This window comes from Mytilus californianus, unplaced genomic scaffold (genome assembly GCF_021869535.1).
Source record: "Mytilus californianus isolate M0D057914Y unplaced genomic scaffold, xbMytCali1.0.p SCAF_4, whole genome shotgun sequence".
In the NCBI taxonomy this organism is placed as follows: domain Eukaryota; kingdom Metazoa; phylum Mollusca; class Bivalvia; order Mytilida; family Mytilidae; genus Mytilus; species Mytilus californianus.
Genome location: NW_026262690.1, coordinates 35,247,366 through 35,535,723, shown reverse-complemented (window position 1 = coordinate 35,535,723; position 288,358 = coordinate 35,247,366). Strand labels below are relative to the sequence as shown.

The 288,358-nt window shown below is 32.2% G+C and overlaps 4 protein-coding genes and 2 long non-coding RNA genes across 14 annotated transcripts in view; 3 read left to right on the top strand and 3 right to left on the bottom strand.

The window, feature by feature from the left end:
• The window catches only part of LOC127698230 (uncharacterized), a 72,963-nt gene extending 3,587 nt beyond the window's left edge, over nucleotides 1-69,376 (top strand). The window contains exons 2-8 of one of the 3 annotated variants that reach the window (XM_052201587.1): nucleotides 20,477-20,630; nucleotides 34,821-34,871; nucleotides 41,111-41,254; nucleotides 42,670-42,781; nucleotides 43,755-43,808; nucleotides 49,076-49,090; nucleotides 57,030-63,495. In XM_052201587.1, coding sequence (XP_052057547.1) covers nucleotides 20,480-20,630; nucleotides 34,821-34,871; nucleotides 41,111-41,254; nucleotides 42,670-42,781; nucleotides 43,755-43,808; nucleotides 49,076-49,090; nucleotides 57,030-57,696 — 1,194 coding nt within the window. In that variant the 5' untranslated portion in view covers nucleotides 20,477-20,479 and the 3' untranslated portion in view covers nucleotides 57,697-63,495. Of the gene's footprint in view, nucleotides 1-20,476; nucleotides 20,631-34,820; nucleotides 34,872-41,110; nucleotides 41,255-42,669; nucleotides 42,782-43,754; nucleotides 43,809-49,075; nucleotides 49,091-57,029; nucleotides 63,496-68,251 lie in introns of those variants that run through there. The other 2 variants (XM_052201586.1, XM_052201589.1) reach the window with 2 other exon arrangements.
• Nucleotides 69,377-74,491: 5,115 nt separating this feature from the next.
• LOC127698215 (E3 ubiquitin-protein ligase HECTD1-like) lies at nucleotides 74,492-132,662 on the bottom strand. Of its 4 annotated transcripts, none has more exons than XM_052201562.1 (41): nucleotides 132,115-132,662; nucleotides 130,562-130,796; nucleotides 127,549-127,776; nucleotides 126,650-126,969; nucleotides 126,133-126,344; nucleotides 121,687-121,763; nucleotides 120,806-120,904; nucleotides 120,351-120,474; nucleotides 116,999-117,263; nucleotides 115,982-116,123; nucleotides 114,827-115,003; nucleotides 113,655-114,059; nucleotides 113,181-113,345; nucleotides 112,288-112,425; nucleotides 111,884-112,030; nucleotides 109,646-109,734; nucleotides 109,140-109,154; nucleotides 107,422-107,587; nucleotides 106,267-106,401; nucleotides 104,658-104,800; nucleotides 104,119-104,262; nucleotides 99,839-99,919; nucleotides 99,233-99,331; nucleotides 98,805-98,968; nucleotides 98,288-98,464; nucleotides 97,484-97,668; nucleotides 96,581-96,709; nucleotides 95,611-96,064; nucleotides 94,831-95,123; nucleotides 93,449-93,605; nucleotides 93,090-93,178; nucleotides 92,747-92,877; nucleotides 82,065-82,122; nucleotides 81,098-81,266; nucleotides 80,358-80,568; nucleotides 79,817-80,153; nucleotides 78,167-78,783; nucleotides 77,788-77,863; nucleotides 77,087-77,183; nucleotides 76,025-76,175; nucleotides 74,492-75,569 (listed from the first exon to the last, which is right to left on the bottom strand). In XM_052201562.1, the coding sequence occupies exons 1-41, from the start codon at nucleotides 132,252-132,254 to the stop codon at nucleotides 75,287-75,289; spliced, it is 7,524 nt and encodes a 2,507-aa protein (XP_052057522.1). In that variant the 5' UTR covers nucleotides 132,255-132,662; the 3' UTR covers nucleotides 74,492-75,286. The 4 variants fall into 4 exon arrangements, with proteins under 4 accessions (XP_052057522.1, XP_052057524.1, XP_052057525.1 ...); XM_052201565.1 differs by having other exon boundaries at nucleotides 74,493-75,569; nucleotides 107,479-107,587; XM_052201564.1 differs by lacking the exon at nucleotides 109,140-109,154.
• An 18,418-nt stretch (nucleotides 132,663-151,080) lies between these two features.
• LOC127698220 (ribosome quality control complex subunit NEMF-like) lies at nucleotides 151,081-233,925 on the bottom strand. The gene is made up of 32 exons (XM_052201573.1): nucleotides 233,758-233,925; nucleotides 232,653-232,721; nucleotides 230,849-230,951; nucleotides 229,982-230,107; nucleotides 228,995-229,140; nucleotides 228,520-228,587; nucleotides 223,290-223,379; nucleotides 208,471-208,544; nucleotides 207,871-207,935; nucleotides 207,512-207,587; nucleotides 205,395-205,457; nucleotides 205,116-205,241; nucleotides 203,972-204,132; nucleotides 203,280-203,384; nucleotides 184,211-184,274; nucleotides 183,043-183,131; nucleotides 182,343-182,446; nucleotides 180,887-180,949; nucleotides 178,062-178,232; nucleotides 176,233-176,291; nucleotides 174,203-174,606; nucleotides 172,412-172,522; nucleotides 171,760-171,883; nucleotides 166,068-166,115; nucleotides 165,569-165,646; nucleotides 164,740-164,905; nucleotides 163,916-163,962; nucleotides 163,095-163,145; nucleotides 162,426-162,529; nucleotides 153,725-153,768; nucleotides 152,832-152,911; nucleotides 151,081-152,239 (listed from the first exon to the last, which is right to left on the bottom strand). Exons 1-32 carry the CDS (start codon nucleotides 233,811-233,813, stop codon nucleotides 152,162-152,164), a joined length of 3,213 nt encoding a protein of 1,070 aa, XP_052057533.1. The 5' UTR covers nucleotides 233,814-233,925; the 3' UTR covers nucleotides 151,081-152,161.
• Nucleotides 185,184-217,890, top strand: LOC127698247 (uncharacterized). Of its 4 annotated transcripts, none has more exons than XR_007980765.1 (3): nucleotides 185,184-185,912; nucleotides 209,337-209,432; nucleotides 217,590-217,890. It is a non-coding gene; the product is annotated as an uncharacterized LOC127698247 (long non-coding RNA). The 4 variants fall into 4 exon arrangements; XR_007980764.1 differs by lacking the exon at nucleotides 217,590-217,890 and adding an exon at nucleotides 216,542-217,370; XR_007980766.1 differs by lacking the exon at nucleotides 217,590-217,890 and adding an exon at nucleotides 210,291-210,401.
• LOC127698244 (uncharacterized) lies at nucleotides 185,870-200,145 on the bottom strand. The gene is made up of 3 exons (XR_007980761.1): nucleotides 198,379-200,145; nucleotides 197,215-197,854; nucleotides 185,870-186,060 (listed from the first exon to the last, which is right to left on the bottom strand). It is a non-coding gene; the product is annotated as an uncharacterized LOC127698244 (long non-coding RNA).
• A 3,775-nt stretch (nucleotides 233,926-237,700) lies between the features above and the next one.
• On the top strand, nucleotides 237,701-288,127 carry LOC127698217 (alpha-mannosidase 2-like). Its single transcript, XM_052201571.1, has 22 exons — nucleotides 237,701-237,887; nucleotides 238,199-238,345; nucleotides 241,562-241,706; nucleotides 243,099-243,270; nucleotides 243,961-244,088; nucleotides 245,734-245,907; nucleotides 248,356-248,536; nucleotides 249,173-249,350; nucleotides 250,879-251,057; nucleotides 251,378-251,566; nucleotides 253,351-253,453; nucleotides 254,708-254,772; nucleotides 262,269-262,434; nucleotides 271,255-271,382; nucleotides 271,959-272,058; nucleotides 274,181-274,312; nucleotides 276,084-276,195; nucleotides 279,772-279,917; nucleotides 280,956-281,097; nucleotides 281,567-281,703; nucleotides 282,724-282,990; nucleotides 287,615-288,127. The coding sequence occupies exons 1-22, from the start codon at nucleotides 237,753-237,755 to the stop codon at nucleotides 287,780-287,782; spliced, it is 3,294 nt and encodes a 1,097-aa protein (XP_052057531.1). The 5' UTR covers nucleotides 237,701-237,752; the 3' UTR covers nucleotides 287,783-288,127.
• The last annotated feature ends 231 nt before the right edge of the window (nucleotides 288,128-288,358 follow it).

The window sequence follows — 288,358 nt, the reverse complement described above, 5'->3', positions numbered from 1 at the left end:
TGAATGGTTTTACACTAGTAATTTTTTGGGGCCCTTTATAGCTTGCTGTTCGGTGTGAGCCAATGCTCCGTGTTGAAGGCCGTACCTTGACCTATAATGGTTTACTTTTATAAATTGTAACTTGGATGGAGAGTTGTCTCATTGGCACTCATAACACATCTTCCTATATCTATGTACCCTTTATGAGCCCCAGAAACAGTGTTTAAATATGTTGAATAAAAAGTGAGTTTGTTTCCAGGCGTCCTGGTGTAGGAGTATGGATAGTGGCTTCATATGCTTAAGGTCTTGAGTTCGATTCCCCACATGGACACTGGAAATTTAGTGGATTTTTTTCTACATAAATTTTGAAAGTTAGTCTTTATTTCGAATAAATATTTCTAAGTTTTATTCCCTCCAAAATGTTACAGAACAAAAGAAAGCATGCAGAACAAAGAAACTCAAGGTAGGGTGATCTGGTAGGGGTGATCTGACTCAGATCACCCCTGTTAGAACAAAGGAGTTGGGATGTAATTTTTATACCACCGCAAAAAAATTTTGCGGTCGTATATTGGTATGACGTTGGCGTCGTCGTCGTCCGGCATCGTCGTTGTCGTCGTCCGAAGACACATAGGTTTTCGCACTCTAACTTTAGTTTAAGTGAATGATCGCTATGAAATTATACCATAAGGTTCAATACCACAAAAGGAAGGTTGGGATTGATTTTGGGGGTTATGGTACCAACAATTAAGGAATTAGGGGCCAAAAAGGGGCCAAAAATAAGCATTTTTGTAACTTCCAGACATAACTTGTGTGTTAGTGTATGGATCTCTCTGACATTGTACCACAAGGTTTCATATCACAAAGGGAATGCTTGGATTGATTTTGGGGGTAATTGCCTCAAAATTTTTAGGAATTAGGGGCCAAAAAAGGGGCAAAAAACAAGCATTTTTCTAGTTTCATGGCAATAACTTGTGTGTAAGTCTATGGATCTTTCTGAAATTGTACTACAAGGCTCCATATCACAAAGGGAAAGCTGGAATTGAGTTTTGGGGTAATTGCCCAAAACGTTTAGGAATAAGGGGCCAAAAAAAAGCATTTTTCTAGTTTCCAGACAATAACTTGTGTTCAAGTGTATGGATCTCTCTGAAATTGTACTGCAAGGTTCCATATCACAAAGGGAATGCTTGGATTGAGTTTGGGGGTAATTGCCTCAAAATTTTAGGAATTAGGGGCCAAAAAAGGGGCAAAAAACAAGCATTTTTCTAGTTTCATGACAATAACTTGTGTGTAAGTCTATGGATCTTTCTGAAATTGTACTACAAGGCTCCATATCACAAAGGGAAAGCTGGAATTGAGTTTGGGGGTAATTGCCCAAAACGTTTAGGAATAAAGGGCCAAAAAGGGGCCAAAAATAACATTTTTCTAGTTTCCAGACAATAACTTGTGTTCAAGTGTATGGATCTCTCTGAAATTGTACTGCAAGGTACCATACCACAAAGTGAAGGCTGGGATTGATTTTGGGGGTAATTGCCTCAAAATTTTAGGAATTAGGGACCAAAAAGGGGCAAAAAGCAAGCATTTTTCTAGTTTCAGGACAATAACTTGTGTGTAAGTGTATGGATCTTTATGAAATTGTACTACAAGGTTCCATATCACAAAGGGAAAGCTGGAATTGAGTTTGGGGGTAATTGCCCTAAATGTTTAGGAATTTTGGGCAAAAAAGGGGCTAAAAAACAAGCATTTTTCTAGTTTCCAGACAATAACTTGTGTTCAAGTGTATGGATCTCTCTGAAATTGTACTGCAAGGTACCATACCACAAAGGGAAGGCTGGGATTGAGTTTGTGGGTGACGAATCATAAGGGGGTTCAAAAAATTAGTGGGGGGATTTTTTTTTCCTTTTTTTTTCTTTAAAATTTTCCATTTTAAATTGGTTATTTCTGATTTATATATAAAAGCAAATAATAAAGATATGGTTTGAATAGGTAAATTAAAAAATTTTAAGTTCTTAGACCACATTAATTCTGTGTCAGAAACCTATGCTGTGTCAAATATTTAATCACAATCCAAATTCAGTGCTGTATCAAGCTTGAATGTTGCGTCCATACTTGCCCCAACTGTTCAGGGTTTGACCTCTGCGGTCGTATCAAGCTGCGCCCAGCGGAGCATTTCATTAATACATTAGTTTAGAAAATTATTAATTGGTCATTTTGGGCATGTTCTTTGTAATGTCTGATGTTAGGTAAAACAAATGGTAAAAAACAGAAAAATGTCTTTTTACACCTCATAAACTATTCTGAGTTCAGACAAACTGTGCAGTTGAGAAAGTAATAAGTCCTAGCATCCACTTGAGGTTACAAGAGCGCAATTATTCGTAATGCATTTTCCATAGGGTACCACTGGTGTTCCGTGTTTTTTTTCTCGAAGACTACACAAACTAGGGAAAAACGGATTGCAGTTCCTGTTACTAGAAAAGCCAGTGTTGCAGTACAACCAAAAAACTATATAGGGTCATGCGGCAGAAATTGACTTAAAATGCAGTTGAAAAAGATCGTCTATTTTTTTCGCTTAATGAAAAAGGCATATTTTTATTGGCTCCGACGTGCAGAAATGGAAGATATTTTCTATACTTCGTAAAATGTGAATATGATTTTCTGCAATTTTTAAACCTAATTGGATAAGCTTTCGATTAAATGTAATTCCAATCCTGTATCATCCAATCAGAAGCCGTATAGGATTCTATTCTGAGTACCATCTTGGGGTAAAAAACTTGCCGATAAAATGTAAACAAATAATTGCGCTCTTGTAACCTATACGGTAATGAAAAAAAAATCCGAAAATTAAGCGCCCGCGCTTAATGAAGCGCTAGCGTCTATCTAGATAAAATCACGTCTTCAAAACATTATCTGATCACTCTCTGAATTTTGAGAATTAGTTTTTGCCCGCCGATCGGGCCAAAAATTTGAACTGATTTTTTCACCAAATACGGTACTGTTCAAAAAGACATGAAGATAAAGTTTATTTACTGGCTTTATTTTTCAAAGGTCATCCAGCACTGATCATATTGTCGTCAAAACCGTTCTGATATGGAAAAGCTACATCGAATTTTGAAGAATGGCTTTAAATGAAACCATTTCTTGAAAAAACACGTTTTTGAAACAGACTATAGTTTTTCCGAATTTTGAAAATATGATAATATTACTACTTTGGCAAGAGAAACTTTTCTTGGACTACAATATTCAATGCCAAGATTAATTTTTCTACTTTGCAATTTAACTAAATCGTTGGTGTTTGTTTAGGGACCCTTTTGGTCAATTTTCACCAAATTAGCTTTTTGCTAGAATAGCAACTGAGTCACGATCATTATGGTTAAAACCAAAAATAAATCTTCAAATTCAAGATATACACATGCTTTTCCCCATAAAAACAGTAGATATCACAAAATCGTTCTATTCTCTTCATACTTTGTCGACATTCGAGCCCACCCTAGATTTAGATATGGAAATCAACACAAATAGGAAACAGACTATAGCTTGAATTCACGTTGATGAAAAGTCCATTTGACCCCATTTCTTGCTGTTTCACATTTTTTCCGAGCAAAATGACTATTTTTAACATTTTTCAAAGCCTTATTAAAAAAAAATGTCTTTTTTCTATAGGTTACAAGAGCGCAATTATTCGTAATGCATTTTCCATAGGGTACCACTGGTGTTCCGTGTTTTTTTTCTCGAAGACTACACAAACTAGGGAAAAACGGATTGCAGTTCCTGTTACTAGAAAAGCCAGTGTTGCAGTACAACCAAAAAAATATATAGGGTCATGCGGCAGAAATTGACTTAAAATGCAGTTGAAAAAGATCGTCTATTTTTTTCGCTTAATGAAAAAGGCATATTTTATTGGCTCCGACGTGCAGAAATGGAAGATATTTTCTATACTTCGTAAAATGTGAATATGATTTTCTGCAATTTTTAAACCTAATTGGATAAGCTTTCGATTAAATGTAATTCCAATCCTGATTCATCCAATCAGAAGCCGTATAGGATTCTATTCTGAGTACCATCTTGGGGTAAAAAACTTGCCGATAAAATGTAAACAAATAATTGCGCTCTTGTAACCTTGATATCTATAAGTTAAATACATTTTGTGTTTCAGAAAGATAAAATCTTCTCTTTTAAATTTTATGGGCATTTTTTTCATCACTGCAGATGATGGTAAAAAAAGCAAACACCTGAATTACATTTGATACTGTATACTCAGTTACACCCCTTAAATCACCAATTGTTGTGAAGATATATATGGTATCAGGTTGTTTGCATCCTACTTTTATTGCAATACCGGTTGAATTATTAGATGTTTTTTAGTCCAAGGTTGCTCTGACGTCCAGTTGGACGTCAGAGCAACCTCGGATTAGATGTTTTTTTTAGATATTTCTATGAATGAAAATTCAGTAATTTCAAAATGAAATATCTTTTTTTTTTGTGATTTGATGACTAATTATATATGTTAATAATGTATGATTACTGTTAATTGGTATTTACTTTAAGTTAAATTTGGTATTATTGTTGTGTGTTTTGAAAATCATAATGAATAACATATAGAAATAAATGCTCTATATCGTAACTGATAGCTGTAATATAACAACAATTAAGCATATATATATATGTGCATATATGTTGGTACCTTCAATCTTCTTTACACATGGAAATAAATGCTATGTAGGTACAATGTACGTGTTAGGGAATTCTAGTTATCTCGTACCATTGCAAACTCGTACCAATGTCAACTCGTACCACTAAAAGCAAACTTGACTAAATAACTCATAAGTTTGTAAAAAAGTATATAATTTGAAATCAAAATGACCAATTTGTAGCTGATTGTACCATGGTTAATTGGATGAAGAAAACTGTATTAGATTGGCTTGATTGTCTCCCTTGAACAGTTCTATTATTTAACTTTTACTGATGAATATTTACTTCAATGTTGAATCATTACAAAGTAGTTAAATTTAAATAGATTTTAGTATTTATAAATTGTTTCTTAAGGAAATTTATTTATTTAGAGAATTTATTTTATCTTTTTTTGAAAAGTTTAAAATTGTTTAGGACCAAAATTTAGAAAGTTTGAAATCTATATATCACGTATATATCAAAAAATATTTAACTGTAGTACTGACTGTGCGAGAGCTGTGTTAACTCCGAAGCTTTAAGATAAGGACAACTTCCACATACTTAATTAATCAGTTCTGTAGGCTGACAGTAGCTCTCTATGAAAGAATATTATACTAAAATTATCATCTGTGGCCAATCATTCAATGGTTAGCACACACTGTGTAAAGGATTTTGCGTTATATCTAATTGTATCTTGACTAGTAGGCATATTAAATAATATATGAAAGAATAAGTTTCTTTTTGATGTTTTATTGGCCACAAATTCATCAACATTCACAAAACATCAAATATTACTAATTTTTATGCCCCCGCCGTAGCGGAGGGGCATTCAGTTTTACCCTTGTCTGTCTGTACGTCCGTACGTCCCATAATTGGTTTCCCTTCTCTTAACTTTTGTTTGCCTCAACCAAATAATATGAAACTTATACACAATGCTATTTACCACAAAACACAGATCAAGTTTGAATTATGGTGGTGTCACTTTTTTAGCTCACCTGGCCCAAAGGGCCAAGTGAGCTTTTCTCATTATTGGCTTCTCTGTCGTCCGTCTTCCGTTATCTTTTACAAAAATCTTCTCCTCTGAAACTACTTGGCCAAATTTAACCAAACTTAGCCAAAATTATTATTGGGATATCTAGTTTAAAAAATGTGTCCGGTGACCCGGCCAACCAACCAAGACAGCCACCATGGCTAAAAATAGAACATAGGGGTTAAATGTAGATTTTGGCTTATATCTCTGAAACGAAAGCATTTAGAGCAAATCTGACAGGGGCAAAATTGTTTATCAGGTCAAGATCTATCTGCCCTGAAATTTTCAGATGAATGGGACAACCCGTTGTTGGGTTGCTGTCCCTGAATTGGTAATCTTAAGGAAATTTTGCCGTTTTTGGTTATTTTCTTGAATATTATTATAGATAGAGATAAACTATAAAGCAATAATGTTCAGCAAAGTAAGATCTACAAATAAGTCAACTTGACCAAAATGGTCAGTTGACCCCTAAAGGAGTTATTGCCCTTTATAGTCAATTTGTAACCATTTTTGTCGAGCCTGCGACTTTTGTCGCAGAAAGCTCGACATAGGGATAGTGATCCGGCCGCGGCGTTAGCTAACTTCTTAAAAGCTTTATATTTTAGAAGGTGGAAGATCTGGATGCTTCATACTTTGTATATGGATGCCTCATGTTACGAAGTTTCCGTCAGTCACATGTCCAATGTCCTTGACCTCATTTTCATGGTTCAGTGACTACTTGAAAAAAAGTTAAGATTTTTTGTAATGTTAAATTCTCTCTTATTATAAGTAATAGGATAACTATATTTGGTATGTGCGTACCTTGCAAGGTCCTCATGCCCGTCAGACAGTTTTCACTTGACCTTGACCTCATTTCATGGATCAGTGAACAAGGTTAAGTTTTGGTGGTCAAGTCCATATCTCAGATACTATAAGCAATAGGTCTAGTATATCTGGGGTATGGAAGGACTGTAAGGTGTACATGTCCAACTGGCAGGTGTCATATGACCTTGACCTCATTTTGATGGTTCAGTGGTTTTAGTTAAGTTTTTGTGTTTTGGTCTGTTTTTCTTATACTGTATGCAATAAGTCTACTATATTTGGTGAATGGAATGATTGTAAGGTGTACATATCTAGCTGGCAGGTGTCATCTGACCTTGACCTCATTTTCATGGTTCAGTGGTCAAAGTTAAGTTTTTGAGTTTTGGTCTTTTTTTCTAATACTATATGCAATAGTTCAACTATATTTGGTGTATGGAAATATTTTATGATCTATATGTCAGTCACGCAGGTTTTATTTGACCTTGACCTCATTTTCAGCGTTCATTACTCAATGTTAAGTTTTTGTGTTTTGGTCTGTTTTTCTTAAACTATAAGCAATAGGTCAACTATATTTGTTGTATGGAAGAATTATTAGCTGTACATGCCTGTCTAGCATGGTTCATCTGACCTTGACCTCATTTTCATGGTTCATTGGTCAATGTTTAGTTTACTTGGTTAATGTTAAGTTTATGTGACAGTTGTAATAAAGCTTTATATTTAGGACTATCAACATAATATCAATGATTAGTAAAGAAGGCAAGACATTTCAGTGTGTGCACTCTTGTGTGTAATTCATTGTTGTCGTGGCAATGTCATTGTGACTAGTTTAGTAACCATGTGGTATCTTCCGCCTTTCTTTAACAAGTCTTAGATGAATGAATTTGCCTTGATCATCATGACAATTTTTTATTCATTATCATTTTGTCAAACTATTAATTAAGATAACACTAATTTAAACAATAAAAAATTTTTTTTGTAGCAATTCACTTACTAAAACAAGATTAAAATATTATTCAACACAAAACCATTAAAATGCATGCGAATGGACCCAAGGGTGCAAACGTGTGGGGTGCAAACGTGAAAGGGGGCTATGAATGAGTGCAAACATGATTTTGGGCGAAAGGACCTGGATTCGATATATATTGTCCCCCTATTGTCCATAGCAAGTTATATTATACAATATAAGAGTTACCTGAGAGGGGGCATCTCAAAGATTTAACTCAACTTAGTTTATTCTCACACTTCTACAGGAATGAAAAAAATGCCCATCAATATAAAAAAAAGAGATTTTATCTTTCTGAAACACAAAAAGCATTTAAGATATATATATCTAGTGGAAGTAAGGACTTTAAACTTTACAAACTGCACAGTTTTGTCTGTACTTAGAGTATATCAGGGTAAATTTTTAGGTGTAATAAAACACAGACTTTTTTGTCCATTTAATGTTCATCATAACCATTTAACAAAAATGGCTTTTTAAATGTACACCACAAAATTTACTCTGAATACAGACAAATGTTTGCAACTTGGAAAAGTTTTAAGGCCTGGCAGCACCTACATATATGAATGTGCAATGCATTTTTTGTCTCAGAAAGTAAAACACTATCCTGGATTTGATGGGTATTATTTTGATTGGTACAGAAGATGTAAGAGTAAAATCTATGAGATGCCCCCCACATGTAACAATTGTATTGTATTGTATTGTGTTCTATGTACTGACATGGACAATAGAGGGACAATAGATATCTACACAAGAATAGGTGATTTGAAATAGATAACTGAATGGTCAGTATCAAATAAAATCTAGGTGTTTGTTTATTTTTACAACTTAACATTTTGAGTTTCAGTACTATGAGATATGGACTCCTCAGAATCAGCTCTGACTCACCATTTCAAAATATCCTTGTGAGAACCCTGAAATGACAATAAAATATGTTTACATAGACTTTTTTAGAAAGAAAATCATTTATTCATCTAAATCTTTAAGAAATGTACTGCTATTGAATTATTGTCTTCATGTACTCTTATTCTCAAATAGTTTTCTGTATGTAGTGATCTTAGCATAGCTACAAGTATCATGAGAAACTAGGCAATAGCATTGGGCAAGTGCAAAGGGGAAAAACCCTAATGGGTGAAAAAGTTGGCAAACGTTGAAGGAAGATACTATTTACCAATTCTGAAAGAAACATTTTAATACACCAAATCATTTAACAACTGTTATGACAAAGCTTAATTAAAACTTGGAATGCATGGAAGATGTAAAAAAAAAAAATAATAAACATCACTCTGTTGTCTTTACATGCTCGTCTCAATATTCCTGATTCTGGCTCAGTAAAACTAAATTTCGGCACCAAAACCAGAATGTTAATTAGCAGCCAAAGTTTTCGATTTGTTAAGCATCAAATGAAGTATTTGTTGTCTTTTACACGCTATGGATTGTTAATAGATATAAAAGCTTGCACTGAGGACTATCATCATTAACACCAACAACTCGTTTCATATGACATTAAATTCTTTCATTTAGTTCAGTGAATTTGAAATTTTATTTTTATTCAAAAGTAAATTTTCCAAAATGAGCCATTATTGTTCTTTGGCTGTAAAACGGAATTAGGGTCTTTTAAAGATTACAATACATGATCAGAAAACATTTCATTCAACAACTTTACTACAGTGTACTTCAAATTCAGTGTAGCATGACTAAGCTTTTGCCCCTGAAGAGTATAACAGTATTTGGCAGAGACTGCCAGATGTATATCATACTAAAGGAGATGCATATGTCTGTGTTAAAAAAATGTACACACAAACATTATAAATGGTTTTTAGTCTCTGAGTTAAAAACTAGGAAGAAAATGAGATTCCTTTATTGAAAATATTGTTGAAAAGTGACAAAGTGACTTTAAATAATATTTTACTCGCCCCTTTACTGGACATATAATGGTACACTGTTGTTGGACAATAACTAAAAAATGCTTTCAGCAGTTTTCATGAAACTTTGGTGAATTGTTTATATCTATTGACGTAAGCTCCCTTTTGATTTTAATAAATTTTAGATTTTACGTTTCCAAGTTCTGGGATTTTATTCAGAAAAAAGGGGTGATTTTCAAGTTTTCTTTAAAGTGCTTAGAGCAGTGTTTATGAAACTTTGGTGACTGGTTTATATCTATTAAGATAACCTCCCTTTAGTTTTTCATAAATGTCTGTTATGACATTGAGAAGTTATTGAACTTTATTATTTGAAAACGCGACGGGCGTTTCATGCGCTCATGGCGTAGCTGTTTATTGCATATTTTGCAACCTGGCCTAAATTAGAAAAAATGCACCCAAAATATGTTAAAATATGCATGTTCCTTTGCTTTTTGTGTATTTTTTTTGTTTTTGTTTTTTGTTGTTTGCTGTGATTTTGTGTCATGGATGGATACCCCATATCCTTTAATTTGTTTTTCTATTGTGAGGATAACAAAAAAACTGAGTAAAAATGTTGTGGAAGTATGCTTTATTCTGATAAAAGCCAATACTGATACAAAGGTATACAGAAAAATACAATAGAAAATGATACAATTGTACAGTTGTCTTTGGTCATTTGATATTTTTTGCGTGAACCCCCTGAGGGGTTCACGCTTATATATTGGCGAGTTTTGGAAGTGCCTATGGGCCACTCGATATCCTCGGAATCACGATTCTCGGAACGTCTCAAAAATTTTCCATCATTTATATAGGTTGTTATTTATGTCTTTGATACGGTCCCTCTATGGATAGGCTACAACGTGACATTGTATATTTAAACAATCCGACAAAAGGTTCTTTTGTAGATTTGAAAGTAAAACAATAAAGACTAGGTTGTATTCTAAAAATCATATATATGTTAGAACCTATTTGTCTTTTGACAAAACATATATGTGTTTAATAATGTGAATGTTTATTAAATATCAAGTATAATGATAACGCAATTATATAATTCATGCTTTGAGACGGTCCCTCTACGCGTTGTGTGTGTTGTATTTTATAAACCTGGGAATAGTTTATTGATATACAATGACCCAGAATAAACTGATTATTTCTAAACGTTTATCATTTGATATTTAGTATTTCAATCATAGCATGAGAAAATGTCGGAAAGAATCAAGAAAATTAAGAAAACGATATTTCTGTTAAAAATATTTATCTAAGGTCGGAAACACAGTGGTCGGAAAGCAGAAAGATAATCAAACAAAAGGATTTTTCTGTAAAAAAAAAATCTAATTTCATTAATAGATACTACCAGACTAAGAGAATATTCATTGTTAAGGTAAAACTGAGACTGAATTTATTCCTAATAATTATTGAATATAATTAAAATTGTAATGTATACATGCATTATGTCTCACAGGTTTAATCAGTCATTACATTTATGAAAGTTATATGTAACATATGAGCACCAATGAGCAGAGATGCGTACCCAAAGTTAGCTAAATATCTAAATTTTAAACAGTCGTAAATGAAAAAAATACTTGCGTGGTTTCAATTCACAAGGATTTTAAATCCTTGCATCTCACAAAAAAACGTAATTAATATTTTACAATAATCATAACAAAATTTAATTACTATCATAATGTTAATTATTTTTGTTTTCTTTTATTAGTTCAACCTTATAGCATCTAAATAATTGTATTCATTGTGTTGGTCAGCTATTCTACACGTCTTGATTCATTCACATTATACATCACCCTGTTCACACGCACACTATCGGTTTGCGTTCACAAAAATTCCGGATAAAATGTCAATGAATCCGGAGTCAAAACACTTGAGGTAGGTAGTTTTTCATCTGAATTCAACTATTAGATTAATATATGTGATGACGCACATGCGTATTCTTTATATCCAGAGTATCAGTGCGTATGCTTTCTATTTACCAATTCTTGCGCAAAAATACCACGTTCATGCATAAATATTAATTTCACTCGCCGATGCGAATTTTTGCTTTTCTTATCTAAATTCAGGACACGGCAATAAGAGCTTGCCATGTGACTTTCAAGCACGATCATCATTGCTTACGGTATTCTGACCTCTAGCTGTTTCTCTTTTGTTTTCTTTTCTGAGTCATTGTCCTTTTATAAACTTTGACATTTTCGAAATGCCAAGGATTTTTTTACCAAAGGAATAGATTACTTAACTTCATACTTTATTTGGCCTTTTTAACTATTTTTATTCGAGTGTCACTGATGATTCTTTGTAGACTTAACTCGCGTCTGGCATATAACATGTTAATCCTGGTATTTTTTTTTTATATCTACATATTTTATATAAATTGGTTCTTTTGAGAGTATGTTCAGGTATGCATAAAACTTCTGAAAAAAGATATTCTTCAAAACCAAGTATCCCTGAAAAATATTTGGATTGATTTAAGTAAAATCAGGAAATCCTTAAAATTTGAGATGTTTTATGAGACCAAAATAAGTCTCTATATACATGATATAAGAGGTCCAAATGAAGCTGGTGTGTTACTCTCAAGAAAAATATACGAAACCTTCTTATTAGTTGCATGCCATAGGGTTTTACTTCACATGGAAAATGGACTTTAAATTTATCTGTACAACATCTACCATGAGTACAGACAAGTTCAATAACGAGTTGAGAATATGAAGGCATCCATGCAGGAAACAAAATATAAAGATGTGATAGATAAAATAAATGCATCCAGATTATAAAGCAAACTGAGTGCTTAAATTTATATTGCGATTGGTTTGTGCAATTTGCATTATACATCCGGTTTGTAGAAACTGGGATTTGCAGTAGGATTATAAAAAAATGATGTACAATCCCAAGTAATAAATAGAATAGTCCATGTTTCATTTTATCAAGTCTCTTTAAGTCTTGTGCATATCAAAATGACGTCATACATGTATGTCCTGTTCTGGCCTCAAATTTAAATATCCAATTTCTAAAAACTTTTTGTACACTTTAAAACATAGTAAAATGTTGCAATATTATTTCATGATGCTGAATAAACCAATCAAATTAATGCTTCAGAATGTAGTAAAATGTCTAAATATTGTTTCATGATGCTGAATAAGCTAATCAAATTAATGCTTTTTTCGTATCATACTCTGTGCAATGTGATAGGAAAAATATTTCTTTTCATGAAGTATATAACAGGCCTCAACCATAAGAGAGAGGTTGGAGTAGAATTGAATAGATTTATTGGATATTTATGTGTTGAGTTAAGGATGAAAGTACACCTCTGAAGATTCAATAATTTTTAGAATTAAACTTTTTTCCTTACCTGATTTTTGGGTTTATATGACTGTAAGAAAGTAATTGAAGAAAAAAAATCATATGGTGGTGCACTTTCTTTTTTTGCTACGGCAATTTGAAAGTATCCCATTTTTAGCTCACCTGACCCGAAGGGTCAAGTGAGCTTTTCTCATCACTTGGCGTCCGGCGTCCGTCGTCGTTAGCTTTTTACAAAAATCTTCTCCTCTGAAACCACTGGGCCAAATTTAACCAAACTTGGCCACAATCATCATTAGGGTATCTAGTTTAAAAAATGTGTCCGATGACCCCGCCAACCAACCAAGATGGCCGCCATGGCTAAAAATAGAACATAGGGGTAAAATGTAGATTTTGGCTTATATCTCTGAAACCAAAGCATTTAGAGGAAATCTGACATAGGGTAAAACTGATTATCAGGTCAAGATCTATCTGGCTTGAAATTTTCAGACAAATCTGACAACCTGTTGTTGGGTTGCTGCCCCTGAATTGGTAATTTTAAGGAAATTTTGCAGTTTTTGGTTATTATCTTGAATATTATTATAGATAGAGATAAACTGTAAAAAGCAATAATGTTCAGCAAAGTAAGATCTACAAATAAGTTGTCATGACCAAAATTGTCAGTCGACCCCTTTAGGAGTTATTGCCCTTAATAATCAATTTTTAACAATTTTTCGTAAATTTTTGTAATCTTTTACAAAAATCTTCTTCTCTGAAACTACTGATACAAATTTAACCATACTTGGCCATAATCATTATTAGGGTATCTAGTTTAAAAATTTTGTCCGATGACCCCGCCAACCAACCAAGATGGCCGCCATGGCTAAAAATAGAACATAGGGGTAAAATACAGTTTTTGGTTTATATCTCTGAAACTAAAGCATTTAGAGCAAATCTGACAGGTGGCAAAAATGTTCATCAGATTTAGATTTATCTGCCCTGAAATTTTCAGACAAATCCGACGACCCGTTGTTGGGTTGCTGCCCCTGAGTTAGTAATTTTACAAAAATTTGCAGTTTTTTGTTATTATCTTAGATATCATTATAATATCTAATATCTAATACTATTAATTATGATTTTAACCTTATTTTACATGATTTCCAAAGCATCAGTAAATACAGGTGAGCGACACAGGCTCTTGAGAGCCTCTAGTTAATGATTCTCCCTTTTCATCTATTTTTACCCATTTTTGGGCTATTGTCATGAAAAAAATCATAGTTTCACAATTAAACTTTTTTCATACTTTCACTAAAGATGAAGTAGACAAATTGAATAAATTTAACATAAAAAATTTATAGGATGGTTTTAAATTCATAATATTTTCCACTTGTATCACATATTTTGGAAATAATTCCCGAACGAGATTTCAACGAGACTGAAACATCAGAATAAAATTGAGAATGGAAACGGGTAATGTGTCAAAGAGATAACAACCTGACCAAAGAGCAGAAAACTTTACCTCCAGCAAATGTAGAATAAACAAGCACACAGCAATATGCACAGTAAAAACTCAGTTGAAGAATACATCCTTAAAGAACAATTTTAACTGAGATTTGAAAAAAAAAGGATTTTTTTAATTTTTATTACTGAAAGATTCTACACTAAACGAACAACATTACTATAATGCTCTGGTTGGCTATTACATATCTAATGGTTTTTGAAAGGGAGCACTCTTTTATATTCATTCCAATATATATACATCACATTTTTTGTTGAAAATACTTGAGTGTCATGACGTATGACTTTTGTAAAACTTACCACTGCTTTTAGTTTATCATGTTTATACAATATTACATGATTTTCTTTTTTAAACTTGACTTTCAAACCACAAGTTTGAGACAGATGTAGATCCATGTTAATAGTTCCAATATATATAAGTAAGGATTAATTTGTCTAATTTAACATATGGTGAACTGATGCTGTGTTCTGGATTAAATGATACATATCTTGTTAATCAACAATATTGAATACAGATTAATTTAAGGCAGGAAGTTGGAAATGGACAAAAGTATCTGACAATTTTATTAAAATATAATATATATAAAAAGTGGATTAGCATATAATCAAGTGAGTACTTTTTGCATAGAGTCATATATAGTCTAATCAAGTTGACACAGTTCTGACAAACTATTTGTACATCTTTCATTGGAAGGGATGAACATTTTCTTTATATCAGGATTCATATAGAATAATACATAGACAAATATCTGTATTTCAGTTGACTATTGTATGGATTATCTTGTGGAAATTTAGTACTATAACTGCTTAAACATGTTAAAACAAAGAATTATTTAAATCTTGAATCATTCTTGATTTTGGAAAATTGATGCATGGCTAAGGCTGGGACTATTATACTAATAGTATAATAGTCCCAGGCTAAGGTTCATGTTACATTAACTGATATTTCAGTATGAATTAACTACCCCCTTCATCCATCCCCCCCTTTTACCTAACCCTTCTAAATTGGGTTCGTTTTCATCATTTGTTTCTTATCAATTTTCCAGGTTCAAATAATTTCTGATTTAACTCTTTACTTTTTGTGTTGTTTTGAATAACTTAAAATTGATTATACTCTCAAATATTTGTCAAAGGACTGTATTATTTTTCATTCTCAGTTATTAAATATTTACTATTATGTTTTTGTCTGATGTTGTTTTGAAATTAGAAAATAGCAACATTTTTCCACACAATTTGATAATTTTACTGATAATGTAAACACAATCCATATTCAAATAAATTAATTACAGATTCAATTTATTGTGTGAGATATACTGGAAAACTTAATAACACACTAGTTATATGTATAAGTATTTACAATACATTAACCAGTACAGAATCTTGCCTAGAGATTCTTTTCTCAATTTTCAATCTTATAAAGTGATTTTTGTTTGAAAATTTCCAATATTTTGTTTTCATGCCCCTGCCGAAGTGGAGGGGGCATTAAGGCTTACCCTTGTCCGTCTGTACGTAAGTACGTACGTACGTCTGTACGTCCCAAAATTGGTTTCCGTTCTCTAACTTAAGTTTGCCTCGACCAAATGTTATCAAACTTATACCCAATGTTTATTACCACAAAACACAGATCAAGTTTGACTTTTGGTGGCGTCAATTTAACCGTTCTAAAGTTATGCACATATGCCCCTTTATAATGGAAAAATTGCAAAATTTTTCATTTCCGTTCTCTAACTTAAGTTTGCCTCATCCAAATGTTATGAAACTTATACACAATGCTTATTACAACAATACACAGATCAAGTTTGAATTTTGGGGGTGTCACTTTTACTGTTCTAGAGTTATGCCCCTTTACAAATGGAAAAATTGCTAATTCCCAAAAATATCAATGTCATTATTCAAGTAATTTTTAAAATTGGAGTTATTTTCCTTTGTCAATGATTATAGTTAAATCAACTACAATCAATGCTTTATACAATGCAATGTTTAATTTTGCCTTTCACTGATAAAACACAGATCAAGTTGAATTTGGGTAGTGTCACTTTAACCATAATTGAGTTATGCCCCTTTATAAATCGAAAGATTGCAAAATTTTTAGTTTCCATTCTGTAACTTAAGTTTGCCCCAACCAAACATTATGAAACCTATACACAATATTCATTACCACAAAACTAAGATCAAGTACAAATTTTTTGTTTCCGTTCTCTAACTTTAGTTTGATTCAACCAAATGATAGAAACTTATACACAATGCTTAATACTGCATATCGGTAATACAGATTAAGTACAAAATTTGGTGGCGTCACTTTTACCATTCTTGAGTTATGTCCCTTTATAAACATAAAAATTGCTGAATTTTTTGTTTCCGTTCTCTAACTTTAGTTTGTCTCAACCAAATGTTGTAAAACTTATACACAACCGTTCTAGAGTTGTGCGTGTTTACAAATAGAAAAATTGCTGAATTTTTAGTTTCTGTTCTCTACTTAAGTTAGCCTCAACCAAATGTTATGAGACTTACACACAATGCTTATTACCACAAAACTCAGATCAAGTTCAAATTTGGGTAGCGTCACTTTTACTGTTCTTCAGTTATGTCCCTTTATAACTATATGATATGCAAGTGGGGGCATCATCTGTGTCCACATGTGTCCACTATCCACATTTATTTAGGGTTATGTGGTGCAAATAAATTTTGATATTTTGGTAGTAGTGTAATTTCATATAACTGTACCCAAAAGCGTACCCTAGCTCAAAAAGTCACCTTTATACAGATTTCAAATGTACATAGGACATTTAAAAAAGCCTTGAATATCTTGGCTTAAAGACCATATGCATAAATGTTCAGACCATTAACAAGTGATTTTTGTCTCGCCTACGAAGAAAGTCGCAGTATGTGAGACATAGGTATTAAAATCAGCGACAGCGTTAACTATTTGGTTAAAGTCTTAAATTTCAGAAGGTAGAAGACCTGAATGCTTCATACCTTGTATGTAGATACCTTATGTTATGAAGTTTCTGTCTGTCATATGTCCATTGTCCTTGACCCCATTTTCATGGTTCAGTGACTGCTTGAAAAAAAAAATTACAGTTTTTTGTCAAGTGAAATACTCACATATTATGAGTTATAGAATAACTATATTTGATATATATATGGGTTCCTTACAATGTCTATATGTCCATCAGGTAGGGTTCACTTGACCTCAACCTTATTCCATGGATCAGTAACCAAGGTTAAAGTTACGTAGTCAAGTCCTAATCTCAGATACTGTAAGCAATAGGTCAACTATATTTGGTGTATGGAATGATTGTAAGGGGTACATGTCCGACTGACAGATTTCATCTCACCTTGACCTCAATTTCATGGTTCATTGAACAATGTTTAGTTTTTGTGGTTTGGTCTATTTCTCAGATACTATAAGCAATAGGTCAAGTGTATTTGGTGTATGGAATGAGTGTAAAGGGTACATGTCCGACTGAAAGATGTCATCTGACCTTGACCTCAATTTCATGGTTTATTGAACAATGCTTAGTTTTTGTGGTTTGGTCTATTTCTCAGATACTCTAGCAATAGGTCAAGTGTATTTGGTGTATGGAATGATTGTCAGGTGTACATGTCTGTTTGCCATGTTTCATCTGACCTACACTTCATTTTCATTGGATAATTTTTAGATTTTGTTGTTTGGTCTATTTCGCAGATATTATAAGCTATAGGTCAATTATATTTAGTGTATGGAATAATAGTGAGGTGTACATGTCTGTGGCAGGTTTTCATCTGACCTTGACCCCATTTTCATGGTTCATTGGTCAATTATTAATTTTGTGATTTTGTCTGTTTATCAGATACTATTAGCAATAAGTCAACTATAATTGGTGTATGGAATGATTGTAAGGTGTCTGGCAGGGTTCATATGACCTTGACCTCATTTTCGTGGTTCATTGGTCAATGTTAAGTTTCTGTGGTACTTTAAGTAAAACCTTCATATTACAGACTTTCAACATAAATTCAATGACAAGTAAAACAGGCTAGACATTTCAGTGTGTGCACTCTTGATTTCCACTTTCATTGAAGATTTCCAAAAGAGTACCATAAAATTAGGCCATGAACATGGTGACAGGTCCTAATACTAATTAAGTCCATGATTTATAGATGAAAAGTGTTGCAAGTTTATTTGAGAAAAAGAAAGTTTTTCTTTATAAGTTAAGTTTGACTTTTAAATCTCAAATAGGCCAAAAAATAGAGATATGGTGGAAGTTTACAAATCCTCTGGATTCACCACATTAAGGCCTAGGAATCAGAGAGGCTAAAAAACTAAATTTTCTTTTGAATTTATGTTTTGTATCATCCAGCTGCTGACAGCTGTTTGTGTACTTTATGTCTAGATTTTGTTTAGATAAACACCAGGATGAAATAGGTATGATCACAATGTATAGAAGATGATTGAAATGTTCAAAATATTACTTGTGATTAACATAATAATGTTATATCAGACAGCATATACCTAGGTAAAAGTTTTATTGAGTGTAGTTCTATCCCTTTTTCACAAAATAATTTTCCTGGAAAAATTTCCTTTCAGTTCTAAGAAGGTCTCCTTGACGGAAAGTTTATGTGAGCTATTGTCAATATTCTAACCAATATACCTTACAACAAGGAATTTGTAACTTATAATATGGATCAATATCTATGATGCAGCACTTCCTGGTAATGTTGTTATAAATGAAAAGTGAGCATTATTTTGCAATATTCATGTATAATTTGATTATTATTACTTCTAATCGGCAACTATGTTTCAAAATGATGATACCACTTTTATATTCTTTTGATAATGCTCTTAGAGAGGAAAAAAGCTAAGAATAAACAATGTATGTGGTATCATTAAATATTTCAGCTGCATAAAATTTAAAAATCTTTGTTAAACTTGTGACTTGGAACATATATGGTTTGTAGAGATGTCCCAAGTCAGGAGCTTGTAATTCAGTGGTTGCTGTCTGTCATATTTGTTTTTCATTTATTGTTTTGTCATAATTTGGATTGTTGGTTTTATCGTTTGAATTATTTCACATTTTGTCATGTTGGGCCTTTCATCATGTTCATAGGTGTCTATACGGTATGGGACTTGCTCATTATTCCAGGCCATTTGATAACCTATAATTGCTTATATCCTCTTCATTTGGAGGAACCTTTGGATAGTTGTCTCATTGGCAATCATACCACATCTCCTTATTTAATATTGTTCTAGTTATTTGAAAGTTCTGATGATATAGATTGATGAATATGAAGTAACCATCAATCAATTGCTGAAGTTCTAAATATAACCAGGCTTTATACACCATATCTGTCATCTTAGAATGTTAATTTTTTTAAACTGAAAATTTTTCCCAGTTATTTTATAACTAAAGTCTGGTAAATGGGCATTTGGGAAAAATAAAATGTGATAGATTTATACCAAAACATTTCAATTTGCTGACATTTCTTGAGCAGTATTTCAATTTTATAGTACTGTATTGTCATTTTTCAAATACATTGCATTTATCTAAAAGTTCTATTTGTTGTTCTATATTTACCTATACAGCTTCTAACACACCCTATGTATTCCAAACTCATTCTGGATATTTTATCATATGATGTGGTACATTCTAGAATTATGGGATTTACCTCCTCAATGTGTAGGGTTAGTTCATTATGGCCTTCTTTATCCAATACTGACCAAGTTAAGATAACATTTGAAAAAAGGGATATGGTATTTCAAATATTTTTGAAAAGTATGGACAAGGGAGATTTGAAAGTAAAATGGGGATTAGGTTGAAAAAGATCTGAACCTTTAACCATTATAATAGACTGTATTGATAGAATTATATTTTCATCAATCTTCTAACACTGATAGCTGTCAATGTTAAATTAAAGTGCTTTCTACAAGAAATGGATTAATTTGACCATGCCTGGAATTAATTAATTGATAACAAGCTTTTTCTTATAATTGAAAACAGTTTGTTATTGTAAGTTTGCATATGTTTTGTTTGTAGGGTTGGGTTTTGTAAGGAGTGTATTTTAAACACTTTACACTCTTTATTGGATGATTGAAATTATTCAAATTTTTACTGATTACATTGTGTAATTGAAGTCTGCAGCCTTTCAGAAACAGTTTTATTGGTAAAAAAAAGTTTTGTGTAATATGTATTTTAAAGATTTTACGATTTAGTCATTACCATTCACATCAATGAATCAAGATTATCAATGGACAACAGAAATGTTGATTTTCCTTGTACATAAAGATGCAGCTACATGGTCTGATATTTTGTATTACAGGTGATGAATACAGACTTTTGTAATGGCTGTACAGAGTTAGTTGGACCACCACCCATACCGCCACCAGAATTTTTGCCCCAGGATGAATGTCATGACATCATATCCACTTGCCAATTCTTGTCTAGTCAAAAATCTCTTTGGTCAAATTTTTCAGGTAAGAAAATATTTTCTTTGTAGTTATATTCAGAAGAATTTTTGTTTTTAAATTGAGTTTTGTGATTAATAAAACAATCAATATTACTATCACTGAACAAAGATGAAGTTTAAAATCAAGGATATAAAGATGTGTACCAGAGTATAGATCATAATCGAGCAGTGAGCCACTAACAATAAGCGGGTATGATAGTTGTATACTTAATTTTTTAATAGAATTCAATGAAGGGTATTGAATAAGCCTGCATCTGAAATTAAAGACAAGTCATTTCAATTTTTTATTTCTCACAAAGGACTATATATGTTATTTACAGTATTTTGGCTGCATTCCATGACAGACTTCCATATGAGTCATAGTAAGGGTTTCTTTAACATTTTGTTTTATTTTAATGCATAAATAAAAAGTAACAGTTACTTAGAGATGAAATAATCCTGATGAATTTCAAGTCTGTCAATTTTCATACGACCGCAAAAAATTTGCGTTCGTATATTGCTGTCATGTCGTCGTCAACATCGGAAGACATTTGGTTTTCAGGACAATAACTTTTGTATAAGTGAATGGATCTCTATGAAATTTAAGCACAAGGTTCAATAGCACAAAAGGCAGGCTGGGATTGATTTTGGGGGTTATGGTCCCAACTGCTTAGGAATTAGGGGTCAAAAAGGGGCCAAAAAAAGCATTTTTCTAATTTCCGGACAATAACTTGTGTATAAGTGTATGGATCTCTATGAAATTGTACCATAAGGTTCCATACCACAGAGGGAAAGTTGGGATTGACTTTGGGGGTTATGGCCCAAACTGTTCAGGAATTAGGGGCAAAAAGGGGGGGGGGGGGGGGGGGGGGGAAACAAGGTTTTTCTGGTTAATGGACATTTACTTAAGTATTAGTCTATGGATCTATATAAAATTAAAACACAAGGTTCCATACCACAAAGGGAAGGTTGGGTTTGACTTTGGGGGTTATGGCTCAAACCGTTACAAAACTAGAGGCCAAATAGGGACAAAAAGGGAGGAGGGGAGGAACATGGTTTTTCTGGTTTCCTGACAAATACTTAAGTATTAGTCAATGGATCTCTATGAAATTGTACCACAAGGTTCCATACCACACACAGAAGGTTGGGGTCGAATTTGTGGGTTGTGGCTTTAATCGTTAAAAAACTAGAGGCCAAATAGGGGCCAAAAACAAGACTTTTCTAATACTGGTTAAGCTGGTTCTAACATAAATTATTTCTGATCTATATAAAAAAACAACAAATACTGATATGGCAGGATATACACACCAAACAGGGTGTGTAAATTATTATATTTAGTTTGTAAACAGATTTACTAAGTTTTGCGCAACAGCAAAGTATTGCACAACAGCAAGAAATCTTCAGTTGAAAATAAATACAAATCTTTTAACCAATTTCAATGAGGATTAATTTAAAGTCTTGAATTGTTTGAGATTTTTACCATGTATTACTATATTGGATATTTGGACATTTTTAAATAGGTCTACATTGAGGTCCAAAGGGTCCAAATGTTAGACTTTGTTTGATTTCATCCAAACCTGAATTTTTATGCCCCTGCTGTAGCGGTGGGGGCATTAAGTTTTACCCTTGTCCGTCTGTATGTACGTCCCAAAATTGGTTTCCGTTCTCTAACTTGAGTTTGCCATAACCAAATATTATGAAACTTACACACAATGCTTATCACTACAAAACACAGATCAAGATTTAATTTTGGTGGTGTCACTTTAACCGTTCTAGAGTTATGCCCCTTTATAAATGGAAAAATTGCAAAATTTTTAGTTTCCGTTCTCTAACTAAAGTTTGCCTCAACCAAATGTTATAAAACTTATACACAATGCTCATTACCACAAAACACAGATCAATTGAATTTTGGTGGCATCACTTTAACCGTTCTAGAGTTATGCCCCTTTATAAATGGAAAAATTGCAAAATTTTTAGTTTCCATTCTCTAACTTAAGTTTGCCTCAACCAAATATTATGAAACTTATACACAATGCTTATTACGACAAAACACGGATCAGGTTTGAATTTTTGGTGGTGTCACTTTTACCGTTCTAGAGTTATGTCCCTTTATAAATGGAAAAATTGCAAACTTTTTAGTTTCCGTTCTCTAACTTAAGTTTGCCTCAACCAAATGTTATGAAACTTACACACAATCCTTATTACGACAAAACACAGATCAAGTTTGAATTTTGGTGGCGTCACTTTAACTGTTCTAGAGTTATGCCCCTTTGTAAATGGAAAAATTGCAAAATTTTTATTTTCTTCTGAATATCAAGTAATTTTTAAAATTGGAGTTATCTTCCTTTGTCCATGGTTATAGTTGAATCAACTACAATCATTGCTTTATACAATGCAATGTTCAATTTTGACTTCCACTGATAAAACACAGATCAAGTTGAATTTGGGTAGTGTCACTTTAACCATTATTGAGTTATGCCCCTTTATAAATCGAAAGATTGCAAAATTTTTAGTTTCCATTCTGTAACTTAAGTTTGCCCCAACCAAACATTATGAAACCTATACACAATATTCATTACCACAAAACTAAGATCAAGTACAAATTTTTTGTTTCTGTTTTCTAACTTTAGTTTACCTCAACCAAATGTTATGAAACTTATACACAATGCTTATTACTACATAATACAGATTAAGTACAAAGTTTGGTGGCGACACTTTTACCATTCTTGAGTTATGTCCCTTTATAAACATAAAAATTGCTGAATTTTTTGTCTCAACCAAATGTTATAAAACTTATACACAACCGTTCTAGAGTTGTGCATGTTTACAAATAGAAAAATTGCTGAATTTTTAGTTTCCGTTCTAGTTTTGAGCTCTGTTTTCAAATTAGTCCATATTAAGGTCCAAAAAAACAACTTTGTTTGAATTCATGTTTTTTTTAATATGCTGACTCTTACCATGGAATTAGATTTTGGATATTGGACCATTAAGTAGATTAAATGTCCCATTTTAAATTTTTAAGTTATCTGACCACATTTATTCTGTGTCAGAAATCTATAATGTGTCAAATATTTAATCACTATCCAAATTCAGAGATGTATCAAGCTTGAATATTGTGTCTATACTTGCCCCAACTGTTCAGAGTTTGACCTCTGCGGTCATATCCAGCTGCCCTAGGCGGAGCGCATTTTTTAATTTGGCCTGTTGACTTAGTTGGTCTGTAAGAGGATGAATGTATGAAAACTGTTTATCATTTTAACCGCTTATTATTTATTAAATGAAGGATTCTTTATTATATAACATGAAAATTGGAGAATTTTTTAACTTAATCCAGATAAATACCAAAATTTTGAATTTAAGGGATTTCTACATAAGGCCATGATGAAAATTAAAAACGGTAATACAAACTTAGTCATATGAAATTGGTTTCTTGAAATTGTAATGTTAAGGAAATTATTGAACCAATGTATGTATATATACTAAACTAAGTCCTCTATGCACGATTTTTGTCTCGCCTGCGAAGAAAGGTATTAATTACAATCTGGAGACGGCATACTATTTATTTAAAGCTTTATATTTCAGAAGGTAGAAGACCTGGATGCTCAACACCTTGTATGCAGATACCATATGTTACCTAGTTTCGGTCCGTCATATATGTCCATTGTCCTTGACCTCATTTTCATGGTTCAGTGACTGCTTGAAAAAAATTACAGTTTTTTTGTTAAGTGAAATACTCACTTATTATGAGTAATAGGATATCTATATTTGGTATAAAGGTTCCTTTCAACGTCTACATGTCTGTCAGGTAGGGTTCACCTGATCTCAACCTTATTCCATAGATCAGTGATCAAGGTTAAAGTTATGTGGTCAAGTCTGTATCTCAGATACTGTAAGTAATAGGTCAATTATATTTGGTGTATGGAATGATTGTAAGGGGTACATGTTCGACTGACAGGTTTCATCTGACCTTGACCTCAATTTCATGGTTCATTGGACAATGAATAGTTTTTGTGGTTTGGTTTATTTTGTAGATATTATAAGCGATAGGTCAATTATATTCAGTGTATGGAACTATTGTTAGGTTACATGTCTGTCTGACAGAGTTCATATGACCTTGACTTCATTTTCATTGTTCATTGATCAATGATAAATTTTTCGTAATTTTGTTAGTTTATCAGATGCTATAAGCAATAAGTCAACTATATTTGGTGAATGGAATGATTGTAAGGTGTACATGTCTGTCTGACAAAGTTCATATGACCTTGACCTCATTTGCATGGTTCATTGGTCAATGTTAAGTTTTTTATGTGATACTTGTAGTAAAACCTTCATATTACAGAATTTCAACCTAAATTCAATGATAAGTAAAACAGGCTAGACATTTCAGCTTGTGCACTCTTGTTTTACTTTTGTAACAAATCCATAATGTATAATTGGCAACAAATATTTCATTCAGTGAAAACTTTCCTTGCTAATTAACTTTCAGGTTTTATTGCTGAAGTTAACTGCTCCTTGCCTTAATAAATAATCAACACAAAATCATGGAGCATGTGAAAAATTAGTGAGATGATAGACATGCATTTTTGATTCAGCCATGCTGGATCTATGCGATCACTCTGGTTTTGGAGATGGTGCAGAATACTAAGTTGAAGACATATCATGAAACTAATTATATGTTTTTATGACTTGCAGAAACTTTCTACACCATTTTAATCATCAACTGCAAACTTTTGACATGTTATTTGCCCTTAAATTAAGAAAAGATTGGTCGAATAGTGACTTTATTTTAGATATACAATTGAATATAGTTCCTTTCTAAATCAAAATTTATGATGATTTACTATTTATGAATTAATTTGAAAAAGTATTTGTACATCAATTGAATCAGTTGATAAGAATTTTGAAAGTATTAAATTAGTATCTTGTGCTTGTGTAAGTTATTGTTCAATGAAATGTAGGTCAACATGTGTATTAATATATCTAAGTTGATTCCCACACTTTTTAAGGTCTTTCCACTCCGTTAGGAAAGACCTTATTGTTTTTCTAATGTTTTTTTTAAGGTCTTTCCACTCCGTTAGGAAAGACCTTATTGTTTTTCTAATGTTTTTTTTTTTTCTTTTTTTTTTTTTTTTTCTTTTTCTTTTTTTTTTTTTTTTTTTTTTTTTCTTTTTTTTCTTCCAACATTTTTTTGGGAATGCCCTCCCCCCGTTTCTGTTGAAGTTATCAAGACCAAATATGGACCATCGATAGACCTCATCTTGAAGTATTACCACATGACCCTGTTAAGGATTTCATCATCCCCTGTAGAAGTTATCTCCCTTTTATTGGATTTTTTCGACATGGTCCCCCCTCGTTGTTTTTAAAGATATCATGACCTTATTTGGACAAAAGGTAGATCTCATCATGATGTACTACCATATGAGGCTGCATAGGATTTCATCATCCCCTATGCGAGTTATATCCCCTTGAAACAATTTCTTTCTTTTGCATTTTTCTCAAAAAGTATTAGGGATAGAATCGATTTGAAAACAACAACATGTACAGGAACAGATGGCAATGTTAATGAACATATAAAATAATTTTGTTATTGACCCTTATAAGGAGTTATTTCTCTTGAAAAAATATACACAATTTTTGAAAAATTGTATTTCGAGAACCGGAAGTAGTAGAGACTTGAGACCTACACCAATAATCTTAAGTTTATGTGACCTTCAATTTGCACACAAGGTCAAATGTCACCGAGTGCAAAAAAAAATTACGCTGCATTTTCAAGCTTGCATATTAAGAAAACGATAAGAGTTTGCTGCATACATACTGTGTATAAAATGTTCCTCTCGACGAGCTCTACATTTTATACATTCAGCTCAAAAATGTCCGACCTTCTGTTCAAAAGTTACACTAACATAATTCTTAAAACTATAGTAACATATGTATATCTTTTTAAAGGTAACAGATATCAACCTTCTATAAACTGGAAAGATGATCAGTAATTCAAGACCTTCAATTTGAGGTCAATGTCAGGCCATGATGAAATTTAACCTTGACCTTCAGAGTGTACTATGACCTTGACCTTGTGACAATTGAAAGGTCAAGTGGTCCTGAGTTGAATGGTGGTAGTCCTATGTCTCTACGACTTCCGGTTCTCAAGTTTGATATTGCATCATATATTTGATAATTCATTGTGACCTTGATGAACTTCGGAATTGTCAAAAAAAAATGTCTCAAATGTTGTCCTTTTACTGCAAATCATTTTTCTTTTAACAGATTTGAGATATCTGTTGTCGTTTAAGAGATAATGCAGTTTGAAATTTTGCGAGCGGAGGCATGTATTTCTAAATGAACAACAGTTTACCACCTGAAATTTTCAGAAATTAAAGAGTTCAACATGGTTATATGTTTGATCAAATACCAAAAACTTTCAATGAAAAAAAAACCCAAAAAATCAATTTGAAATTTTCATGTTTTGCATTTACTTTGTAAGTTTCATAATTTCTATTTATACAATTGATATTGCACCATTTTTGGCACTTTGCCAAATGGGGTCATTTGATATATCAAATTGAAGGTCTTAACGAGCTCTACTCAAAAATGAAAATGTTAAACCCCTTTTACATCCCAGGGGGAAGGATGGGGTCATTTAGTTCAAACAATTCAAACTTCTCAGATGGTTAGGTTGTCGCATATCAAATGAAAGTCCATAAAGCGTACATTTCAAATAACAAGTTGACGTCCCCAAAAAATGGGTTGGGTGGGGTCATTGAGTTCAAAAAACATAAATTTTCTTTTAAGATAAGGTTGTTGTATATCAAATGAAAGGTCATAACGTGTACATTTCATATATCAAATTCCTGTTCTCCAAAAACTAGTTGGATGGGGTTATTAAGTGCAAAAATCAAACTTTCTAGAAGATGGCGTTGTCGCATATCAAATGAAATATCATCAAGTCTACTTTACATATATCATACTTCCGATCTCGAAAATTAGGTGGATGGGGTCATTAAGTGTAAAAAGCGAAAAGTTTCAGAAGGTATGCTTGTCGTATATCAAATGAAAGGTCGTAAAAAGTACATTACGAAAACATCACTTTTACGGGAAAGACCTTTCAATTGTTTTACAAACAATTGAGATACTAGTTTTTTCTTTTTCTTTTTCTTTTTCTTTTTTAAGGTCTTTCCACTCCGTTAGGAAAGACCTTATTGTTTTTCTAATGTTTTTTTTTTTTCTTTTTTTTTTTTTTTTTCTTTTTCTTTTTTTTTTTTTTTTTTTTTTTCTTTTTTTTCTTCCAACATTTTTTTGGGAATGCCCTCCCCCCGTTTCTATTAAAGTTATCAAGACCAAATATAGACCATCGATAGACCTCATCATGAAGTATTACCACATGACCCTGTTAAGGATTTCATCATCCCCTGTAGAAGTTATCTCCCTTTTATTGGATTTTTTCGACATTGCCTCCCCTCGTTGTTTTTAAAGATATTATGACCTTATGTGGACAATAGGTAGATCTCATCATGATGTACTACCCTATGAGGCTGCGTAGGATTTCATCATCCCCTATGAGAGTTATATCCCCTTGAAGCAATTTCTTTCCTTTGCATTTTTCTCAAAAAGTATTAGGGATAGAATCGATTTGAAAACAGCAACATGTACAGGAACAGATGGCAATATTAATGAACATATAAAATAATGTTGTTATTGACCCTTATAAGGAGTTATTCCTCTTGAAAAAATATACACAATTTTTGAAAAATTGTATTTCGAGAACCGGAAGTCGTAGAGACTTGGGACCTACACCAATAATCTTAAGTTCATGTGACCTTCAATTTGCACCTAAGGTCAAAGGTCAACGAGTGCAAAAAAAATTTACGCTGCAATTTCAAGCTTACATATTAAGAAAACGATAAGAGTTTGCTGCATACATACTGTGTATAAAATGTTCCTCTCGACGAGCTCTACATTTTATACATTAAGCTCAAAAATGTCCGACCGTCTGTTCAAAAGTTACGACGAGATAATTCTTTAAATATAGTTTTGTGTGTATATCTTTTAAAAGGTAACAGATATCAACCTACTATGAACCGCAAAAATGATCAGTATTTTAAGACCTTCAATTTGAGGTCAATGTCAGGTCATGATGAAATTTTACCTTGACCTTCAAAGTGTACTATGACCCTGACCTTGTGAAATTTGAAAGGTCAAGTGGTCCTGAGTTGAATGGTGGTAGTCCCATGGTTCTACGACTTCCGGTTCTCAAGTTTGGTATTGCATCATATATTTGATGATTCATTGTGACCTTGATGAACTTCGGAATTGTCCCAATTTTTTTTATACAATGTTGTCCTTTAAATGCAGATCATTTATCATTTAACAGATTTGAGATATCTATTGTCGTTTAAGAGATAATGCAGTTTGAAATTTTGCAAGCGGAGGCATGTATTTCTGAATCAACAGCAGCTTTCCACCTGAAATTTTCAGAAATTGAAGAATTTAACATGTCTATATGGTTGACAAATTACCAAAAACTTTCAATGAAAAACGTTTCAAAAAAAAGTCAATTTGAAATTTTCATCTTTTCATTGACTTTGTAAGTTTCATAAGTTATATTTATATAATTGATGTTGCATCATTTTTGGCACTTTGCCAAATGCAGTCATTATGTTTATCAAATTGAACGCCTAAATGAGCTGTACTCAAAAATGAAAATTTCAAACCACTTTTTCATCCCAGTTGGAAGGGTGGGGTCATTTAGTGCAAAAAAACAAACTTCTCAGATGGTTAGGTTGTCGCATATCAAATGAAAGTCCATAAAGCGTACATTTCAAATATCAAATTGACGTCCCCAAAAAATGGGTTGGGTGGGGTCATTGAGTGCAAAAAATAAATTTTCTTTTAAGATAAGGCTGTTGTATATCAAATGAAAAGTCTGACCGTGTACATTTCAAATATCAAATTCATGTCCTCCAAAAAAGAGTTGGATGGGGTTATTTAGTGCAAAAATCAAACTTTCTAGAACATGTTGCTGTCGCATATCAAATGAAAGATCATCAAGTCTACATTACATATACCATACTTCCAATTTCGAAAATATAGGCGGATGGGGTCATTAAGTGTAATAAGCGAAAAGTTTGAGAAGGTATGCTTGTCGTATATCAATCGAAAGGTCGTAGAAAGTACATTACGAAAACATCACTTTTACAGGAAAGACCTTTCAATTGTTTTACAAACAATTGAGATACTAGTTTTTTTTTTCTTTTTTTTCTTCCAACATTTTTTTGACATGCTCTACCCTCGTTTCTATTAAAGTTATCAAGACCAAATTTGAACCACCGATAGACCTCATCATGAAGTATTACCAGATGACCCTGTTTTGGATTTCATCATCTCCTTTGGAAGTTATCTCCCTTTTATTGGGTTTTTTCAACATGGTCCCCCCTCGTTGTTTTTAAAGATATCATGATTTTATTTGTACTAAAGGTAGATCTCATCATGATGTATTACCATATGAGGCTGCGTAGGATTTCATCAACTCCTTTGAGAGTTGCATCCCCTTGAAGCAATTTCTTTTATTTGCATTTTTCTTAAAAAGTATAAGAGATAGAATCGAATTGAAAATTGCAGCATCTACAAGAACAAATGGCAATGTTAATAAACATAAACAATTAGTATGTTATCAACCCTTATACGGAGTTATTTCCCTTTAAAAATTTTACTCAATTTTATAAAAATTGTATTTCGAGAACCGGAAGTCGTAGAGACTTGGGACCTTCACCAATAATCTTTATTTCATGTGACCTTTAACTTCCACCCAAGGTCAAAGGTCACTGAGTGCAAAAAAAATTTACACTGCAATTTCAAGCTTACATATTAAGAAAACGATAAGAGTTTGCTGCATACATACTGTGTATATAATGTTCCTCTCGACGAGCTCTACATTTTATTCATTAAGCTCAAAACTGTCCGACCGTCTGTTCACAAGTTACGACGAGATAATTCTTAAAAGTACAGTACTGTGTGTATATCTTTTTAAAGGTAACAGATATCAACCTACTATAAATTGCAAAAATGATCAGTATTTTAAAACCTTCAATTTGAGGTCAATGTCAGGTCATGATGAAATTTTACCTTGACCTTCAAAGTGTACTATGACCGTGACCTCGTGACATTTGAAAGGTCAAGTAGTCCTGAGTTGAATGGTGGTAGTCTTATGTCTCTACGACTTCCGGTTCTCAAGTTTGGTATTGCATCATATATTTGATGATTCCTTGTGACCTTGATGAACTTTCGAATTGTCCAAATTTTTTCTGCAATGTTGCCCTTTAACTGCAGATCATTTATCATTTAACAAATTTGAGATATCTGTTGTCGTTTAAGAGATAATGCAGTTTAAAATTTTGCGAGCGGAGGCATGTACTTCTGAATCAACAACAGTTTACCACCTGAAATTTTCAGAAATAAAAGAATTCAACATTGTTATAATTTTGACAAAATACCAAAAACATTCAATGAAAAAAAAACAACCAAAAAATCAATTTGAAATTTTCATGTTTTGCATTTACTTTGTAAGTTTCATAAGTTCTATTTATATAATTGATATTGCATCATTTTTGGCACTTTGCCAAATGGGGTCATTTGATAAATCAAATTGAAGGTCTTAACGAGCTCTACTCAAAAGTGAAAATGTTAAACCCCTTTTTCATCCCAGGGGGAAGGCCGGGGTCATTTAGTACAAAAAATCAAACTTCTCAGATGATTAGGTTGTCGCATATCAAATGAAAGTCCATAAAGCGTACATTTTAAATATCAATTTGACGTCCCTAAAAAATGGGTTGGGTGGGGTCATTGAGTGCAAAAAATAAAATTTTCTTTTAAGGTAAGGTTGTTGTATTTCAAATGAAAGGTCGTAACGTGTACATTTCAAATATCAGATTCCTGTCATCAAAAAATGAGTTGGATGGGGTTATTAAGTGCAAAAATCAAACTTTTTAGAACATGGCGTTGTCGCATATCAAATGAAAGATCATCAAGTCTACATTACGTGTATCGTACTTCCGATCTCGAAAATTAAGGAGGATGGGGTCATTAAGTGTAAAAAGCGAAAAGTTTCAGAAGGTATGCTTGTCGTATATCAAATGAAAGGTCGTACAAAGTACATTACGAAAACATCACTTTAACAGGAAAGACCTTTCAATTGTTTTACAAACAATTGAGATACTAGTTTCTTTTTCTTTTTCTTTTTCTTTTTTTTTTTTTCTTTTTTTTCTTCCAACATTTTTTTGGGAATGCCCTCCCCCCGTTTCTGTTGAAGTTATCAAGACCAAATATGGGCCATCGATAGACCTCATCATGAAGTATTACCAGATGACCCTGTTAAGGATTTCATCATCCCCTGTAAAAGTTATCTCCCTTTTATTGGATTTTTTCGACATGGCCCCCACTCGTTGTTTGTAAAGATATCATGACCTTATTTGGACAATAGGTAGATCTCATCATGTTGTACTACCATATGAGGCTGCATAGGATTTCATCATCTTCTATGCGAGTTATATCCCCTTGAAGAAATTTCTTTCTTTTGCATTTTTCTCAAAAAGTATTAGGGATAGAATCGATTTGAAAACGGCAACATGTACAAGAACAGATGGCAATGTTAATGAACATATACAATAATTTTGTTATTGACCCTTATAAGGAGTTATTTCTCTTGAAAAAATATACACAATTTTTTAAAAATTGTATTTCGAGAACCGGAAGTCGTAGAGACTTGGGACCTTCACCAATAATCTTAAGTTCATGTGACCTTCAATTTGCACCCAATGTCAAAGGTCACAGAGTGCAAAAAAAATTTACGCTGCAATTTCAAGCTTGCATATTAAGAAAACGATAAGAGTTTGCTGCATACATACTGTGCATAAAATGTTCCTCTCGACGAGCTCTACATTTTATACATTAAGCTCAAAACTGTCCGACCGTCTGTTCAAAAGTTACGATGAGATGATTCCTAAAAGTATAGTATTGTGTGTATATCTTTTTAAAGGTAACAGATATCAACCTACTATAAATTGGAAAAATGATCAGTATTTTCAGACCTTCAATTTGAGGTCAATGTCAGGTCATGATGAAATTTAACCTTGACCTTCAAAGTGTAATATGACCTTGACCTTGTGATATTTGAAAGGTCAAGTGCTCCTGAGTTGAATGGTGGTAGTCCCATGTCTCTACGACTTCCGGTTCTCAAGTTTGGTATTGCATTATATATTTGATGATTCATTGTGACCTTGATGAACATCAGAATTGTCCAAAAATTTTTTCTGTAATGTTGTTCTTTTACTGTAAATCATTTTACTTTTAACAGATTTGAGATCACTGTTGTCGTTTTAGAGATAATGCACTTTGAAATTTTGCGAGCGGCGGCATTTATTTCTGAGTCAACAACAGGTAACCACCTGAAATTATCAGAAATTGAAGAGTTTAACATGGTTATATGTTTGACCAAAAAACAAAAACATTCAAAGAAAAAAAAACCCAAAAAATCAATTTGAAATTTTCATGTTTTGCATTGACTTTGTAAGTTTCATAAGTTCTATTTATACAATTGATATTGCATCATTTTTGGCACTTTGCCAAATGGGGTCATTTGATATATCAAATTGAAGGTCTTAATGAGCTCTACTCCAAAATGAAAATTCTAAACCCCTTTTTCATTCCAGTGGGAAGGGTGAGGTCATTTAGTGCAAAAAATTCAAACTTCTCAGATGGTTAGGTTGTCACATATCAAATGAAAGTCCATAAAGCGTACATTTCAAATATCAAATTGACGTCCCCAAAAAATGGGTTGGGTGGGGTCATTGAGTGCAGAAAATAAATTTTCTTCTAAGGTAAGGTTGTTGTATATGAAATGAAAGGTCATAATGTGTACATTTCAAATATCAAATTCCTGTCCTCCAAAAATGAGGTGTATGGGGTTATTAAGTGCAAAAATCAAACTTTCTAAATCATGGCGTTGTCGCATATCAAATGAAAGATCATCAAGTCTACATTACATATATCATACTTCCGATATCAAAAATGTAGTCAGATGGGGTCATTAAGTGTAAAAAGTGAAAATTTTCAGAAGGTATGCTTGTCGTATATCAAATGAAAGGTCTTAAAGAGTACATTACAAAAACATCACTTTTACAGGAAAGACCTTTCAATTGTTTTACAAACAATTGAGATACTAGTTTGAAATGGTATTACTCCAATTCTTTCCATAGGCAAGTAAGAGTCAGAATGATTATTAACTGTCATGATTTTCAAATAAGTATTAAATGAAACAACCCCAGGCTTAATTCAAAACAGTTAATATCTCATGACCTGTTACATAATTAAATAGGCACAATTTATTACACACCTAACTGAATACACGCATTCTTGACCTCATTAGTAAACCACAAATGTAATATTTATTTTGATCTACACTACATTAAAATATTCTGTTAATTTTGCTAGCTAGCTGAATGATTAATCTGATGTGTTTTTTTTTCAAAGAAAATACTTAAAATGAAAAAAAATATGTATAAAAAATGCAAGCAAATTTTATTTTACTTGTAAAATCAGTGCCATTATTATCTGACATAAGTCAATAATCAAGTTCTAAGTAAGATTGGAAATGAAGAGAGAAAAAATTTAGAAAAAAGTATGGTCAGAAAGAATATCAGACTAGCTATGAATATGGCTGGATCACAACATCAACGATGCTTTGATTTTTCTATATTTTCCATTCGTTTCCAATTTGTTAATCAAACTTTTTCATAACATTTGTTAAATGATTTGGTGTGTTAATATTGTTCTTTCAGAATCAATTAAAACTATCTAACTTCCATGTTTGTGTATTTTTTCTTTCATTACTGTTTTTCCCTCTTTGCACTGTGTGGTTGCCAATGTTCTAACAAGAGGTCTCATGGTTAAGGTAGCTGCATATCATTATGGAAAAGCAATTGGAGAATTAGAGCATGGGAAGACAATAATTCAATAGCTGTACATATCTAAAGATTTTGATCAGATTAAGGACTCTCTTTTGAAAGAAAGTACACATGTTTTATAGTAAATCTTAGCCTTTCAAGTATATAAATCATATTCAACTTTAAAAAAAAAATTGAAGTATCATATGACTTTAAAGTTTTCAGTTATTAAAAATGGACTTAATTAATTTTTGAAATACATGACACTTGCTATTGTATTTCAGAAGATTGTCTCCATACAGTCACAGTTAGCACTGCTACACTTACTACCACTGGTAAGTAGGTCTCTCCTTGAAAATAGGTTATTGGGTACACACGGATCATTTGTAAATATTAAACACCTTTAGTTTCATTATCAGTCATTCTATATCAGTGGATACAGGAAAAAGTACTTTTACATTGAACTTAATCATAGTCTGAGTGGGTGGGGTTATTTGAATAAACCCAAGTCAATTTCCTATCTTACACTGTAGTTTCTTTGTAATTAATGTTTAATTATACATGTATTTCACTATAGAATTATACCTCAGAGACTATTTATTTGAACTGAATACTTTATGATATACTTTTGGTGTTGAAACAGATATTATTGTTATGGAAAATCTATCAAACATTGGATACTTTGATAAATAGCAATTTTAGTACTATCAAATTAAACCAATGCATCTGTAACAGTATGACCTATACTCAACTTATGATGTATGATGTAATTGTATTAATTTTGTCATACACATCTATCTAATAAATTAGCTAAATATTCAAATTTCATTAAAACCTATATTTTTGTGGTAAACCCATAACTAAAGATAAAAAATTGGCTTTTAGTATCTCACATGCTGAAATCAATGTTTTTCTTTTTCAAATGTTAGAATTTTCTTTTGAGGAAGTGTCCATAGAACACTGTTCCTTGCTTACACTATCAAATTTCCATGTGATTTCTCAGTGATATACATATTTGAAAAGTTCACATCATACTGCACATGTGTATGTTGTACTCAGCTTCAAATTGAGACTACAACTTCCATGGTAAACTACCATAAACTAAAAATTTAAACTAAATGGGAATGTACAGACCTGAAAACATAATGCCCTTTCTTTTGTAGAAGAGAATAAAAAGAGCTATTTGAGGAGATAATAAAAAACTGAAACTTAAGATGATAATAAGTTGTTTTATTTAGTTAACAAAATGAGGATGTATTAATATTTCATTGTCAGGTTATAATGAATTATTGAAGATAGAGTACTAAGATTTATTGACATTTTAAATCCATTCTTTGTTACTGTAACTTGGGTAAACAAAACTGATTTATTTGTAATTAAATTGACACAAACCATTACTAGACATTGTTTAACTCTAATCTGCCTGAAGCAGTGAGTGTGAACTATTGTTAGTGTAAGCGTACTTTCATTCCGCCGTGTATTTATTCCGGGTAACTGTTTTTCACTAGAGAATATTGGATGTAAATAGTGTGAAAGCGTCGATCTTGATATTGTTGTTTTGTTTATATTAGACCGGTTTATTGTTTACATAAATAAATGGGTTAAAATTAAAATAATTTTCAAGGAACCAGTTTAATTAATCTGAGTCAATCTAGTAAATAATATTGATAATGACGAGGAGGATATTTTTATAACTCAAAATACTTTATCAATGATCAGGACATTGAAGTTGATATAAACCAAATTTAAAGATTTGTTCTTACATAAAGTTTCAATTATAGAAGCATCCTTTGATATTGACAAAGAAGATATGATTTTATATCCAAGTCGACCGAAGAGCAAATACACAGAAAAACGGCAGTCCAATAAATATAAATATTACAATTATTGACAATTTAAAAGCATATGATTTTATAGATTTGCATAGAAAAATTATTTAAATCTTATTCGTTAATAAGCATTATTGTGTTATCGTGTGTTCAAAATGAGTACTAATCACTTCATCAATGTATGGATCTAAAGCACTAGTATAATTAATCCCGGTATAAAATAACTAGTGCAATCATTTCGGTACAAAATCACTAGTGTAATCATTCCTGGTTCAAAAACACTAGTGTGAAAATTCCTTGGATGAAAACTCTCCACTTTTTATATAGATCAGCTATGCAAGTTTCAAATACACTAAAAACTATTAAGCCATATTTTATATATATTTCCCCTTCAAAAAACCCTTTTAGAACCTTATAATGACTGGTGGATGTTTTACACTGGACCCGGATAGAAAAACCTAGTGAATTTTTGTTGGTGGATACAAATCACTGGGGATTTGCTTCCTCCGGATAAAGTACACTGGCGGAATCAAACCACTGTTACATTAGCACTTGGTGTTAGACTGTCTGTCTTTGTTGTTGTCAATCTTTATCCACCTGTACACTTTTTTCTCAAAAATATTTTCCTCTGAACCTGGCATATTATATCCAAACTTTTTGTCTTGTTTCAAATGTATATCATATAGTTGACATAGTTTTGACTTAATTTCAGCCATGGGACATTGACAAAGAAAGCAACAATGGTCTGCTTTATTTTCAGCCTTCACAACATGTAAGGAGGTGATTCTTTGTAACTGCCATGTCTATAATCAAACAGTTTCAGGTCTTTATAAGTGTCAGTTATTGTTTTTTAAGCTTTAATCTCTGTTAACATGTTAGGCTGTTTGCAGGAACGCCTATCCAATGCATCTTAGAGGGGATTTTCTTGTATTTTGCAAACTCAAATGGTAGCAAATTTCTTATATTTTTCTGAGTGTTTATTTTCAGGTATCTCATTTTGTCATACCAAATGACTTAGTTCGGGTTTTAACTGTCAATTTTTTTCCTGAATAAGGTACAAGAAGCTGTTTTTATACGACCGTGGTATATTGGTATGACGTTGGCGTTGTCGTCTTCATCACGAGACACATTGGTTTTCGCACAATAACTTTAGTTTAAGTGAATGGATCTCTCTGAAATTTTACCATAAGGTTCAATACCACAAAAGGAAGGTTGGGATTGATTTTGGGGGTTATGGTACCAACAGTTAAGGAATGAGGGGCCAAAAAGGGGCCAAAAATAAGCATTTTTGTAACTTCCAGACAATAACTTTAAGTTTTAAGTGTATGGATCTCTCTGAAATTATACCACAAGTTTCCATACCACAAAGGGATGGTTAGGATTGGCTTTGGGGGGTTATGGCTCAAACCGTTTAGAATTAGGGGCAAAAAAGGGGAAAAACAAGGGTTTCCTGGTTAATGGACAATTTAAAAGCAGTGTAAGGGAGGTATTCCAAAAACAAAATTGTAATGTTGTACAATATTGGATTACCTCCCTTACACTGCTTTTAAATTATCTATTTAAGACTTTTATGATGTATTAAATTGGTAATTATGGTTGCAAACTCCATTGGAAATTTAAATTGAGATTATGACCATATCTTGAGGGAAAGCATTTTTTTTTTTGGAAAGGGGGGGAGGGGGTAAAAAAGATTTTTTTTTTTTTGGGGGGGGGGGTCAATACACAACAGCATAGTGTATTTCACTAAAGCAAAGAAAAAAGGGGGGTAAATTTTTTTTTTGTTTTGGGGGGGGGGGGGGGGGGGGGTCAATTCGCAACAGCATAGTGTATTGCACAAAAGCAAAAAATTGAATATAAATTCAAATCATATAACCAATTCTAAGTTCTTTGACTACAGTTATTCGGTGTCAGAAACCTATTATGTGTCAAATATTTAATTACAATTCAAATTCAGACCTGTATCAAGCTTGAATATTGTGTCCATTTTTGCCCCAACTGTTCAGGGTTGGACCTCTGCGGTCGTATCCAGCTGCGCTCGGCGAAGCAGTTTATTAAAATCTGAAAGAAATATCAGACTATATATTGTACATAGAGATATCTAAGGGATACAGGCTCTATCAAGCCCCTGGATTGTTAGAGAAATTTATTTAGCTTTATTTATTAAAAAAAATCATGTATATTTAAATAATAAAAAAAAATAGACCTGCAAGGGAAATTATGAGATAAAAAGATTTGATGTTTGTCTCTGACATGATGGATGGTCCAAAAGTTTAAACTAAGACAATTTTGACCTCCTTGTAACTGCTACAACTATAGAAAGTATTAAGAAGATGGTACTTGTCCTAGTAGTCAAACAAAGGATTTTTTTAAATGATCTAAATTCGATCGCATTAACAATCAATCAAAGTTGTATATGTTAATAACTGATTTCCTTGTAGACTGTTGTGTACTGGTGCTCTGTTATTGCTGGCTGATTCGGTTTTTTATGCCCTGTTTATGATAAAAGAAAGACATTTTGTTTTCCACTCTGTTCGTTTTTTTTTTTATCGTCTTTTTGTCTGTTTGTCCATCCCATATCAGGTTAAAGTTTCTAATCAAGGTAGTTGACAGATTGTTTTTTCTGAATATGTTAGGTTACACAGAACAATTTATGCTAAACATCTGACATTTGGAATATAAAAGGGCTTACACTCCAATGAAATACATTTACAAATGTTAACTGCTTAGTTTTCTGGTCCTGTGAGTGGTATTGTTTTGTTAGTTTTGAAAAATGATTGTTTCAATCCTACTTTTTAAGCTTAGTCACTGCCCTCAAGGAACTAAACTTATGTATAATATTGTCCTTTAACCAGTGGTACATTGTTCTGTTAATCTGGTTGCTAGTAAGATTAATTCTGTAAAATATTACAACATGTTTCAGTGTTTAAATTTCTATTGAACACTGTTTATCTCTGCAGTTTAAACCTATGAATTAAAGATAAAAAATTTTAAAAAGTGTTTTTTGCAGAATGCACTCAAGTTCTAAATAGCTAAAGGTATTCTGGCTATTAAATCGTCTCACTGGTATATCTGAATAATAAACAAATCTTTAGTAAAATGCCAAAACTCTCCTCTTCTAATCATAAAGATTAACAGAGTACATTATTCAAAGTACAAATAGAAGAATATGACACGCAACATTTATAAAGTGTAATTATTTCCCTGCAAACAAAGTTTGAGGGATATATAGGAATCACCTTGTCTGTCTGTCTCTCTGTCCTTACATATGTCCTTCTTTGTGTCCTTGGCATAACTGATTACCATAGAACTAAGGTTGACTAAACTTGTAATGCAGATGCATCATGGGAAAGTGGTGTGTATCCACCAAAATCAGGTGACTGTGACCTTGAATTTGACCCAATGATATTAAAACCTTGTCTGATTTGTTTCCGGGGCAGAACTGTTGTACTGTAGAACTTAAGTTAATCAAACTTGATATGCAGATACATATTGGAAAGATGGTGTGTCACATACCAAAATCAGGTGACTGTGACCTTGAATTTTACCCTATGATATTAAAACCTTGTCTGATTTGTTTCCGGGGCAGAACTGTTGTACTGTAGAACTTAAGTTAATCAAACTTGATATGCAGATACATATTGGGAAGATGGTGTGTCACATACCAAAATCAGGTCACTGACCTTTATTTAGACCTTTGACCCCTTATTGTCCAGGGCATAACTGTTGAACTGTTGAACTTAGAATGTGGAGACATCATGGATAGGTGTTGTGTTGCATACCAAGATCCGGTCACTCTGACCTTAGCTTTGACACTATTTACTGTATATATCATGATTTTGTATATATTTATTTACCTAGAAATTTTTAAGATACATTTGTACTAGGGTTCCCACTAAATCAGACATAGTTTACTGTATGTAGATTTGGCTTTTCTTTTTAAGTTCTGTTGAGTCATAAAGCTCTTCAAGTACTGTAATAAAATATTTATACATCCTTAGCTTTCAAATTTTTGGGGTTTGCCATTTCTGATGAAGGTCAGTCCAAAAGAGCTCTTTGGATGCAGGAAACAAGAATATATCATTGAATATATATATACACAAAAATTTGTATGTTCATATTTTATCATAGGTTTGGAAAGTAAATTGATTATTTGCACTGTTACATCAAAATATGGTGTTGATGTCTGGATTATGCTTGTTTTTTTTCAGTACTTTATTACAGAAGGTGTAATACCACCAATCATAGTATGTCACATCCGGTTTCATACGAAAAAGGGTAAAAAAAAAATATTCCCTTGAATTTGACAGTTGTAGGATTCTAACACTGCATTTCATTGCAGAAAAAAAATTCTGAGTCATAAACATATATCTTGGGTGTTTCAAAGCATCATTCTTTTTTTATTCAGTGTTTCTATAAAGTATTTTGGAAACTTGAGGTAACATGGTTACTAAAGCTTGTAAACAAGGGGTGAAAATTTAATTGGTTAACTTCCAGTGATGGTTATTATCTTAGATGCAATGAAATGTTATGTGAAATTTTGTCTGTAGTACTGGACAAGATAAAACTTTAATCATGTCAAGTGTTCCTTTATTTGAAACAAGATAAATTCTGCACAATTTTTAGAAAAGTGCCAATTTAACAAAGACTAATAGGAGAAACAATGGTGGTATTACTCCAGAAATGTGTTGACCTCCAGGTGTCAATTACATGTTTATATATAAACTTAAGTTTTCCTCTTGTTACAGAAAAAACTACCAGATCTTCCACTGAAAACATTGTAGCAGTTGTCACACAGAAATATCCGCAACTAGTCACTGGAATCATTTCTACTTATACAACTTTTGACAGTCCTGTCTTCAATGTGACAAAATCTCCCCAATCATTATTTTGTAAGAACTGAATTGTTTTTTGAATGGTTATGAGAGTTTGGCTGTTGGTTTGAAACAATGCTCTTATTTGATTCACTTGGTTCTTTCAAATGTCTTTCAGACTGTTGAAATATGACTCTTGTAAAATCTGAAAAATTAGCCTTTTTTTATTTTTTAAATTTGACATTTTGTTGGCTATATGAGACAGATGAAATTAACCAGGTGAATATGAAGAAGGCTTTTCTAATTTCACAAAATCTTTCCTTACATAAATCTTAATCTCCTGTGATTTGCTTATACTTATCTACTAATTATTGTGATTTTTTTTTCTTTCAATTTGGTCTAGGTAGAATGTTTCAGAGATATTTTGCATGACTAACCTATACAAATTGAATGCAGTAATGTAATATGATTAAACCAAGAAAGAGATTAGGATGTCCCATTTTTTTGAAAAGTTTATTGCATTTAGATTTACTAAATATTGAAGAGAAATGATGAATTCATGACTGAACATTTGAATAGAAATTTCCATGAGCATGATGAAAGGATCTTGAATATGAAATCGATAAGACAGAGCTCTTAAGAGTTAAAATTGTTATTTGTATTATGTATTTTTTTTTGTGTTAGATGTCACAGATATACAGTTGAACTGTTAAAATGAAGTTGGGAATACTAAATTGAGAAATGTACAATCTTATCTTTGAATAAAACTTTACTAAGAGCATGACTTCCAATCTTAAAATAAAACACTCATAAGCAAAATTTCATGTCTAATTAGCCATAGGAAAACACAAATTAACTGCCTATGTTTAACTGACATTTTAAGTGATAAATCATGTATCTTCAGTCCATCAATTTAGTTTTAAAAATGTTTTTACGTAGATTCATAAAAACTAGAATTATTTATTCTGTTTATTTTAACTATAAGCATTAATTTAATTGTGTTTACTTTTGTTTCTCAGTAATTGTTATAACTGTTGAAATTATTTAAATGCTGAGTGTTCTGATTTTCTATCCATTTCTTTGTTTATCTACGTAATCAACTCCATATAGAATGTATATAAAAGTTTCTCCTCAATCTATCTGTCTCAAGCTATAATGCAAAGTTATCTGAAAATTTAGTTATTGGGGTTTTCAATGGATATATAAGATGGATTAATATTTTCAAGAAGAAACAAACATGGATTCAGGTTAGCATTTAGTGAATTAACATTTGCAGATTCGTTAATATTCAAAGATTTTAATCTTATAGTATATTATCGTAAATACATTTTTTTTAAACAATTCTCTCACAATTGCATTGGAATTGATTTTGTAGTAATATAGTCATACATTTACTCTTCATGAATATTTGTAGTTTGCCTGAATGACATTTACAGGACAACATATTTGTTTGAACTAATGATGTGATCATTTGCTCCCAACTCTCATTACAGATGCAGGATTCCCTGCCTGGTTAATTGGTGTGATTGTTGTAGCTGTTCTTGCCATCATCATCGTTGTTGTAATCATTGTAGCTTGTATCATCAAAAAAGCAAAAGGAGAGAGGTAAGTACAGATCAATAGTTCACAGGTTAATAATTGCAGATAAAAAGTATGTCCACATTATTCTTGTCTGACAAACCGAGCTTAATCTTTCTACCATAAAATCCTTCAGTAAATTAATGAAATTATCATCTGCTGTACATATCATTTTAGCAGTTGTTTGATATTACTGAACATGTTATAGTTGATCCAGTTTTTCACAGCAGTTTTATGTGACAGGTTCCTGTGAAAACGTTTATACCATATCTCTTTCATTTCTAAAGCAAATTTTATTTGATACATATCTATATGAATTGAATAAGCAGAATGGTATGTTGAAGGCTTTGGACCTTTCTATTACAATTTTCTAGGTATGTTTTGTATAAAATTGATGACAAAACTTGTTCCTCTTCCATGTTGTTTATTTCCCTTCCTTTGATGGTGATGTTCTGTTTGCTCCTTCTTTGAATAGAAAGTTTATTCAGGCTGAATAAGATTTTGGATACTGAAAGTGCAATAGTGAAAGTAAAAGCAAAAAATGAAACTGAAACTATAGTAGTAGAAGTATAGTGGTAAAATAGAAAGTTAAATCTCAGAGGAAAAATGTATCGTATCTTTGTTATTTCTCATACATTTTGTAGGGCATTAGCATAACATTACCTAAGGGGGTACAGTTTCTCCTTTGAAGGATTTTTTTCAAATTGAAAATTTAAAAAAAAATTTAAATGTGATAGTGGTTTGGTTGAAGTAACACTCTGGACTCAAATACCTGACTGCTGATAATGTTCAATCATTTGTCAGACTTATGTATTCTGATATATGATAAAATAAATGCTTACTGGAAAAGACAAATCAGCTCACAGAGAAAATGAAATCCTTGAATTTACATGTATATAGTACAGTAGTGTTTATGCCTCTAAATGATTAAGTTGAAAGAAACTTACAAAAGAAAACATTTTTTAAATTGTTGCATTGATAATTTAATTCACATTTTTAGATGTCTGCTCAATCTGAGGAAAGTTTTTTCCATCCAATTTTTAACAGAAAAAAGGTAATTCTGTTATGTTTTAAAGTAGCTTCTTGTGTTAATTATGTAAAGTGTATATGTCTGGTTTATCTCAAATTAAAAAACGTGTTTTGTGCATTATGGGTTTGCATGGTTGTGTAACTGTGTTCTAATGGCATGACCTTGAAAATAAAAAGGAAATGAAACTGTATATAATATGTGATTTCTTAAGTGTCCTTTTTACATTATTTAAATCTTTAAATAATATAATTAGCTTATTTCATCAATTTGAACTGAAAGGTACTTCCTGTATATATGGATATTTTTTTTTATCAGGCACCTGGAATAGTTTTACATTTTTTTTGCTTTACAGCTAGGCAATATATAAATGTAAATTAGACATGTTGGTATTTTTGTATTATGAAATGGTATAGATTAAATAGATTTCTTATGTATGCATTGTATTGATTTGTATTTTTATTTTCAATTTTTTGTCCTTATATTATATGAAAATAGAAAAAATGTGTCAACTTTTTATATGTTAGCATTTTCTTCTTTCATGATGCTTCTGAAAAGATTTTGACATTTAGATGAAAAGAAATTATAAATTCATATATTAATGATATTCTTAGTAAAATGTTATGTTGTACAAGCTTATAAAAGCATTTATTATTCCTGAAGGGATGATATTCACCTATATTTTTGCAAATTGCCTTTATTGTATGGATTTTTTGTCTTGCCTGCAACAAAAGTTGCAGAAAGCAAGCGAGACATAGGGATTGCTTTTCCGGAGACATTGACGGTGACAGCTCCGGCGTCAACAATTGTTATGTTTTTTGCTTAAGTTAGTTTGATAGGAACTATTGTGATAGATCATTGATATTTAATATAAAGTTGCATTACTATCAGTACATATCAGTTTGACGACTATTTTGAGGCCCTGCTCCTTAGGACATGGTCCAGTGACTGAATCAATTAGCAATTTTCAATGTTAAGTTTTCTGCTTAAGTTAGTTTAATAGGATCTACTTGTGATAGATCAATGATATTTTGTACGAAGTTGCATTACTTTCAGTTCATATCAGTTTGATAACTATTTCGAGGCCCTGCCCCTAGGTAATGGTCCAGTGAATGAATTAATTAGCAATTTTCAATGCTAAGTTTTTCTGCTTAAGTCAGTTTGATAAGAACTACTTGTGATAGATCAATGATATTTTTGTATAAAGTTACATTACTATCAGTACATATCAGTTTAACGACTATTTGAGGCCCTACTCCCTAAGTCATGGTCCAGTGACTTTGAATTGATTAGCAATTTTCTATGTTAAGTTTTTCTGCATAAGTTATATTGATAGGAGCTACTTACAATAAACAACGATGTTTTCTATAGAGTTACATTTACTGTCTGTACATCACAGTTTGTAGACCATTTCAGGCCCTGCCCACTAGATCATGGTCCAGTGACTGAATTAATTAGCAATGTTGCTGTCCATCAGATTGTATTTTTCTGAATTTTATGCCGACAGGCGAGACATATCTTTGTGTCAACAGTTTATTTTTAATGGTAAGAATGCCATGTTAGTGAACATCCCAGAAAGAAGTACATATTTAACACAAAATAGTTACTACCCATGGCTGTAATTAAACATAAGAGAGCAATTGGGCCATGAATTAGTGGTTTTATGCTTTCAGTTCTTTCAATATTTTACACTGTTTTATGGAAAACTTATGTCTTAAGATATGAACAGATATGAAATTTTCGTCACATTTTTCTCAGTAATTACAAGTCTTAAATACTGTAGAAATTATTGGGTGCAATTATTATTACAATTTCAGAAGAAAGGTCAAAAATGCATGATTTATTTTTGTGATTTCAAGAAAATCTGCATACAAATATATGTATTAGACAGTAGAATGCATGTTCTGATTATTGCGACACTCACCCAGTCGCATTATTCGTATTAATTAAAACCTCGCAATAATTTCTGAATTTTCAGTACTTGATCTATGGCACCAAGTTTCACCTAGTTATGTCATAATATAACACAATTTCAGTTTCTAAGATATTCTACTTCCTGTTTGCTATAAGTGAGTCAATAGCTCTTGCTAAGTCAGACAAAATTTTAAAGAAAGCAAGGTTACTAATTCTCATTTTGATAAGTTAGCTGTAACTTGTATCTTGATAATAAAATTGAGAATGGAAATGGAGAATGTGTCAAATAGACAACAACCTGACCAAAGAGCAGGTAAACAAATCGAAATCGCAAATTTATCAAAATTAAAGAAAGCTGAAAAGTTACTATTATAATATGAGAAAAAAAAGTATACTTATCTTGACTGCATTAAAGAGAGAGCACATTAAAAAGCAATAAAAAGAGAGAAACATGATTAAAAAGTTACACTTATTACAATGAAAAACATATTGTTTGTACTGTAGTTCATCATTGAAGACAGTCAAGATGAAAACACAGCATTATTACAATTTGTCTTTGCTTTATTGTGTATTTCTTAGTATTTAATTTCATTGTTAAATGTCTTCCTAAAGCACTCAGTTTCTGATTTCAGATCAAATAAAATTAATCCAAAATGTAAGCTAATAAACTTGTGTCTTTTTACACACTTATACCCTAATATAAGCCAGCTAGTCAGTATATTTGAAATGCCTTGTTATAAGACAAGAAATGCTTTATAGTCGGAATGTTTATAGTTATTGTATATAATGCCACAATAATTGCATATTTTGAAGAAAATGCTTACTGAATGTTCAATCACATACAGACATGAGAAAATCACTTAATGCATTATTATATAGTATAGTTTCCATAAAGTTTAAAAATGGTTTATTATATTATTTGACATAATGGTCAGTGTGAGCCTTTGTTATCACTTTACATCTGTTGTTACCTCTTACTTTCCAATAACTTAAAATAAACCCAAAAAAAACTGGTATTTTAAATATTTATATTCTTTTGCTAACAAAATGATAATCTAGATGGCACATGTTGAGAACGTCTTGCAAAAAAGATGTCAACCTTGCATTTTAACAATATTTAATCGAATGAATCTATTTACTATATCCGTAATTAGGATATTCTTATCTCAGTGATTAGGACCCTCCCCTCCACCCCAAAAAAAATTTAAATCCAGCTTTCTAAGATACCAACAGTGAAGATAATTGAAGTTTGAAGGTCTAATTTTTATACGAACGCAATAATTAAAAATTTTTTGGTCGTATATTGGTATGACGTTGGCGTCGTCGTCGTCGTCGTCCGAAGACTCATTGGTTTTCGCACCCTAACTTTAGTTTAAGTGAATGGATCTCCATGAAATTTTACCATAAGGTTCAATACCACAAAAGGAAGATTGGGATTGATTTTGGGGGTTATGGTACCAACAGTTAAGGAATTAGGGGCCAAAAATAAGCATTTTTGTAACTTCCAGACAATAACTTGTGTGTAAGTGTATGGATCTCTCTGACATTGTACCACAAGGTTCCATATCACAAAGGGAAGACTGTAATTGATTTTGGGGGTAATTACCTCAAAATTTTAGGAATTAAGGGCCAAAAAAGGGGCAAAAAACAAGCATTTTTCTAGTTTCATGACAATAACTTGTGTGTAAGTGTTTGGATATTTCTGAAATTGTACTACAAGGTTCCATATCACAAAGGGAAAGCTGGAATTGAGTTTGGGGGTAATTGCCCGAAACGTTTAGGAATTGGGGGCCAAAAAGGGGCAAAAAATAAGCATTTTTCTAGTTTCCAGACAATAACTTGTGTTTAAGTGTATGGATCTCTCTGAAATTGTACTGCAAGGTACCATACCACAAAGGGAAGGCTGGGATTGATGATGGGGGTAATTGCCTCAATATTTTAGGAATTAGGGGCCAAAAAGGGACAAAAAACAAGCATTTTTCTAGTTTCAGGACAATAACTTGTGTGTAAGTGTATGGATCTTTCTGAAATTGTACTACAAGGTTCCATATCACAAAGGGAAAGCTGGGTTTGAGTTTGGGGGTAATTGAATCATAAGGGGGTTCAAAAAATTTGGGGCGGGGGGTTTCTTTTTTTTTCTTTTAAAATTTTCCATTTTAAGTTGGTTATTTCTGATTTATATTTAAAAGCAAATAATAATGATATGGTAGGAGATACACACCAAACAGGATGTGTAAATTATTATATAATAAGTATTGTGCAATAGCAAGAAATTTTCAATTGCACAGTATTGCACAATAGCAAGAAATCTTCAATTGCACAGTATTGCGCAATAGCAAGAAATCTTCAATTGCACAGTATTGCGCAATAGCAAGAAATATCCAATAGCACAATATTGCGCAATAGCAAAAATTGTCAATTGTACAGTATTGCGCAATAGCAAGAAATATTCAATTGCACAGTATTGTGCAAAAGAAGATACTTCGTATAAATTGCTTATTTCTTGACCAATTTCAATGGGGTATTATTCTTGAATTCTTGGGGTTCTTTAATATGCTGAATCTAACCGTGTATTAAGTTTTTGGATTTTGGGCCCCGTTTTTAAATTGGTCCACATTGAGGTCCAAAGGGTCCAAAATTTAACTTTGTTTGATTTCAACAAAAATTGAATATATGGGGTTCTTTTATATGCTGAATCTAACCATATATTTAGATTTTTGATTTTTGGGCCCCGTTATCAACTTTGTCCACATTGAGGTCAAAAGGGTCCAAAATTAAACTTAGTTTGATTTCATCAAAAATTGAATTCTTAGGGTTCTTTGATATGCTGAATCTAACCATGTATTTAGATTTTGGATATTGGACCATAATAGGTGAATGTCCAATTTAAAATTTTTAAGTTCTTAGACCACATTCATTCTCTGTCAGAAACCTATGCTGTGTCAAATATTTAATCACAATCCAAATTCAGAGCTGTATCAAGCTTGAATGTTGTGTCCATACTTGCCCCAACTGTTCAGGGTTCGACCTCTGCGGTCGTATCAAGCTGCGCCCTGCGGAGCATTTTATTTTTTATAGTTTCGTTGGATGATTTAATTATATATTGCTTACATGGGTGAATATGTTAATAATTTGAATTCTTAATTAGAATTTTATTTTAATTGTCCTGTGCTCAATAGAAATATGTGTTTTTTTTAAGCTTATATTTTACATTAAATAATAGAATATCACTATTTTTTTTGTTGTTGCTATAATTCTATAAATTTTAGTTATGACATGAATGATTTACTATCACTTGCACATATATAGTATATACCTCATGTAATACCTGTTTATATAAATGTTGATGTACAGATTATATTCCATTTTATATATTTTAGACTCCAAATAAAGAGGTAACTATAGCTTGCACCTGTCTTGCACTGCAGCTTGTCATATATAAACAATTGTATAATGTATATACAATCCTTGTGTGATGTCCTGCCAACGCTTATATTTAACATCAGCATTTTTAACATCAGCATATACACAAATTGCACTGTATCATATATCTAAACAACTCCAGACAGTTTCTATCAAGCTTACTCTAGTATGATGTGTTTTAGTTTGCTAATCCAAAAGTATTTGCCCTTTCATAACACTAGGCCAAACTGTCATCTAAAACAGGTGTAATGTAATGAAAATATTCTTACCATTCAATTCTGTAGGCTCCAGCTGGACTCCGCCTCTAGATGCGGGATTTTATCACTGCATTAAAGACCTATTGGTGGCCTTGAACTGTTTTATACTCTTTGGTAGGGTTGTCTCTTTGACACATTTCCTGTTTCCATTCTCAATTCTAATGATTGGCTAACTGTTTCATAAGAAGTTCAGGAAAACAGTGCACCTAACTATTGAGATTTTATTTCTCCAGTATTTACTGAAATAGTGATATGGATGAGAGTTGCCATAAATTTACACGGAATTTAAAGAGCATAATTATGGTTATCACCCTTTCATATCGTGTATTCAACATTTAAAACATTTTTGATAGAATTTAAAGTCTTTTAACAAACACAGGTGTATGATTTCAGAATACAAAACAATAGTTTAATATCCACTTAAACAATTTTTAGAACAGATAAATTATAAGATCTGATTAAAGGTTTTCCTGTTGATGTCACATTTTGTTCACTTTTGTGTTCAATAGTGTGCCTGATTCTCCAAATTTCTTATAAAACAGAAGTCGTTCATTGGATAGTACTCTTCACATGCTTCTTAGTACTTACTATTAACAACCTTTTGTCTTTCAATGGATTTAAATATTTGACCAGTTAGTCAGTTTGTAGAAATGAATTCATTTAAATAACTTGTAAAAGTGTTTTGGCACAATGAGATTCTGAAAAGGTCATCAACTTGCATCAAACTGACAACATAGTGGTTTACTGAGATTAACTGTTTATGGTACATCTACATCGTTAACACTGCTGTTTACTACTTATGATATCAATGTTAACCATTATAATACTGTAGTGTATTGTCTATCCAAAGGAATTGCAAGTAAAACCATTCTTCAACTGCTGTGTATTGTTGATTCAATAAATAGCAAGTTAAACCATTCTTATACTGTAGTGTATTTATTGCAAGTTAAACCACTCTCATACTGTAGTGTATTTATTGCAAGTTAAACCATTCTTACACTATACTGTATTGCAAGTTAAACCATTCTTACACTATCCTGCTTTACAATTAAACCATTCTCACACTATACTGTATTGCAAGTTTAACCATTCTTTCCCTGTAGTATATTGCAATTTAAACCATTTTACACCGAAGTGTTTTCAAGCTAAACAATTCTTACACTGAAGTGTTTTGCAAATTAAACAACTTTTACACTGTAGTGTATGCAAGTCCAACCATTCTTACACTATATATTTTTCTGATTTCTACAGTTTGTTCTAATATTGTGCTCTTTCACCACTGTCCCAGGTTAGGGAGGGTTGAATGCTTAAAAGCATGTTTAACCCAGCCACATTCTATGTGTGCCTACCCCAAGTCAGGAACCTTAAATTCAGTGGTTGTTGTTGGTTGCTGTCTGTCATATTTGTTTTTCATTTGTTGTTTTGTAATAAATCAGGCTGTTGGTTTCTCTATTTGAATTGTTTCACATTTTTTCATGTCAGGACCTTTCATAGCTGACCATTTCTTTTTGGTTTTGCTCATTATTGATGGTGGTATGGTTGAACAATTCTTATACTGTTATTAACTACTTAACCAAAGAATTGTAAGTTAAACCATTCTTACACTGTAGTGTTTTGCTGATTTAAATAGTTGCAAGTTGAGTCATTCTTACACTGTGTTTTATTGTTTATCCAAGGAATTACAAGTTTACCATTCTTTGCACTGTACTGCTTATCCAAGGAATTGCAACGTCAACCATTCTTTTTATGTCCTATTTGGTCATAATGGTCCTCAAGTATTTATACGTCCTTGGCTTTTAACTTTTTGAGTTTGAGCGTTTGTTGTGAAAATGAATCCAGAAAATGGCTTATGATGCAACAATTTTAAAAGTGTTATTTTTATTTTACACTGTTCTTATCCAAAGAATTGCAAGTTAACCCATTCTTACACTGTATTTTACTACTAATAGAAGGAATTCAATGTTAAAACATTCTCACACTGTATTTTACTACTTATGCAAGGGATTGCAACTTAAACATTCTGACACTGCACTGCATAGGTTCAGGTTAAACCATTGTAACTCTATCCATACTGGTTAATTAAGGAATTACAAGTTAAACTATTCTTACTCTGTACTTCAATACTTTACTTCTTATCCAAGGGAATTACAATTTAAACCATTTTGGTCTCACCTGTGACGAAAGTCGCGGAGATCAAGACATAGGGGTTGCTTTTCCTGCAATTGCTGCGGCGACGGTGTCAACAATTGTTAAGTTTTCTGATTAAGTTAGTTTGATAGGAACTACTTGTGATAGATCATTGATATTTAATATTAAGTTGCATAACAATCAGTACATATCAATTTGACGACTATTTTGAGGCCCTGGGTCATGGTCCAGTGACTTTGCATTAATTAGCAAGTTTCAATGTTTAGTTTTCTGCTTAAGTTATTTTGATAGGAACTACTTGTGATAGATCATTTATATTCAATATAAAGTTGCATTACCATTGGTACATGTATATCAGTTTGACCACTATTTTTAGGCCCTGTCCCATAGGTCAGGGTCCAGTGACTTTAAATTAATTAGCAAATTTCAATGTTAAGTTTTCTACTTAAGTTAGTTTGATAGGATCTACTTGTGATAGATCAATTATATTTTGTATGAAGTCACATTACTATCTGTACATATCAGTTTGACGACTATTTTGAGGCCCTGCCCCCTAGGTCATGGTCCAGTAACTTTGAATTAATTAGCAAGTTTCAAGTTTCAATGTTAAGTTATTTTGATAGGATCTACTTGTGATAGATCAATGATATTTTGGATGAAGTTGCATTACTATCAGTTCATATCAGTTTGACAACTATTTCGAGGCCCTGCCCTCTAGGTCATGGTCCTGTGACTGAATTAATTAACCATGTTGCTGTCCATCAGATTGTATTTTTCTGAATTGTATGCCGACAGGCCAGATATATCTCTGTTTCAACAGTTTATTATGCTGTAGACTAACTTCACTACTTATTTGAGGAATTGCAAGGTAAGCAATTCTTACACTGTTCCTTATTGCTTATCCAAAGAATTGTAGGCAAATCCATTCTTACACCTATCCTTATTGCTTATCAGAGGAATTGCAGGGAAAGCCATTCTTACACTTCCTTTAATAAAACTTATCTAAGGAATTGCAGGCAAATCCATTCTTACACCTATCCTTATTGCTTATCCTAGGAAATGCAGGGATACCATTCTTACTCTGTGCCTTATTGCTTATCCAAGGAATTACAGGCAAATCCATTATTACAATGTTCCCTTTTGCTTACCAAAGGAATTGCAGGCAAAGCCATTCTTACACTGTTCTTTATTGCTTATTCAAGGAATTGCAGACAAATCCATTCTTACACAAAATCTTATTGCTTATCCAAGGAATTGCAGGCAAATTCATTCTTTCACTGTTCTTTATTGCTTATCAAAGGAATTGCAGGCAAAGCGAAACTTACTCTGTTCCTTATTTCTTACCCAAAGAATTGCAGGGAAACCATTCTTACTCTGTTCCTTATTGCTTATCCAAGGAATAGCAGGCAAATCAATTCTTACACCTATCCTTATTGCTTACCCAAGGAATTGCAGACAAAGCCATACTTCCACTGTTCCTTATTGCTTATTCAAGGAATTGCAGGGAAGCCATTCTTACACTTTTCCTTATTGCTTATCCTAGGAATTGCAGTGAAACCATACTTACTCTGTTCCTTATTGCTTATCCAAGGAATTGCAGGCAAATCAATTCTTACACCTATCCTTATTGCATATCCAAGGAATTGCAGGGAAAGCCATTCTTACTCTATTCTTTATCGCTTATCAAAGGAATTGCAGGCAAATCCATTGTTACACTGTTCCTTTTTGCTTACCTAAGGAATTGCAGGCATAGCCAAACTTCCACTGTTCTTTATTGCTTATCCAATGAATTGCAGGCAAATCCATGCTTACTCTGTTCCAAATGCTTATCAAAGGAAATCCAGGGAAAGCCATTCTTACTCTGTTCCAAATTGTTATCTAAGGAATTCCAGGTAAAGCCATTCTTACTCTGTTCCTTATTGTTTATCCAAGGAATTGCAGTGCAGGCAAAGCCATTCTTACACTGTTCCTTATTGTTTATCCAAGGAATTGCAGGCAAAGCCATACTTCCACTGTTCCTTATTGCTTATCCAAGGAGTTGCATGCAAATCAATTATTACACTGTTCCTTTTTGCATACCCAAGTTATTGCAGGGAAAGCCATACTCCCATTGTTCCTTATTGCTTATCCAAGGAATTGCAGGCAAATCTATTATTACATTGTTCCTTTTCACTTACCCAAGGAATTGCGAGCAAAGCCATTCTTACACTGTTCCTTATTGCTTATTCTTGGAATTGCATGCAAAGCCATTCTTACTCTGCTCCTTATTGTTTATCCAAGGAATTGCAGGGAAAGCCATTCTTTCACTGTTCCTTATTGCTTATCCAAGGAATTGCAGGCAAATCCATTCTTACACAGAATTTTATTCTTACTCTGTTCCAAATGCTTATCAAAGGAATTCCAGGGAAAGCCATTCTTACTCTGTTCCTAATGGTTATCTAAGGAATTCCAGGTAAATCCATTCTTACACTGTTCCTTATTGCTTATTCAAGGAATTGCAGGCAAAGCCATTCTTACTCTGTTCCATATTGCTTATCTAAGGAATTGCAGGGAAAGCCATTCTTACACTGTTCCTTATTGCTTATTCAAGGAATTGCAGGCAAAGCCATTCTTACTCTGTTCCATATTGCTTATCCAAGGAATTGCAAGCAAAGCCATTCTTACAATGTTTCTTATTACTTATTTTTGGAATTGCATGCAAAGCCATTCTTACTCTGCTCCTTATTGTTTATCCAAGGAATTGCAGACAAAGCCATTCTTACACAGTTCCTTATTGCTTATCCAAGGAATTGCAGACAAAGCCATTCTTTCACTGTTCCTTATTGCTTATCCAAGGAATTGCAGGCAAATCCATTCTTACACAGAATCTTATTGCTTTTTCAAGGAATTGCAGGCAAAGTCATTCTTACACTATTCCTTATTGCTTATCCAAGGAATTACAGGCAAATTCATTCGTTCACAGTTCCTTGTTGCATATCAAAGGAATTGCATGCAAAGCCATTCTTACTCTGTTCCTTATTGCTTATCCAAGGAATTGCAGACAAAGCCATTCTTACACAGTTCCTTATTTCTTATCCAAGGAATTGCAGACAAAGCCATTCTTACACTGTTCTTTATTGCTTATCCAAGGAATTGCAAGGAAAGTCATTTTTTCACTGTTCCTTATTGCTTATCCATTTGTCATTGCTATTATAATGCATCTATAACCATTTCAAATGATAACTATCTCTAAAAGCCTGCTTTTAATTTAAAAAAATGAGTAGAAAAGCTCAAATGTTATAAAATGAATGCAAAAAATTATTTTTTTGGGGGAAATTAAATGAAAGTGCATGAACCTTCTCCCAAAATACTCTCAACCAAACCTGAATAAAGGAAAAGTTGTTTGCCTTGAATTTATTCTGTAAGGTTATAAAAAAATCTTTTTCCTCACATTTGATTTGGCATCACTTTTCATGTAACAATCTGGATAATCCTTAATTATGACGGTTTTAGAACTGGTGGTGGTTTCTGAGAACAGAGAATTTCCAAATTCAGAAGTTGATTTTAGTATGGTTAATGAAAACTTTTAGCAGGAAATAAATCTACCACTGTGATTACTATGGTGATTAGGAATATGAAAGGAATGAAAAGTGAAAAGATTTGTTGTTGTACTTATGATTTCCAAGATTAGAAGCACTGAAGTTTTTGATTTTGAACTTTTCATTTTTAAATCCAATTTTGAAGTGGTTTCTATTAAAGACATTTCTGTTTGTATTTAGCATTCAGAAATTACATAACTCTTAATGTTTTTGAAATTAATAGGTAAAAAATGGACCAATACCTGAAATGTTTTTTTCTTCAAATATTTGATATCAGCTATGAATGCATTTTTCTATTTATATAATTATCATTAGATATACATATAGTATGTATTACCATAGGCATTTAATCACTACAATAATAGCCACTTTCATTACATATGCTTTATTTGTCACTTATACTTCATTTTATATAGTGATAATAAAATTCACTGCTTGGATGATATCATACATTAACATGTAGATTCTAGAACAATGTAATTATCTAAATGCATGACCTTAACCCATTATATATGAAACCTCTTTCATGGAAACAGTTTTAAATCTACATGAGGGATGTTAAATCATTATAACAAGAAATCTTACAAGAAAATTGTAGACATTGTTTACCTTTGTAATATTGTGAACAGGAAATTAAGGTAACATTTGACAGGTGTTTCTTTGGTTTTAGTCAGTTCACATTATGTATAAAACTAATATGTGGGCTGTAAAATTGTTGATATAAATGATAGTTTTGTCCTTGTTACCCCACTGTTTATTGTTGATGGAAAGGGGGTGCTAAAAGAGGAGGAGATGTAGGGTAAATGTTAATGATACAGCAACTTAACAACACAAGTTAATCAAATAGCTAGAGGCACCATTACAGTCTTCATGTGCAAAGTGTTCCTATGCAGTTTTTTCAAGATCAGTATGAAATTGACATTGGTAGAATCCTTAATAATTTATACCTCTAGATATTGAGCTAATTTTTATATTAGTTAAAAATATTAAATATCACTTTGTAAATTATATGTGTCATAAGCGCTTTTCTGGATTTACTTTCATCAGGAACGCTCAAAGCCAAATATTTGAAAGCCAAGGATGATAAGTACTGAAACAAGTGAAGATCTTTATGACTAAAAGGGACCTAAAAATAATAGCCAAATCCATCTAAGGTCAACTGAGGGAGTTGGAACCTTAGTTTCTGAGTTATTTTTAATTGTAAAAAAGAGACAATTTAGAAATGTTTGTTATAAATCATGTTAGTGCTGAAGCACTGATTGTATAATGATGAGTTACAGATTAACTTATGGGATTCCTTTTGGATGTCATCAAAACTGTTCACAGAACTACAGCCCTTAAATTTTTGCAGCAAGCAGGGGAATTTTGTGTTGTCTTGACATATTTATTTTGATCAGCAGTTTCAATAAATCTAAATAAAATAAAAATTAATCGTGTAAAAAATATTGACAGTCATTTGAATAAATTAGTCAGGTAACTTGGGCATTCTATTTTTTTTAAACAATCAGGGTTTGACAGTAATTTGTGAAGTTTTAATGAGCAACATTTCCCTATAGTCAGAAAATGATAGAATGAGGAGAATAAAAAGCTATTTATATTTTGTGTAGTGGAAAGTAAAATAACAAAAATACCAAACTCCAAGGAAAATCCAAAACAGAAAGTCATTATCAAGTGCCAAAATCAAAAGCTCAAATTCATCACATCAAACTAATGGAAAACAACTGTCATATTCCTGACTTGGTACAGACATTTCCTTATTTAGAAAATGGGGGATTAAACCGGGTTTTAAGCTCCACTCAGATTACTGAATTTCAGAGGAAAATTTCTTGATTCTTAAATATTGTTGTATTTAAAAAAAAAAAACCTGATAAAAACGTTAAAAAGTTTTAGCATATCTATTGCATTCGGAATTCATAATTCTGTTTCAGGTCAAATATATCCAGATGGATTTCTTCACATTCAAAATGGTCAAGATGCTTTTCTAGTCAATGTTGGAAAAAATGGCCAAGATGCTTTTCTAGTCAATCAAGCATGTCATCGCATCATATAGAGAAAGAAAATCCCAGAATTGATCTACCAGACATCATCCAAGAACAACAGAGCCCTAGCTCATCATCACCGCTTACATACAGTTATTCAGATGGCTCTCCAACGATTCAATTAGATATTGCCACAGAATTTTGTGTAGAGGTTTTCAAAGAAATAGAACAAAGCAGAATTCAAAATACCCATTCAAACAAGGATTCCAACAATTATTGTGAATTCATTAAAAATGATGCTCCTTCCATAGACATTGAAAAGCAGGTGAACAAAAGTAAAAACAGGGAAATAATTGCATGTGTAAATGTGATTAATGGGGAACGTCAGTTGGGGGATAATTCTATGTCAAACAGGGAATCTTTGAACCATCATGAAGAGAATAAAGATATGACAAAAATTGATAGAGGAACTTTTAGGAATGAAGATTTAAAGGAGAAGTTAGAACATTTAGCTGTATCATCAGATGATATTGTATTATGTGATACCCCTCAGAGTTTGACTGTTGACAGTGGTTATGCTTCCAGACAAGTATCCAAAGATAACTGTTCCTGTTAGTACATATATATGCAGTCATTTAGTTCAAATTCAGAATAAAACCAAATGGTTTAATATTTCTTTTTAGGTTACTGCATCAACTATGCATATACATGCTTTTTGAAACATTTATGTTGTCTTTTTCTCTGACTTTTGAATTGTCAATAGTTGTAAGATGCTTTAAAAGGAAAAATCCATCTAGTTATGTTCTTTTTGTATTTAAAACTTTAATTTCAATTCATTTCATTATAACCGTTTGTTGAAAATGTCGGTTAACACCTGAATTCTAAGTACATGTGTACTGACAATTGGAAAAGTTTTAAGACCTAGATATATAAAGGTTAAATGTGTTTTGTGTTCACTCAAAGACCAACACATTGGAATCTGTTATCATCAAGGTTTCTCAGCCAAATCTTCACTCCATCTTGTTTCGTTTTATTTATAAAGACCAAAGTATAAATTAATTTGAAAAACATTACAAGATAATGAAATCACTGTGCTTTTAGGATATGTTGTATGTATAAAAACAAGACAGACCTTATTTGATGTAAACACATATTCTTTGGATTATATTATGGTGATATAAACACATTTTTCTAATTTTATTGTGATAAGAATCACATAGCAAATATGTTCATGTAATTTTTATATTGTCTGCTTCTCATACAAAAAAGAGTTTATCCAAAATGTTTCTTTCTGAATACTATTATTTACTTTACATTTTCACTGCTAGCTTTTATTTTAACTTACCCAATTGATTGTGTGCAGTTACAGGCATGCAGTTGTTACTGTACAGTGTATCTCTGTGGTGTACTGTAAATTGCTACTAGATCTGAGTAACTTTTGATGCCATTTAATATTCAATATATGAGTGTAAAACAAATCACCATAATTTTTTTATTATAAAAAATTTAAAACTGGATGTATCAATTTATTTTTATAGGAATTGACCAATGGTTTACAAACTGTAGTGCTTTGTATATTGTTTAGTTGTACAAATTTATTGTTGTATATTTTATTTTTTAAATTTATGCTATCGAGTGCAATTATCATTATTATTATTATTGTTTTATGTTGTATTCTGTATTTTAGTTTCAATTTTTATTGCAAGTTTGTTTTTTGTTTTTTTGTTTTGTTTTGTTTTGTTTTTTTTACTGTGAACAACTTTTATATATTTCCAACAAATTTGACAATTTCTAATCTGTTGATGAAACATCTTCCTAAGATCACAATTTTAATGAAAACTCAGTAATATTTTTTGTCTGCCTATTTTTTGACATGCAGTGATATATAGACAGGTTATCTCATACCATTTCTAGAAGACAGGAGTTGGTTCTTTACTCCTTTCATTTAGAAGATTTCACATAGGTGTTATACTCCTTTGATATTAGGTAATTTTTTCTTGACCTATGGTCTAATATTTTAATAGATAACTGTGAAAATTTTTGCCCACTTAATTTAGACTGAATGCCCTTTTGTCCCTTGACATTGTATATCATAAAATTTGAAAGGCATTTGACACCAATGATGCAACTAAAAAATTGTCAAACCACACTGTCTTTAATAAAAAATTGTCAAACCACACTGTCTTTAATAAAAAATTGTCAAACCACACTGTCTTTAATAAAACATTGTCAAACCACACTGTCTTTAATAAAACATTGTCAAACCACACTGTCTTTAATAAAATATTGTCCAACCACACTGTCTTTAATAATCAAACCACACTGTCTTTAATAAAAAGTTGTCAAACCACACTGTCTTTAATAAAAAGTTGTCAAACCACACTGTCTTTAATAAAAAATTGTCAAACCACACTGTCTTTAATAAAAAAATTGTCAAACCACACTGTCTTTAATAAAAAATTGTCAAACCACACTGTCTTTAATAAAACATTTTCAAACCACACTGTCTTTAATAAAACATTGTCAAACCACACTGTCTTTAATAAAATATTGTCAAACCACACTGTCTTTAATAATCAAACCACACTGTCTTTAATAAAAAGTTGTCAAACCACACTGTCTTTAATAAAAAGTTGTCAAACCACACTGTCTTTAATAAGAAATTGTCAAACCACACTGTCTTTAATAAAAAATTGTCAAACCACACTGTCTTTAATAAAAAGTAAATAGTTTGAATCAAGGGACAGTAACAGCAAGAAATAAACATAACTATCACAGGTCAGAGGGAGTTTAAAAACCCAAGAACATGTTAAATTTAAGCCCATAGTTAATGTGTGTGTCCTAGAGCAAGTTCTGGGCTATCATTATCTTATCGTACTGTAAATTTCACCAAATTTTGCATGCATTTTTTAATATGATTGTTGATCATAGCACTAAAATACCAAAGTAATTTAAGTGATTTCAGGAAAGATCCCTACAAACAATGCTTTTAGAATTATAAACTGGGTGTTCTGATTAATATTGTTCCAATTCCATCCCTTAATTTTAGTTAAGTCTCCCAAACGAAGTTTGGAAAGACTTATTGTTTTTGCTCAGTTCTTATTATTATTATTATTATTCTTCTTCTTCTTCTTCTTCCGCCACTTTTAAATTTGAACTTGTCCGCACCTGTTCTCCAAAACCGCTTGTCAGATTAACTTAGGGTTTCACAATATGTTAGACTAACATGTCTAGTGGTGCAATCAGGGTTTTGTTTGTGCAATGGGGTTTATAAAGGAGTACTTTGAGGGGCAAAAAGAAAAGAGGGTTTTACTAAAGAACCCTATGGGATTTTATTTTTTAAAATTTTCAAATGATTATAAATTGAAAAACCGTTTGTGATAGACACAATCTTTTTAATTGAAAATGTTCTAATTGATAAAGCCCATTAAATGAAATACAGGGTTAGTCCCCAGGGGTCACCCCCACCCCCTGCCATTTAAGAAAGTTCTAATACCTTGTAAGTGGTCAAGATCCCCACCCCTAAACCATATATATTTTGGTTTGTTATGCTAAGATGGTTTGAATGATATACAGGATTAGTCCCCAGGGGTCATCCCGACCCCCCTGCCATTTGAGAAAGTTCTAATATCTTGTAAATGGTCGAGATCCCCACCCCTACACTATATGTATTCTGGTTTGTCATGATAAAGCACATCAAATGTAATACAGGGTTAGTCCCCAGGGGTCACCCCCACCCCCTGCCATTTAAGAAGGTTCTAATATCTTCTAAGTGGTCAAGATCCCCACCCCTAAACCATATATATTCTGGTTTGTCATGCTAAGATGGTTTGAATGATATACAGGGTTAGTCCCCAGGGGTCATCCCGACCCCCTGCCATTTGAGAAAGTTCTAATATCTTGTAAATGGTCGAATTCCCAACCCCTAAACCATATATATTCTGGTTTGCCATGATAAAGCACATCAAATGAAATACAGGGTTAGTCCCCAGGGGTCACCCCCACCCCCTGCCATTTAAGAAAGTTCTAATATCTTCTAAGTGGTCAAGATCCCCACCCCTAAACCATATATATTCTGGTTTGTCATGCTAAGATGGTTTGAATGATATACAGGGTTAGTCCCTAGGGGTCATCCCTACCCCCTGCCATTTGAGAAAGTTCTAATATCTTGTAAATGGTTGAAATCCCCACCCCTAAACCATATATATATTCCTATTTGTCATGTCTCGAACATTTGAATGACGTATACGGTCAGTCCCCAGGGGTTCCCCCCACCCCCAATGTTCTAATATCTTGTAAATGGTTGAGATCCCCACCCATAAACCATATATATTCCTGTTCGTCATGTAATGAACATTTGAATGACGTATAGGGCCAGTCCCTAGGGGTTCCTCCCCACCCCCAAAGTTCTAGTATCTTGTAAATGGTTGAGATCCCCACCCCTAAACCATATATATTCTGGTTTTTCATGCCAAGATGATTTGAATGATATACAAGGTTAGTCCCCAGGCATCACTAATGCATATAACTTTACTGGACCAAACCAATTTTCACTGGACGTTGCCCAATGTCAGGCGACCTTGGGAATTACGAATTATGGGAGTTTCGTTTGGGAGACTTCGTAACAGCATCCTGTTACAATCATTTCTTGTTGTAATAAAATTTGTGAATATTGTTGAATTTACAAATTTTTTTTTTTATTTAATATTATTCAATAAAATTAAGCTGTTTGTTTGTTTCTTCTTAAACCTTATATTTTGTATATAGGGTAGGAAGGGATGTTTTCTTCTGAATATCACTTTTTTATTTGATTGGGTAAGGGGCTGTTTTAAAATTTACCTTACAGTTTGTATACTGCCTTTGCTCATTCTTGAAGACAATGTTGTGATTTATGGATGTACATTTTTTTCTTTTTTGGATATATGTCATATTTACAATCAGTTACATTACATGCAGTACCTTATTATTTAGTTTCCATGTGAAATGTTGATGAATGTTCTACCTAACTAAATCACAGTATACATGTATAGCGGGTAAAATTATTGACTTGGGTAATACTTTCTTCATCTATGTTTATATGTGTTCTTTTTATGTATAATGTTATGACATTGTCATTGATGATTGATTTGTGGGTTATGGCCCAAATCATTTAGGAATTAGGGGCAAAAAACTAGGATTTTTTGTTTTCAGGACAATTACTTTGGTATAAGTTTGTGGATCTCTATGAAATTGTACGAAAAGGTTCCATACAAAAAAAGGAAGGTTGGGATTGATTGTGGGGGTTATGGCCCTAATCTAACCATGTATTTAGTTTTTGGATTTTGAGTCCGGTTTTCAAGTTGGTCCACTGGTCCAAAATTTAATTTTGTTTGATTTTGACAAAAAAAATAATTCAAGGGGTTCTTTGATATGCTGAATCTAAACATGTATTTAGATTTAAGATTTTTGATTTTAAGATTTTTGATTTTTAGATTTTTGATTTTTGATTTTTGATTTTGGGCCCAGTTTTCAAGTTGGTCCAAATCAGGGTCCAAAATTAAACTTTGTTTGATTTCAACTAAAATTGAATATATGGGGTTCTTTGATATGCTGAATGTATTTAGATTTTGGATATTGGACCATAATAGGTAAATGTCTAATTTCAAATTTTTAAGTTTCTTAGACCACATTCATTCTGTGTCAGGAACCTATGCTATGTCAAATAGTTAATCACAATCCAAATTCAGAGCTGTATTAAACAATTAATAGAAATAATACGATTCATAGTTCAGAATAGATCTAGCTTCAAATTCAAATTTTAGAGAAGAAATTATGCATAAATATAGTTTGAAATTTGAGTTGAATATTGGCTTTCAGAAGTATAAAAATAAAATTGTTGGTATATGAAGTAATTATTTCCTGATCACTTCTAACTGCAGTTCTCCATGGCTTCAAAACAGCTTGTTTCAAATCATAACTTTATAGTTGTCAAATTCATTATGTGGTCAAATGACCATTAGGAAAAGGCAGTAAGTGTAAGTGTATAACCAGATAATTTGTGTAGGAGAGAAATAAGATCTTATCATGACTTACAAATATCTTATGTAATGTAAAGCCTCTTTTTATGAAATCGTGGTGGTTTGTCTCTCTACCTTTAGGTTGGACTACTCATTTACATGCCAAGCATTTATTTTTGAAATTATGTGTGATGCAGAACTTTACTGTAATACAGAATGTATTTGAAAATGCAAAATATTAAATGAATTAATTTTTTGTCATGAATGGTAGAATAGAAGGCTATTTTAAATAGTTCAGAAGTTTTATTTACCTATTTATTTATTTTTTATTTTTAAATTGCAGCAATTTACTGTTGTTTTTATTTTATTCTGATATTAACAGTTGTTACTATATTCACAATAAAAACGAACGTTAGTTACTTGGTGTTGTTTCTTTTCCTACTTGCAGTCAATTAAATTTTGCAGAAAGGATAAACAAAAGGCTTTTTTTTTCTTTCCAAGACTATGGTTTCATTATTATCAGTTGTTACATTTTGCTTTTCAATCTATAAGATAAATACTGGTATAGAATTTTAACTTTACAATGTTTCTAAATGTAAATGTAATTCATTTGTACCTTGCTTAGAAACTTTTTAGAATTCAAGGCTTTGATGAGTACTTCTCTCCTTTCCAAGCAATGTACAATAAGATTTAAGCTTTGGGAAAATGTATGATTGTCAGCTTCATACTACAACTCTTATAACTGTTCCAAACGAAATATTTGGGGTAAAAATCAACAATAATGAATTTGAAGGAGACAACATAAAAATTCTGTTAACCTGCAAATTTATATTACACCAAAGAACTCTATGGAAACCAGGTATCAATTTCACAAACAAGGCTTAATATGCTCTTATATGGTCAGTGACTGTTTGAACAAAAGTTGTATGGTCAATGCATTTAGAATGTGCAAATAGCATAGTTGCAGTAAAAGAAAAGTATTTATTTACAAATTCATCATGATCTTCAGAAAAATGAATATTGGTTTAGTGCAGTCATTAGGCATATAGGTATTATATAATGGAGAAAAATGAATATTGGTTTAGTGCAGTCATTAGGCATATAAGTATTATATAATGGAGAAAAATGAATATTGGTTTAGTGCAGTCATTAGGCATATAGGTATTATATAATGGAGAAAAATGAATATTGGTTTAGTGCAGTCATTAGGCATATAGGTATTATATAATGGAGAAAAATGAATATTGGTTTAGTGCAGTCATTAGACATATAGGTATTATATAATGGAGAAAAATATACAGATGGAATTTCTTAGCTTTTTCTTAACATAACTAGTTTTAGAGTCAGTTTTAAAGTTTGTTTCGAAATATCCAATTATTTTCTTATTCTATGCTGACTATGTCGTAAAAAATGCTCTCTGTTAGGATCATGATTAAACATAAATATTTGTGATAAAATGAACAACATGTCTTTCTTGGAAAAAAATGTTTACTGTTAGGATCTACATTTTGTCTTTTTACTTTATGAGTACATGTACTGTGAATTTCATGGATTTCATGGATAGGGAGAAACTAGAATTTAAAGTTAACATTATCAATATTCCATGAAAATGAGGTCAAGGTCAGATGGACACTGTTGAAGGCTGTACGGTGACCTTTAGTTGTTAATTTCTATGTCATTTGGTCTCTTGTGGAGAGTTGTCTCATTGGCCATCATACCACATCTTCTTATTTTTATATTTACCTTTTAAACTTAACCCTGACAAATGAACCATGAACATGAAGTTGTGGTCCCATTAACCCCAGGAGACAGACATGTAGTCAGAGATTGCTTTGACGTCTGATGGCCGTCAGATGTCAGAGAAGCATCACATATGTACACCTGAAAATTATTCCATACACCAAATATAGAAGACCTATTGCTTGAAGTACCTGAGAAAAATTTTTAGGAGGACTTTGGAACTTTGCAACAATGATATTTAAAAAGTAGGGAGATACCGAGGGGAATTAAAAAACCACAAGTTGAAAAGAGACAGAAAACTACAAAGTCCAAAAGAAAAAAGTGAACAGTCCACAAAACACTACACAGAAAAGTAAAAATTGAGTAACAGGAACCTTACCAAATCCTATTCCACCAATCACACATGTCAGGTTACTGATATTAAAGTCCTGGAAGTTATAATCAGTCATGCCATACCATATAAACCATGAAATGCAGGTCAGGTTCTATTTTCTCTTTTCCTTGAATTATCACTCTCAAGTCATGTCCTTGGAATTGAATCCAAAGAGTAAAACCTTTTTCAGATCATTCTTGTACTTGTAAAGATAAGCTTGTTGTCGAGCCTGCGACTTTTGTCGCAGAAAGCTCGACATAGGGATAGTGATCCGGCGGCGGCGTTAGCTAACTTCTTAAAAGCTTTATATTTTAGAAGGTGGAAGATCTGGATGCTTCATACTTTGTATATGGATGCCTCATGTTATGAAGTTTCTGTCAGTCACATGTCCAATGTCCTTGACCTCATTTTCATAGTTCAGTGACTACTTGAAAAAAAAGTTAAGATTTTTTGTAATGTTAAATTCTCTCTTATTATAAGTAATAGGATAACTATATTTGGTATGTACGTACCTTGCAAGGTCCTCATGCAAGTCAGACAGTTTTCACTTGACCTCAACCTCATTTCATGGATCAGTGAACAAGGTTAAGTTTTGGTGGTCAGGTCCATATCTCAGATACTATAAGCAATAGGTCTAGTATATTCGGTGTATGGAAGGACTGTAAGGTGTACATGTCCAGCTGGCAGGTGTCATCTGACCTTGACCTCATTTTCATGTTTCAGTGGTTATAGTTAAGTTTTTGTGCTTTGGTCTGTTTTTCTGATACTGTATGCAATAGGTCTACTATATTTGGTGTATGGAATGATTGTAAGGTGTACATGTCTAGCTGGCAGGTGTCATCTGACCTTGACCTCATTTTCATGGTTCAGTGGTCAAAGTTAAGTTTTTGAGTTTTGGTCTTTTTTTCTAATACTATATGCAATAGTTCAACTATATTTGGTGTATGGAAATATTTTATGATCTATATGTCAGTCACGCAGGTTTTATTTGACCTTGACCTCATTTTCAAGGTTCATTGCTCAGTGTTAAGTGTTTGTGTTTTGGTCTGTTTTACTTAAACTATAAGCAATAGGTCAACTATATTTGTTGTATGGAAGAATTGTTAGCTGTACGTGCCTGCCTAGCATGGTTCATCTGACCTTGACCTCACGTTCATGGTTCATTGGTCAATGTTTAGTTTACTTGGTTAATGTTAAGTTTATGTGACAGTTGTAATAAAGCTTTATATTTAGGACTATCAACATACTATCAATGATTAGTAAAGAAGGCGAGACATTTCAGCGTGTGCACTCTTGTTTTTTATAAGTTTTCAACATTACTACATAACCAAGAAACACTGGTGATTTCAGTGAACATTCCAGTATTATTTCTGTCCATACGTCCCGAAATTGGTTTCCGTTCTCTAACTTTAGCTTGCCTCAACCAAATGTTATGAAACTTGTACACAACGCTTATTACCACAAAACTCAGATCAAGGTTGAATTTGGGTGGGGGTAACTTTTACATTTCTCTAGTTATGTCCCTTTATAACGTTATATGCAAGCGGGGGCATCATCTGAGTTCCATGGACAGTTATGTCCCTTAATAATGTTATATGCAAGTGGGGTAATCGTCTGTGTTCCATGGACACATTCTCCATTTATTTTATATAAATTCAGAAAAAAATGGTATCTGGGTGATAACTCTAGCTTGCTTTAGTAGCCCAGGCTTTACTTCATACTCTGGAACTACAAAACAGGCTTTTATCAAGTTTGCTGTTGTGTCACTGTGCTGTTTGTCCTTGATTCTTGCTCATGAGATATAAGGAAACAACGTCCAAATTAAATATTTATTATGATATACAAGTCCAATTTTAATGTTTTTGTCATGTCTGTGATGAATGACATGTATAGGGATTTATTTTTCTGGCATCAACATTGTCATCAGCACATAACACATCTTGTTAAAGATTTTTTTTATTAGTTTCCATAACAGAATAAGTAATTTATTTATGATAGACCATTGGTATTTGGTATACAATAGCATCAGAATCCATGAATATCAGTTGCATACAATATTTGAGCCCCCATGTCATGCTCCAGTGACTTCAATTATTAAATAAGTTTACTGGTTTTAAAAATCAGTTATGAAGAATTTATAGGGTCAAAGATCACTTGAAATGCAATCAAACTCTATCACTGGCTTGATACTATATTTTCAAGGCCTCATTACTGCCTTTGAGAGCACAAACAACATAGTGCAGTGAGGTAAACATTCATTATAGATCCTTAATTTATTAAGGATACATACTCAGATATTCAAGTTATAAAATGATGATGTTAAGTTATGGGGTTATTTGGTTTTTTGCTTGTGATAGAATGGTCTACGTTTACAGTCTCTGGTGGAAAGTTGTCTCATTGGCAATCATACCACATCATTTTTATACTATCAAGAAAACTTTTGTTAATAAAAATTAATACAAAAGTTTTGCATGGTGTATGCATTTATACGTTCTAAAAACAGGTTCAACTATAATTATTGACTTTAGGAAGATAACTCCAATTCAAAATATTGCCACAATTTTAAGTTTAGAATGAAAGCAATCTTTATCCTGTAGTGTTCCAATTAACACTATGATTTTAAAATACTATTGATTTGTGGTATGATGTTGCATTAGCATCCATATACATGTACAACAGAATTGTCAAGAATATGAGGCTTAGCTTAAATACCTTATGCTTTACTGACTTTGACATTTTTATATTGTTCCATCTTTATTGTTTTCTGATGATGAGTGTTTATAAGAAAGTATTTAATATATACCATTCAAATTTGGATAATTGTTGGATTATCATCCATGCAGGTTAGTTTCAATGAGAATGTTAGGCTTTGCTTGAATTGGAAAAAAGCAAGTTGAAGCAAAATTCACAGCATTACCAATTATATGGATTGTTCATAATATAATAAAAAATTTGAAACAAGAGGTGTTGATAAAAATCCTAATGTTAGAAAAAAGATCCTACATAAGACTTAGTTTCAGTGTTATATTACTTATAATACTATTTACGTCTTTCTTTTTCAGCCCAGAACGACGAGCAGATTATGTTCTTACTGACTATCACAGGGTGAACTACTTACACAACAAAATGGAAAAGGGGGAGAAATACAAACGCAGAAAGAAGTCCAGACAAGATAAGGAGGCTGAGAGGTCCAGTAATAATAACATAGAAGACCATAGTAACCATACCATGTCACTTCCAGCAATATCTACCATCCATGGGACCTCAGGGGCATCGGCAAGAGCAGGCTATGATGAACTATCAAAATGTTATACCAGACAATCAAATGAGTTAGAATCTAGTTATTTATCAGACAGTGAATCAAACAAACCTTTGTCAGCAGACAGAGAGTTTAGATTTTCTACATCTTCTTGTATTGATAATGAGCATGAATCAAATAGTACTACATCTTCACAGAGAGATGATAGAATTTATACTCCTACTATTTTAGATGGAGAACTTGAATCAAAATGTGGTTTGGCCAGTAGAGGTTCTAAGAAGGAAAGTCCTTATGCAATATCGAGTATTCTTCCTAATGTTCCTGCAAGTCATATAGATGACCATCCTCCTCCAGCACCGCACGGAATGTATGCTAATCACCAGTTTGAAAAACTCAAAGGATTTCAGAATAGATGTTTTGTGGATGAGGAGCACAAAAACAAGCCTTTACCACCTAATCCATTTCCAGATTTACGATCGCATACAACACTGCAGAGTTCTTTGTATGACAATGCTGGAGAAAATAGTTTATATAAGAAGAACAAAAAACCTGTTCCAAAAAAGAGGCAGCTTAAAAATCAAGAAAATATTTTTTGAATGTTTGATAAAACTAGTTGATAATACTATCTTATATCCTTTGTTTATTTTTCAAGTTTTATGCTTAATGACACAAATTTAATTTCTAGTTCTTGGATTTTTTGAAGGGTAAAAAAAAAAAATGAAGAAAACATGAATTTAAGCCTTTTCCTTGAAACCCATGTAGGTAGGTACGCTATGATAAAGTATTTATATTTTAAAAAGAATTTTCTCATGTTTAATATTTAAATATTGTAATGTTTTTGTCTCTCCTGTAATAAATGTTTGTGATGAGTCTGAAGTGTGCTATTCTGTTGGCAGTGAGTCAGGTACAAGCATTACATTTCAGAAGGTACTTGCATTTGACATGCAATAGTTTGTACATACCTGTCTCATGTTCTGAAGTTTCTGTCTTACATCGATCTATTGTCTTTGTTTACATTTTCAGTTTAATTTCTTTAGTTAATCTGCATTAGGTTTTCATTGAGTTATATTCTCATAAAGTTTAATACATTGTACCAAGACCAGCTATTTTTAAATGCTTTGATCGGGACCCATGTCTGACACATGACTGTGAACCTTGACCTCATTTTCACTTTTGATTTAATCCCAAATATTTTTGTTTAGATCAGTTTCTTATTTACTATAATCATTTGGTCTATAGATTCATAAATGTGTAAATGGCCATCTAAAAGGTGTAATCTGACATTAACCTGAAAGTTTAATGATTCACATAAAGTTTTTGTAATTATTTCAGTTTCTTTTAGTATCAGGTCAACTATTTTTGGTCTGTTTTTGTTGCTAGGTACATATAACTGTCATACTCAATGATTCAAGTTTTGTTACTGTATGACTAGCTCATTTTCTGTCAAAAACTGTTTTAATGTGGATTTAATATGTTTGGTTTGATATATGATGTTACTTTGACATCTTTAATTTTACCTCAAAAACTTACCTGTCTGATATTTAACTAAACAGATGAAACATTTCTCCTTAACTGAGATTTATCTTATTTTTGCCAAAATTATTATTTTTGATAAATACAGAAAGAATATATGTAGCCCGTATTATTTTGAAAAAGAAATCACAGAATTATTATGTCTCAACATATGAAGCATATAGAACCCCACCTCAACCACTACCACATACAAACACATTTTAAGGTACAAGTCTTTCTAATGATATGATATAATTCTGAAACTGGACAGAATAATGACGGCACTTAGTGTTGTAGATGTAGCTGGCAACTTTATACTTCCATATTGCCTTAAAGCATAAGTAGTTTTATTATAGGGTTAATTAATTGAAAGATCTTTTCTATTTGTCCAGTAAACACTGTTTTTTTATTCTATTGATTTTTTTCTCAAAATTAAGACAATCATTTGTTCTGTTCATTATCTTGCTTTCAATTGTGTAAATTACGTCACAACGAATACATAATATTTTGTATAAAGTTTATATTTTGTAAATTATTTTATTTATTGTTATACATTTGTCGGATGAAGTAAAATCTATTATTGTTGTATTTTATGAAATAAATGAAATAAAAAAATTGATTCACATTTTATACTAATGTAAAAGCTGGTCAGCTTTTAAAGAAAGTAGTGAAATCATTTCATACAGCCTAAATTACGATAGTGTAGAAGTACCTTCATCACAAATCATGTGCACTCCAGAAAGCAATCAGACACATGTGAATTAAAAACTTGTTATAATTCATTTTCTGGTATTGCCTGCTTATCAATCAAGAGAACTCCAGAACAATGTGAGACAAATGCCAAATTGACACTTAAACCTTGGAAATCATCTCCTGATATGGCTTACCATCGATCATCTTAAGGTATTCTTACCTCATATATTTGAAGTCCAGTAGCAAAAAAAAAGGGCAAACTGGTAGTAAAGTGGTTAAAGTGGTTAATGGGATACATGTATTAGCAAATTTTACTGGAGATTAAATTCACAAGTTTTAAGGTGGTTCCCAAAGTTAAAGTCATGAAAGATGAAATTATGCAATTAGCGGTGACACAAAGCCACACAGCTTTCTTGCCTATGCAAATGCATGCGGAAAAAGTATGCCGTTATTTGTTTCTTGCAATTATGACCAATCATTATTGAAGCAGAGAGCATTCCTACCATACACCATAAAGCTATGCAAATCCTCGAGACTTCTTGAATACTTTTTGTGTCAAGAATGTTACCAGTTGTTTATTTAAACTGGGCTTTATGTCCCACTAGGTTTTATGTACTTCCAGAAAAAGAATCTATTGAGACTGCTTTAAAGTTCAGAAATTCTAATGCAATTTATTGCTGATCTTTTGAGGTAAACCATTTGCAACTGTTTTTTAGCTCACCTGGCCCACAGGGCCAAGTGAGCTTTTCTCATCACTTGGCGTCCGTCGTCGGTTTTAACTTTTTACGAAATTCTTCTAGAGAACCACTGAATGGAATGATACCAAACATGGCATGAATGTTCCTTATGAGGTGCTGACCAAGTGTTGTTACTTTGTAGTCGATCCATCATCCAAGATGGCCGCCAGCGGGGGACTTTGTTTAACATAGGACCATATGGACAATACATACAAATGTCTTCTTTTAGAGAACCACTGAATGGAATGAAACCAAACATGGCATGAATGTTCCTTATGAGGTGCTGACCAAGTGTTGTTGCTTTGAAGCCGATCCATCATCCAAGATGGCCGCCAGCCGGGGACTTCGTTTAACATAGGACCCTATGGACAATACAAACAAATGTCTTCTTTTAGAGAACCACTGAATGGAATGAAACCAAACATGGCATGAATGTTCCTTACGAGGTGCTGACCAAGTGTTGTTACTTTGAAGCCGATCCATCATCCAAGATGGCCGCCAGCGGGGGACTTCGTTTAACATGAACCATATGGACAATACATACAAATGTCTTCTTTTAGAGAACCACTAAATGGAATGAAATAAAACATGGCATGAATGTTCCTTATGAGGTGCTGACCAAGTGTTGTTACTCTGTAGCAAATCCATCATCCAAGATGGCCACCAGAGAGGGACTTAGTTTAACATAGGAGCCTATGGGAAATACATACAAATGTCTTCTTTAAGAGAACCACTGGATGGAATGAAATAAAACATGACATGAATATTTCTTATGAGGTGCTGACCAAGTGTTGTTACTTTGTAGCCAATCAATCAACCAAGATGGCTGCCAACAGGGGACTTAGTTTAACATAGGACCCTATGGGAAATATATACAAATGTCTTCTTCTAGAAAACCGCTTAATGGATTGAAACCAAACATGGTATGAATGTTTCTTTTGAGGTGCTGACCAAGTGTTGTTACTTTGTAGCTGATTAGTCATCCAAGATGGCTGCCAGCAGGGGGATTTAGTTTAACATAAGATCCTATGGGAAATACATACAAATGTTTTCTTCTAGAGAACCACTGAATAGAATGAAACCAAACATGGCATGAATGTTCCTAATGAGGTGCTGACCAAGTGTTTTTACTTTGTAGCCAAACCATCATCCAAGATGGCAACAAGCAGGGGACTTAGTTTAACATAAGACCCTATAGGAAATACATACAAATGCTTCTTCTAGAGGAGCACTGAATGAAATGAAACCAAACATGGGATAAATGTTCCTTATGGGGTGCTGATGAAGACCTTAAAACATGTATCTTTATAGATTGAGATATACTGTTAACTGCAAAAATATCAAGAAAAGAAGATCTACACATAAGTCAACATGAGCAAAATTGACATCTTGTTGGAGTTATTGTCCTTTTAAAGTCATTTTCTACAATTTCAATGAATTTTTTGGTAATTTCTGTAAACTTTACAAAAGTCTTCTGCTTTTGATTAAATTACAGGGCCAATATTAAACCAAATTTGGGATCAATCATTATTAGGGTATCTGTTATGATTTTAATCTATTTTTACAGGATTTCCAAAACCAAAGTAGAATCAGGTGAGCGACACAGGCTCTTGAGAGCCTCTAGTTGCAGTTTGTTCTTATGTTGTGCTGTAACACCAATGTCCCAGGTTAGAGGGAGGGTTGAGCTTTAAAAATCATGTTTAACCCTGCCACTTTCTTTATCTGCCTATCCCAAGTCAGGAGCCTGTAGTTCAGTGGTTGTCGTTGGTTCATGTCCGTCAAATTTTTTTTCTTCGCAAATTGAGTTTTTATAAATTAGGTTGTTAGTTTTCTTGTTTGAATTGTATCACATTTTTCATGTTGGGGAGGCCTTTTATAGCTGACTATATGGTATGGCTTTTTTCTCATTATTGAAGTCTGTACAATGACCTATAATAGCTTACATCCACATCTTTTGAACTCAGGTGGATAGTTGTCTCATTAGCAATCATGCCACATCTCCTTTTCTCATAATTATTGTCTCGCCTGCAATGAAAGTCGCGGAAAGGTAGACATAGATATTGCCTTTCCAGCGGCGTTGGCATCTACAATTGTTAAGTTTTCTGCTGGAGTTAGTTTGATAAGAACTACTTGTGATAGATCAATGATATTTTATATGAAGTTGCATTACTATCAGTACATATCGGTTTGGCGACTATTTTGAGGCCATGCCCCCTAGGTCATGGTCCAGTGACTTTCAATTAATTACCAATTTTCATAAATAAGTTTTCTGCTGAAGTTAGTTTGATAGGAACTAATTAAAATCAACAACGATATTTTCTATCAAGTTGTACATCATAGTTTGTTGACCATTTCAGGGCCCTGTCTACTAGTTCATTGTTCAGCAACTTTGAATTAATTAGCAATGTTGCTGTCCACCATATTGTCTTTTTCTGAATTTTATGCTGATAAGCAAGACATACCTCTGTATCTACAGTTTATATATAAATTAGATTTGAGGCTCAATATGAATTATAAATTTTATACTGGAATGAAGATTGTTGATGGTTATGATGGATTCTAAAATTTACACTAATTACAAGCATATGGACAGATAAATAGGCCATGATGGATTCTAAAATTTATACTGGTTAGAAGACTGGACAGATAATGATGGTTAAAGGGGCATAAGCTGTCAAATTCCTTTTGACCAATTTGACTCCAATTCTTATATTTGATTTATAACAAACTTAAACATATATCTAAAATTACTAAAAATCGAAAAAAAAAAATAAAAAAAAAATAATGAACAATGCTGGACCAGATATGTATCAGCATTTCGTATGTATTTTAGTCTAGACACCATCTAATTAACCATCTTGATGACCTCCAAAGACTACCGATGTTGACATTCTTTTCCTTTTAATAGCTGAACATGCCTAGTACATGAGTAACCCATCTCCAGCTAAGGGGTTAAATTGAAGGTCACAAGAATACGAATTCAATTGAGGTTAAATTATTCACTTGCAAGTAAATGTGATGAATTTTAGCTTATTTTGACAAATTTGGGAACTGATTGCTTTAAACGAAATAATATTTCACTTTTCCACTTTTATTAATACTTGAAAAAACAAAAAGAATCGTATTTTAATTTTTTTCCTAAATTGTAGCTAATGTCCCATTAAAGCGCTGCTTTAAATTTTCAAAGCTTGTAAAAATTTGATAACATTATAAACAATAATGTTAGAAATATTTCTGCACACCAAAAACAGCTAAATTATTTTACAAATCTATTTCAGGTGGCAAAGAAAAACCAAAACAATTTTTTCAACAATTTTTACTGTGTAAAATCACAGATTTATGTGAAAAACAAAATTTTATATTGACCTAATTAAAACAGAACACACTGTCAAATTATACAAACACATTATTCTTAACAATCAACCACAAGCACTTTCAGTATTAATACAAATGTCCTCTCTCATCTATTGCACAAAATCTATGTGTTGATATATACACATTATCAGAATTACAATCAATCATTTAACAGTGAAAGTCATGTGTCAATTAGATTCACCTAAAATGGTGAGATACATACATGTTTGAGGGGGATTTTCTCTCAATAATTTTTAAGGTTTCACTCTCACATTATGTTTTAGAGCATAATGTATTTTATCATAATTCCCTGAATACATCCATTCACTTCAACAGAACATTTTATCACACATCAACAGTAAGTTATCTTAAGAGGACTTATATCTATACAAATTTGCTAATGTATTACAAAAAGCAATTATAAATAAATAATAATATAATCAATTACAACAGAAATATGTCATGATTTTCTAATTCAATTATTTTCAACAAAAAGTAGAACAGACACTTAATTTTCTGCTCTCAGGACTAAAATTTTCTCATTAATTAAGATGAAATCCTTTTTCTGCTGTTGCAGCTAACAATTTCTCGCGTAGAATATCCTCCGAAGAATATTCAGGTAGTTTTAGATAATGAACACATGTGTTTACTGACGGGAAACTGCTGTCATTCCCGTCAACTTTTCTAACTATAGTCAGTCTTGGATGTAAGTTTGCCAGGCCACCGGGTGGCAGGGATGAACATCCGGTGGTAAACTGTAAGAATGCTTTTCTCTCATCGGAACTCAGATCTACCATAACACTGACAAATCTCTGGAATCCAGGGCTGAAATAAAGGGAACACAGTCAATATATTTCTCTGGTAAAGAATTATGATGATATATTATTTAATATCATCATAATTATTATAATTGTTATTGCCAAATTGTATACATGTCATTTTTAATAGGGGCATTATTTTTTTTGTCAGTTTTTCTGAGCAATTTTATGCAAATGTTATTTTTTAATTGAAATTCAATATTATAGAGATGTATGGTGAAAACATAGATGTACACGTAAGGTGCCATGTTTAATAAAAAAAAAATTAAGAAGGGTGATTCACATCTTAAAGCAATACCTTTTATATACATATATATCCAGTATTATAGTAGAGTCATCAGTTAAAATCTGCAGAAATTAAAATATTGACAATTTTTTTTAAAACTTCAAATTACAATATTTAGTTCTAAAGAAATGTCTGGTTATACAGTATTCCATCTCACCATACTTAAATATGCCTACCTTTCTCTGGTATATCCCAATTTTGGTTCAGTGTAATTCAGTATGTCCTCTTTAGTCCATTCTGGGGTCTGATCACCACACAATAAGGAGGCTAATTCTGTGGGACTGAAGGAATGTAATTTCTCCATAGGGTATACAGAGTTAAAACCATCTAAAAAATCGTAAAGTTTATCTTATCAATCAAAATTTTAAAATTATAATACTTCTGAGTATTTTTGTGATGGTGATAGGGTTGGATATCTCAACATTGACTTCAGAAAATCATAATTGTATTACAGCTAACAAACGCAATGTAAGATTAAAGATTGTGGAATGGTAAATGGAAAATCCTTTAAGTCCCACATACTGTAAATGTGATACATTTCCCAACAGTGCAAGAATTGCAGCTCAAATGATGTCACTATTGTATAATAACTGACTGTATCTAAATATTGTACATGTAACTAAGACCTTGACCTTAGACCTAGCGACTTCAAAATCAAAAGGGATTTTCCTCTCCTTAAATGTTACCACATATCCAAAATGATTTCAATCTTATGTAAAATATATTAAGCATCCGAAAACAAACTTTCCTGAAAAAATTGTATTCTTTCTTTAGCAACAATGTCCTTAACCTTGGATGTAGTGACCTCAAAAAGCAATAGATATCTTGCTTTCATTATATTTGACCATATATCAAAGTAAGGTTGCAATCCAATGTAAGGTACTGTAAATTCAGAAATTATTGTGAGGTTTTTATTATTGCAAATAATGCAACTGGGTGAGTATCGCAATAATAAGAACTCGCATTCTGATATCTGATACATATATGTGTTTGAATATTTTCCAGAAACCGCAATAATTAATCTCGCATTTATGTCCATTCTTCAAAAAATTGCAATAATAAATGCACACAATAATTTCTGGATTTACAGTGTTTGATTTAGCATTTGGACACAAGAACAAATGGGTGTAAGGGGCTAAACTATATTCTTTGTAGTGTGAGGTATATATAATAAGAGACAATTCAGTGATATAATTTATTGTAGAAAATTTAGGATAAAATTGTACTGTATTAAATACCTCTGAAAGCATCAAGCTGTCTCCGGATACCACTGTTTAGACAGAAGTCTGTGACCAGATCTACATATTCTTCTATGTTTTCTAGAGTTACCTCCTCCTTAATAAATCAAATAAAACAATAATAATGTGACTTAGGTCTAATTAATGATATGTCTTAGACAAATCATTAAAGGTCTTTTAAATAAAAATTAAAAAAAATATTTATTTTTTAGATGGCAAATCTACTAATAAAACAAGTAATGATACCCCTGCTTTTTAAACTATACAGTAAACAGGAAGTTGATGTGAATTGAATCTGAAAACGTATTACACAGTAAAGCTTGTTCACCTGAAGCCTGATAGCAAATTTCAGGAATCTCTTATTTGTGGTTCTGCAGAAAAATGCATAGAAATTTTCATACATGTCCAGTATGTGTTAAAATAATATATAAATATTCGGTAAACAGGAAGTTGATGAGGAATGAATCTGAAAATATGTTATTCAGTATAGCATGCTGGCATGAACCCGATAACAAATTTCAGGAAGCTAAAACTTTGTGATAACTTAATGGGATGGACAGATAGGAGTAACACAGTATACCCCTCCTATATTTAGGGGATTACAGTATTGTATTTTAAAATCCATTTAATTATTTTTATGTGCTATAAAATCCAAAAATATGCAGCCATGTAATTTGATAGACTCCACAGTAAATACTTACATCTTCTGCATTTGGTTTGAGATCATATGATGTATAACCATATACTTTAGATGATGGATTGAACTGGAAATTTATTCTGAAAATATAAAGACAAATCCATAGGCATAATTTATAGTAAATTTCTCAGGTGAAACCCTGTGTCCCATAACCTTTCAATTTAGTGCACAATAGACCTTTGAATAGAAATATCATGAATTTTTAGAAAAATATATGATCCTTAATGTTACATCTTTCCTCAATCTTAATCAAAATTCAATTTGAATTATCCTTGTCCTTTGATTAAACTTACTCTTTTTCCTATAGTAAACCTAGCATTGATATTGAATCATACCTATGCTAAATATTTGAATGAATCTATTGAACTTTTCCTTAAACTTACCCTAAATCTTCCAATCTATATTTATCCTCAGGATCCTGTGGATTTCTGAGCCCTAACTGCTGAATAAGAATATTTTTCTGATCAGGAGTCAATGTTTTGTCTTTCAATATTTTTTGCTTTTGATTAGCCAAATCTTTGAGCTGACTGAGAAATACAGCTCGATGAGCGTCAATAATTTCAAAATCGTCATCATTTAATATTCCTGTATACCATGCTGGTGTCTCTGGTTGTTTAGGTTTTGGTGGATCAAGTATTAACTCCTTGTCCATGTCCTCAATACTGTATGATGTGGAATAGCTAGTGGTATTGCTGCTAGGAAGGTCAGAGTGGTAAGATTCCATGGAGCTTCCTACAGAACGATGAAGTGACTGTGTATACTGTTGTGTGATATGATGACCAACCTCACCCATGCACATCAGTTTTAAGAAAGGTCTTGATAATGGAATGTCAATAATACGTTTGTCCTGAAGACATTTGGCAAGAAGAGTTCCAAGAAATTGGAATAGCTGTTCTATATTATGCATGTCTGGACTTTCCTGGGGGTAGGGTCCTGGGAATAGCCCTCCTACTCGCTGAATGTAGTACCCTGGTGGCTTAATACCATGACCTATGTCAATCTGCAGTGAAAAATGTCCATGAGAAAAATAAAATCCATTAAATTATTGCTAGTATAAATAACTGTAATACATGTACATAAACATCATATTTAGAAACTAAGGTTCAAACTCCCTCCCTCCATTTTTGGCTTTGATCATTCCTGGTGAAGGTAAATCAAGGAAGGTTGTTTAAATAACTTCAATAACTCATATCCATTTATCTATATGTCTTATTACTACCATAACTTTTCAAAAATCTATCAATGTTAATTGCAATTGTAATAATGAGTGGAGAAATGTGGAAAAGAGGGGAGAATAAAAAAAATGTTTACATCAGCTATCTTATTTGATGGTATTTATATCTTTAATACTAAAGACAAAAAATTCATACAAATTCCTGATAGTTATTGTGTTTTCTAGATCTTAAATGATTAATTAAAGAAATACATAGTAATTTATAATAGCCAAACAAGCTTTATTTAGAACTATTTTCCAAATGCTTGTAGTTTTAAGGTTTGATTTTCTTGCTTTGTTTGTATAAATGTTTGCTCAAGCATTGTAATAAAGATTGACATCAGCAATCAATAGATACATTATACTCTGCAATATACTTAACATCCAATAACATTTAGTAGTATAATGTATACAAGCTGAAGCCCCGCCTATCTATTGATTGCAGATGTCAATATTAATTACAATGCTTGAGCAAACATCTATACAAACAAAGCAAACTAGCCAACAAAACCTTTTAACTACAAGCATTAAGAAAATAGCTCCAAAAGAATGAAATAATTTATTAATCAAATGTACATAGCATGGAAGTTAATTGTAATATTTAGTCAGCTTGTTTGATTTCCAATATTCGATTTTTTTAATAAATACAGTATAACCAATAGGTGTACTTCATAAAGTTTTTACATAAGAACCTTTTTCATTTGACCAAAGGAATAAATGGGTTACTACACCACAGAAAACTGGAAAGAGCACTGTTACTTCATGTAATATATAATCATTTTAGTGTTTTGAATAATTATGATAGAATTCACTTTATTACCTGTCTTTCTAATTTATTTGGAGCATCATCATCACATAACCAAAGTCCTAACTCTTTCTTTTGTAGTTCAGCTGATACTAAAGCATAGAATTCTAATGATGGTCCTAGACCTGTCCCTTCTTCACCAGAGAATTCTATCTCCAGGATTGACTTTCTCTGACAGTGACATTTCATCATCTGTACAGCCCACTCTAGCAAGTGGTCTCCCCTTGGTACTTTGACACGTTCATGTTTCAGACGACCAATTCTGTATTCCCCGCCCTCGTCCCTACGAGGCAAAGCACCCCTGCTTCTCTCCAAAGTGGCATCTCTTCTCTCTTGTAACCATACAATTGATCTGCAAAAAAGTTTATCGTAGACTATAATAATGTAATAGCAAATTTTGACACAACAAACATAAACAAAGAAAGTGACCTCTTGATGTCTATTTTATGTCTATTATGAACCAACTTGGACGTCTTTACTGAAAATAAATGGCCCCAGAACATTCTTGCGAGAAAAGCAAATGCTTAATAATAATTCAAAAGTTTTAAAATCTTACCTAGAACATCCAAAAGCTGTACATGAGAAGTAGAGCTGTCTGGTATCAAAGGAGAACAACATGGGACAATTCTTGGTTAGTTTCTCACACCAGTCTGGTAAAGCATTGCTAGCTAATACTAATGGATCCTGTATCTGTTGCACTATTTTGTTGGTTATTTTCTTACTACAAAATTCTCCTGTTGGCAGGTTCACAAGGCCTCCTACCTCATCTGAAATAAATAAATATATACCTATGTTATTAATCCTTTCCTTCAAAATTTCAACAATATATCATTACAAGGTATAAAATCAAATTTCATAGGAAAGTTTATGAAATATGTGGAACACTACTGGATTATTTGACTGATGGCTGCATAATGTGTAGTAGTTCTTATTGCATGCATACTTAGGATAATAACATGTTCATGAGATATCAAGATAGCCTACTTTATTGATGACTTGAAATGCTTTTATCAGACTCTTAACATGCTAGGACACAAGGTAATGTCACCCTTCTCAGACATGTCATTTTCACTTCAAGAACCCCTTCCACCTTCTTGGCAGTGAAGCAGAAAATTCTGATTTTAATTAAAGTTTTTAGTTTGACCTGGCCAGGGATCAAGTCCTTTACCTCCAACACTTAAAGTCAGCACGCTATCACAGGACCACCAAGACGATTACTTTTGAGTTGACGATGAGAAGTTTAAAACTATGGAAATCTTTCCTGAGTATCTTTATATATTTGTATAAAATTTATACCTATAGTCTGTTTCATGGACTGTTCCATACCAATAGCATAAAGTCTTTGTAGTAACTGTAAAACATGGTCTATGGTGCATGATGCTGGGTCATTGTTTCTGGGAACATCACATTCACTAAGAATCTGATAACTTTCAGATTTACTCTCCAACTGGTTGTAGGTAGAATCCTATAAAGAAATCATAAAATTGATTTATTCAACTGAAAAAATTTGATACTTGTCATATATTCATGACACAAAGTCTAAGATGAAAATAAACAGGATATTTATGGGTTATAGACTATCAGGTGAATAAACATCAATAGTGCAACATTTGGGAAAGTACTTAGTTTTTGTATCCATAGCATATAAAAGATTATGATTTAATTAATTTCATGATATGTTTATTATTTGACAATGACATTTAAAAAGGTTCCATTAAATACTGTAAATTCAGAAATTATTTCGAAGTTTTTATTAATGCAAATAATGGGACAGAATGCATATCGCAATAATAAGAACTCTCATTCTGATATCTGATACATATAACTGTATGCATATTTTCCTGAAATCGCAATATAATAATGAATCTCGCATTTGAGTCCATTCTTCAAAATTTGCAATAATAAATGCATGCAATAATTTCTGAATTTACAGTACACTATTTACAATGCACACGATGTTTCCAAAATTTGTTGAAGAAATTCAAAGTTAACAGAAGTTATGACAACTTTACACAATTTCATCTGCATCTTACCCATTCTTTTGGAGTTTTTATTTTTACAAAATTGTATGATAATTTAATGGACTGATGGACAGAGTAACAAAGTGAAACTATATATCCTTGATGCAGAGCCCTAATAAATTCTATAAAGGTTGCCTGCATTAAGGAATATGACAAAACATAAATTACAGTGTCCATACAAAGGTTGTCCATACAAAGGTTAATATAAAATAGAATAAAATTTTCTACAACATGGTACTCACTGTCATTTTTTCAATATCTTCTTTCACCTCTCCATCCTTTAATGCTCTGTATATAATTCTACAAAGAAATATGTAACAAATATACTAATGAACTCATCATTATACAACATAAACAAATCTATTTTTTGTGATAATTTTCTTTGAAAAAATCTACCATGCATTATCATTCGTTGGGTACTATTGCTGCGAAATAGCCAAAAGTGCTGAAGGTGGTGTTAAACAACAATCAATCAATCGTTGGGTACCAATTTAGTCTTTTTCATGGATACAGATGAACCATGAATTTAAATGTTGAACAAAGTATAAATTTCCTAGAGGTTTGAATGGAAAACATTGACAAAACAACAAAATAATCAATTTTTTTCTTCTTAAAACAATGAAAATAAAAGAATCCACAGTATGTTTGGCTATCCATTTACATCCAATCAATAAAATGCTTCGCTGGGGCGCAGCTTGATACGACCGCAGAGGTCGAACCCTGAACAGTTGGGGCAAGTATGGACACAAAATTCAAGCTTGATACAGCTATGACTTTGGATTGTCATTAAATATTTGACACAGCATAGGTTTCTGACACAGGATGAATGTGGTGTAAGAACTGGAAAAAATTTAATTTACCTATTATGGTGGAATATCCATAAACTAAATTGTTTGTTAATTTCAATATATCAAAGAATATGTAGAATTCAATGTTTGATGTAATGTAATAAAGTTGAAATTTGGACCGTTTTTGTTCAATGTGGACCAATTTGGTAACATGTATAAATAATCAAAAATCTAAATACATGGGAGCCCATTTAAATACAGCATAAAGGTATTAAAATAGAAAGTGACATCATAGTCATGGCTAAAAATAAACAAAAATCCTTAATCAGCAACATTTAAAGTAATATCTAAAAATAAAATTCCTTTGTAACCATAAAAGCCCATTTAAATACATCATAAAGATATTAAAATAGAAAATGACATCATAGTCATGGCTAAACATAGCTAAAAACCCTTAATCAGCATCATTTAACAGTAATATCTAAAAATGGAAATTACATCATAAAGGTATTAAAATAGAAAATGACATCATAGTCATGGCTAAAAATAAACAAAATCCTTAATCAGCATCAGCAACATTTTATAGTAATATCTAAAAATAAAATTCCTTTGTAACCATAAAAGCCCATTTAAATACATCATAACAGATATTAAAATAGAAAATGACATCATAGTCATGGCTAAACATAGCAAAAACCTTAATCAGCATCATTTAACAGTAATATCTAAAAATAAAAATTTCTTTGCAACCATAAAAGTAAAATAGAAAATGACATCATAATCATAGCTAAAAATAAACAAAAATTTTTTTTATTGGCAAATTTTAAATGGAGTTTATTATACTAAAACAATAAATTTGCAACCATAAACATGATAAAACCCCATTTAAACACATCATAAAAGTATTAAAGGGAAAATTCGCGATTTTTTACTTATCATCTTATTATGTTCATAATACCATAAAAAACATATTCACCAAGTTTTATCTGGATATGAAAACTAATAAAGAAGAAAATTGGGAATTATTAATTTTATTTATTCGAACTTCCTGACTTCTGTGACGTAGTTTAAGTCTTTTTGCATGCCGGGAGTGGAATTAATCTCATTTAAGTCTTGTTCGTTAATCATCTAATAACGCGATTTAAAGCGCATCGACGACTTTTGGCGTAGCTATTAACCAACTAAAAATTAAGAAAGTAAAGTGATTAGCCGTGCAACTTTTAAAAATAAAAATGTACGATTTATATTTTAAGGATTTCTGATATGATTATAGTCATTATAGTAATAAAAGTAAATCATACAATAGAATATTTTTATGAATTTTTTTTCCGACGGATATTTTCAACAAACATATTTAACTGATAGTGTATTAAAAATGCATGTTTGTATTCTCACCTTTTACTTCAGTCTAGCAAACATTTTCCGCTAGTACCGTGTAAATACAATGTGTATTGTACTGTGACACTTAGTGACTACCTGTTGAATGCGTGGTTAAATTCAAGGTATTTAAAGGTTTGCATTCTGTAATTCTAATCTTTTAATCTTCAATCAGTGAATTTTAGCCGTCACGGTTCACCGTTCCAGGTGTGAACATCATTTCGTATGAATGATAAACGGGAGTAATAGTTTGAGACAGAAAATAAAAAAAGAAATATAATTATTTTGAGGGAGTAATATGGTGGCACAATAACTGGATAGCCGTGGTATATTTTTATATTTTCCGTAAGCTCAGTTTAAAATGAATTATGACTGCTGAATATTTTTGTAACAATGAAATACTGAATTAATTTAATTGAATAAATAATAATGGCATTCTAAACACGAGTGTATGAACTAAAAATTGTACTATTTTAAATTAGAATCGGTAACCTTGATTATTTGAAATAGATAATTACCAATTGCAATTATATAATTTGGTCCGTCCAAAGCGATCTTTATTTACATATTCAGGAATTAATGTCCTTATCAAAATATTTTAAATCTCACAATGTATAAATACTTCAGCCATTTGAAGAAAGATAATTAAAAAGATGACAGGAAATTTAAGGTCAACTTTGTCTAATTGGAATGAGATCGAATAATTAAGAAAAAAAAATTATTTTCCGGTTTGAAAAACATAAAAAAAAATTATAAAAGAGAAATGTGGGTTTGAGACAGAAAAAAATAATTATTTGGGGAGGAATATGGTGGCAAAATACCTGAATCGCCGTTATATATATTTTTTATATTTTGCGTTAGCTCAGTTTTTAAATAGATGGGTGAGTACTTTGTTGTAACATCGGAATTCTGAATAACTTTCAATGAAATAATTTTATAAATAAAAATGGCCCACGAAAACGAGCGTATAAACCAAAAACTGTGCTATTTTGAATTATCATCGGTAACCTTGAATATTTAAATGTGCAGAGAAAATTATCAGTTATACATTAATATAGTTTGGTCCGTCCAAAGCGATCTACATTTACCTAATCGGGAATGTCCTTATTAAAATATTCTACATCTCACAACAAATACTTTAGGTATTTGACCAACGATGATAAAAAATTTTTTACAGAATCAATCTAACGTCAACTTGCCTTTATTGAATGGAGACAGACCGGCGGAATCATAGTTCAATGTGCATTATATCTTGTACCTTTGTAAGACTTATCATTCATTCATAAACCATGTCTATACCGCAGACATATATATACATATAATTATATGTCTGTCTTAACTGACAAGAATACTCCTGGTTTTACACTAGTAATTTGTTGGGGCCCTTTATAGCTTAATTGCTGTTCGGTGTGAGCCAAGGCTCCGTGTTGAAGACCGTACTTTGACCTATAATGGTTTACTTTTATAAATTGTGACTTGGATGGAGAGTTGTCTCATTTGCACTCATACCACATCTTCTTATATCTATAAGCAGTATTATCTTTAAATTTCTGTGATTTAATACCAAGAAAGAAAAAAATCCCGAAATTAATTTGATACTTTGATACTCAATATTTTTCCTGAAAATATTCACGTCCTCATTCGGTCTGAAAATAAGATAAGAAACTGGTATACAGAACATGCAGAAGTGTGAATGTCATAAAACCTTGTTATATCAGAAACCATTATAAATGTGAACCTGTATACGTAAGATCTCATGGGACGATGTACCTAACCACATACAGGTAATATACAAGTAGCTCTGTTATACCCGGAAATGTCAAGGTTAATCACTACCGATACAGAATGTACCAATGCAAAGTAAATTCTGATGATTGTGAAGCATGACCATTCATGATTTTAGAGGAGTATTAGGTGGGGGATTGTCGGAACGATTTAAATTCTGACTAGATTTTTGCTCAATTTAAATCACTGAACTAAAAAAAAAAGAAAGGAGAAAACAACGTCCAAGAACAGAATTCTTCTTGTAAATTCATAATTACAACGTTCTTATTTTGTAACTTTCGATAGACTTGACCTCCAACCCCCCCCCCCCCTGCCCCCCCTCAAACCTGGGAACATTAAATCTAACAATGTTTATGTTCCTGCCCAAATAAAAAAAAAAAAGAAGAAAAAAAAAAGAAAGAGATGAACCACTAGAGATGAACGGTAAGTCACATCAGATTCAGATATTTATATAGTCGTTAACTAGAGATGTATAGTTACATGTCTCTGCGTTAACTGATAAGAATAACAGGAAAGTATAAACTTAAAATAGATTTATGATGAATAATATGCAACTGCGGCACCCCTTTTTATCAAAGCGTACATGCATGTATTTTAATGACTGTCCGTTATTTCGATCATAATGACAATTGTACGTGAAATCCTATAGTTGGTGAGACTTTTTTTTTTACCAGATATGCGACTTTTCGTATTTATATTTTCTCTTATATTACTCTTATTTAATATTTTATGCATAAGTGCAATAGTGGGAATGGTTTATTCCCTTACAAGCTAACGTAATAAATTAATCAACCCTCAAGCTGATCAGACGTTAATACAACTACTATCAGTCTATCCGGAGTGAAGTTTCTTTACTTCTTCAAATAAACTTTTGGGGATCATTAGTGTACGTCCAGTGACATATATATTACATGCATGTCGGAACAGGAAAATTGGCATAAGGTTCTATTAGAACCATGTTCACATTAATATACATTATACCCAACAATTGTGATGATGACGAATTTCTTCAACTGTTCGAGAACAATCTAATTGAAATATAAATCTGTGATTTTACTATGTCCATAACTTCGATGAACCAAAGCAAGTTAGATATCGACCTGTATTTAAATCAAATTGGTTCTAGATGTTCTTTCTTATATTCAATATACAATTTTAAATTGCGACTATCTATAGTTCCGTAACTTTCTATCTAGGCGTATAAACCAATGATCGACAAGTGCATATTTTTTAAATCAATAGTTTTTCATGTTTCAAAATGTCCATCATTATTGACAACGAGTATATACTTACATTTTCCCCAATTTACCCTTGGAAAAATATGTAAATAGATTTTTATTTTATCAAATCTTTTTTTGGAATTATTTAGATTTTCATAAATATCATTCTTTACACTAGAAATGTTATTTATAAACAAGCGTATGAGTTTAGTAATGACTAGTATATCACTATCGGACACACAAGACAAAGATGTATATTACACCTGATAGTTTTAAAATGGAAAGTTACAAGTTATCGGCCGTGTACACTAATCAATACCCTCAGAAGTGAAGCGATGCATGAACATGCTTTATGTAATTGTGTAATAAGAGTTTTTAAACCCGACAGGAAATCGCTTGAATACCTGGACGTGTCACCTCACAATACCTCAGGGAATAATTCCTTTAGCCATGCTGGTGATCAGATAAGAGAAGGTCCGAATTTATTTAAATAATTTTATTACATAAAAGAATTATGAACAAATTAGATTTTCGAAAACGATTTTACACGGAACACTTATTTATGACTTTGAACTTTGACTTTTTAACTAATTCCCATATAAATTTCTTGTTTCAAAAACTTCGTAAAGAAAAAACAGTTTTAAAACGACAGACCATAGTTATTTAAAAAAATAATTACATTTTCCGTATCAAGTTAGTTAGTCGGATAAATGCGACTACGTTAGGTTACTGCTGGTTTTGGTCCTTTGTGGTTTATATATATATCGGGGTTTCTAAACCGAGAAGATGTCAAAATGGCCGCACGCAGAGAATTGATACTCTAAATTTAAAATCGATGGTGATCTCTTATCTAGCGGAATAAAACTTTAATATTTATGATTTTGTGCTTTTTTATACAGAATGGACATAATATCAATTTTTGATTTTTTTGCGAAGTTTCCCTTTAAATAATTCAACTACATCATAAGGCTATAAAAATAAATAAAATGCTTCGCTGGGGCGCAGCTTGATACGACCGCAGAGGTCGAACCCTGAACAGTTGGGGCAAGTATGGACACAACATTCAAGCTTGATACAGCTCTGAATTTGGATTGTTATTAAATATTTGACACAGCATAGGTTTCTGACACAGAAAGAATGTGGTCTAAGAACTTGAATTTTTTTAATTTACCTATTATGGTCCAATGTCCAAAATCAAAATACATGGTTAGATTCAGCATATCAAAGAACCCCATATATTCAATTTTTGTTAAAATCAAACAAAGTTTAATTTTGGACCCCAACTTGGACAAACTTGAAAACTGGGCCCATAATCAAAAATCTAAACACATGTTTAGATTCAGCATATCAAAGAACCCCAAGAATTCAATTTTTGCTAAAATCAAACTAAGTTTAATTTTGGACCCTTTGGACCTTAATGTAGACCAATTTAAAAAACAGGACTTAAAATTAAAAATCTAAATACACGGTTAGATTGGGAATATCAAAGAACCCCAATAATTCAATTTTCGATGAAATCAAACAAAGTTTAATTTTGGACCCTTTTGACCTCAATATGAACCAATTTGATAGCGGGGCCTACAAATAAAAATTCTAAATTCATGGTTAGATTCAGCATATCAAAGAACCCCATATATTCAATTTTTGTTGAAATCAAAAAAAGTTTAATTTTGGACCCTTTGGACCTCAATGAAGACCAATTTAAAAAACGGGACCCAAATTAAAAATCTAAAAACACGGTTAGATTTGGCATATCAAAGAACCCCAATAATTCAATTTTCGATGAAATCAAACAAAGTTTAATTTTGGACCCTTTTGACCTCAATATGAACCAATTTGATAGCGGGGCCTACAAATAAAAAATCTAAATACATGGTTAGATTCAGCATATCAAAGAACCTCATATATTCAATTTTTGTTGAAATCAAACAAAGTTTAATTTTGGACCCCAATTTGGACCAACTTGAAAACTGGGCCCATAATCAAAAATCTAAATACATGTTTAGATTCAGCATATCAAAGAACCCCATATATTCAATTTTTGTTGAAATCAAACAAAGTTTAAATACTGGACCCTATCTTGGACCAACTTGAAAACTGGGCCCATAATCAAAAATCTAAACACATGTTTAGATTCAGCAAATCAAAGAACCCCAAGAATTCAATTTTTGTTAAAATCAAACTAAGTTTAATTTTGGACCCTTTGGACCTCAATGTAGACCAATTTAAAAAACAGGACCCAAAATTAAAAACCTAAATACACGGTTAGATTTGGAATATCAAAGAACCCCAATAATTCAATTTTAGATGAAATCAAACAAAGTTTAATTTTGGACCCTTTTGACCTCAATATGAACCAATTAGATAACGGGGTCCACAAATAAAAAATCTAAATACATGGTTAGATTCAGCATATCAAAGAACCACATATATTCAATTTTTGTTGAAATCAAACAAAGTTTAATTTTGGACCCCAATTTGGACCAACTTGAAAACTGGGCCAAAAATCAAAAATCTAAATACATGTTTAGATTCAGCATATCAAAGAACCTCATATATTCAATTTTTGCTAAAATCAAACAAAGTTTAATTTTGGACCCTTTGGACATTAATGTAGACCAATTTGAAAACTGGACCCAAAATTAAAAATCTAAATACACTGTTAGATTCGGCATAACAAATAAATAAATGTGATCAAAGATTTTACAAATCTAATGCGCCATACTGTGCAATTAAAGATTACTTCTTGAAATTTTTCAATATTTGAAATTTGAAAAAAAAAAAAAAAATATTTGAAGAATAATTCTTTTTAATTTCTGAAATCTGAAATCTGAAATGAGAAAAAATTGGCCCCCCACAATTTCTTTTTATCCCCCCCCCCCCTTTTTCCCCCAAAAAAATTCTTTCCCTCAAGATATGGTCATAATCTCAATTCAAATTTCCAATGGAGATGGCAACCATAATTACCCATTTAAATTTACCATAGTGCTAACTTAATCTATGTTATAATAGAATTAATAAAAATATAGTGTCAAATCTTTCATATGGATTTTTTTGTAAAAAAAAAAGATGAAAACATTTGCAGATATTTTTACTGGTCTTCCTTTATAAATATGCATTTCTTTAAAAATATGCATTTCTTTAAACATAATTTAAAAGCAGTGTAAGGGAAGTAACCAAAACGTTGTATTTGGATTACCTCCCTTACACTGTTTTAGATTATCTTTATTGTTCATTAACCATTACTTTATACATAATTTAAAAGCAGTGTAAGGGAGATAATTTCATTGATGTATTTGATTTATCTCCCTTACACTGCTTTAAATTATGTTTTGTACTAAAGTATTTGTCCATTAACCAGGACAACCTTGTTTTTCCCCCTTTTTTGCCCCTAATTCCTAAACGGTTTGAGCCATAACCCCCCAAAGCAAATCCTAACCATCCCTTTGTGGTATGGAAACTTGTAGTATAATTTCAGAGAGATCCATACACCGTTCCACAGTTATTGTCTGGAAACTAGAAAATGCTCATTTTTGGCCCCTTTTTGGCCCCTAATTCCTTAACTGTTGGTACCATAACCCCCAAAATCAATCCCAACCTTCCTTTTGTGGTATTTAACCTTATGGTCAAATTTCAAAAAGATCCATTCACTTAAACTAAAGTTAGAGTGCGAAAACTAATATGTATTCGGACGACGACGCCGGACGACGCCGACGACGACGACGACGCCAACGTCATACCAATATACGACCACAAAATTTTTTTGCGGTCGTATAAAAATGACTTCATAGTCAAGGCTAAAGGTAAACAAAAAACCTTCATCAGCAAAATTTTATATTGGCAAATTTCCAATGAAGTTTATTACACTAAAATTGTTGGCAAATTTCCAATGCATTTATTAACAATAAAGTTATTGGCAAATTTCCAATTTACATAATTTAAAAGCAGTTTAGATGAGATATTTAAATGAGTTTGAATTACCAACCTTACACTGCTTTTAAATAATGTTCTTTACTCAATTATTTGTCTATTAAAATGGAAACCCTTGTTTTTTAACCTTTTTTCCCCTTATTCCTTAAACATTAGAGCCATAACCACACCCCCCCCCCCCCCCCCCCCCAAAGCCAATTATTACTTTCCAATGTAACTTAAATTTCCAATATACATAATTTTAAATTTCAATTCCTCATGATATATAACCGTATCATTATTATTTTCTTTCATATATAAATCTGAAACAACCATCTTTAAATGGAAAATTTTAAAGAAAAAAAAAGGAAAAAAAAATCCTACCTCCCACACATTTTTTCAACCCCCTTTTGATTCATCATCCCCCACCTCAATCACAACCTTCAATTTGTGGTATGGTACATTGCAATACAATTTCACAGAGATCCATACACTTGAACACAAGTTTTTGTTGCAAACTAAAAAAAATCCTTATTTTTGACCAATATTTGGCCCCTTATTCATAAATGTTTGAGCAATTAACCCCAAAACTCAATTCCTACTTTCTCTTCGTGATAAAAAATAACTAACTTAAAATGTAAATTTTAAACAAAAAAAAAAGGAAAAAAAAAAATTACCCCTTTTTTGACCCCCGCCCCCCTTATGATTCATCACCCCCACCCCCCTTTCCCCCCAAAACAAGCTCAATAACAGCCTTGCCTTTGTGGTATGGTACCTTGTAATACAATTTTAGAGAGATCCATACACTTGAACACAAGTTATTGTCTAGAAACTAAAAAATGCTTATTTTAAACCCCTTTTTAGGCCCCTTTTTACTAAACGTTTTGGGCAATTACCACAACACTCAATTCCAGCTTTCCCTTTGTGAAATGGAACCTTGTAGTAAAATTTCAGAAAGATCCATACACTTACACACAAGTTATTGTCATGAAACTAGAAAAATGCTTGTTTTTTGCCCCCTTTTGGCCCCTTATTCCTAAAATTTTGAGGCAATTAACCCCAAAATCAATCCCAGCATTGACCCTTTGTGATATGGAATCTTGTGGTACAATGTCAAAGAGATCCATATGCTAACACACAAGTTATGTCTGGAAGTTACAAAAATGCTTATTTTCGGCCCCTTTTTGGCCCCTAATTCCTTAACTGTTGGTACCATAACCCCCAAAATCAATCCCCACCTTCCTATTGTGGTATTGAACCTTAGGGTGAAATTTCATAGAGATCCATTCACTTAAACTAAAGTTAGAGTGCGAAAACCATTGTGTATTCGGACGACGACGACGACGCCAACGTCATACCAATATACGACCTCAAAATTTTTTTGCTGTCGTATAAAAATGACTATTAGTTGCCAGATTGGCATGTGTAATTAGCATGTTATAAGTATCCTCAATTCCATGTAGTGTTTTCCTTAACTATCTTGCATTCTAAACTAGGTGAACATGACAAACAGCTATATTTCAGATTTTATAAATTTCTGGCATGTAAATAAATTCAATGTTTTTATGTGATATCAGTCTCATTGTCTTATGTTCATCTAAAATACTAACAGGGACTTGTAACAATGTGTGTACAAGTCCCTGAATTCTATGTAAATTGTATTTTCAATTCAGCTATCTACAACCCTACCATTCAAGTATACTTTTTTTACCTACAGCATGTATCAATCTAACTGAATTCATTAAATGCATGATGTTTATAATATATTTCCACTCTGTAAAGTTGATGCTTAAGCAACCATGAATGAGAATTTATTCCTATTTGAAATAAATACTAGGAACTTACGTATAAGTTGGTTCCCAGATTCTACGTAATCGTTCTGTCTTGCTGCCTGAACCACCTTGAATGAGTAATTTTTGTATAAACCTGAATATACACTGTTTATCTTCAGTTAAAACAACCTCTGTGTCCTCCAACTGTGAAAAAAACCAAACAAACTTAATACTTATCCTATGATATTAGTGAAGAATATTGTTTGGGCATATTAGTAAGTTTCAATTTACGAGTAGCTATTTGGATATCAATTCATATTATAGAAAAATTTTAAAATCACGAGAAGCTTTGTTTTTGTAAAATTTGCTGAAAAATATTATGTGACATTTGCTCCACACCTAGAATGTAAACTTACCCCTGGAAGACAAGGAGCTTTGAAAGACAGTACGAGTTTTGGTTGTTGTAGAGGATAGACATTCTCTGGGGCCTGAGCTGGCTCTTTACCTACAAAAATTATATTCAAAGATTAAATTGAGTTAACAGTAACACTGTGTTGAGTTCCTAGAAAGCTTGTAACATGTATACATGCTTTGTATTTATCTGCCATTTTGGTTTCACTCTTATGTGATTTTGTGAATACGTATTGGTACTTTAATGCCTGGCTATATTTTGGATTGTTAGGACTATCAAATGGAAAAGTATTAACATCAGTAACCAAATATCTGTATAAACACCCTTCTTCTCTAACTGACAATGAAAATCAAAGGGCCTTACCTGGAGTTGGTATTTCAAAGTCCTGAGTTTGATTAACATTAGTTCTACCAGGTCTTGGATCAAATGCTGGAATCAGTGCAGAGAATTGTCTCTTAAGAACATACTCATCATCCCATGTTTTTCGTCTCTCTCCTCTCATTTCAAGATCTTCTTCCTCCTAAAATATAGGTTGAATTGCTTCAAATATAGTATAAGCTTTCCATTTTTTTAACAAGCTAATACTACAGCTTAATAATAAGTTTAAAGCAAAATTTTAAGAATATAAAATTTAAGGAGCTACTACAAAAATGCATTTTCTTCAATCAAATAAAAATGTCAAGTAGTCGTAAGAAGTATGCCAGGGTTTCACAAGAAAACGCAAAGAAGCAACAACTATCATTTAACTTCATGATCTGCTTTAAAGACAATGGTTTTTTAATGAATAGTTTGTATACCACATATAGTCTGCTTCATAACAGAAGTTTGCAGAGAAGACTGGTTAATTGGAAGGAGTTAAGCCTTCCAATTGATATTTTATAGCGTGTTTTTCTATGTTGTGATGTTATACTATTGTTTCAGAAAAGGGAGAAGGTTTGGTACCATTAAAACGTTTAATCCCGCTGCAAATGTTTGCACCTGTCCTAAGTCAGGAATCTGATTACAGTAGTTGTCGTCTGTTTATGTAGTTCATACGTGTTTCTCGTTTCTCGTTTTTATATAGATTAGACCGTTGGTTTTTCCGTTTGAATGGTTTTACACTAGTAATTTTTTGGGGCCCTTTATAGCTTGCTGTTCGGTGTGAGCCAATGCTCCGTGTTGAAGGCCGCACCTTGACCTATAATGGTTTACTTTTATAAATTGTAACTTGGATGGAGAGTTGTCTCATTGGCACTCATACCACATCTTCCTATATCTAAGATACAAATGTTCTTACTACAATTTTGTTTTCATTATGGTTATTGAGGAGTTTTATGGATATGACTTAATATCTGTGTGGAACATGGATATGTTCCATCTGTTATTTTCACACTTCTATCCTCCTCTTCATCTTGTTTATCGCTTATCATTAAATATCATTTATTATAGGATTTTTGCATTTAATGATCCTCATGACCAATGACACAAGTTAGTCTTAAATAAGAACTTGTTCTCTCCAAGTTCATTCCTTCTTTTTAGTATGGTCCCACAATCTTTATTTTTGTGTGTAATGTTTTGAAGACTATTGAGTTTTTGTATTTGTGTTCTTGACATTGTCTTTCTTTAATTGATTTCAGATTCTGATTCCCCTCTTGGTATCTTCTACTTATTCATACCATTTCCAGCACCCTTCAATCTAAGTACTCATGTGAACAGATTTATCTTCATTTAATCTTTTTCATCAAATCTATCAAACTTCTACTTACCAGTACATCTTCATAAAGTTCATCATCCTCATTTTCTTCATCATTTTCATCATCATCTTCATCAGGTACAGGTAAATCTTCTTCATCTTCTAATTCTGCCAAAAGATTTGTAGCCCTACTTGTTTCTAAAAACTCATTGTCACTCTCACTAGATGTAGAGGTTAGACTACGTGTCAGAGCCTGGCTTAGAGAGGTCACATTAGCCATGGTCTGGGTCGTTGTCAAGGTGTTAGAGGTGGCAGCACTATTTGTTGTCAAGCTAGGATAACTCTGTGCAGTACTCAGAAGATTACCTGCATAAAATTAGACATGTTTAAAACAAACATTTATCTAATCTCTCAGACCATAAAGACATTTTGTAAATTTATTGATGTATTTACAAAAGCAGACATTGAAGAAAAGGGGTAATAGAAAGTGTCAGCATTCCTTGTTAATTCTACTAAGTGTCAGCTTACATTCTGATGTTCTTCAGTTAATTTATTGATAAAACTTTGAAATCATTAACAGAATTGCATTTTTATGTCAAGTATAATAATTCTTTCACTATCAACACATTATGAACATTGAAATATGTCATCTAATGATACTTTATTATGTTTTTTTTTTTCATTTTTTCAATTTCTTGTCTTTTTTATAGATACAGTTTAGGCTCCATATTCAAGCTTCTTCTCTTATGTTCTTGTTTGGTATCTTACATGCAAAACATTTTTTTTCGATAGTTCAAACAGCATTTTCAAAATAAAATTAGAAGATTGGGTATGATTACTGATAAACACATACTGATAGCATTTTGTGAGGCTAATCTTATACTGTTACTCCTATTATTCATTCCCACAGTTCCTAGATTTCTCTTGGCTACAGCTGCAAAGGATTCCAACAAACTGACCGTCTGTTCCATACTGGTTGGCAAATTAGGTACACTAACACTCATGGGATTGGTTGGGGAACTCCTTGTCTGTGATTCTGGACGTTTGTTTTCCTTGTTATGTTGTGTGGTAGTGACAGATATATTATCTACAGGCTGGCCTCCTTCTGCTCCTTTCACTTCATCTTCATTGTCTGCCTCTAATAAGGTAGCAAATTCTGACAGAGTAACCTCCCCTGATCTATTACTACGATGAGCCACAACAAACTGTTCTCTAGGGATATTACAATTGTTATCTTCTTCAACACTTCCCATCAGACGATTGGAACTGGCAAGATTGACAAGGTTATCACTGAGATTCTGAGCCATCTGCAAAACAGGGACATGAATGTATGATTCTTTTGAATAGAAAATGTTAGAGGCATCATTCATGCAATTTTTTGTTACATCTGATCAAAATATTTTAACATGTTTATATACTTTTGAGTCTACCTTTATTCTATTCAAAACTGTTACAACAATTTTTACAATCATCAGTCTAGGAGTTTGACTGTTAGGTTTATAAAATTTCAGGTCACACATAATTGACTTCTTTGGACTTTTTTTGTACAAAATTCAAATAAAATAACAGTAAGCCTAAAATACACTTTAAAACGTTCATTTGTCCCAGTCCTTCAACTGGAAAATTCCAAATTTGGCTAAAATAGGCTTAATAAAGAGATGGTAAATTGGAATACAATCTAAAGAAAAAATAGTTCAATAGAGATTGTAAAACCTACAGGTTTAACTTAAGAAGTTTCTCTGTAACTACAGCAGAGATAGTAACATTTACTGATTTCACTGTAAAAGTTTCTGGGTAACTAAAGCAGAGATTTAAACACTTACAGATTTCACTTTAGAAGTCAAATTTTCAGCTGATGAAGCTTGTTCTGTGCTGGCTACAGATGGTTTATTTTCCTCTACATCTGTCAAACTTGGAGTAGAACTACTCTTCCTACTTGTCAACACACTAACCTATTAACACATAGTCAACTCATCAACGTATGACATGATACACATACAGTTTGTTTTTGGATATTTGTTAAACATTCCCGTCCTTGTGGTTGATGAACCTTGTATTCTGTCTTTACAACGTGTAAACATATCAAACAAGGATTTTTTGAGTTTTTTTTAATCTAATTTATCTAATTATTATTATGGAAATACCAAATTAGTGGATCATTATATATACTTTATTCTGATAAACTGCTGTAAATACAATGGTACACAGAAGAACATATACTTTCTCTTCAATTCCTTGTTGTAGTTATTTCACTGTTATATATTATTGTTACATCTGTAATATAAACACTTTTGAAATTTCACACAAGGGGATAAATTTCAGACAATAAATGCGAAAAAGAAAAACACTTAAAAACATGAATTTTGTTCTTTATATATTATTGTGTGTTGGTATGTAAGTAAGTTCTGAATCTAGAATTTTTGTCAAGGGGCAAAATTTTGGTCCTAAAATGGTTAACTGACAATAGTGACATGTGCTATGCAGGCTATAGATCTTGTTTTTAATTGGATCATTTCTTGTAATTATATTTTTGTTGAATCTATTGTATTTTTTAAAAGTACTTACTAATGGAAACTTGGGAAACATCAATCATTCAATTAATGTTTAGAAGTCAAATTTGACAATAACATGCATGTTATTTGTTTGATAACTGGAGAGAATAAAATTTCAGTGAATGCCAGAGCATGAAAAGATGCTACTAAAGATAAATACTAATGAATATTTACCTTAATTTTATCAGAAACTGACACACCATGTGTTTTCACTTTAAGACTTCCTTTGTCCTGTCTGACAGGTACAGGTCTGAGATTCTGTGGGTCATGGTTAGGTGAAAGTTGAAGGTCATATTTGCCTTCAGCTCCCATTCTGTATGAGTTAGTTCCTCCAGCATCCCATGTTACATCAATCCATCCTGATAAAAAATTTAACATGGAATATAAGTGTACTTAAAAAATGACTAGTTTATTATCATATCAGTATAAAATGTGTGCATCAATGTGTGGACTTAAAAGAGACAGAACACCTTATGAAGTACTAAAGATTGTTACAGATTTGTGTCATGGTAAATTGTGTACTTGTTACAAATATTATTTTGATATCATTCTTATAAATAAATGAATGTTTAAACTTCTGTAAGAACTTATTATGTATACCAATGTTTTATCACACAGAATTCTGATGTACTGTGGATTCAGATATTTTTGTGGACAAATTGTTTGATTTCATGGTTTTGCCAAAGTCTGCATACAAGTGTATAGAAAATTTGTTCTTTGTTGAACATTGAAATTCTTGGTTTACCTGAACCCACAAAAATCACAGAAATTGGTATCCCATGAATATTAATGAATACACAGTAATATTTCTGAATGTTCTAGTTTTATGTCAGCTGAGCAAAATAAATGTCACGTCTAACCATTACATATTAAAACTTCACATATATCCAACCAGCCTTTAACTAACTTTTCAGTCATTTCATATGCCTTTTATGTTGTTATATTATCAAAAGATATATATATGGACATGGTACTTACCATTTCTTAATTCACTGGTGATAGTGCCTTCACCTGAAGGATTACCATCCTGATCCCTCCATTTCCAGTCCATGCCACGAACAACTCGGGCTCCAGGAACCATCTGTCTCAATGTCTGAGTCCTTATAATTCTTCTCAATCTTCTCATGTTAGCTTCCGCTTCTTTAGCAGCCTTGCCTATAAATTATATGCATACAAAAGATGGAGATTTTTTAAAATACTTTAGTCTATATATATCCCAAGAATTACCCTTATCAAAATAAAAAAGACCTAACTGGGTTGTGCCTTATTCATGTGAGACTACAAACCCTTTCATTTAGAATATTTCTTTTAATGGTTTTAATGTAAAGACAGGCAATAAGATTTATACTATCATTCACTGATTCCAATCTCGACCTTCTGACCTATTGACCCCAGTAGTTACCTAAATCCTCATAAATAGCATGACTGTTCCAGATGTTTCAAGCAGTGATGTGTTAGTGACCCAAATCTTCAACCTTTTGAACCTTGCACTTACCTAAATCATCACAAACACCAGTAACAGTTCCGTAGATTTCAAAACCAGATAATGATAGATAATGAGTTTGTCCGCTAGCATTCTTCCCAGTCTGCTGTATTCTGATATGTCTCCATCCCTGAGGTTCGTCGTCTGAACAAGTTAAGGCAAATGAGGCTGTTGACCTGCAACAAAAAAACAACTTTTAATTTTACGAGCAATATTTGGCAATATATTAAATATTTTAACCTGTCAAAAGAGACCATCTCATTCTCTTCTGTCACACAAAAGTAGTCTTCAAGACAGGTAGTCTATCTATGGGGGTTATTTTTTTCAAACTTATTACTGCAAAGGTTTTCAGTCTATTAAACAATTAAACATTGATAAATTATTGAATTTCCTGCATATATCTGAAGAAGTTTTAGAAATCTTAACTAGCATAAACTAACCCAGGTTCATTGAGAGTATTGTCATCTTTGTGTTTCCTCAATGTTATCCAGGTGGTACCATCTTTTGACACTTGTAACTCCCAGTTTCTCAGTGCAGATCTGAAATTGTATAAAATAAGCTTTGATTTACACAAAATCGTAATAAGCAGACTTAAATGTAACCCTTGTAAAAATACAGTTCTACAGCCTTTATTTTCAGTACAAAATCTTTTTTATTTTTCAACAATTAAACTTTGAAGAAACTTGAACAATTATTGATTCAGACCAGACAATATTTTTTAGAGCTTTAATGTTCTATTCTAGGACCTATAGTTATCTGTTTTAACTACACAAGCTATACATTTACACTATAAAAAGACTGTATTCTATAAATTCAGAAATTATTGCGAGGTTTTTATTAATGCGAATAATGCAACTACTTGAATATCACAATAATAAGAACTCGCATTCTTATATCAAATACATATATTTGTATGTAGCTTTTCATAGAATCGCAATAATTATACTCAAATTTTTGTTCATTCTTTAAAAATTACAATAATAAATGCACGAAACAATTTCTGAATTTACAGTATACAACACTATGCAATAGTAATACTCTTATACCTGCCATATCCTCTAGCATGTCTGATGGTATACATAGAGGGAATTAACCATACTCCTAAGTCAATTGCAAACCATGCTTTCCTACAAAATAATATAAAATACTCTGTTCACAAACAACATCAAATAACATTTTCAGAAAAAATAAAAATAAATAGATGTGGTATATTTGCTAATCAGACAACTACCTACAACTAAAACAAAAAGATGTCAACAAGTACAGGTCACCATACACCCTTCGGCAATAAGCAAAACCCATACTGTATATTAAAGTTATAAAAGGCATTATGATGACATAATATGAAACATAAATGGGCAATGTGTCCATGGGACACAAATGATGCCCCCGCTTGAATATAACGTTATAAAGGGATATAACTCAAGAACTGTATAAGTGACGCTACCCAAATTTGTACTTGATCTGAGTCTTGTGGTAATAAGCATTGTGCATAAGTTTCATAACATTTGGTTGAGACAAACTAAAGTTAAAGAACAGAAACAAATATTTTAGGAATTTTTTCATTTGTAAAGCGCATAACTCTAGTACGGTAAAAGTGACGCCACCAAAATTCAAACTTGATCTGTGTTTTGTGGTAATAAACATTGTGTATAAGTTTCATAACATTTGGTTGAGGCAAACTAAAGTTTTAGAATGGAAACCAATTTTGGGACGTACTTACAGACGGACAAGGGTAAAACTTAATGCCCCCTCCGCTACGGTGGAGGCATTAAAACAGAAAACAAACAGCCTACTTAACATTGTTTGTATGTCAGTTGAGGACAACACTATCCCTGTGCTGTGCTTTCTCAAATTAAGAGCAGGTGTACTGATGGTAACTTATTTATCATTTGTATGACAGGTTAGGACAGTACTTTCCCTGCTTAGTATTTTCTTGATCTAGTGCAGGTAAATTGACAGATAACTAACTTATCATTTGTATGACAGATTAGGACAGTACTATCCCTGGTCAGTATTTTCTTGTTATTTAGTGCAGTTTAATCGACAGACAACTTACTTGTATAAAAATAAGGAGATGTGGTATGATTGCCAATGAGACAACTATCCACCAAAGTTCAAATGAAATGGATGTAAGCAATTATAGGCAACTGTACAGCCTTCAACAATGAGAATAAAATGCTTCGCTAGGGCGCAGCTTGATACGACCGCAGAGGTCGAACCCTGAACAGTTGAGGCAAGTATGGACACAACATTCAAGCTTGATACAGCTCTGAATTTGGATTGTTATTAAATATTTGACACAGCATAGGTTTCTGACACAGAAAGAATGTGGTCTAAGAACTTGAATTTTTTTAATTTACCTATTATGGTCCAATGTCCAAAATCAAAATACATGGTTAGATTCAGCATATCAAAGAACCCCATATATTCAATTATTGTTAAAATCAAACAAAGTTTAATTTTGGACCCCAACTTGGACAAACTTGAAAACTGGGCCCATAATCAAAAATCTAAACACATGTTTAGATTCAGCATATCAAAGAACCCCAAGAATTCAATTTTTGCTAAAATCAAACTAAGCTTAATTTTGGACCCTTTGGACCTTAATGTAGACCAATTTAAAAAACGGGACTTAAAATTAAAAATCTAAATACACGGTTAGATTTGGAATATCAAAGAACCCCAATAATTCAATTTTTGATGAAATCAAACAAAGTTTAATTTTGGACCCTTTTGACCTCAATATGAACCAATTTGATAGCAGGGCCCACAAATAAAAAATCTAAATTCATGGTTAGATTCAGCATATCAAAGAACCCCATATATTCAATTTTTGTTGAAATAAAAAAAAGTTTAATTTTGGACCCCAACTTGGACCAACTTGAAAACTGGGCCCATAATCAAAAATCTAAACACATGTTTAGATTCAGCATATCAAAGAACCCCAAGAATTCAATTTTTGTTAAAATCAAACTAAGTTTAATTTTGGAACCTCAATGAAGACCAATTTAAAAAACGGGACCCAAATTAAAAATCTAAAAACACGGTTAGATTTGGCATATCAAAGAACCCCAATAATTCAATTTTTGATGAAATCAAACAAAGTTTAATTTTGGACCCTTTTGACCTCAATATGAACCAATTTGATAGCGGGGCCTACAAATAAAAAATCTAAATACATGGTTAGATTCAGCATATCAAAGAACCTCATATATTCAATTTTTGTTGAAATCATACAAAGTTTCATTTTGGACCCCAATTTGGACCAACTTGAAAACTGGGCCCATAATCAAAAATCTAAATACATGTTTAGATTCAGCATATCAAAGAACCCCATATATTCAATTTTTGTTGAAATCAAACAAAGTTTAAATACTGGACCCTATCTTGGACCAACTTGAAAACTGGGCCCATAATCAAAAATCTAAACACATGTTTAGATTCAGCATTTCAAAGAACCCCAAGAATTCAATTTTTGTTAAAATCAAACTAAGTTTAATTTTGGACCCTTTGGACCTTAATGTAGACCAATTTAAAAAACAGGACCCAAAATTAAAAATCTAAATACACCGTTAGATTTGGAATATCAAAGAACCCCAATAATTCAATTTTTGATGAAATCAAACAAAGTTTAATTTTGGACCCTTTTGACCTCAATATGAACCAATTTGATAACGGGGTCCACAAATAAAAAATCTAAATACATGGTTAGATTCAGCATATCAAAGAACCCCATATATTCAATTTTTGTTGAAATCAAACAAAGTTTCATTTTGGACCCCAATTTGGACCAACTTGAAAACTGGGCCAAAAATCAAAAATCGAAATACATGTTTAGATTCAGCATATCAAAGAACCTCATATATTCAATTTTTGCTAAAATCAAACAAAGTTTAATTTTGGACCCTTTGGACCTTAATGTAGACCAATTTGAAAACTGGACCAAAAATTAAAAATCTAAATACACTGTTAGATTCGGCATGACAAATAAATAAATGTGATCAAAGATTTTACAAATCTAATACGCCATACTGTGCAATTAAAGATTACTTCTTGAAATTTTTCAATATTTGAAATTTGAAAAAAAAATAATATTTGAAGAATAATTCTTTTTAATTTCTGAAATCTGAAATGAGAAAAAATTGGCCCCCCACAATTTCTTTTTATCCCCCCCCTTTTTCCCCAAAAAAAATTCTTTCCCTCAAGATATGGTCATAATCTCAATTCAAATTTCCAATGGAGTTGGCAACCATAATTACCCATTTAAATTTACCATAGTGCTAACTTAATCTATTTTATAATAGAATTAATAAAAATATAGTGTCAAATCTTTCATATGGATTTTTTGTAAAAAAAAAAAGATGCAACATTTGCAGATATTTTTACTGGTCTTCCTTTATAAATATGCATTTCTTTAAACATAATTTAAAAGCAGTGTAAGGGAAGTAACCAAAACGTTGTATTTGGATTACCTCCCTTACACTGTTTCAGATTATCTTTATTGTTCATTAACCATTACTTTATACATAATTTAAAAGCAGTGTAAGGGAGATAATTTCAATGATGTATTTGATTTATCTCCCTTACACTGCTTTAAATTATGTTTTGTACTAAAGTATTTGTCCATTAACCAGGACAACCTTGTTTTTCCCCCTTTTTTGCCCCTAATTCCTAAACGGTTTGAGCCATAACCCCCCAAAGCAAATCCTAACCATTCCTTTGTGGTATGGAAACTTGTAGTATAATTTCAGAGAGATCCATACACCGTTCCACAGTTATTGTCTGGAAACTATAAAATGCTTATTTTTGGCCCCTTTTTGGCCCCTAATTCCTTAACTGTTGGTACCATAACCCCCAAAATCAATCCCAACCTTCCTTTTGTGGTATTTAACCTTATGGTCAAATTTCAAAAAGATCCATTCACTTAAACTAAAGTTAGAGTGCGAAAACCAATGTGTATTCGGACGACGACGCCGGACGACGACGACGACGACGCCGCCGCCGGACGACGACGACGACGCCAACGTCATACCAATATACGACCACAAAATTTTTTTGCGGTCGTATAAAAACCCATACCGTGTGGTCGGCTATAAAAGGCCCCGACATGAAAAATATGAAACAATTCAATTAAGAAAACTAACGGCCTAATTTATAACAAAACAATTTACGAAAAACAAATATGATAGACATGAACCAAAGACAACCACCAAAGCACAGGCTCCTGGGACATTGTCATCATTTGTAAGACAGTTGATGGCAGCACTATTCCTGCTCAGTATTTTCTTGTTATTTAGTGCAGGTAAATTGACAGATAACTTACTTGTCATCATTTGTATGACAGTTGAGAGCAGCACTATCCCTGCTCAGTATGTCTTCCAATTTACCGTATGGAAGATTTCTTCCTTCAGATGATGTCACTACGACCAAGCCATAATGTGCAGGATTTACCCACTCATAGGCTGTTCTGAAAGAAAACATTATTTTGTAAAATAATTGCTTTTCATCATAAAAATGAGTTTTCAGTAATCTATTCTATACTTTTTGCCTAGCTTTTTCAGTAAAAAGTGAAAGGAGTTGCAATGCGGTGAAAACATATTTATATATATATAGCAGGAGTCTGAATATTGTTTTTCTACAGATAATATAGTTTATCATGTTAAAAGTAATCTTTTATGTTTTTAGGGTTGTTATATAATGTCAAAATCTGTCTAAAATTATCACTTTGAATTATTGAACTTTGCTTATTTCAAGGAATATAACTTATAGATATTATACTATGTTTATTTGTAATCTTTAAAGAACATATAGTTGAAAGAAACATTGGAAATAAATCCATCTTTGAAATACTTTAATACTTACTTTGAATTAGAACCTATCCAGTACATTAATCCATGTTCATCAAAGTCACCCTGGTAGGTAAATGTAATGGATGACACAGCTTCCTTTAACTTCTTCACAAAAGTAAATGTTTGTCTGTCATAATCATACCACTGTTTGGCAACCTGTCAAAAACAAGTCATTTAAATTCAAAGAAATAAAGATAATTTGAATACATATACAGTCGACTCTCGTTATCTCGAAGTCAGCCGGACCAGAGAAATATTTCGAGATACACGTAGTTCGACTCAAACGAAAACCGGAAGTTTGATAGACCTAGGGACACAACTCTTGCTTAGCTTGGTAAAGCTACAACAAATCCGGATGAATATGGAAAGGGGATCGATATTCTGGTATCAGATCGATGTATTTGTATGTCATGGTCTTTCATTATTATTATTATAATAACATTATTTTTACTTATTCAGTTGTTTCAGTTACAATTTTTTCCTATGGCTTTTATCCGAGAGAGTAATTTTCCAATCGTTCTTAGCGTTATTTAGGTCATTTAAAGTAGACAAAATTGTTTATTCTCGGATACAAGAGATTTTAGAAAATTTAGATTTCTCTTCGTTTTCTTTCATCTCACTCTTTCTTTTCAAAAGAAAATACAAGATTAAAGACGCCGATTGAGTAGTTTTTAGGTGATCACCAATGGAAATCTTATTCCCCACTTTATACACATCCAAGCGCATCAGTGTAAATCACGATTAATTGTTTTTGTAAAGATTTTAAATACTTTTTCATGAACATTAACAATGTATCACTAATTATTTATAAAATTTTTATAAAAGATAATCTTAGGTAAACACTCGTGGAAATAGCATGTCATAAATCAATACAGTGGTCAGTGACCGGAAATTGAATTACACGTGTATTGTCAGATTAACTCTTCAATCCATTTAAATCCCGGAGGTCATGTTTTGACATATGTGTATTAGTTCGAGATAAATAATGAATTTTGAATGCTTTTGTTTACCTTGGGACCGTAAATTTAGTTCAACTCAACCGAAATTTCGACTCATCCAATTTCGACTCATCAGGAGTCGAAATACATACATTTATATGGAACAAAGCTCGGGACCACGTGAAAACTTCGACTCATCCGAAATTTCGAGTCAACCGAGTTCGAGACAACGAGAGTTAACTGTAATTATGAATTCTAACATTTCAATCATTAAACTTCTGTTTCTGATTGTTGATGAAGTGATAAATTTCAGAACCTTTTTTCACTTACATTTCCAGTCATGAGAAACCATATTTTTTCTTGGGTACCAATTTTTTGTGGATTAAGTAAAAATTGTATTTTTGTGCATATTTGATTTTTTGGTTTTGCAAAAATCTGTATACAAGCGTATAAAAAATTAATTCTTCATTGAACATTTAAATTTGTGGTTTACATAACCAACAGAATCTATGAATAATAATGAATTCAAAGTATTGAATATTCAGCCATTTTAATCAGGTGGAAATTTGAAATGAACTTTATACTTTTAAGAATGACAGTATAGTTTCCTTCATGTTTTCCACTTACAATGTTTTTCATGATGGAGAAAAAAGTATGCTTAATATATCTACTAATTAAACCCACCATTTTCAGTAAATATCTTTCTAGTGAGGCTACGTTTGTAAGTGGCTCCATCTTCAGGTTACAACCACTTCTATCTAGCAAAGTAGTGTCACCTGATGACCTTTCTAATCGGAATCGGATTCTCCTGGTTAAGATCTGCAATAAACAAAAATCATTAAATTTCACTGAAGCTGTATTTATTGGATGCTACAGAGATTTTAATGTCAGGACACATTGATTTAACAAGTTTTATTTATTACAAGGTACTGCTCACAAATGATAACCCATCTATAAGTATTAGATCAACAGGAAGTTGAAGAGCAATGGATGTGAAGACATAGTATAGCATGCTCACATGAATGATGATACAAAATTTTCAAGGTACTCGGAATTATAGTTCCTGGGCAAAATGTGACAAACATTTCATAAATGGTCATAATGTTTTAGAATATATAAGTTTTCCATAAGCAGGAGTTGATGAGCCATGAATACAAAAATGCATCACAGAGTATACATACCTGTCAACATCTGAAAACAAAAATGCAGGCAATGACGTGTATTGAGGAAGAAAATGCCTGTTCATTAGGTGTACAAACTTTTATCGGAAGTATATGATAAGTTTTCAGAAGGTAAACCCCCTTTAATCAATCAATTAGTGTCCTTGTGATACCTTTTATTTCTTTTAATAAGGAGTATGAATTTTTCAATCTAAAAAAATATTACACAGTAATGAAAATGTAAAGAAGGAAAGCTATGTTTTGTTACAGTTCATGGTTGTTGCCTCTTTTTTGTCGGCTTTTGATATTTAGTCATACTGATAAAATCATTGATCCATGAAACATAAACAACTGCACATTGTGGAAGTACAAATTACACAGTGAGGGTTTGTACAGAAAAAATAAAGTGGCCTTAATTTTAGTAAGAGAGATAACCCATTTTGACAGCTGCAGAAATGCACCAACCAATTTCTTCTACATGAGAAATGGCAAAAATCATCCGACTTATAAGAGGGTCAAAGCTGGTCTTAGATTTCTGAAACGAAAACGTCAACCAACATATCAGCAGATTGACTTTTAATCGAATATCAACAGAACAATTAGATAATAATAAACAACTTAAAAGAAATTCACATACTGAACCAGGTAAATCATAACTATACACAGGTAATTTACATACCTGTAGTCCATAACCTGAACCAGGTAAATCATAACTATACACAGGTAATTTACATACCTGTAGTCCATAACCTGAACCAGGTAAATCATAACTATACACAGGTAACTTTTCTATAGATTCAAGGACTGATATCAGCTTTCTTACAAGTGCTATAGCTGGAGTTAACCTGTAACAATATAGTTTTGTTAAAAGCTTACATTGGTGGTAATGTATCACTATACTATATCAACTAGATATTTTTGTCAATTATGCATTACTCAGGCACCAGACCGTTCAGTCTTCTTAATCTTATTACAAATTTAAGTATATTATCGAAGAACTGTGAAATATGAATGTGTGCTGTCTTTGTGTTGTCTATTTTGTTTACACAATAAAAGAACATATCAATAAAATATTTTTGTTACTTCTTACACCAACATAACAATTTATGTACACTATTATAAGAGTATACATCAGTAGCAGATTCAGTGGAGTTTGGGGGGGAACCCACACATACCTCCTCTTGGAGAATAAAATCCAATCAATCTATAGACTTCGCCAAAGGAAAATTGTTAGAATGGGACAGTTGTTGGGAAAAGATGAAAAGGGTTCCTGTTCTATTTCTAATCTCTTTGGAAATTCATCAGTTATTGTAAGTAGTTAAAAATAGTTGTGTAAAATTATTCATTTCAAGAATTCTGAATTTTCTTATATTTTTCACTAAAGGCCAACTTGAAAGTGCACAGCTTGATCCCCTGACATAACATCATGAAGCTGAGAGAACAAAAATATGAATGAAATATTTTGTTTGCTACTTGGATGAAAATGATATGTAAACAATAGAATGAAAAATGATGCGGGGTAAATGTCAGTGAGACCCTATAATACATACACGGAAACAGTCCCATTACGTCACAAAAAAAAATTGGCTTGAACCTCTGGATCTGCTACTATACATTTAATTCATAAGCTATGATGACAGATGTAAAACTGGACTCAGTTGTTCATAACAATTTGACACTAGGTAAAGTTATCAAGAATACTTTATCTAGTAGTTAAGTCTTTGTACACCAAATAACATATGGATAAATGTTAATCATTGAATGAATTTTTTTAACAACTGGATCCAAATATTGATAAAATGAATTTCAGCTAAGTTAATGCAAATTATGGCAAGGAAAGGAAAGCTAATAAATTGAAAGTCAAAGCAGATATTTTTAGTTTCATTAATTACTTTTATTTTTAAATTGATGAATACCCCCTTAGAAATATATATATTTATATGAACATGAAAAGTTGTACAGAAAAATGAACTACACAGATATATTTTTTCAACAAATTCCAACGACAACAAAGAAATATTCAACAAAACACTTAACTTATATACATATATACTGAAATTTATTCTTATATCTTTTTATTTAACTGATTTTAAATTACCATTACAACAAACCGAAATAAAAATTATTAAAGGGTTGAAACCTGACTTTAAAAAGCTATAGAGTTTTCCATTCAAATAACATATAATCAAAGAAGGTAATTCAAAATATCAACATAGTTGAAAGTCTCAAATGTTAGTATTGTCAAAAGCATAAATGATTTGCTGGGATAATTTTCATTCTGAATTCCTTCCCTAGTTACTATGCATATTTCAATGGAAATAAGCCTATGTATAATATGATACAAGCTAAAATTGTAAGTAGCATAAATAAAGAAGTAGAATAAGCTTAAGTGCTCACCCTTCTTCTGATAAGCTTCAATTATAAAATATCACTATAAGTATTTAAACAAATTATATCTCTTATCAGTAATACTACAACTGTGTTTAAGTAAACTAAGATCCTGTCTTTTAATTTACAGCTCCTTTTAACATGTAAATTCTAATAGTACAGCTGTTAACATCAAAATAGCTAGACATGCAAAACTAAAAAGGTTTCCATTACCATAAAGCATTTGTTTGGCTTATATTTGTACAATGTTTACACTCATCATTGTTCATGATTTTTTTCAAAAAACCTTTGGCTGATAAAATAATTGAAAATATTTTACCATTCTAATAATTTCTTGATTCCAACATTTCAAACTGATATAATATATTTCTAGATTTAAAGTTTTTCCGTCACAATATCTGTGATAATATCAAAAGAATTATCAAGAAAATGAATCAAGCCAATCATTATCACTTTTAACACAATTGGTGTATATACATGTATATTGAGAATATTTTATCAAAATAAGAACTTACTCTCCCTGGTCCTGGAAGATTGTCCTAAATATATTGATTCTTTCTTTTGTCCTCTTCTTACTCTCTTTACTGTCTGAATCCTCTACATTCTGTGTAAAAAAACATGTGATATTAAATCAAAGTTAAGCTGCTTTGGATGTGCATTGGAATAACATCAATAGGAACATTTATAGTCAAAAATGAGTATTCAAGTCGATTTGTTTTCTGTGCCAAGAAAGATTTGAACATTTCAGTCTTTTTCATTTACTTTGCAATATCAATCCATCAGCTTTAGTTCAGTTATTTAATGTTGTAGTCGATGGGAGGTTTTTCCCAAGACAATACCTGGTCATATAACCACCTTCTAAACTTTGCACTCAATTCTCCAAAGAAATTAAGTTTAAAATTCATTAATTTCTTTCCTGACTACTAAATTAGCTACTATTAATACATTATGATACAGTAAAGTTGTGTTAAAAATTATGGAGCTTAATCACTGAACAGGAAATTAAAATCTGTCCTAGTTATAGGTGTCTTCTAGTTATTGATGATTTCCAAACTATCAAATTTTACAGGGACTACACAAAATTGATCTAAACATGGTAATCTACATATTAATGTTATACAAAGCTTTCTGCTCATAAAGACAATAAAGATAAAAAAAAAAACCACTAAAAATACATGTACAAAAAAATTGGGATCAAAACAAAATACTAATTATAGTGAAGAAATGAAACCTTACAAGACAGTGCCTATTTTAATTCATGCATTTTAATTTCCTACTTCATAAAGTTCAATGCAGAAATAAATGTTACATAATTGACCTTGAAACAAAAGACATTTTCACTGGTACAAGTATAACTGAAATCCATTCAGTGGTTTTAAATGAGTATATTGGATATACTAATGAATTACAGACACATAAAACAATTCAAAAATAAGGAAAAAAAAAAGAACTACAGTCGACTCCACTTAATTGCATACCGCTTAATAGCATAATTCGGTTAATTGCATAGTTTTCTCCTGCACAAAACCATTTCCCATTCATCTAATGTTAAATTGTCCGGTTATATGCATAGCTCTACAAGTGGCCTTTCGGTTTATTGCATAGAAAATTATCGCCATCTAGATATGCTTGGTTAAATCTGTCGAAATTTTTGACCGGAAACGGCAAGTTAGTGAGTATATTTTTCTTGAATGCATCATTATTTTCATTATTATTTCATATTTACTTTTGTGTTATTCAAATAAAGTTTTAAAACAGTTTCTTTCGTGTTTATATGATTGAATTTGATTTAAAAATAAACCTCGATATCTACACAGGTAAAGTTTCCCATGTTCTATTTTAAGCCTCGAGGTCATAAAAATGTCAAACAGGTAATTGTTGTAAAAACACTGACCATTCTATCTAAAAAGGTGTAAATAATTGATTGGATTTCAAACATTGTCCATAGATTACATTTGGGGTGAAATTCAAAAACAATAACGCCTGCTAATTATCGATCATTATCCAATGTAAACTCTCGTAATTGGGCTTGGGGTGATCTGCATTTATGTTAAATATTACAGGGCATTTATATATGGTTAAAGAATTTTATACATCAATCATTTAATTTTAATATATTTTGAAAAGAGCATTTACTTCTAATTATTATATTTTCTCACTTTCAATACTCATGTCCAGCAAATAACCCGTACAGGGCCCCATTACTGCTTTGCATATACGAAACTAACGAAGTTAAATAAACAGTGTTACTTCACTCTGCAAGCTGTAAATATTGTATATCAAAGGCAGTTTAGTACACATCTATTGTTAAAATGATTATAAACTGTGTAATTTTGTTAAACAGTTTATTTTAATCAAAGCGTAACAATGTACATTGTACATACGGGTCATAGAAACAAATCTATTTTTAGAACAAATTTATTTTCGTATCCCAGGTAAACTGGTAAAGGAAACGTCGGTACGCAAATAAACTAAAACAAAATGTGTTTATAATCTTTATTGAAATAATACAAAATAAAATAACATGTATGACACTAGACATATAACTTTTATTAGAATAAATCAACATTCAATATGTTGTAATATTGGATTATAGACGTTCATCTTTCTTCAGGGATTTCCTTTACTGATCTGTTCTATCTATGTTATTTGACTCCGTAATTTGGCATTTCGGATATAAGCATACTCCGCTTTATTGCATAATTTTGTCTGACAAATAGGCTATGCAAATAACCGGAATGTACTGTACTTACATTACTAAGTATATTAAGAAGTGTTTGAACAAGGCCACTGGAATGCAGCTCATATGAGGATACTGTGTGCTCTTCTTTCAGTAAATCTACCAAGGATTCAAATGAGGCCTTCATGTCATCTCTCCAAGCTACTTCACCATCAGGGGACTGAAAAAGAATTTCAAAACTTTATAGTATTGAATAAAAAGTAAATATTATCATCAATGGATTGCAATTAGAATAAATTTTACAACAAAAGCATTTAAGGAAGATCAAATAAACTTATACTAATAAGTAAAGTTCCATTGAACAATAACGATGTGTCAACCTTTTTTTTAAAAGTAAAACAATAGATTGAAATCACTTGAGATTGTACCATTTTATGTATAAAGTAAAACTAATGTTCTCCTCCTATAGAAACTAACCTTTACTTGACTAATTTGTTTGGCACAAGCTGCCTCTAGCTGTTGAACAATGACTCTAATCTTGGCTACCACACCTCTAGGCATGGCTTCAGCTGCTCTGAAATATTGCTCGTAGATATCCCGAGCTTGATTCTTCACCTGAAACAAGCACAATCAATTATTAACCTATGTTGACAGCTTAATTCTCCAATTCAAAAAATCTGTTTATAAGAGACCATTTTGTTAGTTACTCACTAGCAGTCCATCTTCCTCATATAAATCCAGCTTAACAAAAATCACTCAAATGCACAGAACGTGTCATTTAGCTTCAACACAAATACTGATATCTCTTTAATATATATTAAATCTGTCAGTCTTCCAACGAAAATGTGTGTCAAATGCAAAGTCCATGTTTTGGTATTCAAAACTCCAAAAATCACTCGGATAAAAATTTAATATAGCTGCATGTCCTGTTTTTATTGATAATTCGTGCAAGTTTGGTGGAATTCTGTTCAGTCATTTTCAAGGAGATGCGAAACTTATATCAACAGACGGACTAACAAACTGATGGCAGCATAAATGGTTGAGTCTATGTTTTGGTAAGTAAAAACCACAATAATCAGTCAGATCAAGAACTAAAATAGCATATGCACAACTGTAGTAAAATGTATGCTAGTTTGGTGGAATTCAGATAAGTCGTTTCCAATGAGTTATGGATTGATATAAAGTGTGAAACAGGCATCGCAAGACGAAAGAAAGTGATCCCTATGTGTTGCTCCATCCTAGCTGATAGGCAACACAATAATGATGAAATAGTGAGAAAAATAAAGGCCAATATAAAAGTTTTCTTTTTCTAAATTCGTGAAATAAATACAGACAAGAAACAGTACACATATTGTGTTTATGGTAATTACCTTTGTTTTTATTTCTTCTGTCTTTGATTTAAATTTCTTACTCTTCTTTCCTCCCCATCCTGTTGAGAACTCTGCTCCTAGGGAGGTCTCTGCTGTAAATGAGTGTTTTGTACCTCGATTTGACTCAAATATAAATCCTGCCACATCTTCCTTTAGAATGGTGGACTGAAATTAGAGAAAAATACACAAATAAAACTACCATTTATAGCTAGAATCTACTGCCGTAATATCTGTTACTTAATTTCCAACCAGGAATTTGAAAGTGAAGATGTATTACATTAATGTCAGTAATTTAATCTATAATACAGGTGAAATAGTGATCACTGGGAAAAAATCAATTAACTATTAACTTACTTTAATTCAGCAATAAGAAAGTTATTGATCAGAAGAAAATCCCATTCCTCACTGATAACTCCATAAAGTCAGAATTTTCATTCAAATTGAGTAATTCTATTATATACATATTATAGTAACCTGTTGACCATCTGCATTATGTATGTGTAACTCTCCTTCTTTCTTACAAGACAAAGACCAATTCCCAATCACCAGTCTTGGTGAACCAAGATGAGATAATAATGGTTGGCTGACAGTTCCACTTTTGATCAAGCTACGAGCACGCTGTAATTTTTCCAAGAACTCCCCTCTGTTTTCTGAACTGTCTGACCCTCCTTCTGGGCTACCACTAGAATACATTGTAGCTAATTTACTGTCTAATATGAATCTAAACCATCCATTACTACCATTAGACAGCTCTAATGCTGCAGCATCACTCCAGAGATATAGACAATCACGTCCACGTACTATACACCAGTCTCTCCAATGGTATGGTCTCCCCTGTACAAGTTCTGTAGCATCTTCTAATGAGCCATCTTCCTCGACCTGCAAAACAGTTCAAATAGTTGCAGCAGACGTAACAAGGTTGGTAGCTACTTTCTAGATAAATAGGAGATACATAGGAATGCATTAATGGTGTATGTTGGCAGATGTATTTAGCAATAGCCTTGTACCTTCATTTACTTCAGATAATTTAACTTACAATTTCATATTATTAATATAGCATATCTGTAGCAAAACTTTGACTATAACATTTGCACAAAAATACAAAATCCTCTAAAGTAAATGAATAAAGTCATCATTTTAAGCTAAATATTAGGAACCTATGAAAACTGTTAGCTCTACCTGCAGGTGAATGTGTTCCTCTGACAGAACCTCTTCACATAATACAGATTTCATTATCAATTAATTTGCCTATGATTTTACTTGAATAAAATACTTATAAACCAACATTAACAAGAGAAAATGATAACATTTGACTGCAAGTACATGTATCTTTTGTGTCAGTTACATTCAACCTGTGTTTCTGTTTCATTGGTAAAGGCTCCCAAAAATTTGTGTGTTTAACGTCACCTGTCAGTAGGTTAGCCAAATTTTTTTATCGGCAAACCAAAAATTCAGCTAACAGTTTAACAAAAAAGAATTATGTTTTCAAGAACAATACCAATGAAAATATAATTTGCCCAATTATCAAGGAAAAAAGTTAGGGTTGGCTCTCAAAAAATTTGGATGGGTCGAAGTACTGTAAAAACACATATTTTTTGGACCAATTTATAAAAGGACTTTATGTTTTCTTAGTAAAATAAATATACCTTTTCTTCCATGGCTATAGCTCCTTCCTGTTCCTCCATAGGACCAGCTATGGACTGGACCCTACCAAATAGTCCCAGTCTACCAAAATGTTCGAGAAACACATCTTGAGATTCCTGGCCTTTCTTCATCATGTCTTGTATGATGTTCAGTACTACCTGGTGGTTCTCATCCTCATCCTGGCAAAATAATCTTCAAATTCTAATTTCAATCAAATATTTGACCTCTTCAAACAGTTCAGATGATTTTCAGATACACAAGTGGTTATTTTGCCATATACATTACCTTTAACAACATGATATTTTGTAGCTATTAAGTATCCAGTATATTATAATGTCTCTCTCAACTACAGACATTATATTATTTGGGAATCTGAAACCTATTTTAATTATACATCAATCACTTCTTTAATGTAGCTTTCTCTATTGTGACATAAATTTTACTAGTACTTTTGAAAAGTTTAGTTATGGTAAACATATCACTAGTGATAAGGTACTTCATTTTCATGAATTACAATATGATCAAATTTACAATATACTATTACTTGTATTTACCTTGCTATTTTATGTGGTATTTTGCAATGTCTTATGTTCAGACAAAATGAAAGAGATTTATTGTTCTTGTACTCAATTTCTAATTTCGAATTCTCATTGTAATTGGGAAAAAATATTTACAGTAGAACCTGATTTGAGCCATCTCTCCCATAAAGACCTCATTAAATTTTTATTCAAAATTGTGAATGGAAATGGGGAATGTGTCAAAGAGACAACAACCAGACCAAAGAGCAGAAAACAGCCCAAGGCCACCAATGGGCCTTCTTATTTGCATGGAAATATTTTGTGATTTATTTGCAAGTTATCATTAACAACTATCTCTCAAATCCCATGTACCAATGATTTATGAGTCATTTACATCTATTGAGAATTGCAAAATTTATATACCACAATATTTAGAACAGACAAACTTATATACTTATACGGAGGACATGATATAAAGTACAATATCAAATAAAAAAAAAACTTCAAAATAAGGCTTATCCTTCCATAACTCTAGGTCTATTTACATTATTTCTGTTATTAAAATATTTTCTTATTAGGATAAACTTGGTAATTCAAAAAACTTTCTTAAAGCTTACTTCCTTCAAACTATATCATTACCTCATGATCCAGGACATTAGTCATTACTTCAGTGAGTGCAGCAGCAAAGTTGACAACATTCATCTCTGGATTAGACAGTTCACATATCAATGTATTGGTGACATAGTGTATCATCTTTTTCAACAATGACAAACAGGATTTTCTGTAAGAAAAGTTTCATTATCATATATGCAGTTATCATGAGCAAATTAAAGACAATATTTGTAAAATAATAACAGATTTTCACTTGCAAAGAAAAGATGTAATTTTAAATTCTATGATAAGCATATAATAACAAGTATCTGAGTAACATAATATAAAATTAATTTCAACATATCTTATTTTCTGATGAAAATCTAAAACATGAAATTCACATTAAAAACCGTTGTGTCTGAACATTGATTAAGGCTTGCACAACATGTAAGCGAACTAGTGATTAAAAAACAATTAAAGAAGAAATCTAAAACAGTAACACTACTAACAGTCAATCCAAAAATTGTGGCCAGAAAATAGAATTCAAATATCAACTCATGTTTTTAATTAAGGTTTCCTGGCTCATCATTAAACATTTGAAATGCCTTCCTAATAGCAACCATAACAGAAAATCAATGTTTTCATACATTAAAACTTGAAAGTATTACCTTTTAACCTTGAAGAAACTGCAAAATTATGAATTTTTCATTAAAAAATAATAAACATCAGGTAGATTCATTCTATTCACTGTATAAAACTTTTACTTCCTTTGAGCTGATGATAATAATTTCAATTGTTCCCTGAGGATCATAAAGACAATTGACCTGATGATCAACAGGTGCATGTTTAGTTTTAGTTGATAATTTGTTAACTTGGAATGATACTTTAATCCTAGTAACCGACTTCTGGTGACATAAAAATTGTTTAATTATCATAGGAATTGGGAGCCATAAATAAACAAAGCTATACATGTGAACTAGCAGACAACAAAACAAAACATTCATAGCATTTTAGAAATTTGACTAAGCCCAGCACAACTATTTACCTTTAATTAAAGAATCTTACCTAACAGAAGGCAACATAGTACTTTGAAAGACATTGGTAAATACAGGCAGTAATTGTTTGAGATATATAGGGGCTACTTCAGGGTCTCCTTTAGGTTCATTAGATTCTTCCTTCTCCTCTATTGTAGAATCTTCCTTTTTCTCACTCCCTGTCTCCACTTGAGGGGCCTCTGGAGGAGTTGTTGTAGGGGATGGAGGAACCACTGTAGCTGTAGTTGTCACTGTTGTAGTTGATGGCTCTCTACTGGCTGAAGACATCCAATCTCCTGATTAAAAAAAAAGGTTGGTCAATAATTATTGTACATTTTTGTATTTCATTAACTGCAACATCATTTTTAAAATATGAACAAACAGGTAATGTTAAACAAGCTTTTAACACATGCCTTTAACTGGACAACTGCGACAACAGATTCTTTCAAGCAGTCTAGAAAATCAGAAGGGTATTTGTAACCTTGAAATTCAAAACAACATATGAAATCTTTCCTTTCCACAGTCTCAATTAGTTTTTGAATAAGAGGAAGAAAAATAAAAGTAGAAGGCAATTATGAGGAACGCAAGGCCCAACCGAGCATTGCAGGTGCGAAAGGGGTGTGTGTGTATTTTTGAGAATTGAGAATTAATGACACTTTGTTTTGCAGATTTATATGACATGGCTTGCTTCACCCCTTTGTGTGTTCAATGTTCTTCTAATTGCAATTTTTTATCACTAAGGGCTATTCCAGAATTGATAGTATGGGAAGGGAAAGGCATTTTTTATTTGAACAAGCATTCTGTGAGTATTGCATGGCAATACATAGTCCCCTACCGGTTACAAATTCATTGTAACGGAACGAAATTCTAACTTGATCTATAACTTGTCATGGTGTAAACTACATAAAAATATCAAGTCAAAATCTTCAAGCATGACGAAAAAAACTGTTGAAAACTGTTTAATTAAGTGAATTTTCTATGTCCAAAGACCATAACTCTGCACAAAATTATCAGACTGGAACAAAATTCCAACTTGATCTGTAACTTGTCATGATAAAACTATATACTAATTATCAAATCAATATCTTCAAGAATGACAAACAAACCTACCACTAAATTCTTCAAACAATTTACCAAAGAAAAGGAAAAAAATCCAAAATGTCATTTTGTCTTTTAAATCTTTTAAAAAATGAGTTATTTCCTTTTGAACAGAAATCTACTAGTTAATAAGTATTTTATCAAAAATTTAATTCTAGGGAAAGGGCTTTAACTGAACAAAGAGAAAAGCTAAAATCGTGAAAATTGAGCTTGACCTGTAACTTGTCATGATAAATCAATAAACCAAATATCAAATCAATATCTTCAAGCACGAAGAAAAAAATTCTGGAAAAATGATTTGCCGGACTGACAGACAGACAGACAGATGGACGGAGTGCAAACATAAAGTCCCCTTCGACTTCGTCAGTAGGGGACTAATAACATTTTAATTAGTTTTTCCTTAACTTTGAGTTATGATTGGGAAAATAAGTGAAGTAGCCCATTCATTTTTTTTTTTTATTAATGTGCCTTCCCCTCCTCCATACAGACATTTCTGGAATAGCCCTTATAATTGTGTTTTCACATCATATTATTTCTTAGTGTCTTGTATTATAGTTTCAAATAGAATTCATTGAGAACATTAATTTATGCTATATTCAGTCATTCAAAAACTGGTAAGATTTATATTTAGAGAAAACCAGAGTTGCTTGAAGTAACTGTCAACCTGCAGTAAGCAACTGACAAATTATGGCTAGAAAACAATTAATTTTGAATCTAGGAAAAAGGAACTTTGTAGTGTCAACAGTTTATCAGGTTACACTCAATCCTCTCTGTTGGTCAGAGGGTACAAGTTAAATCTACACCTATAGAAAAAGCCAAATCGGCATCTGATCAAATAGGCACCTATATTAGTCATTTCGGCATTTAGTTGGTCAGATCGGCACCAAATAATATTTTTCATCCGTTTTCTGCTTTTTAGTTATTTAGAAAAAAATTGGGGTTGGATTTTATTTTGTTCAGTACATTGTTAAAAATAATCTTATTATTAAGAAGTAAATTGTATGAAGTTTTTTTTTAAACTCCTATGACTGATGTTTTGATTTGTTTCTTTTCAATTAATTAATCAATAACTTATATCAATTCAATAATTAACATGTTTGTTGTTTTAACTCTACACAGGTAGTTATTCATGTTTTTTCATAAAAACTTTAAAAAAAAAAAACAAACAATGAAGCCAGTACCCAAGCTGTTGTTAAATCATAAGAAGCAATTAAAGGACAAACTATGAGTCCCTGTCATCAATATCAACTGGTTAAAACATGCATAGGAATCTGATTACAGTAGTTGTCGTCGGTTTATGTAGTTCATACGTGTTTCTTGTTTTTATATAGATTAGACCGTTGGTTTTTGTCGTTTGAATGGTTATACACTAGTAATTTTTTGGGGCCCTTTATAGCTTGCTGTTCGGTGTGAGCCAATGCTCCGTGTTGAAGGCTGTACCTTGATCTATAATGGTTTACTTTTATAAATTGTAACTTGGATGGAGAGTTGTCTCATTGGCACTCATACCACATCTTCCTATATCTATTTAATAAATATCCAATACCTTGAAATACACATATGGTTGCCGGAAGAAAATACACAATAATTAATTCTGGCCATCCCCTTCTTTATTTTAAACTTAAAATACTAAACACAATATATATTCAACGTATATTTGACTAGGTACCGAATTGAGTATACCGGGTGCCGATTTAATCACATTCCGAAGTGACTAGAATTCATCAGATGAGGACTGATTTCACTGTGTTTTATTTTACTTTTTACTCTGGCGATTATACAATAAGATACATAAATGCACACAAGTTTAAATCCATGTAAGAATACACTAAGAGATCTTTCTTATCTTTGCCTTCCTATAAAGCTGGCTCACGCTAAAAGTAGTCTATGGTCGTTCTCTTTATGTTTGAGTTTGTCACAAGCTGTCTAAAATATCAGCGTCAACATCAATCTCGATTGTACAGATTTATTGCTTTGTTTCAAACGCTCAAATGATTTGAAATGGGTTTACGTTTACTATTGTATTATTTACACCTGGCGGACTACTCGGAACCAGTTAGTAGAAAAAAGATGTACGACAGATCGTGCGATTTTCGCGTGTCATATTTTTATCAATAATTTAATAGCCAGCACTTCACATGCAATAGGCGGCGGATTTTGACGGTTGTCTTTCTTATTGAGAACACTGACTAAAGGATCTGTAAAACTCTCTGTAATCTTAACTTAAAAGGACACTGAAGGATCTATATGACCTCTCTCTAACCCTAACCCTAACCCCAACTTACCAGGAGACTGAAGGATCTGTATGACCTCTCTATGACCTTCATCTCCTCTTTCTCTAGCTTTATCTAATGGAGTTTTACCATCTTCATCCCTAAGTTCTGGATTAGCACCATATCTAAGCAATGTCTAAATTAGAGATACAGATAACTATAATTTAATACAATATAAAATATCATTTTATCAAATTGACTGTTATACATTTTAACATTTCACTTTAAAACTAATATTGGAAATGATCATGAACTTCCAAAAAACTTCATTTATAAATGCATGAAAATAGTTGCAATGATTTGGAATATGTCAAACTATATTACACTTATAACTGTCAATTACTAGTTATTTTAAGGATGAATGACTATTTAAAAATATTTTTTTTATAAATATTATGTCAGTTATCAAGTTTAATATTTGTTACAGTTGTTTTTGTATTAATAGAAGTTAAACATTGTTCACCTACTTTAACAATCTGTGGTCTTCCAAAACAAGCTGCATAATGCAGAGATGATGATCGCAATCCTCTGTTGACATCTGCTCCTCTCTCACACAGAAACTCAACCTGTTAAAACCACACAAATACAGTTCAGTCAAATTAAAGAAAGAAGATATTTGACATTTTTGCAATGTAAAAAAGAGATCAGACATGTTTTCAGAAGACTTTCTGATATGGGGGGATACTCTTTCAAGGAACATTTTGGAGAGGTTTATTGCTCTTATGCATAAAATGTATTCATTTAACTATACTAATGTTTTTATTAATTTAACAGGTTCATCAGGACTTCTTATGGTTCCCAAATCATTACATTTTACTCTTTGTTTACATATTAGGCACATCAAAGTCAAGAGATTTTTTATCGAATATGATTCAAATGAGAATCTTTTGTAGGGGTCCTTTCGTACATTATTCTTGACAAGTTACAAAGTACTGGTCAAGTAATTCAGAAGATGAAAATGGATTTACTATCAACTATGTGCCACCAATGCACAAAGTTTGGCTTTTAATCATCATTACAAGAGGAATGCTTGTGGAGGGTTTTCAGTTTATCAATCCTCCAAAGTTCCAAAACATTATGCCTTGTAATAGTTTAGGGGAAGATCTTTGAAATTTGGACAATCAGAATCAAAGATTGTGAATGGCTTAGCATGTTTTACACCAAATGAGAACAAAATGAGGATCATTAGTACAGGAATGTCCACCAAATTTGGTTCAAATTGGAAATGTGAGCTAAATAATGGAAAGACAAATTTTATAGATTTGCTTTTAATGTATTTAGACAGTCCTTAATGATAATAAAGTGTTCTGGCAATCCTTTAATAAATGCCTTGTTGTAATCTACTCACCATTTCCTGGGTCCCAAATGCAGAAGCCCAATTGAGTAATGTCTGCCCAACATCATCCATAAAATTAACTTCAAATCCTGTTTAAGAAACAAATTATCAAATTAAATTGTGAAACATGACATAAAGGTGAACCTGTTTACCAAATAAACATTACAAGATTTGGCTTTTCTTTTTTGGTTCCTTTCTGTCATATAGCTAGTCAAGTATTTATACGTCCCTGGCTTTCAAATGTGTGTAGAAACAGTAATAAGCATTGTTTTTTTAATTGTGAAGAAAACATAATTAAGCTTACATCGACACTAATTTTTTCTTTAAAATCCAAGTTAGAATAGAACTCAAAATATTAAAACTATGAGGTTACAAACAATTTATACTTTAAATCTAATGATTTTCCAAGCAATATTATATAGCCCAAAAGAAAATATGTCTGTAGGTAAAGTAAGAAAGTTCTTCTTTTTCCCTCTAAATTCAACATTTATTTGTTTGTTATGTGAACATTGTCATAAAACTAAGGAAGTTTCCCAGGTTAATGTACATTTTACAATGATGAAAAAATATTTAGTGAAGAATGCCATTACTATTTTTATGCTTACATGATTTTGAGGAAAAAAGAACTCTTTAAGGTGGTTCCTAACACTACAGGGAGATAACTCTGTAAAAATCAGCTAAACGTTTTAATTACGTTGTATTGTTAAGGAAATATTAAGCTTCTCAATGATCAAAATTAGTGTTTGTCAAATTGCTATATAACCAAAGAAATTTTTCTGATAAAGTGGTTGGTTCAAATTTTTTGAAATTTTTATATTTTTGTCAAAGGGTCAAAGTAAACATTTTGTCAAAATTTTATGAAAATTAAACGAGCCAAATTAATATTAGTCAAGGTGTTGGGTACCACCTTAACAAATGAATATTTACCAATTTATGCTTACCGTAGATACTCGCCTAATAGTCGATCCTACTATAAGTCGGGGGCCCTTTTCAGCTCCAAATTCTAAGGATTTAGTCTTGACCCTCGTATAAGTCGGACAAAATTTGGGCATTTTTTTTTCAGCTGACAGTAACTGAACGCCGGTAAAACCAATGCAAATCCAGGAATAATATTCATTTCTGCATTAATGTTTGTTTGGTTTGAATTTAGTTGATGCTCATCAAGATAATTTATATTGCTGTTAATAATAAAGATGTATTCATTTCTCTTGTTTTGTTCACTGTTCAAATGTTAGATTAGCCATGTGTTGTTTACGTAATGCATCAATGATTTTGTAGGGTATGACTAATAACCTATTGTTTGAGAAAAGCGAATATAAACCAATATGAACCTAAAAAATTTAAAGTCAATCAACACTTGATGAAAATATTTTTCACAGCATACATAACTCGGTGTTAAATGAGCATGTACACTTCATAATTCTTATTATATTGTGATGATTAAAGGATTAAAAAAATTAAGTGAAGCTAATCAATATATTAAAATAACTAACTCCAACTCATTAGTGACATCTGTTTACCTATCACTGATAGTTTTCACACCTTTAGTATATACAACTCTTTGTCTCTTAATTGGGGTTATCAATGGATTATATTGGCTTGTCAATCAATTTTGTAATTTGTTTACTGAGACACTTTAATGAATAATATTTTGATTTGGGGAATGAATCTTAAAATTATTTTTTGATTATTATATGATTTATAAGCATTGAATTGATATCATGATATCACAATAATGACACAATAACTCCGCTGAAAACATCCTTTCACATATTTGGTACATTATTATCTCCTTTTCATTTTTGGTTCTTGGCTCTTCTTTTGGGTTTATAGGAAAACCATGTGACCATGAAAATCAATACACAAACCGGAAACAGTAGAATTTCAACACGAATTTGCAGAAAATGTTTACCAAAGAACAAATAAAACACAAAGACAGTATTGTAGTCATTTATTTTCAACAAAAACTTTTTATTTATTGATTTATGTAGGTTTGGCAATCAAAAACGTAGTTTTGACCAGGAAATTCACTCCTGACCACTTTCCTCAAGCTTGGATTTTTCCTCTGGTCGCTAGATCTCGTCTATTAGTCGGTCCCCCTCTCTGGATTATGAATTTTACTCCCAATTTTCCGACTAATAAGCGAGTAGGAACGGTACATGATTTTGAGGAAAAAAGAACTCTTTAACAAATGAATATTTACCAATTTATGCTTACATGATTTTGAGGAGAAAAGAACTCTTTAACAAATGAATATTTACCAGGGCTCGACATTACCATATGTTTGATTGACGGGGACCAGTGAAAGTAGGCGTCGGATACTTAGAATCAATATATGTGTTGTCCGATGGGACAAGTGAAAAATAATGAAATCAGAACGTGCTCCCTTTATTGAATTACAACTGTTAAGTTTACATTTATATTTCCAGAGTGATGCATAACTTAATTATCAAATTAATTGGCTCCTTTGACAACACTATTGCCGGTAGACATGTGCTAAAAGGTAAACTAATTTTGATTTCCTCTGGTTTTATCATATAAGCTTATGCCTATCACGTGATGAATTGCATAATAAATTTTCGTTTCTCTAAGAATTAACTGTTATTGCAAGCATGCACAGTGTTCTCCCCAGGCCCTTAAAGGACCGCGGGCCCGCGATGTATAATTTTTTACCGCGGTGGTATCGTTCTTACCGCGATGTATAATTTTTCTCCGTGGTGCTAAAATTTTCAGTTAAAAAATCGTAAATCGGTAAAGTTTTAAACGACTTGTTAAATCTTTTCCGTGCGGTGTAAAATTCCAGGTGAAATTTGACCAGTTCAAACCAGTTCAACACAGATTGTTTACACCACGTGATCGATTTACCTTATGAGGTTAACCTTGTTGATTGCATTTAATCGATGTCATTAACACTTGTAACATGATTCTTTTGTGTTTTAATTAAGAGTTCATAACTTTATGATCACAGATAACTATTTTATGGCTTCCCTCTCCACCCAAGCACTGACCTGTGACAAGTCGGTAAATACTTTGTACACAAACAGTGTCTTGACCCGATAGGTACATTTTGTGTACATCATAAAGGTGGCTAATTACGTATAATGGACAACTATACATTTCCCAATTCTTATAATATAGTATTATATGTCTCTGATTAAACCATGGACAATATTATCTTTAAGTATGACATAGTTATTGCATGATAGTCGGGTTTCAAACTGTAGTATATGTCTGTACATATCACATGACCCAGTTAGTTCACGTAGAATATTCAAGTTTATTTACAATTAATTGCAATCTATTATATTTTATAAATAAAATGCATGACTGTACCTTAAAACTGGATATCAATATCCATAATCAATGAATAACAGAAGTATTCTAATTCTTGCAAATTTTATCCAAAAGCACATGTTAAATCTATTTATATCTACTTCCTGTCATTTAGGCGGGAAATTAGGGAGACTTAGTTGTTGACATTGAATATGGTTACTTATAGATCTATAGACCAAAGATAAATTTATAGATTTAGGAATTCCTTTTAAATGGTTCATGACAAATAAAGATTTAGATTTCAGGGCAGTATTAAGCCTGTATCTATGTTTGATTATCACCAATAGAACATTTTTGTTCACTTTTAATGATATTTTATTTTTATTGATTTTGGATTTTATAAAAGATTTAATTACTTTAAATTCAGATGAATATTTTATTATGAATCATAATTTATTTATTTTAAAAAAATATTAAAGTATACAAACTGTTTTTTGATTTACTTCTTTTTTACCAATAATTTTCTGAATCAATGTCTACATAACACAGTACCACAGTATTAAAACAAAACAAGAGACATAAAAACTACAGTAACTAGAGCTAAGCGACGCGACAAGACACAACTGATTGCATGAAATATTTCACCAAGAAGTCCACACGCGTTACCCTGGTGCTATCCAAAAATCCTGGGGAGAACACTGATGCATGATAACAAGTAAATTTCAGATAAAAACATTGACAAGAAGCACAATTTTTGGATACTTTTACACAGCTAAAAGATAATCTTGGTGATGATAGGACTCATTTAGTTTAACTAGGACGTGTCCAACTGACGTGTCCAACGGACGCACAATTTCAGGATTGTTGCTTGTTTGATGTATGTACACGCTTTTACCAGAACACTGAATAATATGCCAATAAGACATAGAATATTGCAAACAATAAATTACTTGTGTACAACACAATTTCCTGGATTAAACTTCATCAGGTACATTAGAAGTCCAAATTGTGCATGATCTAATAAATGTGTCAATATATATGTTAAGGACATCATTAATTATTTTTAGATTGGGCAAAGTGAGTTTAGAAGTCAGACAAGTTGATTTTCTTGCGACTTGCCTGAATGGATAAGTTAACAAAAATAATAATGTAGAGGCCTATTAACAGTTCATAGCAACAGTTTACCATTATCTACTGCATCAATGAGAGCATCTGTATCTTTACTACGAATACAATCAATCAACTGACGATGAGATCTTTCTCCAGAGCTGTCCATCCTGCGTAAACTTGAGATCCTACTACTTATACTAGACACACCAGTTTTAGGGAGGGCTTTCCTTCCTTCGAATAACAGTACCAGTAAAAGGTCAACTAAACGCATTGTGTCTAGACAACATCTGAAGAAAAAAGATATGTACTGAAAACATCAAAATTTGGAAGGTTTTCCTGCCTTTAAATAATGGCATCAATCAAAAAATTCCACTTACTGCATCATTGTACATTATGTACTGACAACTCAATCAAGAGTTCACATTTTGATATGTCATGCCTTCTTTACAATTACCTTGCTGACTAATAAAATTCATCAACACAAAAGTCTTAACTTAATCAGTACATAAAATGGTAAAATTGAATGACTATTTGTACATATAGATGTGCTGTGATATATAAAGATTTCAAAATTAACATTTGAATTTATTACCTTTCATCTCCTTTCAGTCCACTTTCAATAGCATCAGGAAGATCTGACCTCAAAAGGTCATGGGTTATACCAGGTGAACCCCGACATAAGGTTGACAGTAAACTTATGACAGTTGATATACTAGGACTAGACTTTGATTCTGGAGTTTTTGCCCCTGGAGTGCTAGCCAAGGAAACGTTATGACTGGTTTCCCCTGCCCTCTGTAATCTCTGTAAGAGTTCATCTATAAGTCCATGCTGAGCTAGAGGAACAGGATCTACTCCTTTACGGGTAAATCTGTCAGCTAAAGATGCAAAACATCTTAAGGCTCCATCTGCTACCTGTTTAAACATACAAATGTTATTAACCTAATATGTAAGCTTTTTTGTATGTCTTTCCTACTTCTTATTTGCACTTATATACAAGCATACTCACATGCTTTTTATATGCAATGATGGTAATATCTATATAATGATCTTGTTGATTTGCATTGTCATTCAAACATGGAAAAATGTCCTTCTTTACTCATTTTTCAGATTATAAATGAGTAGTTGGGTAGCTAAACTATTTTAAAGATATATGAACATCATTAAATATAAAGGGATCTATATATAGTAATAACCCTGGAGGCCTAACCATCATTAAATATAAAGGGATCTATATATAGTAATAACCCTGGAGGCCTAACCATCATTAAATATAAAGGGATCTATATATAGTAATAACCCTGGAGGCCTAACCCAATACATCATTCCATTCATTATGACATGTGAAATATGATAATATATGGACAATTTATATTTTGATTGTCAAGCTCTGAATCATCTAAAATAATTCTAGACAAAAATGAACCACTTGCAAGTAGACTGACTATTATTTAGACTCCATGTGATTTTTGTTATAGAAATGTATAAACTTACAAATTGATCATCATGTTCAAGAAGAGTAGACAGTGACTCTACACATGTCTCCAAGGATTGGTCTTGGGGCTCCATTCTACCACAGAGACGAGAAACTACAGACATTGAAGAGTGTAAGGTATCCTTATGAACCTGTGATCCATGCTCTCTGATAAAGGTTAGAACACACTGTAGTCCTCCAGCATCAAAGACAGCCCCTGATTCTCTGGTACACATTCTCTCCAGAACCTATATAATTGGTGGTACATGTAAATTATTCATTACAATTTTCTAGCTATAAACTGAGGACAGAGGGACACAGCCCTTAATTCTCATTTTTAAAACAGATATTTTTTAAACTATCTTTTATAAAATAAACTGCTAACACAGTGATATGTCTTGCCTTTTTGTTATTTTGATTGTAAAATGCAAATGTGGAAAATAAAATAGCGTTAACATGTAAGTTATGCAAAATATTCAAAGTCAACGAACCATGACTGAAATAACAGGGCCAAACAATCTCGTTGGAATTAAGATGTGCCAATGCTTATACAACTGTATACTAAATATCCTTGACCTTCCACTAGTGGTTCCTAAAAACTGACAGAATCACAAACTAATACATGTACAAATGTAAACTAAGCAAAAGTTTCAAAGACAATAGACCATGACTAAGGGGGTGGGGCCAAATAATCTCCATGGAAATGAGATGTGTCAATGCTTATACAACTGCATACACAATATCATTGACCTACCACTAGTGGTTCATCACAAACTGACCTAATCATAAACTAATCAAAAGTTTGAAAGTCAATAGACCATGACGGAGGGGTCAGGGCCAAATAATCTCCATGGAAATGAGATGTGCCAATGCTAATACAACTGCATACCCAATATCATTGACCTACCACTAGTGGTTCCTCATAAACTGACCTAATCACAAACTAATACATTGTTGATGCCACCGCCAGAGACGGCATACCTATGTCTCGCTTTTTGACTCTGTCAAGGTGAGACAAAAACTAGAGGATCTAAAGAGCCTGTGTTGCTCACCTGCATTTTCAACAATTGCCACTTTTTTGGTCAAAATCTTCATTAAAGGGGAATAACAGTAATAAGAGTTTACTGACAACTTAAGTCATGTTGACATATTTGTAGATCCTATCCTGCTGATCATATTTCTTTTTCAAAGTTTCTATTTATCTATTATAATTTTCAAGATAATAGGCAAAAAACACTAAAAAAATAAGGGACATTAACTCCAATAAGCAGACATTAAATGACATTGGTCTGTCACATGTTTGTAGATCTTGACTTGCTGATCATTTCCATTATTTGAAATTTCTATCTATCTATCTATCTACTATACATGTAATATAGTTTTCAAGACAATAAGCAAAAGTGCCAAAAAAATTGGAAAAATCCTCTTTAAAGGGTAATAAATTCAATAAGATATCGACTAACGACTTTGGCCATGTAGACTTAATTGGAGATCTTGTCTTGCTGATAATTTTTGCTATTTAAAGTTTCTATCTATTTACTGTTGTTTTGAAGATAATAGAAAAAAAAACGCTAAAAAATTGGGAAAAATCATTGATTAAGGTCAGTTACTCCTATAAAAAGTCGTCTGACAATTTTGATGTTCAATACATTAGATAAATCATTCTGAAAAATTAAAATGTTTGCCCCTGACAGATATTCTCTATCTTTAATGGTTTTCAAGATAAAAGCCAAACATTGCATTTTACACCTGTATGTTCTATTTTTAGCCCTGTCGGCCATGTTGGTTGGCCAGCAGGGTCATCACACACATTTTTTAGAGTAGATTTTCGAAGGATTATTTTGGCCAAGATTGGTTAAATTTGGCCTAGTAGTTTCAGAAGATAAGATTTTTGTATAAGTTAACAGACACTGACGACAACAGACGCCGGGTGATAAGAAAAGCTCAATTGGCCCTTTGGACCAGGTGAGCTAAAATACACTGAAAATGAGAAAAAAAAAACACTATCTTTTTTAAACATCAAATATTTCCCAGATTTTTATTTGTTTTCAAAAACCTTTTCTTAAGTTATATTTACAAGTTTTACATTCACAAATTTGTTTAGCTACATGTACTAATTGCTAAACATGATTAATTACAAAAAAATCTCTTGTAAAATATACCAATCATTTGGCCAAACCAAAAGGTTATCTGTATTATATATAAGGTCAATGAACTGACACGCATTTGTTCTGTCAACTTTATTATGCAATCATCATTTATTCATTTAAAAAATATATGGTTTATCAAAATATTTGAAGTTATCACATTCAATTAAGGCTTATTGTCTAGAATAAACAAAAGGATTAAGATTGATCAAAAAACGTTTAGGACATGGGGGCAATGCAAAGGGAAACAAGGACACAAATTGTGCACGAGTTAGGGCAGATGGGCTCAGTCCACTGCACTAAATGTAAAGGAAGGGATTAAAAAACAAATGCTTCATAATCTAGGTCTATCACAGCATAAAATAAAAGGTTTAACAGTAAATTAACAAAAAACAACTATCACAGTTATATGTTATGAAGACCAAAAAATTATGTTTATATACTTCCAAGAAACTATCTATTAGAATTGAAATTCAGGCTTTTCTTAATCAAACACAATTATTGCAACACTTAATTGTTGAAGTGTTACAAAATTCAATGCTACATATTTTCACTCATTCATTGGATTTGTGCAAGTATACAATACTTTACATTCTTTACTTGCAACTTTTTAAATTTTTAACTGAATGATATCAATACCTGTAAACACTACATGTAATTGCACTGGGTTATCTTCCTGCAACATTATCTAAAGAGAACCAAAATTTAAATTTTATGGATGGATTTATTAAGTCAGACTGTAACATTGTAATTCAAAAAGGTAACAGTTAATACAATGTCATTGTATGTAATTTTATATGAAGTGAAATAAAATTGGAAGGGATGAGACTTGGCAAAAACTGTAAATAATGTAATTTTAAGTATGATGATTTTCATAAGCATTTACCTTGATACATTGTTCAGACAAATCTCTACTGGTCCTGGATGACATTTCAACAATCACTAGTCTATTACATAAAGCTTTAATAGCACCATCTACAGCAACAATACGTCTGGTGCACTCTGCTGATACATCTAAGTAGTATGTTATGGCCCTTGCTGTAACCTCAAGCACATTGTCTGGAGCACATTCATCCAAGAAGATACGACATAAAGCTGGGAGAAATGTCCTTGGTGGACAGCTGAAAAACACAAATTCTGTTCATACATGTAGACAGAGATTTATAAGACTCATCTGCATATAAGACCTTTCAAAAGAAGTCAAATTTAACGAAAACTGCCAGATTTAGTGGTCCTAACTGAAAAAATTGCACATTTAAACTGTTTTCTCAAATAGAATTGTCTGCTCTTCCAGGCAAAAAGGGTTGTTGTGGTTTGTTTGTCGCAATGTGAGGAAGTTGTTCTGATCAGATGGCAATTGTTTGTGTTTTTTCTGTAACATTAGTCATCAAGTTTTTTTTTTAAAGTTAATACAATAGCAAAATGACCATTTCAAATTGATGAGAGGCAAGACAAGGAAAAAGCAGCTGGTGTTCTCCCTAGGATTTTTTAAGTAAGCGTATGTTTTTTGATTTTGACTTCCATAGTTTTGTTTTGTACTTGATTTGAGACGCTTTTTAAAAATTTTTATCTTGGCCTTTTAACAAAAAAAAAACAAAACAACCAGCAACATTGTAATTCATACTATGACAGTAATCCTGGATGACAAGTGATTTTATCATGTCCCTTCTTACCACCCCCTAATGCAATAAACTCCAGTTATAATTCTTGTTTATTAACCAGTTGTGGTATGATCAAAAGTTTCATAGAAGTGGTAATGAATTGATTTGTAAGGATCAAAGAATAATAAATAATGTTTTTTTTAATCACAAAATGATCTGCAGCATGTTTCAGAATACCAATATACATTTATGGTTACATGGTGCTTTAACTGGTTGTGACCAATCTTCAATTGGGAATTATTGTCGCAATGGAATGTCAATTTACAGTGGAAATAGTTTTTTTTCAAATTAAGCAAATATATTGAAAAATACATTGGCTTAGGTCAAACTTTTGGTTTATAGTGACTTTTACAGTAAATATATTTCCTAGATTGATCCATTTAAAAAACAGCATATTTGTAGGATCAAACTCATATCAACTAGGAATTCAGAAAGCTGGCCATGGCTAATCAAAAGTTGTTGCCTTTATAATGTTATCATTTGCAATTTGAAATATTTTTCCTTTATTCCAAAATTTTTTTTTCCACAACAAATTTATATCCCATTTGGGTCATTTAAGGCCATGATGAGAACATTGACAAATTTTTGGTTATCTATAGCTACATGAATTTGAAAGTCAAAGGATGTGGATTTTCTTTAAATCCTTAAGGTTCTTTATCCTTGAATTGCTGAATACCACAACTTTTGCTTTCAACTTCCACCTGCTGCAGTACAAATCTAATCTAAGTTTGGTTATATTCTAACAGATCTTTTAATCGATATGTATTAGTACTATTACCTTTCAAAAACTCTGTCAACATTGTCAGACATCAACAACAGCATACAAAGTTGTTCTAGGGCAATCTGTTGCATATCCCTTTCATCTCCCTGTCCCATCTGCAGCCATTCCAACAACGTCTCTGGGTCAAAGTCTGCCATTGTGTCTGGGGTCTGGCTTACCTTTGTCTAAACTTAAGTTTAGACCTCTGAGGTAGAAACCCCAGTAGGGCAACCCCCCTTTTCCTGGTTAGTTCAGATAAATTAAATTACTTAAAGATATCACGTTTATCAGTACAATAAGTCACACGGAAATTCTTCGTGACTAATAAATGAGCACTCGAAAGTGCATGCATTCGACGTAGTGCAAGGAAATTATCCGATCATACAGCTTGAAACCGGAGGACTTTCTTAAGTGTGAAATGACTGATCAAACCGGCTAGAGTAACATCTTGTGTACTTGGTCAGAAATTTAACATTTCCACTAAGCTATCTCCTACTTTAGTTGTCAAAAGAAACAAAGGAAGGCACTTTTGTTTTGCTCTTCACCTTCATAAACTATTTATAGCCTCGTTGTGATCGCTACATCCGGTTCATAATCTAAACACCGGAAATGGCAGAAAAGTAAATTTCCCGCGGATTATAATTTAATCTTTGCTTTGTAACAGAGACATATCTCTGTTTGTAATCAAATAAATAAAAGCTTTCTGAAAAAATGCGTGACCAAAGATATTCTCAACTTTTTATGATAAAATTGAATCTATGTCAAGAAACTGACCAAGCTACAAATTAACAGAACTCTGAAATTTATCAGAAAGAAATTTAAGATCTGTCTCAAGAAACGAAGTTATTCGACCAAACACGAATATAATGAAAAATCTTTTGCATACAGATCTGCAATTCTATGGAATAGTTTACTAACGAACAAAACAACAGCAACATCAACATCTCTATTTGTATTTTAAACAAGATTTAAATCTCAATGCTTCATCTCAATGATCTAGTCACACAGAGATGGATTAATTGTTATTTAACATGAAAAGAGGCAGATTTAGGTGGGGGGAGGAAAAGATGCATATTCAGGTGGGGAGAGGGGACTTTTTACCTGTACCTGTTCCACCCCAAACGTTGCCTAGTTTGGGAGCCAACAGCCTCTCCTTTTTCAACATCCTGGATCCGCATCTGATGAATACTATGAATTAGCCTGGGATCCTGGCTCACTGCTTAACAGATTAGATTGGATCAGGATGCCATGCTATACTATGAATGAAATTAATCATAGGTACTGGCTTGGGGACATGACAATTTTTTTTAAGCCCTAGCTCCCCCTTTCCCCAAAATCCGTTATTTTTTTTTGTTTTCTATCAATTTCAATTATTTCCGAGTTTATCTGTATTATATGAACATACATATACTACAAATAACTTGTATTTGTTATTTACTATCAATTCCAAATTTACTATCCACAGCGGTTACTCACGGATATATAATATGTGTGTGTGTGTGTGGGGGGGGGGGGGGGGGGCTCTTATATATTATATTATTATTATTACACACACATTAATCAATAGCTTTTTTGACAAGAAAAACAATTATTTCCGGTGTCCAGCGCTTTTGTATTTTATATGTTCGTTTTCTATACACTTGAGATTGACCCTTTCGTATTAGCCATAGGACACGATTTTATTAGATCGAATCTAATTGGTCTTGTTCAATCACATTAACAGTCGTTTTATGCACCCGTTAACAGTCAAATAAACTTTAATTGATATATAATAAGATTAGATAAGATCTTTTATTTTTCCAAATTAGGTCCCCATGGGGGGCATGCACATATAACAAATATAATCTTTACAACATACAGTATTTTACATGACAATCATATAATACACTTAAAATATTGATATAAAGTGATACAGGCTATTATATGTTAAATAAACAAGTTGCTTTCTTTAAAAAAAGAAAAGCAATACGTGAACATGAGACCGCTGACTGGTCACCAAAAGATTGTTGCTGAATTTTTGTTTGCTTTTGAATTGAAATAATTTACTGTGAATAGAAGAAGATAATGATGCAGTTAAACTACCTTTATTAAATATATGTAATAGGGTGTACATTCTTGCACAAGAAGTCAGTTGAAAGCAATGTTGGATAGTTGTGAATAGAGAAAGTGTATATACAGCTACTATTTGAATATACATTTTAAAGCTCGGCTATTTCATTTATTACTTGGGATTGTACATCATTTTTTCATAATCCTATTGCAAATCCCAGTTTCTACAAACCGCAAATTGCACAAACCAATCGCAATATAAATTTAAGCACTCAGTTTGCTTTATAATCTGGATGTATTTATTTTATCTATCATATCTTTATATTTTGTTTCCTGTATGGATGCCTTAATACTCGCAACTTGTTATTGAAGCTGTCTGTACTCATGGTAGATGTTGTATAGATACATTTAAAGTCCATTTTCCATATGAAGTGAAACCTTGTGGCATGCAATTTATTAGAAGGTTTCGTATACTTTTCTTGAGAGTAACACACCAGCTTTATTTGGACCTCTTATATAGAGACTTATTTTGGTCTCATAAAACATCAAAAACTTTAAGGATTTCCTGATTTTACTTAAATCAATCCAAATATTCTACAGGGAAACTTCATTGTGTCTAAACTACCCCGGCGAAAAATGTTTGGACTCAATAGTATCTAATGTCCGGTACGGTGACGGACAATCAACAGACAGAGAAAGGTAGAAATTCTGTTTATTTATATGTTGTTTTAATGATACTGAAGAATATACATACACATATAACTATTTTCGATAGTGTGATGTAATATTTTCTACCACCGTTTTAGATTAATGGAGAAATAAGTAAAAAGGCACATGAAAATGGTGAATTGAGTGAACCCTGCCTCGAATTTGTTTAATTTCTCTTTAAATTGTGCACACTGTACGGAAAGAAAGGTACGGGAAGAAAGATATTAACACGGAGATTTCAAGACTTGTCACAATGATCACCTCAATATTTGCATGTCTGTGCATGGAATGAAAGAAGTGGGTCATGTCAAAATTGAAGCACCCGGTTTTGTCAATGTGTACGACCTGGTTTTGTCCTTAAACTTAACAAAGCAGACCCGGTTTTGTCATAGAAAATAATGCATAATCGCATGATGAAAATTAAAGTATGGCGTTCAACAGCAGTTTGAGGGATCGTTGAAAAACATTTTCTTTCAGAGGATAACTTATAACCTTTTTGAATCCGTAAAGACTTGAATTCCTGCTATTTTAGAAGAAAGCAAATTTCAATAATGTTTTGTATAAAAAAAAAGGAAAAATTAAAAAGAATCGAAGGTTTTGTAACGCAATTTGATTTTTTTATATCAACTATGTAAATTTAAGTGTTCAAACTTAAATAGTGTACGGCCTTGAAAATTTAAGGACGCACATTTGATATGTGATTATCTTAAAGTTCCGCTCTACTTAAAGGGGGAAACAGTATGATCGTTTGAAAATAAATATTTTAAAACTAAACGTTCATTATAAAGCAAGAGAATAAGACAAATGTATATGCATGCAGAATCGCCCAAGAAAGGGAATTTCCATGCGGCGCAAAGGATCACAATAATAGTGCGTTAAAAATCTGTTTACCCCTCCTTGTTACAATAATACTAAGTATAAATTAGTATAATAGTCTTAGGCCATCCGGAAATTGCAATGATGATTATTTGATTAGTAATTTTATAAATAAACGATGTTTTATCTCTTATTTATTTCTTCTCTTTTTTAACATTAACAAATTCTTTAATGTACTAGTATCAAGTTGTTAACAATAACAACTATTATATATAGGTTTATCTCTTCATTGTATAATGATTATCGTACATTGACAAATGTTCTACAATTTAAGCACGTTGGTCAAGTTTAAAGTTGTCAATATGCAAGGGCGGACCGAGGCCATGATTTTTGAAAGGGGCGTATTCATAAACGGATTTTATACCGCCAAGCGTAGCAAAAGGAACTTATTTTTTACGATTTTATGTTAAATAAAAAATCATATATAAATCGTAAAAAAACATAATAAAATAATTATTTCTAGCCACCAAAAAGGGGGGGGGGTCCGCCACTGATATAATGTAACTATATCGTATACCATCATAAAATTTAATAAAAGACTAAAAAACAGAGACAGCCGCCAATCGCATATTTACTATAGGGGCATCTGTAATCAAATGAGTTAAGCCTTTTTCAACTCACTGAATTTTATAGTTTGTTCATATGTTGTGCTGTTATCCCATTTTTTTCTTGTTTTTTTTGGGGGGGGGGGGGGGGGGGGAGGGAGCGCTTACACGTTCAACCCCGCCATTCTGTATGTGTCAGTACCGAATCAAGGAGCCTGTAAAACGGTTGTTGTCTTTTGTTGCTGTATATCATACATGTATTTGTTTTTCGTTTTTTATTTTGTACATAAATCAGGTCGTTAGTTTTCACATTAGTTTTATTTACAGTTTTCATTTCGGGGCCTTTTTTTAGCTTGCTATGCCGTATGGGCGTTTCTCATTGTTGGATGCCATACGGTGTTCTATATTTGTTAACTTTTACGTCATTTGGTCTTTGATGGAAAGCTGTCTCATTGTCATTTTTCACGGTCTAAATTGCCACTTAGGTTGTTCTACGAAGACGAAGACGAAGATATTGGACGTTATAATGTTGCAAACCAACTTTTATTTATAAAAAGAAATAATTCTTTCATGCCATGCTCAACGCTCATTTTAACATAGGTAGGCATTATATTTGTTAAAATTTTTAAACCAAGCGTTATAATTAATGTATCCATCTGATGAGTTAAGCCTTTTTCAACTGATTTTTATAGTTCGTTCTTATGTTGTACTGTTACACCAATTTCCCAGGGTAGGGGGAGGGTTGGGATCCCGCTAACATGTTTAACCCCGCCACATTCCGTATATATGTACCTGTCGCAAGTCAGGAGCCTGTAATTCAGTGGTTGTCGTTTGTTGCTGTGTTACATATTTGTTTTTCGTTCATTTTTTTCTACATAAATTAGGCCGTTAGTTTCCTCGTTTGAATTGTTTTACATTTCTCATTTCGGGGCCTTTTATAGCTGACTTATGCGGTATGGGCTTTGCTCATTGTTGAAGGCCGTACGGTGACCTATATTTGTTAATTTCTGTGTCATTTGGTCTCTTGTGAAGAGTTGTCTCATTGGCAATCACACCACATCTTCTTTTTCATATCATAAGGAATTAATGTAACTACTGCTATAAAGTATTTATTTTAATTTAAACTTAGTTCGAAGATAAGTTCAATAAGGTATACGTATAGCATTCAAAAATGTCTACTCCCTATTTCGAAAAGTTTCCGTTTGAAATATATTTTAACACGACATGTTTGTATTGCAATAACATCTTTATAACATCTTTTTGACTCACATATTTAATTTATTCCGATGGGCAATGTTCAGATCCGTGTTAACGTAGGGTCCTTCCATTTTGACATGACCCATTTCCTTCGTTCCATGCACAGAAATGCAAATATTGAGGAGCTCATAGTGACTAGCCATGCAATATCTGTGTTAATATCTTTCTTTCAGTACTTTTCCTTCCGTACAATGTGCACAATTTAAAAAGAAATTAAACAAATTCGTAGCAAGGTTCACTCAATTCACCATTTTCATGTGCCTTTTTACTTATTTCTCCCTTAATCTAGAACGGTTGTAGAAAATATAACATCACACAATCGAAAATAGTTATATGTGTATGTTTATTCTTCAATGTAATTAAAAAAACAAATTAATAAACACAAATTCTACCTTTTCTCTGTCTGTTGATTGTCCGTCACAGTACCGGACATTAGATACTATCGAGTTCAAACATTTTTTGCCGGGGTAGTTTAGACACAGTGAACTTGGTTTTGAAGAATATATCTTATTTTCAGAATATTTATGAATACCTGAACATACTCTCAAAAGAACCAATTTATATAATAAGACATGTAGATATAAAAAGATACCAGGATTAACATGTTGTACGCCAGACGCGAGTTAATTCTACAAATAATCATCAGTGACGCTCGAATAAAAGTAGTTAAAAGACCAAATGAAGTACGAAGTTAAGTAATCTATTCCTTGGGTAGAAATTCCTTGACATTTCGAAAATGTTAAAGTTTATAAAAGGACAGTGACTCAAAAAAGAAAACAAAAGAGAAACAGCTAGAGGTCAGAATATCGTAAGCAATGATGACCGTGCTTGAAAGTCACATGTCAAGCTCTTACTCACGGTGTAGAATGGTAACGGACTTATCGGGGTTTTTTCGGCGTTTCAGCACTAATCGGGTTCGGCAACGGACTTATCGCGTTTTGAGATGACAACATTTGGCGTAAGTGGTTATTTCTTTCAACTTGTATTAAAGCAGAATTGATATTTCCAAATAAGCTTGATGTCACGGAATGGGGAAATTATTTATTTTGCTGGCTAGCTAATCATATATTCATGGGAAGCTACGATTTATTTCAAATTGTTTCCACCAACGTGGTACCCGAACTTGAAAACAAACATTTTTCATGGAAAAATGTCTAATTGAAGCGTGTTTTAAGCATGCTGTTTTCTTTTCCAAGTAAATTTTTGGTTATTATTCATTAAATGTAGACATTTTCCCTTTCGGAACTGTTTCATGCACTATTAAGGTCTTAAATGATGGTTAATTTGAAAAATTAGTGGCACCGGACTTTTTGTGTTATTAGCACCGGACTTTTTGTGCGCAAATGAATATGGAGACTCCTATCTTCTCAGTCAGTCTATGTGTTTACTCCGCCTGGGTTAATCACCTCTTACTTTATACATTAATCACACATCACGCAATGATATATTTTATTAATCCACAAACAAATGTGAGGGATTCTATCAGTATCTCGTCCTCATAGCAGGAATTTAAGGTTTCTAGTCCATATAATTATGACGTCTGGGAAGGCAATTCTAAATTTTTGCCTTGACGCCCTTCTGCGACGATGTAAGGCGTCAAAGAAAGAAAAAATATAATAAATAGCCTTTCAAGACGTCATAATTATGGTACGGCCTTCAACAATGAGCATAGTCAGCTATAAAAGGCCCCGAAATGACAATGTAAAACAATTCAAACGAGAACTTTTTAACGGCCATATTTATATAAAAAAATGAACGAAAATCAAATGTGTAACACATAAACAAACGACAACCACTGAATTACAGGCTCCTGACTTGGGGCAGGCACATACATACATAATGTAGCGGGGTTAAACATCACGGTTAGCGGGATCCCAACCCTCCCCCTAACCTGGGACAGTGGTAGAACAGTCCAACATAAGAATGAACTATAAAAATCAGTTGAAAAGGCTTAACTCATCAGATGGACAAAAATACAAGTGGACGTGGCCGGGTACTTGTACATCCCAACAACAAAAATACACTAGGAACAGATCTGCGAGTACTCGCAGTTAACTGACAACTAGTTCAAAGCCACTAACAACTAATAAAACAATCATGCATCTAAGACTAAATGGGTTAATAATTTAGGTTGTCACAGTTATTCACCGGCTCCATCAACAATTGTTTTTCATGACTGAAACATAAAGCTTCACTCATACATGCATCATTTTGAATACGTCGAAAGAAGACTTGGTATGAATATATATATTTAGATATATAAATCATGTAACGTAAAATAGGCTAAAATTGAATTGAATGTTGCTGATTGTTTTTTAACATCCTTGTCCTTGGCCTTGCATTTAAACGAGAGACATTAATATTAACCTGTCTTTTCTATTATGCCGGAATGAATGTGTCTTTTCGAAACATCCATCAATAGACCTGCACATGTTAACCTGGGAAAGAGCAGAAATAAAAGCCTTATTCCTTGACCATTTGTGTTTTGTTTGGCATTGCATATGATCTTACCCCATACCGGTGTACTTTTACTCAATGTCCCTTTATTTTCTATCATAATGTAAAAATCAAGATTGAAAAAAACACTTGTTGGTGATAAGTTCCAGACTTGTATATTCTAGCACACGATGTCAATGGGGTTTTTAAAATCTTTTATTTTTCATTTCCCAAACAAACAAAAAATACGAAAACATCATTTTTTACCCTGTTAAAACAATAAAAACAGAAAAAGTCCTTTGCTCAATAAACCCCAACAGTTCCTTGCCAAAAAACACGTCATTTTAGGGAAACCCGATTAGTCCGCTGCCAAGCAATTTTGAAAAAGCTTTAATATATGATATTTTTTGTTTTTGAATGCACACAAGTGGTTCTAATATGTATTTTGCATGAAATAAAGGAGCACAAAAAGTCCACATTCTAATATACTGTGTATTTGAACGGAAACCCGACCACTAGTAGCTGTGTTCGGCCGGTTGTCCTGTTTAGTGTGGAGCTCTTTGAAAAAGCCAAGAGTGGTACCGAAGCAAAATGAAAAATTTTGCAAACTTAGATCATCGGTGCCTTCCGTGATCATATAAACATAAACACTAACGACTTCTTTTCGTCTATTTGGTTCATTTTGTGTCACACTGTCTGGAAACAAAACGCGATTAGTGCGGAAACGCCGACAAAAACCCGATAAGTCCGTTACCATTCTACACCGTGTTACTACCGTGTCTTGAATTTAGATAAGAAAAGCGAAAATTCGCATTCGCGAGTGAAATAAATATGTTGCATGAACGTGGTATTTTTTGCGCAAGAAATAGTAAATAGAAAGCATACGCACTGATACTCTGGATAAGAACACGCATTTGCGTCATCACATATATTAATCTAATAGTTGAATTCGGATGTCAAACTACCTACCTCAAGTGTTTTGACTCCGGATTCATTGACATTGTGAACGCAAACCGATAGTGTACGTGTGAACAGGGTGATGTATAATGTGAATGAATCAAGACGTGTAGGATAGCTGCATGGTCACCACAATGAATACAATTTTCAAAACCGTACCATAGTACAAGTATTTAGATGCTATAAGGTTGAACTAATAAACGAAAAAAAGAACTGAAATTTTATAATAAACATACATTCCTGTTAGTGAACTTTTTTCCGAAAATGGCTTGAATGTAATATCAATAAACACAAATGTCAAGTATTTACTGATGGACATTTTATATATCAAATGAATCTCTTTTTACAGTCTAACATTCCACTATATGAATATATTGCAAAATATAAGTAGAGACTTATAAATCCCTTCTTAAACAGTATAAAATAATTGGCATTATGATAGTAATTAATTTTGTTATGATTATTGTAAAATATTAATTACGTTTTTTGTGAGATGCAAGGATTTAAAATCCTTTTGAATTGAAACCACGCAAGTATTTTTACATTCACGACCGTTTAAAATTTAGTTATTTAGATAACTTTGGGTACGCACCCCTGCTCATTGGTGCTCTTACGTTACAGTATAATTTTCATAAATGTAATGACTGATCAAACCTGTGAGACATAATTAACGCACGTGTACATTACAATTTTAATTATATTTCTATAATTATTAGGAATAAATTCAGTCTCAGTTTTACCTTAACAATGAATATTCTCTTAGTCTGGTAGTATCTATTCATTAAATTAGGTATTTTTTTAAAGAAAAATCATTTTGTTTGATTATCTTTCTGCTTTCCGACCACTGTGTTTCCGACCTTAGATAAATATTTTTAACAGAAATATCGTTTTCTTAATTTTCTTCATGCTTTCCGACATTTTCTCATGCTATGATTGAAATACTAAATTAACTTTGCCGGATTGTTCAAATAAACAATGTCACGTGGTAGCCTATCCATCATTTTGAAAGGGACCGTATCAAAGACATAACTACCTGTATAAATGATGGAAAATTTTCGAGACGTTCCGAGAATCGTGATTCTGATGATATCGAGTGGCCCATAGACACTTCCAAAACTCGCCAATATATAAGCGTGAACCCCCATATTTGAAAGCTGCTACTCCAGAGATCTGGCAAATGTCCAGTCTCACTTGATTTTATTTGCAGTTGTTTCTATTTTATTTTTTAATATTTTTGCTAGAAATGTATAAATATAATTGATTGTTTAGCTGCAACTGGTATATAAAAATAAGATATGGTGTGATTGCCAATGATACTACTCTCCACCAGAGGCCAAATGACATAGAAATTAACAACCATAGGTCTTCACCAATGAGCAAAACCCACACCGCATATATATATATAGTCAGCTATATAAGGAACCGAAATGACAAATGTAAAACAATACCAAAACACAGATGTCGACAGATTGTAGAACCGTGAATGTGCATATATATATAACAATAAAATTTAGTTTGATTTTAATTTACTGATAACAAAATCAATATCTATACCAATAAAACAATATTCAAATCTAATTACAGTGTTGAATTGGTACCCTATTAGAATAACTGTTTATTTAAAGGATCGATAAGTTTACCCCGATCGTATCTAAATTTCCGGGGTCGGTAAAAGACATCTCCGTAAAAATTACGATGTGCTATCCCGTTTGAAATAAGTTTTCTACAGGTACACCCAAAACTTACAGCGGACAAATTTTTGTATCTATGAATGAATTAAGTAAAGGTATTTGAGTAATTTGTGGTAACGAAATCCCTGACTTTAAAAATTTCCAGTAATACATAAATAACGATCATTGAAATCCAAAACGTCACTATACAGACGGGGGCATAGCGAACGAGTTGTGGTATTTAACCACCGTAAGATGGTGACAAAGTAATTTCATCGTTCAAAAAAGGAAAATGAACAATAGAGAACGAAAAATATTCCCTTTTGTCGTAAATGTGTGCGTAGAGTTTCCCATGTATGTAAAACTGGAATATCTAAATCTAGGAAAGGACAGTTATTATTGAATAGGAAAAGTTATCAGAAAGATCCAGTAAGAATACTGTAAGATACGTTTAAAAATTGCATCAGGTCAATGTGTCACTTTTAAGCAAATAAAACATTTAAATAAAACTGATTTAAACATTTTTAAAGGCCACAGGCCCATTTAAATGAGAAGTCAGGTCGCAATGTCGCCTACCAAAACCCCAAGGTCGCAGATCATATTAGAGACACATATATACAATTGAGCCAAACATGGTCGAATTACGCTGACGACTCCTTAAAATGTAAGAGGGATTGTCAATAATTAACAAATATTTCAAATTTGTTTGCGTTTTTTGAAACTATTGCCCGTTAATGACAATTTTGCCCATGTTTTCATTTTTGGCGAAAACTATGTATAGTATAATAATGGGCAAACATAATAAAGAATATGAAATAATGACCTTAACCCTTTCCCTTTCAGGCATTTTAGACCTTTACTTATTGAAAAGACACTACCAAAGTTCAATTGAATACTGCATTCGCACCAAAGGTCATGCACTGGACATATTGAACTCATGAAAGATAATTGATCGAATAATTCAGGGGAGGGGGAGTCGTGCAGACATATTGTTGCTCTAATAGGGTATAGTTTTGGTGGAAAAACAATGTGCCTAGTCTGTTAGAGACAGGCAAGTTGTCATGTTGGTATAAAAAGAGGAAACACGTGCTATATGCATTGAAATATCCGCGATGTCCAGAACATTCAAAATAACCGATTTCAGAAGCTTTTTTCGTCCAAATACAAACCATGACACAAATTTTTGTCTAAATAGGTTCTGTCAAGCAGTAAACTAAATTTGGTCTTTACATGGAATTGAATTACCAATGATAACATGATGTGGCGCACCCTGGACCGAGGCCAATGGAACAAAGAGGAAAAAAGGGGGGGGGTACAATTGGGCTCACAAATTCTTTTAAAAACAAACATAAATAATTCTGTATCAGACTTTTGCATGTAGTTGGTACCTCCAGCAGTGAGATTCGAACACGCGATCTTCCCGCTGTGGGTTGGTTCGGCATACCCCTGTACCCGATTGGCATCATTAATTGTTGAAATTTTAGTAGTAAAGTCTACTACTCAAGACGTGAGAGAAAAAAAATAAGAATAAGAAGATCATCATCCACCTTGTTTTCTTTTAGAAATTAAATGTTGAGATGATATATTTTTGTTGCCAAATTCATGATTTTAAGCAAATATAGGAGGAATCCTTGCCTTTAATAGTCTGTCAATTTTTCATTGACATAATAATTGACATAATTATACATGTTCCTTCATATAAACAAAAGTGTTTTCAACTTTATTGTAATCAAGCACTTACGAAACAATGTTTTGTTAGATCTATTTCAACTTCGCTAAAAAAATCAGGGTATTTTAGTGGTTTTTGTCTCTTTTTCAATAAATTCTGTAAGAAATGACTACGAATTTTTAGCGCATTTCTAGTTTATGATTACGCTGGTACACTAAGAATTACTTTTTAACAAGTGTACAAGTTAGAACTATCATTTTGATATTATTCTTCCAAAACACAGTGCACGGTTATTGACAATAGTCATATTTTTTTTACATAAATTGTCATTCTGCCTTTTTTATTTTGCCAAGTTGCTCATCCTGTCTTTTTTTTACTCAAAACTCCTGTCCTGCCTTTTTTTTCAAATTTCATCCTAGCCCCCCCCCCCCTCCTCCCCCCATTAAAAATCAAATGGTAGCTCCCTTAGATTTGAACGGGAATAGTATACTCATACATAATGCATTATGTTCCAGGATTGGATGCCACCCAATGCTTTCAAAACGTCTTGATCATATGTCAAATCTACACAAATATTATATTAGATTTTTCTTTTCATATATATGAATGCTTAACGAGGGGAACGACCTACCGTCTGTTTGGCTATTAACCCATGGCCAGAGCAAATGTGATGAGTACTAGGGACATGTGCACACATTGGTTTGCCAACACACTTCATCTCTAGGATCCTTAATTGATACTCCAAGACCCCAACGGTTTTACCTAGGAAAATAGAACCTAAGTTATGTGCTGTCGTGGGGAGGCACTGTAGAAGTCTTGATAGTTCAAAGGCTATGACCTAACAAAGACTGACCCACTCTGCTTTCCTTCGTCTACAGAGCATGCTAGCTTACAAGCAGGACTTCGAACCACACATGAAATAAAAACAAATATGTGGCATAACCACCAGCACACTTATTATCAGTGAGCAAATCATAAAATGTATGTAAGAGTGACCTACATTTTTTAGGCTGCTGCTACATCACTTTATACCTGTAGGTCACTCATAGCCAAATCTGAACCTTGGACATACTACTTAAGGTAGATAAACTGAATACCGCCATCTTGGATTGTAAAAAGGTAGTTAACAATCGGTCTAGTTCTTTGCTTAAATCCTCAGTTTTTGAGACAGATTGACAATTAATGCTTTAGACTTTTATATGAACATAGCAAAAACAAGTGATTTGTTGCATTATTTAGACTATTTTAACAACTATCAAACATTTGTGTTTGTTCGAATCAATTTTTCAAATTAGCATTTTAAGGGGAGACAACCCAAAATTAAAAAAAAGAATAAAGGAATGTTAAAGAAATTTCCAGTTTTTACCTGTAGCAAGAAAACAAGTTCGGTGACACCATTTTTTCTTTACTTAAAGCATATTATTAAAACTTTCTTCTATTTCATTTCAAAATTCGATTTCATAGATTTTTTTTATTCACAAAAAAGTATTTTTTCATGAATAATCTATGGCATTCTATGCACATTTGGGCTATTTTGCACGACTTGTAGCTTGAAAAATAGCACGATGATCCATACTTTTTATTATGTTTTTGAAAAAAGCATTGTTAAACCTACATTTTGGCAAAGTATAAGAAAATTCTATCTGAGAAAACTATACCGATGATCCTCCTTAAAGGATATCAGTAAAGTGTGAAATATAGGCCACAGTAACTTAATTTTTTAAAGATACTACTATATTCCCATATAGATACATCCTTACACTAAGTTATAAGGCCATTTGCTTCTTGAGATCAAATTTGGATGTAAAACTTAATGTAAGTAATGTAGATCAGAACTTATTGAGGTTATAATACCGTGAAATATTGGCAATGTGATCTTCTTATGGTACATGGTCGTTCCCTTAAAGATATGCTGTTTTTTTTTTACTTTCTATTGACTTACTATGGAATAGCCAATGCACAAGAAGGGTACACCAACGTAAAAATAGTTATCCTTAACCTTATAGAGGACTTTCAAATTCATGCATTTTCCTGTACATTTCCTTTATCAGAATGCTTATGTCCTTACGTCAAAGTAAGAACCGAATTCTCAATGTATCATTTATTCAGATTGACCTCTGGTCAACAGGTGTAGCACATTCTTGAAAACTAGAGAATGGTATATTTAAGATCAACTAAAAGTGTATCAATTCTTTAATAAGATAGACAAAGTGGTGATATATTTTAGGCAATTGCCAGGCAAAGGTTGTTGTTAGTATAAAGCAGGTGCAGTGCAATAATAATGTTATCACTGTCAAATTCCAGTGATAGGCATTCTGTTTCACAAGAAAAGAAAAATCAAACACCTAGTCATCAGGCAAACCAGTACAAAACAGTTTGAAAAGTTTAATCATCATGACATTTACTGTGCTTGTACAAAAGGCTCTGTCCTTTCACAATGCAATTTTTTCATGTAGCAGTTTGAACTCCTCTCTTCAAACAGATAAACTGGTGATTTTCAAGCCCATTTCTAGTGAGAGAAGCAGTGCAATAAAAATATTCATACCACCCAATATATATGATAGGCTTTCTGTTTCATGAGAAATTTGGAAAAAAAAATCCACCATCCTTTAATCAGGCACTATGGTACAAAGTTAATAATAAATATTATAAGTTTTAAGTGGTGAATTCTGTAAGGGCTGAAGAAGGCATACACCCCCATTTGATATGGTAAAAGTATCATTTGTTTTGCATAAAATCTTTTAAAAAAATCTTTCTTTTTACCATTTAGGACAATTAAGGATCCCCTTCCTCAGTCTATGGATCTATCCCTAAAAATATTCAAGAAAAAGGACATATGCCTAAGAAAACATAAGTCAAGATATGGATTATCAAGATCCTCTACCTTTTACAGTATGAAGCTTTATACAAAGCAACCTTACAGAACCTTTAAAAATGATCGGTTTGACAGATTTACTCATTTTTAAATCTCACAACATCTGAAATACAGCAGCCATAAATGTGAAGATACTATTTGACCTGTTTGTAATAGTTAGTAGAACTTATACTAAAGTAGAGTGATATTGGTTAGAGCAAGGAGCTAACAACTTGTTGCCACAATATTAGCATTCATTTGTCTCACATTCTGCAGCATTCGTTGCTGGCGAGACAAAAACATGTTTAAATACTCATGTCATTATAGTCACTAGTGACACCCTTTTGTCACATGACCATCTTAATATGAGTAATATACTTTTAAGTCTTTGTTCTTCTTTGGATTTGCCTGTTCATCTCTAATTAGGGTTGCTAACTATGAGTTGAAATGCCTAAATGTATAGTCTTTTAGTGTTCTATAAGTCTTTTAAAACAAATTATTTAAAAATAAGGTGTGTCTTTATTGATGTAGAATTCAAATTCTGACAATTATTTTCTGAATTTTTGCACTAGAGAATAAAAACTGTTCATAAAATGACCATTAATGTGTCTCTGTTCTAGGTTTAAGTTCTGCTGACCAAAGTTAAAATTATGATGACTTAAATGTTTAAAATCTATATAATATAGTACTAAAACAGCCTTAAAAATAAGATCAGACCAAAAAAAAAACCTTGTCAAATTATAAGTGTAAATAAATCACTGGAAATATTAAATAGGTAAATTTCTGTTCAAGTAGGTTGTGTGGTAGTGTAGTATAAAGAGTAGACAAATAATAACTGTGAACAGAGACAAATTGATCTTTAAAGGGATATATTGTATCTTATCCAGAGACTCCTATGGAGTTTTATACACTACAGATGTAGTTAATACCTGTTTACATAACATACCGGTAAGCTTTATCACAATATTTTATAAATATATCTTTAAAAGTTGAAAGAGCACAAGGCAGGAGAACAGAAACCTTTCCTGGATGCAGATATTTTTAAAATAAAATTTATAAGTCAAGATTTCTTGTGTAATTAAGGGAGAAAATACAAAGTGAGATCCTTGAAGCTGTTCAAGAACAGTTTTCAATTCAGCAATTATTTAAGCAAGTTCATCGACAATGTTTTCTTCAGTAGAAATAACCATACGTATGTATTTTACATAAGGCCTATATTTAGAGGTACTTGGTAACTAATAATGATATCATCCATTTAACAAGAGTTCACACGTTGAAATGTCTCTCCTGCTTTACTGATCATTGATTTTATGTTGATAGTCCTAAATATAAAGTTTCACTACAAGTATCACATAAACTTAACATGATCCAAGAAAATGAGGTTAAGGTCTGATGAACCAAGCAGAAATACATGTACACCTTACAATCATTCCATACACTAAATATAGTTGCCTTATTGCTTATAGTATACAAGAAACAGATGAAGCGCTGAAAACTTTATATTGACCAATGAACCATGAAAATCAGGTCAGGGTTAGATGAACCCTGCCAGACAGGCATGTACACCTTACAATTATTCCATGCATTACATGTAGTTAGCCTATTGCATGAAGTATCTAAGAAACAAACTTAACCAGGAAAACTTAACATTGACAAATGAACCATCAAAATGAGGTTAATGTCAAATGATATCTGCCAGACAGAATATACACCTTGCAATCATTCCATATACCAAATATAGTTGACCTATTGCTTATAGTTTAAGAAAAACAGACTAAAACACAAAAGCATAACATTGAGCTATGAACCGTGAAAATGAGGTCAAGGTTAAATAAAACCTGCCAGACTGACATGTGCATCCTAAAATCTTGATACTGTCTGAATTTTGATTGTGATAAAATTTTTGACATAATATAGGTTTCTGACACAAAATAAATGTGGTAAAAGATCTTATAAATCTATTGCGCAATACTGTGCAATTAAAGATTACTTCTTGAAACTTTTACAAAATTTGAAATTTGAAAATTTTTGAAAAAATATGAATTCCTTAAAAAATTGTTTGAGGCAATTACCCCCAAACTCAATCCCAGCCTTCCCTTTATGATATGGAACCTTATGGTACAATATCAGAGAGATCCATACACTTACACACAAGTTATTGTCCGGAAACTACAAAAATTGTTGTTTTTGGCCCCTTTTAGGCCCTGAATTCCTAAACTGTTTGCCCCATAACCCCTAATATGATCCCAACCTTCTACTTGTGGTATTAAACATTGTTGTACAATTTCAGAGCAATTGAAATACTTATACACAAGTTATTATCCTGTAACTAAAAAAATGTTTGTTTTGGGCCCCTTTTGGGCCCCTAATTCTTAAACGGTTGGGACCATCATCCCCAAAATCAATCCCAACTTTCCTTTTGTGGTATTAAACCTTCTTAAAAAATTTCATAGAGATCCATTCACTTAAACTAAAGTTATTGTCCGGAAACCAATGTGTCTTCGGACGACGATGACATCATACCATTATACGATCCCAAAAAATTTTTTGCGGTCGTATAAAAACAGACCAAAACACAAAAACTCAACTTTAAGCACTGAACCATGAAAATGAGGTCAAGGTCAGATGACACCTGCCAGTTGGACATGTACACCTTACAATCATTCCATACACAAAATATAGTTAACTACTGCTTATACTATCAGAGATATGGAATTGACCACAAAAACTTAACCTTGTTCACTGATTCATGAAATGAGGTTAAGGTCAAGTGAAAACTGTCTTACAGGCATGAGGACCTTGCAAGGTATGCACATACCAAATATAGTTATCCTATTACTCATAATAAGAGAGAAATTAACATTACTAAATTCTTACTTTTTTTTCAAGTAGTCACTGAACCATGAAAATGAGGTCAAGGACAATGGACATATGACAGACGGAAACTTCATAACATAAGGCATCTATATACAAAGTATGAAGCATCCAGGTCTTCTACCTTCTGAAATATTAAGCTTTTAAGAAGTTAGTTAACGCCCCTGCAGGATCACTATCCCTATGTCTCGCTTTCTGCAACAGAAGTCGCAGGCTTGACAAAAATTAAACTGTTAACACAGAGATATGTCTCGCCTTTTTGTTTTTTTGATAGTAAAATGCAAATGTTGAAATTAAAATAGCAATATTTTAACATGTTCGTTACACAAAATATTCAAGGTCAATGATCAATGATTGACAGTACAGGGCCAATTAATCTCCATGGAAATGAGATGTGCCAATGCTAATACATATGCATAACAAATATCATTGACCTACCACTAGTGGTTCTCCATAAACTGACCTAATCACAAACATACAAATGTACAGGTCAACTCATCAAATGTTTCAAAGTCAATAGACCACAATTGAGAATGCGTTGCCAAACAATCTCAATGGAAAAGAGATGTGCCAATGCTAATACAACTGCATACCAAATATCATTGACCTACCACGAGTGGTTCTCCATAAACTGACCTAACCACAAACTAAATACATGTAATTTAGCAAAATCTACAAAGTCAATAGACCATGATTGAGGAGGCAGGCCAAATAATCTTCCTTGCAATGAGATGTGCCAATGCGGATACCCGGTACAACTGCATACCAAATATCATTGACCTTCCACTAGCAGTTCCCAATAAACTAACCTAATTACAAACTAAAACATTTTTCACGCCGCCGCCGCCGCCACTGCTGGATATAGCATACTTTGTCAAGGCGGGACAAAAATTAGGTCAATATACAGGGCCAAATAAGCCCCAGACACACTCTTTTAATTAAATAAGCTTTTTGTATAAATCTTCATACATTTCAGTGTAGAAGGGTTTTATCCATCAAATTGTAGCACATCATTTGAAGTATTAAAACTTCTATGATAACCCATAGTTTCAATGTCTTGTTTTCGAGAGAAAAGATCCAACTTCTAAACAAATTTAAAATATTTTATTGTTTGCTGTCAATAACTGTAGATATCATGGTAACATTCAATATAAAGAAGCCAAACTGTCCTGAAATTACAACCTTCTTGTATTCTAGTTAAATCAATAATGGTTACTCTTCAAAAAATTATTTTAAATAAAAAATATTTAGCAAAATTATATCTAAATAGAGGACAAAATATAATTTGGGACAACATGCTGCAAAATGAATTTAATTCTTAATTTATTTTTAAGATAATTGCCAACAGCCAGACGCCATGTGTAAGTCTCCTCCTGCATGATTAAGTGTTTAAGCTATGTACTGTAACAAAACCCATTGTTATTTCAGTTAAAATATTTCCTTCTTCATGTGTAGTAACATCATAAAAAATTGTAAAATGGTAGATTTGATACCTATCAAAACCTTTTGACTAGCTGACAGAAATTAGTTTTGGAAGAAAGGTTCCTCAAATATGACCATTTTTTTGCTAAATTTGGGCAAATTGCCAATATGATATCACAACAATGATCTCACAGTCAGATTGCATTAACATCAAGACTAACCTTATATAGTTTACAATTATATAAAACCTATATTCAGAAGGTTAAAATGTAACCAATAATAGTATATCTATTTAATTTAATTTCCATTCCATTTAAAGGACCAAATAAGTTCCTAGAATGTACCTTCTTCTTGAAAGTCTTATGATTTTTTTGGCATAAATCTTCATACATAATGCAATGAATTAAATTTACCTTTATGAAACACAATGTTTGATATTTTCAATTTGTAAAAATTACACATCATAAAATATGAATATAAAGATTTCACAATTGTTTAGATAACAGCAATAAAAACTTGAAATCTTCAATGAACAATATTATTAATCAGAACAACACTGACCATAATCATCCATATTTCACCAATCTTTTGTCATTGATCATAAATAACACTTATATATTGCTCAACAAAGTTAAAATCAGAAAAAAATCAAATGGAAGGTAGCTATATATATATTTTTTCAATAAAATTGTCTGTTACTTCAGTGAGTCTACTGTCAAGTCTCCATTTCAACTTTGAAGATCCCAGGTCATTTTCTTTTAACTTTATTTATATTTGGTGCTGACACTTTTACTTTTCCAGGAATGTTTCTACTCACATCAGCATCCTGAAAAAACAGTCAAATTATGCAATATGCTGAAAACTGGCAAATCAATCAATACATATATAATATTGAACATTATTTTCAAAATTAGTCCCAATATCATACCAAGAAACCTCAACTAGTCTGAAGTATTAGCTCAGGAATATTATATCAAATTTGATAGGCAGTATGATTTATATTAATCTTATTATTATTCATTTCCAACACAAAATTATTTTTCATATAAACTTTTTACTAGGCATTTTGCATTGACAAATAAATATAGTTTTATTTAACTTATTAGTTTCTTATCCACATTTTTATTTTGTCTTGCTAACTTTGCAGAACTTGAGTTATGAAGTTTGAAAGGAACAACAAAGAATTGTCCTACATTATAGAATAATTCAACTATCATGGTTGTATCAAATGTGTCTTTCAGACACAACCATTTCATGTACTTCAGAATCACTGTTTAATTAATCTAATGTTTGCTGCACTATGTTCAAACCTATGGATGGGACATCATGCTTTTCTAGTTCATGAATAGCAAATGTCCAAAGATTGCTGGACAGCTGTGGCATACTAATTCTGAGAAAAAGATTTAAAATATAATTACCTTTAATATTTTAGTCAAGTCTTTTTCCCTCTGTTGTATGTTTCTGTCATGTAAGAACATGTTCAGTGCCAGTTTGCATGCTAAAATAATAAATACATTTAGTTCAATTCATGACTATTCAGGAGATCCTTACAGGACAAGTTACAGTTAATGGATTAATTTAACAATTTCTATAAGATTCTGCATACAAATCAGCATGTTTAACTTTTTCTTTTTCTTTTTTATTTTCCTTAATATTATTGAATAAATATTACTAAAATAGAGGAATGTTTGTATATAATCAATTTAAAATTGGTATTAAAAAAAATTCAAAAATTACCATTTCCCAATAAACAATCCAAAAGTTTTTACTAAACAAACTGTTACCACAAAGGAATGTCTCACCTGTGTGTAATATTGATAGTATAATGCAAATGTTGAAATTAATTCAAAGTCAATGGACCATTAAAGAGGGGGAAGAAATGAAATGTTCTAATGCTAATACTACTGCATACCAAATATCATTGACTTACCATAAGTGGTTCCCCTTAAACTGACCTTATCACAAACTTTAACAATTATTGACCTCAGAAACAGCATGTCTAATTCTCAGCTTGACAACATTGATGTAAAATAATCAGCAACCAAACATTACAAATAACCAATAGACATCTAGAGGTCAATTTGCAGTCATACGTAGGTGTCTGACAGATTCAAAATGTGTTCACACTTCAACTCATCACTATCAAGCTGCTGACCAAATATGAAGTCATTCTGTTCAATAGTACCTGAGAAAAGTGATTTGGAAATATTTGTTTGATGAACAGAGACACAGAGTGGAGGTATAAAATACTGAAGCTCACTGCATGGTCTTTTATGATAAGCAATGCACTTAATTTTACAAATGATCATACCTTTCCCTCTTTTGGTAGAGCCTGGTTGTAACTTTACTTTGTACCTAAAATATAGGATAGATGATGTGAAGGCATTACAAACTCTGCTTTATAACAAACATAATTCTATCTCTAAAAGAGTCAATCTCAATTTTAAATTAAAATTATTTAACAAAAATTTTACGACAAGATAGTTTTGCTGTATTGAGAATTTGTATTTTACATTTAGGCCAATTAAAATCAATTTATAGATTTTCATCCCCGCCCTCCCCTCTGAAATCGTCCTGTCCCGATTTTTTTTTATTTTAAAAAATTTACGATTTCCGGGTTGTATTCATTTCTGTTACCGGTAACCGCCGATAATTTCATTTCTTTAAAAACTTCCTCTTGCAAATTTCGGTTTTCGTATTTTATTCAAGTAATTTAACAAATATAATAAAGTCGACATATTCTGCTGCTCTATGATGATAACATTATCTTCCGAGAATAGAGATTGATTACAGGAAGGGCATAAAATATTCGGGTTATTAACTTACGAGTAATAGGCGGTGTCCAAGAACGCAAATCTTGGTATGTCACATTTCAGTGATTAGACAAGAGGCTGTCAGAGAGACAGCAAACCGGATTTTCCTGCAGAGGTCGAACCCTGAACAGTCGAGCAAGTATGGACACTACATTTAAACTTAAAACAGCTCTGAATTTGGATTGTGATTGAATATTTGACACATCATAGGTTTGTGACACAAAGTGAATGTAGTCAAAGAATTGATATAGTTGAAATTGGACATTAAATACCTATTATGGTCCAATATCCAAAATCTAAGTACATATTAGAATCAGCATATCAAAGAACCCCAAGAATTCAATTTTTGATGAAATCAGACAAAAGTTTAATCTAGGACACTTTGGACCTCAATGTGGACCAATTTGATAAAGGAGCCCACAATCCAAAATCACTCAATACATGGTTAGATTCAGCATTTCAAAGAACCCCATAAATTCAATTTTTGTTGAATCAAACAAAGTTTAATTTTGGACCCTGATTTGGACCAACTTGAAAACTGGGCCTAAAGTCTAATATTTAAATAGAGTTTAGATTCAGCATTTGAAAACACCCAATATATATATTTAATTTATGTTGAAATGAAACACAGGTTAATTTTATCCATAATATTTTCTGTGCAAATGGAAATAACTCAAACTGGATAAATAGTTCTCTAAAATAAGATATGATGCAATTTTTCAAATTATAATCAATAATATAATAACAACAACCAGTGATGACTAAGTTCTCTAAAATAAGTTATGATTTAACACTCAAACATTGTTAGAATCAGCATATCAAAGAACTAAAGAATTCAATATTTGATGAAATTAAACAAAAGTTTAATTTAGGACCCTTTGGACCTCAATGTGGTATTATCTTATTAATAATAAAAAGCTCAACCGTTTACAAGTTCTTAAACAGGAGGGAGGTGGGGTGACCCAAGGGGACTCACCTTATATTTCATTTGATTTGTTTTATTGTCCCATACAAGAATATATATGGTTTCTGGGTGGGGATCTTGACCATTTACAAGTTTTCAAAAAGAAGGGGGGTGGGGGTTACCCCAGGGGACTTTCCCTCAATTTCATTTGATTTTTTGTTTTATTGTCCCATTCAAGAATATATATGGTTTAGGGGTGTGGATCTCGACCGTTTACAAGTTATCAAAAAGAAGGGGGGTGGGGGTTACCCCCATGGACTTTCCCTATATTTCCTTTGATTTGTTTTATTGTCCCATACAAGAATATATATGGTTTCTGGGTGGGGATCTTGACCATTTACAAGTTTTCAAAAAGAAGGGGGGTGGGGGTTACCCCAGGGGACTTTCCCTCAATTTCATTTGATTTGTTTTATTGTCCCATTCAAGAATATATATGGTTTAGGGGTGCGGATCTTGACCGTTTACAAGTTATCAAAAAGAAGGGGGGTGGGGGTTACCCCCATGGACTTTCCCTATATTTCATTTAATTTGTTTTATTGTCCCATACAAGAATATATATGGATTAGGGGTGGGGATCTCGACCGTTTACAAGTTCTCAAACAGGAGGGGGTGGAGTGACCCTAGGGGACTCACCTTTTATTTCATTTGATTTGTTTTATTGTCCCATACAAGAATATATATGGTTTCGGGGTGGGGATCTTGACGGTTTACAAGTTTTCAAAAAAAAAGGGGGGTGGGGGTGACCCCCCTGGACTTCCCCTATATTTCATTTGATTTGTTTTATTGTCCTATACAAGAATATATATGGTTTAGGGATAAGGATCTCGACCGTTTACAAGTTCTCAAACAGGAGGGGGGTGGGGGTGACCCAAGGGGACTCACCTTATATTTCATTTGATTTGTTTTATTGTCCCATACAAGAATATATATGGTTTGGGGGTGGGGATTCAGGGGCGGATCCAGGATTTTGAAAAGGGGGGGCGTAGTATTAAATTTTGTTTGGACCTTTTTTTGGCTAAAAAACATAAAATAAGTGTAAAATGCATTTTATAGTTAAAGTGTAGGGGTTGGACATTTTTGGTGTCGTATTCTCTCCATCAATTGTCTATTATGAAATGATTGGATGGATCCAAAGCTATGTACTAATTAATATATTTGATGTGGGATTTGTCAATAAAAAATGGACATGGAAAATTCTCGTTTGTTGTATGGTTAGTTAGCATAACCTCACAGATTTCTTGTTGTAAACAAGATATACGGCTATTCAATGAAATTTACAATACGACCAACACGAAGAAGGACAAACAAGCAATCTTCATCCAAATGTTTGGTTGAAATGTTTTACCCAACAAGGGAAGTGAGGGGTTCCAAAGGCTACGAATTAGTCGGAAATGACAATGAAGTTGTGAATGACGGACGACACATGGAGACATAAAGGCCACACCCAGCAGGCAGGTTGCAGTCGGGCCTTGAAAAATGTATTCAGTATATCAGTTCGGCGAAACAGACATTCCGGTCAGATATGGGATTCACATGCAACCCCGCCCCCCCCCCCCCAAAAAAAAAATAAAATAATTACGCCCGTTTTTTATTCATCATGTTCATTAATACTAAATAATTCTGTTGAAAATATTTTTTTCTAATAGCAAAAAAGTGGACAAGATTATTGTTTTCAATCCAGATACGGCCAGAATTTTTGTTTAAGGCAAAAATCAGGGTCAGAATTTTTTCTCTAAAATATCTCAGACTGCTCCCTCAGATCTTTAAATCTATATCTAGAGCTTACTGACTGGGGATCACTATTCAGCAATGTTATTAATGGGCTGGGGCGTGTGGGGTTAAACATGTTTTCGTAGGTAAATAATATTTCTGTGCAACTTTTTTTTCTCATGAGAGTGTAATAGAGTATTACTTTCTATTGGGTGGAATTGTGAAATAGAAGTCAATACGTTCTTGCTCAATACTTTGTCGCTTTGAAGGCGTCATGCTTGTCATCCTCAGCCTAAGCAATGTGTTACTGTAATATGAATTTCAAAATGACTAAGTGACGTTTTTTTCGACAAACTGGTCAACTCCACCGTAGAGAATCACATGACTTTGACATAATCAATAAATAATATATTACAGTAAATACGAGCGAAAAATATCTTTATAAGTAAAGAATTGTCACATAAAAATTAAATACACGGGAAATGGCAAAGTTCACGAAGTCTAGTCTGATAAATCATTTTACAAAAAAAAAAAAAAAAAAAGTGCAAGCAAAGGGGGGGCGTACGCCCTCTACGACCCCCTCTGGATCCGCCAGTAGGATTCTGACTGTTTACAAGTTTTCAAAAAAAAGGGGGGTGGGGGTGACCCCCCCTGGACTTTCCCTATATTTCATTTGATTTGTTTTATTGTCCCATACAAGAATATATATATGGTTTAGGGATAAGGATCTCGACCGTTTACAAGTTCTCAAACAGGAGGGGGGTGGGGGTGACCCAAGGGGACTCGCCTTATATTTCATTTGATTTGTTTTATTGTCCCATACAAGAAAATATATGGTTTCGGGGTGGGGATCTTGACCGTTATCAAGTTTTCAAAAAAAAAGGAGGTGGGGGTTTCCCCAGGGAACTTCCCCTCAATTTCATTTGATTTGTTTTATTGTCCCATTCAAGAATATATATGGTTTAGGGGTGGGGATCACAACTGTTTACAAGTTATCAAAAAGAAGGGGGGTGGGGGTTACCCCCATGGACTTCTATGTTTCATTTGATTTGATTTATTGTCCCATACAAGAATATATATGGTTTGGGGCGGGGATCTCGACCATTTACAAGTTATTAAAAAGAAGGGGGGTGGGGGTGACCCCCTGGACTTCCCCTATATTTCATTTGATTAGTATTATTGTCCCATACAAGAATATATATGGTTTAGAGGTGGGGATCTTGACCATTTACAAGTTCTCAAACAGGATGGGATGGGGGTGACCCAAGGGGACTCGCCTTATATTTCATTTGATTTGTTTTATTGTCCCATACAAGAATATATATGGTTTCAGGGTTGGGATCTTGACCGTTTACAAGTTTTCAAAAAGATGGGGGGTGGGGGTTACCCCAGGGAACTTCCCCTCAATTTCATTTGATTTGTTTTAATGTCCCATTCAAGAATATATATGGTTCAGGGGTCGGGATCTCGACCGTTTACAAGTTATCAAAAAGAAGGGGGTGGGGGTTACCCCCATGGACTTCCCCAATATTTCATTTGATTTGTTTTATTGACCCATACAAGAATATATATGGTTCAGGGGTGGGGATCTCGATGGTTTACAAGTTATCAAAAAGAAGGGGGGTGGGGGTGACCCCCTGGACTTCCCCTATATTTCATTTGATTAGTGTTATTGTCCCATACAAGAATATATATGGTTTAGGGTGGGGATTTCGACCGTTTACAAGTTATCAAAAAGAAGGGAGTGGGGGTTACCCCCATGGACTTCCCCAATATTTCATTTGATTTGTTTTATTGTCCCATACAAGAATATATCTGGTTTCAGGGTGGGGATCTTGACCGTTTACAAGTTTTCAAAAAGAAGGGGGGTGGGGGTGGTCCTGGGGACTCCCCCAATATTTTGTTTGATTTGTTTTATTGTCCCATACAAGAATATATATGGTTTAGGGGTGGGGATCTCGACCGTTCACAAGATAAAACTCAAATTTATTTCCATGAACCAGTAACAAAACACCAAAATAATTCTCTAAAATAAGATATGACTTAACCACTCATAAATCTCTATAATTAGATATGATTTTATATCTATCAATTAAACACATCACTTTTCAAAACAAATAACTCAAACTTATATCCATAAACCAGTAAAAAACCAGCAAAATACTTCTCTAAAATCAGATATGATGTTATATCTATTTCCATATTATAATCAAATTTAATTAATAGTTGCTTATATTGTTTCTTTCATGTGTCAAAAAATAATACAGATCTGCAACTTATCTATCAATGTCAAAAACTTTATCTCATAATAAAAATAGATTATTATCTAATTAAAAACAAGTTCAGATTCAGCACTTGAAAGAACCCTATATATATTTAATTTATGTTCAAATATAACACACACAAACTGATTAATTTTCCAAGGGGACCTGCCCTTTATTTCATATGATTTGTTTTTTTGTCCCATACAAGGATAAATATGGTTTCGGGGCGGGGATCTTGACCATTTACAAGTTTACAAAACTAGAGGCTCTCGAGAGCCTGTGTCGCTCACCTGACTCTACTTTGGTTTTAGAAATCATGTAAAGATAGATAAAAATCATAACAGATACCCAAATAATGATTGAGGCCAAATTTTGATTAATATTGGTCCCTTTATTTAATAAAATATCCTGGTGGCCATCTTGAACAGTAAATCGGCAACAAAGTAGAGACACTTGGTCACCTCTTCATAAGGAACATTCATGCCATGTTTGGTTTCATTCCATTCAGTGGTACTCTAAAAGAAGACATTTGTATGTATTTCCCATAGGGTCCTATGTTAAAAAAAGCCCCCCGCAGGCGGCCGTCTTGGATGATGGATCGGCTACAAAGTAACAACACTTGGTCAGCATCTCATAAGGAAGATTCATGCCATGTTTGGTTTCATTCCATTCAGTGGTTCTCTAAAAGAAGACATTTGTATGTATTTCCCATAGGTCCTTTGTTAAACTAAGTCCCCTGCTGTCGGCCATCTTTGATGATGGACCGACTGCAAAGTAACAACACTTGGTCAGCACCTCATAAGGAACATTCATGCCATGTTTGGTTTCATTCCATTCAGTGGTTCTCTAAAAGAAGACATTTGTATGTATTTCCCATAGGGTCCTATGTTAAACTAAGTCCCCCGCTGGTGGCCATCTTGGATGATGGATCGGCTACAAAGTAACAAAACTTGGTCAGAACCTCATAAGGAACATTCATGCCATGTTTGGTTTCATTCCATTCAGTGGTTCTCTAAAAGAAGACATTTGTATGTATTTCCCATAGGGTCCTATGTTAAACTAAGTCCCCGCTGGCGGCCATCTTGGATGATGGACCGCCTGCAAAGTAACAACAATTGGTCAGCATCTCATAAGGAACATTCATGCCATGTTTGGTTCCATTCCATTCAGTGGTTCTCTAAAAGAAGACATTTTTATGTATTTCCCATAGGGTCCTATGTTAAACTAAGTCCCCCGCTGGCGGCCATCTTGGATGATGGACCGACTGCAAAGTAACAACACTTGGTCAGCATCTCATAAGAAACATTCATGCCATGTTTGGTTCCATTCCATTCAGTGGTTCTCTAAAAGAAGACATTTGTATGTATTTCCCATAGGGTCCTATGTTAAACTAAGTCCCCCGCTGGCAGCCATCTTGGATGATGGATCGGCTACAAAGTAACAACACTTGGTCAGCACCTCATAAGGAACATTCATGCCATGTTTGGTTTCATTCCATTCAGTGGTTCTCTAAAAGAAGTCATTTGTATGCATTTCCCATAGGGTCCTATGTTAAACTAAGTCCCCCGCTGGCGGCCATCTTGGATGATGGATTGGCTACAAAGTAACAACACTTGGTGAGCACCTCATAAGGAACATTCATGCCATGTTTGGTTTCATTCCATTCAGTGGTTCTCTAAAAGAAGACATTTGTATGTATTTCCCATAGAGTCCTATGTTAAATTAAGTCCCCCGCTGGCGGCCATTTTGGATGATGGACCGACTGCAAAGTAACAACACTTGGTCAGCATCTCATAAGGAACATTCATGCCATGTTTGGTTCCATTCCATTCAGTGGTTCTCTAAAAGAAGACATTTTTATGTATTTCCCATAGGGTCCTATGTTAAACTAAGTCCCCCGCTGGCGGCCATCTTGGATGATGGATCGGCTACAAAGTAACAACACTTGGTCAGCACCTCATAAGGAACATTCATGCCATGTTTGGTTTCATTCCATTCAGTGGTTCTCTAAAAGAAGTCATTTGTATGCATTTCCCATAGGGTCCTATGTTAAACTAAGTCCCCCGCTGGCGGCCATCTTGGATGATGGATCGGCTACAAAGTAACAACACTTGGTCAGCACCTCATAAGGAACATTCATGCCATGTTTGGTTTCATTCAATTCAGTGGTTCTCTAGAAGAAGTTCAAAATGTAAAAAGTTAACGCTGACGACGGACGACGACGCCGGACGACGACGGACGCCAAGTGATGAGAAAAGCTCACTTGGCCCTTCGGGCCAGGTGAGCTAAAAAAGGAGAGTAGGGGTTACCCCAGGGGACTTCCCCTAAATTTAATTTGCTTTATTTTATTGTCCCATACAAGAATATATATGGTTAAGGGGTGGGGATCTTAACCGTTTACAAGTTTTAAAAAAGAAGGGAGTAGTGTTTACCCCCGTGGACTTCCCCTATATTTCATTTGATTTGATATATTGTCCCATACAAGAATATATATGGTTTCTGGGTGGGAATCTTGACCGTTTACAAGTCATCAAAAAAAAGGGGGGTAGGGGTTACCCCAATGGACTTCCCCTATATTTCATTTGATTAGTTTTATTGTCCCATACAAGAATATATATGGTTTAGGGGTGATCTCGACCGTTTACAAGTTCTTAAACAGAAAGAAGGTGGGGATGACCCCAGGGGACTTGACTTTTATTTCATTTGATTTGTTTTATTGTAACATACAAGAATATATATGGTTTCAGGGTGGGGATCTTGACTGTTTACATGTTTTAAAAAAAAAAAATCATTATCATATGCTGAAATATTTATAATATCTAATTGAACAGAACTATGGTTGTTTAACATAGTACTCTAACATAATTAATAATGTAATAATCTTCAAAATGTCTAATGATATAGCTTATAATCATTACCACTTAGGAAATAGATAATTTTCAAATAAATCTGTCACTCCAATTTTTATTCTGAGATAAGACAAATCATAAAAAGATAACAACAGTAAAATATTTAAAAATTCTACTTTTGGATATTAAAAATGAAGATAACTCACAAAGGAGATATACTAAAATCTTGAAAATTAATAGAGACCTTCATTAAGTCCCAGGAAACAACATATTTTTTCAACAATCTGGATGAAAATCTACTAATTGATTTTAGTAGGTCTTATCTAATTTAGACTATTACTTAAATTTACATAAACCTTTGTCTGAAAAGTTTTGATAAAATTCATGATACTAGTATTTATTGGTTTCTTACTTGTAATTGACAAGTGCATTGTATGGACCACAGACCGGCACAGCATACAACAGTTCATCCTCAGGTACAGGTAACCCAGTGAGTGAGTCAAGGATTTGAATATCCTGAAATTAAAGAGTATATATCTATCATACTAAATTTGGTGACCTGTTTTTGCATCTATTCTGCAACTTCCAACTTTAATCAGTGCAACTTTGTGTCCTTAAGCTAACATACAAAGTAGTTTTAAATAAATTTTCATTATTTAGTTTGGATTATCTGAGAAAAGAAACAAGATCAGTACCATGTGGTAAAACAGTATAAAAGTATAGAAATGAGGAGATGTGGAATGATTGACAATGAGACAACTATCCATAATGACCAAAACATACTGATATAATCAATTACAGATCACCTTAAATCCTTTAACAATGAGCTAACCCCATACAATATAGTAAGCTATACAGTATATTTATGCTCTCTCAACCTATATGACTTTCATATTTGTCATGTAGTAACTCAAAAAGAAAATGTAGAATTTCTCATTTATTTTAAGCTTGCAGGATAGAAACAATACATGTATTTGTGAAAACATTATACACTGTACATAAAACAGATTATTGTGGAATTTGATACTTCATTGGCAAAACTAGTCATCATTGTAAGTAAGAGTAAAAGAGTAAAGAATACCTCAGATTTCTGTTTAGAGTCATCCTGATTTTCATCATCTGATTCACCATCCTGTAAAACAATCCAAACTATTAACTGAAAGGAAAGTTTCTGTGTCTGTCTTTCAACTTTACAAAATATGTTATCAGTATAATGTTAACTTATATCATAGATAATAATAAAATGAAGAAAAATATCTTAATAAAATAACATGTTGTTTTAACAAAACTGGAAGTCCAACTAAGTCATTTTGAAAGTATAAAATTGAGAATGGAAATGGGGAATGTGTCAAAAAGACAAAAACCCGACCAAAGAGCAGAAAACTTGTTATCTACATAATTTCATCTTCCTTCCATTAATTGTTCAAAACATTACCATTGAACACTATATCAGCTACTTAAGCATCATAAATCTACTTGATTGATCATCCATTCATCTATTTCAATGTAAAGATTACTGGTGCTGCTAGTGGAGCAAGAGCTTTTTACCATTCTGAGTTCATCCAATCCCCCCTTTTTGTTGGTTTTGTTTTGCATAATTTTAAGTTTACTGTACATTTTGTGGATAATATATTTTTTTCATATTTTCATTTCATTTTGCTAAACTATGTTGTCTGTTCTTTCTTTAATTCATAGTTTCTGATTGCTCCCTAATATCATCCAATGTTGAATCGGTTTAAATATTGCTATAACACTTTAAACAATAATCTCTCTAGAATTTAAGAAATTAAATCTAAAAATGTTGACATGCATGCAATCAAGTAGCTGTATTAAGAAAATTTTCCACTTAAAAGGTGGCTCTCTTCAAAAAGGTTTAATTGTATATTAGTTTTTTCCACAAACCTCAAGAGGGTCTTTTGTCTTTGGTATCTTTTCTTTATTGTATATTCCTGAAATTTAAATGTAATATTTGAATCTTTGTTTGTTACAAAGTAATTCAATTTTACTACACCTACATACTGAATTTTCAAATTAAATATGGTAATTATAATTATCTACATCTATTTCTGCTGTGATGGGAGTGAATTTTCTTTTTTCAGTACTTCCAAAGCCTTTACACTGAAAACATTCATTACCAGGAAAACTTCAGTAATTCAGTAGTGGCTAAAAAATTGCAAGCCTCTCAATATCCTTTCCAATCTGTAATCAGATTTAAATTTAATAAAATTCAAATTATCAATTGTCTCTTGGAAATACTTTAATAATATGCCTAAAGAAATATTACACTTGAAAAAAAAACAATGAAGAATTTAAAAAGCTCAGTAAAATTTTAAAAGCTTAGTAAAACTTAGTTAGTCACTGTAGCATGACATATGTGTTTTGAGCTCCTTATTCTCACTGAAACTGTTGTGCATGGATGCTGAAACAACAGCATAGATATACATCAATGTAGATCATGAATTCTTCTTCATCAACACACATCAGAAAACAATTAAATAATGAAGTAATTGAACCAATCCACAAGAGTTAAGGCCTTTTATACTGCATAGAATTAAGCAACAGTATACCAAATATCAATGATTTATCTACGTCTTTATTCTAAAATGAACCTAAATTGAATATTGTGTGGTGACAAAGATGTAAGATGTCAGAAAAGTAAGACTTTTTCCTTCGTGACATTTATTGCAGTTAAGACAAGTAAATATTAATCAAAATAAAATAGTAACCTTTAAAATCTTCATCTTCAATATGTATGGTAGTCGTCATGCTTACAACAGGCATCTTTTTACCAAATTTCTGTTGATTTTGTTGAGGAAGACTATGTAGTTTGTCACCTTTCCTGGCCTTTTTACTTTTCTTTGTTGTCGGTTCCTCATCTCTTGGTCCAGCAGACTAAGATATAAAAAAAAAAAATTCAAATGTTTCCATCTAATGTTTTAGTTGGATACATAGCACATCATAATACTGTAAACCTTAATTCAGGTGACTTTTCCTTAGATCTAAGATTACCTGAGTTGGGCCTGGGCAATTTCAACACCTGATTTTTAAGTGGCTCTTGATATAACAGAATTGGCCAGTTTAAAGAAAATGGATTAATAAATAAATGTTTTTTCTGGTCTAAAAAAGGCTGCAAATGTTTTTTTTATAGCTAGCATTAAAAAAAAAAAAGAACTTAAGATACAACCAAAGATTAAAAATGGTAAAAAATATCAAAACTTAAAAAAACAAAAGTAAAAGCTAAATGATTAAAAATGAAGACTCAGAAACCTAGGTGTCAGGGGAGAAAACCCATCTGAACTTATATTTATTGTTGTAGTGTACTACAATAATGTATGATATGTTGCCTATTGGAATTTTGAAACAAGAATTATATTTATTGATAAAAAAAAGAGAAATAAGAAACAGCATGTTACAATTCTTTTAATGTAGATTAAGGGGAATACCTTTGCTAATACTAAAATCTGGATGAGTTCTGAGTGATCATGGCCCTCTCGAGTCATGTTTTCGGGTTGAAAATACAGATTAAGTTTCAAGATATAGGATATAAATACTTACAGCTAGAATGTCCATTCTTAGTTGTCTTTCTTCTTCATCTTGATCTGCATACTTTTCCTTGATTTTTTTTATTTTACTCTGGGTGAAAGATTACAAATTCTTGTTATCATCAGAGAACAATCTATGAAGGTGTTTAAATTTCAATGTTTTGTTTCATCTAATTCTTTAAAGATATTCTTTCATGTAAGTGCATGCTTAACTTTACTTAAAATCAACTCTGAATTTAGAAAAAAAAATTTAATATTTATCATGAATATATATATTCCAACTACTTTCAAATGTATTTCCTTGATGACAATTCACTCCTCTGAAATGAATGCATATTTTTTCAATAACAAAATATGGACTTAGTAAACTATGAGATGAGATGTAAAGTAAAAAAATGTATGGCAAATTTCACTAACTACTATTTATTTACATTTCCGCATTTACAGCTAACTGCAACTAGTAAAATGTGTGTACAAATGTACTTTTTGTAGCTTCTCTTCCATATATTTACCTTTTGTCCTCGTTTAGGTTGTTGCTGTTGTTGTTGACTGTTTGTATCCTTTTAAATAGAAAGATATCTTAAAGACAACAGTAAAAATCAATAACTAATAAACTCATCATAGATACCAGGATCAAAATTTTATACACCAGACACACATTTTGTCTACAAAAGACTCATCAGTGAGGCTCGAATAAAAAAAGGCCAAATAAAGTATGAAGTTGAAGAGCATTGAGGCAAAGTTGAGTAAGAAAAAGAATATCTGAGTTAAACTAATATAACATATCAGTAACTTATTCTTTTGGATGATTAACTGAAGTATACAAAAACACTCTTACTGGTTAATAACATCAATAAACACACACAGCACAGTGTAATACAATCTAAAGATGTTAACAATGGAATGTTGATTATGCCAAAAGAAATTGTCCTTTTTTTCATCCTTAGCACTTAAAACTTGGACACTTAAGAAGCTGTGATTGATTGATTGATTACTGGTTTTGAAAGCCACTTTCAGCACTATTTGTTATCTCATGAAGTCCAGTTCTTATTGATGAATGAAGCTGATGTGGCTGGAGAGAACCACCGACCTTTAGCAGGAAAACTGGCAATCCTAGTCAAATAAGATCCCAGTTGAATGTACCTGCCACATGCAGGATTGGAACTCACAACCTCAGTGTTGACAGGCTAGAGATTGCTGTAGACGAACTTCTTAGACCACTTGGCCACTGAGGCCCATTGAGAGCTAAGCAAAACATGTCATATTCCTAAGACTCTCATCAAATGGAAACTAAAGGAAATAAAATGCTCCACTGGGCACAGCTTGATACAACCGCAAAGGTCGAACCCTGAACAGTTGGGGCAAGTACGAACACTACATCCAAGCTTGATACAGCTCTGGATTTGGATTGTGATTAAATATTTGACACAGCATAGGTTCCTGACAAAGAATGAATGTGGTCAAAGAGCTGAAAGTTTTAAAATTGGACTTATACCTATTATGGTCCAATATCCAAAATCTAAATACATGCTTAGATTCAGCATATCAAATAACCCCATATATACAATTTTTGTTGAAATAAAAAGTTTAATTTTGGACCCTGATTTAGACCAACTTGAAAACTTGGACCAAAACCAAAAATCTAAATACATGTTAAGATTCAGTATATCAAAGAACCCTTAGAATTCATTTATAGATGAAATCAAAAATAAGTTTAATTTTGGACTATGTGGACCAATTTGAAAACCGGTCCCAAAATCAATAAAATGCTCCGCTGGGGCGCAGCTTGATACGACCGCAGAGGTCGAACCCTGAACAGTTGGGGCAAGTATGGACACAACATTCAAGCTTGATACAGAACTGAATTTGGATTGTAATTAAATATTTGACACAGCATAGGTTTCTGACACAGAATGAATGTGGTCTAAGAACTTAAAAATTTTTAATTTATCTATTCAAACTATATCATTATTATTTGCTTTTATATATTAATCAGAAATAACCAATTTAAAATGGAAAATTTTAAAGAAAAAAAATGAAAAAAAAATCCCCCCCCCCCCAAATTTTTTGAACCCCCTTATGATTCATCACCCCCAAACTCAATCCTAGCCTTCCCTTTGTGGTATGGTACCTTCAACTTCAAGTGTGATGGACTGTGAAACTAAGATCAGGAGTTTGGGAAATTTTGGTCAGGAGATTAGGACTCAGATCAGGAGGTTTTTAATCGACATAAATTCTGTCGTAAATGTAACCGTGTGCTGTAGAAATTGTCTGTTAAAGTGTGTTTTCTTCAACTTTCCATCTGAATGTATTATGTTTATAGTACCCTTGTACTTATTAATTAATTTTCTCTGTCTTTTTAAACTTTCAACTTGTTCAATCTAACATTCTTCTTTTTTAGTATGTTCTTTAAATTTTTTAGGTCATATCTGTTTTACCATTATTCATTGCAATCAAAACAATTGCTTATCTATCTGCAAGTAGATCTTTTGTTTTATCTTTATGCAAGTAGATTTAAAATGCTTGATAAGTAATACATTCAAACTGTATTCATGGGTCATATTTATTATATAAATTTCAATTTAAGCCTTGAAAGGAAGTATAGAACCCTCAAATAATTTTCCAATTATTATTTTTTTATTTGTCCTAAGACATTTAAAATCATTTGATTACCATCCTTTTATGATTATTTGTTCAATTTATATTCTTTTAAAAATTTACATTATCTAAAGGAAAGTAACTTAAAACAGGATAAATCAAGGGAAGTAACCCAACATTCATTTTAACTACACAAAGTTTTATTACACAACGGCAGTTAGCCTGAGGTAAAAATCATTGATTACCAGTATGTTTGACACCCAAGGTGACAAGTGAAGCCATATAATTATGCATGTTAATTGATTTACAGGTAAAATATAACTTCAGGTAATGTCAGTTACACCAGATATGTTGGGCTGAAATTTTTCGTTCATGAAATATTTCATACACGGGATTTTTTTTGTCTTCAACGGGAGGTCGGGAGGAGACCCCTGAAAACAGGATTATTGTACTCCCGTCGGGAGGTTCACATGTACAATTTCAGAGAGATCCAAACACTTGAACACAAGTTATTGTCTGGAAACTAGAAAAATGCTTGTTTTTTGGTTCCTTGTTGGCCCCAAATTCCTAAACATTTAGGGCAATTACCCCAAACTCAAACCCAGCTTTCCCTTTGTGATATGGAACCTTGTAGTACAATTTCATAAAGATCCATACACTTACACACAAGTTATTGTCCTGAAACTAGAAAAATGCTTGTTTTTTTGCCCCTTTATGGCCCCTAATTCCTCAAATTTCTAGGGAATTACCCCCAAAATCAATCCCAGCCTTTCCTTTGTGGTATGGTACCTTGCAGTACAATTTCAGAGAGATCCATACACTTGAACACAAGTTATTGTCTGGAAACTAGAAAAATGCACATTTTTGGCCCCTGTTTGGCCCCTTATTCCTAAACATTGTGGGCAATTACCCCCAAAATAAATTCCAGCTTTCCCTTTGTGATATGGAACCTAGAAAAATGCTTGTTTTTTGCCCCTTTTTTGCCCCTAATTCCTAAAATTGGGAGGCAATTACCCCCTAAATAAATCCCAGCATTCCCTTTGTGATATGGAACCCTGTGGTACAATGTCATAAAGATCCATACACTTACACAAAAGTTATTGTCATGAAACTAGAAAAATGCTTGTTTTTTACCCCTTTTTGGTGCCTAATTCCTAAAATTTGGAGGCAATTACCCCCAAAATCAATCCCAGCATCCCCTGTGTGATATTAAACCTTGTGGTACAATGACGGAGAGATCCATACACTAACACACAAGTTATGTCTGGAAGTTACAAAAATGCTTATTTTTGGCCCCTAATTCCTTAACTGTTGGTCCCATAACCCCCATAATCAATCCCCACCTTCCTTTTGTGGTATTGAACCTTATGGTAAAATTTCATAGAGATCCATTCACTTAAACTAAAGTTAGAGTGCGAAAACCAATGTGTCTTCGGACGACGACGACGATGACAACGACGACGACGCCAACGTCATACCAATATACGACCACAAAATTTTTTTGCGGTTGTATAAAAATCTAAATACACGGTTAGATTCAGCATATCAAAAAACCCAGAGAATTTTTTCTAAAAAACCAATTGTAAAGGGGCATACCTCTAGAACGATAAAAGTGACGCCACCAAAATTCAAACATGATCTGTGTATTGTGGTAATAAGCATTGTGTATAAGATAAATAACGTTTAGTTAAGGCAAACTCAAGTTAGAGAACGGAAATGAAGAATTCAGCAATTTTTCCATTTGTAAAGGGGAATAACTCTAGAATGGTAAAAGTGACGCCACAAACATTCAAACTTGATCTGTGTTTTGTGGTAATAAGCATTGTGTATAAGTTTCATAACATCTGGTTGAGGAAAACTTACAATAGAGAACAGAAACTGTAAAGGGGCATAACTCTAGAATGGTAAAAGTGACGCCACCAAAATTCAAATTTGATCTGCTTTTGTGGTAATAAGCATTGTGTATAAGTTTCATAACATTTGGTTGAGGCAAACTTGTTAGAGAACGGAAACCACTTTCGGGACGTACAGAGGGACGAGGGTAAATCTTAATGCCCCCTCTGGTACGGCGGGGGCATAAAAATGAAAAAAAGAACAATTCCAAATATTATTCCTCATCAATACAGTCTTTGAATTTGGATTCTGATTAAATATTTAATATAGCATAGTTTCTGACACAGAATGAATGTGGTCTAAGTACTTAAACAATTTAAAATTGGACATTTACCAAATATGGTCCAATATCCAAATTCTAAATACATGGTTGGAATCAGCATATCAAAGAGACCCAAGAATTCAATTTTTGAAGAAATCCAACAAAGTTTAATTTTGGAACCTTTGGACCTCAATGTGAACCAATTTGATAGCGGGACCCAAAATCCAAAATCTAAATACACAGTTAGATTCAGCATATAAAAGAACCCCAAAAATTCAAGACTTTGAATTAAACCCCATTGAAATTGGTCAAGAAATAAGCAATTTATACAAAGTATTACAAAAGTATTGTTTTTAGTCCCTTTTTTTCCTAAACCGTTAGGGTCATAACCCCTAAAATCAATCCCATCCTTCCTTTTATGGTATAACACCTTGTGGCACAATTAAATAGCAATCCATACACTTATACTCAAGTTATTGTCTGTGAACCAGAAAAATGTTTTTGGCCCCTAATTACAAAACAGCTACGACAATAACCCACAAAATCAACCCCAACCCTCCTATTGTGGTATGAAACCTTCTGCAAAAATTTCATAGAGATCCATACACTTATACTAAAATTATTGTCTGTGAACCAAGTTATTGTCTATGAACCAGAAAAATGCTTGTTTTTAGCCCCTTTTTGGCCCCTAATTACAAAATAGCTACTACAATAACCCCCAAAATCAATCCCAACCTTCCTATTGTGGTATGGAACCTTGTGCTTAAATTTCATAGAGATCCATACACTTATACTCAAGTAAATGTCTACGAACCAAAATGTCTTCAGACAACGACTCAGACATCACCATAACATAATACGAACGCAAAAAAATTGCGGCCATATAAAAACCAGTCAAGTTGGACAAAAATACAAATTCTATGTACCATATTTAAGTGCAGTTTTCAGCAGTTTGGTACATAATAACACAGAAAATGAAAGAGCTAACATAAAATTGATCGACAACACCAAAAAATTAAAATGAGGAGTAAGATTGTCAATTTCAGTTATGTTGACTTATATGTAGATCTTTTATATCTGTAAAGGTTGCATCAAATCTGATGGAGTATAAATATTGTACATAACAAGTAGTAAACATTGTGTTTAATAAGCCCTCATTCATGTTTTTCTACAGAAATTGTAGGAGGGGGTAATATCTCCAACTCAATTCCAGCTTTTGATTTTTCGTAAGAAACATTGAGCTGAAGTTTCATAAGATCCATCTAAAACTCCCATATAAATATAAACATTATGAATTCATAATTTTTATCATAATGGTTACATTTTCAAACATGCATTTACAGACTGGCAAGATTTAGTTTAATCTAATGATTTTTTTCTTTACATGGGTGATTCCTTGTTTGTATTCTGCTATAATGTTAAATTACCTATCTTCTGAAAAGCTAACTCACATTGTTATTTTTGTTATTCCTCTGCTGAATAGATTTTACATCTGACTCTCTCTCCTCTGACTTTATACTTTCATTTTCTGTTTCTGAAATTGCACTTTGTTGTTTTCTGGCTTTTTTCAATTCCCTAGAAAAGAATATTAAACAAAAAATAAGCAATATAATTTTATAAATACATTAACATTTGCAATTTGTTAAACTTATTTGTTCTTGTGTATGAAGATTATCCGACTTTCGATTTTATGAACTTGAGCAGACTGGAGCTTATTTTGTACTGTAAGGTGTAATTTGCATAATGTTGTGTTTTTCCCTTTGTTTGGCAGTCATTCTACTTATTTTATTTCTTGTGGGTAATGAATTAAGGCAACAAGGAAGTCATTATGAAATTAACTTCTTCCAATGGGACAAAGTCTGAGGAAATCTATCAATCCCTCTATGTTACAGCACTATACAGCTCCGTTTTACTTTGTGGCAGATGCGAACTTAGTCTGGTGATCCTCATAGTATTGTATCTTTTTTTAGCTGAAATCCTGTTCTGCTTTTCTTTAGTCTTCATGTAAATTGTCTATAAATAGTTGATACTTGTAGTGAAGCAAGCAACAATCTATCAATCTATGCTACAATGAAAACATGATATTAAAAGGTTTTGTCTTACCGTCTCTGTTTGGCAGACAACCTGTTCTGTTTTATATCAACATGATCTTGGACAGGGTCCTGAGGTGGGTCATTACTTTCACTAGGTGTTCGATCTCTCTGTAACTCATATCTGTAACAACGTACTTATCAATGTACTTATCAATTAACAAACTGACAATATTTAATTGGTAAATATAAATAAATGCTATAATAAATACTGCTTAAATAGCCAGTACTTTTATTTCATTTGGAAGTCACTGACAGCATAGGTGATTACATAATAATATCTTTTCAAAGTCTTCAAGTAATAAACCTTAATTACACAAGACACATTCATAAACCAACTAACATTTCAGTTTTTGTCGAGCCTGTGAAATTTATTTCGCGAAAGGGAGACATAGCGATCCTAGATTCCATCGGCAGCGTCGGCAGCATCAACATTTAGGTTCAGTCTGTAGTTAAGGTTTTTTTGGACATCAATAACTTTGTCATTCCTACATGGAATTAGATGAAATTTGGAAAGAAGCTTGTTTATGACCAAAATACAGTATCCAGAGCAAAATTTTGAAAATATTTATTTTCATTTTTCCGTATTTTACTGATAAATGGACTTATTTTTTTTTACATTTAACAAAAAGATACAGTTAAAGTTTGTTACACATCAATTACTTTGTCAAACCTTCATAGAATTTTATGAAACTTTTTTATGATTAAGAGATAATATCTGAAGCACACTTTTGAAAATATATTTTCATTTTCAGTATTTTTCTGATAGATGGACTTTTTTTACAGTTAACATTTACTGACAGTCTGGGATTAAATTTTTTTGACAGGATAACTGAAGTTTGTTAACCTTCATGGATTATTATGAAACTTGGAGAGAAGCTAATCTTCAAGACCAAGAAATAGCATCTAAAGAGAAAGTTTGAATCTTTTTTAACATTCTGTATTTTATTGATAAATGGACTCACTTTTTAAGTCAACATTACACTTTTACACTGACAGCAGCAATCGTATGGGAGACACAGGGTTCCGCGGAACCCCTTACAAATTTTTATAAACAATGAAATATGCTAATTTGGTTTTTATTTTTTTTTAAAAGGAATGAATTTCAGTGCAAACTAAGAGAATTTGTGACAGGTAGGTGAAAGGAAATGGCTAATTAAGCTTTTAGGGTTTAAAGATGATACATATACACATAAAGAAAAATATATTATCAAGGTTTTCACTAGGAACTTCTTTGAAATTGAAAACTATAATACTTATAAAGAAATTATGCTGTCTGCAATTTTTTATATTTGCAATTAACTTTTTGTAAAAATTCTAGACATGAGCATTAATGTTTGCAAAGTGAACTAAATAAAGTCACATTCATTTTACCATCAAATCTACAACTGTTCAATCAAATTTGACAACTTAAACTGAATAATTATCAATTAGTGAAACTGCTTGCATATGTGAAGAAGGATTTTGTTTTGAAGACTTACAACTCTTTTTTATCTTGACTGGCCAGCTCACTGAAAATTGTAGTCTTAAAATTTAAAGTATCTTTCCATTACATACAAAAAAGAGGCATAAACAGATGATTAGTATTATGCTAAATCCTTTTTATTTTAACAATAACTTCTGATGAATTATTCTTTCGTTCATGATTTTACAGCATATTCATTTTATAAATGTATGTTGTTTAATTGGATCCATAAAATGAACTTCTTCTTTTTCTGAGAAACAAATAAGTACATGTATTTGGTAAACATTGAAATTACCCTATAATTTTTACTGAAATAAAATCCAATTAATAGTAACATACTTATCTCCCTTGACATGTTGTAATGTAATTTTTGTGTCTGGAAACGTTTGTTCTCCATCACTGCTATCAGAATTGTTTTCCTCATTTAACTGTCCTTTAATATCTGAAATGCCACTCTTAGGTGCAACTTGATCAATAGATCTGTCTTTATCATCATTATCACATGTTTCATTTTCTGATTTCATAGTTATTTCAACTTTCTCCATTTTGGCCTCTAATGAATCCTCTTCATTTTCTTTATGATCATCCAAATCCTCATCACTATCACTATCATTGTTTATACTACTTGTGTCCATACCAAGGTCACTTTCTGTTGCTACAGAGTCAGCTATAGATTCAAGGTCATCCTCGTGTGTTCTGACTTTTCTTTCACCTTTATGGCGAGATACACTGCCCTCTTCTAGCTAAAATATTTTATACATTTAATGATTAAACTAGATTATGGGTCCAAAGGACACAATGCCACTCTCCAGTGTTACATTTCCATGTTCAGTGAACTGTGAAATCAGGTTCAAAACCGTAACTTGGCATATAATCTAAATAGTTCATCCTAATAAACATACATATAAATTACTTTCAAGTTAATGTGACTACAACTTAATAGTAAACTACCATAACCATATAACCCCAAAATTTAACCAGAGAATGTACTGATTTTACATTAAAAAATATTAATCTGATAAGGGACGAGTAGATTAACTAACAAACATATGGATGCACAGACCAAAAACATAATGGCCCCATTCTATCATAGGTGGGACATAAAACCAAGAAGAAAGACAATTCTAGAAGTATGACAGCTGTATTAATTAGGATGAAACCATAGCATGATGGTATCAAAAGCTATGGTAGTGGTAGGAATAAAATATTCTTTCAACATGGAAATTTACTATTGTCGAAAGTTTGGTGACCTTGACATTCAAGATAGTGACATAATATTTTTAAAAGAAAACAGGCTTTATCAAGCAGTGTTTGGTGAAGATTGGATATTTTAAAATAAAAAAGATATTAAACTGAAACACAAAATTCATCCAAAATTTCAGTCATTTATAGCTCTCATGAAATTTAGCTTTTACATGGTGACCTAGAAATCCATCAAAAGGGTTTTTCTTATGAGAAAGTATTGTCATAAAAAATTTAGGAAATATCTGATATGGGTTAAAATATAATATCACAACACAAGCATTTGTAGCTGGACAGTTCATAAAATGGCAAAAACTTAATGTGTCAACATATTTACTAATCCAGAATACTTGATCTTTTTAAATTCAAAAGTACTCAGCTATCAAATAAACCTTAAAGTTTAAAACAAAAATGAACATAAAAATGTTACTCTTTTTATAAAAAAATATTCTCAAATGTTATGTTCTTTCACAAAATCTTCTTTCAAATGCTGCACTAAGATTCCGTTCACACTTGGACATTTAGATAGATTTAAACTAGATAGGTTCACTTTAGATCGATTTAAGCCCAATGTGAACGATTTGAATCGATCTTGAATCGGTCTAAACTAAAACACCAAAAGAGGTAGTTTAGTTTGATTCGATCTAAAGTGAACTAATCTAACTTTAAATGTGAACGCAGAGATCGCTAAATTAGTACGATTGAATTGAAAATAATTTGTGCGCATGTATGGCGGAAAAATTACCTGTGCAATCTATTACAAAATGGATGTCCAACATAAAAGGGCTGAAAATTAACGAAAACTATACAAACAGCAGTATCAACATTTGAACTTGTAATTCAAGTGATACAAATACTCCATCCATTATTTTTTTGCAAGTGTGTGTATCAACACATTAATTCGATTAAATATTTCTATTTCTACTCAGTGTTTACAATTTTCCAGGTAATTAGGTTAGATAGATTGCATTTTTACTTGTAGTTTGATCGCAGTGGTTCAGATTAGACCGATAGAGATCGTTAGGATTAAAGATAATGTGAATGCTATCTGGTTTTATTTAGATCGATTCAAATTTAGATTGATTCAAAAAATGATAGTGTGAACGGGGTCTTATAATCATACTTACTTTAAACAGCAAAGCAAATCCATAAACAAGATAGGATGGTGGAAGATAATTCTTTTTACCTGTAATATTACAACAAACATCAGGATAAAATTTAGAAATAATTCATGGCAGCCCATATTTGTTTTCATTTAACCATGGGTTGGGCATTTATCTTCCATTATTTTAAAATACTAATATAAATGCCCAACCCATGGTTTAATGAAATTTTGTTTATGGCTGCCATGAATTATATTGATTCTAATAGGACAAAAACGATAATTTTGTCAACCATGAAAGCCTTATATATACAATCCTGTTTTGGCTGTTCTTTTTTACCCCCAATATAATAATATGGTCCGAGTACACTGTTATCGTCCTTTGATTTTCGTTGTCCAGGAGTATAGTCCCTAGTGTGGACAGTGTGTTGCTTGCCAGTTTTTTTAGTACCCCTTCCAAATGTATTTCTTCATGTTTTATGCCTCAAATAGCAAGCAGGGGGGTGAAAATTACACTGTAAAAAAAATTGGGTCATGAATTTTAAAGTAAAGTAGTGATTTGGTCCAGCTGAAAAAGGTTAAAAATTAGCACTTCTGAAGCTGTCAAAAGATTTCAAGACCCCTTAACATAGAATTGTCCATATTTTGAGTTAGAGCCGATGAAGTTTTCTATAATTTTGATATAATTTGTCCCAAAAGTAGTACAACACACTGTAAAAATATTATTGAGAAAGCGCAGGTGGGATTTTTTTTATTTTCATTTATTGTCTAAAAGAAATGCACTACGAAATAACTGTGTACTCGGACCATATTATATTATTTAATAATAAATAAAATAAACTGAGAATGTGTCCATGGGACACAGATGATGTCCCCGCTTGCATATAACGTTATAAACGGACAGAACTAGAGAACTGTAAAAGTGAAATTGATCTGTATTTTATGGTAATAAGCATTGTATATAAGTTTCATAACATTTGGTTGAGGCAAACTAAAGTTAGAGAAAGGAGACAAAAAAATTCAGCAATTTTTCCATTTAAAAAGGGGCAACACTCAGGAACTGTAAAAGTAACGCTACCCAAATTCGACTGGATCAGTGTTTTGTAGTAATTAGCTTTGTGTTTTAGTTTCATAACATATGGTCATGGGAAACTAAAGTTAGAGAACAGAAACCAATTTCTGGACATACAGACAGACGTACAATTCTGGACATACAGACGTACAGACATACAAGGGTAAACTTTGATGTCCCCTCCGCTACTGCGGGGGTATAAAAACTCATATTTTTTACCTAAAAAACTTCTTTTTATCTATTTTTTTTATTTTCAGAGGTGTACAAGAAGCCTGCCAGGTGTTTACATTTGACGCCGGAAGCATAAATATGATGTCACCTTGTTTAGTTGCCAAAAAGGATAATATTATTTCACACAATTTTTGTTTTGTGGAATTTTTTACCAAATTAAAAACTAAAATGGACTGATCTGTTTATTTTGCATTAGAAAAGAGATAACTGAATTGTAATTGAAGCTAGGTCTACGTAAAACATGGGTTTTTTTCTGTTGCAAATTGAGTTTACCTGAGTTTAGATAAGGTGGGAGCAATGCCAAACAGCCAATTTTGTGTATCAATGCGTTTGCGTATGAAGTAGATATACTGTGATTATACTGGTTGACGATTTATATAGGTTGTCATATTAGAATTGCACTAAACTTACAAATAATACAATGTTTTTATTTTTGTTAAGAGCATAAAGGACCTGTCCAAAAATCACAAGAGTATTATCACGATTATTTTGAGGTTAAACACATACTGTGTAATATAAAAAATATAATGTAACTGCATTACAATACTTACCTCTGATCATAAAGCTTCCTGTTGTTAGGTACTCTCCTGATGGTGCTGTCTTAGATACCTGATCATGGTATACCCACCATGCACTAGTCACAACCTTAGCATCCCATGCTGCACTATTGCATATGGCCATGGCACCCGCTTCGTTCAATGACTTAGGAGGTATTGGTTCACCTAATAAATTATGACAGATTTGATGATATGTTACTAAATGACACTTTCAAAAATTTAAAAAAAAGCTAAGATTTGCAATATGAAACTTCATATACATTGTAGTTGTATGTTAAATCATGCCAAGTATCTAGAAGACATGAATAGGCTAAAACCAAAAAAATGTGAAAACTGTTTGAGACAGTGATCCTATGCAAGAAGATTGCACTGGAAAAAAATCATTGACATATTCCCATGTTTCTGAAAAATGTACCTTCCAATGTTTCTGAAAAAATGTACCTAATTCAAAATTTAAAGAAAGTAACTCAAGCAGGAAATGTAAGCCAAAGTGACCTAAAGTTTCTGAATAGCTTTGTATTATACAAGAGAAATGAGGAAGTGAAACCTATTGACAAATATCTATATCTAAATAATTTTTAATTTAATGACCTAAAAAAAATTTTAGCCAACAGAATATATACATATATATGTATAAACAATCAAGGGTATATATTCTCATTGAAGTATACCCAAAATTTTTTTCATTCATACTTATTGCTTTTTTCATTTCCATCTTTTTATATAGTTTGGTTTCCAAACTTTAGGCTGGTGTCTACCGGGTACTTATTCCAGTAATGTGTTGATTTTTTTTTATTAAAATGTTATAGTTCAGTCTTATTCCAACATCCAGCAAGGCATTGTGGTATAAATCCATTGATATATTAATCAGTTTGATAACAAGGCATGTCACATGCATTATTTGGGAATTAAAACAACATAATCATCAGATTGTAGCTTATTATTTATACATGTATAAAAATAAACTGTTAACACAGATATATGTCTTGCCTATCGGCATAAAATTCAGAAAAAGACAATCTGATGGACAGCAACATTGCATATTAATTCAGTCACTGGACCATGATCTAGTGGGCAGGGCCTGAAAATGGTCTACAAAATGAGATAAACAGACAGTAAATGTAACTCTATAGAAAACATCATTGTTTATTGTAAGTAGCTCCTATCAATATAACTTAAGCAGAAAAACTTAACATAGAAAATTGCTAATCAATTCAAAGTCACTGGACCATGACTTAGGGCGTAGGGCCTCAAAATAGTCGTTAAACTGATATGTACTGATAGTAATGTAACTTTATACAAAAATATCATTGATCTATCACAAGTAGTTCTTATCAAACTGACTTAAGCAGAAAAACTTAGCATTGAAAATTGCTAATTAATTCAAACTCACTGGACTGTGACCTAGGAGGCAGGGCCTTGAAATAGTCATCAAAATGATATGAACTGATAGTAATGCAACTTCATACAAAATATCATTAATCTTTCACAGGTAGATCCTATCAAACTAACTTAAGCAGAAAACTTAACATTAACTAGAGGCTCTAAAAAGCCTGTGTCGCTCACCTTGGTCTATGTGCATATTAAACAAAGGACACAGATGGATTCATGACAAAATTGTGTTTTGGTGATGGTGATGTGTTTGTAGATCTTACTTTACTGAACATTCTTGCTGCTTACAATTATCTCTATCTATAATGATCTTGGCCCAGTAGTTACAGTGGAAAATATTTTGTAAAAATTTAAAAAAAATTTACAAAATTTATGAAAATTGTAAAAAATTGACTATAAAGGGCAATAACTCCTTAAGGGGTCAATTGACAATTTTGGTCATGTTGACTTATTTGTAGATCTTACTTTGCTGTACATTATTGCTGTTTACAGTTTATCTCTATCTATAATAATATTCAAGATAATAACCAAAAGCTGCAAAATTTTCTTAAAATTACCAAATTCAGGGGCAGCAACCCAACAATGTGTTGCCTCATTGGTCTGAAAATTTCAGGGCAGACAGATCTTGACCTGATAAACAATTTTAGCCCATGTCACATTTGCTCTAAATGCTTTGGTTTCAAAGATATAGGCCAAAATCTACATTTTACCCCTATGTTCTATTTTTAGCCATGGCGGCCATCTTGGTTGGTTGACCGGGTCACCAGACACATTTTTTAAACTAGATACCCCAATGATGATTGTGGCCAAGTTTGGTTAAATTTGGCCGATTAGTTTCAGAGGATAAGATTTTTGTAAAAGTTAACGGACGACGACGGACGCCAAGTGATGAGAAAAGCTCACTTAACCCTTTGGGCTAGGTGAGCTAAAACTGCTAATTAATTTGAAGTCACTGGACCATGTCCTAGGGGGCAGGGCCTCAAAATAGTTTTCAAACTGATATGTACTGATAGAAATGCAACTTTATATTAAATATCAATGATCCATCACAAGTAGTTGTTGACGTCGGAGCTGGAGCCGGAAATGCAAACCCTACGTCTCACTTTCAGCGACTTTCGTCGCAGGCAAGACAAAATACCACACACACACCCTGTTTTTGTTAGGTTTCTCATGTTGCTCAGTCTTTAGTTTTCTATGTAATATTTTGTGGTCTTGTTTGCCTTTCTCTATATTGACACAGTGTTGCCACAATTTGTATTGCCCTTTGGTATTTTTCAATTCCTTCAACAGAAGAATACATGCAGAGTCAATGTCAACAAAATTATATAATACAAAAATTAAATACCTTCCCTCCCTTAAATTTGTCAGAAGTCAGTATCTGAGAACCAGAAAATCTATTTTACATGGCCTAAGCTACTGTTACTTACTGGTATGGTTCTTTATGACAATACTGGAAGCTCCATGAAGATCAGCATGCACATATAAATCACCTATGGATATAAATGTACCATTATAACATACATACTCCAATAAAGATTGTCTTGATCATCCAAAAACCAAACATTATACAATACATTGTATTACAAAGATTGTCTTGGTCCTCCAATTGTCTCTTAAACCTAATAAAGTATATAACACTGTCTTGGAAGTAAAATTTAGTTTTAAGGTTTAAAGGAATAAAATGTAGATAAAAATATTGCATTTAGTGCATCCATCTATTAACATCATTGCAGAGTAATAATATTTGAGAAATAACCTTAACCATAGTCATTGAATCCTGAAATGTGCATCAGGGATACCTTTTTTTGTTGGAAGTCAACTTTTATCCTACAGATCCATCCATACAGTAAGTTTCATTGTTGGTCATAAGAGTCTGACAAGTGAATTTAGCAGGGTGTAGCTTGATACAGCTTTGAATTTGGATCAAAATATTTGACACATAATAGGTTTCTAACATTGAATGAATGTGGTCTAAGAACTTAAAAATTTGAAATTGGACATATACCAATTATGTCCAAAATCTAAATACATGGTTAGATTCAGCATATCAAAGAACCCCAAGCATTATATTTTTGATGAAATCAAACAAAAAGTTTAATTTTGGACCCCGATTTGAACCAACTTGAAAACAGGGCCAAAAATCAAAAATCTAAATACATGTTTAGATTCAGCATATCAAAGAAACCAAAAGAATTTAATTTTTGATAAAATCAAGTAAGTTTAATTTTGGACCCTTTGGACCTTAATGCAGACCAATTTAAAAACCAGGCCCAAAATAAAAAATCTAAATGTAAGGTTATATTCAGCATATCAAAGAACCCCAAGAATTCAATTTTTGGATGAAATCAAACAAATTTTAATTTTTGACATCAATGTGGACCAATTTAAAATGGGGCACAAAATCCAAAAATCTATACATGTTTAGATTTAGCATAAATAAAGAACCTCAAAAATTCAAGACTTTCAAGAAATAAGCAGTTAATACAAAGTATTAGAAAAGTATTGTTTTTGGCCCCTAATTCCTGAACAGTTATGGCCATAACCCCAAAATCAATCCCAACCTTCCTTTTTTGGTATGGATCCTTGTGGTAAAATTTCATAGAGATTCATAGACTTATACTCAAGTTATTGACCAGAAACCAGAAAAATCCTTGTATTGTGGCCCTTTATTCCTAAATGGTTTTGGCCATAACTCCATGATTGAATGTCTCTAACTTAAATCTGTTTTTTGACATTGAAGTTTACAGCTGGAGAAAAATGAAATATAGGTCATGCGATTTTCATCTTATATCACATGATCTGTCTCTCACACACAAAATTGTAGCTTTCCATAAAATATCTATATATAATAAAACATAGTAAAACTAGAGTGTTTTCAAATACCTTGCTTAAGATATTTCTTCACTATCATTTCATTCTGTTGCTGGTCACGACCTCCAACGCACAAGAAGTTTTCAGATGTAATAAACCATAAAAACTTCTCAAACCTAAGAAATAAATAAGTTGTGTCAATATGCATATTATTTTGCTACAAACATCTTGGGAAAAGCTTCTATCTGGACTCAGTTTAATTCTTGGTTACTGGTTAAACTGTGGGTAAATACCATCACTAATGATTAAAGTTTAAAAAAAACTCATGTGGTTTAAGTTATACATTTAAAGTGATTTTTAGCCACTGTTCAAATACCTTTTGGCCTCAGATAAAATTTAACCAAGGAATAGGATAATCTACTTGAGAGGTGATCTAAGCGCTCACAGATACTGCCGCCTGCAGCAACTGAGAGATCACGATTTTGTTTAGTGGTCCAAAACATTCCATTAAAATTTCAATTGATTTCAAAAACAGTTCTCTATTTATCATCTGGATACCGATAGACCCTCTCAGAAGCCTGCTCATCTGTGAAAATTTGTCATCATAAAAAAAAATAGTAAAAAAAAAATTAACCATTTTTTCAAATGAAAGTGTGTAACTTTTTGTAAGAGTTTGGATTTAAATAAATAATCAACAAATGATGCGCAAGCGTAGTTGTTGTTTATAAATGACAAGACTTTTAGACAACAAGATAAACCAAATCGAACTTACCAATATGTCTTCCTTGTTTTGTTGATAGTTGCTGCCATGGCAACCTCTTTCAAGGTCTCCTTTGTTTTCCTCTCTGCTGATTTTAATGCCTGTTAAAATAAAGTTAAACATCTGCAAAATTCTGCTCTTTTAATAGTTAGTACAAACAGTATATAGTCTTCTCAGAATTTACCTTTTTGATGAATCACATCTTATTAGCATAGGAAAAAAATATACCTTTAAATGGATACATGGCATCCGTTAATTGTTTTCAAATAATTATTTCCCCATTACAACATAGTTGTTAGTTTGGTACATTTCAGAATTAGTACTGATACAACAACTTATATGTTTTTGCAAAACCAAACAGATGTCCTGCTTCAGCATTAGTTTTATCAAATCAGAGGTTAAACTAGCTGTGAATCCGTAGCTCATAGGTCCTTATGATATTTTTTGACCATTTGCAGACCATAGAGCTACGGATATTTCCTATTTCAAAACGTTCAGAATTGTGACCCAGGTTCAGGTCGCACATATTTCCCAAATTTTTAATATGTATCACCCGTGCAATCTGTAGCTCTATGGTCCGCAAATTGTCAAAAAATATCATAAGGACCTATCAGCTACAGTTCTGAAGCTAATGTAAAACTTGATAAATTGATTTACTGTGACTTGACTGTAAGTGTTGCTCTCCACTTTTGCAATTTATTAAAAATTCTGACCAAATAGCAATTTGTTTTATCAAACCAAACTGTTCAACTGGTCAGAAATTTTAACTTACTGCTGTAGAAAACCAGAGTCAAAGTCATGAAGATGCAAGGTGATAAAATAAAGCATACTTAAAATCCTTTTAGTCTTAAACTGCACTTCATTGATATTATCAAAATACTACTACTAACTGCAATAGGTGGAGAGCAACAGCTTCAGTCAAGTCACAGTAAAATAAGAAGACAGTCAAACTGAGTATACAACAATAAATCCTCACAGACAGAAATAAAGATATCAATAAAAGGAGATGTAGGGTATACTTCAATGAGACAGCAACCCGATGACACTAATAACAAAATAATCTGTAGACCCAAAAATGTTTATCAAGACAAACCTTTATCAAAGGATAAGTTCTGGGGGAACTTCTCCAATAACATGTATGGTAATATACAGTTTAATTTTTTTTCCTTCATAAACCTACCATGCCAGAGGCCTCAATGGTCTTCTGTTCTTTTTTAGCTGCTAACTTCTTCATATCAAAAAACCTGAATAAGAGTAATTTTAATAGTAAACAACACATTGACATACCAATTTAAATTATTAAATCAAGATTCTGTATGCATTGCACTGCTTTTAACTATTCATGAAACAATCATAATGTCATTCAATAAGATTTTAAAATATTTTATAATAAAATGCTTCGCTGGGGCGCAGCTTGATACGACCGCAGAGGTCGAACCCTGAACAGTTGGGGCAAGTATGGACACAACATTCAAGCTTGATACAGCCCTGAATTTGGATTGTTATTAAATATTTGACACAGCATAGGTTTCTGACACAGAAAGAATGTGGTCTAAGTACTTGAATTTTTTTAATTTACCTATTATGGTCCAATGTCCAAAATCAAAATACATGGTTAGATTCAGCATATCAAAGAACCCCATATATTCAATTTTTGTTGAAATCAAACAAAGTTTAATTTTGGACCCCAACTTGGACAAACTTGAAAACTGGGCCCATAATCAAAAATCTAAACACATGTTTAGATTCAGCATATCAAAGAACCCCAAGAATTCAATTTTTGCTAAAATCAAACTAAGTTTAATTTTGGACCCTTTGGACCTTAATGTAGACCAATTTAAAAAACGGGACTTAAAATTAAAAATCTAAATACATGGTTAGATTTGGAATATCAAAGAACCCCAATAATTCAATTTTTGATGAAATCAAACAAAGTTTAATTTTGGACCCTTTTGACCTCAATATGAACCAATTTGATAGCGGGGCCCACAAATAAAAAATCTAAATTCATGGTTAGATTCAGCATATCAAAGAACCCCATATATTCAATTTTTGTTGAAATCAAAAAAAGTTTAATTTTGGACCCCAACTTGGACCAACTTGAAAACTGGGCCCATAATCAAAAATCTAAACACATGTTTAGATTCAGCATATCAAAGAACCCCAAGAATTCAATTTTTGTTAAAATCAAACTAAGTTTAATTTTGGACCCTTTGGACCTCAATGAAGACCAATTTAAATAAAATGCTTCGCTGGGGCGCAGCTTGATACGACCGCAGAGGTCGAACCCTGAACAGTTGGGGCAAGTATGGACACAAAATTCAAGCTTGATACAGCTATGACTTTGGATTGTCATTAAATATTTGACACAGCATAGGTTTCTGACACAGGATGAATGTGGTGTAAGAACTGGAAAAAATTTAATTTACCTATTATGGTGGAATATCCATAAACTAAATTGTTTGTTAATTTCAATATATCAAAGAATATGTAGAATTCAATGTTTGATGTAATGTAATAAAGTTGAAATTTGGACCGTTTTTGTTCAATGTGGACCAATTTGGTAACATGTATAAATAATCAAAAATCTAAATACATGGGAGCCCATTTAAATACATCATAAAGGTATTAAAATAGAAAGTGACATCATAGTCATGGCTAAAAATAAACAAAAATCCTTAATCAGCAACATTTAAAGTAATATCTAAAAATAAAATTCCTTTGTAACCATAAAAGCCCATTTAAATACATCATAAAGATATTAAAATAGAAAATGACATCATAGTCATGGCTAAACATAGCAAAAAACCCTTAATCAGCATCATTTAACAGTAATATCTAATAAAATGCTTCGCTGGGCGCAGCTTGATACGACCGCAGAGGTCGAACCCTGAACAGTTGGGGCAAGTATGGACACAAAATTCAAGCTTGATACAGCTCTGAATTTGGATTGTGATTAAATATTTGACACAGCATAGGTTTCTGACACAGAAAGAATGTGGTCTAAGAACTTCAATTTTTTTAATTTACCTATTATGGTCCAATGTCCAAAATCAAAATACATGGTTAGATTCAGCATATCAAAGAACCCCATATATTCAATTTTTGTTGAAATCAAACAAAGTTTAATTTTGGACCCCAACTTGGACAAACTTGAAAACTGGTCCCATAATCAAAAATCTAAACACGTTTAGATTCAGCATATCAAAGTACCCCAAGAATTCAATTTTTGTTAAAATCAAACTAAGTTTAATTTTGGACCCTTTGGACCTTAATGTAGACCAATTTAAAAAACGGGACCCAAAATTAAAAATCTAAAAACACGGTTAGATTTGGCATATCAAAGAACCCCAATAATTCAATTTTTGATGAAATCAAACAAAGTTTAATTTTGGACCCTTTTGACCACAATATGAACCAATTTGATAACGGGCCTACAAAATAAAAAATCTAAATACATGGTAAGATTCAGCATATCAAAGAACCCCATATATTCAATTTTTGTTGAAATCAAACAAAGTTTAATTTTGGACCAACTTGAAAACTGGGCCAAAAATCTAAAATCTAAATACATGTTTAGATTCAGCATATCAAAGAACCCCATATATTCAATTTTTGTTGAAATCAAACAAAGTTTAATTTTGGAACCCAACTTGGACCAACTTGAAAACTGGTCCCATAATCAAAAATCTAAACACATGTTTAGATTCAGCATATCAAAGAACCCCATAAATTCAATTTTTGTTAAAATCAAACTAAGTTTAATTTTGGACCCTTTGGACCTTAATGTAGACCAATTTAAAAAATGGGACCCAAAATTAAAAATCTAAATACACGGTTAGATTTGGCATATCAAAGAACCCCAATAATTAAATTTTTGATGAAATCAAACAAAGTTTAATTTTGGACCCATTTGACCTCAATATGAACCAATTTGATAGCGGGCCCACAAATAAAAAATCTAAATACATGGTAAGATTCAGCATATCAAAGAACCCCATATATTCAATTTTTGTTGAAATCAAACAAAGTTTAATTTTGGACCCCAATTTGGACCAACTTGAAAACTGGGCCAAAAATCTAAAATCTAAATACATGTTTAGATTCAGCATATCAAAGAACCCCATATATTCAATTTTTGTTGAAATCAAACAAAGTTTAATTTTGGACCCCAACTTGGACCAACTTGAAAACTGGGCCCATAATCAAAATTCTTAACACATGTTTAGATTCAGCATATCAAAGAACCCCAAGAATTCAATTTCTGTTAAAATCAAACTAAGTTTAATTTTGGACCCTTTGGACCTTAATGTAGATTAATTTAAAAACGGGACCCAAAATTAAAAATCTAAATACACGGTTAGATTTGGCATATCAAAGAACCCCAATAATTCAATTTTTGATGAAATCAAACAAAGTTTAATTTTTGGACCCTTTTGACCTCAATATGAACCAATTTGATAGCAGGTCCACAAATAAAAAATCAAAATACATGGTTAGATTCAGCATATCAAAGAACCCAGAGAATTCAATTTTTGATGAAATCAAACAAAGTTTAATTTTGGACCCTTTTGACCTCAATGTGGACAAAGTTGATAACGGGGCCCAAAAATCAAAAATCTAAATACATGGTTAGATTCAGCATATCAAAGAACCCCATATATTCAATTTTTGTTGAAATCAAACAAAGTTTAAATTTGGACCCCAATTTGGACCAACTTGAAAACTGGGCCAAGAATCTAAAATCTAAATACATGTTTAGATTCAGCATATCAAAGAACCCCATATATTCAATTTTTGATGAAATCAAACAAAGTTTAATTTTGGACCCTTTTGACCTCAATGTGGACAAAGTTGATAACGGGGCCCAAAAATCAAAAATCTAAATACATGGTTAGATTCAGCATATCAAAGAACCCCATATATTCAATTTTTGTTGAAATCAAACAAAGTTTAATTTTGGACCCCGATTTGGACCAACTTGAAAACTGGGCCCATAATCAAAAATCTAAATACATGTTTAGATTCAGCATATCAAAGAACCCTAAAAATTCAATTTTTGTTAAAATCAAACTAAGTTTAATTTTGGACCCTTTTGACCTTAATGTAGACCAATTTGAAAACGGAACCAAAAATTAAGAATCTAAATACACGGTTAGATTCGGCATATCAAAGAACTCCAATAATTCAATTTTATATGAAATCAAACAAAGTTAAATTTTGGACCCTTTGGACCTCAATGTGGACCAATTTAAAAACGGGGCCCAAAATCAAAAAACTAAATACACGGTTAGATTCAGCATATTAAAGAACCCCAAGAATTCAAGAATAAAACCCCATTGAAATTGATCAAGAAATAAGCAATTTATACGAAGTATCTTCTTTTGCACAATACTGTGCAATTGAATATTTCTTGCTATTGTGCAATACTGTACAATTGACAATTTCTTGCTATTGCGCAATATTGTGCTATTGGATATTTCTTGCTATTGCGCAATACTGTGCAATTGAAGATTTCTTGCTATTGCGCAATACTGTGCAATTGAAGATTTCTTGCAATTGTGCAATACTGTGCAATTGAAAATTTCTTGCTATTGCACAATACTTATTATATAATAATTTACACATCCTGTTTGGTGTGTATCTCCTACCATATCATTATTATTTGCTTTTAAATATTAATCAGAAATAACCAACTTAAAATGGAAAATTTTAAAAGAAAAAAAAAAAGGAAAAAAAGAAAAAAAAAGAAAACCCCCCCCCACCCAAATTTTTTGAACCCCCTTATGATTCATCACCCCCAAACTCAATCCCAGCCTTCCCTTTGTGGTATGGTACCTTGCAGTACAATTTCAGAGAGATCCATACACTTGAACACAAGTTATTGTCTGGAAACTAGAAAAATGCTTATTTTTGGCCCCTTTTTGGCCCCCAATTCCTAAACGTTTCAGGCAATTACCCCCAAACTCAATTCCAGCTTTCCCTTTGTGATATGGAACCTTGTAGTACAATTTCAGAAACATCCAAACACTTACACACAAGTTATTGTCATGAAACTAGAAAAATGCTTGTTTTTTCCCCCTTTTTTGGCCCCTAATTCCTAAAATTTTGAGGCAATTATCCCCAAAATCAATTACAGCCTTCCCTTTGTGATATGGAACCTTGTGGTACAATGTCAGAGAGATCCATACACTTACACACAAGTTATTGTCTGGAAGTTACAAAAATGCTTATTTTTGGCCCCTTTTTGGCCCCTAATTCCTTAACTGTTGGTACCATAACCCCCAAAATCAATCCCAACCTTCCTTTCGTGGTATTGAACCTTATGGTAAAATTTCATGGAGATCCATTCACTTAAACTAAAGTTAGAGTGCGAAAACCAATGTGTCTTCGGACGACGCCGGACGACGCCAGACGACGACGACGACGACGACGACAACGACGACGACGACGACGACGACGCCAACGTCATACCAATATACGACCAAAAAATTTTCAATTTTTGCGGTCGTATAAAAATGGAAATTACATCATAAAGGTATTAAAATAGAAAATGACATCATAGTCATGGCTAAAAATAAACAAAATCCTTAATCAGCATCAGCAACATTTTATAGTAATATCTAAAAATAAAATTCCTTTGTAACCATAAAAGCCCATTTAAATACATCATAACAGATATTAAAATAGAAAATGACATCATAGTCATGGCTAAACATAGCAAAAACCTTAATCAGCATCATTTAACAGTAATATCTAAAAATAAAAATTTCTTTGCAACCATAAAAGTAAAATAGAAAATGACATCATAATCATAGCTAAAAATAAACAAAATTTTTTTTTATTGGCAAATTTTAAATGGAGTTTATTATACTAAAACAATAAATTTGCAACCATAAACATGATAAAACCCCATTTAAACACATCATAAAAGTATTAAATAATTCAACTACATCATAAGGCTATAAAAATAGAAAATGACTTCATAGTCAAGGCTAAAGGTAAACAAAAAACCTTCATCAGCAAAATTTTATATTGGCAAATTTCCAATGAAGTTTATTACACTAAAATTGTTGGCAAATTTCCAATGCATTTATTAACAATAAAGTTATTGGCAAATTTCCAATTTACATAATTTAAAAGCAGTGTAGATGAGATATTTAAATGAGTTTGAATTACCAACCTTACACTGCTTTTAAATAATGTTCTTTACTCAATTATTTGTCTATTAAAATGGAAACCCTTGTTTTTTAACCTTTTTTCCCCTTATTCCTTAAACATTAGAGCCATAACCACCCCCCCCCCCCCCCCCCCCCCAAAGCCAATTATTACTTTCCAATGTAACCTAAATTTCCAATATACATAATTTTAAATTTCAATTCCTCATGATATATAACCGTATCATTATTATTTTCTTTCATATATAAATCTGAAACAACCATCTTTAAATGGAAAATTTTAAAGAAAAAAAGAGGAAAAAAAAAAATCCTACCTCCCACACATTTTTTCAACCCCCTTTTGATTCATCATCCCCCACCTCAATCACAACCTTCAATTTGTGGTATGGTACATTGCAATACAATTTCACAGAGATCCATACACTTGAACACAAGTTTTTGTTGCAAACTAAAAAAATCCTTATTTTTGACCAATATTTGGCCCCTTATTCATAAATGTTTGAGCAATTAACCCCAAAACTCAATTCCTACTTTCTCTTCGTGATAAAAAATAACTAACTTAAAATGTAAATTTTAAACAAAAAAAAAAGGAAAAAAAAAAATTACCCCTTTTTTGACCCCCGCCCCCCTTATGATTCATCACCCCCACCCCCCCTTTCCCCCCAAACCAAGCTCAATAACAGCCTTGCCTTTGTGGTATGGTACCTTGTAATACAATTTTAGAGAGATCCATACACTTGAACACAAGTTATTGTCTAGAAACTAAAAAATGCTTATTTTAAACCCCTTTTTAGGCCCCTTATTACTAAACGTTTTGAGCAATTACCACAACACTCAATTCCAGCTTTCCCTTTGTGAAATGGAACCTTGTAGTAAAATTTCAGAAAGATCCATACACTTACACACAAGTTATTGTCATGAAACTAGAAAAATGCTTGTTTTTTGCCCCCTTTTGGCCCCTTATTCCTAAAATTTTGAGGCAATTAACCCCAAAATCAATCCCAGCATTGACCCTTTGTGATATGGAATCTTGTGGTACAATGTCAAAGAGATCCATATGCTAACACACAAGTTATGTCTGGAAGTTACAAAAATGCTTATTTTCGGCCCCTTTTTGGCCCCTAATTCCTTAACTGTTGGTACCATAACCCCCAAAATCAATCCCCACCTTCCTATTGTGGTATTGAACCTTATGGTAAAATTTCATAGAGATCCATTCACTTAAACTAAAGTTAGAGTGCGAAAACCATTGTGTATTCGGACAGCGACGCCGGACAACGACGACGACGCCATTGTCATACCAATATACGACCTCAAAATTTTTTTGCGGTCGTATAAAAACGGGACTTAAAATTAAAAATCTAAATACACTGTTAGATTTGGCATATCAAAGAACCCCAATAATTCAATTTTTGATGAAATCAAACAAAGTTTAATTTTGGACCCTTTTGACCTCAATATGAACAAATTTGATAGCGGGGCCTACAAATAAAAAATCTAAATACATGGTTAGATTCAGCATATCAAAGAACCTCATATATTCAATTTTTGTTGAAATCAAACAAAGTTTAATTTTGGACCCAAATTTGGACCAATTTGAAAACTGGGCCCATAATCAAAAATCTAAATACATGTTTAGATTCAGCATATCAAAGAACCCCATATATTCAATTTTTGTTGAAATCAAACAAAGTTTAAATACTGGACCCTATCTTGGACCAACTTGAAAACTGGGCCCATAATCAAAAATCTAAACACATGTTTAGATTCAGCATATCAAAGAACCCCAAGAATTCAATTTTTGTTAAAATAAAACTAAGTTTAATTTTGGACCCTTTGGACCTTAATGTAGACCAATTTAAAAAACAGGACCCAAAATTAAAAATCTAAATACACGGTTAGATTTGGAATATCAAAGAGCCCCAATAATTCAATTTTAGATGAAATCAAACAAAGTTTAATTTTGGACCCTTTTGACCTCAATATGAACCAATTTGATAACGGGGTCCACAAATAAAAAATCTAAATACATGGTTAGATTCAGCATATCAAAGAACCCCATATATTCAATTTTTGTTGAAATCAAACAAAGTTTAATTTTGGACCCCAATTTGGACCAACTTGAAAACTGGGCCAAAAAAATCAAAAATCTAAATACATGTTTAGATTCAGCATATCAAAGAACCTCATATATTCAATTTTTTTTTTTTTTTTTTTTTTTTTATCTTTTATTTGTTTTTCAATAGTCAAGATTTAATATACATGTACCCCTACACTACCACCTGACAAGGGTATCAAGGGGTTACATATAAAAAATAATTCAGTATACAATATATATCACTGACAAGTTGATTTTTATAATTATACATGTAGTATTTAAGGTTACATATAAATTTTATTTGATTATATTCTCTCGCTCTCTGACTTTCTCACATACAATACAAATACTCTTCACTCATTTGCTTTGCTACAATATGTACATGATGTATCTTGACTTACATTTTAAAAACAAAATATTTTAAAGAAAAAAAAAAACAAAAAAAAACTCAAGGCTAAATATTTGCTCATGATATATAGATATTTTATTCTCTCACTTATATGAAACAATAATTAATTAAATATTACATGTAAAGGAGACCAAAATTTTTCACACACTTGGACTCTATTATTTTTCTTTGCAATATAATATTCAAGAAATTGGTATTTCTTTATTCTATTCTTTAACCCAACCATATTTGGTTTTGTTTCATTTAATTTACATTTGTATATATAGTTTTTTGTAATTATGACTAACAGATTCAGTAATAAGCTTTCATGTTTGCAACCAAGAAACACATTCTCTTTGTTAAGAACAAAGTTTACAAAAAAAAGTTTTACTGCATTTGAAAAAGACTGCCACAATTGAAAAGTTATTGGGCATTCAAAAAAAAGGTGTTCAATGGTTTCTTCACCAAGTTTACAAAAAGTACACATCTTGGTGTCTTTTAATTTAATTTTGTATAAAAAGGTATTAGTTGCTATGATTCTATGCAAAAATTTGTATTGAAAAGTTCTTAAATAAACATCTCTACATGATTTTTTGGTTATCCTGAAATATTCTGACCATTCTGTTGTATCAATAATCAACAGTTCTTCCCATTTCGAAAACTTGACTGTTGGTAGTTCAATAACTTTATTTACTAAATTTTTATATACAAATTTGGCTTTCACATTACCTATAATTCTCTTTAAAAAAATATCACCATTATCAGGCTTATCCAAATCTTGCTTTAAACAGTTCTCTTTAAGGTATTTTTTCATAGTCTGAGGGATTCTTGAAATCAGACCATGATATTTGATAAAATTGTTGATTTTTACTCTTTCTTGAAATTGCTCAAATTTATAAAAATTCATATTTTCTTTATTAATTAGGTCACTTACTGACTGCACACCTCCTTGTTTCCATTGAATATAATATGGGAAATCATCCAAAGAGGAAAAGTTCAAAATATCTAATGATAAAATGTCACTGACAGAATTCTCAGTATTAGGTTTTGCGATAGAAAAGCATAGTAAAACATCCTTCCAGAAAGGATTTTTACATTTTTTAGAAATCTCAATCAGCTTTTCTTTCTGTAGATGTAAAACCCTTTCACCCCCATACTGTATAAGGTCTGCCAGTAACAACTGCTGCCAGCCACCAACTGGGTTTGACATCAGTCTTTTTATCCAACTAATTTTTAAATAGATATTAAAGGAATGAAGATGTACCATATTAAGTCCACCTTGTGAAATATCACCAATAAGTGTGTTACGCTTAATTCTGTCTGGTTTTCCACTCCATATAAAATTATAAAATAATGAAGTGAGCTCTGTTAACCTGGATTGTGATAGGTTTGGCAATGCAGTCATTAAGTGTACCAATTTCGAAAGAGCAAGTGATTTAACTACTGTAATTTTCCCCAATAATGTTAGTTTACGATGTTGCCAGCTCTTCAGGATTGCAGAGACTTCTTTAATCTTCTTGGCAAAATTAATTTCTGTGATACAGTTTAAATCTAAAGAAAATTCAATCCCCAAAAGTTTAAAATTTGAATGTGACCAATGAAGTTTTAAGTCAGGACAAAGAATCATATCTGAATACTTTTTGTTTCCAACCCATAGTGCTTTTGTCTTTGAAGCATTTATTTTTAAACCTGAAATTTTATAAAAAGATTCAAAACATGAAAGTGTTACCCTCAACGATATTTCCCTTCCATCTAACATAAGGAATGTGTCATCTGCATACTGGCTTAAAAGTGATTCATTATCATTTACAGTTATTCCCCTTATTTCAGGATTATCTTTTAATTTTAAAGATAGTAATTCAACACCAATTATAAATAAATAGGGTGAAAGAGGATCTCCTTGTCTGCAGCCTCTTTCCAATTGAAAAAACTTTGAAGTATGTCCATTATTTATAACACAACTTGATGCCCCTGAGTATAAAGTTTCAAACCATTTACAAACTGAAGGCCCAAAATTAAAACTTTTTAAAGAATTTTTTAAAAATAACCATTCTAAGGAATCAAAGGCCTTTTCAAAATCAACAAGTAATAAAAGACCTGTCTTATTATTTTCTTCAAGATAGTGCATTAAATCATATAAAAGGCGTGTGTTCTCACCCATAATTCTATCTTTGATGAAACCTTTTTGTGTATCACTTATGACAAATGGTAAAACTGGTTTAAGTCTATTAGCTATAACAGCAGAAGCTATTTTCATATCAGTATTCAAAAGACTAATAGGACGCCAGTTACTTATATACTGTCTGTCTTTCCCCTCCTTAGGAATGCATGTAATTACACTTTGATACTGAAAATCAGAAAATTTTCCAACCTCGTATCCAAAATGAAGAGACCGAAAGATGAAAGGACCAATATCTTTCCAAAAAAATTTATAAAAGTCTACTGTGTACCCATCAGAACCTGGACTTTTACCATTTGTCATAAATTTTAACGAATCAGCACACTCTTTAAAAGTTAAATTTCCCTCACAAAAATCTCTTTGTTCTTCTGTGAGCTTAATGTTATGATTAAAAAATGATGAATCATCACAATCTAATTTTTTGCTTGAGTATAAATTTCTATAAAAATTTTGTTGTTCCGTTAGAATTTTTGATTGCTCTGATATATGTTGACCTTTATCATCTATTAGTTCTGTTATTGTTTTCTTTATAAAATTTTTCTTTTCTAATTTACAAAAATAATTTGAACATTTTTCACCATTCTCATGCCAGTTAGAGCGGGATCTAAGCAGCAAACCTTCAACCTTCTTTTGTCGACAATTTTCTAGTTCAAGTTTTTTATCAAGTAAAGATTTTTGAACCTCCTCATTTGGAGAATGGTTCATAATAGTTTCTAAATGTAAAATATTATTTTCAAGTTTGAGGGTGAAATTTTTTTCCTCCTTGGATTTATTTATGTTGTAATTTATGGACAAAGATCTAATCTTCATTTTCAATATTTCAAAAAATGTTTGATCATTACATGACAAATCAACAGAAAGAAGATCTTCCATATCACCTGACAGATAGTATTCCAAAATAGTATCCTTAATGCATAATTTAACCTTTTGTATATAATCTGCATCTCTGAGTAATTGAGAGTTAAATTTCCAGTAACTTTTGCCCCGTTTCTCTAAACAAGCTGAGAAGGTGAAAATAATTGCTGAGTGGTCAGTTCTATAGCCTGGTATAATTTTAGTATTTTTCATTAGTGAAAAAAGGTCTTCTGAAATTAAAAAATAATCTAAACGACTTTGTTTTATAGGTGAGGACTGACGCCAAGTATATTTCCTATCTTCTGGATAGCATGTACGCCAAGGATCAAGTAGTTCAAAAACATCAATGATTTCATCAAGTTTTTTACGGGAGTTAGGGTTTCTATTATGTTTGATATTATATGTATCCATAAATTTATCTAAAACAACATTCCAGTCACCACATAATAAAACACTTGTGTTTTTAAATGATAAAATGTTCTGCATTATTATATCAAAGAATGCAGGTTCATCTGTATTATAACCATACAAACAGGCAAAACTCATTCTTTGTGAAAAAATTGATACATCTAAAACAATGTAACGACCATTATCATCAGTAACAGAATTATGCACAACAAAATCCAGACCCTTTTTAAACATAACAGAGACACCTGCACTTTTACTGTCTTTATGACTGAAAAAACATGTGCTTCCCCATTCATCCTCCCAGTTTTTTTCAATGTCTTTTTTACTATGAGTTTCCTGGAAACACACTATCGAAGTATTTTTACTCTTAGCCCAATCAAATACATCTGCCCTCTTTTTGGAATTTGAGAAAAGTCCCCTCACATTCATTGATAATATCATTACATTATTATCCATGATTATAGATGAAGGGATGTTTTATAAACCATATAAGTAAGTTCATAAGTACAAATATACAATTGTAACAAATTTGACATACACAAACATACACACATACAAACATAAGATGTCGCTTATTATTTTCTTCATTCAACATTGAATGTATTAATTAATTTACAGTATGGCATGTAACAATTATACATAAATCTATCAAAGGAATAGATGTTTAAAAGGGAGATAAAATTGAATATTTATATCATTATTAATGTTAGAGTTATTTCCCCTTTACTGTATAGTGACAGTATAATTTATTTTAAACAAATTTATCAAGATGAATATCTCTTATATTCTTAACTATTTATATAGGAATATGTAATTCACGACTGATATAAAACACTTTTTACTTCAGCAATTATCTTTTACATTTATATCTATCTATTGAAATTAATAATAAAATGCTTCGCTGGGGCGCAGCTTGATACGACCGCAGAGGTCGAACCCTGAACAGTTGGGGCAAGTATGGACACAACATTCAAGCTTGATACAGCTCTGAATTTGGATTGTTATTAAATATTTGACACAGCATAGGTTTCTGACACAGAAAGAATGTGGTCTAAGAACTTGAATTTTTTTAATTTACCTATTATGGTCCAATGTCCAAAATCAAAATACATGGTTAGATTCAGCATATCAAAGAACCCCATATATTCAATTTTTGTTAAAATCAAACAAAGTTTAATTTTGGACCCCAACTTGGACAAACTTGAAAACTGGGCCCATAATCAAAAATCTAAACACATGTTTAGATTCAGCATATCAAAGAACCCCAAGAATTCAATTTTTGCTAAAATCAAACTAAGTTTAATTTTGGACCCTTTGGACCTTAATGTAGACCAATTTAAAAAACGGGACTTAAAATTAAAAATCTAAATACACGGTTAGATTTGGAATATCAAAGAACCCCGATAATTCAATTTTTGATGAAATCAAACAAAGTTTAATTTTGGACCCTTTTGACCTCAATATGAACCAATTTGATAGCTGGGCCCACAAATAAAAAATCTAAATTCATGGTTAGATTCAGCATATCAAAGAACCCCATATATTCAATTTTTGTTGAAATCAAAAAAAGTTTAATTTTGGACCCCAACTTAGACCAACTTGAAAACTGGGCCCATAATCAAAAATCTAAACACATGTTTAGATTCAGCATATCAAAGAACCCCAAGAATTCAATTTTTGTTAAAATCAAACTAAGTTTAATTTTGGACCCTTTGGACCTCAATGAAGACAAATTTAAAAAACGGAACCCAAATTAAAAATCTAAAAACACGGTTAGATTTGGCATATCAAAGAACCCCAATAATTCAATTTTCGATGAAATCAAACAAAGTTTAATTTTGGACCCTTTTGACCTCAATATGAACCAATTTGAAAGCGGGGCCTACAAATAAAAAATCTAAATACATGGTTAGATTCAGCATATCAAAGAACCTCATATATTCAATTTTTGTTGAAATCAAAAAAAGTTTAATTTTGGACCCCAATTTGGACCAACTTGAAAACTGGGCCCATAATCAAAAATCTAAATACATGTTTAGATTCAGCATATCAAAGAACCCCATATATTCAATTTTTGTTGAAATCAAACAAAGTTTAAATACTGGACCCTATCTTGGCTTAACTTGAAAACTGGGCCCATAATCAAAAATCTAAACACATGTTTAGATTCAGCAAATCAAAGAACCCCAAGAATTCAATTTTTTTCAAAATCAAACTAAGTTTAATTTTGGACCCTTTGGACCTCAATGTAGACCAATTTAAAAAACAGGACCCAAAATAAAAAACCTAAATACACGGTTAGATTTGGAATATCAAAGAACCCCAATAATTCAATTTTAGATGAAATCAAACAAAGTTTAATTTTGGACCCTTTTGACCTCAATATGAACCAATTAGATAACGGGGTCCACAAATAAAAAATCTAAATACATGGTTAGATTCAGCATATCAAAGAACCCAATATATTCAATTTTTGTTGAAATCAAACAAAGTTTAATTTTGGACCCCAATTTGGACCAACTTGAAAACTGGGCCAAAAATCAAAAATCTAAATACATGTTTAGATTCAGCATATCAAAGAACCTCATATATTCAATTTTTGCTAAAATCAAACAAAGTTTAATTTTGGACCCTTTGGACATTAATGTAGACCAATTTGAAAACTGGACCCAAAATTAAAAATCTAAATACACTGTTAGATTCGGCATAACAAATAAATAAATGTGATCAAAGATTTTACAAATCTAATGCGCCATACTGTGCAATTAAAGATTACTTCTTGAAATTTTTCAATATTTGAAATTTGAAAAAAAAATAATATTTGAAGAATAATTCTTTTTAATTTCTGAAATCTGAAATGAGAAAAAATTGGCCCCCCACAATTTCTTTTTATCCCCCCCCCCTTTTCCCCAAAAAAAATTCTTTCCCTCAAGATATGGTCATAATCTCAATTCAAATTTCCAATGGAGTTGGCAACCATAATTACCCATTTAAATTTACCATAGTGCTAACTTAATCTATTTTATAATAGAATTAATAAAAATATAGTGTCAAATCTTTCATATGGATTTTTTTGTAAAAAAAAAAAGATGAAAACATTTGCAGATATTTTTACTGGTCTTCCTTTATAAATATGCATTTCTTTAAACATAATTTAAAAGCAGTGTAAGGGAAGTAACCAAAACGTTGTATTTGGATTACCTCCCTTACACTGTTTTAGATTATCTTTATTGTTCATTAACCATTACTTAATACATAATTTAAAAGCAGTGTAAGGGAGATAATTTCAATGATGTATTTGATTTATCTCCCTTACACTGCTTTAAATTATGTTTTGTACTAAAGTATTTGTCCATTAACCAGGACAACCTTGTTTTTCCCCCTTTTTTGCCCCTAATTCCTAAACGGTTTGAGCCATAACCCCCCAAAGCAAATCCTAACCATCCCTTTGTGGTATGGAAACTTGTAGTATAATTTCAGAGAGATCCATACACCGTTCCACAGTTATTGTCTGGAAACTAGAAAATGCTCATTTTTGGCCCCTTTTTGGCCCCTAATTCCTTAACTGTTGGTACCATAACCCCCAAAATCAATCCCAACCTTCCTTTTGTGGTATTTAACCTTATGGTCAAATTTCAAAAAGATCCATTCACTTAAACTAAAGTTAGAGTGCGAAAACCAATATGTATTCGGACGACGACGCCGGACGCCGGACGACGACGACGACGACGACGACGACGACGACGACGACGACGACGACGACGCCAACGTCATACCAATATACGACCACAAAATTTTTTTGCGGTCGTATAAAAAGCTGGACATTATTCAAAAATAAATTAAATGATGTAACTGACAAAACAAGATTGATTAAGTTCCCTCTTTCAATTTCTTTTTCATTTTTTCATCTACATTGTCAAACAGGTCAAATCTTATTCTGCTACTAGTTTCAGTTTTGGCATACACGTTACAGTTGTAAAACCATACATTTTCAAATTTTCCAGTGTTCTTAAGTCTTGCCATAAGTCCAATATTGCGTTGTGTTATATCATCATGAAATTTAAGTTCATTTTTCAAGGATCTTTTTTGTCGCATTATCCGTATTTTAGTGTCAGTGTTTCTAACCTTCACGATAACAGGCTTCTGGTAACCTTCTTTTCCAGGTATTCTGTGGATGGCTAGCACATCACTGGGCTCAATATTTACATTTAGGTCACTATTTACTAGTTCAACAAAGGCTTTTTTCAAGTTCTCACCCCTTTTTTCAGGAAAGTTTAGCATTCTTATGTTATGTTTACGACTGTATTGCTCATTGTAATTGGCTAACTTCATTGCATCAATAGATCTGTTATTAATGTCCCCAACCTTTTCCACTAAGTTATCAATAACTTTATCTTTTGCCCTGATTCTTTCCCTCAGATTCTCATTCTCTATCATCAATGTATCTAACTTATCATCAAGTTTTCCAGTTGCCTCCCTTATTTTACACTCAAACTTACTGGTGATCTTCTCTTCAAAATGATCTAATAATTTCTGGACAATGTCACTAACTAAACTTTTTAAGTCCTTTTGTTGTACTAAATTAACCATAGCACTATTAAGATCAGTCTTTGTAACTGTACCCTGAAGAGATTTTTTAATTTCACTTAAATCATTTTGAATACCAGTCAAGTCAGTTCCTTCTACACTCTCATTTGCAACATCTGAATGGGATCGTTTGTTCTGCTTGGGTGGTTTTTCCTTTGTAGAGTCTTTAGAAGAATCATTGCTCCCAGGCTTTTTAGCTGCCAACATAGTTTGTACAGTTTTTACACTTTTATTATCCCCAGGCATGGTTGTAATACAGACAACACAGCTCAGAAAAATCAATAAATCACAAATACTTTTCCAATCCAAAATATATAATTCCACTATAGTAAATCCATCTTTCAACAAAATGTGAAGAAAATCATATTCCTGTAAAGTTCATCAAATTCCAAACATCATGATATGATTTCCATTAATAAATTCCTTCAAAAACCAGCTTTAAATTGCCAAAAACTGCAGAGCTGAAAATCAACTCACTACTCCATTGGCAGCCATCTTAATCATATATTCAATTTTTGCTAAAATCAAACAAAGTTTAATTTTGGACCCTTTGGACCTTAATGTAGACTATTTTGAAAACTGGACCCAAAATTAAAAATCTAAATACACTGTTAGATTCGGCATAACAAATAAATAAATGTGATCAAAGATTTTACAAATCTAATGCGCCATACTGTGCAATTAAAGATTACTTCTTGAAATTTTTCAATATTTGAAATTTGAAAAAAAAAAAATATTTGAAGAATAATTCTTTTTAATTTCTGAAATCTGAAATGAGAAAAAATTGATCCCCCACAATTTCTTTTTATCCCCCCCCCCCTTTTTTCCCCCAAAAAATTCTTTCCCTCAAGATATGGTCATAATCTCAATTCAAATTTCCAATGGAGTTGGCAACCATAATTACCAATTTAAATTTACCATAGTGCTAACTAATCTATTTTATAATAGAATTAAAAATAAAGTGTCAAATCTTTCATATGGATTTTTTTGTAAAAAAAAATGATGCAACATTTGCAGATATTTTTACTGGTCTTCCATTATAAATATGCATTTCTTTAAACATAATTTAAAAGCAGTGTAAGGGAAGTAACCAAAACGTTGTATTTGGATTACCTCCCTTACACTGTTTTAAATTATCTTTATTGTTCATTAACCATTACTTTATACATAATTTAAAAGCAGTGTAAGGGAGATAATTTCAATGATGTATTTGATTTATCTCCCTTACACTGCTTTAAATTATGTTTTGTACTAAAGTATTTGTCCATTAACCAGGACAACCTTGTTTTTCCCCCTTTTTTGCCCCTAATTCCTAAACAGTTTGAGCCATAACCCCCCAAAGCAAATCCTAACCATCCCTTTGTGGTATGGAAACTTGTAGTATAATTTCAGAGAGATCCATACACCGTTCCACAGTTATTGTCTGGAAACTAGAAAATGCTTATTTTTGGCCCCTTTTTGGCCCCTAATTCCTTAACTGTTGGTACCATAACCCCCAAAATCAATCCCAACCTTCCTTTTATGGTATTTAACCTTATGGTAAAATTTCAAAAAGATCCATTCACTTAAACTAAAGTTAGAGTGCGAAAACCAATGTGTATTCGGACGACGACGCCGGACGACGACGACGCCAACGTCATACCAATATACGACCACAAAATTTTTTGCGGTCGTATAAAAATGTAAATATATACGTATTTTCAATTATGATTACAGTAAGTTTCTGTCACAGCTTTCCTTTCATACACAACAAGTACTTTCTCCCTATTCATAAAATGTATACAATTATCAATATAAAATTGAGAATGGAAATGGGGAATGTGTCAAAGAGACAACAACCCGACCAAAGAGCAGAAAACAGCCGAAGGCCACCAATGGGTCTTTCTTTTTTTTATGGAAATTTGACAAAATCAGTCAATGTTTTACTGATTATAAGTTATAACTGAACTGATTTACTAGCTTAAGTTACTAATTGTTTATAGATCAAGAATGCAGACATTTATTAATTATAACTGATACACTGGAAACTGATTTATTGTACATATTTCATACAGAATGTAACCAAAGGTAAGTGTGCAATAATATATCATATTGCACAAGAGCAATGAAAGCTTCAATTTAGTGATGTCATCAGTGATTAAAATATGTATTACGTAAACAGTTTTTCAAGCTTTGCTATACAATGAAAGTGTTATTGAATGAATATTGGTGAATATTATCCCTCGTAGAATATATATTACACTCACAAGCTCATGCAACATATAAATCTACTCTGGACCATATATTTTCATATAAAAACCCTACATTACTGTCTTGAGTTGCACTAAGCTGATAGTGACAAAATTTTGTCCATATCAAATGATTATAAGCAACCATGGAAAAGATTTATTTTTAAGAATTGGTATCAATACCTATTATCGAGTTCCCATTTGCTTAATAGTCACAAATTACCATGGTAATTGCCTTATTTGTTCTTGTTAGCAAAACAACCACGTGACCAATTAATTTTACATCAATTGAACATAAAAGTACATGTAACTATGGGAACAAACATACTTTCTAGAGTTGGCATAAGCACTTAGTGACAGGTCGATGTCTATATGCATTGGACGTAAGATATCTTCATTCAGGTCTTCATCATCACTTTCAAAGTAAGGGTCTCTATAATAAATATTCAGTGATAACATATTCCTCAAGTAAAATTATTCCACACAAATTTTATGAAAGGTAGATTTTTACATGTGTTTTCCCAAAAGAAGAAAGTTTATATAGAAATGAAACATGAATTTAGTAAAATCATTCAAAGTGATCCCCTTAAAATTTAAATGTTAAATTTTAAAGACAAGTTAAAAAAATATATTTTTGGAATACTGCATATTCAGAAGTTCATGAGATGTTTTCAGTTACGTGAACAATGTGGTCTTTTGCATTATTAAAACTCACATTTATATTCTAAGATAGATATCTTTGCATTACTTAAAACTCACATTTATATTTTAAGATAGAAATCTATGTCAAAACTTAATTGTATTTAAAATTTTCACATTTCGAATGATTCAGATAAATTAATGTCTAAATTGACAAACAGTCTGAGTAACAATTCCTGCAGTGAGAAATCTTAAAATTGTCGTTAAACATTGTTCATTGAAAAAAAATTTTGTGTTCAATGTTTTAGTTAAAATAACAATACAATACATATACATTCATTATTTATAAGAAAGAATCCAGAATAAGACAACAATACATACTTGAGTACCACTGTTATATGGTTGGTATCAAGCTTCAGTGATTTTATACATTGTGCTACTGGGTCACCTTGTTGTTGGGCTTCTTTTACAAGTCTCTGAATTTCTGTCCAGTCAATCTGGTTTGCTAATGCACTTCGTACAATAAGTATAGCTTGGTCAACCTTTGAAACAATAGAAGAAAACTATTAGTTATAAAAATCATGATATAGCAAGAAGGTTTTATGTTTATTGACAATACTTTATTTGGCCAAATGAAACTATTCATGGAAAAACTTACCTGCCTAATGCCAAATAACAAGAGAATATCAACAAAAACTGTATTTTATCACAAGAATATCAACACATATGCAGAATAAAGCTGCTTCTATCTGAAGCCTCTCTTTTAATCTATCTTTAAAATACTGCAATTCACTAGTTCATACAATATTAAGTCATACAATATTATAACCTCCAAACATTAGTCCCCATTGATCATTTCATACTTTAGAATATCAATGAAATTAAAATCATCAGGATATATTGCTTTAAATAAATAAAAAATAATATGAATACTGAAAAGAAGTTGCTTGCAATCTCCTGCTAAATATATTCCTACTTGTTGTTTAGACGGATGTAAAATTCCATGAACAGTGGGTATTATAAAAATTCAAAGTATAATTGTGATTACAGTATAATAAAAGATCTTATTCCTATTTAGTCCAATCCAGAAAAAAACAGTTACTTAGACAACTTCCTGTTGCGGTCAAGTGTTGTCAGAAACAAAGGTCATCAGTAATGAGATGAGGGAGGGATAAGTTTAGAAAGGGTACTTTTTGAAATTTTGATAGTTTTTTAACTATTTTTTTAAAGAAAAATTAGAGCCATAAAAACACTTTGTTTGAACTGTTTGCCATGGTTTAAATAGGTCTCTTTGAAAAGTTTTAAGCACAATTCATTTTTCAAACAGGGCCATGTTAGCTTCAACTGGTCTTTGACATCATGAAAAATTTGAGTAATTTCACAACTTAGTCTGATTGGTAATTGTCAAGAAAGGCATTCTTCCATTACAACAACTTATGTAACATGATGTGGTAATTTTTCTGAAATTGATGCATTTTACATGTTTGAATATAATCAACAACTCTTTGTATTTGTGTCTACTCACCAGACCTAGATTCATCTCAATCAGTCTTCCTTTGTTAATATCAGTATCCTGAACCTTTTGTAACTGTTCAATTCGTTTCTCATGATCCTTTTTAATATTTTCTAATTTTTTCAAGGCTGCTTTTTCCTGAAAAGGTAAAATTTTTATTTAAATTGTGATAATTCCTTTGGGTTTGTTCTTTTCACATTTGCTTGTTTGATTGAAAACTGGATTCTAACAATCTTATTTTAACTAAAACAATGGACAACTGCTAAAACAATCAAATATTAAGCTGGTTACCTGTTGAACAGTCTTCATATCCATCTTTTGACCTTCAAGTTTACTGAAAAACTCATCTACTGCCTGAAAGAAACAAGAAATAAAAACAACAAAGTACAGAAAATTGGTTTAAGAGATTCTTGTTTTAATGCAATTGTATCGGTTGATAACTTAATGACAAAAATAAAGCTCATATAAATATTTGTGTTGCTTTAGAATTGGTTGACTTCTCTATTCTAAGTTCCAATCACATTTTTAGGATTTCTTATCTTTCAACTCTCTCAAGCATTTTTAGTGGAGGTTTATCATGAATATCATTTCACACCCAACAAATTACAGTACTATGGATTCATTTAGTTTCGTGGGTACCAATTTTCATTGATTAAGGACAAATTGTATTATCATGGATATTTGATTTGAAAGGTATGACAAAAGTGTGCATACAATCATATAGAAATTTGGTACTTCGTTGAACATTTAAATTCCTTGTTCACTTGTACCCATGAAATCCCCGAAAAATTGGTACCCCATGAATAATAAAAGTTCACAGTATGTTTTTTCTCATTAAAAACTGTGAAACTGATTGCAAAATCTAAAATAAATTCCTTAAACTAAAACATTCATCAACTAGCATTGGTGACTTACAAAGATCAATTAACAGTGTTGACTTTTTAGTTAGAAATAACACTGTTGAATTACTGAGAGAGAGAAAAAAACATAAGTGGCTATTTTAGCAAGGACCAATACTATAAAAATAAGGAAATGTGGTAGGATTGCCAATGAGACAACTATTCACCATAGTCCAAATGGGGTAGAATACATTTCAGCTTTCAGATTGGTTATTTGCTTAATGTCCAGTGCTAATTATTTCCTGCATATACATGATATATGCAATAATTAATCATATTCAACATCTTCATTCTTAAGAGACATACCTTCAGTTAAAGATAAAGAAACTGGCATTTAGAACTTATACAGAAAAAACTAGTTTTGTTTGACTTATATATGTAAGACTCAGTCCTTTTCACATAGCCGCAATATCATCACAACTTCATTCAAAGAAAATAACTGTCATATTCCTGATTTGATACAGGCATTTTCCAAATGCAAATGGTTGGTTAAATCTAAAACTCATAAAGTTGTTAAACGATATAAGATTTTAAATCCAAATAATAATACTTTTCAACAATTGACTGTATTTATTCGTTCTGTCTATTGTTTGAGACTGTATATTTCCCCCTAGATGTCTTTTGTTTATCTTTGTTGTTGGGTTGTTGTCTTATTGTCATATATCAACATGTCATTTATTTATATGAATATGAACAGAATAAGACAAATAAATAGAGTGGATTAAGTTCTTTCACCAAAATATCCAAATGCATGTACATGTAATATGATGTCAGTGTTTGTCTTATTACCATTTACTGATGTTTGTCCTTTTATCTTAATTTAGTTGATTATTTGAAATGGGATGCCTACTTTTTTGTTCAACCCTCATATTCATCACTTATAAGTCATTATGATTTTTACAGTATAAATAGTAATGATTAAATGATATTGGACATCTATGAGAGGAGATCATCTTGGTAATACTTACATGAAGTTGATAAGAGGGTAAAAATATTGGACACTGATTTGAGAATATGACTTAACATTGGAAGACAATTTGAGGAACGGATGTCGATTAGAGGCCTGATGTCGATCTGAGTCTAACATTTATAAACTGCTAACATAGAGATGTCTCTCACCTGGGCCTTCATTTACATTACGGGACCCTGTACTTTAAAAGTAGGGTTCAGGTTATGGTAAGGATTTGTTTTTGGTAAAGTTTATGTATAAGGGCTAGGGCTAGTGTTAGGTAGGGGTAAATTTTAGTTTTGGGTCCAATAAAGTAAATGATGTCCCTTGCCTGTGTGAACTGCTCACAAACTTTACAAATTTATTGAAGCCTCTGCTGACTACAGCAAGTGTAAGTCTTGTTTCTGTGGCTTCTTATTTAAAGAAAATTACAACTGTCATACTAAAACAGAGATAGAATAATTAGCATAAGATTAATACAGAGGACAACTATGTTTTTACATTCATACAGAAAGCAGATTTAGTGCTGGCTAATACACAGATGAACTAATATGAGATACCTGATTAAAAGAATCATACTCCTGATAAGGCTTCTCAGTATGCTGTTTGAATAACCTGGGGTGAAATTCATCATACCTACCAAAAGTATAACTAATTAGTATCAAAATATGAATATTGCAAAATTTAAGTAAAAATTAATTTTATTGTTTTATATTTAATTGAATAGAAGACAAACATGATTGAAATATTTTGATATCTGTTGCCTGATACCTGATGTAACAGTTTTTGTATTCAGGCAAATAAGTCAAAACACTAACAATTACTGTAAGTATAGAACTATTTCAAACCAATACAATAAATTAGAATCATATTTTAATTACAGCTAATTTGATTTGTAACATTATAGGTTATTTCTTACGTCAGTAGATCTTCTTTACTTTCTGATGCAGCTGGTCTTTTCTCTTTTTTCTGAATAATGTAGCCCTGTAAAATTCTAAATAATTCAAACACTCATACAAAAATGTAAAGATTCAGAATGTATATATATCCATTATTATGTATATATTTTAATTTTGCTTATATTTTTTTGGTAAATCTCCATCATTTATTTAAATTCTTCTAAACATTCTTTACCTTGCATCTCTGCCCAACCTTTTGAACTTGGCCTTTGCCTACAATACTGTTCGTAGTATTACTGACTTGACTACTTTGGAAAGCTATATAACTGTTGTGAAAATAGTGAAATTCACATTCAGCCAAAAGTTCACACCAGTAATAGTCTATTAGTTTAATGGAAATGAGGAAATTTTCATATCTAATATTATAACCTCTGATCATTTCCCCCCCCCCCCCCCCCCCCCCAAAAAAAAAAACCAAACTAACAAAGTCCCTCTAATTAACCTAAAATGACCTTTTAACTTGATAAATTGAATATGAAAAGACAATTATTCTATCCACACATGATGCGTTTTAGGACACAAATGGTACAGATATATGAATTTCAAGTGTAAGCGTTTACCTTGCTCTCATTTTCTTGTAGTAGTTTAAAATTTTCTTCTGCTTCCTCTATGGCGATTAGTAACTTCGTAAAATCTACAATAATCACATGATTATTCACATGAAAATAATCTAGTAAACTGAATACATATAAATGTACAAAGTTAACACAAAAGTGGACACCTTGAAATGTTTTGCCTGCTATATTGATTCTGACTGAATGTGTCTAATGTATGTGAAATCAATGTCATACAATATGTCTAATCATTAATAACCATGAAATAAGGTCAAGGTCAGCTACTTACAATAATTTTATAGAATAAATAAGGTTCTCTTACAACTGATGGTAACTGAGAAACAGACACAAACATGAATACTTTACATTGATCAAAGAACATAAATTAGGTCAAGGTAGGTGTACCCTGTCAGACAGACATTTACAATTAAAGTGATTTCATGAACCAAACATAATTCACCTTTTCCTTGTGGTAACTGTGAAACCAACCTCAACATGAAAACTTATGTTGACCAATAAACCCCCAAAAAATACTAAAAAAAAAGACCTATGCAGTTTTTTATTCAGTAATTAAAGAACCTTAGTGAGCGCGCTCACATACCACACGTCCCCACATTGTCATTGGAGAAATAAAATAAGTGTAAGAAAAAAAAATTGTATCAGAAAAAAATTGAATCATAATTTCCTGTCAATATGCACATCTACATAGTATGTCCTTAATATCTACACAGTTTCATGAAATTCTGTTGTGTGGTTTGAGAGGAGTTGTGATGACAAAAGGTTGCAGTAGTATATTTGGCAAATAAGTTCAAAGGGGCGTAACTCCTGGAAATAAAATGCTTCGCTGGGCGCAGCTTGATATGACCGCAGAGGTCGAACCCTGAACAGTTGGGGCAAGTATGGACACAACATTCAAGCTTGATACAGCTCTGAATTTGGATTGTGATTAAATATTTGACACAGCATAGGTTTCTGACACAGAAAGAATGTGGTCTAAGAACTTCAATTTTTTTAATTTACCTATTATGGTCCAATGTCCAAAATCAAAATACATGGTTAGATTCAGCATATCAAAGAACCCCATATATTCAATTTTTGTTGAAATCAAACAAAGTTTAATTTTGGACCCCAACTTGGACAATCTTGAAAACTGGTCCCATAATCAAAAATCTAAATACATGTTAAGATTCAGCATATCAAAGTACCCCAAGAATTCAATTTTTGTTAAAATCAAACTAAGTTAAATTTTGGACCCTTTGGACCTTAATGTAGACCAATTTAAAAAACGGGACCCAAAATTAAAAATCTAAAAACACGGTTAGATTTGGCATATCAAAGAACCCCAATAATTAAATTTTTGATGAAATCAAACAAAGTTTAATTTTGGACCCTTTTGACCTCAATATGAACCAATTTGATAGCGGGCCCACAAATAAAAAATCTAAATACATGGTAAGATTCAGCATATAAAAGAACCCCATATATTCAATTTTTGTTGAAATCAAACAAAGTTTAATTTTGGACCCCAATTTGGACCAACTTGAAAACTGGGCCAAAAATCTAAAATCTAAATACATGTTTAGATTCAGCATATCAAAGAACCCCATATATTCAATTTTTGTTGAAATCAAACAAAGTTTAATTTTGGACCCCAACTTGGACCAACTTGAAAACTAGGCCCATAATCAATAAAATGCTTCGCTGGGGCGCAGCTTGATACGACCGCAGAGGTCGAACCCTGAACAGTTGGGGCAAGTATGGACACAACATTCAAGCTTGATACAGCTCAGAATTTGGATTGTTATTAAATATTTGACACAGCATAGGTTTCTGACACAGAAAGAATGTGGTCTAAGAACTTGAATTTTTTTAATTTACCTATTATGGTCCAATGTCCAAAATCAAAATACATGGTTAGATTCAGCATATCAAAGAACCCCATATATTCAATTTTTGTTAAAATCAAACAAAGTTTAATTTTGGACCCCAACTTGGACAAACTTGAAAACTGGGCCCATAATCAAAAATCTAAACACATGTTTAGATTCAGCATATCAAAGAACCCAAAGAATTCAATTTTTGCTAAAATCAAACTAAGTTTAATTTTGGACCCTTTGGACCTTAATGTAGACCAATTTAAAAAACGGGACTTAAAATTAAAAATCTAAATATACGGTTAGATTTGGAATATCAAAGAACCCCAATAATTCAATTTTTGATGAAATCAAACAAAGTTTAATTTTGGACCCTTTTGACCTCAATATGAACCAATTTGATAGCGGGGCCCACAAATAAAAAATCTAAATTCATGGTTAGATTCAGCATATCAAAGAACCCCATATATTCAATTTTTGTTGAAATCAAAAAAAGTATAATTTTGGACCCCAACTTGGACCAACTTGAAAACTGGGCCCATAATCAAAAATCTAAACACATGTTTAGATTCAGCATATCAAAGAACCCCAAGAATTCAATTTTTGTTAAAATCAAACTAAGTTTAATTTTGGACCCTTTGGACCTCAATGAAGACCAATTTAAAAAACGGGACCCAAATTAAAAATCTAAAAACACGGTTAGATTTGGCATATCAAAGAACCCCAATAATTCAATTTTCGATGAAATCAAACAAAGTTTAATTTTGGACCCTTTTGACCTCAATATGAACCAATTTGATAGCGGGGCCTACAAATAAAAAATCTAAATACATGGTTAGATTCAGCATATCAAAGAACCTCATATATTCAATTTTTGTTGAAATCAAACAAAGTTTAATTTTGGACCCCAATTTGGACCAACTTGAAAACTGGGCCCATAATCAAAAATCTAAATACATGTTTAGATTCAGCATATCAAAGAACCCCATATATTCAATTTTTGTTGAAATCAAACAAAGTTTAAATACTGGACCCTATCTTGGACCAACTTGAAAACTGGGCCCATAATAAAAAATCTAAACACATGTTTAGATTCAGCATATCAAAGAACCCCAAGAATTCAATTTTGTTAAAATCAAACTAAGTTTAATTTGGACCCTTTGGACCTCAATGTAGACCAATTTAAAAAACAGGACCCAAAATTAAAAACCTAAATACAAGGTTAGATTTGGAATATCAAAGAACCCCAATAATTCAATTTTAGATGAAATCAAACAAAGTTTAATTTTGGACCCTTTTGACCTCAATATGAACCAATTAGATAACGGGGTCCACAAATAAAAAATCTAAATACATGGTTAGATTCAGCATATCAAAGAACCCCATATATTCAATTTTTGTTGAAATCAAACAAAGTTTAATTTTGGACCCCAATTTGGACCAACTTGAAAACTGGGCCAAAAATCAAAAATCTAAATACATGTTTAGATTCAGCATATCAAAGAACCTCATATATTCAATTTTTGCTAAAATCAAACAAAGTTTAATTTTGGACCCTTTGGACATTAATGTAGACCAATTTGAAAACTGGACCCAAAATTAAAAATCTATATACACTGTTAGATTCGGCATAACAAATAAATAAATGTGATCAAAGATTTTACAAATCTAATGCGCCATACTGTGCAATTAAAGATTACTTCTTGAAATTTTTCAATATTTGAAATTTGAAAAAAAAATAATATTTGAAGAATAATTCTTTTTAATTTCTGAAATCTGAAATGAGAAAAAATTGGCCCCCCACAATTTCTTTCCCCCCCCCCCCTTTTTCCCCCAAAAAAATTCTTTCCCTCAAGATATGGTCATAATCTCAATTCAAATTTCCAATGGAGTTGGCAACCATAATTACCCATTTAAATTTACCATAGTGCTAACTTAATCTATTTTATAATAGAATTAATAAAAATATAGTGTCAAATCTTTCATATGGATTTTTTTGTAAAAAAAAAAGATGAAAACATTTGCAGATATTTTTACTGGTCTTCCTTTATAAATATGCATTTCTTTAAACATAATTTAAAAGCAGTGTAAGGGAAGTAACCAAAACGTTGTATTTGGATTACCTCCCTTACACTGTTTTAGATTATCTTTATTGTTCATTAACCATTACTTTATACATAATTTAAAAGCAGTGTAAGGGAGATAATTTCAATGATGTATTTGATTTATCTCCCTTACACTGCTTTAAATTATGTTTTGTACTAAAGTATTTGTCCATTAACCAGGACAACCTTGTTTTCCCCCCTTTTTTGCCCCTAATTCCTAAACGGTTTGAGACATAACCCCCCAAAGCAAATCCTAACCATCCCTTTGTGGTATGGAAACTTGTAGTATAATTTCAGAGAGATCCATACAGATTATAATAAACAATTAATTTCCCCATAGGCGACAATGATAGCCTTTTTCGAGATACAGACTTTAGAAAGCTGATTTTTTTAACGAAACCTTGCTAGAATTAAAGAAAAGTTATTAGGACAGTATTTTTTGGTCCAAAAAATATAGGTTCGCGTTGCTTTTCTTAGCGTAATTTGTACTTATCTCCCATGCCTATCAATTTTGCACTTAAATATACGTGTCTCATCCTAGCGTTTAAAAGACATCTCAGTTCCGTTAGGGCTAAGGAAAATAATTTATTTGGCCTTTGGTATAATGCAGAATGCACGAAGTCTCTAATTACAAAAAATAACGGGCGCACATATCAACCAATCAGGATTAGCTATACTCTTAAATCTGAATACCATGTTATGCTCATAAAATGGCTGCGCCCATAAAATCTAATGGTGTATTGTAACCTACACCGTTCCACAGTTATTGTCTGGAAACTAGAAAATGCTCATTTTTGGCCCCTAATTCCTTAACTGTTGGTACCATAACCCCCAAAATCAATCCCAACCTTCCTTTTGTGGTATTTAACCTTATGGTCAAATTTCAAAAAGATCCATTCACTTAAACTAAAGTTAGAGTGCGAAAACCAATATGTATTCGGACGACGACGACGACGCCAACGTCATACCAATATACGACCACAAAATTTTTTTGCGGTCGTATAAAAATCTAAACACATGTTTAGATTCAGCATATCAAAGAACCCCAAGAATTGAATTTTTGTTAAAATCAAACTAAGTTTAATTTGGACCTTTGGACCTTAATGTAGACCAATTTAAATAAAATGCTCCGCAGGGCGCAGCTTGATACGACGGCAGAGGTCGAACCCTGAACAGTTGGGGCAAGTATGGACACAACATTCAAGCTTGATACAGCTTTGCATTTGGATTGTGATTAAATATTTGACACAGCATAGGTTTCTGACACAGAATGAATGTGGTCTAAGAACTTAAAAATTTTAAATCGGACATTCACCTTTTATGGTCCAATATCCAAAATCTAAATACATGGTTAGATTCAGCATATCAAAGAACCCCAATAATTCAATTTTTGATGAAATCAATCAAAGTTTAATTTTGGACCCTTTTGACCTCAATGTGGACAAAGTTGATAACGGGGCCCAAAAATCAAAAATCTAAATACATGGTTAGATTCAGCATATCAAAGAACCCCATATATTCAGTTTTTGTTGAAATCAAACAAAGTTTAATTTTGGACCCCCGATTTGGACCAACTTGAAAACTGGGCCCATAATCAAAAATCTAAATACATGTTTAGATTCAGCATATCAAAGAACCCTAAGAATTCAATTTTTGCTAAAATAAAACTCAGTTTAATTTTGGACCCTTTGGACCTTAATGTAGACCAATTTGAAAACGGAATCTAAATACACGGTTAGATTCGGCATATCAAAGAACCCCAATAATTCAATTTTTGATGAAATCAAACAAAGTTTAATTTTGGACCCTTTGGACCTCAATGTGGACCAATTTAAAAACGGGGCCCAAAATCCAAAAACTAAATACACGGTTAGATTCAGCATATTAAAGAACCCCAAGAATTCAAGAATAAAACCCCATTGAAATTGGTCAAGAAATAAGCAATTTATACGAAGTATCTTCTTTTGCACAATACTGTGCAATTAAATATTTCTTGCTATTGCGCAATACTGTACAATTGACAATTTCTTGCTATTGCGCAATATTGTGCTATTGGATATTTCTTGCTATTGCCCAATACTGTGCAATTGAAGATTTCTTGCTATTGTGCAATACTGTGCAATTGAAGATTTCTTGCTATTGTGCAATACTGTGCAATTGAAAATTTCTTGCTATTGCACAATACTTATTATATAATAATTTACACATCCTGTTTGTATCTCCTACCACATCATTATTATTTGCTTTTCAATATAAATCAGAAATAACCAACTTAAAATGGAAAATTTTAAAAGAAAAAAAAAAGGAAAAAAAGAAAAAAAAGGAAAAAAAAAAAAATCCCCCCCCCCAAATTTTTTGAACCCCCTTATGATTCATCACCCTCAAACTCAATCCCAGTCTTCCCTTTGTGGTATGGTACCTTGCAGTACAATTTCAGAGAGATCCATACACTTGAACACAAGTTATTGTCTGGAAACTAGAAAAATGTGTTTTTTGGCCCTTTTTTGGCCCCAAATTCCTAAACGTTTAGGGCAATTACCCCCAAACTCAAACCCAGCTTTCCCTTCGTGATATGGAACTTTGTAGTATAATTTCAGAAAGATCCATACACTTACACACAAGTTATTGTCCTGAAACTAGAAAAATGCTTGTTTTTTGCCCCTTTTTGGCCCCTAATTCCTAAAATATTGAGGCAATTACCCCAATCATCAATCCCAGCCTTCCCTTTGTGGTATGGTACCTTGCAGTACAATTTCAGAGAGATCCATGCACTTGAACACAAGTTATTGTCTGGAAACTAGAAAAATGCTTATTTTTGGCCCCTTTTTGGCCCCCAATTCCTAAACGTTTCGGCAATTACCCCCAAACTCAATTCCAGCTTTCCCTTTGTGATATGGAACCTTGTAGTACAATTTCAGAAAGATCCATACACTTACACACAAGTTATTGTCATTAAACTAGAAAAATGCTTGTTTTTTGCCCCTTTTTTGGCCCCTAATTCCTAAAATTTTGAGGCAATTACCCCCAAAATCAATCCCAGCATTCCTTTTGTGATATGGAACCTTGTGGTACAATGTCAGAGAGATCCATACACTAACACACAAGTTATGTCTGGAAGTTACAAAAAATGCTTATTTTTGGCCCCTTTTTGGCCCCTAATTCCTTTACTGTTGGTACCATAACCCCCAAAATCAATCCTAACCTTCCTTTTGTGGTATTGAACCTTGTGGTAAAATTTCATTGAGATCCATTCACTTAAACTAAAGTTAGAGTGCGAAAACCAATGTGTATTCAGACGACGACGACGACGACCACGCCAACATCATACCAATATACGACCACAAAATTTTTTTTGCGGTCGTATAAAAACGAGACCCAAAATTAAAAATCTAAATACACGGTTAGATTTGGCATATCAAAGGACCCCAATAATTCAATTTTTGATGAAATCAAACAAAGTTTAATTTTGGACCCTTTTGACCTCAATATGAACCAATTTGATAGTGGGGTCCACAAATAAAAAATCTAAATACATGGTTAGATTCAGCATATCAAAGAACCCCATATATTCAATTTTTGTTGAAATCAAACAAAGTTTAATTTTGGACCCCAATTTGGACCAACTTGAAAACTGGGCCAAAAATCAAAAATCTAAATACATGTTTAGATTCAGCATATCAAAGAACCCCATATATTCAATTTTTGTTCAAATCAAACAAAGTTTAATTTTGGACCCTTTGGACTTAATGTAGACCAATTTGAAAACTGGATCCAAAATTAAAAATCTAAATACACGGTTAGATTCGGCATAACAAATAAATAAATGTGGTCAAAGATTTTACAAATCTAATGTGCCATACTGTGCAATTAAAGATTACTTCTTGAAATTTTTCAATATTTGAAATTTGAAAAAAAAAAAAATATTTGAAGAATAATTCTTTTTAATTTCTGAAATCTGAAATAAAATGCTTCGCTGGGGCGCAGCTTGATAGGACCGCAGAGGTCGAACCCTGAACAGTTGGGGCAAGAATGGACACAACATTCAAGCTTGATACAGCTCTGAATTTGGATTGTTATTAAATATTTGACACAGCATAGGATTCTGACACAGAAAGAATGTGGTCTAAGAACTTGAATTTTTTTAATTTACCTATTATGGTCCAATGTCCAAAATCAAAATACATGGTTAGATTCAGCATATCAAAGAACCCCATATTTTCAATTTTTGTTGAAATCAAACAAAGTTTAATTTTGGACCCCAACTTGGACAAACTTGAAAACTGGGCCCATAATCAAAAATCTAAACACATGTTTAGATTCAGCATATCAAAGAACCCCAATAATTCAATTTTTGCTAAAATCAAACTAAGTTTAATTTTGGACCCTTTGGACCTTAATGTAGACCAATTTAAAAAACGGGACTAAAAATTAAAAATCTAAATACACGGTTAGATTTGGAATATCAAAGAACCCCGATAATTCAATTTTTGATGAAATCAAACAAAGTTTAATTTTAGACCCTTTTGACCTCAATATGAACCAATTTGATAGCGGGGCCCACAAATAAAAAATCTAAATACATGGTTAGATTCAGCATATCAAAGAACCTCATATATTCAATTTTTGTTGAAATCAAACAAAGTTTAATTTTGGACCCCAATTTGGACCAACTTGAAAACTGGGCCAAAAATCAAAAATCTAAATACATGTTTAGATTCAGCATATCAAAGAACCTCATATATTCAAATTTTGCTAAAAGCAAACAAAGTTTAATTTTGGACCCTTTGGACCTTAATGTAGACCAACTTGAAAACTGGACCCAAAATTAAAAATCTAAATACACTGTTAGATTTGGCATAACAAATAAATAAATGTGATCAAAGATTTTACAAATCTAATGCGCCATACTGTGCAATTAAAGATTACTTCTTGAAATTTTTCAATATTTGAAATTTGAAAAAAAAAAAAATATTTGAAGAATAATTCTTTTTAATTTCTGAAATCTGAAATAAAATGCTTCGCTGGGGCGCAGCTTGATACGACCGCAGAGGTCGAACCCTGAACAGTTGGGGCAAGTATGGACACAACATTCAAGCTTGATACAGCTCTGAATTTGGATTGTTATTAAATATTTGACACAGCATAGGATTCTGACACAGAAAGAATGTGGTCTAAGAACTTGAATTTTTTTAATTTACCTATTATGGTCCAATGTCCAAAATCAAAATATATGGTTAGATTCAGCATATCAAAGAACCCCATATTTTCAATTTTTGTTGAAATCAAACAAAGTTTAATTTTGGACCCCAACTTGGACAAACTTGAAAACTGGGCCCATAATCAAAAATCTAAACACATGTTTAGATTCAGCATATCAAAGAACCCCAATAATTCAATTTTTGCTAAAATCAAACTAAGTTTAATTTTGGACCCTTTGGACCTTAATGTAGACCAATTTAAAAAACGGGACTTAAAATTAAAAATCTAAATACACGGTTAGATTTGGAATATCAAAGAACCCCGATAATTCAATTTTTGATGAAATCAAACAAAGTTTAATTTTGGACCCTTTTGACCTCAATATGAACCAATTTGATAGCGGGGCCCACAAATAAAAAATCTAAATACATGGTTAGATTCAGCATATCAAAGAACCCCATATATTCAATTTTTGTTGAAATCAAAAAAAGTTTAATTTTGGACCCCAACTTGGACCAACTTGAAAACTGGGCCCATAATCAAAAATCTAAACACATGTTTAGATTTAGCATATCAAAGAACCCTAAGAATTCAATTTTTGTTAAAATCAAACTAAGTTTCATTTTGGACCCTTTGGACCTCAATGAAGACCAATTTTAAAAAATGGGACCCAAATTAAAAATCTAAAAACACGGTTAGATTTGGCATATCAAAGAACCCCAATAATTCAATTTTTGATGAAATCAAACAAAGTTTAATTTTAGACCCTTTTGACCTCAATATGAACCAATTTGATAGCGGGGCCCACAAATAAAAAATCTAAATACATGGTTAGATTCAGCATATCAAAAAACCTCATATATTCAATTTTTGTTGAAATCAAACAAAGTTTAATTTTGGACCCCAATTTGGACCAACTTGAAAACTGGGCCCATAATCAAAAATCTAAATACATGTTTAGATTCAGCATATCAAAGAACCCCATGTATTCAATTTTTGTTGAAATCAAACAAAGTTTAAATACTGGACCCTATCTTGGACCAACTTGAAAACTGGGCCCATAATCAAAAATCTAAACACATGTTTAGATTCAGCATATCAAAGAACCCCAAGAATTCAATTTTTGTTAAAATCAAACTAAGTTTAATTTTGGACCCTTTGGACCTTAATGTAGACCAATTTAAAAAACAGGACCCAAAATTAAAAATCTAAATACACGGTTAGATTTGGAATATCAAAGAACCCCAATAATTCAATTTTAGATGAAATCAAACAAAGTTTAATTTTGGACCCTTTTGACCTCAATATGAACCAATTTGATAGTGGGGTCCACAAATAAAAAATCTAAATACATGGTTAGATTCAGCATATCAAAGAACCCCATATATTCAATTTTTGTTGAAATCAAACAAAGTTTAATTTTGGACCCCAATTTGGACCAACTTGAAAACTGGGCCAAAAATCAAAAATCTAAATACATGTTTAGATTCAGCATATCAAAGAACCTCATATATTCAAATTTTGCTAAAATCAAACAAAGTTTAATTTTGGACCCTTTGGACCTTAATGTAGACCAATTTGAAAACTGGACCCAAAATTAAAAATCTAAATACACTGTTAGATTTGGCATAACAAATAAATAAATGTGATCAAAGATTTTACAAATCTAATGCGCCATACTGTGCAATTAAAGATTACTTCTTGAAATTTTTCAATATTTGAAATTTGAAAAAAAAATAATATTTGAAGAATAATTCTTTTTAATTTCTGAAATCTGAAATGAGAAAAAATTGACCCCCCACAATTTCTTTTTATCCCCCCCCCCCCTTTTTTCCCCAAAAAAAATCTTTCCCTCAAGATATGGTCATAATCTCAATTCAAATTTACAATGGAGTTGGCAACCATAATTACCCATTTAAATTTACCATAGTGCTAACTTAATCTATTTTATAATAGAATTAAAAATATAGTGTCAAATCTTTCATATGGATTTTTTTGTAAAAAAAAAAAGATGCAACATTTGCAGATATTTTTACTGGTCTTCCTTTATAAATATGTATTTCTTTAAACATAATTTAAAAGCAGTGTAAGGGAAGTAACCAAAACGTTGTATTTGGATTACCTCCCTTACACTGTTTTAAATTATCTTTATTGTTCATTAACCATCACTTTATACATAATTTAAAAGCAGTGTAAGGGAGATAATTTCAATGATGTATTTGATTTATCTCCCTTACACTGCTTTAAATTATGTTTTGTACTAAAGTATTTGTCCATTAACCAGGACAACCTTGTTTTTCCCCCTTTTTTGCCCCTAATTCCTAAACAGTTTGAGCCATAACCCCCCAAAGCAAATCCTAACCATCCCTTTGTGGTATGGAAACTTGTAGTATAATTTCAGAGAGATCCATACACCGTTCCACAGTTATTGTCTGGAAACTAGAAAATGCTTATTTTTGGCCCCTTTTTGGCCCCTAATTCCTTAACTGTTGGTACCATAACCCCCAAAATCAATCCCAACCTTCCTTTTGTGGTATTTAACCTTATGGTAAAATTTCAAAAAGATCCATTCACTTAAACTAAAGTTAGAGTGCGAAAAACCAATGTGTCTTCGGACGACGATGCTGGACGACAACGATGATGACGACGCCAACGTCATACCAATATACGACCACAAAAATTTTTTGCGGTCGTATAATGAGAAAAAATTGACCCCCCACAATTTCTTTTTACCCCCCCCCCCTTTTTTTTCCCCCAAACCATAATTACCCATTTAAATTTACCATAGTGCTAACTTAATCTATTTTATAATAGAATTTAAAATATAGTGTCAAATCTTTCATATGGATTTTTTTGTAAAAAAAAAAAGATGCAACATTTGCAGATATTTTTACTGGTCTTCCTTTATAAATATGCATTTCTTTAAACATAATTTAAAAGCAGTGTAAGGGAAGTAACCAAAACCTTGTATTTGGATTACCTCCCTTACACTGTTTTAAATTATCTTAATTGTTCATTAACCATTACTTTATACATAAATTAAAAGCAGTGTAAGGGAGATAATTTCAATGATGTATTTGATTTATCTCCCTTACACTGCTTTAAATTATGTTTTGTACTAAAGTATTTGTCCATTAACCAGGACAACCTTGTTTTTCCCCCTTTTTTGCCCCTAATTCTTAAACGGTTTGAGCCATAACCCCCCAAAGCAAATCCTAACCATCCCTTTGTGGTATGGAAACTTGTAGTATAATTTCAGAGAGATCCATACACCGTTCCACAGTTATTGTCTGGAAACTAGAAAATGCTTATTTTTGGCCCCTTTTTGGCCCCTAATTCCTTAACTGTTGGTACCATAACCCCCAAAATCAATCCCAACCTTCCTTTTGTGGTATTTAACCTTATGGTAAAATTTCAAAAAGATCCATTCACTTAAACTAAAGTTAGAGTGCGAAAACCAATGTGTCTTCGGACGACGATGCTGGACGACGACGACGCCAACGTCATACCAATATACGACCACAAAAATTTTTTGCGGTCGTATAATGAGAAAAAATTGACCCCCCACAATTTCTTTTTACCCCCCCCCCCCCTTTTTTTTCCCCCAAACCATAATTACCCATTTAAATTTACCATAGTGCTAACTTAATCTATTTTATAATAGAATTTAAAATATAGTGTCAAATCTTTCATATGGATTTTTTTGTAAAAAAAAAAAGATGCAACATTTGCAGATATTTTTACTGGTCTTCCTTTATAAATATGCATTTCTTTAAACATAATTTAAAAGCAGTGTAAGGGAAGTAACCAAAACGTTGTATTTGGATTACCTCCCTTACACCGTTTTAAATTATCTTAATTGTTCATTAACCATTACTTTATACATAAATTAAAAGCAGTGTAAGGGAGATAATTTCAATGATGCATTTGATTTATCTCCCTTACACTGCTTTAAATTATGTTTTGTACTAAAGTATTTGTCCATTAACCAGGACAACCTTGTTTTTCCCCCTTTTTTGCCCCTAATTCTTAAACGGTTTGAGCCATAACCCCCCAAAGCAAATCCTAACCATCCCTTTGTGGTATGGAAACTTGTAGTATAATTTCAGAGAGATCCATACACCGTTCCACAGTTATTGTCTGGAAACTAGAAAATGCTTATTTTTGGCCCCTTTTTGGCCCCTAATTCCTTAACTGTTGGTACCATAACCCCCAAAATCAATCCCAACCTTCCTTTTGTGGTATTTAACCTTATGGTAAAATTTCAAAAAGATCCATTCACTTAAACTAAAGTTAGAGTGCGAAAACCAATGTGTCTTCGGACGACGATGCTGGACGACGACGACGACGACGACGCCAACGTCATACCAATATACGACCACAAAAATTTTTTGCGGTCGTATAATGAGAAAAAATTGACCCCCCACAATTTCTTTTTACCCCCCCCCCCCCACCCCCCCCCCCTTTTTTTCCCCCAAACCATAATTACCCATTTAAATTTACCATAGTGCTAACTTAATCTATTTTATAATAGAATTTAAAATATAGTGTCAAATCTTTCATATGGATTTTTTTGTAAAAAAAAAAAGATGCAACATTTGCAGATATTTTTACTGGTCTTCCTTTATAAATATGCATTTCTTTAAACATAATTTAAAAGCAGTGTAAGGGAAGTAACCAAAACGTTGTATTTGGATTACCTCCCTTACACTGTTTTAAATTATCTTAATTGTTCATTAACCATTACTTTATACATAAATTAAAAGCAGTGTAAGGGAGATAATTTCAATGATGCATTTGATTTATCTCCCTTACACTGCTTTAAATTATGTTTTGTACTAAAGTATTTGTCCATTAACCAGGACAACCTTGTTTTTCCCCCTTTTTTGCCCCTAATTCTTAAACGGTTTGAGCCATAACCCCCCAAAGCAAATCCTAACCATCCCTTTGTGGTATGGAAACTTGTAGTATAATTTCAGAGAGATCCATACACCGTTCCACAGTTATTGTCTGGAAACTAGAAAATGCTTATTTTTGGCCCCTTTTTGGCCCCTAATTCCTTAACTGTTGGTACCATAACCCCCAAAATCAATCCCCACCTTCCTTTTGTTGTATTGAACCTTATGGTAAAATTTCATAGAGATCCATTCACTTAAACTATAGTTAGAGTGCGAAAACTAATGCGTCTTCGGACGACGACGCCACCCGACGACGACGAAGACGCCAACGTCATACCAATATACGACCACAAAAATTTTTTTGCGGTCGTATAAAAATTGAATCGTAATTTCCTGTCGATATGCACAACTACATAGTATGTCCTTATTATCTAAAAAGGTTTCGTGAAATTCTGTTGTGTGGTTTGAGAGGAGTTGCGATGACAAGAAATAGGACTGACGGACTGATGGACTGACATACTGACGGGTCAAAAACATTATATCCTCCGCAACTCGTTGCGTGGGGTATAATTAAACAATTTAAAAGAGGTCAAGGACAACAAACATCAGCCGGAGGGAGATTTAGATCATAAGGCAGCTATTTTACATTCTTAAGTATGGAGCTTTCTGCTAATAGTTTACCCCACTTGTTACAGCTGGATTAGCACACACATCAATAGATTAAACTACAATTAAATATGTACACAAACCTCTATCAATTTCAAAGCCTTTTTCTATTTTACAATTGTCAGGAAATCCTGCTGTCAGCAAACTGTGATCTATTAAGGCAGGACCATAATCTGAACAAGAAAGACTAAGTTAATTATATTATATCAATTCAAATTGTTACTATGAAATTAATTACACAAGAAAATACTAAATTTTCATACATTTGATTCAAACTCATGATTTCAACATTGCATTTTGTGTCTTAAAATATGCATCAGATCAGTGGTTGTCGTTAGTTCGTGTCAGTGTCTGTGATGTTTATTTTTCGTATTTTTTTTTGTTTTAAATTAGGCCATTAGTTTTCTCAACTGAATTATTTCACACTTTTCGTGTCAGGGCCTTTTATAGTCGACTATACGGTATGGGTTTTTCTCATTGTTAAAGGTCGTACGGTTGCCTATAATTGCTTACATCCAATTCATTTGAACTTTAGTGGATAGTTGTCTCATTGGCAATCATACCACATCTCCTTATTTTCGTATCATATGTTTTTATCATTAGCAATGGACGGTTAACACTGTTGATGTTCTTTTACTTCCAAAGGGTTCCATTTATACAGATATCCAGTGATTTGGCACGGACATGATTAACTCTAATTTTCTTATGGATGTGGCCTGTCATCTATTTCCTGCATAAGGAGAAATTTCTCATATCAAACTGAACAGTGTGATATTTATAGGTTTCATAAAGAGTGAGAATTGGTTATCACTTGATATCAACTTGAGTTATTTAATTTCAATATAAGCCTTCAGCAAGTTTATAATTACCATTTAAACAAGCATTCTGAGAGTATTGCATGGCAATACACAGTCCCCTACCGGGTAAAAATTCATTATACTGGAACAAAATGCTAACTTGTTCTATAACTTGTCATGGTGTAAACAATAAGAAAATATCAAGTCAATATCTTCAAGCATGACTAAAAACAGTGTGGAAAACTGATTAAATGTGTGAATTTTTCAAGTCCAAGGACCATAACTCTGCATAAAATTATCAGACCGAAACAAAATTTTAAACTTGATCTGTATAACTTGTCATGATTAAACTATATACCAATTATCAATCAATATCTTCAAGCATGATGAAAAAAAGTGTGGAAAACACTTTAACATTAGATATAATTAATAGTTCTCGAAAATTAGATATGATGTAATACAGTGTATATCTATTTTCAAATTATAATCAAATATAATTAATAGTTCCAAATATTTTTTCTTTTCTTTTGTCACAAACTAATATAGATTTGTAACTTATCTATAAAATGAAACTAATATATATTTGTAACTTATCTATAAAATGAAACTAATATAGATTTGTAACTTATCTATAAAATGTCAACAATTTTTATCTACACAATGTAATGTAATATATACATTAATAAAAATAGATTATTATCTAATTAAAGGATTTCACTTCATAATTTTTTTTATATATATATATAGCATTCAGAAAATTGGTTTATACAAAATAACAAACAAACCTGCCAAAAAATTCTTCAAATAATTTACAAAAGAATGTCTTTTAAAAAATGAGTTATCTCCCTTTGTACAGAAATATGGTTTAACATAGTACTCTAACATTAGATATGGTCCAGAGTTATGGTCCATTTCTCTGGACTAAATCATCAGGCCCGAACAAAATTCGAACTTGATCTATAACTTGTCATGGCAAAACTATATACCAAATATGAAATCAATATCTTCAAGAACGAAGAAAAAAAGTGTGGAAAGCTCATTTGCCGGACTGACGGATGGACAGACGGACGGACAGACAGACGGACAGAGTGCAAACCTAAAGTCCCCTTCTACTTCGTCGGTAGGGGACTAATTAAATAAAGAGAGTTGATATCAAGCGATATTTAACTCTCACAAGTTTTTAAACCTATTTCTCTTATTGTCAACACTCTGTGTTAATATAAAAATTCTGTGAATCGTTGATCTAGTCTTTTGCACATACAGGCATGACATCCTATGCCCTGTTTTGGCATCAAACCTTAACATCAGACATTTTAAAAAGCCTTCAGAAACCAATAAAATGTGTCTAAAAGAAGATTTCCAGGTGAAAAGTGTGATTGTTTTTTATAGTAAGAAATCACATATGTTCGTTGCCATGGGCGAAATGTACATCATCTTAACCTTTGAAAGTTATCAATGACAAAACAGATAGCCAATGGAAATCAGACCTGGGGTAATTAAAAATGTAATTGTAATTAGCTGTAATTAATAACAATTTTGAAAGTAATTCAATGTAATGTGTAATTGAGCATATTTTCAATTACATGTAATTGAAAGTAATGAATTACATTGCCTTTTTGCCATGTAATTATGAATTACTTTTCAATTACTTTGAATTACATTTAAATAATTGCATGGAAATTTTAAACTTTTTGGGCTTTTCTGATACAACTGGTAAATTTGATTTTTTCCTACATTTAGTATGCACTTGGTACTTTGATTTTTTTTAATATTTTTTAAACATTTATCATAATGAAAAAAATATAACATTCTTTGATATTTAACTAATCATCATAGCATGTATAATTATTAATAATCTTTATTTGTATTTAATTCATTAATTTTTTCACGTTTACATAAAAATGTAAAAATTAAAAACAATGCCAATTTAATTACATGCAATTTGTAAATATGTACCTTTAAAATCTATATTAACATGTTTAGTAGAAACGTGAAATTTTAAGAACATTTTTTTAAGAATAAAAAATATATTAATTTGAATCTATATAACACAAATCTTGTTGGAATGTTTTCACTGTTGAAAAGTGCACGTATATATTTATATATATATATAAAAGTTTCATCATATTTCATCCTGTGTCATTTTTATGGTTTTATTCTAAATGATATATAATAATAATAATAAATAATAATAAATTTTATTTTATTATTGTGTCACATACTGATTGAACATTATACAATGACATAATAAAAATATACATTAAAACAATCAGTACCCAGCCATAAGATTGGCTTATGAGACACATATCTACAAAACATTTCACATTTAAATATATGTAAATACAACATTTCCTAAAATTTGTTTTTTGTTCAATTTCAAAAAGATTTATCATTTAAATAATTACAAATTCAATTAAAAATTCATTTAATAAATTAAATTATAAATTATATAGATAAAAATTATTATTTATTTCATTTAAATATCACATGACTTTAAAAGTAGTAAAATTTAAAGGTTACTAAAACTATAAAAATTAGTATCTCAAACTAAAAATAACTTTCGTCTCATAAAAAAGTTAAAAATACTCTTGCTTAAAAATGCTTGAATTTCAGGACAATTCATCATTTCAACTAATTTCTGATCATCGTCTAAAATAGCAAAATTTTCAATATAATTTGAACATTCAGAAAATAAAAGCCATCTCAAGTCATCATAAAGAGAACAATTTAAAAGGAAGTGTTTTTCAGTTTCAACACAATTGTTCGTACAAAGCACACAAAGTCTGTTATGAACTGGAATTGGCGGCCTGGCATACCTTCCGGTTTCGATGGCTAGCGGTAGCGATCCGGCGCGGAACAGAGCCATAACGCGTTTATGTTGTCTAGGTATTAACATTGCAACATATAGTTCAATATTTCGTTCCTGTTTAAATTGTCTATAAGTACGTAGTTTATTACCGTTTTGGTGTCCACGGTCATTAAAAAGTTCGTTATACCATTCATCATTGTCAAGAAGGTTGATCTTCTCGGTTACAGTTTTCATAACATATTTAGTATTCAAAGTAACATTACCCACTTCATCGTTTACATTTAATAAATTTACAGTTTTATTCACTTCATAATTCCATCCTTTTTTCCGTCTCGATGCCCAACGCCAAACCTTAAATATTTTCCTGTTTTGGTCTATCCGTGTTAATTTACATAAAAGTCTTATACAAGAAATGTGTTGCTTACTGAGACAAGAAAGCCATCCCATATCACCACGTGTCGAAATGTTTGACGTATTTTTACCAACGGACAAAAAGTATTTACATGCCTTATTTTGGACAGTGTTTATAACGGTATATGATTTTGTTCCCCATATGGCACTCCCGTACATCAATACTGGCTCCACCATTGAATTATAGAGTTTTGTAAATACTTTGTACGACATACCGCCTGATGAAATAAATTTTGCGAAAACCGCACCGAGAGCTCTACTAGCCGACTTTGATAGTTCTTTCGTTGTTTTATCAAACGTTAAGTGATCGTCCAACCATATTCCTAAATATTTATACGAATCAGTAATAAAAATGTCGTTGCTTGAGCATTTGAATTGGAATGACGTCAAGTTAAACGATTGAGGTCTAAAATGTACCACTTTAGTCTTTTCTGGATTCACGGACAATTTCCAAGACGAGCACCAGTCCGTTAAAGTGTCAAGCATTCGTTGCAGGCTCTTACATATCTTTGGATAAAAGTAATTGAAATGTAATTAATTACATTGGCAATGTAACTGTAATGTAATTAATTACATTTGAAAATCAATGTAATTGTGACGTAATTAATTACATTTAAAAATCAATGTAATTGAAATGTATTTAATTATTTTGGCATGTAATTGACCCCAGGTCTGATGGAAATGTCTTAATATCGTCTTATGATGCTGGATAAGCCAATCTAATTAACACAGTTTTCGTATCACACTGCATGGAGTGTGATACGAGAAATATCTCATCATGCAAGAAACAGATAACAGGCCACAGACATGATTAAAATTCAGTAAACAAAAAAAAAGAATAAATTTTATTTGCCTATCCTGCAATATATAAATAAATTTGCAACAATTCCATTGGCTATTCAACAGGTCAATGACAACTTTTAAAAGGTCAAAACGGACTACTTTTCCTCCATGGCAACAGAGATATGTGATTTCTTTAATAATATACAAAACACTTACATTTTTCACCTAGAGTCTTCTTTGATTTCTAATTTGACGTGTGAAAAAAATTTCATTATAGTGTTGCACAATCTCAATATGTGTACAATCTGTCCATGATGTTTCAAAGTTGTTTAAATCCTAATCCTAATCTGAGAAAGAAGCTCAACTGCAAAACTGAATCAATATGCATTTATATACATATAGTTACAAGGGCTAATCTTTATGTTGTTCCACATTCATATTCATGATATCAACATTATCATGAAATTTTTTCAGAATAACCCCAAAAAATTAATTAGCTGTGACCATACTGACCTAAATGAGAAATAAGGATTTTTCTCAACTGATCTCCTGGCTTTGCAGCAAGTAAAATTCCTCTTAAGCTAAAAATAAAGAATTTAAAAATGATTACATGTTTTCAAAATCTGAACAAAAAAGTCTGGACTGTTATAGACTGATATTGTTTACTTTCAACAAATAGTTGTATTTTACCATTTGGGTATTTAACTAAATTGTTTCAGAATGACCCAAATTTGTCTCAAAATAATCTTTCGACATCATGCAACAATCATTTTTTAATTACTACATCAAACGTTTTAAATTCTGATGCATGATGCAATATATTTTGCAGAAACTTGCATGGTTTTAAGAAATGGCAGACACATTTGCAAATAAGTATAAATATCTATATTCTTCACTAGAAAAACATTGATATTTGTAAACTAACTAAGCTGAAACAATGGACATAACCTGTAGCAGACTTTAACAGCATATGGGTTCTTAAACTTACGATTCTTCAGTTGGTACAATGTGTTGCTTTGCTGCATCTATTGGATATGTTTCCTTGACAGCAAATCTCACATCCTGGCATTTATCAGTTCGAGGTCTGAGAATGTTCAATATAGTGTATTCAAAGTCTGTTAACACTATATTTCCCTAAGAAAAGAAATAACAACATCAACCTCAAACAGACTATTTTAAAATGACTGTCTGTCATTTTGTCTGTCATGATTATAAGTTCAAAAAGAAGTGACAAAATCTTCTCTTTTCTTCTAATATGACATCAAAGTATATCATCTTTCAATGGCTTAACTTTTTTAACTTCTTTCTGTTGACATCACTTTAGTACAGGATTCAATGTGCCACAGAAAAAACATGAAAAATGAAGTACCCCCCCCCCCTCAAAAAAAAAAAACAAAAACAAAACAAAACCCAGTATTGTTTGCAATTCCAATTTTTCTGATAATCAAACTCATCCAACCATTTGATAAGTTCTGTCATCCATCAGGAAATGCATTATCCATCAGCACAAATATATGGCACTTTAAGTACAAAGTCCCCAATATTCCATTTCTTATTTTCCTTATAATTGAATTCATCCAAAGTTACTATTATTGCTAATCTGAAGACGACAAAAACCTGACAAGAACTGGCAAAGGAAAAATAAAAGAAATCAAAATGTTGTTACAGAAGTTGTGGATGAGAAAAACAAGCTTTTTTTCATGAACATACAAAAAACAAATGAGTTATAGAATTACCATATTAAATTTATACACCATCAGTGCACCCTGAACAATCATATATCCTAGTTTGTTGTTTTCTATTATAATTGATGTAACCTTGACCTTTAATCATTGATAATATCAATAGGGTGCATGTTGATAGCATTACAGAGCATTGTAATTTGTACCCATTTTGATTTCATCCTGCCCATTTTATTTCCACTATAAGCTATGTATTACTGGTATAACCTGACAAGTTAATTCATACTACATACTCTGTCATACAATTCTAAAATGATGTGATATGCAGCTTCTCCTGATCCAAACTGTAGATCTATAATTCTATCAACACCTAGCTGTTCAATGGACTCCAGTCTTCTCCCTTTAATGTGCTTTCTCATCTAGAAAATGAAATACTGACATTAAGATTTCAACAGTCACTCTTATAAAACCACATAATCTTTAGTTTAGCAATAATCCATGTAATTAAGGTACCAGTAAATAAAATGATTCCCAGGGCGCAACTTGATAGTACCACAGAGATCGAACCCTGAACAGTTGGAGCAAGAATGGACAGAACATTCAAGCTTGATACAGCTCTGAATTTGGATTGTGATTGATGAAATTAAAAAAAAAATAATTTTGGAACCTTTGGACATCAATGTGGACCAATTTGACAACAGGGTCCAAAATCCAAAATCTAAATACACCGTTAAATCCAGTATATAAAACCCCCAAAATCAATTCCCAAGCTTCCTTTTGAGGTAAGGAACCTTGTGGCACAAGGTCATACAGATCCATACTTATACACAAGTTATTATCCTGAAACAAGAAAAATGCTTGATTTTGGCCCCCTTTTCGCCCTTAATTCCTAAACAGTTAGGACAATAACCCCCAATCAATCCCAGCCTTCTTTTTGGAACCTTGTCTATCAATTTCATAAAGATCCATACATTTATACTCAAGTTACTGTCTGGAAACCAAATGTCTTTGGACGACGACATTTGACTTTTTGTCATACCATAAAAATGTATGTAAAATGTTTGCTTTAATATAAGGAAATAATTGGTTGTCATCTTACAGTAATACATACTGGAAATTCAGAAATTATTGTGTCAAGCACAACCTCAAAGTATTTATACCTTCATAGAAAATCCTGAAGGTGCCATATTTTTTGGCCAATCAAAACCAGTAGTGTGGATTTTGTTTCCAGATTCCATCAAAATCATGGCTTTCTCGTCTGGCCTGAAAATTAAGAAATTTCATTTTTAAAAAGGTAGGTGTTGAAATGCTTTGTCTGATTTTTATAAGAATATTAGTTCACAATTACTTTTACAATTGATCATTGGAATATTAGTTCACAATTACTTTTACATTGATCATTGGAATATTAGTTCACAATTACTTTGAAATTTGATAACTGGAAAATAAGTTCACAATTACTTAAAGAATTGATCATTGGAAAATAAGTTCACAATTAATTTAAGAATTGATCATTGGAATATAAGTTCAAAATTACAATGAAGTATTACATGTATCACTGGAATAAAATTTCACAATTACACTGAAGTATTATCATTGGAATAAAAGTTCACAATTACACTGAAGTATGATCATTTGAATATAAGTTCACAATTACATGTTTTTTGTATTTTGAAGTATGATCATAGGATTATAAGTTAATAAATGGGGGAATGTGTCCATGGGACACAGATGATGCCCCCGCTTGCATATCATATAAAGTTATAAAGGGACATAACTGAAGAACGGTAAAAGTAATGCTATCCAAATTTGTACTTGATCTAAGTTTTGTGGTAATAGGTATTGTGTATAAGTCTCATAACATTTGGTTGAGGCTAACTTAAGTTAGAGAACAGAAACAAAAAATTCAGCAATTTTTCCATTTGTAAACAGGTTAACTCTAGAACGGTAAAAGTGACACCACCAAAATTCAAATTTGATCTGTATTTTGTGGTAATAAGCATTGTGTATAAGTTTCATAACATTTGGTTGAGGCAAACTAAAGTAAGAGAATGGAAACAAAAAATTCAGCAATTTTTGTTTATAAAGGGGCATAACTCAAGAACGGTAAAAGTGACGCAACCCAATTTCATACTTGATCTGTATTATGTGGTAATAAGCATTGTGTATAAGTTTCATAACATTTGGTTGAGGCAAACTAAAGTTAGAGAATGGTAACGAAAAATTCAGCAATTTTTGTTTATAAAGGGACATAACTCAAGAACTGTTTAGTTGTCTTATTTTAAAAAATGTTTTTTTTTTTCATTTATGGTTGTTCACAGCTGTAAACACTGCAATGAAATTCATTCATTAAATGTATTTATGTGTGTTATGTGGAATGAGTTTGAAAGCCTTGGGCAATGATTTTATAACAGAGGGTTTACTTGGGTTGAGTAACAATTGTTGTTATTTGGTTTGGCAGTCAGTATATAAGGTAAAGGCACAAGTTTTAAGTAATGGAGGTTTGAGTAGTGACTAAAGCAGCACACGTTTTATAGGTAGAAGTATAATTTTTCTTTTACAAAAATATTTTTGTATTTTTGTTTTCATATTATTTCAGTATCTTAAACACGTTGTTTTTATTTTGATTTAGATTGTTTTGTTACAGAACACATGCAGAGTCTTTTGTGTTAATAGGGACTTAATATTTAGATTGGACTTTGAGGCAGAGGAGATATTTTGTATTTGAAAATAAAAGTTTGAGCTGGTCACTGCGCCATTCAGTACCCTAACATTGTGTTTGTGTTTCATTGTATTCAGTAATTATAAGAAAAGTGAACATAAGTGCATGTGCTCAATGATGTTCACATGGTTTCAAAGTAGCTGGAGCATTTTAGTACATAAATACTTTCTGTTTGTTTAAACAAAGTGAATTAAAACATAATATTTCTCATTCATGTGGTTTTTGTTATACATTGTACTAACCTCGTCAACTTAATCAGGTATGTCTTGTTATCTATATCATACACATTGTTAACTCGCATCCCACAATACCTATAATAAAAGCAAAAACCCTGTAATCTATATATATCATACACATTTTAACTGGTATGCTGCAATACCTACAATAAAAACAGTTACTCTGTCATCTATATCATATACATTTTTAACTTGAATCCCACAATATATACAAGAAGAGTGCACATGCTGAAATATCTCACCTGGTTATTTATTGTGATTGAATTCATGTTGAAAATCTTTAAAAGATAAAGGTTAAATTACAAGTAACAAGTAAACTTTATAATCATTCCATACACCAAATAAAGCTAACCTATTACTTATGGAATCTGAGAAACAGATCAGCCTAGACATGTAACCTAAACATTCACAAATGACAATTAAGTCTTTGGTCTCACTGGTTGGTCATGCTGGTGTAGAAATTGTCTTTGGTGGTTTAATTATGAAATCAGTGTGCATAATATATTTGCGTTTTATAAAATGACCCTTTATCGAAATTCCCAATACACTTTTAAACTTTAGACAATACATGTACATACTCTATTCAAATAATATAAATTGTACAACTATACAACAAGACAACAAAATAAATCATGAATAAGGGTGAACTAAATCAGGGCGAACAGGTGTTATGGCAAACAAACTCAGGGCAAACAGGTAATAATCATGATACTAGGGCGAAGATACAAATTTTTAATGGGAGGCCGGATAGAAGAGGGCTTAAAAATCGAGAGATTTTGACTCAAGCCAGAAGAATCAAATGTATGTACAAAGTAAAAAATATATTCCTTAGAAATAAGATTCAAAATTATTCTTAATTATCAACTTAATGATTTTGAAAATGAAAAGTACAAAATTTATGCAAGATTATTTAACAAAGCAAACTCACAGACTACTAACACCTGTTTCACATTGTATTCAGTAAAATTAAGACATTTGAATACAGTGTTGTCTATTCATTATATACAATACTATTTATAAATTTCTGGAATTGTGATTCATATATTTTAATACGCAACAGTTTTTTCATTAAAATTTATTTTCCGAATAATGACAAAATCTGATATCTTACTTTCTTATTTCCTTGATGACAACGGCAATATCTATTGTACTAAATCGGGTCTTCATTTTTCTCTCTGTTGAAATTATCAAATATCAAACAAAAGTTAATAATAATCAGTAGATCTGGGAAAGTTTCTTTCAACACATCACAACATCCGTTTCGTAATTTCGTAATGACGTGATCTGTCCATTTGAAAGAAAAAGCCCGAGAATCGAAATCTTCTGGATAGGAGATTTATTTTTCACGCATTTCGCGCCAAAACTGGGATCACTGGGATTAACTCTTACTTGACATTTAAATGCCTAATACTGCCAATTATTACTGTACCATTTATATAACGAATTTAGAGAACAAATACACAATGAAAAATTCCTTTGTACTAGTAAAAACAAGTTACATTTTGTATGTTCATTTTATTTGTCAATGGCAATGCAGAGAACAAATGAATTTTTGGGAGGAATGTTTAGGAACATAGAGCTCAAAACCATCAGAAATAGATAGGTAATTTTTTGATTTTTATGACTTAAAACAAAAACAATATATAAAAAAGATTTTATTTCAGCCAAAATGGAAATTTTATTTTCCCCATTTAACTAATGACTAATTCCTGAGATTAAGCGCCTGTGGTATTGAGTTGGTAAAAGTGTTTTATTTTCTTATATAATTAGTTATTGCTCTTGGACAGACGAAATATGTGCAATGGAGGAGACATTGGATCTCTGTTCTTTTATTTCAAAGGAGGAAATGCCAGTGTCTTAATACTTTTCTATGATCTGATTTTGAAAATAAAATGCTCGTAAAATAAAAATAATTTCATTTACCTTGGATTCTTTTTTGTCGCAGAAAGCTCGACATGGGGATAGTGATCTGGCGGCAGCGTTAGCTAAAATCTTGAAAGCTTTATATTTAAGTAGGTAGAAGATCTGGATGCCTCATGTTACGAAGTTTCCGTCAGTCACATGTCCAATGTCCTTGACCTCATTTTCATGGTTCAGTGACTACTTGAAAAAAAAGTTAAGATTTTTTGTAATGTTAAATTCTCTCTTATTATAAGTAATAGGATAACTATATTTGGTATGTGCGTACCTTGCAAGGTCCTCATGCCTGTCAGACAGTTTTCACTTGACCTCGACCTCATTTCATGGATCAGTGAACAAGGTTAAGTTTTGGTGGTCAAGTCCATATCTCAGATACTCTATGCAATAGGTCTAGTATATTCGGTGTATGGAAGGACTGTAAGGTGTACATGTCCAACTGGCAGGTGTCAACTGACCTTGACCTCATTTTCATGGTTCAGTGGTTATAGTTAAGTTTTTGTGTTTTGGTCTGTTTTTCTTATACTGTATGCAATAGGTCTACTATATTTGGTGTATGGAATGATTGTAAGGTGTGCATGTCTAGCTGGCAGGTGTCATCTGACCTTGACCTCATTTTCATGGTTCAGTGGTCAAAGATAAGTTTTTGAGTTTTGGTCTTTTTTTCTAATAATATATGCAATAGTTCAACTATATTTGGTGTATGGAAATACTTTATGATCTATATGTCAGTCACACAGGTTTTATTTGACCTTGACCTCATTTTCAAGGTTCATTGCTCAGTGTTAAGTTTTTGTGTTTTGGTCTGTTTTTCTTAAACTATAAGCAATAGGTAAACTATATTTGTTGCATGGAAGAATTGTTAGCTGTACATGTCTGCCTAGCATGGTTCATCTGACCATGACCTCATTTTCATGGTTCATTGGTCAATGTTAAGTTTACTTGGTTAATTTTAAAGTTTATGTGACAGTTGTAATAAAGCTTTATATTTAGGACTATCAACATAATATCAATGATTAGTAAAGAAGGCTAGACATTTCAGCGTGTGCACTCTTGTCTAGAATCAACGCTTCCTAAATCTGTCACTTAAATGGACTCACCAAATTATATTGAATTGTTTCCTTTGTGTGCCTTATTTCATTAACTTTGAATTGGCCAATTTATTGATTTCTGTTCACTGATGGAATTAATTTAAAAACTTACTGTTAATTTTTGTAATTTTTATATGCCTTCAATGGGCATGATGGGAATTTGTAATGTGTGACTGACATCAACACATCGACGAAACCTCTTGGTTACCAATGGGTTGCAATTGAAATGTCTAGTTTATATATATAAATGAATATATGATACACATCGGTACAATGGACACACAGTGTTTGTAACTTTATGTATACATAATAGACAATCGTATAGTATAAGTTGGTAGCAGCGAGGTTAACATGGTTAATATCAATGAGTTAAAGATTCAAGTTAAAGGTAGAGACTTGTCGGTTTAGGTTCGAATCCCTGTATTCTCTTTGTTGTCTCTATTCTTAAGTTTTTCCGTTTTTCTTATTTTGTATTTTACTGGGGATATTTTTGTAATAATATTGGGTTTTCCCGTTTATTTTTGAATTACTATTGTCTATTTCACATAATTGAAAAGAGCGAATCTTATATTTCGGATGTTGGTAGACAAAATAATTACAGTTGACATACTTGGGGAGGCCTGCTACGAATGATTCCAACAACAAATGTAGGCGTGTTATGCACCATTGTGTAGATAAATCAATTTAGATTTATGGCATAAGAAGTTTTAGTGGGGTTGACAACTGAGAAATCGAAATATAACAGAATTTCGCCACCAGGTGACATTTTTAAAAATTGCAAGTTAAGTACCTTGTGTTATGTTAAGGTATGTAGGATTTTTTTTTTCAGAGACAAGTGCCTGTGGTGAAATACTGTCAATGAAAATATATCTTAATCAGTGGTTTTGTTAGCCCAAAATAGAAGGGCGCCGTGCCCTGGGTGCCCTCAGCCGCGCCCTGGGTGCCTTCATTCGCGCCCTTCTGCCCTGACGCCTATTTCCCAAAAACCCTTGTGCCGTTTTGGTAAAATTGCCTTATGCATCTTTATTAACAACATATACAGTAATTAAAGAATGTGAACTCGTGATACACACAGAAACGTAGACAAAAGAAATGAGCAGTGCCTTTTCCTTTCATAAAAAAGTGCCCTGCCCTCCACTGGCACCCTGCCCCTTTTGATTTCTAGCTGGAGCACTGTTAATGTAATATGTCTTTCTGCCATGAAATTTTTGGAACTTTTTTTAATGTGTTTCATAAAAAGTATGTGTATAACCATAAATTAGTTATGCATGTTTGTTTGTTTGTTATTATCAATGAAGTAAAACACTTTAAAGATATCATTATCCAAAATATTAAAAACTTATAACCTCCCTTTCATGAGACAAAATTTTATGACAATCCATCTATGAAATTTTGTCTCTATATACACAATATATAACCTTGGATAACCTCCCTTTAACAAGACAAAATTTCATACTATTTATCTATGAAATATTGTCTGGATATGGACAAAATTTAATATGAAAATTTGTCATTCTCTCGACATTATTTCATAGATGGGGACATAATTTCATGATACAAAATCAGGAAATATTGTCTTTTCATAGGACGATATTTTACTTTAAACAGGATCCAGACTTGGTACAGACACGTAAACAATGTGTTGGGGTTAAACATGTGTGTGAGTGCTAAACCCTCCCCTAACCTTGGACAGTGGTGTTGCAGCACAACATAAAAGAAAAACCAATGAAAATCGGTTGAAAATGGCTGAACTCATCAGATTGATACAAAGCAGAAAAACCTGCAAAAAGTAATCTTTACAAAATTAAATTTGTGATTTAGAGATGTATCATAAGGTACTGACATTAAATCTTTTATGAAAATGAATTAAAGATACATGGTAATTATAAATGAGAAAGCAATCCAACAATACTAGAAAAACAAGACAATTGGAGGGCTTGTTTCTACATATACATATAGTTTTACATTATATAAATATTTTGGCCATTTAGTATTGTAACAATAGACATTTGTAACACTTTTAAATCATTATTAGATATACATAGATGCCCATTAGATGGATAAAATAGAGGAATGATGTACCTAGTGGCAGGAGATAATGAAAAAAAGGAGAGCTATTTATATGTTACTATGCTTTACCATTATCAATGCTATAGGATGTTTGGTTTTGTACCATATGTTAGATGTTAGACCTAGAGACCAGTTTACACAGGCTGTCAGATGGATGTATGAGGTACTTCATTTTTATTTTAACAAATTATTACTGTACTATCATGAAATTAGCAATGACTATAAATATAATCAGACATTTTTTATCAGATTATGTAAATATACTTTTAAAGGAATAAATTTTACACATGGACATGTGTTTTGTTTAAGTGTTGCTTGTATTAGAAAAACATCATTAAATAAAAGCGTATCAAAGGGTATGTGCAGCTACTGAAGTATGCTCAAATTAAAGTACATCTACTAAATTGAGCATGTCATGCCTAGCTTACACTTTTCATGTTTATATTAAAACGTTTTTGTTGTCATTGATTTTAGGAATATATCAGGTATGATCATCCATGTTTTACTGAACCCAACCATGTTATTATTGAAGTTCCAGTCACAAATGTAAACAAAAAGTACTACAGGAACCATCTGATGTGTTCTGTTAATGAACAGTCCAAGTGGGAAGCAGATATCATTGTAAGTAATTTCATAGTATCTTATACACTGATGCATGATTTTCAATACCTAGTTTCATTATATGACATGTGGTATTTTATTAGTATGTGTAAATTAATAATGGCGAATACTAAAACTAAATGTATTTCATTCTTTGTGTAACACTTTATTATTTTAGGGTTATTCATGACGATACATGTAGTATTCAACCTAAAAGTGCCTAAACTTCTCAATTAGAGAATGGACCAATCAGTGACGTAAAAATTAAGACCCAAAGATTATATGCCATGGAAAGGAAACAGTCATTGAATTTTGAAACAGCTGTAGTCCTCCAGTTATTTTGTAGCATGTGATATCTTTCATTAATTTCAAGTTTTCTTCCTGTAGTTGGGCTGAATGATCCTTAGGGTATCTAGTTTAAGTTTGTGTCTTTTGTCTGTAGTTGGGCTGAATGATCCTTATGGTATCTAGTTGAAGTTTGTGTCTTTTGTCTGTAGTTGGGCTGAATGATCCTTAGGGTATCTAGTTGAAGTTTGTGTCTTTTGTCTGTAGTTGGGCTGAATGATCCTTAGGGTATCTAGTTGAAGTTTGTGTCTTTTGTCTGTAGTTGGGCTGAATGATCCTTAGGGTATCTAGTTGAAGTTTGTGTCTTTTGTCTGTAGTTGGGCTGAATGATCCTTAGGGTATCTAGTTGAAGTTTGTGTCTTTTGTCTGTAGTTGGGCTGAATGATCCTTAGGGTATCTAGTTGAAGTTTGTGTCTTTTGTCTGTAGTTGGGCTGAATGATCCTTATGGTATCTAGTTGAAGTTTGTGTTTTTTGTTCCTGCCAATCAACCAACACGGCTGCCATGGGCTAAAAATAGAACATAAGATTACAATGAAAAAGGGTAAAAATGCTTCATTTCCACCAAAATTTTACTATGAATCCAGGTTATAATAAAGGACTATTAATACTAATTTTCCTATTTTTATTCCCCCGCAACTAAAAGTTGGGGGCATATTGTTTTACCCCTGTCTGTCCCATTATGGGTATATAGTTATTCCACATAACTCCTCCTACAGTTTGAATGCTAGGAAGTTTTCACTTTGCTGGCTGTTTGTACATATATTGAAGGTGTGCATGTGGTCAGGCTTTTGATTTTTATTAATATTTGCTCTTTTGGGAGATATTTTTTGTCTCGCCTTGACGGAGTTGAAAAGCAAGACATAGGTATGCTGTTTCCGGCAGCAGTGGTGGCATCAACAATGTATTAGTTTGTGATTAGGTCTAGTTTATGGTGAACCACTAGTGGTAGGTCAATGATATTTGGTATGCAGTTGTATTAGCATTGGCACATCTCATTACCATGGAGATTATTTGGCCCTGCCCCCTCAGTCATGGTCTATTGAAACTTTGCTTAGTTTATATGTATGAGTTTGTGATAAGGTCAGTTTATGGGGAACTGTAGTGGTAGGTCAATGATAATTGATATGCAGTTGAATAAGCATTACCACATCTCATTTCCATGGAGAATATTTGGTCCTTACCCCTCGGTCATGGTCAATTGACTTTGAAACTTTTGCTTAGTTTACATGTATTAGTTTGTGATTAGGTCAGTTTAAGATGAACCACTTACGTTAAGTCAATGATATATGGTATGCAAATGTATTGGCATTTGCAAGTTTTATTTCCATGGAGATTATAATACCCCACCCCCTCATTATGGTTCATTGACTTTGAAACTTTTACATAGTTTACAAGTTAATGTTTGTGTTTAGGTTTGTTTAAAGGGAACGACTTATGAAAAGTCAATGGTATTTGGTATGCAGTTATATTAGCAATGGCACATCTCAATTCTATGGAGATTTTTAAGCCCTGTACCTTCAGTGAGTCATGGTTCATTGACTTTGAATATTTGCATAACTTACATGTTAAAGTATTGCTATTTTAATTTCAACATTTGCATTATCAAAATTACAAAAAGGCGAGACATATCTCTGTGTTAACAGTTTATTGGAGTATTTACCTGCATAAGAGGTGCATAGTGGTTCATTTGCACCAAAATTTTACTATGAATCCAGGTTATAACAAAGGACTATTAATACTTATTTTCCTATTTTTTATGCCCCCGCAACTTAAAGTTGGGGGGCATATTGTTTTACCCCTGTCCGTCCCATTATGGGTATATAGTTATTCCACATAACTTCTACAGTTTGAATGCTAGGAAGTTTTCACTTTGATGGCTGTTTGTACATTTATTGAAGGTATGCATGTGGACAAGGTTTTGTTTTTTATTAATATTTGCTCTTTTGGGAGATAGTTGAACTTTGTCATTTTGGAGTATATACTCCCATAAAAGGTGCATAGAGTTTCCGGATAATTCCTCCTACAGTGAACCATAGACCTTTGTGCTCCCATGTTCAACTTTGTGTATTTTAAAATATCACTTTGCATCTGCAGGGGCATCATTTGTGTGTCCCAGACACAATAATATCTCAAAGAAAGTCCTACATTGACTTTGTTATAATACAGATACTTCAGAGTGGAGTGAGGGGGGCATCACTTTGTCTAGTTGCCTATTATTTCAATACTATATTAGATCATAAGGTAGAAACCATAAACAGCAATACAACATCTTCAGAAATGCCACTGTGAAACGATTGGATGACACGGTTTGCCTATTGTCTTGGAAACTATAATAACAACAAAACTGATCAACAATTACAAGATCTACAAAATGCTAAATCACAGAAACCATTGGCATTGGATTACAAATTTATAGAGTTATTGCCCCAAAATGATAATTTTGTAAATTGTTTTTGAGTGTTTTCTACTATCTCAGTAAAAGTGAGGCGATTTAGGTATAGTTTCCATGGTTTTAGAGTAGAAGGTAAACTTTATTTGGTCTAAAGAATCACAGTAAAATGTACATGTCCTTCTGACCATTACCTCATTTTCATGGTTCATTTACCAATGTTAAGTTTTTTTTTTATACAAATAATGCAACCTTTATCTCTGGAAGGTAAACAATATAGTATTGAGTTAGAATGAACTCAACAGGCAATACATTATACCAGTGTAATAGGAAGTTGACATGCTGGTCCTTTTCAATCTCATGCAACAATAGCTTTTTAATGTTTCTACCAGGATCTACCAACATTCAAAGGGATTAAAACTTTTTTTAAAAATGAAGCAATCATTTTGGTCAAATAAATTTTACTGCAGGTAGCCTGTATGTATATTGATTTTTATTACAGATGGAAAAGGAAATAGATAAGTTGAGACTATCGTACCCCAAATATGTTTACCCAGTCAGTGGATATCTACAACTTATAACTGTGGATAGATGGAACATCAAGAAGTTGAAGGTCATCATTATGCCTCATTCTCATGTGGATCCAGGTAATTCTGTATCTTTTTATACTGCATACAATTTCTAAGACTCCAGGAACTGTAAAGTTCAATTAAACTGAACTTTAGAAGACAATTGTTGTAAGCACAGAAGAAAAGAAAAAAAAATTTACCATTGTTTTCAAATGGCTGTGTATAAAGCTTTCAGTATCAATATGCTGTTTAAATGTTATCAAAAAGGAAGGTTATTTTTTTGATACAGCATTTGATTTTAAACATACATTTGATTAAGAAATATGGTAAACCTCATGTTTGTCAGAGGTGATAGAGATCATGAAATAATTGATTTTAATGAACACTTTTTGGAAAAATTAGATCTTTATGAGAATCGATATATAAGGAAATTGCATCCTTTTATATCCCTTTTTTTTTGGCATTTTGAAAAACTTCTGAAATCTTAAAGTCATCCTTTAAATAGATAATGTGTCTGACAAAGCTTCTGACTTCAAATTGATGGACCATTGCTAATTTTAATTCTTGACCTGAAGGACTTTCAACATACATATAGTCCTAATCAGTAATCGGATGAGACATTGCAGTGTATGCAATTTTCAAACAATACAATTGCTAAAAAAAGTGTTAAGATAATCTAGTAACAAACATGAAAATTTTTATTTTTGTTTTCTGCCACATAATTTATTTTTAGATAAACACCTCTTGTTGATTTACATGACAGAATCTTATATCGCAGTATCCAATTTGAATTGAAAAACTACCAATAATAAAACAGAAATTTACATTTAGATATGTTTTCAACCTTCATTTAAAATTCATGCTATTTATTTGCAAATTTTATGGGTTTAACTATACTTCATTTATTTGATAAAATATATAATAAGCTAAGTAACACTTGTCAGTTTATTTACAATTAAAAAAAAACACCCTTTAAAACATTCATTCTTAGACACTTATATTTATACAAATTTAATGCCATAACCATTTAAACTGTATATAATTAGAGAACGTTTATTTGTCTAGCCAATTTATATGAGGTTAACTTGGTTTTGTTTGTAAGAAAATATCTGCTTATCATCCCAAACCATATACTGAATAGATTTTCAGCCAAACACAAATTATTCAGCATGTATTATATTAACTGATGAAACCGAAACTGTAAACAGATCTACTGTCAGTGTTACTAAAATTAGAACACTAGGAATGAAACACTACAAATGGTAAGACATTCTGCCGTTACTATATAACTTCTTGGTCCAGATGTTTTTTTATATAACTTGAATCGTATTTTGTCTCTGCTGAATTATGCTTGAAAGCAACTTTTGATTATTGCCATGAAACTTTGTTCATATTGAGTTTTGAATTGAAGATATGTGAATGGGTGTAGATTATAGACTCATTAGACACTCTAAATTTAATATTTTTCAGGTTGGAAGTCAACTCTACAAGGTTACTTCACAACTTATGGGAAAAACACCCTAAACAATATCATATCAATGTTGTCTAAGAACCAGAGTACCAAATTTATATGGTCGGAAATGGTTTTCTTATCAGAATGGTGGAATCAGGCTAGTCAGAACAGGAAAGATGATCTTAAACGGTAAATTAACATTCCATTTCCCCATATTTAACAAATATTGTTTTGAAGTAGATATATGTTCTATTTATATTTATGACAAAAAAAGTGGTTTTAAAAGGGAAAACATATCTTTTAGTAAAGGGTGATTATGAAATATAAAATAATATCTGTTTTAGTTCTCAAATAAGAAATTGATGGAGGTTTCTCATGTATGACAAAATATATTAACCACCATCCCTCACAACAGCAAGATTAATAATAATAACTATTGTATGTTTGAGATCTTTAAATTATCCAAAACCTTTTTTTTTTAGAAATCCAAATTTTATGTGTGGTAGCTTATTTGAAATCCCAGTTTTTAACCAGGTTTTCTGAAGGGAAAATCCAGTTCTTGAAATGGTGCCAGTGGCGTGCTGCCAACAGTTTCTGTGCATTATCTTATGAACCGTTCAGCAAATGCTTTTCAAATTTTAATATGTTGGTACTAATGACAAAATCGAGGTCAAGTTCAATATTGTCAATTTTCACTTGGAAAATGTCACTTTATGTAGTTTTTGTGCAATAACTTATGAACTCTCTGTCAAGTAGATAGTAGAACTTATCTTTCAGGGTCTTAAATACAGTTTAACACTAGAATCCATTCTGAGTATTGTAGAGATATTATAAAAACTGACTCTTTAATTGAATTTTGAACTGATCTTTTCTGTTTAGATTGCTTCATAATAAACAGTTAGAGATAACAACTGGGGGATGGGTGATGACAGATGAAGGAACAGCCCATTACACTGCCATGCTCGATCAGCTGATAGAAGGTCATCAATGGCTTCAACAAAATTTAGGTAAAAACTTGTTTATATTTTATATTTTTGTGTTTAACATAAATGATTACAACTGATAATTACAAGTTCTCAGTTGAAACAGGATAGAAATGTGCAGCAATGACTAACATTCTACTGGTTAATAAGCCTTGTATAATAAATTTTTTTTTTTATATTTATATTTTGAGATATAATGTATAGTTATTCTATATTTATCAACCTCTAAAATACCATCTCAGAGGATCATGAAGCAATACTTTTCAAATAAAATTATCCTTAATACAAGCTCTTGCACAGTCACTATTCAGTATACAATAAAAAAATTGCTTATACATTATAAACAATTGAGAATAAGTTATGATCAATTTTTATCTTTAGATCTTTGGTGAAAATATTTCCTAATTGATTTTTTTTATGCCCCCGCCATAGGCAACGGTGGCATAAAGTTTTACCCTTGACTCCATCCGTCTGTCCCATTTTTGTTTCTACACTCTAACTTAAGTTTGCCTCATGCAAATTTTATGAAACTCATACACAATGCTAAAAACCAAAACTCTCAGACAGAGTTTGAATTTGGGTAGTGAGTCACTTTCGGTTCTAGAGTTATGCCCCTTTATAACTTGGAAAAATCACATTTTATTTCATTTCCGTACTCTAACCTAAGTTTTTCTTATTTAAATTTTATGAAACTCTTTCACAAAACTAAGAACTAAAACGATCAGACAGATTTCGAATTTGGGCAGTGAGTCGCTTACAGTTTTAGAGTTATTGCTCCTTTATAATTTGGAAAATTGAAAATATTTCGTTTCCACACTCTAACTTAAGTTTGTCTCATCCAAATTTATGAAGCTTATACACAATGCTAAGAACCACAACATGCAGACAGAGTTCGAATTGGGGTTGTTAGTCATTTTCTAGAGTTATGCCCCTTTTTTTACTTGGAAAATTGGTAAGCTTGAGGGGGGGCATTCGTGTCTTTAGACACATTCTTCTTTTATTTAAAAATCTTGTTATAAGTGTTATCTAATTATGTCCTATAAAAAAAAAAACAATTTGGTGTCGTGGATATCACTAATGTTAATATAATCATTTGTTATTTTTCTAGCATCTTTGGCAGCCTTTCAAGAGCATCATCAATATTTATATAATAACTTTATTGTTTAGGGCGATTTCAGGATAAGTTTGATTTTGACAACAAATCATTTACAGTTGATATATATGCATTAGCAGCTATTAATCTCAATAGTACATGGAGCCCTGTCTGCTCCACCTGAATATGAATATTAGTGGACACTAGATTTATGGCTTTTGAAAAACAACTACAGTAGTCCCTCTATGAAATGGTGACTCAATCCCCCTATTGGGTTAACGTTTAGCTTTTATGGATGCATTTAAGCCTGTGGACAGCGACTTCTGCTATTAGGCAGTGGCTCGTGTTTCTATGTTTACAATGTCTTAACCCCTCTCCAAATAATGCAATATTATTTTATATGCTAAATTTTCTGTTTTCATTATGTTATGTCAATTATTTTAATCAATTGAACCAATCTGTTCAAGGCTTCATTGGATTTTCTCTTATAATCATATTCAAAGTATAATGAATGCATTGTATTTATACTCAGAAACTCTTGACATAAAGTATAAGTAACAAGTATGTTTATTGTAGGTATACATCCAAGTGCTGGATGGTCTGTAGATCCATTTGGTCATTCCCCAACCATGGCATATCTTGTGAAACATTCTGGCATAAATGGCATGGTTATTCAGAGAATTCATTACAGTATAAAAAAACATCTAGCAGAGCAGAGGAGTTTGGAGTTCTTCTGGAGACAGGGATGGGGTAATTTTAATGTTTCATGGAATAAGATCCTCTTGGAAAGACAGAAGTCTACACTGAAAACAAGACACGTATACTGATAACTACAGGTCATACAAGGGTCATATGGTTAAGGAAGAACTTAAAACCTATTATGTCTTTCTTTATATGACAAATTAAAAATATATGGAGCAGAATTAATTGGTTGCAAAAAATAAGAAATGAATAAAATGAATGGGGGAACATGTTGCTTATAAATAATTTTCAAAAAGGATAAATATCAAAGAAAGAAAAAGTTAGTTCAATTAAAGATCGGAGTTATATTTTGAACTGATGAAGGGTTTACTGTAAAATAAAATGATAAATAAAAACAGGAAAACTGGAGTATGTTTGGAACTTCTAGTAGGTTTATGGTTATCAGCAATGGACACCTCTGATACTTATCAATGGTCAAAAACTAGTAATTACAAATGTAGTTTTATCATATTTCCCCAATTTTGTATCATTATGCCAAGCTCTTTACAAAACATAGTATAGTGACTTTCTGATGTTCTTAGGATTTTACTTGACAAGATGAAGTTTGACCTAGATTAAACAAATACATCAGAAATGTCAACCCTAGCAAAATCAATATGAATAATATGAGATATGGAGTAGATACTCAAAGGCACACAATGACAAAAAAAAAAACCAAAAGACATTTAGAGGTCAACATAAAGTCTTGAACAATGTACCTTATGATCCGTAGCACATTGAATTATTTCTATTTTTTATTGTCTTTTAGTTGGTATATACTGAGTGTACACCTACTACACATTTATGTTGATGAGATTTTGTTAAAATTTGTATTTTAAATACAAAAAAACATCAGCAACTATCATGTTCTGACAAACATTATTAGGATAGCACCATGTGGGGTCTCTTACTGTATGAAGGTGTACATCCCCCTAGGACAGCCACTGAAGAGAGTCCTGACCTTGAACAGTCACATGAACATGAGGCAGTGTTGACCTAGTTTTTGACTTGCTTGTGAGGAGTCACAGAATGGGAGCCATAGGGATTACAATCCTGTGACGGCCTAAACTATTTGTATAAAGCTTTATATTTCAGAAGTTAGAAGACCTGGATGCTTAATACCTTATATGGAGATTCCTTATGTTGTGAATTTTCCGTCTGTCACATGTCCATTGTCCTTGACCTCAATTTCATGGTTCAGTGACTGCATGAACAAAAATCATAGTTCACATATTTTGTCATTATAGGATAATTATTATTTGGTATATGGGTTCACCTGACCTTAACATAATTTCATGGATCAGTGATCAAGGGTTAGTTTATATGGTCAAGGCTGTATCTCAAATACTAGAAGCAGTAGGTTAACTATATTTGGTGTATGGAATGGTTGTAAGATGTACATGCTCAGCTGGCAGGTTTCACCTGAACCTTGACCTCATTTCCATGGTTCAGTGGACATTTACTTTTTGTACTTTTGTCTTTTTCTCAGATACTATAAGCAATAGGGCCTCTATATTTGGTGTATGGAATGAAAGTAAGGTGTAAATTTATGACTGGCAGGTTTCATCCGACTTTGATCTCATTTTCATGGTTCATTGGACAATGTTTAGTTTTTGTGGTTTGGTCTATTTCTTAGATACTATAAGCAACATGCCTTCTATCTTTTTGTGTTTGGAATGATTGTAAGTTGTACATGTCTGTCTGGCAGTTTTGATATGACCTTGACCTCAATTTCATGGTTCATTCGTCAAGTGTTATTTTTTGTGGTTTGGTCTGTTTTCCAGATACTATAAGCAATATTACCACTATATTTGGTGTATGGAATGATTGTAAGGTGTCAAGTCTGTCTGGCAGGGCTCATTTGACCTTTACCACACTTTCATGGACCATTGATAATGTTAAGTTTATGTGATACTTGTTGTAAAGACTTCATATTACAGACTTTTAACATAGATTTAATCATAAGTAAAGCAGGGGAGACATTTCAGGGTGTGCACACTTGTTTTGAACTCTTAGTAAGTCCTTCCTCTTGTTTATTTTGACCAATACAAAAAAGTTACTTATGATAATTTACAGTATTGAATACTTGTAATTTTATTCTTTTTGAGAAATCATACCATTGGCATGTCTAACTATCATTAAAATTGTTTTTATTCTGCTAAAAGTTAAGGCCATACATATTGAAATAAAAATCTATCCATGTGGCAAAAGGTTGAATTAATAAACTTGTGATAAAACTAGGGTGAAGTTAATTCATATTGACATTAAAAGTTAGTTTAATAATGTAAAGTTGAAACCTGAATGTGACCAGTGTTAACATGCAGCCTCCCATTGTTTGATGAACAAAGTTCATTTTGCAAAATAGAGTTTGAAATGAATTTAAGTATGAAACCAAAATAAATGCATGATCCTAAATTGCAAATGAATGATTTGCATATATATATGATTTTTTTTTAGCTTCAACTGACTCAACAGACATATTTTGCCATATGATTCCATTTCTGTCTTATGCCATTCAGCATTCCTGTGGACCAGATCCTTATGTGTGTTGTCAGTATGACTTCTTTAAGAAGCAATGTTATCATGGAAGCAAGAAAGTTGATGTTCAATCTATTGACGATAACAACATTGAGTCTTTGTAGGATTATTTATGCACCTTATAACATATTTACTTTTGTTTAATTACCATGTAAAGCAAGCCACTGATAGGCAAAGAAATTCAATATGTGGAATATGTTCAATATTTTTTTAAATGTGCTGGTTAAACACACTTTGAAAAATATAAGAAATAATAGTGTGTTTCCTGAATTGCTTCCTATCATGTATCCTTGTGCAATTCTTTTTTTTTTTTCGTGCAAAGCATTCAAAGCTGAGTATCCTACATATGAACTGTAAAATTCTTGATACAACATGTGCAGTTATGCACTTCAAATTTTGATCAATAATAAGAATTATATATACGTTATGTGTCAAAAGCAAACTTAAATTTTTTCAAATAGTTACTTTTCTGTGGATTTTAACATATGGTCTAAATATGAATAAAAGGAGAAGTGGGATATACATCAATAAGACAGCTACCCATTAGTACAGTAATAATAGGAGAAATCCCTAAGATTATGAAGGCTTATAACTTTCCTTGTAGAATAAGAGTGGTTTTTTTTTTAGTGGAGTCATTTTTAATTGCCAAAAATGTCCCAATAAATGAAACTTTCAAAAAATCAGCAGATTTAAAATTTGTAATTCAATTTCATCTATTCATTATATGATTTGATAGAGGTGAACAACTGTGGGAACAGTTTCAGAAGAAAGCAGAGCTTTACAGAACTGGTGTTATTCTGGTACCCCATGGTGATGATTTACGGTATGCTACATCACTGGAATGGCATAATCAGTTGATCAACTTAGAAAAATTGATGACTTATATAAACTCCAGGTCTGATTTTCATACAGAGGTGAGACATTCTGAAAATATTATTCACCAAGTGTGAGTCAATTTTCTAACTCAAGGCTGTCAATAAAGAGGGATGGGACATTCTACTTAATCTTCAGGTCTTGTCCTCAATATACTAGAGGTCATCCTTGGAAACTAAATAAGAAGAGATGTAATTTAACTCAATGTCTTCATACTTATCACAAAGGATCATTTATCAATAGAATAGTCTGTCATTAGAGAATCATTAGAAACTGATAGTGCAAAATTGTTAATATCTTTAAAAATCGTCTAAACAAGGAAAGCTGGAAAGGAAAGAAGTTTAATCCTACATAGATGATAAATAGTAGCTATTTTCACTTTTGGTATAAGCCCGTTAATTGATTCAATTTAAATACCATTGTTTACCAGAATTGGAAAATAAGTTATCCTTACTAAGTGCACAGCTCATGGTTTAAAAGTCTATGTTAATTATAAAAAAGACCTTTTCAACTTAAAGATCGCCTCATTAATCCAGGTTGGTAGAATAAGAGCTTAGGCAAATGAACTTCAAGGCTGCCATCAAACAGATATAAGATAGTCTTCAAAACTCTGCGCTTATCTGCAAATAGAGATTATGCACTTATATAATTCATTTAAGGATGTCTGCACACAAGAAGTGCTACATTCTACATAAATAGGTGATACATTTGTCATAGACCTTATCCTTAAATAGAAATTAGGCATAATATAAACAAGTTTGTTGACAGAGTGGGTCATATCTGCCATCAATGGTTAGACATTGCTATTCTAAGAAGCCTTATCTACAAAAAAAGTGTCCAGTATAGATATGTGATCAATTTTTAAGAAGTTGCTATACATTTGAATGTATATAATATAGATATTAAGTACAGAAATGCATAAGAAAGAAAGATCACTGCCTTCCATTTTTATGCTTCTTGCAAATATTTTGGTGAATCATATTCCTGTTGCTTTACAAATGATTTTTGGATGAAAAAATATATTTCTACTTTGCCATCAACACTTTTTGACCATACTGTGGAAGCTGTTATTATTTAGGAGTTGCATGGTATGCTCCTGCAGATGGGAAAGCCAACACAATTGATAGTTTCTAGAGAACAACTAATGTGTGCCAAGACCAAAATTCTTGGTTTTTTTGCCATTTAATAATCATAAAGTATATTCTATTTAATATATTTTCATTCAGAGTTATGTCCCTTGAAAGATTGAAAAATCATGGTCTTCAGATGGTAACTTTAGTTTTATGATTAACAGCTTGCATAGTTTTAAAACATATTTACAATTATTATTGTTTTTTCTGTTTTGAGCAGGACATCTTGCATTTTGGAAAACTAAAAATGATTAAAAAAAAAAAAAAAAAGGTGAGACAAACTTTCCAGGAGAAGTTTGGAACATTATAAAATTATTTAAATGAAGTGAAGTTTGGAACATTATCAGATTATTTAAATAAAGGACATATTTTTTTTTTTTAAGGTGAAGTTTGGAAAATTAACAAATTATTAAATTAAAGGACATATTTCTTTTTGCAGGTTAAGTTTGGAACATTATCAGATTATTTAAATGAAGTTGCAACATCTAAGACCAGATTTCCAACCTTATCTGGGGATTTCTTCACATATGCAGATCGTGGGGAGGATTACTGGAGTGGATACTATACAACACGTCCACATTATAAACACATAATCAGACGTGTACAAGATTTACTAAGGTATTTATTTTTAAGGCAGTTTCTGTCTTTATGTCATCAGGTAGGCCCAATACTGGTCACTGACCAGATGAAGAGTTCATCATTCCTTAACTAGATATTACATAAGATGAAAATATATTACCACAGGGTTTTTTCATGCTAAAGTTCTGACAATTGGAGATGTAAAATAAACTGCTAAGCATATTAAATCTTCAAGAAGCTGATTATGGGAGATCTTAGTCAATTATTTTTTTTATTATTGATATTTTGCTCTAAAGATGTTTCAAGATAAAATCAAAAAAATGTTTCACTGCAACTTTGTTGTTTATTTAAATTTTCAGGTCATTAGAAATTCTGTTTACCTACTGTCTTGCTGATGCTGTCAGGAAAACAAACCAAACAGTAATTCACTCTCTTACTGACAAAATTGGTGACCTTAGTTATATCAGACAACAGGTGGCATTGTTTCAACATCATGATGCCATCACAGGAACTTCTACTTCTAAAGTTATGAAGGATTATGGGAAAAGGTATTTTAAAATAAAAGTTATAGGAGTTGTGTGGTAAACATTTATCAAATTGAAACTAATTATGCAAATTAATGTAAAATGAGAACTTCAGACAATCATGATATGTGATTGACAAATGCCTAAAAGATATGGTCATATAGACAAGTCCTAACAAACTGTGAATTTATTTAACACAGATAGTTTATGAAATTGACACTAAGGTCCTTAAATGAATCAAAAATAAAAGTTTGCTAAACTTGTGTTGTGAGTATTCAACCTTGGTTTTCTCTATCAGTGAAAAATAGAACTCAAATTCAGATAAAATATACTTGTTAGCTCACCTTACCAAAGGCTTGCATTGTCAATTAACTTTTACAAAAATATTTTCCTCTTAAACAACTGGGATAATTGTAACCAAACTTGGCCACTATCATCATTAGGATATCCAGTTCAAGTTTTTGAGACTGATGAACCCGTCTGTCAACCTAAACATGACATGGTTAAAAAAAGAACATATGGGGAGGGGGATTGCAAGTTTTGTCTGTTATCTTGAAAACTGCTATAGATATAGAAAATTGGACTTGGCAGAAATGTTCAGAATGTAATTGCTTTAATGATGTTTTTTTTTCCCAATTTTTATACGACCGCAAAAAATTTTTGTGGTCTTATATTGGTATGACGTTGGCGTCGTCTTAGTTTTCGCACTCTAACTTTAGTTAAAGTGAATGGATCTCAATGAAATTTTACCATAAGGTTCAATAACTCAAAAGGAAGGTGGGGATTGATTTTGGGGGTAATGGTTCCAACAGTTAAGGAATTAGGGGCCAAAAATAAGCATTTTTGTAACTTCCAGGCATAACTTGTGTGTAAGTGTATGGATCTCTCTGACATTGTACCACAAGGTTCCATATCACAAAGGGAATGCTGGGATTGATTTTGGGGGTAATTGCTTCCAAATTTTAGGAATTAGGGGCCAAAAAGGGGCAAAAAACAAGCATTTTTCTAGTTTCATGACAATAACTTATGTGTAAGTCTATGGATCTCTCTGACATTGTATCACAAGGTTCCATATCACAAAGGGAATGCTGGGATTGATTTTGGGGGTAATTGCCTCCAAATTTTAGGAATTAAGGGCCAAAAAGGGGCAAAAAAACAAGCATTTTTCTTGAAAAAAAAAGGCATTCAGAGGAGTAAAAAAAACATTTAAACACACATTTACTCATTCAAAACCATATTTGTTCTATTTAAGTACACTAATGGCGTGTATAGGTATGTATTAGGTCCTCTTAAGCTTAAAATCCCCTATGGAAATTTTGAAAAGTTGGCAGGTATGTAGTTGAAATTATCAGTTGACTCCTTATAGAAGTTATTGTTGACATATTTACCTATTTTTCATTTTGGGCAAAGATTATAAAAGATAGAGAGAAACTGTTAACAGTAAAAATGATCAGCAAAACACCATGTACTAAAGAGTATTTAGTTATTAATTATATTCTAGTCTACATTGTGATGATACACATAGATTGAGTTGAGGGACAATGTTCAATTAGGTCTTCTCAGATATTATGAATAATTGGTGTTTGGTATGATTGTAAGGTTTACCATGTCTGTCTAGCAGGGTTCATCTGACCTTGACCTCAATTACATGGATCATTGAAAATGTTATATGTATGTGATACTTGTAGAATAACCCTCATATTACAGACTCTCAACAAAAATTCAATCATAATAAGTATAGCAGCAAGACATTTCATTGTGTGCACTCTTGTATGAATAATGAAACAGATTTGGGATTTTTTTGACAGATTACATTCAGGATACCAGAAAGGCATCTTGTTGTTAGAGAAGATGTTGTCATACTTAGCAAAGGATGACAAAGAACCAGAAGTTGCAGAAAAAATGAGTCTGGTATGGTTGTTTTCTGTTTTTTACCCTGATTTATTTTTGCCTCGTCAAAATCGCTAAGCCAACACTAAATTTGTACTGTTTCCAGCTTTTTGGTGTCAAAAATGTATTAGTTTGTGATTAGGTCAGTTTTAGAGAAACCACTAGTGGTATTTCAATGACATTTAGTATGCAGTTGTATTAGTTTTGGCACATCTCATTTCCATAGAGATTATTTGGCCCCACCCCCTTAGCCATTGCCTATTGAATTTGAAACTTTTGCTTAGTTTACATGTATTAGTTTATGATTAGGTCAATTTAAGATGGACTGCTAGTGGTAAGACAATGATATTTGGTATGCAGTTGCATTAGCATTGGCACATCTCATTTCCATCGAGATTATTCAGCCCATCCCCCTCAGTCATCATGGTCATGGTCTATTGACTTTGAAATTTTTTCTAAGTTTACATATTCTAGTTTGTGATAAGGTCAGTTTAAGATGAAACACTTATGGTAAGTCAGTGATATTTGGTGCAAGTGTATTATCATTGGCATTTTACATTTTCACAGAGATTATTTGGCCCTGTGCCTTCAGTCATAGTTCACTGTCTTTGAATGTTTAGCATAGTTTTCATGTTAAAGTATTGCAATTTTGATTTCATCATTTGCATTATACTATCAAAATTACAGGCAATACATATCTCTGTTTCTACAGTTTATTCCAGATTTTCTGAATTATAAATCATTTTGAACTAAATTTTTAGTTCAGCTTAATTAAACTATCGTTCTTCTGTCATCACTTTTTGATTCCTATTCATAAATTCATAAATTTTTTTTTTTATTTATTCATCCGATCACCCAGTCTGAATTCCAAAATAGTCAATACTGTGGATTGAAATTATAACATGTACTTTTTTGAAATGTAAACAGCTTTAGAAACTAATGTATGGATGATGATATTATTTTTTTTTTTCATGGATTATAATGATGATGTTGATTCAAAATCCAATATTTCCACAAGGTTGGGCATTGATTTACATCTAAAATGTTTTGGAAAATCTTATAAAATTCTTTGTTATTAAATTTTTCATAGATTGAAGTAAAATATATTGAAATTACTTTTTACACTTAAATTTTGTTCTGAAAAAAATAAAATTTTCTGCTCTTATGTGTTGTAGTACAAATGAGGCAATATCATCATTTCATCAATAAAGTTCCACGTAATATTATTATTGACACAATAATTAGCATGACCTCATTGTTATAGTTTTTTTGTAGACTTTTAACTGGACACAGCCACACAAATTTATTGACCAGAAAGTAATTAATCTAAGTAGTCCAAAGTGAGTATTCTTGAAATTTTTTGTAAGAAATATTCTTTATTGTATGATTAATGTTGATTATGAAGTTATAAAGTAAACAAACCTGTTGTCATCTAGCATTTTTGTCGAGCCTGTGACATTTATATTGCGAAAGCGAGACATAGTGATCCTAGATTCCGTCAGCGGCGTCAACATTTAGGTTCAGTCTGCAGTTAAAGTTTTTTTTAGACATCAATAACTTTGTCAAACCTTCGTGGAATTTTATGAAATTTGGACAGAAGCTTGTTTATGACCAACATACAGTATCCAGAGCAAAATTTTGAAAATATTTTTTTTCCGTATTTTACTGATAAATGGACTTTACAGTTAACATTCACATTCAGTCTGAGGTTAAAGTTTTTCAGTCATCAATAACTTTGTCAAACCTGCATTGATTTTTATGAAACTTGGGCAGAAGCTTGTTAATGACAAAAATACAGTATCCAGAGCAAAACTTTGAAAATATTTATTTTCATTTTTTCACATTTTACTGATAAATGGACTTAGTTTTTGGGTTTTTTTTACAGTTAACATTGTTTTTTGGTTTTTTTTACAGTTTACATGATAATTGGTATAAGATTTAAACCAAAAATGTATTTTTTGCAACATGCCCAGATGGGATGCTTAGAAAAAGACACCCTATCTACCTTAATAAAGCTATGAAGTATAGAAATATACAAAGTGAATCTATTTTATGTATTCTAATTTTAAATCTAACTAATCTTTGTTAATGCCAGACTTGACATTTTTTTAGCAAGTGAGTAGTTGTATATTTGCTCATATTTATCCATTATAATTTGTTTTAGTTTCAATATATTTTTTGCTTTGCATGTTTGTGTATGTAGTATGGGATTTGAAAATGATCAAACCAATCAGGACTTTTTGTCTGGCCTGTACAGAAAGTCACAAAAGCGAGACATAGCAATCATACATTCCATCATCATCTGAGTTTTCAACAATTGAAACATCAATTACTTTCCTAAACCTTTATGTAATTTCTATGAAAATTTGACAAAAGCCTCTTCATATTCATGAGATAGGCTGGAGCAATATAATGAATTTTTTTTTTTCATTTTTCTTGATTTATCTAATGAAAAGACATTTTTGCATTTACCATTTAGATAGTCTGTAGTCAAAGGTTTTAGAACATCAATAACTTTGTCAAACCTTCATGGAATTTTACAAAATTTGGACAAACTTCTTCATTATCTAGGGATAGCACCTTGAACAAAATTTGATTTTTGTTTCCTCTTTCTCATTTTCCTGTATTTGAATGATAGATAAATGGACTAAGTTTTTTTCACAGTAAACATTACACTTTTACACTGCGGAGAAGTCTCTGGTGAGAGCAGAACCCTTTACAAAATTTCATGTAGCTTATAATATTTATTCATGTACTGAACAGGAAAATGTCTTATGAGTGGTTTAGTAATTGTCCTTCCCAAGCATTACTATATATAGAGTCATTGTCATAGGTGGAAGCTAACAAAGTGAGACTGTACTTATATCTAGAAATTGAAGTATTACATGTCTTGTTCCTTTATGTAAAAAAATCATACTAAGAATGTCCCTTTATTGTGAAGGGTTTGAAGAAAGCATGTCACGAATTATGGTGGATGGTTTGTGAGTTATTTCCATTATTTAACATCCAGCAACTGTCACAACCTCCCACAATGAATTTTTTTTTTTATTGCTCGTCAGTTTTTCAAATTTTTAATTTTCATTTCATCTTTTGTTAAGGATGTAGTCATGTCAGGTTTAGGGATTTTGTCAGATGTTCGGACTCCTTGGGTTTTTTCCTACCATAGAGGGTAAAATATTTTGCCCCGTATCACTCACTTTTCTTTTCATATAAGACTTCAATAGCTCATAAAAGGTCATTTACCAAAATTTAACAGATTCTAGATTTCTTTTCTTATGATTTGAGACCCAAATAATGTCAATGCTAAATATAAGGTAAAAGTCAGAGTCAGCCTTTTCCCACCATTTTTTAAAAATTAAATATTTCGAAAAGGAGTTCCATAACCTATCAATATTTTAAGCTTAAGCTTATTTTCTTCATTAGCTAATGCTCTTCTGATTTATAATATCAATTTTAAATTCCCGATATTTTTAATTTCTCCTGTTTACATCCTTAAGGTTAAAATTTTTTATATTATTAAAAAATAGGTTAAATTGCCTATATATCACTTACCATGCTTTGCATGGGCAGCATCCCGTTTTTTTCAGTTGAGAACCAGATTACAGTTGTCAAAAGAAAACAACTTGTATTTAAAATGTGTAAAATCAGAATCAAATCTGTATCCTACCGTAGTCTATAATCGGTCATCATGTTGGTTCATTCAGATTTTGTTATTGTACTTATCACACAGGAAAACTCCGCATTGACGTCACTACGCTAATATCAACGTACAAAATTATTGCAGAATACATTTTTTCTACTCTTCTAAATAAAAAAACATTTCTAGAGATATGTTTTCATTGTCATTCTAAAGTATTGTACAAAAATGCCAATTTTCTAATAGCCATTTCAAACCTTTTCAAAATCCATTGAGCGTCATCAATCTTAATGGCAGACCAAACAGGCCAAGCAAATCGTATTTTTAAGATATTCAAAATGGCAAGCACCTTACGTCTTACGCAATTTTCCCGCGAAAAAAAACCCCATCCAAATCGAAAGAAAAACTTTGGGAAACAAACGATAATCATGCCATATTTTTGTTCAGGAATATAGAGTAGGATAATAAAAAACAATATTCATATATTTTTCATAAAAAAAAATTTTGGTTCAATATAAAGAGATCGATATTCTGACCATAAGTAAATATTCATATATAATTCCATTGATGTCAAATTTCATGGCTAATAATGAGGTTTCCTATTGAATAAACCCCCAATTTATTGCAAACTATTTCAAAGCAATATCATACAAACAAATGATGTAATTGCCTTAGACTAAAAAATCCCCCAATTGACAATAGACCAATTTGATTGGACATCACGATTCAATGTGTCACGTGGTTTTGAAGCCATTAGAATTTGAATGTAAACAAACCGGGTCAGCTGCTCCAGTATGGAACAACATCGTACATTCAGTGACTGAGAAACAATTATGAGTAACCAAGCTTGACAATACACAGTAATAAAAAAAGAAAGCTAAGTCTACAGAAAAATAAAATAAAAAATGTCCTTAAGTGCACGACTTACCACCATTGCGGGATAATTGACTATTGTGGCATCAAAATTATTTTATTGTACTGCTGCATTCAACTTTTAATGATTATAGAAACAGGTGTAAACAATAAAAAAAAAATCTATAGGCCTGTATGCAGACTTTGCCAAAACCAAGAAATCACATTTTTCCCTCAATCCATAAAAAAAAAAAATGAATCCCCAGTATACCAATGTCTAATAATGGGGTATACTTTGACAAACATCACATGCAGCTCCTTGTTTATCATATACAAAAAAATATTTGAGAAAGACCTTAAAAAGAACAACTTAAAAATGATTGTTCAGCAAAGTTATGGTTTCCAAATGTAATGTATTATTTTATTGCGTCTTCTGTTGATTATTAATGTTTCAAGGGTGGCTTAGCTGTACTTCTGCTTATTCTGCCTGTCTTAAGCTGGAAACAAGAACATCACCGCTCCATGTCCATATTTTTTTTTGACTTTATGGAATAAAATTGTATTGTTGCACATCATACAGTGACTTCATACTATTCTTTCTATGTGTGATATAATGTTTTATACTCATCTACACCTATAGACAGGTTTTTCCAATTATCTGCCTTAGTTTGTGACGCGACTCCTAGACGTCGTTGTAGTACGATCGCCATTACAACCGTGAAAAAAATGTAAACAAGATATACATCTATTTCCCAGACCGCATATATTAACGTAAACACAAGAATGTGAAGCGTACTTGACCTCGGCAAAATTTCAAAGTAAATAATAAAGTAATTAGATAAGGAATGGACATTAAAATTATAAGTGTATTGCAGGCCAGGTGTCGTGTCCTTAAAATATAACTAATTTTATTTGATACGTTAGAACCGGGACATAATATTTGCGAATACGAATCCCAGGTTACATATCGATTATAATCATTTGGCAATCATAATATTGATTATTATAACCCGTACATAAATAAAAATAAGTTGTCTTGCGGGTCGAATGTGATATATCAGAAAAACCAGGTGCAATTTTATCAAACTCATAGAAATTTCTGTAGTCATGCAAAACCTATAATGAGGCAGTCCTAAAATTCAACAATCTTCTAACCCGACGGTCCTTTATTCGACAGCCCGTTTTCTCCGGCGCGCGGTTACTTACATCTTCTGAAAAAATTATACCTATAGACATGTACCGTTTGATGATAAACTTTTTTTCACAGAAACGATATTTTTGCTTTTGGTTCAACTCACGTATACTGCTCAAAATTTAGTGACGTTTTCGTATCACTTTTTTCTCCGAGTGAATTGCGCTATATGCTATCAGTGCGTCGGGCCATATGTAGACTTAACTTTGCAATTTAATTGGGCCGAAGAAGTTTTGAACTTTCACGGCCCATGTTATCATATAGTTAGTAGGTGTTCGATTCCAATTTCTTTTGTAGAAAAATTGCTTGACATGAAACTACTAGTATGCATAGCCTATAACATCATGCTCCGGCCCGTGCTGAAAATAAATGAATGTCATTAAACCACAAAAGACGCAAACGTGTAAATTAAAAGCAATGCTTAGAATTATGTTTTAAAAGCGTCATTTAGTGTTTTGCCAATTTCCCCCTCCCCACCACCCCAAAATAGAGGTCTCGTATATTTTCATCCTGAATCTGTATTAGACTCCTTTATGAGTCCCCGATATATATAATACAGTGAAATACAGAATTACAGTATTACATTAGGGATGTATATTGGACCATCCGACTAAAGTGAATATATACTTTTTATATAGATTAGACCGTTGGTTTTCCCGTTTGAATGGTCTTAAGTAATTTTTGGGCCCTTTATAGCTTGCTGTTCGGTGTGAGCCAAGGCTCCGTGTTGAAGACCGTACTTTGACCTATAATGGTTTACTTTTATAAATTTTGACTTGGATGGAGAGTTGTCTCATTGGCACTCATACCACATCTTCTTATATCTATTTAAGCACACATTCCTTCATATATATGGACCATTAAGACGAGGTTTATAAAGAAGTGCCCTTAATAGTAAGTTTTGCTGTGATTTGTCTATGGATGCAGCTGTTTGTAAAACCTTTAAGTTTTCAGCAAGAACTGGCACCCAGGAATAAAATAGTTTACTAGCCTTACTTTTCGAAATATGAAAGCGCCGTCCCAAATAACCAAACATCAAACTAAGTGTTAAGCTTTAAATCAGTACGATTAAGCAACAGCTGATCTGCAATATCGTAGTTGAAAAGTAAATTGTGTATTTATTCCACTAAAGTATAGAAAACTTAGTTACATAAGACAAGTATACAATAAGGCGTAACTGTCATTCATAATATGTATATTTATACGCTGATCGACGTGGTTTCCTGATTTTATTCAATTTTGAACTCCTTACTCCTCTGTTAACAATATGTTTGTCTGAGTTAATGTTGTCGGAACGTCGGTCCATTTTGCAGCCTAAAGATAGTCGTCATGTATAAAAAAAAATCGTCTCTTCATACTTGTTTGATTTGCATCCAATGCATGCATGTAGCCTCGGGTAGGTTTCATTATTATTATCTAAAGAAATGTGCAGGAACGGATTTAGGGGGTGCCCAGGCCCCCTTATGAAGTTTCATTCATGGTTAATTCAGACTTTTTACCGCTTCCACTACAAATTGTGTCTTGTTTGGGGACCCGCGGCCCCCTTTCAAAATCCTGGATCCATCTAATGTGTAGATCTTCTATACAAACAGAGACAGATGCACTGTAGTCATCGGATTAATTTTCATAGATAATTTCGTTTGACAACGTGTCAACATTCGTCTGCCAGTGTAATTTTACTTTCATAAAAAGTTTTATTAAAAAAAAAGGATTGTGTGCAGTCGGCACAACTTGTATAGTTCACATATTTTATTTATTGATTTTTTTTTGCACATCTGAAATTTTCTACAATTATTTGGACAAATATTAACTGCACAAGAAATGCCTCCACCTTTTTTAGCTCACCTGACCTGAAAGGTCAAGTGAGCTTTTCTCATCACTTTGCGTCCGTCGTCCGTTGTCCTGCGTCCGTCGTCCGTCGTCCGTAAACTTTTACAAAAATCTTCTCCTCTGAAACTACTGGGCCAAATTTAACCAAACTTGGCCACAATCATCATTGGGGTATCTAGTTTAAAAAATGTGTGGCGTGACCCGGTCAACCAACCAAGATGGCCGCCACGGCTAAAAATAGAACATAGGGGTAAAATGCAGTTTTTAGCTTATAACTCAAAAACCAAAGCATTAAGAGCAATCTGACATGGGGTAAAATTGTTCATCAGGTCAAGATCTATCTGCCCTGAAATTTTCAGATGAATCGGACATCCCGTTATTGGGTTGCTGCCCCTGAATTGGTAATTTTAAGGAAATTTTGCTGTTTTTGGTTATTATCTTGAATATTATTATAGATAGAGATAAACTGTAAAAAACAATAAATGTCGGCAAAGTAAGATCTACAAATAAGTCAACATGACCGAAATTGTCAGTTGACCCCTTTAGGAGTTATTGCCCTTTATAGTCAATTTTTAACCATTTTTTCGTAAATCTTAGTAATCTTTTACAAAAATCTTCTCCTCTGAAACTACTGGGCCAAGTTAATTATAGATAGAGATAATTGTAAGCAGGAAAAATGTTCAGTAAATTAAGATGTACAAACACATCACCATCACCAAAACACAATTTTGTCATGAATCCATCTGCGTCCTTTGTTTAATATTCACATAGACCAAGGTGAGCGACACAGGCTCTTTAGAGCCTCTAGTTTATAACTTTCGGCAGTATCCATAGTGAAATAAATAAGAAAATGAAGGAAATACAAATGTAAACATAAAATCGATAATGTTTTGATCAATACACGTGCGTTATTTTTCACGGTTGTAATGGCGGATCGGTCACGTGAGAGGTTAATGGATGCGCCCATGTTTTCTAGGTCAATTATAGATAAACCCGTCTATACATGTTGTATTTTATGTTTGTAATTATAGAAAATACACTTATACATTTTCCTTTATATTTTAAACATAATTATAGATAATGATTTGATCAGATGATGTTAAATGGAGCAAATGCATGTATTTGTTTGACAAATGGTTACCAAAGGAACATTTTTTCATTGAATAAATCATAAAATTTGATAACTGTTATATGAAAGTCAACATAATATATAAAGATTAAATTTGTCATATTGCTACACAGATAAAATTATAATTCTCATTACATGTACTGACATTTATCATATTAACTGTACATTATAATATTTTTACGTAATATATTTGTAGGTATTTATTTTTGTATAATTCTTTGAACTTTGAAAGACAGAGTGCAGTAAAACTACATATCAACACCTTAAATGTCAAGGTCAAATCCTTGACAACAGCAGATGACATAGCCCATCAAATATCACCTGTTGTAGAAAATAATATAGTTAAAAGGGGAATATTTGAGGTAATTTTTAAAATGTATAGTTTTGGACCAGTGTCACTATCGTTATACCTATACAATACAGCTATGTACTAGATTTATTGCTTCACTTGCAATGAATATGGCAAGAGGCAAGACATAATAAAACTTACTTTTTCCAGTTTAATTGGCATTAGCACCACAATTTAAGTTTTTATGCCCCACCTACGATAGTAGAGGGACATTATGTTTTTCAGTCTGTGCATCCGTTTGTTCATTTGTCCATCTGTCCCACTTCAGGTTAAACTTTTTGGTCAAGGTAGTTTTTGATGAAGTTGAAGTCCAATCAACTTGAAACTTAGTACACATGTTCCCTATGATATGATCTTTCTAATTTTAATGCTAAAATAAGAGTTTTGACCCCAATTTCACAGTCCACTGAACATAGAAAATGATAGTGCAAGTGGGGCATCCATGTACTATGGACAGATTCTTGTTTTTAGCACACCATTCTGAAGGAACTCTGAGCTTAAGCCATCACTTCGTCGTCGTCGTCCGTCTGGTGTAGACTATTTCAAACATCTTCTCCTCTGAAACTACTGAACCAATTCCAACCAAACTTAAGCTGAATGATCCTTAGGGTATCTAGAATAAAGTTTGTGTTTTATTTTCTGTTTCGTCAAAAAACATGGCCACCATGGCTAAAAATAGAACATAGGGGTAAAATGCAGTTTTTGGCTTGTATCTCAAAAATCAAAGCAGTTAGAGCAAATCTGACATGGAGTAAAAGTGTTCATAAGGTAAAGTTCTATCAGCCCAGAAATTTTCAGATGAATCTAATAACCCATTGTTGGGTTGCTGCCACTAAATTGGTAATTTTAAGGAAATTTTGCAGTTTTTGGTTATCTTGAATAGTATAAATGATAAAGATAAACTGTAAACAGCAAATATGTTCAGCAAAGTAAGATCTACAATTAAGTTTAATATGACCAAAATTGTCAATTGACCCCTTAAGGAGTATTGCCCTTTAAGAACAATTTTACACAATTTGTTTATCATGTTTTCTAACTTTAAAAAATCTTCTCCTCTGAAACTACTGAACCAATTCCAACCAAACTTAAGCTGAATGATCCTTAGGGTATCTAGAATAAAGATTATGTTTTATTTTTTGTTTCGTCAAAAAACATGGCCGCCATGGCTAAAATTAGAACATAGGGGTAAAATGCAGTTTTTGGCAAATATATCTCAAACACTTAAGCAATTACAGCAAATCTGATGAGAGGTTAAAATGTTCATTAGGCCAAGTTCTATCAGCCATGAAATTTTCAGACGAATCTAACAGTCCATTGTTGGGTTGCTGCCACTAAATTGGTAATTTTAAGGAATTTTGCAGTTTTTATACGACCGCCAAAAAATTTTGTGGTCGTATATTGGTATGACGTTGGCATCATCGTCCTCGTCGTCCGAAGACACATTGGTTTTCGCACTCTAACTTTAATTTAAGTGAATGGATCTTTTTGAAATTTGACCATAAGGTTAAATACCACAAAAGGAAGGTTGGGATTGATTTTGGGGGTTATGGTACCAACAGTTAAGGAATTAGGGGCCAAAAATAAGCATTTTCTAGTTTCCAGACAATAACTGTGGAACGGTGTATGGATCTCTCTGAAATTATACTACAAGTTTCCATACCACAAAGGGATGGTTAGGATTTGCTTTGGGGGGTTATGGCTCAAACCGTTTAGGAATTAGGGGCAAAAAAGGGGGAAAAACAAGGTTGTCCTGGTTAATGGACAAATACTTTAATACAAAACATAATTTAAAGCAGTGTAAGGGAGATAAATCAAATACATCATTGAAATTATCTCCCTTACACTGCTTTTAAATTATGTATAAAGTAATGGTTAATGAACAATAAAGATAATTTAAAACAGTGTAAGGGAGGTAATCCAAATACGTTTTGGTTACTTCCCTTGCACTGCTTTTAAATTATGTTTAAAGAAATACATATTTATAAAGGAAGACCAGTAAAAATATCTGCAAATGTTGCATCTTTTTTTTTTACAAAAAAATCCATATGAAAGATTTGACACTATATTTTTAATTCTATTATAAAATAGATTAAGTTAGCACTATGGTAAATTTAAATGGGTAATTATGGTTGCCAACTTCATTGGAAATTTGAATTGAGATTATGACCATATCTTGAGGGAAAGAATTTTTTTGGGGAAAAAAGGGGGTGGGGGGGATAAAAAGAAATTGTGGGGGGTCAATTTTTTCTCATTTCAGATTTCAGAAATTAAAAAGAATTATTCTTCAAATATTATTTTTTTTTCAAATTTCAAATATTGAAAAATTTCAAGAAGTAATCTTTAATTGCACAGTATGGCGCATTAGATTTGTAAAATCTTTGATCACATTTATTTATTTGTTATGCCGAATCTAACAGTGTATTTAGATTTTTAATTTTGGGTCCAGTTTTCAAATTGGTCTACATTAAGGTCCAAAGGGTCCAAAATTAAACTTTGTTTGATTTTAGCAAAAATTGAATATATGAGGTTCTTTGATATGCTGAATCTAAACATGTATTTAGATTTTTGATTTTTGTCCCAGTTTTCAAGTTGGTCCAAATTGGGGTCCAAAATTAAACTTTGTTTGATTTCAACAAAAATTGAATATATGGGGTTCTTTGATATGCTGAATCTAACCATGTATTTAGATTTTTTATTTGTGGACCCCGTTATCAAATTGGTTCATATTGAGGTCAAAAGGGTCCAAAATTAAACTTTGTTTGATTTCATCTAAAATTGAATTATTGGGGTTCTTTGATATTCCAAATTTAACCGTGTATTTAGATTTTTAATTTTGGGTCCTGTTTTTTAAATTGGTCTACATTAAGGTCCAAAGGGTCCAAAATTAAACTTAGTTTGATTTTAAAAAAAATTGAATTCTTGGGGTTCTTTGATATGCTGAATCTAAACATGTGTTTAGATTTTTTATTATGGGCCCAGTTTTCAAGTTGGTCCAAGATAGGGTCCAGTATTTAAACTTTGTTTGATTTCAACAAAAATTGAATATATGGGGTTCTTTGATATGCTGAATCTAAACATGTATTTAGATTTTTGATTAAGGGCCCAGTTTTCAAGTTGGTCCAAATTGGGGTCCAAAATTAAACTTTGTTTGATTTCAACAAAAATTGAATATATGAGGTTCTTTGATATGCTGAATCTAACCATGTATTTAGATTTTTTATTTGTGGGCCCAGCTATCAAATTGGTTCATATTGAGGTCAAAAGGGTCTAAAATTAAACTTTGTTTGATTTCATCAAAAATTGAATTATTGGGGTTCTTTGATATGCCAAATCTAACCGTGTTTTTAGATTTTTAATTTGGGTCCCATTTTTTAAAATTGGTCTTCATTGAGGTCCAAAGGGTCCAAAATTAAACTTAGTTTGATTTTAACAAAAATTGAATTCTTGGGGTTCTTTGATATGCTAAATCTAAACATGTGTTTAGATTTTTGATTATGGACCCAGTTTTCAAGTTGGTCCAAGATAGGGTCCAGTATTTAAACTTTGTTTGATTTCAACAAAAATTGAATATATGGGGTTCTTTGATATGCTGAATCTAAACATGTATTTAGATTTTTGATTATGGGCCCAGTTTTCAAGTTGGTCCAAATTGGGGTCCAAAATTAAACTTTGTTTGATTTCAACAAAAATTGAATTTATGAGGTTCTTTGATATGCTGAATCTAACCATGTATTTAGATTTTTTATTTGTGGGCCCCGCTATCAAATTGGTTCATATTGAGGTCAAAAGGGTCTAAAATTAAACTTTGTTTGATTTCATCAAAAATTGAGTTATTGGGGTTCTTTGATATGCCAAATCTAACCATGTATTTAGATTTTTAATTTTAGGTCCCGTTTTTCAAATTGGTCTACATTAAGGTCCAAAGGGTCCAAAATTAAACTTAGTTTGATTTTAGCAAAAATTGAATTATTGGGGTTCTTTGATATGCTGAATCTAAACATGTGTTTAGATTTTTGATTATGGGCCCAGTTTTCAAGTTTGTCCAAGTTGGGGTCCAAAATTAAACTTTTGTTTGATTTCAACAAAAATTGAAAATATGGGGTTCTTTGATATGCTGAATCTAACCATGTATTTTGATTTTGGACATTGGACCATAATAGGTAAATTAAAAAAATTCAAGTTCTTAGACCACATTCTTTCTGTGTCAGAAACCTATGCTGTGTCAAATATTTAATAATAATCCAAATTCAGAGCTGTATCAAGCTTGAATGTTGTGTCCATACTTGCCCCAACTGTTCAGGGTTCGACCTCTGCGGTCGTATCAAGCTGCGCCCCAGCGAAGCATTTTATTGGTTATTATCTTGAATATTATTAATGATAAAGATAAACTGTGAACAGCAAAAATGTTCAGCAAAGTAATATCTACAAATAAGTTAAAATGACCAAAATTGTCAAATGTGTCATTAAGGAGTTATTGCCCTTTAAAGACAATTTTTCACAATTTGTTCATCTAGTTTGCTTACTTTAAAAAATCTTCTCCTTTGAAACTGCTGAATCAATTTCAGCCAAACTTGGGCTGAATGAGTTTCAGAGTATCTAGTATAAATTTTGTATTTTATTTTCTTGTACGTCAAATATAGCCACTATGGCTAAAATGGAACATGGGGGTAAAATGTATTTCTTTGCTTTTGAAGAAAATATGACAGATGCAAAGAACATCTCAATGGAATTTTTAAGCCACTCATTAATATATATTAAAAAGCAAAAATAATCATTGATGAAAGATTTAAGCAAAAAATTACAGATGAGTGATTCAGGCTCTTGAGAGCCTCTTGGTTATAACATCAATTTCGCAATAAGGATTTATAATACATCATTATGACCCTTATTGGTGAAGTCCAGAAGTTTGAGGGTGTTATGTAGGAATCAATTAGTCTGTCTGTCTGGATGTCAATCTGTCTACAAGTCATGTCTGGTTCATAACTTTTTAATGCCTTTAAGGATATTAATGATACTTGATAATGTTGCCCACCATCAGAGGGTGGGTGAGTTATCAAAAAGGTCGGGATATCCTTCTCAAGGTCAAGCTCAAAAACTTAGTTCACTTTTACATCCCCATATTCAGTTTTGCCCACCCACAAAAGATGTGTTGTGAATAAGGTTTAAATGTCTGTCTGCAAGCTCAAGCTCAAGGTCAATGTCAATAGTTATATATTAAGATGAATACAAGGGGCAAGGCTGGTGTGTTATCAATTTGTGAAGTTTGCTCACATTACTATTAGTTGATATTGCATGCAGTATATTAGGGTGTCTGCATGATCAGTCTTCCAGTGACATAAAAATTGAATGTTGAGGATATATCATATGTATGCTGTTGAAGAGATAAAATCTTCCCTGTCAGTTTTTCTATTTTTTATTTTTTTCCATTGATTAGTAATGTTAAATTTTCTGATAAGGTTATCATGACTTTCTCATATTTGCTAAAGGCCTGATATTTGGTTGATGGATGGTATTGTGACATAGAATAAAAACAATGGTTCACATCTCTTTTTTATATGCCCCAGCCACGGCAGAAGGGGCATTAAGTTTTACCCTTGTCTGTGTTCGTCAGTCCGTCCCATACAACCCTACGTCCCAGAATTAATTTCCGTTCTCAAACTTAAGTTTGTCTCATCCAAATCATATGAAACTTATGCTTATTATCACCAAACACAGATCAAGTTTGAATTTGGGTGGCATCACTTTCACTGTTCTCGAGTTAGGTCCCTTTATAAATTGAAAAATTTGCTAAATTTGCCATTTCTGCACTCTAACTTTAGTTTGCCTCAACCAAATGTTATGAAACTAATACACAATGCTTATTACCACCAAACACAGATTAAGTTTGAATATGGTTGGCGTAATTTTCATGGTTCTCTAGGTATGTCCCTTTATAAATAGAAAAATTATCAAATTTGCTGTTTCCGAACTCCAACTTTTTTTTGCCTCTACCAAATGTTTTGAAACTTATACAAAATACTTACTACAACCAAATACAGATCAAATTCGAATTTAGATGGCATTACTTTCACTGTTTTCGAGTGATGCCCCTTTATTAAACTATCAAATTTTCTGTTTTCACACTTTTGCTGCATTTTCCGTATATTTACAAGCAGGGGCATTTGTGTCCCATGGAAACATTCTTCTTTTATTTACATTTACAACTCTTTATATTGTCAGTAAAGCTTATAAATATAACACGTGTGTAAAACGTGCTTTAGAATGAAAAAAAGATTGCTATCTACCTATAAATGTTTAGAACTTATGCACATCTTAAATCACTATATAAAGAAATCTAATTTGGCTTTCCATTAATTTCTGACATCACAAGAAATGCATTGAACATGTATGATCAAATGTTAAATGATCTTGCTTGAATTCCTCTGGTTACTTCATACAAGGAAAAATTGGGATATCAATTTATAATGCCATGTATATATCAAATAGGGTTGTTACTATACCTAAAAACGTATGTCCCTGGTAGGGGGGCCAGGGTGCAAAGCCCCCTGGAAGCTACTGGATTTTAGGGATTTCAGCCTTAATTTTTTACTTAAAAAAATAGGGTAAAGTCTGTAATATTTGCTTTAATTTTGGGTAAGTTAACATTGAATTGTTTTTTGTTCTAGAGTAATCATCTGAAAATACATTGCTTATAATTATTTTGTAATCAGACTCAGTTATAAAATATGTATGACCATGGAAGTATAAATATAATACTTCCATGGTATGACCTATAATGCAGGGGTTTCATGTGAAATGTTGTTAAAATGTTTTGTTTGATCTTATACTTTAGTCTTTTATTAAATGTTTTGCATTTGTTCAATTTTGTGAATGAAATTTCATAAGTTACATGGTATATTATTTAAAAAAATTGATAATAAAACTTGTTGTAACTTTTTTTTTATTGCTTTGTTATAATCATAACTGTGTCAATTGTTTGTGTAAGTAATTAGTGTCATATATTGTGAATCTGTCAGACTGCCACCTGTAGAGTAATTATTACTTTTTTTTTCAAAAATGAAATAAAACAATTAAATATTGTCTTCACTTTAAATTTTCTGTGTTAATTCAGATTGTTTCACGAAGTCTTACACTAAAAATTTCAATCACAACATAGAACACATATCGAGAAAACGGAGATCAGTGACAACGTCCAACGGGAAACGAACTGATTTGATACGATTAACGATTTTCTGAATTTCATAGAATGTTCACCTTTATTAAACCTTTTATTCATAAAATAATCTGTGATACAAGCTGCTTTCCTTTTATTAGACATAATATTGCTGTTGTTGTTTAAATTCATCAACAATTTCCCGCTTGAAAATATACTGCTAAATCGTCGCATTTTAAAGCGATCTTACGATACAGATACAGACACATGGTTTATAATTATCACTTCTCCTACTTTGGAGGTGTGCCTAAATTGGCAGAAGATAGATCTATACTTAAACGCGGACCTCGACGAAGACACCTATAAACATACACATGAATGGCGTAGAACAGAAATTATCAAGGAAAGAAAGAAATTAGATTTGAACGATCTTCAAAAGAAAATTTTACACATTTTTTTTTTGTATTTTTATTTTTTCTGCTGGTACCAGACGCTTCCGTAGGCGGGTAAAAGTAACGGGTACCGGGTCTTAACGAATGCACTGAATTGGTGGTCTGACACCTATAGTGGCACATAATTAATCAAGCAAGAAAAATAAGCATAATCAAGCAAATGAAAGGAAAAAAAAAATAATAATAATAATACAATATGATATAACAGAACAAAATATATGGACGAAGTATAACATTTTCATTAATATAATGATAATTGTATTTACAATATAAGCACATTTATACATGAATAATTCATCATTAATATCTAATCAGTGACTTTAACCCAGGGGTTCCAGTACATGTTGTATTCTTTCACACTCATATTTTTTAAGGAAATTTTCTTTGATATAATTTTTAAGTCTCTCTATATGAGGTTTTTCCTCTTGCATCTTTGATCTGTTGATGAAATACTTCGTTACTAAAATGACTTTATTTTTTATAAAATTTAGTTTATATTATCATAGAGGCCAAAAATGACAATATCCACATTTAATTCCACATGGAATTTCAATATGTGTTGCTTCAAAAATCCAAGCATTCAGATGGTGCCAGATGTCTGCTACAAATTAACAATATGACAGCTCCATAGTAAGTGTTCTATGGTTTCTGGTTCTTCCTTGCAAAATGTACATAAATTACATTGTACAAGGTTCATTTTTAAAAGTAAAGTATTAGTACCTAAAATACGGTGAATAATTCGGTATTGAAACCAACAGAGCTTGGTATTTTTTGAAAACTTAGTAACACAATTATGTATTTTATTCCATTCTCCAACAACTTTATTTGATATAATTTCCCATTTTTGCTCAGCTGTAATTACAACTGGTATTGTACCTTGGTTTAAAATGTTATACATGTCTTTTGAACCTTTGTCTGACCTGAAGAAAATGTTCATATGAAAAGGTAAAAGAGCTTTGAAATTTCTAATGTTCTGTTATGTTTTAGAATTTGAGTTATTTCTGTATCCCAGTTCAAAACAGTACAAGGAGGCTTGTCCAAATGTCTTAAAGTCAAAAGTTACCATATGGTTTCTAATCTATGTCTTCAGATACCATCCTTAATAATAGTTTAATGTCCTTCAGAAATCCTTAAAAACCGTGGAATTTTAAGGTGGCAAAAAGATTGGGCACCCTAAATTCAAAATACAGTTGGATATTTTTGTTCATGTTTATGTATTATTTTACAGATATCATTTATAGTAGAGTTACCAGGATTGAGCTTATCAAAGTACCTGATATCTGCCTTACCTGGTCAGACCACACAACAACACTTGTCACATATTCACATAGTGACTGATCAAAGCAACAATCTCAGGTAATGTTTAATGGATATTTGATGAATTTGTTTGTTGGTGTTTAACGCCACTTTCAATGACCTTTGCTTTATCATAGCAGCCAGTTTTTATTGGTGCATACTTAGAGAGAGAACCACAACCTTCAGTAGGAAAACAGGCAATCCTAGTCAATTAAGATCCAGAGTCGAACACACCTTGCCATGAGCAGATTCAATCTCACAACCTCAGAGTTGACAGGCTAATGTCGACTGTAGGTGAGATATCTGATGAAGGGTCTGATAAAAGAAACATAAACTGTGATATTGTGATCAGTTTTAACTGAGTTCCTGTCACATGTTCATATTATAACTGATTTTACAGTTTATTTTAATTCTGCCTTAGCTGTGAAATTTTTAAAATAAAATCAAATACAATTAAAAAATAAAATGTGAAAGCAGTTATAACAACTGCCCTAGGCACCGAAACATGTCGATCTCATTAAATTACTGCAGCAATCCCTAAAGTGTGATGTGAAATTGGAGATGTAAAAGTATAACATTAATTGTAAAGTCACATTTTCATTGAAACCACCATAGTAAGAAAAAATCTTGTTTTAGATTTGGAAAGTTTCCTACAGATAATTACACCTTACCCATGTTCACCATTGGTAATGAACATCTGACAGCAACCTTCTACTCATGTAATGGCAAATTACAGGTAAACATCTGACAGCAAACCTTCTACTCATGTAATGGCAAATTACAGGTAAACATCTGACAGAAAACCTACTCATGTAATGGCAAATTACAGGTAAACATCTGACAGCAAACCTTCTACTCATGTAATGGCAAATTACAGGTAAACATCTGACAGCAAACCTACTCATGTAATGGCAAATTACAGGTAAACATCTGACAGCAAACCTTCTACTCATGTAATGGCAAATTACAGGTAAACATCTGACAGCAAACCTACTCATGTAATGGCAAATTACAGGTAAACATCTGACAGCAAACCTACTCATGTAATGGCAAATTACAGGTAAACATCTGACAGCAAACCTTCTACTCATGTAATGGCATATTACAGGTAAACAGCTAAGAGCAAGCTTCTATTGATGCAATGGCAAATTACAGGTAAACATTTGACAGTAACCTTCTACTGATGTAATGGCAAATTACAGGTAAACATTTGACAGTAACCTTCTACTCATGTAATGGCGAATTACAGGTAAAAATCTGACAGTAACCTTCTTCTCATGTAATGACATTTTGCATGTAAACATCTGACAGCAACCTTCTATTTATGTAATGAAAAATTACAGGTAAAAACCTGACATCAACCTTCTACTCCTGTAATGGCAAATAACAGGTAAATGTCTGATATCAACCTGTAACTCATACAATGGCATATAACAGGTTAACAACTGATAGCAACCTTGTACTCATGTAATGGCAAATTACAGGTTAACAGTAAATAGCATCCTTCAACTCGTGCAACAGCATATTACAGGTTAACAACTGATATCAACCTTGTACTCATGTAATAGCAAAAACCTTCTGCTCAAGGAATGGCATATTGCAGGTAAACATTTGACAGTAACCTTCTACTCATGTAATGGCAAATTACAGGTAAATATCTGACAGTAGCCTTCTACTCATGTAATGGCATTTTGCATGTAAACAGCTGACAGCAACCCTCTATTTATGTAATGTTAAATATCTGACAGCAGCTTTCTACTAATACTCATGTAAAGACAAATTTCAGATTAACATCTGACAGCAACCTTCTACTCATATTAACATTGACTAAATTTTATCATTGGTACAAGGACATCATTCGTAAATAAAAATCAACATGCAGACATCTTATACATTCAGGTATTTCACATCTAATCTTTCATGGTAGTATTCTATACAAAGCACAAAAGCTAGCCAAACCTTTAAACAGACTTATTCAGAACGGATATAGTTACGATACTGTTGTCAGGTCATTAAAGATCGCATTTTTTGGAATTAATATTGATTCACTCATAGGGTCTTTGTATCGGAAATAAGCACATTTATTCTAAAACCAGTTGTTTGCTTGATACAGGTTATGTTCTTCTCATATATTTTATGATGGTATGATACTAAACCCCTAACGGGAGGGATTGTGCTTGATTTTCATATGATAAAGACATAATCTTTCAATCAGTTAATTGAGGTCTGGAGCTGGCATGTCAGTAACTGCTAGTAGTCCTTTGTTAATTTATGTATCATTGTCATTTTGCTTAGTTTCTTCTGTTACCTATTCTGACATCAGACTCAGACTTCTTTTAAACTGAGTTTTACTGTGCGTATTGCTGTGTGTTTGTTTATTCTACATTGGTTAGAGGTATAGGGGGAGGGTTGAGATCTCACAAAACATGTTTAACTCCGCCGCATTTTTGCGCCTGTCCCAAGTCAGGAGCTTCTGGCCTTTGTTAGTCTTGTATGTTTTTTTTATTTTTGTTCATTTATATGTTTCTGAGTTTAGTGTGACATCCATTTTCACTGAACTTGTACACATTTTTGTTAAGTGGCCAGCTGAAGCCCCCCTCAGGGTGCGGGATTTTCTCGCTGTGTTGAAGACCCATTGGTGGCCTTGGGCTGTTTTGTGCTCTTTGGTCGGGTTGTTGTCTCTTTGACACTTTCCCTGTTTCCATTCTCAATTTTAATAGGAAAATTTTAGGTAAACTTCTGAAACAATCTTCCAGCTGCCTTCTTTAAGATGTTTTTTATTAAACAAATGTAAATTACATTTCATGCTTTAATGCATCTTTTGACTATCAATCTATCAATATATCATTTGATTTCAGTATATTAGTAGAAATAATTCAACAAGATACAAGTCAGAAGTAAAGTTGATGACCTATGGAACGGGATCCTGGTCTAATCCATTTAAAGACAAGAGTGGTGCATACTTATTTTTACCTGATGGTAATGCAAAGGTTAGTCAGGTGATATCTTTTGAACCACATGTGTAAGCTTTGCCAAATTGATCCTTAAAAAAAAACATGACCTCTTTTGAATTTTAGGTTAATAGGTGAAATGTCAAGGTTTCAATGCCTTTAAGTACACTGATATTTTGACTGATATTCACTGGAAAAGTTTTTTCTCCAGACTATTTCTTTGTAGCCTTAAATGAGTTTGTAACCAATCTTTATAGTATAAGTGCATTTGGGTGTTAAGGATATATTCTTGTCATTTAGACTGTGGTGGATAATTGTTTCATTGGCAATCATACCACATCTTATTAATTTTCAGGTTACTGGGCCAAAGGTCATGTCACAACAGCAAAAGATGACTGAAAAGTCATCAACAAACTAAGTTTGATAATTTCCTTTTTGAAGTCTGCTATTGATTATGAGCTCACTCTGTCAGAGGTTAAAGTAATAGCAGCAATTGATAAAATGAAATTTGGGCAGTGTTAGGTTCAGTTTGATATCCTTCATCAAACTTGCAGTGAAAATGACCCTTAAAAACAAGAGACCTGTAGATTTTTATGTCAGAAGATCAAAGGTCAAGGTCATATTACCATTGAAAAGGTTAAATTTTAGGAAAAGTTTGTTTCTAGACTGGGCCATAAATCTAATATTTTACCAATATTTGGTTGATAATGTGCTTTGTTCAAGGTTACAGCATCAATTAATTGACTTAAACTTTTGTTTTTTGGATAATATATTGTGAACCCTACAACCAATTATTACCAACTTTAGTTTCATAATGTTCCTATGAAAGAGAGAATGTTTGGTATATTTTTGTTTCGAGACTAAATCTTTTAAGGAATAAATCAGATCGCTATAAAACTGACATTGATAAGGCTTCCTCAGAAGCTGAAGACAACAACTAAATTTAGGGTCAATAATATGGAGGTGAAGGTGACAGCATTTACAAATTGATGGACATTTGGCTGAAATATGGATTTCCAGGAAATTCTGTTTCCAAATATATGTTCCTTTACCCAAATGTTAGCAACTTCCATCATCAGACATAAAATGTTTGTAGATTTCACAGTTTTCATCACCATAACAAAAACAAAACCCTCTTTTGATGACTACTTTACCAGTAGTTCAATTTTCTGTGTATTTAGATGTCATTAAATTTTCTGTGATCCATGCAGGATTTTATCCAAATTTCTGTCAAATGAATAGATTTTTCTATAATATTTTCAGTATACTTCTGCTCTTTGGTCGGGTTGTTGTCTCTTTGACACATTCCCCATTTCCATTCTCAATTTTATTTATAGTAAAATACATGAAGTACAAGTCATATCAAAAAGGTGAATGACTGTTAAAAGTCCTACATTTATAAAACATTAATGTGATATGAATATGAACCCTACTTTGTACAAGACAAATGCCCTAAGTCATATTTTTAATGTACTAGCTATAAGGAATCAGTTGACAGGAAGACATGTTACCTCACTTCTGACTCCAAGCTGAACAGTGCTTGCTCTTTCTCACAAATGTGCTTAGCAGTGAAGTAAGTAGATTGGAGTTAAATGTTGATGAGTTTTGAAATTTTAACAAATTATGTTGTTAATGATTTACTTTTTGTATTTTATCATTACTATTTAACATTTATTTCCGAAGCTAGTTATTGCATTCATTAGCCTATTTTACTATGTTTTTCATTTAAAACACTTGTTTTATGTTAAAAAAAAAACTGTTTATCTCTTATGTTTAAAAAATAAAAATATATATTCTTTTTTTAATACAGAATTTGGCTGAGTCAATAAAGTATCTGTACATAATAAAAGGACAGATATATTCCAGCGTGGTTGTTGGTTACCCATCAATAACACAAATCTATACTGTATATAACATGGCAGGTAAGGAAATTATTTTTGTCCCCTGCGTAGCGTGTTGCTGGGCGTCCGTCCGTCTGGTCTTGTTAGCGCTCTCACAGGTACAATTCTTGCCAGATTTTTATAAAACTTATACTATAGGTTAATATCAGCAATATCTCAGACAATTTCTATAATGGTGGACAATCAACTTTTTTTTAAAGAGTTATGCCCCTTGGCAATATTAAATTTATGGAAAATGGCCTTGTTAGCACTCAAGTATAATTCTTGCCAGATTTTTATAAAACTTATACTATAGGTTAATATCAGCAATATCTTGGACAATTTCTATAAAATGGACGATGGACTTTTTAGCTCACCGGAGCCCAAAGGGCCCCATGTGAGCTTATGCCATCACTTGGCGTCCTCCGTCGTCTGTCGTCGTCGTAAACTATTTCAAAAATCTTCTCCTCTGAAACTACTGGACCAAATACCTTCGAACTGTAACTAAATGTATCTTCGGGTATTTAGTTTATAAATTGTATCCGAAATTTTGATCCATCGACGAAAATGGCCGCCATGGCTAAAAATAGAACATAGGGGTCAAATCCAGTTTTTGGCTTATATCTCAAAAACTAAAGCTTTTAGAGCAAATCTGACAGTGGGTAAAATTGTTCAATTGGTCAAGATCTATCAGCTCTGAAATTTTTAGACGAATCGAACAACCCATTGTTCGGTTGCTGCCACCGAATTGGTAGTTTTAACAAAATTTTGCAGTTTTTTGTTATTATTTTGAATATTATTATAGATATATATAAACTGTAAGCAGCAATAATGTTCAGCAAAGTAAGATTTACAAAAAAGTTAATATGACCATAATTGTCAATTGACCCCTTAAGGAGTTATTGCCCTTTAAAGACAATTTTACACAATTTGTTCATCAAGTTTGCTAACATTTAAAAATCTCCTCTGAAACTACTGGGCCAAATACCTTCGAACTTTAACTTAATGTTTCTTAGGGTATCTTGTTTATAAATTGTATCCGAAGTTTGTATCCATCGACAAACATGGCCGCCATGGCTAAAAATAGAACATAAGGGTCAAATGCAGTTTTTGGCTTATATCTCAAAAACTAAATCTTTAAGAGCAAATGTGACATGGGGTAAAATTGTTTAATTGGTCAAGATCTATCGGCCCTGTAATGATCAGACGAATCGAACAACCCATTGTTGGGTTGCTGCCACCGAATTGGTAGTTTTAACAAAATTTTGCAGTTTTTAGCTCACCTGGCCCACAGGGCCAAGTGAGCTTCTCTCATCACTTGGCGTCCGTCTTCCGTCGTCCGTCGTCCGTCGTCGTTAGCTTTTTACAAAAATCTTCTCCTCTGAAACCACTGGGCCAAATTTAACCAAACTTGGCCACAATCATTGTTAGGGTATCTAGTTTAAAAAATGTGTCCGATGACCCCACCAACCAACCAAGATGGCCGCCATGGCTAAAAATAGAACATAGGGGTAAAATGTAGATTTTGGCTTATATCTCTGAAACCAAAGCATTTAGAGTAAATCTGACATAGGGTAAAACTGATTATCAGGTCAAGATCTATCTGCTCTGAAATTTTCAGACAAATCTGACAACCTGTTGTTGGGTTGCTGCCCCTGAATTGGTAATTTTAAGGAAATTTTGCAGTTTTTGGTTATAATCTTGAATATTATTATAGATAGAGATAAACTGTAAACAGCAATAATGTTCAGCAAAGTAAGATCTACAAATAAGTTGTCATGACCAAAATTGTCAGTCGACCCCTTTAGGAGTTATTGTCCTTAATAGTCAATTTTTAACAATTTTTTGTAAATTTTTGTAATCTTTTACAAAAATCTTCTTCTCTGAAACTACTGAGACAAATATAACCATACTTGGCCATAATCATTATTAGGGTATCTACTTTAAAAAATTTGTCCGATGACCCCGCCTTCCAACCATCATGGCCGACTTGGTTAAAAATAGAACATTGGGGTAAAATGCAGTTTTTGGTTTATATCTCTGAAACTAAAGCATTTAGAGCAAATCTGACAGGTGGCAAAAAAGTTCATCAGATTTAGATTTATCTGCCCTGAAATTTTCAGACGAATCCGACAACCCGTTGTTGGGTTGCTGCCCCTGAGTTAGTAATTTTACAAAAATTTTGCAGTTTTTTGTTATTATCTTAGATATCATTATAATATCTAATATCTAATACTATTAATTATGATTTTAACCTTATTTTACATGATTTCCAAAGCATCAGTAAATACAGGTGAGCGACACAGGCTCTTGAGAGCCTCTAGTTTGTTATTATTTTGAATATTCTTATAGATATATATAAACTGTAAGCAGTAATAATGTTCAGCAAAGTAAGATCTACAAAAAAGTTAATATGACCAAAATTGTCAATTGACCCCTTAAGGAGTTATTGCCCTTTAAAGACAATTTTACACAATTTGTTCATCAAGTTTGCTAACATTTAAAAATCTTCTCCTCTGAAATACAGGTGAGCGATTCAGGCTCTTGAGAGCCTCTTGTTTATAAGAGTTATAGTCCTTGGAAATATTAAATTTATGGAAAATGGCCTCATTAGCGCTCTCATGGGTACAATTCTTGCCAGATTTTTATAAAACTTACACTATAGGTTAATATCAGCAATATCTCAGACAAGTACTATAAAGGTGGACGATTGACTTTTTTAAAAAGAGTTATGCCCTTGGAAATATAAAATATGTGTGCAACGCAGGGGACATTGGAACTCTGTTCTTTTATCTCATTGGATCCTTTCTATTAAAAAGTAAGTCAAAGACCAAGGGACCTGATGTTATTGTATTACTTGAACACGGTTCAACATGTTCAAGTCACCTAAGTTGACAATTTACATCATGTTTCCTGTTCCAATATTGTACTTAGTTTATAGGTGTACATCTTTTTATTTTTATTAAAACCCATTTTCAATGATGATATTGTGAAATAAAAATAAAGATGGAGAACACAGTACACATCTAAGTTTTACAAGAATAAGTTAATATAAATTAAGGAACTTCTTTAGCTTCTTTCTGGTGAATTTTGAATAAGAAGATGTAGTATGATTGCCAATGAGACAGCTATGCAATTGAGTCAATATGAAGCGGTTTTAAGCAATTATAGGTCACTGTTCTGCCTTCAACTATGAGCAAAGCCAAAACAATTTAGTCAGCTATAAAAGACCTTGACTTAATCTTTTAATATCACTTTTATCAGTTAATTAGATCAAATGATTTTGTATCTTGTGTCTGTTGATTCCTTCCATGTTTATCTCTGTTAAAATGTTTTCACTAACACATTTTTATGCTTGATCAATCAACAAGCTGCTGACAAACAATAAATATTTCATTCTATTTTCATAACACAACATTTTTGTTAATATATACAAAACAAAACCATTTTAGCATAAATTCATTTAAATTGATGGCAAATATCTCAAATTTGAAATTATTAGTCATCTCACCTCTGAGTGAATGAAATGTGAAAAAAAATGGTAAAGATCTAGTCCAGTAACTAGTGTAGACTTAGTTACAATCAAAATAAATAGAACATTTACGTGTTTTTACAAAGGATCAAATGGTATGGGAGTCCATATAGAAAACTTAGTCGATATAACTAATGGTACTATGTGGAATAATAAAGAACTTGTAATGAGGATAGAGACTGATGTAAAAGATACGAATAATCAGATATGTGTGGATCTCAATGGTTTTCAGGTTAGTACAATAATGTGGGATGGTAGGTTGGATGTGGCCAGTAGTTGTTGACAATAAACACATCTTTAGATAAATATTTTGACCAAATTAAAATAAGATGGAAATTTCCAATAAATGTTTGTCCTACACATACCTGCCAATTTTCCTATCGAAGGTCGGTGGTTTTCCCCGGGCACTCCGGCTTCCTCCAACAATAAAAACTGGCCGCCACGAAATAGCCCAAAAGCGGTGCTTAAAAGTGGCGTTAAAACACCAAAAATCAAATCAAATCATACCTGCCAACGTCTGAAACCTTCAAAGAGGGAGATCTCCCCCTCAGCTATGACAGCTGAGTGGGTGGTTTTGCGCAAACGACATTTTCAAGTTAAATATATGACCTGTTTACGTATTCATCTACAAAACACCAAAAGGAGTTAATAAATATACTTTATTTCTTCAATTCATGGTTATAAGCTCTACAAGCTGGGGTTTTATTTAGCCTTTTTTCAATATCTCCCGAGTCTCATATAACTCATAACATTCCATGTTTTGAATTTGTTGTGAGTCTCACACTAAGCATGCTTTCAAACATCGTACAGACCACCAGAAGAATTCAAAAGTTGATTGAACATAATGTACAAAAAGATTCATTGCCAAGTGAACTTGGTCGTAAAAATTCAAAATCTTTCATTCAAATCTGCTTGACATTTCAATTTGCAGTTATCTATTTCTTCTTTTTACATTGCTGCGGACTGGCAAGCGGGAGATTTCCGGAATTTCGTTGTTTGCGCGGGAGTCTCCCGCTCAAAATGGGAGGGTTGGCAGGTATGGTCCTACATCCAGTGTAAACATTATAACTAGTAGATGACATTGAATTGAATATGTAGAATGCTCAAAATGTTTGTTTATGATTTTCTTAAAATTTGAATAATTTTCTCTTTTCTTTGTTTTGAACCCCTTAGTCAGCATCTTTATCATTGTAGTGCTTTTTAATATTTGAAAATATATTAAACAACTCGTTCAGAGTGCATAGAAAGATGAATGTTATTTATTTTTCAGATGCACAGAAAGAGAACTAGAAAGAAAATACCACTACAGGGAAACTTTTTCCCCATGACTTCTATGATGTTGATTGAGAATAATGTTGATAGAGTTACAATAGTATCTTCTGAAACTCATGGTGTAGCTAGTCTTTCTCCAGGTATTTATCTGTCCTGTGGATAGTGAGAAGGAAAGGTATTTGGGATCAAATGGACACAAGACAGAAATATTTTGTCATGCAAATACCAAAGGAAGAGAACAGAATCCTTGTTAAAAGTCTTCAATAATTAGATACCGATACCTAGTCCTAAGACAAAAGCTGCGTCTCTTTTAGTATATTGGATATCTAAATATGTCCTTTGACTTTGAAAAGGAACATGCAACATGCAGTAAAAATGAAATGATTCTACAAAAAATTAAACACTTATAACAAACATTTATTTATTTAGAGCTATCAGGGTGACAGACTAAACAAACCAATGAAATTGGACCTTTAACCTTTGAGCTCATTGCTTAACATCCACAAACAGACAAACAATTAAGTACAATTATCTTAAATCCTCTGTAGGATTTTAGCTTGAAGGTTCATAAATCAAATGTTATTACCAATTTCAATCACTATACTGTAGGTTGGTTGGAGGTTGTTCTAGACAGACGACTGATTCAAGATGATTGGCGAGGTCTGTCTCAGGGAGTTACAGATAATGTTTTAACCAAAAGTCAGTTTGTTCTTTTGTTTGAAACCAGAAATATTTCTGCTAGTCAGGTTGGTAAAAAATATTATTAAGTAAACTCTCCAAAATGTCTGAAATACTCATTAATCACTGAAATCTAGTAAAGCTTTAAACAAGATTATTCCAATGTTAAGCAGGATGAGAGATAAGCTATTTTGTACTTCATTCTGTATTTTTATTTCAGAATTGCATGATTTGTGCAGTGAAATCAAAACCAGGTTAATATCTATATCATTGGGATATGACTGCTGAAGGTGGATGCCTGATTCCAGGAGATGAATACATATTCTCTGTATTTTGTCTAGAGCCAAATGCTTCATTAGGGATTTGGCTATTATTCTCTCTTTTATTGCTGTCTTTCTGTCTTATTATGGATATTCAAACTTACATTTTATAAAGGGACATTAGCTACAATGTTTTGTCAGTAGAATTTGAATAGTTAAACCTTTTTCTTTCTTTTTTATTGGCTTCAAATATTAACAAGAATGAAATATTGAATAATTATTCATTATTAGCAGTCAGTTTGATTCCATTTAGTCAAAATAAGCCCAAAAAACTTTTCTGCAACATTATTGATTTGCAAGTCAATAATTTGACTCATTTAAATCCATACACATTCAACCATTGATGTGACCGAAGATTGAGATGTTGTTATGAATAAATTTTGAAAGTTTTGGGCAATTTATTTGACATGAATTTGGTAGCTAATATCCTTATTATACAGATTTCTAGTTGATGGCCATTACTTTCAATAGAAAGAAACGTAAATCAGTGTTCAAAAGGTGCTTTTAAATAACAAATTTGTTTCAGCTTTATTGTGTTGCCTACAATAAAAGTGGTGAAGGCGAGACATAGTGATTCCAGATTCTGCCAGTGTTGCTGTCAGTCAACATTTGGGTTCAGTCTGAGATTAAAGTATTTACTATTACATGTTTGTGTTTAATGGATAGAGTAGTTACAGTTCCACATTAGAATGGAAGTCACTATTGAACATAGAAAAGTCAGTATAGAACTCTTTATATATAAACTATTTAATAATTGTATAATTTCAGAAACAAGGTATCATGTGTTATCCTTCACCAACTGCAGAAGTTGTATCCAAACTTCTTGAGCACCATGTGATCTCCATGACAAAATCTCCAATTAGCAATGCTGATTGGTCAGTTATGAAACTGTCATCTCTCCCACAGAAGGAGATACATCTGGTGAATTTAAGATTCTTGTCAGTTGACAATGGGTGTATTGAGGTTTTGCTCATCATTCATTCTACTCAACTAGATTGTTCCTTCCCTATAGCTGAAAAAGATTGGAAGTCACAGGTATACAGGATAATAATTTTTATCATGCTTTAAACTTGTCAAAAATTGCTTAACATAGGGATACTAATCCAGCAGCATTGCCAAAAATTATTAGTATAAAGCTTTATATATCAGAATGTTAAATAGCTTGATAGTCCATACAATATAAGCCAATTGTTACTGCTGTTATATTTCTTTTCATTGAAATAACTCAAAAAATGTAATTGATCTTTTGATCCTCTTGTTTGTTTTTACTGTGTATTAAGGTCACAGTTTGATTGACATGTTCCTCACCTCTTTTTATTAATATTTATATAGAATTTAAAATTCAGTACACTGAACTGCATGTCATTGTTCAGTGACTGCTTGAAAAAAATTATAGTTTTTTTGTCATGTGAAATACTCACTTATTTTGAGTAATAAGACAATATAAAAATAAGAAGATGTGGTATGATTGCCAATGGGACAACTCTCCACAAAAGACCAAATGACACAGAAATTAACAACTATAGGTCACTGTATGGCCTTCAACAATGAGTAAAACCCCTACCTCATAGTCAGCTATAAAAGGCCCCCAAATGAAAATTGTAAAACCATTCAAAAGAAAAAATTAACAGCCTGATTTATGTACAAAATAATGAACGAAAAACAAATATGATATACAGCAACAAACGACAACCACTGAGTTACAGGCTCCTGACTTGGGACAGGCACATACAGAATGTGGCAGGGTTAAACAAGGTTGAAGGCACCAACCCTCCCCTAACCTGGAACAGTGGTGTAACAGCACAACATAAGAACAAACTATAAAAATCAGTTGAAAAGGGCTTAAATCATTAGATGGATACAAAGTGGAAATACATATAACAAAAACACGAGTGGAAATGGCAGGGTACTGATAATTACCCACAACAAAAAGACACTAAGTACAGATCTGAGCATACTCACAGTTACTGACCGCTAGTTCAAAACCAATAACAATTAAATAAAAAAAATCATGCATCTAAGACAACATCTCAGAAAAAATTAGGATGTGCTATCCCGTTTGAAATAAATTTTCTACAGGTACAACCAAATTTCCAAACCAAATCTTTTTATCTATGGAAGAATTTAGTAAAGGTTTTAAGTAATTTGTGGTAACAAAATCCCTGATTTAATAATTTACCAGTAATACATAGATTACGTTCATTGAAATCCAAAACGTCACAACAGACATGGGCATAGCGAACGAGTTGTGATATATAAACACCGTAAGATGGTGCCAAAAAAACATCACCGTCAAAAAAAGAAAATTAAAAATAGGGAGCTACCCTTTTGCTGTAAATTTTAGTGTATAGTTTCCTGTGTAAAACTGAAATATTTAATCTAGGAAAGGACAGTTATTACCGTTTATATTTGATTTATTTAAAGTAAGTTCCTTAAGTTCAGTAAATTTCGGCAGTATATTTAGAAAATTCTTGATTATTTAACGAAAAAATATCATCAAGATAACGGTAAGTGTTGTTGAATTTATCAATTAAATGCAATTAAGACGGGTCTTTTCTTAGTTTGGTCATAAACTGTGATTCATAACAGTACAAGACCAAGTCTGATATTAAAGGGACGCAATTGGTGTACATAGGAATACCTACAACCTGTCGATAAACCTTATTGCCGAAACATACATAAATATTATCAAGGAGAAAATTAACAGCTTCAATCATCTCATCACACCTCCAGTAAATATATCTAGCATATTTACTTTTCTCATTAGAGAAGAAGGCTTTAAATGAGTTGCAGCAAATATATTTGCATTCAGATTTACCAAACAACCATTTAATTAAATAGGAAATTTTGTTTGATAAGATTGTGTGGAAGAGTAGTGTAAAGAGTTGAAAAGTCAAAACTGTCAACAGAATCAAAAGGACCATCAAAAGCATATAATTTATCAATAACATCCAAAGAATTTTTTACACTCCAAAAATAGTAATTTCCACTATTTTCATATGTTTTATGATAAGTTCTTTGATAGTAGTTAAGGGACTAGTTAAAAGCACTGAAGGATTAGTTGAAGAACACTTACTAGGGGCCGAGATGAAATGATATTTTACTGGTTTTTTGTGTAGTTTAGATAACCAATACGCAGTAGGGACCTTCAAATGTTCAGAAGAGGCTTTAAGCTGTGATGTGGTTATGATATGATTGTTTACTATATGACTTTCTGTGGAGCGCATAGACTTGAATATAGAAGAGTTTAAAATTTCATTCCTTGTAGTATTTACGGAATACCAGCACCACATTTTTGGCTGCTTTGTCGGCTGGTACAAACACCAACCACTTTGTGAGTACTTGAAGTTTGTTTCTTATTCTAGAATTAGGTGTATTATGTACTCTTTTATTTATTTCGAAATTATTTTCAAATGTGATATTCAAATATCTACAACATTCATACATTTATTTAAATAAGAATCAAAGTTTTTTATCAGATATTTCCCGTTTACACCAATTTTTATGATACGATGAAAGAGCGTCTTTTGTGTCCTGTTTTTATATATGGAATGATTGTAAGGTAAACATGTCTGACTGGCAGGTTTCATCTGACCTTGACATCATTTGCATGGTTCATTGGTCAATGTTAAGTTTTCATGTTTTTTTGTCAGTTTATCAGATACTACAAGCAATATATCAACAATAGTTGGTGTATGGTATGATTGTTAGGTATACCTGTCTGTCTTGCAGGATTCCTCTGACCTTGACCTCATTTACATGGACTATTGATAATGTTAAGTTAATGTGATACTTGTAGTAAAACCTTCATATTACAGACTTTCAAAATAAGTTCAATCATGATGTAGGTGTAAGTAAAGCAGGCAAGACTTTTCAGTGTGTGCACTATTTTTTTCTTGGGACAAACCTTCTTTTTCCACTTTTTTATTAAAAAACATACAAGAACAAGAAAAAATTGTCGGGGGATAATCATAAACACAACCGTGACTACTAAAAAGCCTGTTGATAAACTTTTTATGCCCTCTCCCTTATCCGTTCGTACGTTAGTCCGTCCTTACATCTGTCTGTCTGTACGTCCAAAAATTAGTTTCTGTTCTCTAACTTTAATAGAAAAACAAAGGATATGGGGTATCCATCAATGACACAAAATCAGTACATGCACAGCAAAAAAGGAAAGGAAAAGCGCTTTTATTGCTGTTCTTCATCTCAAAGTCACAATGAGGCCTTCAACACAGAGCAAAAAACTCTCACCTCACTGCAAGTTTAAGACAGCCCCTAGCACTGGCTTGAGCAGAATTCTTTGCAAAAATAATTCAGATAGACTTTGTAAGATGTAACACCACCAAATCGGGCCCTGTCAAAAAAGAAAGTAGTACATATTTAAAACAGGATAGTTCCTACGTATAGGTGTAAATATCAAATTATGTAGAATATATTTTACTGATTAAGGTATCAAATGAAAGGTGAAGGACTGATGATCCTTGTAGAACACATATTGACTGATAATTTTGAATAATACAAAAATGTATGAATGAGTTCTAAAATAGAGTGCATCTATTGCCTGTTTCTCAGATATGAAGTACCAGGTTTGGTGTATCCAAAGGTCGGGTAAACCAGTACAGTCTGATTTATAAATAACGGTATATTGATTTCGACCCCATAGAATGTTTAGAAGTGAAAAATTCAACGTGGATAGGAATGAGGGCCAAGAATAGGTTGTGTGTGTCTTATCAAAATTTTAGTACACAAACTGGCCTAAAGTTGAGAGAATGATATGGCACACATAAGAGAAGTTATCTCAAGAATGAATACACCATAACTTTAAAAATACAGAAGAGCATACATATAGTTAGCCTCAACCAAATGTTTTTCATCCTATACACAATGCTTTACCACCAAACACAGATCAAGCTTGAATTATGGTGGCGTCACTTTCACCGTTCTCTAATTATGGACTTTTATAAATGGAAAAATTGACAAATTTGCAGTTTCCGCAATCTAATTTTATTTTGCTTCAATCAAATGTTGTGAAACTTATACACAATGCTTATTACCACCAAAGTCAGATCAAGTTCGAATTATGTGGCTTCACTTCCACTGTTCTCAAGTTATTTCCCTTTTTAAATGGAAAAATTGCTAAATTTGCCATTTCTGCACTCTAACTTTATTTTGCCTCAACCAAATGTTATGAAACTTATACACAATGCTTATTACCGCGGACTATACAAGCCTTTTAACGGTAGCACCGAACACAGATCAATTTCGAATTTGGGTGTTGTCACTTTCGCCATTCTGGAATTATGTCCCCTTGTAAATTTAAAATTGCAAAATTTGCCGTATATTTACAAGCAGGGGCTTTTGTGTCATTCTTCATTTTATTTATTATCACTGCAAATGTATTTTTTACAAATGTGTGCTGTTTATCTGGGCAGGGCTCGAAAGATTATTTGAGTTCAATGGTTTGAATAGGCCAATGACAACTATTTTTCCTTTTCAAATGGATATCGTAAACCTTTGTTGACTGATTCATTCGCAGGCCCTTTTGCTAAAATAGACTGCAGTTAGGTGTATTATCTGAACTGTATTGCTTGTTTAAAGAAACAAGTTCAAACATTAAAACCTGTAATTTTATTTTTTTTTTATCTTTTTTCACTTTCAGCATTCAAACCATAGCATGAAAATCTCAAAACTGTTTGAAAACAATGTGATTACATCTATAAAACAGACTATACTAACTGGTGTCAAGGTCATTCGAACTGTTTTACCTGAGGAAGATATTTCAGTAAATGTTATGGAAATAAAGACCTACAAAGTGACAGTCTGTTAATGTTATGTCATGGTTATCTTACACTATACCCAAAGGAATATATGTCAGTAAATGTTATGGAAATAAAGACCTACAAAGTGACAGTCTGTTAATGTTATGTCATGGTTATCATACTCTACACCCAAAGGAAGATATTTCAGTAAGTGTTATGGAAATAAAGAGCTACAACATGACAGTCTGTTAATGTTATGTCAAGGACATCATAACTCTTCTGCCTGAGGAAAACATCTCTGACCAAAGACTATGAAACTTAGTACATACAAAGTTAAAACCTGTTGATTTGTTTTAATTGTATAATTATGAATGACTTGTTTATAAACCATTAGATTTCTTTTTTTAAATAAAGAGATGTTATTTTTGTCCCCGTTGCAGGGGACATAGAAATACCACTCATATGTCTGGTCTTTTAAGCGCTCTCAGATGTATAATTCTTGCCAGACTTCTATAAAATTCATATCAAAGGTTTATATTGGCAATGTAACAAATAATTTCGAAAAATCAGTGTCTATCAACCATTTTTCAACTTTCAATTTTTCAAAAAGTCATGACCCTTGAAATATTAATTATATGAACAAT

What these genes read in the sequence shown, in the direction of transcription:
- LOC127698220 (XM_052201573.1), bottom strand. Translation starts at nt 233,813, where the DNA reads ATGAAGACCCGATTTAGTACAATAGATATTGCCGTTGTCATCAAGGAA. An exon ending in ATATGAAGACTGTTCAACAG is followed by an intron (nt 205,242 to 205,394) that starts GTAACCAGCTTA and finishes TTACCTTTTCAG; the next exon opens with GAAAAAGCAGCCTTGAAAAA. An exon ending in TAAGAATGGACATTCTAGCT is followed by an intron (nt 164,906 to 165,568) that starts GTAAGTATTTAT and finishes TTTATATCTTAG; the next exon opens with TCTGCTGGACCAAGAGATGA.
- LOC127698217 (XM_052201571.1), top strand. Translation starts at nt 237,753, where the DNA reads ATGAAAAAAAGGAGAGCTATTTATATGTTACTATGCTTTACCATTATC. An exon ending in GATAACAACATTGAGTCTTT is followed by an intron (nt 248,537 to 249,172) that starts GTAGGATTATTT and finishes ATGATTTGATAG; the next exon opens with AGGTGAACAACTGTGGGAAC. An exon ending in GGTCTGATTTTCATACAGAG is followed by an intron (nt 249,351 to 250,878) that starts GTGAGACATTCT and finishes TTCTTTTTGCAG; the next exon opens with GTTAAGTTTGGAACATTATC.
- LOC127698215 (XM_052201562.1), bottom strand. Translation starts at nt 132,254, where the DNA reads ATGGCAGACTTTGACCCAGAGACGTTGTTGGAATGGCTGCAGATGGGA. An exon ending in TGTCTGAACAATGTATCAAG is followed by an intron (nt 127,777 to 130,561) that starts GTAAATGCTTAT and finishes CCAATTATATAG; the next exon opens with GTTCTGGAGAGAATGTGTAC. An exon ending in CTAATGTCCTGGATCATGAG is followed by an intron (nt 115,004 to 115,981) that starts GTAATGATATAG and finishes TTATTTTGCCAG; the next exon opens with GATGAGGATGAGAACCACCA.